The sequence below is a fragment of the Nesoenas mayeri genome (genome assembly GCF_963082525.1).
Source record: "Nesoenas mayeri genome assembly, chromosome: 2".
Taxonomy (NCBI): Eukaryota; Metazoa; Chordata; class Aves; order Columbiformes; family Columbidae; genus Nesoenas; species Nesoenas mayeri.
This window is the reverse complement of record NC_137543.1, coordinates 63,836,740-64,125,097: the sequence shown is the minus strand read 5'-3', so window position 1 is coordinate 64,125,097 and position 288,358 is coordinate 63,836,740. Positions and strand designations below refer to the sequence as shown.

The window sequence follows — 288,358 nt, the reverse complement described above, 5'->3', positions numbered from 1 at the left end:
CTCTGGCACACAGTGATTTAAATATACTGCATTTAGCTGCAATTGCAGATCATAAAGGGGAGGCTGTGCAGGCCACTGCAGGCACAGCAATATATTCCAGCCAGGAGCAAATATCCAAAATCTGTTCCCACCGCGGAGCTGCAGGTGTGTGTTCTACAGGTGGCATTTTCAGCACATCTCCCTCCATGTTGCTCCATGTGTTCATCTTTGCAAAGCCTCCAATTTGTGCACAAAATGACTGTTTCTTTGAGTGCCATGAGGCCATCGCATCTGATTTTCTAATTTGTAGTTTCAGAGGCTTGTTGCACAAGGAGCCATGTCTGTGGGCAAGGGGGCTCAACTGTACAAGCAGAGACTGTTACACATCTGGGCTGCAGGATTTAAAGAGTATCAGCAAAATAAAAAAAAACTCATGAAAAGGCTTCAAAAAATAGCATGACATTTAAGTGGAAGGATTACCAATAGAAAACATAAAGGGAAGGAAACGGGGAGTCATTTAATTTGAGTTGATTCTCGAATATTATGTAGTTCATTTAAAGTTAATTTCATTTAGTGTTAATTTTAATTAGCTCACATCTGTTGCAGAGATCCACAAGACCAATTTAACCCATGAACTTTGGCTGCTTTTCCTGACAGTCCTTTATATCAATTACAAAATCCCACCACACTGTAATGCTACACATCTAATTGGTCCCTTGGGAAAGGAGCAGGGAGAAGATGGACTAAGCAGGACAGACAGTGGTTGCATTGCTTAATGTACATCTGCAAGACCTATAGATTCTGTACTGACAAGAAGGAAACATTTCTGACAAACATGAGACAGAGCCTACCCAGAGCTATAATTCATCTTAATTTTGGTTCATGCCCAATTTTCTGCAGAAATGAAGTTGTGAAAATACTTTCAAAAGTACTGGCTGAAATTTAAAAAAGCTTGGGCCACTGGTCTCCATTCTTTCTTTTCTTGTAAGCTTATAACTGACTGAAGTCTGCTTTTCACATTTGCTTGCAGTAAGTGAATTTTAAGACTGTGAAATAGTTCACACTGGAAAATTGCACTGGGGACTCAAATGAGCCAGAGGAAGATGATTTTTCATAGCCAGATTAGATTTTTCAAAGCTGATGTTATGCATAGTGATGGTTTTATATGAATGTAGTATTGCAGCTTATGGGAACGTTAGCAGAATTGAGATCTGGATGCTGTAAGTATCCTTAACACAAGTCCCGAATGAAACGTGCAACAGTTTAAGCTAACCAATCACTGATTTCCCTCTCTTTTAAATAACTCCCTTTACTGTTCTAATACCTGGGATGTATTAGAAGGGGGGTGGTTAGTAGATCAAGAGAGGTCCTCCTTCCCCTCTACTCTGCCCTGGTGAGACCCCATCTGGAATATTGTGTCCAGTTCTGGGCCCCTCAGTTCAAGAAGGACAGGGAACTGCTGGAGAGGGTCCAGCGTAGGGCAACCAAGATGATTAAGGGAGTGGAGCACCTCCCTTATGAGGAAAGGCTGAGGGAGCTGGGGCTCTTTAGTTTGGAGAAGAGGAGACTGAGGGGTGACCTTATTAATGTTTATAAATATATAAAGGGTGAGTGCCATGAGGATGGAGCCAGGCTCTTCTCATTGGCAAACAATGATAGGACAAGGGGCAATGGGATCAAGCTGGAACACAAGAGGTTCCACTTAAATTTGAGAAAAAACTTCTTCTCAGTAAGGGTGCCAGAACACTGGAACAGGCTGCCCAGGGGGGTTGTGGAGGCTCCTTCTCTGGAGACATTCAAGACCCACCTGGACATGTTCCTGTGCAACCTCACCTAGGCGTTCCTGCTCCAGCAGGGGGATTGGACTAGATGATCTTTTGAGGTCCCTTCCAATCCCAAACATACTGTGATACTGTGATACTGTGATACTTCCTAAAAACGTGTGTATACATGCCTGTTTATTTAGTGGCTGGGCCTAAAAGTCTCAAACATGACCATTAAACAGGACCAAGAACAGACAAATGGTACAGTTGCACCCAAATGGGCTTTGTAAGCTCTGCACCCAAGCACTGCACTTTGTAGCACACTCATTTTTCGAAGCAGGGTTCCTATGGCAGGCTTACACAGCCCTTAAAGGGAAGGTTTTGACATTTAAAAAATTTCCATTTCTTCCTAGATTGAAATCTAAGCCCGACAGAGTCATAGGCTAAATTAATTCCTTAATCCCTTTGGCCAATGATAAAATTTATCTGAAGCAGAAAATGAAAATGCACAGTGTGCTCTACAAAGCTGATCAAAGATCCCCCAGAAAGTGCTGAAGCAATCAGAATGAACGATCTGCTCCCAAGGATAGGAAAAGTGGCTATTTTAATTGCGTCAATTATTCACCACCAATTATTCGTAGAGAAGTCTTTTATGTCCAGGAGATTGAGAGGCCTATCTGTGTCTGTCCAAATAAGCTGAGTTTCCTATTATATTTCTACAGACACCACGTTAGCTGTGGTGATGGTTTAAATACAGAGATGGGGAGCTTGCTGAAGTTTGGAGCCAATGGCTAGTGTGGATCCCTCCCTACTAAAAATAAATTAACAAAGTAGTAGGAAACCACTTTGTACTGAGCTGGCCTTTAAAAAAAAGAAAAAGGAAAACAGACAATCTCCTGAAGAAGAAAACTGTGTACTGTACTTTAATATATTAGTGTGTTATTATCCAGCAGAGGATAGCACACACAGGGGGTGCTAAGACAAACCATTTATTTTTGTTATTCTTCCAGCAGCGTACAAAATGTCTTTTTCACTGACTAATCCATCACTCTTTTCACATCCATTTCTACCCACACATGACATGATTTGGGGGACTTCTGTTTTCCTGTGTTTTTGTCAAACTGTTCATCACTGCTGAGGCAAGGCAGTGCCCACCTGGTTAAGGGGAAGGGAGCTTGTCCCTCCTCGGTGCTTCTCCACCCAGTGGAGACCCCCCTGTGTGTCTCACCTTGAGTTTTGGATTCCTCAAGGCCAGGTCTGACACCTATGCTGCTGGCTGGCTTTAAACAGCTCAGCAGGGGAGTTTATAGCCTGGTCTATTGCATTTGTGGTATCCCTTAGAGATCTGAGATTGAATTTCTTCTCAGTTAACATTAATGAATGGTCTTGCGTGGGTTGACCTGAGGACAGAATTTGACCTGGGAACCATCCCACTGTGCAGTTTGAAAGGGTGAATGCAGGTATGGGTAAATCAGCCAGCTTGCTCACACTATTGGCCATAGATGAGCCTGAGATATTTCTGTGACATCTGGGAACAGCCCCTACTTGACAGCTGCTGTTCCTGTCAGGGTTCGTCCATGGCATTTTATGTGGAGCAGATATTTGCAGCATATCCCACCTTGTGAAACAGCCTCTACAGACCTGGCATCTCTGAAAATGGCAAGATGTTCTCTTCCCAAGCTGTTTCCTGAAACAACTTGTATTTTCTGTGACGTTTGTTCTGGCCAGATGTGGTGGGCATGAGTAGTGGTTAAGCACACGTAACCCATGGCTGAACCCCAAACCCTCTGAAGATGGTAGTTGCCACTTAGTGATTTAAGAATCCTTAAGCAGAGCTGCAAGAGATCAGAGAAACAGAGGAAAGTCTATTTGCAAAGCTAAAGAAAGACATTGTGTAGCTGGGATGGGAAGAGCAACAGCTGAGAGGTAACTGGAGACATTGCCAGACACAGGCACAGAACTAGTGAAGTGATAACGAGTTCCAAGAAGAAGGAGCTCTGAACCTGCAAACACTGTGGAGCTTGTGACCTCTTGGACACAAAGGTGTGAGCCCTACAAGGACCATGAGATGTCCCACCAACATGGTGGGATGATCTGAGGAGGTGGACTATGTATCACAGTGCTGCCTCACTGCTGCCTGTAGTCTACTAAAGCTTCTCTATAAGATTATGGGACTTCGTATCTCTTGCTGCCTGCTTCCCAAATTTATCACTTCAGGAAGATTGCTGTTATCTATTTGATAGGTGTCCTATGATAAAGTGATATACATTTCTGTGTGTTTATTATAGCATTAGAGCTGAAATTTAATACTTTGTGGGGGTTTGGTTGGTTGGTTGTTTTTCTGTTGGTGATGGTTTTGTTTTTGTTTTTCTAATGAAAAGCTAATGAAGCGGCAAAAATCAGCATGAACCAAAAAAATCCATTGTGAATGGATTTTTCTTGCATAATGGAAAAAAATGAATTGCAGGAAAAAGCTTCAAGTTCAAGACAGTATAAAAATTACCCCACTGCTGTGAGCCATCACCTCCCTTGGGAGGGGTGCAGTGCTGAGCCATCAGTCATGCACTGCTGGTGCTCCTCTGTGAGGTATTCAACAGAAAATGGGTTAAGGAGAAGCTGTGTGGCAGATGCCAGGGACTTTTGGCTCCTCACCTACCTGGTCCTCCTGTGGCCACAGCACCTCTCCAGGCAGACCTGGAGGACTCCGTCCTTAGAGAAAAGGCATTTTGCAGCTTCATTTCCAAACTCCCTCCAGCTGAGAGTCAGTGTCCTCACCTCTCTCGGAGCACTTTCCCCGGGTTGCTTTGAAATAACATAGGTACAAGGAATTTCCTCAGCTCCTCTGCTGCAGCCACTCACACACAGCTTTTGGGGGTTTCATATGGCCAACAGTATGATTTCCCCTGCTAAAGCCCAAGCAGTGGCTCCTCCTGCCTCCAAAAACCAAGCAGGACCACAACGACTATTAAAAACCAGGAGCGTGACCAACAAAATCTATATTTGACGTTATGGCAGAAGATACCTCCAGTACCAGAAACCTCAGAGGCAGTGGGAATAAGAAGTTGAGTGGAAAGCCTCAGACATCGCTCAGGGCTGTGCCCTTTGCCATGCCTTGTGGTCCTCTCCATGTGGACTGAAAAGCCGTACAACTCCCTTCTTCAATGAGTTTGAGCTCTGAGGGAAGCCTGGTGAGATTTTAACCAGGACCTCAGAGGCATCTCCCAAGTGTGGGAGGAGAGCTACACCTTCAGCAGAGTCAACAAAAGTGTCTAAAGGTGTGAATTTAGTCAAGGATGTGTTTTTCCCCAAGGATGGGCACAGATTGAAGCATAGGAGGTTCCATTTGAGTATGAGGAGAAACTTATTTATTTTGTGAGTGCCAGAGCACTGGAACAGGCTGCCCAGAGAGGTTGTGGAGTCTCCTTCTCTGGAGGCATTCAAAACCCACCTGGACACATTCCTGTGTGTTCACCCAGAGACTGCTCTGGGTGAACCTGCTTTAGCAGGTGGGTTGGACTAGATGATCTCCAGAGGTCCCTTCCAACCCCAACCATTCTGTGATTCTGTGTTTGGTGATGGTGTGGCACATACCGCTGCCATCTGATAGCAAGCTGGTGAGTACGGCCTCTGTTGTTACTTCTTCCCAATTTCTCATCAGGCTCACAATGCGAGGGATTGCCCTGCAGCCCGTAACAGGGACACTGAATGAGAGTCTCAGCTTTTCAGAAAAATAATGACAGTAATAAGCAGGTGAAGTGCTTTGCATTGAAGAGAAAAGCTTGTAGATGTAGCAGCCTAGAGGTTTTGGACTCAAAAGGCATGAAATAAAGAATGTCACAGGTTTGTTTAAAAAGGAAATCAAGGCAAAGCACATGCTAAATTTCATGGTCAGCAAGCAGGGAGGAAGCAGAAATGCACTACAATTTGTTTGAACCTAAAAATAACACTTACAAGACACTTTTAAAATGAGGCAATTTCTAGCTCTTAAAAATTAAAACATAACTATCTGAATGTCATTGTTGGTAAGCCCATAGGATCTTCCATTCTTTCGCTGCAAAAAGAAATCCTTGCTGAAAATGTACCATCTCTACATTGTACAAAGATGGTTAAAGAAATTATAGAATGCATTTCTAAATGCCATCCTGTCATTATATCAATCTCTTAAAGTCCTTGTAATATGCCATGCTTATTAGCATTTTATGCCTTATAAAATAGAAGCATCTATTGATTTGTTTGTGATCTCCTACATATCCCAAACACAAGCAGATCACTCTCAGCTTGATGACCAGGAAATGTCCCGGACTTACGTCCATGCTCATGTGCACATCAGGAAGGAGGAAACAGTTGCCTTTGACGATCTCATTAATTAGATCTTAGGCAAACAATCAAGTTATTGTGGCGCCTTGGCAAGCACTGCGTGTCATCTGAACCATCACGTGCATGCTCTCCACTTGCAGGAAGACATAAAAAAAAAATGGATTGGCCTGAACTTCACGTGCGTCCGTGGGTTTCCCAATGATCCGGTTGCTGCTCTTTCCCAAAGCTGCAGCAACCAGCTGCCCTCGGTCTGAGTGCCAGCTGGAGCACGACTCACCTAAAACACAGGTGCTACGTTCTTCCAGGCTCTGCTGTCCAGCCCTGCCTAGCTCCTCATCTGAAAACAAGATTTCTCCAGACACATCCTCAGGGAAAACCCTGACAGTCTGCTGGCTCCCAGTGTTTATCCACTGAAGAAACAGACCTATTTCCTAAGGATTAACAATTGTAAATAAAAACTGTGTTTGGCTGCATCATCAGAGTCAGAGACATGTTAAGCAAAGTGACAGATGACAGCAATCTGATCAAACAGCCACCCAAAAGGGATTTCTGAGTGCATCTCTCCATCTTCCTCTCTATGGGTCACTGGGACTGATATCTTACATGAGACTTTGCAGAGAATCAAAAAATGAGAATATGGTCTCCTTAGCTCTACCAGCTGCAAGAAACCCCTGGACAACTACATTACAGCTCTTTATTCATATAAAGCAGACACAGTTCTGACAACAGAATCTCTCAGAGCTAGAGTTATTTGACTGTGTCAACTTCAACAAGCCTTGATGCTGCCACTTTCTATCACTGGCACTACTTAACTTAGAAACCTCCAGCTTCAAAACCTTTGAAATATATCTGGTAATGGAGACACGGCCACATCTGCTGTCCTGTGCTGTCCTGGCTCCACCAGAGCCAAGAGGGCTCTGCCAGCTGGCAGCAGCTCGGGCACAGAAGACTCAACCTCGTGCAGCTTCTGTCTGTGCAGCAGCATTAAAACCCATCTCCCACTTAACAGAGAAATGCAGAAAGGGTGATTTCTTCAGACCCTGTCAGTGGTGACCCATTTACAGGGTCTGGTGTTCATTATTTTACAGAGCAGAACCTTAGAGAGTTGGTGCAAACCTTACTGTACATGGATGAAGGCTGCAGCTGAATTTAAATTTAATTTACAGCTTGAATTCTCTGTATTTCCCCGGAACACCTAGAGATCCTTCCCTGAGCTTTGTTACCAGGGGCTGGTGCAGGAGGACCTCAACAGCATGACCAGATTTACCATCCCATGCTACTCCTCACACTGCATGTGGGCACCAGGTCCTCTGTCTCTCCTTTACTTGGGAACACGATGGCCGTTATTGCTAATATATCCCTTGAAAGTACACTTCCAAATCAAGATGACTAACTTTCAATGTGCGTTTATGTGCTCTCATCATCCACAGCAGAAACCTTCTCCTGGTTAGACTGAGCAGGTTGAAATCATTTGAGCTTCACAGCTGTGATGCCAAGAAGGGCAGGAAACCCAAACCAAATCTCTCCAAGTTTGGGGTAGATGTCTGTTCTGCAGCCACATTGCCTAAAAATAATAGCTCTTGTGTACTGCAGTGTCTCCATTAAATCCAATCAAGTTCATTTTTTTTTTTTTTTCCTAGAACAGCTCATCTAAATAGATGCCAGATGACGCTGGAGATGCAGCATGATATTTTGCCTGCACCATGCATGCCATCACACCAGCCATTATTCCTGGGCAGAGACATCCTCTCTGATTTCCCCACCACTCATGCAAATTTTCCAGCACAGCAGCAGGACATTTTTATGGCCAACAGCAAACGTGAAGGAACAAACCCAAGAGGAAGGGCAATGCCTGAAGCTAGCATAAAGGCTGAACATATGGCAGGTGGGCAGCAGGACACGTCACTGTGGGATGAGTTTGTGAAAATCAGAATCATTTTGGTTGGAAGAAACCCTCAAGGCCATCAAGTCCAATCATTAACCTAACTCTGGCACTAAACCATGTCCCTAAGAACTTAATGTTTTAAACACCTCCAGGGATGGTAAATTGGTGGTGCCCAGCTAAGTGAGAGAGGGCAGGGAAATGGTTTTACCTCTGGGACCCAGTGGGAGCTCCCTGTAGATGTCTCTTGGCATTAGGCAAATTATTCCCTTATTATCTCTCATGATGGTCGTAGCAGGCACTCTTTTCTCCCCCTCTTCCCGTGTGCAAATGTTCCTTAAAATGGGACATGATTCCCCAGGGAATTACTGAAAATACAGGTGCCCGCAAATGAGAGCTTTTCGTTAGCAGTCTGTGTAGCCCTCATACAAAAATGACTTTTATAGTTACTTTACCCCATGTAATTACACAGCAAAGCCCCATTTAACATCTCGCTATGTAACAGCAACTTCCTGTTTGAAATCAGATTAATGTAAGAGTTACCCAGCCATTTTAAGAGATAATAGCTGTAATTAAGGTGTTTCTCATGATGGGTTCCTATTATAGTGTGGCAGATGATTCTCTGATAGTCTTGTTGGCGGCATTAGTCACCATTGTTTTCATTAATATTGACACTATTCTCTTGCCACACAAACACAAAAGGAGATTAATCAAAATATTGTGCTGATTTCCTGTTCTCCGAGCCCTTCTTTTGAGTTGATGCTCATTCTTAGTTTTCAGTAGGAATAAAAAGCAGATTTTGTAAGCTGTGCAGGAAACTTCACTTGTTATTTAAAGCAATATTGTCAGAACAAAGGGAGGGAATTATTCTACTGAAAATTCAAAAACAAAGCACCAGAGAAACCTAACTGTTATGATTTCTAAACATCTTATCTGGTTCCAGTTTGGGTGTCAGTGATGGGAGATTGCTGGAGTCTGTTCAGACTGGGGAATGAGGTGATCATGTGTATGTGTGTTCATTACTCTGTGGGAAAAAATGGCACAGACCAAGAACAACTCACACGTAGGCAAGTTGGGATTGTAAGGCTGGCTTAGGAAATTGGGCCTCTCCGGTGTCACATATCCTTGTTGATGGTTTTTTCAGTGAAACCAATGACATTAAGCAAGGGATGGATTTGAGTTTAAAAGCCCTATAAATGTTAATTTTTCATGGGTATCAGTTCTACACAGTCAACTGAAGCTGTCAGAGGCAGCTTCTCCTGAACAAGGTCGTCATGGCAAGTCATCCAGAAAAATACTGTGTCAAGTGCCAAAAATGAGAAGGGCTGAGATGAGCAGGGAGTGTGATGGGACAGCAGGGCATGACCTCGTATAACTTACAGCAAAAAGGGAGTCAAAGGAACAGCTTTTCTCTGAAGAAACACACACATTGATTTCTAGATCCAGCAGTTCGTCAATTAAACAAGCAAAGAGAGAAAAACAATCATAAAATGGTGCCTTTGGGAGCACTATGCATATTGACCACTATGTTTGTGGTAAATAATTGCCTTTTGGAAATATACCTGTCAAATATGGTAAGTCAGTTAAAATTATTTCAGTAAATTTGTAAACTATGAAGAAACAGAAAATTGTGAATACCTTAGTCCCAGTTTTCTAAAGAAAAACATGAAAAAGCAAAGGGAAAATAATATCAGAAAATATTTTCATTCACTTTCTGCTTTCAAATTCTAATTACCAAAATGCAGACTCCTAAATAATGTGACATCTACAGAATTTTGTTGGCAGACGATGTACTGATTGAACAGCCCAAAACCTTGCTTGCATATCGTCAATATGTTTACAGCACAGAAGGCATCAGAGTATGTAAATGTTTTTGGTTTTGTAGGCAAGATGATTTCATATAATTAATGCAAAACAGGTATTTTTATATAACCATTCAAATGTGAAACAGTATCTCATGTTTTAGTACGTAAGAGAATCCACACTGCATGTTGACGTACCTTTCAAATTTGCAAAATGGCAAATTGCTATGTTTTATCAAAAATGTATTATCCAGCTATATATCTACAGCAGGCTAAAGAGATTAAATCACCAGAGCCAGAGACCGAAAGGCCTTATAGATCATTCACTACTGAAGTGAAAATAATAGTAATAGTAGTAGTAGTAGTAGTAGTAGTAGTAATAGTAATAGTAATAGTAATAATAATATTTCTGCAAGCAAGGAACACATCTGCTCCACCAGAATTCTCAATATGCCTGCCTCCTGCCATGGCATTGACTTTTAGAGGCTAGAGTGTTATAAGACCATGGCTCACTAAAAATTGCCTTGCTGACTTTGTAACATGGGCTCAAATCCCACTGCATCTCCTGACATTTGGTTTTGCTTATTGGAGATCTGCAGCTCACTGAGGCTGTAGTCCCACTGGGGTATGTATGACTCTCTCTTACAGTCCCTTTAAACAAGGCAGCATGTGTCCCTGTTTTCCTGCTCTCTAGTTTTTGCTCTGGACACAAAAAATATTCTCATGGGAATGCAAAACTAAATAATTTTTTTAAAAAAAATCAGTTCTCTATATGACCTTTTAATCCCTCATCCCCAATTACTTTTTGCTAGTACTTTGTAAAATGTTCTTGTAAACTCAGTTACTGAAGGCTATTCGCTCACTTATTTGAAGTTAATAAAACTATCTGTATGAACTTGCAGAGAGGAAGGCTTCAGCAAAAACAGTATTAAAAAAAATTTCCCAGATTTGTACAAAAGAAGCAAAATGCACCGTGACACTGAAGTATCAAATTCATTACTGCTCAGTGTCTGTTGAATAAAAACTGTTGGCTGTGGAGAATGTAAAAAGCATAAGGTTTCAATAAAGAGGAAGTGGTGTATAATTCTTGAAATGAGAGTTCTGATTGTATAGAGTCCTTAAAAAATAATTTTCATTTTAGGTTAAACGTTGTTGTATTTTTGGAGAGGCAGGGCAAGATGTTCTTGAATTTATACTTTAATAAATGAGAAAAAGTTCTACTCATATCAATACGATTAAGCAGAGGTGAAACAGAATGGTCTTGCCATCACTGAAAAATGCAAATAGCATGAAGATCATACATCTATGAGTGCAAATATATTGTAGGGGATGGTACAGAAATTGTTGCCATGTCCAAAGTAATAGAAACTGTAGTTTAAGAAAATAATAATAACAATGAGAATGATACAAAGACTGAAAGAAGAGAGAGAAACAGAAAAATACACTTAAAGGTATAATTATTTAGGCTGGCAAGTCACATCCTATTTGAGGTACGATGAAATGATGGTCAGTGATATGCCCTGCTGAATTTGTTACAAATGTTTCAGGATGGTGATAAATCATGTCTGATAAACAGTGTGGGGTTTCTATGCTACACGAGCATGCAGGAGAAAAACTGCACCCCTGATGGCCTGGGCAGCTGCTTCTAGGGCTTTATTCCTTGCTTATCTTTTTTTCTGAACCATTACAAAGCTCTGCTATTGTGGCTGTGATTTGTGTCACTGCCAGGGTGATAAAAAACAGTTTTGGAGTTTAAAGCCCTAGTTCTGTAATGGGGTTAAACATGCACTTAGCACATGTTCAGTCTGTGAGCCTGTCATCAATGAAAAAAGAAAACTAGCATATCCCTAAAGTTGTATATGGTCTTAAGTGCTTTATTAAATAGCATCTCCATCTCTGTTTGTGTTAACTGAAGGTAATTTCTGATTAATTTTTATATAACCAAGTATAGAGTGTTTCATTGTACTGCCTTGTGCAAAGAACTTGTAGCGTCAAATCTGTGTCCCTCATCTGTAGAGACAGAAATGCTGAAATGTGTTGCAGTTTTGCCAATAACCCTTCCTCTGCAGTTTTCTCTTTGGAAATGAAGAAAGGATTATTTGGGCATGATAGCATAGATGTGGCACTTTCTGAATGTTCAGTCAAAGCCTTTGGAATAGGGAAATATGTGGCACAAATGTCGCTGCTGCCATTAGGCTGCAGGATTACACTCATGGCCTGGGAGTGGTGAGAAGCTTTAAGTTCAATAAAGGTTACAAGTATTTATTAAGTCTTATGCATTTAAAAAAATAAGCATGTGTAAGAGCTTTGCTCTTATTAGGCTTCTGTCCTTCCAGTTTTTCTATTTATGGAAGTGTTGAATATTATCTCAGTTTGGGTTGGAAGAAAGGTTTCTTCCAGCAGTAATGTTAGTCCATGGCTTCATCCTTGGGGGTGAGATTATTTCCCAGTGTGTGTGTTTTCCCCATGAGAAAGAGCTACCATGTATCATTTCCTGGCAGATTTTAACCCCACAGCTGATAGGTATCACAAAACCTCTTGCAATTTGATGCATTTTACACAAAATGGCTATTACGTATGGTCTACCAGCCTGTGGCAGATGGCTTTCTGTACATAACACATAAACTCCAATCTTACTGAATTTCTGTAACTACCTTTTTATTATTATTATTATTATTATTTCTGCACAAATACACTGTTGGCCATCCAGTATTTTAAATGCACGAACAAAGCACGATGCTCACCAAAGTAATGACTTCACGCATAGGGTGACCATCAAAAACACCTAGTAGCTGCACTCTGAGAGCACTGATGGGGCATTTTTAAGGAGATCCTTGTCCCTATCCTAGGGAACGGGCAGGGCAGCGTTTCACAGGGGCAGGAGAAGAACAGCAAGCCCTTTTCCGAACAGCTGGTCTGCTCATGGGCAGAGACAGTGCTAAGAGGACCCACGAGTGGTGGCAGGGAGCAAAAACCACAAAGGGAGCAGGGGGACCCTCATGTGCAAATCCAGTTGTGCTACATCTTCATGCAGCCGCGGTCCAGCGTGGCAGTGCAGTGCCCCTGATCCCCACCACTTGCCCAGCAGCACGGACACACTTCTATGAGGAGCAGCAGGCAAATCTCACAAGGGAAACACAACCATGAGCACTCTCCCAGCTACGGATTCATTTTAAGCCCGAGACACAAAGCTAGTTCAGATTTCTGAATTTTCCCGTCCTTGTTCACATCGCAGTGGTTGAGCAGGATCTGGCGGAACTTGTCCAGGTCCACCCCGCTAATGCTGGGCTGCAGGCAAAGGAGAAAAACAGTGTTGAGAGAGAAAATGGCTCTGGATTCCCCCAGCCCTGTAAAACATCGAGCAATGCAGTGGCAGGGAAATCCACCCAAGGAGGAGTGACCCAAATGGGCTGAGTCCAAGTCAGTTCATACACAGTGGGGAAGCAAATAGAGAATGGGAAAAGGGTGTCCTACAAAACCAGAAGGGGTATGGTTGGATGCATGAGACTGTGAGTAACTGTAAGGAAATGTAACATGTTTTTTGTGCTTAATCAAGGCCACTAGTATCTGATCCATATCAAACAAAAGTCTGCAGAAAGGCATGAAATATAGATCACTGCACTACTGGACCTGTGCTTTCATTTGGTTTCCTCTCTCAAACCTGCTACACGAGGAAAAACATATCATTGCTGTTGGCTGTTTTACAGGCTGTGCAGAAACTTAAAAATACCTTTAGTGGACGAATTAATGCTAAAGGCTTATTTACAGCCTACATTGTCTCAGTATGCTCTTAATGCTGTACTGCTGCTTCTGCTTCCCGGTTTCCCACAAGATCAAATTCACACACATACCTTGTGGTGCCCAAGGGCAACACTGATGAAGGCCTTAGGGAAAGTACAACCTTCATTCTTATGCATACATACATGCACAGAGCACAAAGCCAACCTCCTGCCTGTCCTCACACCCTTCCCTACACACCGTATGACCATAACATAAACACGCAGCCACCAGCACACAGCTTCAGTCTCTGCTCTGCCAAATGGACATGGGAGCACAGGGATTCCTGTGTCGGGTCACATCGTGTGGGAACACAACAGCTCAGGCTCAGAGTGAGCCAAAGACAAGGTCATATTTGCATCAAAAGCTCTATCTTGGACTGCATCTGGAAACTCAAAGTAACCCAATGCAGATGGACTTTGCTGTCTTTAAGAAACTGGTAACACACCGGGTATGATGTTATTTACTAGAGGTAGAGCTCAAGACATTTTCAGGTGTAGCCCTGTGATAAGCTAATGAACCATGAGGTCACGCTGGTGAGGAGCATATCCTCAGTGAAAACAGAAGAAAGAACCTCTGATGATGGCTCCATGTTGACACAGTTTGTGATGCTGTAACATCTGCCTAATTCATAGTATGAGCTAGAATAGACCTTTCTTAAATACCGTTGCTGAGTGAAGCTGTATTAATCCATCAAGCAGGATTTCTGTGATACGGTGAAATGCTCAACGGTGAAATGCTGAGACCATGAATTCATTTCTGCCACCGATCAAAGTGAAATCTGATTCTATGTTCTCACTAGCTCCTCTATTTACATAACTTTACCAAAACAAGCACCTTCTTCTCAGAAATATATGGTATTAATTAACAAAAAGGGCTACCTTGACCAGTTCCATCATGTCTTTGACAAACCCATCCACTTCTGGGCCTTCCAGTGCTCCCGTTTTACTCTGAAAGATGGAAGAAATATCAAAATGCTCCACTAAGCCAAAACATGTTTACTAGTCAGTAGGTCCACCTGGTCACCAAGTTCCAAGATCCCTCCCTTTTATTTTTCAAGGTGATGATGATGCAGATCACAAGCTGACAGAGAGTGCGGCAGCTAAAGCCACCACCCCTCTCCATCTCTTGCATCTCCTGCAGAGGGATATGGTCAATGCAGCAGTGTCAGCAATGGAGATGGAGAAAGTAAAAATGGGTCCTTTGCCACAGGGTCTCTGAGCATCTTTCCCCTCTGTCCCCACCTTATCCCCAAAGCCTGGGCCATTTTGACCCATGGGCTCAGGCACAGCTCAGCTCCTGAGTCACCCTCACAGAACCCACTGTGAGGAAGAAGTCTGAGCAGCGTATGTTAAATCTGTGTAATTTAAAGACCACAAGGGACTCACAACATCATAGTGTGCAAAGATCTTCTCAAAATCTCTCCTCCTTTCTTCTGTGCTGCAAGCCTGCATGTGGAGAAGACAAGCAAATGAAAAAGCATTCAAGTCTGGGTCCAGATTATTTTAGCTGAGACGGGATCAACGCATCAAAAAATAGTGCTACTTACATCCATTTTAAATTGAAGAAGGAAATTTTCCTGGAGCGACAGAATCCTGAATAGAAAGATTTAAATTATGATCTTTCCACTTTATCATCTGCACACAAACTATTCTGAACTCTTCTGGTTCGTAAAGCAAAAAGATTTCAGATTATAGGCCTTTAAAAGAGAAAATCGCCTGCAGGGTTATTTACAGAGGGCTGTTACAGGAACACATGCCTCCCTTTCTGTCTGACAGGAATGCTGGGCACCCTTTGGCTGACTGCAAATGTGTTTCTTAGCACAATTGCTTCTCCCAGAGCACTTCTGGTGGTCCAGCACAATGGAGGTGGTCAGCCTCTGAAGCCAGAGGTACCAGACAATCATTTGTTGTAACTGGATTGCTGCGCTGCATTAAAGGAAAGAGTAATTTATCACTCTCTGTTGGAGGGAGAATTGGTGGCTGTAAAAGTAAAGGACAAAGTAATACTGGCCTGAGTACCGAGACTGACCAAATTCCTCTCCTTTCCCCTCCTCCCTCCCAAAACCCCTCATAGCACTTTTAAAAGCTATTTTTCTCTCCATTTGTGCTGCCAGCCCCGAGCGGCTTAGACCCTGCGACCCAAGGCATGCTGAGTTGTGTCCACACCTTGGGCTGTGAGATGTGTTCAGACCAGAGGGGAGCCTCAATTGCCCTGAGTAATAGGGCATTAGGGAACCATATTTAAGATGGAAACGCAAGGACAAACCCCCTTATTCTCTATTCTGCCTCTGTTTCTGTTTCTCTCTTCACATATTCAGTGGCCAAAGGGAAATGCCACAGGCACTGCCAGTTATTTCTGCTGGCATTCATTGTGATCCCAGGCAGAAACTAACGGTGGCAAACCAACACCTTTCTCCTCTCACCCCCCAAACAAGTGTTTCGAGACTGTACCTGCATGTTTAAAGTCCCGTCCAGTCACTGCATGTACATTTACAGACAGAGACATACTCTCTATCTGCATGTAGTGAAAATCATATCTGAGGTATCAAGGGCAGAAAAGAAACAGAGGCCTGTACTTAAGTCCTCAGCTTCATTCACAAGCATCTTCACCTTATCTCTCCAAATCCTTTCTCACTGCCATTAGCAAACTCCTTTGCAATAGCACTTTTATTCCTCAAACAAGCAGCAAAAATTTGTTACAGTCTCTGCTGTGCATGATGATGTGAAATAAATGCACATCTCTGACCCTGCTGAAGGGAATTGATATCCTTCTTTTGGAAAAATGGTACCACCGGCTGCTTCATCACCTCCTGAGGAGCATCGCAGAGGTAGCGCAGATCATGCCAGAGCATGCTGGTGATGCCCAAACAGGTCCTGGCATTGCTCAGTGTCACCAACTATAGGTCCTCAAACTGTTACAATGGGGAACATGCGTTAGAGACCTGGGACATGTCCTGATTTAATTTGAAAGAAGGTAGAACTCAGTCGCATGTCCCCACAGGGAGATCATTATCTTGCCTGAATCTACCATTGTGAGCTGAAAACAAACATTATTATTAAAGCCCACCTTGCCAGGTCATTCAGGTCCAGCCGTCCATCTTTATTTTTGTCAAAGATTTTCATCTAAAAATCAAAAAGAGACAGATAAAATAAGCAATGTGGAAAGTACACATACAAAAAAGCCAATATATGTTTTGCTCTGCCCTCACCTCTGCTTGCTTGTGGTGCACAACGTCCTCTGCTAGCACAAAGTGCAAGGGTGACACAAGAGCACAGCAAAACTATCCTGCTTTCTGACAGCAAAACCCAAGCAATCAAATATCAGCACCAGTCCCTTCCTGCCTTACGCCGGGATTAAGACAGGTCTCCAGCGGGTGCCCTAAATACTGGCCTTGCCATAGTCCCTGAAAAAAAGTTGAAAAAAGCTAGGCACTTCTGAACACTTCCAGGCCGATGCCATCCTTATCTTTGATTGTTGCTGTGGCTACTAAGCATCTGAGGTGCAAATGTCACCTCCTGATAGACTCTTAGGTCAGGGTTTTATGCTGCTAAAGCCAGTGGGCTTTGCTTGGCTCAGAGCCCACCGATGGAAAGCGCTAAGACTGGGAAGAAGATTCAGGCTGCCAACATCAAGAGGTTAATCTGTGTGAATACAAAAGTTAGCCTTTTCTTAATATTATGTTTTCCTTAATATGATCTTCTCAATGAGTCACCACCAGACATTGTTTATTTATCTATTTTATTTGGTAAAGTGTTTCTCTGCAAGGGACAAATAAGAGTCTGTTACAGGGACAAAGTAGAAGATGTTTAATGGCTTGCGAACCTGAATAACTCATGGCTCTAAGTTCTATAAAATAATGTATTCCATGTGGAAAGAATAATATTTGACTAAGATGGATTGCAATTCTTCGTCAGATACTCAGTAATGGAATATGCTTTGATCTTACCTTCATGAATCTTATTTGCTTATTTAAAGGTTATAAGTAACCAGGTCACTACAAATCTTTGGTGCAATGAATTGCATACCTGCTGGAGAAGGCCCATACCAGTTCCCACCTCGGGAGGCTTAGAGGGAGAGGACCATCCTCTATGACACAGCTTGACCCTTTGGGAGCTCCGGGCAGAACCAGCAGCAGGTCCCCAGCACCTCCTAGCAGTGAAACTGGGGCACAGCCTGACATGTACATGAGGTTAGGTATCACCTGGAGAGCTGCCATTTCTCAGGGACCCCTTGCATAAATATCATGCCTATTTTGTCAGGTTTGACTCCTCCCTGCCCCTTGCTCGAGGCCAGGCATCTACACTGAGGATGGTGAGCCTATGGTAACCCTTTATTGTGCTGGGTTTAGGTAAGATTCTGCACTGGGAGTTTATTCTGTTAGTTATTCTGTATGATTTACACTACTGAGGTCTGGATGGGATTTTTGAGGAGCACTTGATATGGGTTCACTTTTTCTCCTACTGAAAGATAGTGTAAGACTGAACACCTGAAGGCTCATACTGAGATATTTGGAAAAACCGTATCCTGAAAGCCATGCACATGCTCAGTGGCATAAGGAAAGCCACTTTACTGTTTCATTGGCCTCTGCAGGATGTGTGCTCTGTGCAGAGCCACTAAATGACAGAAGAAAGACCTCTGAAATCTTTCTGCTTCATTATCAGTTTTCCAGCTGTAGCACAGACCCCATTAAAACACATTTAACTGAAGAGATAGTACATTCTTTAGTGGAACACCTAATGAAAAACAACATTCTCAGTCAATTTGCTTTGTTTGCACGCTCTCTCTAATATTAAACTTCCTTTGGTTGACCATGTCTACTTATAGCTAACCAGCTCCCCTCTCTGATCTCCTTCCCTCAGCTCTGCTTTTGCAATACTGAGAGAGAATCTTCGTGTTTTCAAATTATTTGGCCTTTTTCTGCAACAAGTATCCTGAATACAATTTTCAAACACTTGCAATATTTTAATTGTCCATGCCAGTCAACTGGAAAAAAAACGTCTGTCTGGAAGAGCTAGGCTGAGCTAATTCTTCTCTAGTGACTTCCACATGAAATATAGAAAACATGTAGGGAAGACAGAACAGCGTTCAGCGAATTGGTTCAGGTACCATGGCTAATAAGATAGACCTAATCCTATTATTTGGACAACTGGAGCTCATGCTACATGGCAATCTTGGCCTGCATTGCTCAGGAAAAGCCTGGGGAAATGTTTATAAATTAAACTTTCAAATTTCAAGCATTGCTCTAATCTGCTAATTGTGTACATAAGTACGAAAAGAATGACAGAGGGTACCCACCTCATATGACAAAGCATACATCACGATAGAAGTAGATATTTGGAATAATTATGACACGGTTTCTAATTTAAACTTTTGCTTTTACACACCAGCTTGACTTATTAAAATTGATGGATTTTCAGTTTACACTCTTGAAAGGTATATTTATGCTGCCAGGCTGATATGAAACAGTGTGGTTAAGGATAAGGTCTGGCATGTTTATGTAGTACTCAGTATTACTAAAAGCTTTGTTGCATCCAGAAGTATGCTTTATAAAATGATGCATTTATTTTACTGTCAAACTACCCTGCATTTTAAAGTGTTTGCTCAAATTATTTCACTAGCATTTTAATGGCAAGGCACCAGGGAAGTCTTAGTTCTGTTTGTTTGAATGTTGCCCATGCACTGAGGCAGACAGAGCATAAGTAAGAGCTGGGTTTGCAAAATAAGAGTTGTTACATCTCAGTTTTTTAAGTGCAAAATCAAATCTGCTATTAGCTTTGAATGTAGCAAAGGAAATATTTCTGCTTTCCCAGTCCAGTGTTGGAAGGAAGGCCACTGAAACTCCAGGATATGAAAACACAAGTGTTTTGAAGAGCAATATAAGATTATAAATCTGAATTATTTTCCATGACAGAGATAAGGAAAGAAGTAAACAACCAAAATAAATAGCTATGTCATCAGTGGAGTCACTAAAGCATGCTTTTAAACCTTCTCTGCTTCTTATTCTTTGTGGGCAATAAAGTGTTTTCTCCCTCAGGTAGGACACAGAAAGAGTCAGCTCTTGCCTGACATCATACTCTCACAAATATATACATTGGGGACATCTATACCCAACAGCTGTATCTAAAATTGGCCAGTGAGCACAAAAGTTATTGACGGTGTGTGCAAACAGGCACGTGCCTGAGCTGCAGGGCTGCCTATGGCTTCTTTCCTTAGGGAAGGACAGGAAACAAAGGGCTTTGCAGTGACAGGAGGGACCTGTGGCCAGCAAGTCACCCCCGGGATGAAAGCTCTTGTTCAGCCTAACCAGAGACCAGACTGCCTGTCCCATCTAGATGAGTTGTTTAATGCAAGATTTCTAAGAGTGTTTTGATTCCTAAAAGGCGATATCTGCTGGGGTTTTCAAAAGCCTCCAGGCTCTTGACTTCTGGTGGTTTTGATCTTCAGAAATGAAGTTTGAGCTTAAATGGGATTTTCTGCTTCCCCTGGCTTATGCCACAGCAAGTGTGGAGTAAAACTGGAGGTGACAGCACTGCCGGGATTAAGTGTAGAGGTGACATGGGAGGCAGATTTCCCTCCGTTGTGTTTGTGATCCCTCTCAATCACACACAGCAAAGCCACCTTTCAGCAGCGAGAGGAATCACATCCACCCGAAGCCAGGAGGAACCTCTCTGGGGATGATGGGGGGAGTCCCACAGTGGCGGCTGGTGTTCTGTGATGTGACGGTTCCAGTGCCCATGCATCACTGGAGATGCAGTCTCCTGGGGGTCATGGCATCCTTACGGAGCCACCTGGGAGAGAGGCCAGCATGGACCACTACCAGGAGAAGGGATGCACTACTCCTATGTGTATACTCAGTGCACATCCTTCTGAGGGTGTACTCAACTCCTATCATATTTCTAGGGCTTTGGGAATTTAGGCTTTTTTGAATACAACAAGGGTTTGTCTTTCCATTACACCGTTTCTTTGGTATTCATAAGAGACTTCATTAACACAGGTAAGCTAGCTTGGCCAGTAAGGTGTTCAGGGGCTAAACCACCTGGATTTTCCATGCTCTGACTTTTTTTTCCCCATGTAAATACACTGGCAGTGACAAAGAGTACAGACAGACGGACAGGCTGTCACAGCCAAGACATGACCATACTGAGCCTCTAGCATTGTCCTCACAGATGAGACAGGCAGTAGCCACAAAAGCACCAGTAATCCCTCCAATGCTCTCCCCATCTGGGAGAACTTCTATATTGACTTCTCTGGGGCTAAAATATTATCCTCAGCCATCTTCATCTACTAATTTTCAAATGCTGTAGTTCATGACCATAGTTCCTTGAATTTTTAGTCACTACACTGACACTATTGCCTCCCTAGGATTTTAACTTGTGGTGGGCAAAGATGGTATACTGTCTTGGAAGGATTTATCCTCTACATTTTGCTGAAATATAATAATGCTCAAATTAAAGGACTTTTTAATACTCAGTCTGACATTATCAACATAAAGGAATGCAAAAAGTGAATGTCTGTGTTGCATGTGCATCTGTTTCGGAAGTATACAGGACTTAATTTGCTGAAGTTTGCCTCAGTAATGAGCTTTCCTTGCGTGTGGCTTGCAGACATTGGGATTACCAACTAGAAGTAGCATGCTGCTCTCTGAGAAGCTATGAACTATCAGTGTTTCTATGAACAAGGCAATAAAATGCCAAGTGGAAAAGTTGAGCAAGAATTTTGTTCTTACAGAAGAAAAAACGTCGAATACTTAATTTCATCAAAAACTATGTCTTAAATCTGGTTCATATTCAGGCAGTTGCAATATTTTACCTAAGTACGTACCTATGTGCACGCATAGGTATGGGAACTGTCACTCATGGCAAAATGTCAAATGCACATGTGAACTCCATAGTCATGGGGTGACATTTCACCAGGACTCAGAAGACTAATAACAGCTTAAGTCTGGGAGGCTCTGGGGAGGTTGAGAGGGACTGGGAAAGGTTGTTGTACTACTGTCATCCTCCATGGCCTCCTTCTCATCCTGGAGCAGTAAGGGGGCAAATTTTTGTTTCTCCAGCATGTGCTGCTTCAGGAAGGCAGGCTATTCTCATCATGCTACTGAAAACCTTAATTTCCAGCTATGCCCACCCTGTCTCCCAGAATACACATTGCAGTATCCCTGAAGCATCTTCACAAAGCCCGAAGAAGCGCAGAGCAATACAGGACTTTGCTTCTGCCTCCAAGCACCTCCATGCCAACAGCTCTCCATCTATGCTGACAAATCCGCAGACTGTTTTCAAGGATTCAGAACTGCACATGACTATGTATCTTCTCATGCAAGTGAGTGCATGTGAACAAATACTAGTATACACTTACTATTAATACAAATAAGTATGTATGTAGTCATGAAAACTAAGAAGAACTGTGCCTGCAAGGGAGCTTCCTCAGCACAGGGTTGCTATTTAAATTGCCTCATGAAGAGTCTTGAGAATTCAAATGTTCTTCTTTCATTACTTTCCCTAGTAGCTTTATTGCTCCTTAAGATTTGATTTAGAGGACTCCAAGGGCTTGTGCAATGCCAACACGTTCACTACCTGTTTTCTTCCCAAGCGTCCATCACTTGTTAATCAAATCCCTCATCTATATCAGTGTTCTCTGAAGAGGGGATGTCAAGGTCACAAGGAAACAGAACAGCCTCTTAAGAAATGGCTTCTAAGCAACCTGACAAAGTGATGTTGCTCTCTGAAGATAAACAATCTATTCCAAAAGGAATACTTAGTCTCTCTTCCCAACTTCTTTTTTATGTGGTGTAAGATGATTAATGGCTGCATAAGTAAGTGGCAAGTAGTTGGCACACCCTGGTCAGTGTGCTGTCTGCTCACACCTTTCACAAGCCAAAGCTGCAAATACTAAGCACAGAATCACAAACTGCCTTTTTTCTTTTTTTTTTTATTTTTTTCCCTTGTGCCTGGGCTAGCTTCTTTAAAATTATAATTTCTATCTTTTCCCCTTTATCCCTATCTCCAGAAGGCTCTAGGGTCCACTCAGTGTATCAGTAGCTGCTTAAGATGCGTGCAGCTGGCTGTGGATGTACAGAAAAGAGGGCAGAGAACTGTAAATTCCTATGGAGACAGATGGGTTTATGGCTCCTTAGGAGGCAGCTTGTTTCAACCAAATGTTATTACAGCAGCACTTGAAAGCCCTAAGTGGGATAGATGGGTCACCCTGAGAGATCCTGTAGCCGTGCACCACAGAAACAGGTTCTTGTCCCAAAGACCTTGAGGTATAAACAGAGAAAAGGTGGGAGCAAAGTAATAGGGAAGAGAAATATAAGTATTTCCACTCTGCACTAAAGGAATTGGTGCTGCTGGTTGGTGAATATATCAAAGAAAGGCTGCGAAAGGCTCAGGAATTAAATGTGTGATGGCCATTGTCCCCCTGCTTTCCCAGACAGCAGTGACGGTGACAGGTCCCGTGGAGACTTTACACTTGAGCATCTCCCCACTCCATGTGGAAAGCAGAGAGCTCTCATCGCCTGAGGTTTTGACCTCATGCCTTTGCTCTTGGCTCCTTGAGTCACTTCTTCTCCCTTTGTGATTCAGCACTGCAAACTTTAAGACTGAATCTTTCTTCCCTCATGATTTTGCTCAGCTATTTCAGACAGGTTCCCATGCACTCACTTTGAGCTACTTTATCTGCTACTGTGGTGATGCTCTCCACATGGATACTTTGCTGTGATGTACGGAATTCATATCCTCTGTTTTATTACAGGATATCACAGGGTAAGATTACACATGCAATATCACACTCTACCTTAACTGTTGGGATCAAATGTGTTTATAAACATCCCTGACCTTCAGTTTATAGCAAAGAATTGCAATGGTGGAAAAAAAAAGAAAAAAAAAAAGGGATATCTGCCATATCCTAATTTTCTAATAGCTGTTAACATCCCTGATTCTTTTGGCATAGCAGCTTTGCAAACTTTTGTCCTCATGAGCCAGGTTTGCATTTCAGATCATAGATTTTCCCAGATATATGAAACATCCCTTTTCTCAGATAAAATCTTGTCTTCCAACATAGAGACTGAACTGCCTCTCCAAAGATACAAAGCCACGGCAATAGAAACCAGACCTCATGGCTCTCAGCCCTGGCCATGACCAGGCCACATCAATATCTAGCTGCTTTGGGACAGCAGAAATTGCCGGTATTTCTGGGGAAATTATTGGCAAGGGAAAGAAGTTGGAGGAAATGAACCACCCAATGTCTACAAGCTTAAAACTGCATGTTTCCCAGCACCTGATCAGAAATTAGCCACTGGGGAAGGAAAATTTAATGGAGAAGCACAAAAGCTATTTGCTACCTGCAAGCACTACCAGGAAGGTTTTAGTTCTAGCTGTAGTTTATGGGGTTTTATTGTTTTCAAGCTCTGTGAGTTGGAAAATAATTTCTGTAGTTTGTATTCCTCTCCCTTCACTGTCCTATAAATATGAAAATAAAGTATGCCGTCTTCTGTAATGGTACAGTTTTTCACTTTGCTCTAAAGGGTCATATTTCTAGGCACAGATACATCTTGCATATACAATGTGGTATTGCAAAATACATGGGCAGCTCCTCATTTGCTTGCATACCAAGCTGTTCTTCAGGTACAAACACAGATTTTGTGCCAAGAGTCGAGGCAGTCCCATCTGAAAATAATTTAGAAAATTGCAATGGTAGATATCTCCTGGTGGAGATCAAATGATACCCTTGAGAATGATACCAGAAATGAGCTTTTTTTTTTCCTTTTCTTGTTTTTAGATGGTTAAATATAATAAGTTGCTCTGAAATCCAGGTGACTGATGTTAAACTTACACCAAATATTATGTTGTGGATTGCAGGCTATAAGCAGGCTATAAGCTATATTGCAGGATAAAAGCTATATTGTGATAGGGCAGGGGAAGAGTTGAAGCTTTCAACCTGCCAGCGTTCCAGGGAAGCAGCAGGGAGCCAGCAACGCTTGCTGGGCTTTGCAGAGCAGAAGAGCTGGATACCTGCATGTCTTGGGAGCAAAAGGATTTGCTAGGAGCGAGAGGGGAAAGCAGCTGGAGATCTGGCTGAGGCTGAACATACCTTGAAGAAGGATGCACCTCAACTACTTTTTTTTTTTTTAAATGGATTTGCAGCTCAGTTTGCTTTGGTGCAAAGTCAAGCTATTTTCTCATAATAAACAGTTCAACTCAAAGCAAAAATATGTGAAATGCTGTTCACAGCTGACGTCCAGTGTGGTGGAAAGAAACAGCAGCAGCATGTATGCTAGATTTCCACAGGGATCTCTTGAGAAAAAACACCTTTTGAGAAGGCATCATCTGTGGCACCAAATATACAAACATTTACCCTGAAGGAGACTTCTAGGTAGAACAATAATCTAAACAATATTAACACTATCTTTTCTTACCATGGTATCAGTATATTCTTCCAGCTTTGCTTCAGCAACCACCTTGCTATGCTGCAAAAAGAGGTCTCGCAGGAAATCCTGTAAGAAGCAGAGAGTAAAATTTTACTCTTTAGAGTAAATTCAAGAAATAGCAGTAAGGAATTCAATTCAAATTCAGCAGGATTACATGAATCTAATTTCACATTCCTGATCGGTTCTAGTGCATTTTGCATAGAGTTGACATTTTTTCAGTTGAAACATTTTTTAAAATAAATTAGAAAATAACTAGATTTTCCCAGATCAGGCATAATGGAATACACAATAATTCACCCACTAAACAAATGAAAGATAACATAAGTCCTGCTGTATTTGCTAAGTGATCTCAAATCAAAATAGTTGCCATTCAGCGAGACACTTAAGCATCCACCCATGTCACTGGTGGGGAACAGGTTGGAGCCACATGCCAAGAGGTCAACACAGGGTCTGCAGCCCTTGGATGGATTTCTGTGCCCAGCTGGCTGGAAGCGTTTGAATCAGAGTTTCTGAACAGGCTTCTGCTGCAATAGCCTGAGCTTTAAAAAGAAATCAGCGTTCAAAAAATCTGCAGGCTCAGGAAGAGGTTGTGAAGAAATCCCATTAATAAAACACAATGGCTTTGGCTTGGTTTAGCTAGGAGAGACACATGCACAGAGCCAAAGTGAGACAAGTTTGGGGGGCTCCTTGGGTGCCTGGGGGACCCCAAGACAAGCAGGGCCATGGGTTGAGGCAACGGGGAAATGGGACACCAAGGGCAACAGCAGAGCATCCTCCCTCCCATCAGAGTCCTTGCAATGGTGCCAGAAGGCTGGAGGGTCCCCAGTCCTTACACTCACCATGAACAACCTAGAAATGTTGTTCATCAACCACACAAAAAGGCAGCAAATCAGTAAAGCTGATGGAAAGGCTCACAGTGATATCAGTGAGCTGCAGATTGAGCCCAAAGAGACTTGTTAGAGTAACTTACTTTGAGCTCGCCAGCTGAAATAAATCCACTGCTGTCAGCATCGTAACTGCGCCAGATCTAAATGGACATAGATCGATATGGCCACATAAATATTGCAGTTAATCATTTGCTTGGGTGAGATATCATAAAGATTCAAATCAGGACTTCCTTAATGAGCAAGCTATTGCATTATCCAATGTTTAATTAATTGTAGATGAAATGAAATAAAATAAAATAAACTTTCCACACAATAGTTTTTATTTGCATTTGGATGCTATACATGTGACATGTTGCTATTACATATTTGATGCAGAAACACTGTCTATAAAAGGAATAAAAGACTAAGAAACCACTCCACATTTCTTACATAATTCGTACAGGCAGCTTCTCTTATTGCTCTGAGTAATTCAAGGCTGTACACAACTGGTCATTCATCTGCAGAAGCCCCCAGTTCAGATGTGAGATAAAGGTAACCTCAAGAAGTCTTGGAAAATTCGAAGTTCTGTTCTGGGAGACTTGTGGGCAGAGATAGGAAGGAGATTGGGCACAGTTAAGAAAATCTTATGGGCTTGTGCCCCTCAGCTGGTTCAACTTAGGGAGATTTCCACTCCACATCCTGCCAAGTTGATGCTTCAGGATAAAATGATGCTTAAAATGTGCCAGATCTACCCTCTTGGTCTATGCCGTGCTGTGGGTGAGGAGCTGCAGGTTTGGCTGTAGCTCCCAACAAGGCTGAATTTATCGGTGAGTAGATATTAAGTAAAGTTTTGTCTCTGGTGGCATGACTGATAGGGGGCTGAGAGCATTTGGGAAGTGTAACAAACTCTGCAGGTGCCTTTGGTCCAGTCCTAGCTACTACTTCTCTGCTTTGCTGGTGTAAATAATGTACAACCTTCTCTACCTGAGCAGGTCAGAACGTGTTTCGCTGCCACAATACGCATGTATTTCCTATATTGTGTTCTACAGATGGTGGAAATGTATGTATTGAAGAAGCTGTTGGTGTGTGAGGGGAAGAGACAACACAGAGACACAGACCCGCATGAATTCCACGCTGTTGTCCAAGGGAGTTTCCCGTCGGAAAAGCAGCAGAAAGTTCTCATCATCCGGCAAGACCATATTTGCAAGCTGGAAAAATACAAAACAAACAAACAAACAAAAATACAAAACCCAACCCAAACACATTTAAAAAACCCAATCCAAACCCAAATCATGAAAGTAAAGACAAGACTTGGGTGGCTGCTGACCCAGTATGGGAAATATAAGCTGAGTATGTTGTTGCCTTGGAAATAAAACCCAGACCAACATATCTGGCTGTGGTAGTACTCCATGACTCACATCCTCTCCACCCAGGTTTATCTCCTAAGTCTGCTCTAGGTCCTAATTATCTCTCATTCTATAAAAGAAGTCCTGTGCTGGGGGTGGAGGGAGATACCTCTTGGATTTCAAAGCGTGCGTCTGTGGTGGCATCGTGGGCAGACATGAATTGCTCCTTCATCCTCTGAACTTTTTCTTCTGTGATGGTGTTCTGCCATGGAGAAAACAACACATGCATTAAATCTCTCCTTACTCACAGATAACCACCAGGATTATTGCATCCTTACAGTCAAGGGCTAATACTTCTAAAAACCCACAAACACACCACCTTGGATGAATTTTTGGCAATAAAACCTATGCATAGCTTTGTAGCGACTGACGTTTCAGTTGGAAGACCAGAGTTTGGAGACCCCAAAATATTTCAGTGTCACTTGCTTATTTAGGCAGCTGTTCCTACTATATCACAGGGATTTGGGGGTTTTTGAGTGTGTATTACAGTGGTTACCACACTGCTCATTTTCACCTTGTGCTATTCAGGAAGGTGTCCTTATCCTTGAACTACATCCCTGCAGTTCATTAGATCATCAGCCTTGAAAGGTGTCACTGGAGCTAGATTGTTGCTTATTATTGCCTGTCAACCGGTTCAAGATCTGGCACCGAGCCCTGTCAGTGTTTCTGGTTAACAGCATGGAATTTCAAGTAATTCACATTCTCTATGCATCTGCTCAACCCCATAATCAATTTATATATAGTGAGGAGTTTTCAGGACTTGACAGGTTTTATGTTTTGACAGGCATTGCTGTGACAGGTGGAATATAATGCTAAGCATTAGGTTCATCAGGCATGATTTCTTTATCTTAGCAGTAACCTTTATGGTACCTGGTCTGACTGAGCTACACAAAGTACAATTTCCCCAGGCTTCTTGTCAGATGAGCATTGTGGCTGGGCTGGGAAGCTCCCCAGTTAATCTCTCCCAGGCAGAAATGAAATCCAACATTTCTTTCTGCACCCGCACTGACCAGGTCTTGGGTCCTCTTCTGGCCCCGTCAGAGATGGGCCTCTCTGGAAGGAGAGGAAGGAGGATAACCCAGACTGGCTCTTGGCACACTTTTGTAGTATCTTTTGCAAGAGAATAAATTAAGGTTACCTTTGAAGAAAACCACTTCAAGAATTTTGTCATCTCTGTGTCCAGGTTGAGTTAGGACCGTAGCTGTGTCTTCCTGGATCTAACCCAGTTTCTCAACCTTTCAGCTACTCTTACAGGCTCATGAGGTTTTACAATCCCTTTCTTAATACTGTGACACAAGACCATGAGTGACTTTCTCCAGATTATTCAGTGCATACACCAGTGAAGCCTGCCTGGCTGTTCAGAAGCTGAACAAATGTGAATCTCTTAGGAAAGGATACTCTCCATTGCCCCATCCTGGTGGTGTGAACAGAGGGTGTGCATGGTCTTCATGATGCCCTGGATGTAACATGTCCAGGCCTCAGACTATTCACTGTCTTACGTCCTCCTTTAAGCCCAGATTCTGCAAAACATGAACTAAAGCAGCAATTGTGCTGCTCTGCAAAAAGTTGCGTGGTGTAGAAGGAGATCTTTCTGTGAAGTTGGTCACCTCTGGTCAGAGTAACATGGCCAGGCTGCACAGGTAGCAACTGCAGCTCATGTTCTCACTTTGGATTGGTATTTGAACCCATCACACTGGAAAGTGAACATGACTCATGCCCCCAAAACTTCCTTGGCTGTGCCCACATTCAGTAGCAGCCAGGTGACAACAGCAATTTCCAGCTGCTCTCAGGTGTCACTGCTGCGCAGCCTTTGCTCAGCAGCAGCTGCCACAGTCAGTGATGGAGATGTAGAGACACACTAGGATGTCACGGATGACTTGAGCAAAAAGAAAAGAAGATATCTTCTGCTTAGGCTTGTTAAGGTAAGATCTATCTTTGCACCCACTTTGTCACCACCATCCTCACGAGTTTAGATATGACTGATACTTGCAGCCTTAATTTGCTTGAAGTAATAAGAGAAAAAAATATATCTATAGGTAGATGGATAGGTATTTAGTACGACTGATCGTTTATTATATAATTGAATTCACCTTACTTCAAAGCAGACACAGAGCTCATGAGCACTGATCTCCACAAAGTCATTATGGGCTTATACAGAAATCATTAATAGCATTGTCAGTGCAGAAGATCCTACATTGAAATTGGGGAAGAAAGAGTTAATTGGCTTTGGATTAGAAATGTCACGTTGAAATAACCAAGAGGGAGATCTACTTAGAACAAGTGAAACTCCTTCATCAAGAGTAATGCAAGACTAGGATGTGCTAGATGATGTAAAATTTGGCAATCTGGGAGTGGGAATGAGGGGACGGGGTTACCCATGTGGCTCTTTGTAGGGCAGGTGAGGCACAAACCTCTGAGGCATCCTTGGGAAACAGCACCAAGCGCTGTCAACTCCCAGAAATGATCTTGCAGGAACATGCCCGAGGTGGTGCCTCCCAGGGCATGTCTGCAGGATCCTCCATCCCCGTGGTGGTGCCCAGCAAGCCCTGGGTGATGCTCATTGCTGGTCCCCTGGCTGTGGGCATCGGGGGCACAGAACACCAATGGACACCACACACATACTGTTCTCTTTCCCCTTGGCATTATAACTTGCCCTCGTGCTATTTAAATTGTCTTCCGATGGCACCTTGATGCTTTGAGACACCTCCCTGGTGTTAGGGAAGCCTAGCAGTTACCAGCTTCAATAGGCTTGCAAACTACTCTGAAATTATCCTCCTCCGTGCCCAGTAGGATAAGTTATTTCTGAAACGATAATCATAGCTGATATTTGAAAAGTGTGCTGCAGAGTTCAGGCTAGTCATTTGTTAAGAAAGCTTATGGCTCAACTTTGTGTCACCTATTAACCACCACATCATTGAGCTTTGTCTGGCAGCAATATTATTATCTGCATAAAAATAGAACTGCCTCTTTTTAAAGTTATTTTTAACTGATTTAAACTATGGGATACATCAAGTAAATATGCAAAATATTTACAGTATTAACACAGCTCCAACAGGTTTTAGTCCAAGGGGTTACACTACAGTGCTTTTTTTTCTAATTAGACACTCTTTGATCATAAATACTCTACTTATGAAACACAAAACCCAGTCTTCACTCTCAAAAAATAAAAGGAAAGTAAAAGATACTGTACAAATTGTCTTTCCCAAGATGAGGTCTCCCTAAAAGGGCCTGGGCAGGGATCCATCAACAAGCTGGTGGTGTGAGAGGCCATTTCTCACTCAGCACTGGGGCCAGGGCTGAGCTGGGGTGCTGGGGCAGTGAGGGACTGCACAGGGGCATCAGTTTGGCTGGGGGCTACAGGGACCCCCTCGCTGCCCCAGCCACCCTGCAGTGGGGTTGCTGAGGGGAGGCCAAAGGTAAAATCTCAGCAGCTCTCTGGTCAAGAGGTCTGATTTTTTATTCTCTGCCTTTGTGCTCCTACAAATATTTCCTTGCCTCCCAGATGGGAGCAAGTCCTATGACAGAATGAGAAAGATCTGGAGCAGAAGAGGAGGAAGGGGAAACCTCCAGGCAGGCACACGCACTTACACAGAAACACAGGTGCTGCGCCACTGCTACGGCCACTGGTTTCCCCAGGAAATTTGTTTTTCCTTCCATCCCTTTAATGATTAACTCACTGTTCAACTACAGATTGCAACAAGCAGGAAAGCCTGAAAGCCAAACACACTCTGCTTTTGAATGCAACAGGCTCACATGCCATTTATTCAAGCATTAAGAACAAATCATAGAAGTAATAATTAAAAAAAAAAAAAAAAAAAGAAAATAAGAAAAAAAAAGAAAGCAACTGTACAAATAGCAAAGGTACAAATTTGTGCCTCTTGTCTCTATGAGCTGGGGCAGGCAGAAATGGCTTTGCAGCAAGTAAACAGCTGTAGCTGAGCAGAGCTTGTCTTATCAGAACTCATGCTGTTTTGACTATGTTGTCCATCTCAAGCGCCAGATCCCTCCTCAGTTTCAAAGGCTGGCAAAGCTTCCTCAAGTTTTCACTGCTTGGGCTAAAATTTTGCAGATTTGTTAGCAGCTAGCTGAAATTTCCCTTTTGTGAAAGTTTAAGCAAATGCTCTTGCATGCTTTCTCATAGCTGTCTGTATGGGGAGCCCTTTCTTGACATTCCTTGTTTTCCCTGCTGCATGTACCTCCCTGAGTTTCTGGAGGAGAATTTAATTAGGAGGTAATAGCCCAAATTGACAATTTCCTCCTGAATTGCTGCCTAGTTAAGGTAGAAACAGCTATAGAGATGCTCACGTTTAAGCATCAATCAGCACTGTAATGAAGAGGATTCCCTGCCACAGTCAGGAAAACATACCTAAACTAGGACCTGCCTCCAGTTTTGGTCAGGGTTGTGCTGAGGAACTGTGTGGTTGCTGGAAGTGCAAGTGCTTGTCTGGGAAGCAAGACAAGGTCCTGCAGCAGAAGTAAACCCTCAGCAGTGACATTCCTGATGCTCATTTAAGGGGGAAAAAAACCCTCAACCGACTGCTAATTTCCATGAAATATGAGCTTCATTGGACTATAACGATGATGAGAGCTAGCCTGGAGCAGAGGGATGCTTTAACCCGTTTTCAGGCTGCTTCATAGGAGTTGTAAAGCTTCAGCTGCCCTAGTCCCTCACAGGTTGGGTGCTGTGTGGTTTCCAAGAGCTGATGCATGTTCTTACTGTCCAATCAAGGAAGAAGTCCTTGCTACATGCCACGAGGGGGAGGTCAAGTGATTTCTGTCCTCAGAAAAGCACAGTTTAAAATATTGCCGTGTCTTTGTCCATATATTTCTCAGGGTTATGGAGCAGAGCTCTTACTATGGATGCTGTTCCAGAGAGTTTTGCAGATAAAAGCTTCTATACTTCAAGTTGCCATAACAAATGAATTTTCTGCTTTCTTCTTTCCATGTCCAGTCTTCATCTTTCCTTTTGTGATAACCCTTTAAAAGTAATTAGCATCATAAAGGTAATCTATTTTTTAATACTATATGTAATAATGGGAAGGATTGCTCAGATTGTTTTTAATCTGTCCAGCATTTCATTTCTTTGTCATGGTTGGTTATGACTCTTGGCTGTAATTTGTCTTCTTTGTTAACTCATTCCTTTTTTATTGTCACACTCTTGCCCTGTGCTTTCTAATTACATTTTTGCTCCTTAAGGGATCCATGTGCTTGGCAGCATCTTGCCTTGATGGAAAGACAACTATGAGTCATTTGTTTTGGGAGAGGAAAGTGAATGCATGGAGCTGTATGGAGATTTTCCTACTTGATGAAAGGAGTTGTCTCATTTAATTTCTGCTGATCAAGACAGTGTTGTCTAAATTGATTTTTTTTTTCCTTCTTGACATGATTTTTGGAAGCAAGCCACTACATTGATAAGGGCATAAAAAGCAAGAAGAAACTAAATGAGACTATTACAACCTGTTTCTTGAAAAAAAAAAAAAGAAAAAATGAAGCTTATCTGAAAATACTGGCTTGAGCACATGTTTCTCCTAACAGCATTTCAGCCAAATTTGATAGGAGGGCAAAGGGTCCCAGAGATATCAAGTTCCTACAAGATCTACCAAAATAAATTATGGCTGCCAAGAATGCTAGTTGGAAAACTAACTTGACAACTACTACCATGCCAAAAGCCACACAGCACAGACAGGAGGCCAGCAAAGACCAGATGAGACGTCCGTAACGTAAGCTTTGAACTTGGAAGAAGAACCTTTTTCTTGCCAAACATTTTTCCTTTAAATCCCATAGCATTAAGAAAACCAGTCACATGAATGACTTCATCCATGGAGTTGTGCATTGGATTACCTGCATTAGTGTGAGATTTCACCCCCCAGCTCCTGGACTAGCTTCTAATTTGGACCAGTCTTGTGTACTTGACTGCGGTGCTACCACTTGAAAATGTGGCCCTGTATTTTGATTAGGATTTACTGTAGTCCTACATGCTACAATAGATGAGAGCTAGTCCTGTCATTCTGTGTTGTGTTTAGGTTATTTTTTTGGCTCTCTTCAGCACATGTGTGAGAAATATTTTTTTCATGTAGAAGACACCAGCAAACAACAAAGGCTATTACAGCCTTCCTGTGACATTACAGTTTTGTGTTAGGGGTTTGGAGAAGTTCTTTGTTTTGCCCTTTCTGCTAGGATGAAAGTTTTTTTATGTGTCTTTGGGCAATGAAAACACAACATGTCTGGTTGGTTTGTTTGTTTCTTTGTTTTTTCCCATTGGCATGTTGAGTTTACATTTAGAGATACTTCCAGGCACTTGCAGTGCCCTGCCTTCATGTGCAGGAACAGGAATAGGAACTGGTCAGAGTAATCAAGGCTGACAAAAGCCACACCTAAAGGAATAACTGCATTTGGCATTAACCAGAATCATAGAATGGTTTGGTTGGGAAGGGACCATAAAGATCATCTAGTTCCAGCTCCCCTGCTATTGGTAGGGATACCTTCCACTAGACCAGGTTGCTTAAAGCCCCATCCAACCTGGCCTTGAACACTCCCAGGGATGGGGCATCCACAGCTTCTCTGGGCAGCCCGTTCCAGTGCCTCACTACCCTCATAGTAAAGAATTTCTTCCTTATATCTAATCAGGATCAACTTAGGGTTTAGATTTCTGAATTAGTCTGGAGGAGGATGCAAGACTAATGCTTTCTGCTAGAGGTCTTGTTACTTTTGACCTGCTGGTCACCACAGACCTGGTCTGTGATTTGGTGTCTCTTGGGGTGGTAAAACATAGAGGAAGTCTGCTTTGGGTGGCTTTAAGGCTGACTATTATTTTGGCCATGAAACTTCATTTGAATGACTAGCTGCTGGATTCCTGACTATACTAAGTTAAACACCTAATTTAGTTAGACAACACATTGTGCAAGGTCAGGATGAAGTGCCATAGTAGTTGGAGGCTGCTCATCTTCTTTGGAAGTAAAAAGCAAAGACAAATCCTGTATGGCTATTCAGGGTGAACTCCTGAAGATTAACTTCAGTCCCTTCCAGTTATAACTATCCAGGAGGTTTTGAGGCAGGGGGGGTTTAACAAAGCAAATACCTGTCTTGCCTGATCAAATTTACATTTCAGAAATAGTTATACATTGCTTCTTACACCCTTACAGTTAGGTGAGTGTAACAAACTTTTATCTGAAAATCTTCTGTCTTGTTTTGGTATGATGTAAGCAAAGTGAAATACCTTTCTCTGAGCATAATGGTAATGTACATTTCCTTCTATATCTGCCCAGAGATCATTTGTTTTACAGAAACGTTCAGTAAAACACCAACTCAAAATTTATAGCCACTCACCTACAAAACTTTTCTTGTCTAATTATTACAATAATATACATAGAGCTTCATTAAAACTATAGCAAAGAGAAAGCAAGGAATATCCTAAATGATCTCTATACAGAAATAAAGATGTACAGCAATATAAGAGAGAAACGCAGGGGCTGTAGTTCCTGTTCCAATAAAACTACCTCTTCAGTGTTGAAAGAAACTCTTATTTTCAATAAGTTTTCACCTCAGCGTAAAAACTTTAAGAAAACGCATGAGAAGATGCCCATAATGTAGAAGAAAATGGTTTGTGACTGAGTAGAAGATGACAACACAGGCATCTCACAGCAGCCATGCAACAGCAGGTTGGAAGCTGGAGGGCCAAATGGTTAGAGAGAAGTCACTGGAGTAATAACAGCAGCAGATGGATAATGCCATCAGTTCACAAACCTGTGCTAGTGGTTGACCAAATTATTTTTGATTCTGCCTTATGTCTCCCAAACAAACAAAACCACTTCACAGAAGACCCTCCAGCTGTTGGAGCATTTATATGAACTTCAGTCCATCAGTGTCATAAATCCCCCACCTTTCACTGAAGCCTCGTGTACAGAAATAAAAGTAATTTTCTTAGAAATAGAATAGAATCATAGAGTCACAGAGACATGGAATGTCCTGAGTTGGAAGGCACCTACAAGGATCATCAAGTCCAACTCATATCCCTGGATACGACAACCCCAAAATTCACCCCATGAAAGTAGAATAGAATAGAATAGAATAGAATAGAATAGAATAGAATAGAATAGAATAGAATAGAATAGAATAGAATAGAATAGAATAGAATAGAATAGAATAGAATAGAATAGAATAGAATAGAAGTTGGAAGGGACTGACAGCAACCATCTGGTCCAACAGCCTGACCACTTTAGGGCTGACCAAAAGTTCAAGCTTGTTATTAAGGGCATTGTCCAAATGCTTCCAGAAATCACCCGTTGCTGGAGAAGGAGAAGCAGAAAGCAGCATTTGGCTTTAGGGTTGGTTTATAGTACGTCTAACTTTGTTGCAAAGTTTCCCCTTCCCCAGCGCCCCCGGCAAATTCTTGATGGTTCAATAAAAGATGATGAATTAGCCTCCCTCGCTGGATGGTATTTCAAGTTCCCTTCCTTGCTAAGAGCCATCAGAAAGAGCTGTGCCTCTCAGCTTCCCGCCAGGCTCCCTTTTGCATTGTTTTCCCAGCTGCTCCCATCCCCTGGCATTTAGTGTCAGCTGGGGATGCCGCAGAGTAGCTGGGAAGAAAAACAGAGCTGAAGAACTATGGTGGTCATTAAGAAAAATAACAGCTTAGGGAGTGCAGGCTGAAAAAATATAATTATGAAGCCATTCGCTATTCAAGCAGAGACAACTTCCAGTGCTGATAACATTATTTATCACTTGTATAGCACTTCTGACACACTCACTAATTAATCCTTGCAACAAATCTGGAAGTTATGCCACTGTGTATTACTGTCTTCTCCTTTTACTGTGCAAGGAAACAGAGACATTAAGTGCCCAAAGAACAAGTAAAGGTCAAAATAAGCACTAAAGCTGTGAGATACTCTGTCCCACCTCACTGCTTGTATCATGACGGACACTTTCTTTCTGTAGGACGGTGAAAACCAGTGCACAGGGGATCCTTTACCCCTCCCACTAGAACCACAGGTCTGTACAACATAAATCACCTGTCAAAGAGAAAAATGGCTCAATGTTGTAAGTACAAAGGTAGTAGAGGCCTTTGTTTAATCCAGTGCTAGGAAAGCGGGGCAGGGGACCGCTCTCAGTCTCCGAGGACAAAGCTCCCCTTGGGTTTTCTGCCACAGAGGCAGACCGCTCTGCCTGCTGCCTCCTGGACAGGCCACCCTCTTGTCCCTACACAACCATGAGAACCAAAACCAGGCTGCTATCAAAGAGGAACAAGGCAACACGTCATCTGACCACTCAGCGTAGTACTGTTTGAGGAAAATGCTGCCCAAAAAGGGCAAGAAAATCAGGGGAGAAAACAGAAAAATACTTGAGAGTGTTTTTGAACAGCTTGGCAGGTAGTGAGCACCATCTTCCAGAATTAGCCTGTTCTGATTAATAGGAAGAGAGGGAATTTATTCTTTCTTCATTCAATTTGTGTTAAGCTTTTTCTTTCAATGGCAACACCTAGACAGCAGAAGCAAGGGAGATACAAACCATGTGAGGGTGCTGGTTTAAGCTGGAGTCATCTGAGCAGTGACTTTTGGCAATCAGTGAAACTGTTCTCAGTTTCTTGAAGCAGAATAGTTCATTGCTAGAACACCCTCATTTTGCACGTTCTGTGTGTTGATAACTAACACAGTTCTCACCTGTATCATCACAACCACAAAAAATGCTGCAACACACCAGGTTTGCAACCCAGCTGGTGTGATGCTGTCTACAAAATCTCATGTGAGGGATGTGCAAGGGCAGCTACTGGCTAGAGTGGGGCTGGAAAGTTTCCTCCTGGCCTCTCCTCATTAGGAAGCTGCCTGAGGTGTGAGATCACCACCTAAAATTTGGGTTTGTCACCAGCTACAGCTCATTCCTGAGAGCCCCACTTGGAGGTCTCTTGCTTCAGTGAATCGCTGCAGCCTTGAGCTCTGCAGCTTCATTTTAAGCGTCTTCTTCAACATCTCACATTTGCTGTCACTGGGTTCATTTGAACATGCTTTGTGTTAGTGTTTCAATAACCCAGGACTAGCAGCTCCCAATTTCATCTTTTGTTCCTGGGTAAATGACCATGAACTTCTCAATTTATCTTTAAAGCAAATACAATAAGATTCAACAATAAGCACTAGGAATCATTAGGGACACAGAAAAACTGATTTGAAGTCTTTTTACATGTCTATCTGTTCATCTAACCATCCATGCTCTAGAAAGACATTTCTGCAGAAACTGCCAATATTTCAATCCAAATTTACCTGCAAATTAAACAAAAACTTGCTTGAAAAATTATTCACAGCTTCTATTTTTTTATTGTAGCCCCAAAGATTGAAGAATCCTAAATGGATTTTAAGTATAATTCTGATTTTACACTTGATACTCATGAATTTATGCCTTTTATCAGCTACCTTTTCCCTTTTTGTTAATTACTTTTTGCCTAAAGGAATTGTTTCATCACTGTTTTTTGGCATATCCTCTACTTCCATTTGGAAGATGCTTCATCTTTTTTTCTTCTTAGTTTGGCACACTGTGTATAGTGGAAATGTTGAGCCCATTATCAGAATATATACTTTACATACTTTTGAGCAGCTGACCTGAGTGGCAGGATTTCACCTTCACTGATGGTGACAGTCAAAGGCAACATATAACCTGGAGCTAAGGAAACCAGGCCCCAGAAATTTTTGCACAACTTCTGATAGAACTGAGATGCAGAGAGTGGGAGAGGAGAAATTCTGCCAAAAAATAGGAAAGAAAACCAGGGAAAAAAAACCTAGAAGCACTTGATAGACAGGTCTTGACCTTATGAGCAACAGAAGTGACTGTTGCTTAGCTTCTAGCCATTTTCAGCATGTATGCCTTCTTCCTAAGCAGCATTTAAAAATAATGACAGTTAAAAATTGACCTTGGAAAGAAACCTATCATATTAACAAAACTAATCAGCTTGAATAAATGATCACCTTTGTCCTCCTCCTGGCCCTGCCAGACTGTGTGCCAGTGCTTTTTCAGTTGTTTCTATTCAAGGGCAGTAAATGACTTTCTCTCCAGGCTTCCAACCAGCCCTTTCAGCTGGTTCCAACTGCAGCCTCACCGTGACAGCAGCTGGTGGACTGAAAACAACTGATCAAATATCTCAAGTGACTATTCTTGTTATTATACCTGCTTAAATGCCACCTTGTTGCCAAGAGAAAAGCTCTTTACCTCGGAGATTGCTAAGGAAGCCAGCAATCGGTGAACATCAAATACAAACCACCTCTCATCATTATGACCTTTTTGCTTAGACTTGATACACAACTAACGTGGCGCGGAACTTACCTCTGGTCCCAGTTTCTCCAGGAGATGGTGAAAAAAATTGTCAAGCTCCTTGCCTTCTATGTAACCGTTGTCTAAATAAAAGTCAAATATATTAATGGTCAGGCAGCACTGCTTGAGCTCTGGGAACCACATGATGTGCGGTGTGCAGGGGGTGTGATGCTGCATGATAGGGGTCTCATCTGGGGGCCCTGCCTGCCCACTCTGGGGGTTTCATATCCAAATGGACCATTTTGCTTCTATATGGATGCTGGGCACAGTGCTGTGAGGCTCCCTTAGGAGTTTGCATTCAGTTGACTTTTCAGAAACAAACCTCGCAAACTGGGACCTCAAGAGGGAACAGCAGAAGGAATGGGGAGGTGATGAAAAGGTAAAAACTTTGGGGTGGAAAGGGGGATTTTCAGACCTGATATGAGGGCATAATGAGGAGGCAGAGGTGGGCTCTGAAACACCTGCAGGACCCTGTCAGGGTGAAGCTTGGACACGCTGGCAGGCACTCATTCATGCAGGCACCCGTCCACATGTGCAACCTCCCAGGCATCCCACACTGCACCCAGACCCGTACAATCACCCTCCCCCTCACGGGGCACCCACCCACGTGGGCAACCCCTACGTGCTACCCACCCAGACGGGCACCCCTCCACCCCAGCACCCACGCACACAGCACCCACCTGCCTGGACACCCTCTAAGCGGCACCTCTGGAGGGCACCCACCCGCCTCCCCCACCCCGTGGGTCCCCCCACGCGTGTCCCCGCTCCCACCCGCCGGCCCCACTTGCCGTCGGCGTCGAAGCGTCTCCAGGCGCCCAGAAAGGCGGCGGCGTCCAGGCGCCCCGCGGCGCCGCTCTCCATGGTGCTGCCGCCGGCGCCCGCCCCGCGTAGCCCCCGCACAGCCCCCGCGCAACCACCGCGCAGCCCCGCTCGGGCTGTGCCCGCGTCCCGCCGGCGGCGGCGACTTTGAGGGCGGCGGCCCCGCCCCGGGGGCGGCTCCGCAGGGGGCGCGGGGGGAAAGGTCCCCCCAGGGGTTCATCCCACCCGCCCCGCGGCCGGGGCTGCTGCAGCTCCGCCGTCCCCCGGAGCCACCAACTCCCCGCCCGGATCCCACCCGTTGCGGGTGCTTCGGGCGGTCACGGAGCAGGACCCGTGTCTAAATTGGGCTGCGCTCCGGCACGGCTTTGGGCAGGACGGATCTCAGGCTTCCCAGCCTGTTTCTCCAGCCGACCCCACAGCCACCACTTCAAAAGAGCCGTAAGCCACTTGCAGCCAACCTTGAGAGTTTCTAAAATGCCCGAAGGAAGGTGGAAGTGTCTGGGGGAAACATGAGACTTCAGAGAAGTAAAAAAGTTTGCTAAAACTTGTAACTCCTCGGTTTATGAAAACGAAGCATCAGCAGGTGCAGATTTCCCACTTTCTCATCCTCTCCCTGGGTATCAGGAGGGTTTCCCTCGCAGGATTGAAGAGCCACAGAATGAAGATGGATGCAAATCAACACCCTCTTCCTCCTGTGGTACTAATCAAAAGAAGAAACCTTGGGGTTAGAGGTCTCAGTGCTGATAGAGAATGGTCGACATTTATATTCATGATGTGAATGTCACCTGCATATTCATCTGCAGTAATTTCAAGTACCTGGGACTGAACTCTGTGTCATTGCAGTCATAGTATGTGCTCCCAGAATAATTTCTATCAACTTTCTTATCTCCTTTGAGATCCTTTACAGATAGTTTTTTCCAGTTTGATTTTGATTTGATACATGTCTTTCGATTTTATGCAAATACTGATTTCTTTAGAGAGGCCCTCAGAAGCAGAGCAGAAAAGGCTTTTAAAAAGTATTTTAGTTTGCTGTGAGCAGGCTCCTATTTGATCAAAATAAACAAACAAAAAAGCAAACAAACAAACCACAAACCAAACCAACCAACCAAACAAAACACACACACACAAAATAAAAATGAAAAGCTGCATTTTACTTAAAGAATATCGAGTCTGTAAGTTACATTCCTTCAGATAGATCCCAATGGCGATGTCTAGCTTTTCCAGTGGGGGAAGGAAAAGGAGATGACATGGAGCTGAGTCATTCAGGTAGCAGTGTACGAGTGGCTTGGTACAGGGGTTCTCTCTAGAAAAATGACCATCAAGATGTTAACACAGTGGCAGAGTGAAAAGCATCCCCCTGTTTAATGAGTGTCCTGCGCTGAGGGACCCCAGCACAAGAGAGGTGTGTATGCCCACTAGGTAATGATACATGGGGAAGTCTAAATTTTTAGGGGACACCTCCACTGGTCCGTCCCTGGGAAGACCAGCTCCACATTTCTCTTTGACTCGTCCTTGCCTCACTTTGCCAAAAGACATTTCTTGCCCTGGGGCGATGGCTCCCTGTGGAACCTCTCCTGCAGCATCTTCTCCCCAGTGCTTCTCACCATGGCTTCCCAGCAGTGAAGTCCTCGTGCCCTCATGGGAGCTGCCTGAGCTCCTGCATGGGATGAGGTCATCTGGTGTTGCTCCATGGCACCCAGGGGCAGGAAGGCCACCTTTTGGTCTAATCTCTCTTCCCAGGACCCAGAGCCCATGTGGCCCAGACAGGGAACATCCCAAGTCATGTTTTCAGCAAAGAGCTGCCCATCAGTTTCTAGCGAGGTTTGTAACCTGGCTTTGCAAAGCGTCACCATGGGTGATACAAAAAAGGGTCCCTGGTAGTATGATCATGACAACTAGTTTCTTACTAAAAATACTCTGAACAAAACTAACTTAAGATGATATATTATACTACCCATGTTTTGAAACACTTGGAAGGGGAAGCACCCTGCAGTTCGATGGGGACAGAGACAATGAGATTTTAAGGGAACTGATGTAAAACTTGGGGCACTTGGAAAACCTTATCACAGCTGGTTCTCCTTCATGCCCTTACAGGAGGAAGACCAGGCAAGAAGCATCACCTTATTTAAACTGCCAATATTTATTCAGGGTCTTGCACACCTTGCTTTTGATTAAGGACTTTACCTTCAGCTCCAGCTTTGCACTGTGCACTAATGCTCAAGGTAGAAGATCTCAAACCTATGTTTTGAAAAGCTGAGACAAAACAAAGGCAGTTGAATTCTTTTGCTTTAGAGCATTATATATTTTTAAAGATACATTTTTTGAAAAACACACCACTGTCCCATTATTTTTATATTAAGTTCAGAAATGGCTTTAATGTAATAATAGTTGACAGACTGATTTTTTCCATTAAGGCTTTGTGATGACAGATCATTAGTTCAGATGTTTTTTTTATTGGTTTATTTTCAGATTATGGCAATTAGACATCAAAGAATAAAAAATGTGCTTTTTAAAAAAATGTGACTCTGGGTATGTAAAATAGCTTTGAAAAATGATAAAAATAGCTGCTTTTCTAGAAAACTTGCCTTCTCTGTGATCTGCAAGGCTCCTGAAAAATGCAATCGAAAATTTGGGATATAGATAAGAGTCACTAGGATGTAGAAGTGACCAGCTTATTCTGGGTAACTCTTCCCTCCTTTCAGCTCATACAATCTCACATTGGTGGGTCTCAGGCCTTGCTCTCCCTCTCAGGGAGTCTCCAGCCTGACTTTTGCACCTTCCTGGGCTCCCCAACAAGCATTTCTCTTCCACAGCACCCTTCACCCTTCCCAAAATCCTGCCTTGAGGGGTCCCACAAAGATGTTCTTGTCTGCAAAGAGAAGAAAATACCACAGATGCACCCTGGCTTTGGTGGCATTTGTCTCACAGGAGGTGCCTTGATACTGGAAGCATTTGCACAGCCGTTCCCTGGCCCCACTGTGGGTCAGGAGCCCTCCTGCTGGGGGACACCAGCAATGCTGTATTATTTAGCTGATATTGATAACACATTTTAAAATGGCATTTTTTTCCAAAGTAAGAAGCACATGGCCAAACCCCAGGCTGAGGTAGAAAGAACTAATCAAGCCGCTGCAACTGGCAAAACATGCATAGAAGTGTGAATTGCTGATTTGGAAACAGAAAGAGGGGCAGGTGAAAAGTGCCTTGTTCTTTGGGCCAGATTCAAAACATTGATGTTACACATCTGGGTTTCCATAACCAGAATTAGGAACAAAAAAGAATCAGCATCTGGATTTGTGGCACAGCTTTATCCCTCACCTTTTCAGAAGATAATTCCTGTAGATGCAGATATGGATTTATAAACAGAAATAATTTTCTTCATGAAGTGGCTTCAGCTACCCTCAGCTTTGCACTGACCGGTGACAGTGAGGAAGTCACCGCTGGCACCCATCAGTGTTTGCTCCTGCACTGAGCATGTGTTTTGCAGGTAGTTTGAGTCCTGCACGAGTTGCGTTGGAACTGGAAGCCCAAGCTGGGATCCTTGGCATGACCAGTTCCCACAGCATCTGATTTGCATCAGCGCAGTGGGAGGTGAGGGTGCCGCATGAGCAGCTGTGCGCAGCTGGGCTGCGGAGGGTGGGAACGATGTGCTGCCGCCCGGCAAGGGGTCTGTGAGCATCCCAGCAACAGAAAACACTGGAGAAGCAGATGAACGACAAACTGAAAGGGAAACAAAGTGGAAATAACAGAGTCGGTCAATCCCCCTGCCATTTGCGTGGAAATTGAATCAGAGATAAAGCTGTCTGCTGCAGAAAAGAAATAGGCTCTTATTTTTTCCAACCCCACCCTCAGATGGGTACAAGCTGCTTATTAGCACAGACCCCAACCTCCACATTACGAGGCAGATGCCTTCCTCCCTCCCTCCTGCTCCCTTTCTCTCCCTGCCCAGCAAATCCCGCATCCCTGTGTTGGGCTGGATGCTGGTTCCATCCTTTCTCACGAAGCTGGTGCAGGGTGTGTGCACAGACAGTCTAGGTCCCAGTACTGACGGATGTGATGTGACATGAGGAGAACCATCACACAGATGTTCCCATCAGGTTTCCAGCAAGGCTGAGTTTTACCAGCCTTCCCCATGCAGCCTCCCCAAACTGAGAGGCATCAGGTCTCTGTCTACTCTTTTTGGGCCAGCATGGGTGTTAAGGGGGAGCAGCCAAGCCGCTCTGACCAGGATGCTGCTAGAAAGGAGTGGTCAGGACTCAGGCCATCAGATGGGATCTATGAAGAGATTTCCCAAAGGAAAAGCTGACATTTGCCCCAGCCACATGCTGGTCAATGCTAGCCAGCCAGGGCTTGCAGTCTCAGTGACAGTTAATAACTTTCGTTGTTTCAGTCATCTGCTGGAATTTAATGTTGTCCAAATAAAGCGGTGGGTGTACAGCCATCACGGGGCTCTTCGCTGCCCACTGCTGGGTCTTACCTACCTCTGTAAATGGGAAGGGAACCGGGCACTACCTGAGCGATGCTGAGCAGGGATGACAGAGTTAACTTTACTCTTCCATTCAGTGAAACCAAATTGGATTTACCAAGCTAGCAGCCTCTCCTGCCTTCTCTGGCCGGCATCAATCTAATTAAAATGCTTGTTCTCCCACGCAGCTTTTCTTCTACTCAGTTCAGCTTACTGGAAAAGCAGAAAAAACAGGCTCTGAAGGGTTGGGGCTGGGATCAGCTAGTAGAGCTCATTGCAAATTGCCGAAGCAGCATTAGCACAGCAGCATCGGAGCAAGAACCCTGCCATGGGGCTGGGAGGGACCACGGCACCATCTCTGCTTTCCCTCTTGGGCTTCTCAAATGTGGGTGCTTGAAATTCACATCTGATAATGCCCCAGGACAGCTGATGTAGGGGTGCCGAAGGTAGAGTGGCTTTCGTGTTAGGAAGAGACTCTTCTCATACTGGCAGGAGTCTCTTCTTCAGTTTGCTGTGGAATATGGCATAAGAAATGAAGTTTTGTGAAAGGGCAGTCCTTGCAAAGACATATCTAAGCAATGTGTTTCCCTTCTTCATCTGCTGCATGGAGACCCACACTTTGTTGTCTCTCTCTTTTGAAAACACAGGGTCTCACTGTTCAGCTTCTTGGTGCTTATGAGCATTGCTGCTCCTATGGAAATTTCTCGGTGGTACTTGGTACCAAGAGAGTTTGCACCCCCAGGGCAGCGGCAGCCCTGGCCCCTGCAGGGTCTCACTGCTGCAGCAGGGGCAACCATGGGTGGCATGTCGGCAAACCCAGGCACAGTGAGGTGAAGGGATTTGCCACAGGGCAGGGCAAGGAGGGCGATCCCCATTCCTACCCAGACAAGCATCTCATCCCAAGGACCACCTTGACTGCGTGCTGGTGGAGAACGGACAGTTCTGTCCTGGACACAGAGGAAAAGAGTAGTTTTAAAAATATTTCATTTAAGTTGTCAGAGACGGAGGAGCCAATCCAGTCCCTCTTTCACCCTAAGCCTTGCTGAGGAGACCAAGGCTCTGTCCTTGCTCTTCACTGGCCAGCCAGGGTCATGAGTGTCTCTGGCCACCAGCTCTGGTTTCCCCTCCCCTCACCATGTGTGACCCTGGAGCCTCCAGGATGTCTCACGTCCCACAGGCGTGCTTGGACGTGGGTCCCCTGGCTGCTTTCTAGGGACTTGCCATCAGTTTTTACGTACCTCAACTTGTTTCACTGCGCTGCGGTGCACTGTGAGACCTCACTTTTGCATTTCTCCATCCATTTCAAATGCCTGCTCTCAGGTTCTTGAGCACATAAACCACACCGGAGAGTTCCCAATGGTACACCACATGTGAATCCATGTCCTTTGCCAGATACCACTGGGTTTCAGTGCAGGAGCCCCTGCTGAAGCTAGTACCTCTTAGCTTCCCCTCTCAGAGACTAAGAAGGACAACCCAGGCATGTTTAGCCTTTCAGCATATCTTGGAGTAATCACAAATAAATAAATAAATAGCCAAAATAAATAACTAAAATGAACACAGCCTTCAAAATGAAGTATTGCCTTCAACACACCACAACCCTTTCACCCCTGTGAAAGCCACATGCCAGGGCAAGGAGCAGCCCCAGGAGGACAAGCCTGCAGGCCTAGTGCCTTCGGCCGAGGCACTCTGGACACTTTTCCACCCATTTCTGTGTCTCAAGGAATAGGAAAAGACCTTTAAGATTGTGAACCTAACACTGCCAAGTCCACCACTGAAGCATGTCTCTGGGCATCAGATCTACACATCTTTCAACACCTCCAGGGATGGTGACTCAACCACTTCCCTGGGCAGCCTGTTCCAATGCCTGACAACCCTTTCCATGAAGAAGTTTTTCCTAATATCCAACCTGAACCTTCCTTGGTGCAACTTGAGGCCATTTCCTTTCATCCTATCATTTGTTACTTGGGAGGGTGTTAACAACCCCCTCCATGCTACAACCTTCTTTCAGGTAGTTGCAGACAGCGATCAGGTCTCCCCTCAGCCTCCTTTTCTCCAGGCTAAACAGCCCCAGTTCCCTCAGCTGCTCCTCATCAGACTTGTGCTCCAGACCCCTCACCAGCTTCGTTGCCCTTCTCTGAACATGCTCCATCACCCATGCAATTGGGTTTTGTCACCTCCTACATTTGAAGGAAACAGAAGGTCATTGCCCTATGTTTATGTAGCAATTTTCATCCTCCCTGTTGACAGACTTTCCTAGCATGAGGAAAGACTGCTATGCTTTCCAGGCGTGATTAGCAGAAGTCTGGCATTAAGTGATCACCTCTGGTACTCACCTCTGCTGTATTTGTTAGCAAGCTTCTGGGCTGCAGCTTCAGGAGAAGCAAAGAACAGTGTCACTACCTCCCTCAACTTCAGCACAAGCAGAATAATCCTGAAAAGTGGGATCTGGGTGCAGCACACCCCAGCATTAACATCCCTGGGCATGGGGAAAGCAGCACAGCTTTCTCCTGACCACAAGAAAGCAGCGTTCCAAACGGGAGCAGAGCTGTCTGCTATTTTCCTAGAAGATGCTTCTCAGTGGCTTTTTTTCTACGCAACAGGAGAAAGGAACGATCTCCACATTAATCAATTAACAAGCAGTGGCAGGCAGCAAGAGTTTGCGCTGATGGCAGCTTTCACTTAAGAGGAGTGGGTCGCGCAGATTTGTGACTAATGGGCCATATTAATTCCCAAATTATCTCAGCCCAGCTGGATGGCTCTGGTGGAGGGGAAGGATTTAAAACAATTGTTGTTTCCATCTTAGGAAGCAGCTATTTACTGTTGTTACTGCACATCGGGGAATACTTTAAAATGCTCAAAATCTATCAGCCAGATTTTAACCTCCTTTGATAGGGAGTGGGAAATAGGTCCTGAAGTTGTGGTGTAGAGCTGTCTGAGGTCATGCTGGAGCCAGGCAGACAGCCACAGACCTTGTGGAGCATGTCTCAGATGAGGAGGCACCCTCGCTCTAGGGAGACCTTATTGGTGCCTTTCAGCACTTAGAAGGGGCCCGTAGGAAAGACAGGGACAGATTTTTTTAGTAGGGCATGCTGCGATAGGACAAGGGATAATGGTTTTAAACTAAAAGAGGGGAGATTCGGGCTAGACATGAGGAAGTAATTGTTTACAATGAGTGTGGTGAAACACTGGCCCAGGTTGTCCAGAGAGGTGGTAGATGCCCCATCCCTGGAAACATTCAAGGCCAAGCTGGACGGGGCTCTGAGCAACCTGATGTAGTTGAAGATGTCCCTGCTCATGGAAGGAGGTTGAACTAGGTGACCTTTAAAGGTCCCTTCTAACCCAAACTGTACCATGATTCTATGATCATGGGTGAAATTCTTCAATGGCAAAACCTGAAAACCATATTTAGGAGCAGAAAAGGCCAGGGCAGCGCCCTCTGAGAGCTTCTCACCCCTTTTTCCCAAGGCCGGATCAGGTAGGCATGGATCTGACCAGAGAAGCTGGTGTTAGGACCTCTTCTAGGGGAGCACTTCCAGCTGGGTGACCAGGGCTGCTGTGCCTTTTGCTCCCATTTAGTCATACAGCACATGTGCCTGTGTGCAGAGAGGGATGCAGAGGCCCTTGCTGTCACCTCAGATGCTGCCACCCACTCCCTGTCACCTCCAAAAACAGCGTATGCAACATGCAGTTGTTGTCTTGCCGGAGACCAGCCACAGTCCAGGGACTAAGCCATCATGTCAGCCGTAATCCCAGCTGGACACTGTGAGCTCTTTCTGAGCAACCAGGTCACGCAGCATGGTGTTGGGGAGATGCCCTCAGCTGCAAGAGGAAGGCCATGGTGTGCCTGGGAGAAAGCTGCCCCTCCTCCTGTGCCAAACTCTGCTCCCACCACTGCTGCCATGGCTGGAGGTACTCGGGCAGTACCTAGTGTGGGACTGGGAGGAACGCAGAGCATGAGTCGTACTCAGAAACACCATGGATGTCCTGGGAGAACAAGTAACAGCACTTTTCTCCAGTGGTACCACTAGCTGATCTCTCTGTTCAGCCTCCCAGGAGCTCCAGGGATGTCTGCAATGGACACGCCACCAAAACAGCTGAACGTGGCTGTGTACCCATGCACCAGGCACTGCATGGCCCAGGACAGGCAGGGATTGCAGATCATTCACAGGGTGGCTCAGCCTCAGGGAGCCAACAAGAGAAATGAACAGGATTGTTCCCCCAGCTCCCTGCCTGCTTCGGGAGGCCTGCAGCTCATGGAAAGGCAACGTCTCGCCTCCCATCCGGCACCGCGACCCCCCAAAACCTCCTAACCAGCTCAGCTTGGCACCAGGGTATGCTGGTTGTTATGTCCTTAAAACATACACAGCACCTACCCAAGTCCTCCACAGGCTCAAGATACCAAAAATAAGTCACCATTTCCTAACTGTAGAAGAGGTACAATAGGGGTGCTTTGGACACAACATGAATTCTCTGCAATCAGGATGATGGTGCTGGGCTCACCATGCAGATAGTGAAGAAATTAAAATTATCCCTCCTGCTCACTCTTGAAACCACACTAAAACAACATTCAGGTCTCTGTGCTAGTGCTCCCCTAAATCCTTTCTCCACCACTCAGCCTACCCGCAACACACTGAGCGCTGGGATGAGAACTGGAAAGGCTTTCTATCAGCACTAAGGAAAGCATTGCTGTCTAATGAGATCTGTATATACCAGCAGACGAGTATTACAGCACTACAGTTTTGGTTTATCAGGGCAAACACAGACTTTCTCTACAGCATTTCAGACATCCCTGTCTTTGGTTTACTGATGCCAGGGTGACAGACACACGCTGTGCCTTCTCACAGCAGGACCAGTGCAACACCTCAAGTGGCTGGTGAGAAGGACATCAAGCCCCAATAAGAGAAATTCTGAGCAGCTGAAAGTCAGAGTCTATTTGTTTGAACTAATACTACAAACCTTGCTGTTAATTGCCTTACATTCACAAAGACAACAAATCAGGCAACCCTAGTTGCATACTTACACTTCTCACATCGTTGTCTTTTCCATGTCATATGGGAATCAAAATTGCAGCAGACTATTTATGACTGGATTATTTTTCTTTTCCAATACAAGTATCTTAAGTTTTCCTTTGCCATTTGTCTTTTTTTCTCAGTGATGCTCAGTAAATCGAGAATACATGTATGTGAAAATGAAGAGTTTTCTCTTAATAATTATAGATTAAGTGCAGAACTTCAAGAGAGCGCAACCCCCGTGGTGATTTGGTATGAACCCCCAGCCTACAGGATCTTTTTTTCCCCACTGCCTTGTACCTTATTTAGGAGATTCAAACCTCTACACAGTGTTTCTAAGAGGTTCTGGTATAAAAGGCCACTGTTTCGACATAGCAGCCCTTCATACTGCAATAGAAGTGGCAGTAATGAGTCTGTGCACAGGGATGAGATGGAAGGTCACTTGTCAGATGGGTTATTTGAGCATTTCTACCCAGGCAAGAATCTGCAGCAAGGTCAGGGCAGCTGCTCTTGGGACAAAGTTACCAAAACAATTTTGTTCTGTCCTATGGAACCAAAATAGAGACTTTAGATATAGCAGGCATTCCCAGCACACATGAAAGCTGCTTTGCTGAAGATCCCAAGGGAGATGAGCAAAGAGATCTTCTTTCAGTAATTTTACAAAGATGATGGGTATGTGTCTCCTTCAGCAGGAACAGGTATTTTACCAGAAGCAGTTTTGTCTTAACTACACGCTTTGTCAACCTGATACAAAACCATCACTCAAAGAGCAGAAAACATCAGGGCAAAAATAGCACAGTAAAAAACAAAGACTTATATTTCAGTTGTAAAATTATTTTTTATTGTTACAAATATACATATGAATAAAATCCCTTCAACCTGTAATGTAAGTGGGTAGTTGTGAAATTTGCACCCTCTCCCCCGAAAGCTGAAATGTTTTTACAGATGTCAAACTATTTTTCTTGTAGAATTACACAATGAAAGGAAGCTAATATGCAGACAGAACTGAGGAAGGCCTCTAGAAAACACCAATATTAATAAAATTTCAATTGCCCTCATTCCAATCAACTATATACATTAATATATGAATGTGGAAGCATACCATGATTACAGGTCAACCAAATCCTTCTCTGTTGTGCTTTTTGACGGTACACAAATGTAAGTGTTGCAGCTTTATGTACAGTACGAGAACAGGAAGAAAGAAGCTCCCTATGGGAGAATGTAAAAACCATACCCAAGCATTTAATATATATAATCTATACAAATTATTTTATTAGTGTGCTCTTTTAATATAATTACAATGTGCAATTGCATACCGCAAGAATATATTTATAGGGAAGTCACGTGCAGATTTGACACATTTACATTCAGCAGTACAACACATTACCTGCTGTACAGTGTATCAGTGTGAGACAGTGTCCAGTTAATTTGCTTTGCTTTCTAAATGCCCTAACGCAGGGCGCTCTTTGTAGCTGCTTCAGAGAAATTCAAGTAGAATACATGAAAGGATGGCTGGCTTCAGCAAAGGCATGGCAAGAGGAACATCTGCACCGTACAGAACAGAAATTATTGACCAAATCAATGCCAAGTGAGTGTACTGTAAATCATGATTGGAAGATCAGGTTTTCTGCATGGAAATGTACCTGTGGTGAAAGAGCAGCTGGCTAGAAAGGCTGTTGATTGCTGTACCCTGATTGTTATAAAAAGCTCTGGCGCTATGAAGCACTTGTACTGATTTCTAAACAAAAATAAAATCTTTATCTGCTTCTTCGCCAGAATCACTGGACTTGCTTCCCTGATGGCCATCTTTACTCAAGGATCTCTGCTTCAGTTCCTGAAACTCATGGGACTGCTGCCCAGGGCTTCTTTTCGCAGCTGTGTAAAACAGAAATAAGTCTTACTAATGATTGAAGAAGAGAGAGAAAGAAAAATAATTTAAAAAAAAAAGTTATTAATGCACACAGGACCTGCTCCTTCTCTCACTGAATTCATTTGCACTAGTGGGAGTAGCACACATCCATTAATTCTTCAACCCAGAAAATGGGGAAGGGAAGGGAAGGGAAGGGAAGGGAAGGGAAGGGAAGGGAAGGGAAGGGAAGGGAAGGGAAGGGAAGGGGTCTCAGACAATGCACTCCTGACAGCTCAGGTGGACATCCTTGCTGGGCACCCCTCAAACCTGTGGTGCACATCCCAGGCAGGCCTGTCTCCCGAGCAGGACACATCTACCTTCTTCATCAGGTCAGACATTCACCCTGGCATTGACATTACCTGAACTGCTGCTCCCTGCAGCCTCAGCAGTGCCAGGTCCTGATGCCCACCCTGCTCTCTCACATGGGAGACACCCACACCTTTGAGCCCAACCTGCATCTCTTCCAGCTGAGACCACAGCTCTGCACCTCACCTGCATTTGGTGGAAGAGAAAGCAGGAGGACATATCCACTTCCCATGATCTAAATGCAAACAGTACCCATTTTGTTCGCCCAGCACTCTAAAATCTCAGTAAGGCCCAAACTTTGTAAGCTTTGAAATAAAATGGAAAGAAGGTTGTAAAACCTTGTTAAGATTTCTGATCTAATCAGCGCTCCAAAATTGCTATGGTAACGAGAGAGTTATTATACACATCGCTAGCAGTGACGTTCCACAAGGACTGATAGCTTTAGAAATCTACTTCCAATTAAAATGAATCTTTAAACGCATAGTGGCACTTAAATGTGACTTCATTGCGAATCACCTCACTTCACCCCCACAAAATTAAACATTACAGTTATGAGACCTTTTTTGCTTCACCATTTCAGATAAGGACATCTGGCTTTGTTTGGCACTGATCCTTGTGCCTGTTCACATCTATACACATCTCTCTTAACAAGGCAGCAGTGGTGGCCATAAAGCATCACCGCTCCTTCCCTGTCTACCACCCACCTGCAGTCTCACTGCTGCAGGTCAAGAGGATGGGACCAGACTCCTTTCAGTGGTGCCCAACAACAGGATAAGGGGCAATGGGCACAGACTGAAGCACAGGAGGTTTCGTCTGAATATGAGGAGAAACTCATTTACTTTGAGGGTGCCAGAGCACTGGAACAGGCAGCCCAGAGAGGTTGTGGAGTCTCCTTCTCTGGAGACATTAAAAACCTGCCTGGACACATTCCTGTGAGATCTGCTCTGGGCCAACCTGCTTTAGCAGGTGGGTTGGACTAGGTGATCTCCAGAGGTCCCTTCCAATCCCAACCATTCTCCATGTCTCCAGGGCCCAGCTCCAGCTGCAGCAGGGTCAGACATTGAGCTGTCACTGACACATGTCCATGGCCATTTCAAATCGTGTCAGGCTGTCAGGGTTTACCAGGAATGCAGAAAATGCAGAGGAATCCCATGGGAGTCAATACCGCAGAGCTGCTGGGGCAGCCCCAGCAGGGATGCTCCCTGTATCCCTGGGGATACAAGGCGTTCTGCATCCAGAGGGGCCAACACAACACCCCTGGCAGCACCAACATGTGGCAACAGGCCGTGAGAGACAGGACAGGAAGCTCTGGCTCATTTTCATTTGGCACAGACATTGTCCAGTTCTGGTTCTCCGCCATGACAAAAGCAGAATGGACGCATCCAGCATGCGTCTTGAGGAGAATTACCTCCACACACGTGGCACATTTGCTGCCCAAATAGTTCTCCTGAGTCCAAGCTACCTGCTTCCTTCTTTGTGCTAGCCAAAACATGGGAGGAAATGAGAGCTCACTGCATTCTTACGTCAGCTTTGCAAGTTGGGAAAGAAGAGGAAAGGATTTTGAGGAAGGTTTTCAAAGCTACTGAATGGAATTGTACAGGATTAAGATACCCGAATCCTGTAAAACAAAATTTAGGCATTTCCACCTTCCCAAATACCAGTGCTTTTAAAAGAAATAGATGCCTGAAAATTTTTGAGTTGCTCTTGATACTTGTACCTCCTAGTAATTACATGGCCTTTCTTTGAGCCTCCATCCACTAAACCCAGAACACACCCTGCAGCAGCCATTTTAGTTTATTGACCTATAAATCAAGACAGGTAGTTTCCCCCCAAAATGCCTGAAAAATATATCAGACATTTAAATCTACATAGTGCAAGCAGGGCTTCTGCCACGGGAGTTTGCCCTTGTGCCAGTGAAACCACACACAAGCTGACCTGTGTAGATTTGTGGCAGCATCTCAGCTTTTGAAAGTTACTTATTCAGAGATATCACAGAACAAACTAAAATATAATAATTTGATCATAATCTGGAGGAGAGATTCCAAGTTTGGGTGGGTTACGTTTGATTCTGCAATAAGAAATCAGTTCATACCTTTTGGGTGGAGGATGTTACAAAAGGGATACATGATGCCTTATAAACAGAAAAATTGTGGGTAAATGTAGCTGCATAAGATGTTCAAATACTTCAATAAAATATGTCAGAAAAAAAAAAATGAATCATTGTTTAAACAAATCAGTTAAGAGGTAAAAAAAGGCATGTAAACACGTACCATTTGAGAACAGGAGCTTTTATATTTTAAAAACACACAGATCAACCCAACATTTTTACAGCCTACTGAATAAGTTCACTACAAGTCAAAGCTGTTCTTCAGGAAGCACAGCTTAACCAGGCAGCCCAGCGCTGGGTTTGGCTTCTTTTGATATTTTTTTGTTTATGCAGCTGAGAAGCAAAGTACGATGTCAAAACAAGCTGATTTGCCCAGTTCTCAAATGGTTTTGTGAGTGATGTACTGAAACTGGCACTAACAATATTCAGGCTGAAATGTATTTTGAAATACTTCACTGCACGCATCTTAAAAAGGAAAGGTGCCTAAGCTCACCAAGCAGCGGAGAATCTACCTGCAGCTCAGTGACAGGGCAGCGTGCCACCAGCAGTCACGGTGTGTGACAACCCCTCTTCTGCAGAGAGGCTGCCGGTGCTGCCTGGTAACAACCCGCCACCGGTGTTGCCACAAAGGAAAAATGCACATCTATTTCTTATCTGGAAATTTTTTCATGCCATGTATTTCCCATGGGGACAGAGAGACGCTGAGCATCCCGTGAGATCTTCACCTTTCTCATAATCTAATGCCAAACCCACACCCTTTTGTGGGTTCTTCGCTATTGCAGTTTCTTAACAATTGTTAGTGCCAGTTATCAAGCAGTGTCTTGATGAAAAATGAAAACTTCTAACCAGAAGTGGGCTGTGCCTTGCTCTGCCCAAGCACATGAGCTTCCTCTTCTGCACTGGTAGAATACTGCCCCGACGTGGTTTTCACGCTGCCAGATGCCTTGGCACAGTCAAGAGTTGCATCTCTTTTTTGACAATCTCCAGCTTGCTCTAGCAGGGAAAAGGATTAATTTATATCCCTAAGCTGTTTTGTAGGCCCATGTATGGTAAGTAACATAAATAATTTCACTTATCCGTCCCATTTAATCAATTCTTCAAAGAGTTGTAATCAATATGCCAGGTGCTTGCTTAAATTTCGTCCAGATATTTGCAAATGTTGGTAACTGCAGCCTGATCTTACAGGTATGCTGTGTAGAGAGGTGTATTTTGAGATTGTCCCACAAAGTACAGTTAAACTCATTAACACGAAGCAATTTTATAATCAAGTATTATCTAATTTGCAGCTTTCCTTCACAGGAGATATAATTTTCTTTACTAACTTAGGCAGATTTGCAGTGATTTACCAGTTGCAGAAACAAATGGAGCAAGCTAGCCTGAAAGGCAGCATAAAGCAAGGACAGAGGAATGACTGAATGAGGAAGTACAATAGTAATCAAGTAAAACATGAAAAAAAGGAAAAACAAATAAAAGAAACAGAATTTACATATTCCAATACAGTTTTATGCAAAGCACAGCATTCTGTAACGACCTGGAAACCCAACTGTAGCCATTCTAAAATACAAGGTGTTTTTAAAGATGGACCCAATTTGAAACTCTTACCACTTGAAACTGGTCTGTCTTTTTGAAACACCCTGTAGTGCTGATAAAATTTATACAGTGCAGTGTAGTGGCAATTAGAAAACCCTGTGTTTGGCCAAGTCATCTGTGGAGGTCTAAGGGAACAAGGACTGAGGAAAGCACATGTCTGCCCCCTTTTGTGTAAAGATTTCCAAACAGCAAATACATGTTAAAAATTAAGCAATTGTCCCGCCTTTTGTATGACAACCATAAACTGCAAAATCATGTCAAATCTCTGTTGTGTCAAAGATTGCTGTAACACAAAAGGATTGTCGTTACCATTCCATATTGCCTGCTTCTCCAGTATGTCTGCTCTTATGGGAGGAGGTGGGAAAGCACAGAGCACAGAAATGGTCAGGTTAACCTCACATTAAAATGTACCTGTAACAAGCCCTATTGTGTTGTGTTTCTTTAGTTATGAAGTAACAAGTTTTCTCTTGCAGTTTGGTGAAAAGCAGGTGAGAAAACAAGGACTCAAACAGCTGAGAGAGTCTGCTGTGGTAAAAAGCCTTTGACCACAAACATTCTCAACATGATGGCACCAGCATAGCGAGCCTGATTCTTAAGGTGTAGTACAGTTTACCTGTCTCAACACAGGCTCTGATGGGATTAAAGGCAAGAGAATAACCAGGCTATATTCTGCCTTAGAATCATAGTATAGTTTGGGTTGGAAGTGACCTCCAAAGGTCTAGTCCAACCCCCCTGCAATGAGCAAGGACATTTTAAAAAAGATCTTCAAAATAATAAAAGGGCTGCAGCCTTCCTAAGGCCACAGCCACCGGGAGCCACAGACTGTGGCAGTTTTTGACAACGTGGAGCATCTGAACTCTCAGCCCTTTCCAGTCAGAGGAGAGGTTCTTGGGTATGTCGTATGTCCTGCTGGCTCTACATAATTCAGTGAGATTGTGGTGGTTCTGCTGGGCAACCTTTATGGCACAAGAGCAGCCCAACAGCGCCGTACAGGTGGCTGAAGCAAGAGTCGAAACCTGCAAACACCTCACATGCTGATGTGCAGTCAGTAAATGGCAGCCACCACAGCAACTGTTTTCCAAGCAGAGTAACACTCAGACTGTGAGGCAAGCTGTTTCATAAAGCAAACCATAGTTTTAGGGGAGAAAGGGATAATCTTCTAAAAATATACCTCTGGACCATCTGGCTTTGGGGATGGCTTTGCCCCTCCTCTCACCTAGAGGGTAACCATGGCCTCTGTGGACAGCACAACTGCTCCATCTTCACAACCCAGTGTTACCTGCCTTGATTTGTCTGCCCTCACCCTGCAGTCTGAAAAACTGCTGGTAGAGCGTGAAAGGGCACTCCCGTGTCTCACAGCTTAAGTGATGGGAATCACCTTGGAGGTCTTTCTTGAGGAGGATCCCAGGAAGAAAGGTCTCACTCCCAGATTTCGAATGTTGCCATTTGTGCCAGCTAACACCACGCTGAGCAACACTTCTGTGACTTCTCCACATATTCTATGCTATCAGAGGAAGCCTTAGCTTGTCTAAGAGCCAACTATGGGCAAGGAAATGCATCAGCAGAAGTAGAAATCCAGTGCACAAATGAAAAGCAGCAAAGACAAGGCAGCAGCCTAGTGTTGTGCGTAGAAGGTACCAAGCCCTGCCCTGGCACAAACACTGCCTGAGGAAGAGAAGAAGGAGAAGGAGGAGGGGAACTCAGTTACATGCAGTGACCCCACAGAAAGGAGAAGTACAAACAAAGCAACAGGCTGGCCACAAGGAAAAAAGTCCTGGCTGCTCCCCTGAAACCGGAACCGTGCTGAACCTCAGAGCTGTGTTTCACATTACTGCATGTGAGCAATAGCAATCAGCATCTGGATTCAGACCAACCTGAATCACAATATACACAAGAGTTCCCTAATTGTTCAGTTACATTATTAATACCAAGGGAGTCATCTTTCACTTGGTTTGATCAAAGGAAGAAAATATAGGCCAGCAACCCATGCGTGGAGGAGATGAGGAAAAGGTGACCAGATACACTTTCCTTGCTTTTTGTCCTCCAAATGAATAACCCTTCCCATCCAAGTGAAAACAAACCAGGGGACAATGACACATTGAATTCTAGTAGAAGACAAGCACGCTGGAACAACACGTAGACCAACACTCCTACCTTCTTGAGAAAACGATCTGACTGTGGGGCTGCTCTGACCATCCTTTTCTTTATCAGAAGGAACTTTCTTCAGTGCAGGTGGAAGCAGGGCAACTTTTGGGGAGCTGGGGCCAGAGGGAGACTCCGGAGCATCCTCTGTGGAGTACCATGAACAAAAGGGTGAGAAGTTACAGCTGCACTGTAGCTCACAGAAATGGTGCTGTTATGATGGGCCAAACCTCAACGCAATACATAAACGAGAAACAGCTAGAATCTGTCAGAAAAATAAGGATTCAGGAATTTACATTACGACAAGAGAACGCGTGATGGATCTCAGTCCAGGTAGAAAGAATTTTAATAGTAAAAGCAAAGATCTCAATTTCAGCTTTTTAATGTGTACTGCTATTGTAGCACAAACAGAAATCTGATGGGAGCAATTGAATTTCCTGCAAGACATAAGTATGCAATTTGTAAAGAACAGCTGAAAATTATTTTGGATGGATTTTTGGAAACATTAGTTCTATTTATATTTTTATTGTCCTGAAACATAATGAACTGCTAAATTTAGATGTCCTGTTTCACAGTTAAAAGGCCTAAAAGTGAACCAAGGAAACAAATTTCATAAACAGCCTACAGAACTCTGTACTTCCAGGAATAAATTACCAGTACATAACATGATAGTGTCTGCAAAGATTTTCTAAGCAGAGAAAATACTTTGTCTTCTAAACTGTGAGGAAATCTGGAACTTAAATTCAAATCCATAGTTTAAACCACCTGGATATCTCGTTTCTCTAAAAAGCTGGATATGAGTTATGTATGGCAAGCTGACTACCATCTTTACAGACCTTACAAGAAGACCTTTTTGGTCTTGCACAAGACAGCCTTTGTTGGGACAGTAGGGAAGCACAGCTACAATGGATTACTGAAACTGCTTGCATGTTTGATTCCCGAGGAGTAAACAGTGGCATATGTACACAACAGAGGAACTAGGAAGATCCATTAGTGTTAGTAGAAGGAAAAAGGAACTTGGACTATCACCTGTATGTGTATTTGTACAATGAGTTAATTCAGTTGCATACTGGAAATTTACAGGAATTTGTCTCACTGTCAAGGAGCCACCACAAAGGAGTCAATCTTTTTACTTTCAGCACAGGAAAGAGATGACCTTCCAAATGCAACTCAATCTGAATAAATACACCAGTTCTTGGATCTTATCCATGCTTTTGATGTGCCTGTGAGGCCAGTTGCCTCGGGAAGCTCAGGTATCAAGACATGGAAGAGCAAAGCGCTTGGCAAACACAGCCATTTATTTCTGAGCTAAAGCTGTTCTGTGCCTTATTGAGGAACTACTTTCAGTCTTCTATAATTTGTGGACATCCAATCTGTGTTCCTTTGACCTCAGATTACTTAGCAAAAATTTGCTACCATTAGCTTGGTCACACTGCTGGAAACAACAGCGAGAGCAAGAGCATAAATATGATTATTGCTTGGCTGCTTCATCATGTCACCTGGGTATGCTTAGACAGCAGGTTGCTCCAAGTACTAGGATAGAAGTTAGACTGCAATAGAGATGGTGCTGCTTTTGCTGCCACCCAAGGAGCTGGCCTATTATGTACAAATATTAATTGCTCCCTGTGTTAAACCCACAGTATGCTCTCTCTGCAGGAAATAGCAGCTGGCAGAAACAGACAGCTCAGGTCTTTCTGATACCTAAGACTTTGAGATAACACACTGCCTCTTTTACAGATTAAGCATCACCAAATAAGCCATGTTTTCTTATTGTATTCATCTTTGTGAGCATCTTACACGGCACATCTCACTTTTATAAGCATTTATAAAATGCACAAGAAAATAAATTTAAACCCATCTAAAACCAGAATGTGATTCTGTATTTGAACACCACTCTGGAGTGCAGAGACTAACTACACTGGAGTGCAGAGACTAAGTAATGCTCAGGTTACACACCAAGGGTGGGGAGGAGGCAGTGACATCCCTCTGCCCCCTCATCCTCACCAGGACTGACATCTTTCTAAGGTCAGCAGTAAGTATGGGAAAAGCCTAGAGGTCTGTGAGCTCTTACAGATGGCCAGGCTCACATTTTTTCAGTCATTTGCAATTAATAAGTTATATTTGCCATAGCTACTGGGTGAGTCAGTAATTAGCATTTCATTCCCCTCAACTGCAGTGGCTGTACTTTGGGAAGAGAGAGTTGAGACACTGGCCTATTAAATAGCAGACAGACAAATGTATAGGACATCTGCTGAAATATTTCCCAATATTGGAAACCTTGAGATAATATCTGGGCAGGACGTTAAGACAGAGCAGAAATTAACAGTCATTCAATGGGCAGTCGTGCAAGGTTATAAAAGCACAGTTACAATTATTTCCACTCGAAAGCAATAAGGAAAGAAACAAAAGCAAAACAAGGAGAGAGAGAGAGAGAGTGAGTGACAGTTGGTTTGTACAAGTTATTAACAGGCATTTGCTTGAGGGGCTAAGAGCAGCCTGCTAGAAAACCCCAAGGACTTTAGTATTTAGAGCCAGGTGTTTAGAAAAACAACACAATTATTTTTGTCAGTGCTACTACAACAGGCCTTTGGTGCTGAAGCAGCTTTCTATGCTCACCTCTTAGTGAAAGTGGGCTAACTCAAAACAGCTCTGGACTTGCTGCTATTGCTTCTCCTCAGGCTTTAGATTAAACCATTTTAATAAGCTTTTTTGAATCAGGGCAGAGGGAAGTGGAAAAGAAGGATGCAAGTCAAGAGCAAGTGACTGAAGGACCTGTCCCTCTACATTTAGCTCCTGTTCAGGATGCGGCCATGGGTGTTTCCTCCACAGCCCACACAAACACCACTCAGAAGGACACAGCTGAGAATAATCAATGCCCAGAGCAGCTCCTCACCAGTGCGAGAGGCAGAGCGTGGTTTCTGCGGCACCGTGGGTCGTCCTGCCAGGCTGGGCTTTGTTGACTGCAGTGGGGGTTTGGGGCTGGTCGGTGTATTGGAAGAGCTTCTTGCCTTTGTGCCAGCTTCTGCCTTTGGTTCAGCTTTTGCATTTTTTTCTGATGATGCTGAGATGGAGTCACCTTTATTCGAGGCAAACCGACTCTCTGGAAGGGTCTGCTGGAGTTTAGGCACTAAAATAAATAGACATATAAAATAAAGTCTCCTGCAACACAGACGGCTCCATGCACAGATACGCCTGTGTGCAAAATAACATCATTAGCTCACATATTGCTGCTGCACTGCTGTGTGAGTAAGAGAACCCTTAACATTTCATTCAAAAACACTGCAAGAAAAGCATCTAAAACCACTAGTTCTTACATGTGCTCAACTTCATAATTTAACTGCCTCAGAGGTGATAGCACCTGCCCCTTTTAAAAATCTTTGGGGTGATGGCTGGCTGGACTTTATTCTTCCTTCATATTTCTGAGAGCAGATGGTACAGCCTGCCTGCTGAGAACACAGCAATGGATCAGTGGAAGACGGAGCCTTTGGCTGTTAACGTGCCTCTACAGACAAAAGGTTGGGTATCCAAAATCAACAGAGAAATCCTGGCCCAGAAAATAAATCCCAAATGTGTGATCAGCAGGCTACATCTTTTTATTTGTTGCTTTTAGCAAGCTCTAGAAGAGATTTTGAAAGTTAGCCGAGATCAAAGTGTTCTTTATATAATATTTTGATTTATCTAATAACACTGTATATGGATTATGGTTTCCACACATTAGCAAGTTTATCAACATATTATTTATCCCAAAGACTGAGGTATTTACAGATAAAACTACACTGACTTCCAAGCAATACATCAGCCCTACTGAGCTGTGCAAGCTGGTAGAAAGCCTGCTGGACTCTGGGCTGCAAAAAAGCAAAATGCCTGCCCTGCTTTCCTACCCTGCAGCTTTCAGAAGGTTGAAAGCTTGTATGTAGCAGCTCTAATGACAATCTTGGAACTTGTATGTTAGCTTGGGACTTTCAATGATTGTCACATCTTTATTCTCAGAAGAGAATTACAGACTAACCGAAATGCCGACTGGTAGCCTTGGTACTTGGCAAATCCAGGTATGTGCTCACAGATGCTATTTCCATTCAGAAATCCTCCCTGTTACAAAAGTGCTGAGCACAGACATTTTAATGGCAGTGGGAGGGAAGGGAGTGTTGATATAGTTTGTTGCAAGCCAATCCCCAATATGTTTTTCCAGCTTATGTAGCTGTTTTTCAGCCCAGCTGGAGTTCAATTCTGGCAAACCATTGAGTTGTGTGGTACATATATATGTGTGTGAGTGTATGACAGGGAGAGTTGGTGTCTGCAGGCATGCAATAGACTTCCTTGCTGCAAGGGGAACTGCAGGACACCTTCTCCACCTGTGCATGTGTGCACACAAACAAGCAGGCAACATCCAGACACAAAGTGAGGAATAAAAAGCCCATTATTCTCGATCTGCATCACTATCTATAGTTTGCCTGTAGTAACTTCTCCAGCAATTTTCCATTAACTCTTTTTCTTGCCTTCCTAAACTCAGGTCTGCTAATATTACTAGAACTCAGTAAGTTAAAATAAGTTAACCCAAAAGAAAGACAACCTGTAGTTGCAAGAGCAAAGAGCAGCCTCAGGGAGCTCTCAAGCAAGAGTGGTAAAGAAAGGACTGACAGCTGGAGGCTGAAAGGAAGGGGCATGCCCAGTACAGTGAGGTGGGGGTCAAATGCATCATACAGAGAGATGAGGACCAGAGAAAAATTGGGTTCAGACCCCCCTGGCTACTCTAACGCCCCAAGAACAAACTATTCTTGCTCTTTTGACTTCAGTTTGATGATATCAGGAGACACATATAGTATACAAACTCCTCCTCAAAAGATAAGCAGGCTTTAAAAGCACTGAGTTCAGCATGCTCTGAATATGTTGTCTTTTAAAACTAGCTTTAGAAAGGTATAAAACTTCAAAATCGATTTCTGAAGTGCTGACCTGGTTTTGGTGCTCAACCAAGATGGCCGCATTTGGATTTTGATTTCAGCCTGTTTTTTCAGCCTTGTTTCTGTATGTTTTGGCAACCCTATATGCTGTGCATGCAGGATACCTACCACCTCTCTTGAGAACTAAGACTTGGATTTCCCAGTTCAGCCCACTCCTTTCTGTTCAGTGATTGTGGTACGCACAAAACCACCAGAGTTGAATCCTTTCTGAACACTTCACTGGTCAGTCCCAAAAGTATGCACAGAGAACTGAATTCCACCTTGTCTTGAGACAGCTGCACTGTAGGCACTGCCATGTCAGGGCGCAGGACTACAGCTTGACAAGGGCAAAACAGGACAAGGTGCAGAAGGAATCAGTACCATAAGCTCTGCAAGGCTGGGCTCCACTTTGTACATGACGGATAGTTGTTTTGTGCATGTGTGCTGTGGCCAGGGGCCTCCACAGATTTGCAGACAGCCCTGGCTTTGGTCAAGTTGGGTAAACCCTGAGAAGAGCCACCTGCCATTGCCTATGAGATGTTTATTCTAAAAGCTGAAAGCCAGGACTGCTCCAGCTGGTACCTGCACTGACAACTATAAAACTTGCACATAAGTCAAATGTAGGCCATCAGATATATTCAGGAGTTTAATTTCTTCACGTGCAGATATTTTTGCCAGCTCCGGAGTTCAGCTGCAACTTTGCTGATCCCATTATAAGTCAGTGACCTTTTGAAGGTGCCCCAGGCATATGCACCAGGTACTTTCTCCCCTGTGCAACACCGAGCACAAGAGTAAAAGCTGAGCCATTAACTCAGCCCCAGAACTGGCTTCATGAGAAGTGCTGTCCCACACAATACAGAAAGTGAGCTTGTTTCTAATCCCTTTCACATAGCATAAGCTCATACTTTGCTTAAGTAATTGCAGGCACACCATGTGGAGAGGGAAGTGAGATTTTTGAGGTTATGCATTTTGCATTTTCTAGACAGAGTTTAAACCAGGAAACTCAGACTGTACCTGTACCACTTCCATCCAGTCGTTCTGAGCTCACTGTGTCAAAAGACTCTCTGGGAGTTGTGTCATTCCCAAGTTTCTGAAAGAGTGAGAAAAGCTCTCATTTAATAATATATCTGTAATTAATACAACCCAGTGGTTCTGTTAGGGAAAAAAAAGCTCTAATTTGGAAGCCATAAGCCAGAGAAAGAAGTGACAGTAAGAAATGGTGGTTTCTCTCTTCTTGTTTCTCTTTCGGCTCCTGGAGATTTAAGCAGGAAGAAAACTATGCTGATTTGTCACGTCTAGCAAAGTTGCAATGATACCCTGTGTTCAAATGGACAGGAGTTGAAATGGAAGGTGCTAGTTGGAAACAGCTGTACAGCTCTGTGTTTCAAAAATCCTTGTTTAGGTTTAAATAACATGAAAAAGTATTTTTCTGAAGATCTAGACTTTGAACATGACTGAATGCTGAATGAATCTCTGCTCCTCCATGTAGAAAAATAACTTATTATTTTAGATAAACCTGCAACTAGAGAAGTAGCAGCACTCACATATTTACACGGCTCCTCTAAAAACAAACAGACCTCACTTACTGAAAGGGGTTCAAAGCCACCCATCACAAACACTGCTGGATACTCAGCACCTCTAAAGAAAGGGGGCTTCTTGTTTCTGTGCTGATATGCTGGCGAAGTCTTCTGTTCTCAAAAATAGCTTTCCTAACATCCCAGCCTCAACAGACAAGGTCCAAAGACTTTTGTCATACCATAGCTCTAGCCTAAGTGAGCTTAAAACCTGTGTATTCTCCAGGAGAAGCTTAGGCATGCAGTTGATGTGCTGGGAAAAGAACAGGTCTCCTTTTACTGTCTTACCTGCTACCAAAGCTTAAGTAGGGGGATAAATGGGAGGATACAAAAAGTGCATAGAAATAAGAGCAGGATATACTATGACAGACTTATAAAGATATGGCTAGGCAACAAAAAGTGGTATTTTTTTAACCTAAAAAAGTGGGGATAGACTTTTGTAGGCAGCTTCAATCTTGATCTTGATTTGCTATTTGAAGACTGTGTGGCAAATGACTTAAAGAAAACGATTTGTGCTGATGACCATTACATTTGGTTATATACCCACGCGTAAGTCACGTTGTCACATTCAGGACACTGCTACTACTGCTCCAACACCAACTCTGTGTGACTCACGCTGGGATCTGACTGTCCCATAGTGTTCAGAAACCTCCACCATGTGCCATGCAGTGCACGCCAAACATGATCACTGTACTTTGGAACCCACAATCTTCCTGGGTTTGGTGTGTAGATAAAAATTGGACAACAGGAAATGTAGGAAGGAAGAGAACGGCTACAAGTAGCAGGAACACATGCTAATTATAGAAAAATTGACAAGTTTAGAGGACAAATAGTATTTTAAATACAAAAGTAAAGGAATGATATCTAAGTGTCCACACTGTCCCCTTGTCTTTCCCCTGTGGTGGTAACTCAACACAGGCATTGCAGGAGAAGCAAATTTTGGGGAGTGATGCAGAAAACAGTGTGGTTGGCCTTACAGATTTACTGATACCTCTATTTTGCTTGTGTAATCTCATGGCTCCTAAAACAAAATCTCTCTTCAATATAACAAAGAAAAGGATGGAGACGCTGAGTGCCTGCCATTCCTCCACAGCACCTGGCAGGGCAATGCCACCTCTCAACCACTGCACCAAGTAGAGGTGTGCACTGCAAATGGCACACTGCACCCAGGAGGATGCTATTACAATTGACATTAAACTCCCTGGACTGTGAAATGACCCCGATATAGATAGAACTATCCACTCAGTGAGATCATATTTCTGTAGGTTTTGAGTATAAAATCATCTGTATGTTAAAAGCCATGTGTAAGCCAAACAACGAAGTCTTCTGGTCAGAAGCACTCTAGAAATGTCATGACTTGTAGGGCTAGAACAGTAACCTACAGTGCCCATACAGAATAAAACAAAGTCCTCTCGAAACCTAGCCAGGAACATTACACTTTGTACCTCTGGGTGAAAACTCAGTTTTTATTTCCATATATCGACTGTCATTAATATTTTTGGCTCAATTCTCACCTCTCCACCTCCTAATGCCACAGGTTTCTTTGTAAGACTGTCTCAGCTATATGTTTTCAAAAGGAATACCACTCTCCCCTTGCTGGATTTTTATTGGGGAAAAAAAAGCTTTTGAGAACTGAATTTACCAACTTCATGGAATGTGAATTCTCATGAACTATCACCAAAATACCCATTTTCCTATGTAAATATTGAAGATATATGCGTAACACTTAGCTACAGTAAATGACTTAAGAGAGCTGTATGACAATATGTAAACTAATTTCCTGGTAGCTCCTGCCTCCCTCACTATTTATGGGACTAGTGGAGAAATACAGCCACGTACAGAGACAAGTACAAAAGCCACTGCTGGCATCTATTAGTGTAGTACTTAAAAATGCAACTAGGACATTGGCATGCTCGGTTACCTACTGTACACACATTACAAACTACTGATGATCCTGAGATAACACTAAACACTTGCTGCAAAAATTTACTCTGAGAAGCTCTCAGTCATGTCAGATAAATGCAGGTGAATTTATCACGTAGATAAATGATGACCACGGTCTACATTTAATAGGAATTCATGCAAGGTTGGGAAATACTGTGGAGCTGGATGCCATTGGGAGTGAGTAAAGAGGTGACAGATGATCTTGGTCTGCTCGCAGGTCCTGCTCCAGATATTTAAAAATTCATTCTGTAAGCGCTAGATGGAGCTAAAAGATCTTTTTACTTACACCTAGAGGCAGGCCTAGTCTCTACCATTAATGCCAATTTGCACATTGTATTCTAAGCAAAAGAAAACAAAAAAGAATTTGCCATCTTTCTATGTACTGTGCACCTGCTCATCCCTTATATCTATAACAAGACTGTGGTAGGGTATGAATGAAATAGTAAATTCCTTCTGGCTTTGTTTTCATGTAAAATAGCTCAGAACATAAGCAGCCATCTGTACCTTGAAGGAAAATACAATTTTCTATCATACTGGAATTCTGATAGATTTAAAGATGTTAGGGAAGTTGGTGTCATATCCATCCTAAATAATGTAACAGCAGGGGCATACCATCCTCTGTAGCCCAACCATCAGGATATTGTATGATATTCACCTTCATGAATATCATGAATAAAAGTGCAAACCTAAGTTATTCAATACTGTGATTTAAGACAAAGTATGTGAAAAATTCTTTTGAAGAGCAGTTCAATTTTGTGTGGTCTGGGCAAAATTAAGAATGGATAACTCAGTGCCCTGCTGTGTACAGACTCCTATTTCAATTCAGTTTTCTTGTCACTCTAAATAAAAAAAAAAAACAACCCTGCTCTTGCACTCCATAAATATCTTTTTTTTTTTCAAAAATCTAACAAAAAATATGATCAATAACATTATTTTCTTGAAAATTAAACCCAAAAGAAGAGCAGTAACCTTTCCAAGCAGAAAAAAGGGTCAAAACAGTACTGGGAAAAGGCAACAACTTTTCTTTTTGATAGATGAAATTCAAGTTTTCAATCAATGCTATGAAAGCTCATAAATTGATGAGGTCTTTTACTCTCCCCACTTAAAAAAAAAAAATACATAGGCTAATATTCTACCTCAGTCACATCATTTTAGATCTGATCAACTTTCAACGACAAGTGTTAAAAACTTGAATAGCACCAAGCATACACAGTTTATGCAGTTATAAAAAATTATATAATCAGAAGGAGGTTGGTATTTTGTAAGTTACAGGCTGAGCATAATACTCTTATTTAAAATCATATGGCATTTTATTTGAGAACTTGGTATTTTAGAAATCAATGACACTATTCACAGGCACTATTCATCACCAACAAGAAAGGTGAGAATTGGTCATTTCTTTAGAAAAATCACTTTTATGCTAAGGTTCCCTTTAATGAGCCATAGACTACTGTATTAATTTGAATCTGCTTATTCCAGGTCTCCAGTGTCTGTAGGACATCATGGCAAGCACTGTAAGACTATGAATAAACGTAAAAATGAACTTTGGGTGCCTTGCCTGGTCATAATAAGACAATTCTGCAATGTGTTTAAGGAAAACACAGCAAAGCTTACAGATGAGCTGTGTTGTAAGGTAACACCTTCCAAATTACAGGGGATAACAGTAGGAAATGGAGAGCAGAGTGCCCTGCACGTTGGAGAGGAAGAGAGGAGTGAGAAAAGGCTGATCCTTTGATAATTTTAGAACATGCCAATGGCAGCTGAAGGGAAGCAGGGGATAACAACGAGAAAGTTCAGCCATAAATGGGCATCAGGCAAAATACATTGGCACAAAAAGCTTTGGAGCAACACAAGGATATTCCACTCCGCATGTTTGCAAAGTGAAGCGGCGTTCCTGCCCAGCATCAGCACTTCACAGAGGAGAAAATTAGAGACAGAAGGGAATTGGGAACGACAATTGGGAATATATTAATTTTTTAAAACATATGCTTATTTTCTTTGAGTGTTAGTATTTGAAAGACAGAAATCAAAGGCATGAAAATAATTAGGTGTGGTATAAAAGGACATAAAAATTAAAAAATGCAACAAGAAAATCATAAGCTGAATAGCTGTAAACAGTGTCTGGAAGCCAAATTTACTTCTCTGCATGGAATATATAATTTAAAACACAGTACATCTTTTCACCTTTCTACATCACCTTCCAACGGAGAAGAGTAGAGATAGCTATCACTGTAGGGAACTCTGCCAAACACCTGAGGCACTGGTATGCAGGGGGCACACAGTCAGAAGACTATCCTAAGTCTGTCCTAACTTTACCTTTTGTACAGCGCACTTTCATTTCATGCGAACAAACTACACATCATATAGAGTAAAGACATCCAAGCTGTGCTTGCTAGTCACACAGAAATTACTCTGTAATACATGCAAACAATTACATGTCCTCTTCTGTGCTTGTGATGGCCTGACATAGAGCACAAGAGCTGGTGTCACCTCCTCCACTAGAGGAGAGAAAGTGCAGGCTTAAGAGCACATCTCCTGCTCCATATGTGCAGCCTCATTCTTGGCCAGGGTATTCATGTTCAACCACCACAGCAGAGATCAATCCTCTTGCAAGAACACCATAATCCCCAGTGGGAGGCAGGACTGATGCCTCAAGCCCCAGCCGCCAACCCTTGTAGACCCAACCCACTTCCCCTGAAGACACCTAGATCTTGCTCATTTTTTCAACAACTCAAGAGAAATCACCTTCTGAGCAGAGGCTGCTCTCTTCTCCTGCTTGGCTTTCATTTCTGCGAGAAGTCCGCTGCCCATCACTTGCACGCCATACCTCCGGCCTCCTTGAGGGCTTCCTTTGCTGTCACCCCTCTCGGCTTTGGCCACATCGTCTGGCTGCGCCTCCTCCAGCGAGTCTGGTGTCTTTAATTCCTCAGATCGCTCTGTACCACCGTTCTGCTCTGCAGGCTTTACTTCCTTCTTGCTTGCCTCCACAGCTGAACTTTTTGCAGCAACTTTGGGTGAAGAGGGCTCCTCTGCCACCAGCACAGTCTGGGGACGTTCAGATTTGGAGCCTCTTGATTTGATTAAGTTAAGGAAGCCACTCTTCCTTGAGTCCCTTTTCTTCTTCTCATCACCTGCTTCACTGGGCTCGCTGCTGTCTGAACTTTTAGTTGATGGTCTCCTAATAAAAAACACACACATTTTAAACTCTTCTCCACTCCCCTCCTCCCTCTCTTTTAAATAGTACCTAATGACTTCTCCTGGGCAAAGCCAACCTTTTGCATGATCCATATGTTGCCCTAGGCTCAGTCATTAGCTGGTGTGTCTAAATTAAAAACTGGACAATTGACATTGATCTTACTGTCTTGAGGATTCCAGTGATGGCCTTGTGCATTCATATAATGAAGAGAGGATGCTGTGTCATCTACACTGGGCACCCAGCTGTTTCCAGTACCAGTGAGGTGTTGTTTCAGCAGAGTTCTGCCCAAGCTGTCTATGCACATATAACCTCACTCAGCTCTGTTTCCAGAGTGAGCTACCTCTGCTTTGTATCTGCCCATTAGTAAAAGGAGAACAACTGATCCAGGCACAAGATTTACACAGCTTTTGAGGGATCTTGTCCCTCAAGGGCCCTGCCTGAAATAAGAACTAGCTTACACAGCCACCTTCTCTCAATAAGGAACACAGAGAGGTCACCTTTATAGTAGAATCATAGAATGTCCTGAGTTGGAAGGGACCCACAAGGATCATGAAGTCCAACTCCTGTACCTGCATGTGACAACCCCACAGTTCACACCATGTGTCTGAGGACGTTGTCCAAATGCTTCATGAACACTGTCAGGCTTGGGGCTGTGACACGTCCCTGAGGAGCCTGTTCCAGTGCTCCACCACCCTCTGCAGATACTCACCCTCAGAATAAATAAGAAACAACCCCAAAACAACCCACCCACCAGTAAGATTTTCTAAAGGCATCTTACAAGCAGAATATTCACACTTGAGGGCAAAGCTGGGCACATAACATGTCTGCATATGAGCACATCACTGGATAAAGAGCCACCAGTGCAGCAAATGGAGCAAAGATCCTCAGTCATGGGCATGGCCAGGGATGGGCACACAGGGACAGTGTAAGTTCCCGGGGACATCTGAAGTGAGGGGATGGCAGGTGCCCACAGGAAGCACGGGAAGATGCAGGAGTCTGTGAGCACCCTGAACTTAACCCGGCTAATCCATTTTTCAAAGCTCCTGTAATTTTACCACTACACACAGTATATCACAGATGGCTTCACATGTCACTGCAGATATTTATAACTCACGGTGACTTTAAAAACATTTGCTTGGCCTGCCACAGCTTTCTGCTGGTTAACACCTACCATTTTCCTTAATGGATTTCACACAGAGCACAGAAAGGCTCATTCCAAGTTGTCTGGAGATCACCTTAGCTTTCTCATTTATTTGTAGTATTTGTGTGTCTCTGTCTCTGTATCTGTACAAACATGCATGAACGCAATAACATCTAGATGCATTGTTTTGTAAATATGCAACCAGCTACCATGCAATTGCATAAGCTGCATAGCCCTTATATAAAACTGAAAGAGACATATCTTTCAGATTGACATATTGCCTAAATCTAGAATACTACAAATTGGTGAAACACTTCTTTAACATATTTCTAAACCAACATAAATCTACTGTCATCTGTCAAAACACTGTGCCCAACAGCAGTTTGTACTAGGCTACATCACCCATGTGTGCCACCAGCACTGGAGAGGAGAGCCTCAACCAGCGCACAGCTCTGCTTCAGCTCTAATGAGCTCTGCTGAAGGCTAAAATTAAGTCAATGGAATTATAAAAATACATACTAGTCAATAATCCCCTCCACATGGTATATTAAAGCACTTTATTTCAAAGTACTCATTTTTAAGGGAGGGTAATTGAATTCACAATGTCTTGACTACTGAGGTATTTTCTGCCTTTGACAACAGCAGCGCTGGGTAGTGGGAACAGAAGTCAAATACAACTTAGCAGTGCTACTTGCCCAGCTATCAAGATGGATTATTATCATCTTTTTAAAGTTATATTTGAGCTTACTTTGAATCCATTTTTGTCACTTTCTTAGTGAAAAATTCATCCACGCCTTCATCCACTCTCCCCATGAGGCCGTTCTGATCCCCTTCTGGAGGCACTCCAGCAGACACCTGACAGAAGAAAAACATCACCTCCTGTATATAATAACCTAAGCAGATTTGTTTCAATGATACTAATTAAGAGTTAAGACATAATAAAAATTGTGTGTGTGAACCAAACCTCAGTGCCTTATTCTCAGTGCTCTTATTCTAAGGAGCGCAATGATTTCTCAGACTTCCAACTCTGGCACCTTTGGCGTTTTCTGTAGAGAACTTGTTTACCTGGAACATTTGATGCTGGGTAGCAATGCACGTACTGACACATGGGTTGGTCACATCAGTGCTGGTTGTTTCAATGCAAGTATTTACCTCCTCGGTCAAAAAGAGCTGACACTGACATTTCAACTGAAACTTGTCAGCCAAAAGTGACTGACACATTTCAATGGAAATGAGAAACCGCTTAATATTGATCCTTGAGCCCTCCACATAGCAGGAACAAACATGTAAGTATGAAAGGCAAGTGCATCCCCTGATGGGAAGCAATGCAAAGATTCAATAATCTACAGCAACTAAGAAGATCTACCTCAAATAAATAATTTTGCATCTGAAAAAGCAGCAGCTCCTAAAAATGTACTAAAGATGCATGCAAATGTTGAGGGTCTAATATGGTCCTCAAGGCACAGGATATTCTTACGGATGCTTATTGTAATGTCTTTTAGTGTTAATGTAAAAGACTGAACTCTGGTTTACTTTGTGCTTTATGCTCCTATTAAAAGAAAAAAAAAAAAGAGAGAGAGAGAAGTTGTTAGCTTTCATTTTTCCTCCCTTTTTTTTTTTTTTAACCCTAACTTGAAAGGTGAGCCTTGTGTTTCTTTATTGAGGAAAAAAAAACTGGCTTAGAAGCACACAAAATAAATGAATTGCAATCTTTTTCATACATTAGAGATTCACCTCCTTCTGCACTAAATCATCACACATGATGGAAGAGCTCATGAGGTTGAGATCTCACAAAGTCTAAATGATAAACAACTATTTCACCATATTCCTTCAAAGCAATATGGGAGTGGATGGTGCTGAGGTTTTCCTTTTATCTCTCTCTCTTTTTCCCCCCTCTGAACACTCATTTCAGTAAAAACCCTGACAAAACTATAAATCTTTCTTCTGCCCGCCCACCTACCCCAAGTTAAAAGTTTCCATTTCTCCCTTTTTTCTCCATTTTTCCTTTTTTTTTTGTCCTTACATTTTTCAGCTCACAAAAAACAAATGTGTTTTCCAGCAAAACCAGAGAAGTACAGCTACGATCATCTAAGAGTCCTTAAATTACCAAATGGAAATAATGGTAAGAGCAAACAACCCAACAGACCTACTTTAAGCAGTAGAAAAGGTCAAGATTTTGCCTCTCACATTTCAAGTGCTTTTTCTAACCACTGTTCTCTGTATTCTCAAAGTGGCAAAACCAAGAGGATATCAATTCTGCAAACAATGCCACAGTCCACTCATGACTCTGGCCTTCAAAATTTGGCTGTTTAATTTTTGGAAGCATCAAAGAAAACATCTTAAGTCTCTCAAAATTTTGTTTAGACTTGTTATGAGGTCAGAACTAGTAAGAAATTGAATGGTCCATAAAAACAAGATGGGAACACATGAGTTTAAAAATGTCCTTTTCAATTTCTGCAACTAAATAAACCCCTGATTTCCTAATTAATGCAATATGGATGAGCGCTCCCACAACATTGCTCTATCATGGGAAGTAACGCTTCTCCTCTGCAAGATTAAGTGTTTTGTTTCTGTTGAGCAAGACATTGTACATCCCAGTTCCACGCCTAGTAGCAGAGCACTTTCCCCTATACATCCCCACTCCTGCAGATGGCAAAGGACGCGCCAAGTAAATTTGGAAGTGAAGCAAGTTCAGCAACCGGGAAAACATGTGCGTTCTGCAGAACTGGAACAAGTAAACTCAAGATGTGTTTTCACTACAATGTGGAGACCAGTCTGTCCTTCTGCTACCTCCACCCTTCCCTGTAAAGTGCAAGGGAAGGGAAAGTTGGCTCGACTTATCCCCTCTGCTGGGAAGTTCCTTCCTTCCCAAGTGGTGCAAAAAGTGCTCTACTGCCTGACATGACCTCTCCCAGCATTAGGGAGATTTTCAAGGGTCCTCTCCACTGGCAATCCTCAGGGAACAGAGGAGGCCACAGATAATCATTACTAGGCAACATAACTCAGAGAAGCAAGGGCTGCCCCTTGATAAGGGCTACTTATGATATCAGCTGTGCTCTGTTGCTGTGAGATAGATCTGTAACTCCTCCAGATCTGTCCTTACATACCCTGAGGACAACCCGTCACAGAAAGAAATCTTTATTGATGTGGTGTGCCAAGGAAATGGAACTGTGGAAACCCCACATGTATGCTTGGGTTCACACCAAAGACTTTCACAGACAGACAGTGTTCTTCTGTTTTGCTTTTCTAAGGCAGACTTCAGCATGAAAAGTAAATTGTGACTATGCAGATTTCCTGGCCCAAACACCATCTTTAGTTAAGGACCTGTGGGAAGCTGGGTGTCACAGAGTAGTTCCTCTGAAAGCTGATAGGAATAAGAATTCATGCTAAGTTACCATGCCTGAATGCAGGCAGAAGAAAGGATTAAGACTTAACAAACCCTTTCAATGTAATTGAAAAGTCTCATGATATTTTGTGTGTTTCCCGTGAAAGCTTCAAGTACCTCCAGAAACCGCTTCCACGAAAAAACAAAAGCAAATTAAAAAAAGATAAAACATATTCCGGTTTTAGGCTCTGTCAAACAAGAAAAAAGGTTGTAATAGAGATTCCACAGTGAAAGACGTGAATACCAGAAGAAAAATGAAATAGTTGCTTATGGCTTTTAGAACTTCAACAGTTGACCTCATTGCTTTGCAAGACCTGACTCATGGCAAAAAGCAATCAACAGATGACATTGCCAGCAATATTTTAATGTAGACTCACTGCTGCTTGGCTGGGCTGCTGCTTTTTATTCCTTTTGGGTCTTAATTTTGTAAAGTGTTCCAGTTTTCTCCCTTCTTCTGATGGCAGTTCTGAAATGAATCCAGAAGTTCGTTTGTCCGGCCTGCTGGAAGGAAATGGTGGGTCTTCTATATGGATAGGTACTTCTTCCAGTGCTTTATCAAGATCAAATTCCATTTCTAAGAGAAATAAAAATTTTCTAATTAGACTTAACATGCTATTTAAAACAAAAGACAACGCCAGTCCTCTCTATTTTGTGGTAAATAATTATAAACACACTTAGAGAACTAAGTCACAACATGTTTGTGACCAGGCAGAGCACTGTGAGCAAATATTTCCTACCAAACACACTAGAAGAGCCATAAAACAAAGCAACCATGTGGGCCTTACATGCAATTCAGAGGGAGGGAGAGTTACCTGTGCTTTTCAATCAGGAACTACACCGAAGAATCTCAGGCAAGCAAAGAAGCAAAGAAGTTTTAATAAATTCTCACTTACCAAAAGCTCTGGACACCGGCCGGAGCATTCTACTGTGGATGCTTTTCCTTTTTGATTTAGGAGTCATCTATCAACATAAACCAAAACAAAAATGACTTCAGCGGACAGAAGAAATGACAAAGAACACACGTTTCTATCCAACAAATCAGTTCTTTGAGCCTGTGTATCATTTCAAGATCTGATAGGGTTTAACGCCAGGAGGGAATGGGTCTTTTTCCTCCCCTCCTCAAACATTCAGAAATTTTTCTAAATTGACATTTTGTTCAACTGACTTTAAACAGAACCAGTGTGGTAGTTTGTTCTTCCCATTAAAACCTTTGGCTGTACATATGGTGATTATTTGAACTGTCTGAGCATTAACGCATTGAACACCAACTGTAAAACAAGGGAACTATTAAAACCTCACCTCTATATCTGAGATCATGAGGCACAGAAAATACAATTACTGCGTCCAGTACTGCACAGTTAATGACAATACCAGGAATAGTCTCCCTCTTGTTCTGGCTTTCATTTTTCCTACAAAATACATTACCTCAGTTCATTTGTCAGTGACATGCTACAGAGAATGATTAAAATTCAAGTATCTACGCCTCTGGACATCACCACACAGACCACCCAATGTCCCTATGAAAATGCAGTCTTGGAGCATACCATCATTCTCCAAAAAGCAAAAATACTGTGGCAGTGTTAGTAGTATCTCCAGCAAACATATGACTACCCTAGACTTCAGATATGCTGAGAATAGGTGGAAAGTTACCTTGGCATACGTTCCCTGTAGTTACTGAAAGTTATGTGCTACTCTTCTCATCTTCACATTCCCAGAAAAAAGGAGTATGTTGCCTTAAGAGCACAAATACCCAGACTTAAGACCTGAATTTGTTATTTTTGGAAGAAAGTTGCCTTTATTTTCTTGCATGAACTCTTCTGAAAGTTTGCATGGCAAGACAAACTGTCTTGCTTCAGGAAACAAATGCGTCACCTATTCCAAACCTCTTGATATAGCTCAGCATTGAAAGACTTTCAAACAAAAAACTGATCTGCAGGTTTTCTAAAGAGTTAATTAAAAGTGACTCAGCTTCTGCAAAGATGGGCGCCTTTGTTGTAGAGTCAGTCGTGCGTGCTGGCTTTAGTGACACCCATACTTCCACGTCTTAAAGCCTCATGGCTTCAAACCTGGAGTGTCAGTCAGGAAGCTGCTACGGCTCACAACTCGTTAACAGAATTGTTAATCAAGTTAAGTAGTTTCAATTTTACATGAGCCAGAAAACACATAGTTGGCATCGACATTTCAGACAAATCATGAATTGTTCAAGTTTTTATGTATGGAAAGTTCAGCGCACAGACTTACTCGTACTGAATTCATATTCCCACCCGAAGTAGTCAGGAGGATTATTATGCCACCATTCACATGCTCGGGCTTATGACAGATTTTCCTAACAGCAAAGTTATTATTCATCTTCTCAAGCTCAGAAAAGGACTTTCAGACTACAAAGTGGGCAATGATAGCACTGTTTGGGCAACAGAGCTCTGTTCTTACTGCCATGCACACAGCTGGGAAAAAAAGATACCTTCAGCTGTTGCAGGTTTCCACTTCCACATTTGACAAGCATCACTGAACGATACAGTAGTTTCAAGACCAGCCAGGAAACAGGTTGGCACCTGAGCAGACTTACCCTGAGACTAATGAGCAGGCAAAGTGCTATTGCATCAAAAGGTCAGACATGCCTTTCAGAGTTAACCAATAAATATAATGCATTTAATGGATTTGATGGCAAGTGGCTGGAGAGGTGCTGAATTTTTTCAGCCAAAATTGCACTGGACTGTGCAATGGGTAGGCAGCTGGGGAGCCTCTGAACTGCACACCTCGACAGCTGCCAATCCATCACCCAAGCCTGGAACAACCAAAGGCATTCGCACTTCATCTAAGGAAGAACTGAAGCAGCTCAGTATTTGGGGGACAGCAATTGAAAGTCACTATCAGTAGTCTCCTGGTTTTATTTCCAGAAGTGGCCCACTTCTCTTGTTAACATGCATGTGGCATGCATTTTGGTCTGCTTGCCCCTTTTTTTTGGCGGTGTGACTGGAAATTGCATCTAGTAGGATAATGCAGCAACTCATGTACTAAAGAAGATCAGAAAAGAAGACAGAAAACAAGGCTGATGGGTGACCTCCAATTGCTCTGTAACTTCACAGCCACGGCCCGTGTTCAGAGTGCTCCTGGGTGGACACAGACAAACTGAGAGGTGCCCCAGCCTGGGCCACCAACACAGAAGAGCATGGGACAAGTTTCGAGGTTCCTTGGTAGGGTTTGCAACACTCCGTGACGTTCCCAACAGCCAGGAACAGAATCGTTGCATCTTCCTTCCCAGACAAGAAGGTGCCCCCAGATGACCCTGCAGAGCTTGTGCTGATGACCATAAGCCAGTCTCTGGATCACTGCTGTAACTTACTGACAGCTTGGCATGATTCGTCAGCAGCCTGGTTGCTGGGGATAAAGGCAGAGGGATGGAGATGCCTCGCATTTGCTTGAACAGCATGAATAACAGCTATACATACACTTTTATTTGAAAACCTTCTGTTTTCTAGCCTGTTTAGGAAGTGCACAGATGAAAGGCTTCTTGCCAAGTGAACTTTCCAGATCACATGCAGAGCAAAATGGGTCAAAGCATTAATTTAAATAGGCCAGTGTGCTCTTTTTACAAAATATTAGACTTAATCTCAGCTCAATATCTCAGCCACGGTGCAGTATGCTACCTCAGCAGAACACATGTCATTACCAGAGGAGACATCTGAACTCCTGGGGAAAGATCTCTGCCTCTTCCCAGCCTGAGCCCCATTTCCCATAGTTCATGGAAGCAGTTCAGGTTTGGCAGATGTGGACCTTCTGCCTTCCCACCACCTCTGGCCACGCAAGCATAACATGGGTCTCCTGCCTTATGTTTCACTCATGGCCTTTACAGGGGAATAGCTGTTAGTATCGCACTACCCTCCTTTACTTTTTTCACATCTTTCAAGGACCTTCCATCATAGCAGACCACCTCCTGAACTTCTTCCTTGTTTTGCCTACTTTTCTGTGAGCACGCTGTAGGCTGCCTGGCAGGAAAGATAAAAAGATTAACTGCATCTTTGGGTCTTCAGAGGCCTCCTTGTGAGTCTGCAGGTACCTGTGCCACTGAGATCTCCAGAGATGGTACCACGAAGGTACCCCTCTGCAGTGCATGGGAGCCACCAAATCTCCACCACGGTCCCAAGTAAGGGCTTATTTAGAGTTAGACACTCTCAAGTGTTCAAGCTAACTTTAAACTCCCAGGATCTCTTCCCATGATCACTTTTCCAGATCCTTCCCTTCTGACTCCCTCACAACACTATCTGAGCTCTCTTGAGTTTTCTTAAATTACATTACCAACTGTGGAAGAACACTACTACCTTGGGAATTAAAAACAACAACTAAAATCACTTTGTTTTGAGTGCTAGAAAACAATGTGCTCTTAGAAACAGTCTCAAATACTCTACATTCCTTGATTATATAGATAATTAAAATTACTACCAGTGCTGAGGGATATGCTCATTTCCATGTTTTTCTCCTTCTCCTCCAAAGTAATTTACATGCAACCCTATGAGATATAGGGATGCTCTGTGACCCTCTTGTCACTTCCCTTTCAAAAGATTTTGGACAAATTAATGAATAACTTCCCCTTCCCTCTTGAAATTCAGTTCCCCAACCAGTCTCCCTTCAGCCCTCCTTCCTGCAAAACAACGTTATTTGTTTTCAGCTTCGAGAAGGCATTAAGGGCGACAGCACAAAAAGGTAAGAACAGAAGTGAAAAGCTCAAGGTGATCCAACTCGACAAAGAAAACACAACTGAACAAACTGAGATAACCCCTGACATCTCTTCCACCCTAGTGGCAAGAAAGCTCTAGTTTATGCCCATACTGAAATCACTCTTTCATTAAGCTGGATGACGCTTGAGTATCAAACCAAATCAGTAGATTTTCTTTCTGAGCAGTAACGTTTGTACTTATACCTCCAACATCAGCACTTTGCTTTGGTTTGGTCTTAAAGCCAAGGGATGCTTTAAATTCAGATGCTACACTAGCTGAACCGTTTTGTGAAATCCAATCTCATCCCTAAACTGCTGCCTATTTCATTTGTAGGTGCAGATGGATGGCACTAGAGTCTTCCCAGGAGACTCACGAGGCAGTACAGAGGCAAATGGAGCACAAAAACGTAAACAAGTAGGCCAGAAACAGCAGAGCTAAAAAAATACTTACACTTGTACAGCAGAGAGTCTCCATGCAGCAAAAAAGAAAGAAAAAAGAATATGAATGGGGAAGACAAAGCAATAGCAGTTCTCAGGAAAGGAGGCAAAACCAGAAGTCACCAAAATAAAGAAAACTAAAGCCAAAACACTTAGAAGTCTTAGCAGGAAAGGTGACATGCAAGAATGAAGTAAAAATCCCTTGCATTTAGAGGTGCTATACACTTTGTGTTTCCAGAGGATAACCAGAGAAGAATGTGAACTCTCTTGCTTTATTTATATTGAGACAAATTCAGGTTTTCAGATGTTTGTTTCCAATATATGGCACTCATCAATGGTGCCAACCTGCCACCTGCTGTCCCAATGCACCGTGTTTGTTCATTTTGCTGGCGCCAGTAGTGAGGAAAAACTGTAATTCTGTTATTTCCTAGTCTGAAGGAAGCTTCTGAATTAAAAATCAGCAGTTGTTTTGAAAAACAGGAGAGTAAGGAAAACAAAACAAAGCTTCTCTTGACAGAAAAGAGATGCAAGTCTATTCTCCTGAGGTTTAAATAAACCTAAGCCCAAACAGCGGTATTTCTCCTTCTCATAAAGAGGTTTAGAGGCACAGCCCTTTCAAGCACGTTTGGTACATTAGAAGAATGCTATTCCATTAATATATCATGACCTTTCCTCTCCCCTTCAAAAAACTGAAAGAAAACAAAAGGAAGCAGCACAGCCATCATATGAAATGAAGCAATGCCATACTCCATCTCTTGTGTGGCACACGAACAATCATGCTCCTCCTTAATTTAGAGTAAGAAAAAACAACCATCAGAAGTGTGGTTCTGTCTTCAAGTTGAATGGGAACTGCTGCTACAACACCACCGCTGGTATTAGCAGAGTGTTTGTGGCAGAAGTCAATGGTCATGGTCTGGATTAAACTTCTCGGCAAGGAAATGCTGCATTTTTAAATGGATATCACGCTGGCGTTAAATTATCAGCAGTGAAACCAGCCTGCGCATAACATGAAGTTCATCCTTTAATTATTGAAGGGATATTAAAGTAGGTTTTTCAATACTTTGATGTTTTCAACAATAATGACCCACTTGTCACAGTTCATACTTCTAAGCTTAACTGTAGCTAAAAGTTTGAAAGATATGATGATGGGCTATCTTTGAACAGCAAGAACAGTGTTCTTGCACACAGCTCCACTCCTTTATATTCCTGCTGTCCTGAGGGACAGGTTGTTTTTTTTTGTTTGTTTGTTTTTAATTTATCTTTTCTTTTACCTTCTGAAACTTTGGCTTTATGCAGAGTTCTCAACTAGTGGTGATTCAGACAAACCTCATCATTACTCTCATTTCTGTATGCTATCCACGCACATACACTCTTAACTCCATTTCCATGCCAGAATCCACATTCTCTTTTCTCTTGCCCATCTTCTATTCTACCATTCACATAGTATCTGAGATTGCTGGAGAGACTGCAGATTTCATTCAGAAACATCTTTAAAACTGAAACCATCTCAAAAATAAATTTATAGCACACTTTAAAAATCAATCTGCAACAGGGTTTCTCTTTCAGATGGCCATTCTTGGTAGTACTCCAGTGTGTTTTGTATATTTAATGCATAGGCAGGAAAGTGATTTATATTACACAAGCAGCTGGAAATGTGATTAGGACCAAAGTACAAAGCAGTATATATGTAACAGGAAGCAATTCCAGGATGTGGGGAGTTTACAGTCTAAGGTCCCAATCCAGTAAGGGTTTACAGTAGCTCCCACACTTCACAGATCTCACCTGAGTGTGACTACTGCGCCACTTAAAAGTTAAAAGGTGTTAAACAGCTCGTGGGTGTGGAGTAAGGAGGGAGAAGGAGAAGAGGGAAGCAGGCAGCAGGTTAGACAAGGAAGCACCATTAAGCAAAGAAAAGGCTGAGGGACTTGCATGAAGTCACTAAGGAATCTGGCTGCTCTGCAGGAAACCTAATGCCAGTCTTCAGACCCTTGATAATGAGGACACCCAACCCTCCCCTTCATTTGTTCTCAGCATAATTGCAAAATAAAGTGGTCTGCCTCCCAGCGCACACAGGCCCATTGCTAAAGCCAAAACGCCAACCCACAGCCAAAAATCCCAACCAAATTCAACCCAAACAAAACCAGAAATTGGACTGGGGAATCATAACGATGTACCAACTGGGAATGAGCTGTCAGAAAAAAAGTGTTTTCAAAGATTCTTCCAGAACGTATTAAACCAGTGCTAAATTGTTTCAGCTATATGTATTTTGTGGGGCATGCCTTTTTTAAGAAAGAGGCATAAGAAAACAAGGCATTTTATCACAAGCCCTGCTATTTTCTTTTCCTGTAAGGAATTCTGACCTCTAAAGCTTCCATGACACCGTCTCAGTCAATCAACATCTCCCATACTTCTTCTAGTCTCCTACCTACCTTTGACAGAGGTGTCACACACCTGTTGTCTCATTAAAAAGAAAAAAACCCCAAAAATCTTCAGGTATGCTTTATAAAACAGAGTAGTAAATTGACCCACTTTGCTTTTTTGCATATGAATCTTTGGGCATACAGGTGTCTCTCCATCTGCATAGAAAGTCTCAGAAACCAGAAAGCTGCTATTGCTTACTTCAACTGCTGAAGATCTTATACCATGATTTCCAGGATAAAACCCTCAGCATGGCTTGGAGAATTTTAGCTATGTACTTCTCACTAGCAGCGATGGTAACCTGAATCACTGTCCTTAGAATCTCCCCCTTGAGTGCCATTGTCCTTGGAAAGTTAAATGCAATGCTAAAACCCCTGACAGTTAATAGAGTATTTTACAGGAGAGCAAAGCCACCAACACATTGTTTAGAAAACAAGGCCAAGCTGCAATATAAACTGCTTTTTTTTTTTTGATCCACCTGTCCTGAATGTAGCAGCTATACATTTTTACACCAGCAGAGGATCTAGTCCTGACCTTATATTTCAGAGTTCTGTCCTCTATATGGAAGTACATAAATATACATATTGAATATAAATATAGCATACAAATAATCCATACATGAATTCAAGGCAACTGTTTATTTCTTTCCCTTTCTCAAGAGCTGAATTTCTAGAGAAAAAGCTGTGGTTCAGAAGTAATTCAATTAGTTTCATCTCAACCAGCCTGACCTTTAGAATTACTCTGTACAGTAACATTTTCTCAAAGAAGTAGCACTGCAGTAAGATAAGCTCAATAGATTTGCCCTTGAGCTCATTTCATTTTCCTAGCTGAGAAACCTTTGCTCTTCTACTTGCTGAGATGTGGCTCATGTACGCTGTGATATCTCGCCAAGTATTTTAACATATTCTTTTAATTAATAATTCTGCACTTGCATCTTTCAAGTAATGTTAAATTCCTGCGTGTATATATATACAAAGCTTTTATTACGAAGAGTAAAAAACAGATGCATGAATAAACTGAGCAGTTCCTAAAACTATTAAACTGAATCTTTTATTTCATGTTCTGAATGAATATCCTGCAAGGAACTCTGCACGCAACTCCCACCTGCAAAAGAAAAAGCAGTTCTGAGTATCATCAGTTCTGTTTTCCACTTGCTCATGAAGAGGCTAAGAGTGTCTTCTACAGCAGCTGGGCTTTAAGACTAACAAAGAGGATGCTTCCAACTAATTTATTTTACTTAAAAACTAAGTGTAGCATGGAGAGCTGCTGCAGATCAGATGGTTGCTAGTCATTTTTCACTACCTTCTGCTGGAAAACACTGATGCTCATGGCAGGGGGCTGGACTAGACAGTCTTTAAAGGGCCCTTCCAAACCAAAACTTTCTATGACTTCATGAACAGGAACTGTTGTATCTCCCTGCCCTACAGGACTGAGAACCAACACAACTTCTGCATCTCTCCTTCCTCCTGACAACACGAAGTGAACAGCTACCAAAAGGATAAGTAGTCAGGCAAAAATGACCAGTCATCTTCCCACCATCGTTAGACCATCTGGGGACAGATGAAGCAGTGACAATTCAAAGGGGAAACACTACAGGGAGACTCATCACAGCGAAACAGATACACTTTACCCTGTATAGGGAAGTGGACCAGTAGCCTTCCTGCTCAGAATTTGATGGGAAGTTCTACCCTTGAAAACCCAGGCATACTTGAGCTGCCGATATTTTCTCACTGAAGTTTGTCTCAGACATCTTTCTAGCATGCACACTAAATCTACATACCTCTCAGCCACTTAGAGATATGCTTTGTGAACTTAAACATTAAAAAATCCCCAAAACAAAAACCTCCTTCATTTAAAGTCCTGTCAGGAACTAGTATATCAAGATATCTCCCTATTAAAAAAATGATATATTTTAATAGGCAACTAGCAAATATTCTAAGATCCTGCATAGAAAATATAAATACTTGAGGAGGCAGACATTTGGTTTTGAAACTAGAGTTTCTTCTCTAAAACAAACAGATAAACAGGGTCAACCATAATTACCCAAGAGAGGATGGCAAAACTCAAGGCTCGCCAATGGAGAGCTAGCACCTAAGTGTGGCTTTTAATAATGCCGCTTGATCAGACCGTCATGGGACAGCACGTGAGCCCAAGAGGGGCAGAAAGAGCATGAAAGCGGAGGAAGATGCCTGCCCTGCAAAGCAGAACTGCACACCCACAAGCAAGGAACTAATTGCTGGCTGGCAACGAGGCACCAGATTCTGCAATTGCTCAGAGTATATAGGTACAAACTTGCCACGGACTACCTAAATACCATGGGTATTGGAAATGACCTACAGCTAAAGCGTACAAAATAAATAGGTTCTGATGAGCTTTGATTGAAACTACTTTGACTTTTCAATTGCTTTGTCTTTCTATCCCACTCAATCCTTTCAGTTTCCTTTAACATCTACTTACTTGAAGGTTTTTTGCACCATTTTCGGTGCTTTTGGTTTCAGATCAGTATTCCAATCCTGTCACTACTGACTTCAAAAATCCACAGTAATTTGATCTTTACAATTTCACAATGGGGATTTCGCTGACCTGAATAACAGCCAAAGAATCTATTTACCTCTACGTTCCCCTCTAGTCAGAGAAAGACGTTTTGAGAGGAAGCCTGATAAATTTATGAATAGCACTGTGCGCTGCAGCTGTTCGTGATAGCAGGGATGAGACCTGATGACTTGGAAGCTGTATTTCTAGCCTTTGAGCACTAGGCACTCTGGATTTCATTTATTTATTTAGAAGTTCGGATTCCAGGAATCTAGCTCATCCTAAACTCATTTTCCTTGACAAAATAAAGCAAAATCTAACAGTACTTAGTAACTGCCTGCCCTAACACAGACCTTCCCTACTCTCATCCTGTGACTTTTCCTTATCCCTGAAACATGAGGTGTGAATTTTTCAGAGGAAAAAAATCGCAAGCTTCCTGCTCTTGTGGTGAAGTGAGAACCATGAACCACTCTCAGTAAGACAGACCTGTGCATGTGCTGCTTTTAGTAGGCTCTCCAAATTTCAGAGTAAACAAGAATCCCCCACACAACACAGATGAGTAACTTTGGCCAACTTAGTTGAGACACTGAAAAAATCAAAGAGCAGTAAAAGGGACCATGCAACCTATACAGAAAACTCCTCAACTACCTGGGAAGGTCAGCTTGCCAGATATTAATTGAATCAAGAAGCATTATGGCTGCAGACAGATGTGCTCTACAGAAATGTCACCATTAGAGGTTATTCTTACACTGTCTGCTGTTGTCCCTCTGCCAAAGGTTACAGAATCTACATTTTGGCAAGAGCTCTTCCAAAGGAGCTCTTGCTAATCTGCCACAGGAAATGATGAGCAGCCTCTGTTAAATAGGCTGTGGAAAGATGAATTCTGGATCTATTTATGTTGAACATTGATTGACCCCACAGCTCTGCTAGCAAAAGGGACCACGCAATTGTTCCTTGATCCAGCCCATGCAAAGGGGCTTTGTCCTCATAACGTGTGAATTTTACCTTAAGTAGGTAAGTGAGCGCTCGGGTGATCCCTGTCACTGGCTGCACGGGCGAGTGCTGCCTGACAGGGCAAGCAAACCAGGTAGAGACAGTCACCTATGTCACCACATCAGTTGAGCTGGATGGGTGTCCAGCAGCAGGCTACAGTCCCGCTTAAAACTGCTGCAGGGAGGTTAAATTCTCCAGACCAGCGTTTCAGTGAGTGCTTTGTTACTGAACTCTCCTTTCCATGTGGCTTTTTGACAACACATGAAATTAAATGATGGAAACTCAGTATCAGTAAGACAACTACTGCCATGAAGGATGTAACTATACTCCCTCTCCTCCATCCTCAATACAAATCTGGGTCTGCTAAGACAAAACAAAGCATCAGTATTGTGGGAAGACAAGCTCCTGACACAGAAGTACCACAATGAACACAGAATAACCAGCAGATGCACTTCACAATTCTTGTTTCAACCTAAGCAGAAATCTGCCTCCAATTTTACACCTTCTTTCTTAATCAAGCATGTAGTGCTGTTACTAGAAGTAGTTTGTCACATTCTTCATTTACTTCATATTGTGCCAATAATGTACCCTAGATTATGAGAGACTGCTTTAAGCTCTAAGAAATCTCAGCTGGTTTAACAAAAACATACTTTATATCAATTATCCATCACCTCCTTCCACTCAAAGAGAGCAACTGAAAGACACTGAAAGCCAGGTTTCTTTTAAAGTGTTTCAGCTGGGAACACATAACTTCTCATGAGCCTGAAGGAGACTGTAGTCTGTAGTCTATACACGAAACAGGCATTGAATAGACACAGATAAGGACCTCTAAGGGCAGTGAGGATGCTGCAAAACTTTATCTAAAGGAACCTAGGAAAAGACAGGTAACAAATATTCACAATTAAAATTAATGCAATCCTAATAGTGAGGCTAACATATAAACACACAACTTGCAAATAAGGTATTTACAAATGCTGCAAAATTATCACACCGGCTCCCTCTGTTTCTCACTTTCTCAGCCCAGGCACTGGATGGGGAGCAATGCTGGCACCCTGTTGCGCCCCTCCTGGTGATGTTTTAATAAACTCTCCTAATTTAGGGTGAGTCAGAAATATTACTGCCCTCCCACCGAAGTAGATTTGCTCATATGCCTGTGATGAAGCCTTTTCAGAAGCCAAGAATACTCTTGCATACCACAATGCCAGTTCCTAGCTTCCCGCAGAGCGCTGTATTTACTACACATCAAAGGCCCGTTTCTGCTAATGCACACAAGAGGGAAACTCAAGTGTCACAATCCATTTAATCCGGCATTCGTCCAGACTGCTGCCTTTGCCCTCACCCCTGCCTGCTTGTTTCTGCCGCTCAAGATTTGCTTTGTGAACTAGTCAGTCTATGAACTATCCTGGGAAAGAAAGCCTCCGTAAAAAGCTTCATTTTCAGCTGAATCAATTCCCACACCCAGTTTGCAGCGAGGCTGTGCGAGCACTCATACGAGTGTGAACGTCTGGATAGAAAAGACAGAGCAGTGTACAGGAGAATGTGGAAATGCTCTTTTTCAGCAAGAACAATGATTTTTGCTGGCTTAAGCATGTCATAGAGCTTTATTTGTAGCACACGAGAACATAAGGAGTCCAAAAGGAAATGGGGTGTTACGGCATAGCTATTCAGTCCTTCAGCCAAAAAGCTGACTATCTATGCCCAAGGCAGTTCTGCTGCAGGTAAACAGAGAGCAACAAGAAGGAGATGTGGCAGTATGTCAAGGCATACCAGAGAATCTCTCATTTTTCTTCCTAAAGTATCAGCACATTTGCACATACGAGTCTGTATCGTGATCTCCTTCCTCTGGTGAAAGCCACTGAAGAAGCTTCTCTTGTTTTAATTCTAAATTGTTTTGGATGAATGGATGGGGAGAGAAAACCTTTCAGATGGTGTTTTGGGAGGTGTTTTGTTTTGGTTTTTTTAAATTTAATTCTGGTGTGGTGAGTGCAATTTCTCTCTTTTCTTTGAAAACACTGAGGTCCATTCACTCCTTATCTTTAAGAACTCTCAGGTTTATAAATCTTCACCTGGATACTGGGCTAATCTGCTAAATCTTTGACAAAGGTCAGTTAGTACATTCCCAGGAAAAAGCGCACATTGCTGATCTAGAAGTGTTCTGCTACTACTGCAAATTTTCTTCTCCACTCTAGAGGTAAAATGTATTGTTCAATAAAAACTAAAACAATAATATATAGCTCATGGGATTAGTTTTTTCAAGCTTTCCTCCATAAAAGTCGTAGAACCATCTTTATGGTTAAAGTTAGAAACAGATAAGAAATGGCTAAGATTCAATATTCATCACAGGCAGTTCTTTTCTACTAGCTACAAGCATTTTTGTAAACATGTAATTTACCATCCAAGCATTTCAATCTTACACTGAAATGCTTTAAGGAAGATTTATAAGCAGACTTGTGTATTACAACCGACAATTCCTTTACATGTTTCAAACGATTTCCTTCCATAGCTCTTCATAATACAAATAACCTCTGCTTTGCTCTAAAAACAATACTTATCCTCCTGTATGCTTGTTGCTAACTATAGCAAAAAAAATATATTGCTGAAATGGATATTTTAAAGATTATGAGTACACAGATTTCTAGTAAAAACTTATTTCTTTCAAAATTTTTCTTCAAATAGTGGCTCAACTCTGGTGATCTTCTTTTAGTTATCTGGAAGGCAAACTAACATTCAAATAGCTTAAAAAAAAAAGCTCTAGAATGTAACTGTTAAACACACTCTAACAAAGATGTTTCATTGCCTTTTGGTGGGGAGTTGAGTACCATTTAAGCTCTCTTACTTCTGCAGAGAACTAATGGCTATGAAGGAATAAAGTACAACCAGAAGCACTACGCAAAATCAAATCAGTTAGTATCTACCTACACAATTACACATAACAAGATACATGATATTCAATCCCAGTAAAAAAGCATGGTTTAGTTTTTAAATGCATACATTAGTTTCAAATGTGTCACTCCTATCATATATGCACAGAAAAATTTAGAGAAACTGTACTATTCATGATTCATTATTGAATTTAAGCTCTGAAAAGCAGGCCATGGTTTTTCCTTTAATCTGAGAACAGTAAGTAATTTTCTGCATAAAGATTTTTATTTCCATCTTACTTGCACACAACTTCTATCTAATGACTTATTATCATCAACATAGCTCTAATTAAACATAGATAACTAAGACAGCTGTAGAAAAGGAAACACCAATTTACTGTACTGCAGCTCAGGGAGATCAGAAGTTCCCTGGTCCATAATGTTGCAGCTATCACGTCCTATGCTGAACCACTCAATCGCTCCCAGAGTTTTTCAGAAGTCATTTAACAGACTAGCAAATTCTGGTATGACTGACAAATCTTTCATATTAGGGGCTCTCTGGCCATCATTAAAGGTGTATAAGAATTACAACCTAAGTTGAAGCTAATCAGCTTTAACTGCACAGTTTGCTATTTAATAAGACCTAATTCCCATAATGGAAAAATACTACAAATAATATTTAAAAGCTTTTTTTTTTTTTTTTCCCAGTGGGGCATTTCAAGGGCCTGTTTGTGATGTTTCATTCTGTCTTGTCTGTGTTGTTCATACATATCAAACCTCAAAGTGAACGGATGGCAACTCTCTAGTCTCGCAGGGAAACCTCCTGAGCCCCAGTCACTCTGCATCCTGCTGGAGCACAGGTGGGCAGGCGGTGGAACACTCCACTGCCTGTTTGTTCACTCTGTCATCAGCACTGGAGATTCCAGACCCCTGTTCTGTCTGTCACATCTTCCAGTTTCAAAACATGTATATGAACAAATAGCTCATAAGTATTTTATTCCAAATAATCGACCTCAATTATAGTCATTCCCCTCGTTTCAGTGCTATATAATCTACCTGCAACCATAAAGTCAAAACTGAGTCTAGATCCAGTTTTTCCCCAAAGTTGTTCAAATACCGCGCCAAAGGAGGGTGATACATAAAAACATACTGTTGTATACATTGCCTTGGCCAGAATAATGATCCTCAACAGGCTTGCTGAAGACAACAAGAATGAAGACAAGAGTCTTGCTGAAGATGATGGGTTTGAAAAGTTAATCCAGTTTTTCAAATGGAGAAAAAACGAGCTTCCTCAGGATGATGGTCCAAGATCGGTGTCTCTCATACAAGCCCAAAATCTCTCCTTCCCCAGACATCTTGACAAATAGTTGGAGAAAACTGACAGATATTTATGGAAAAGAAATGACTTAGAATAGGAGAGTTTTTCCTGGCATCTCAATGACTTTGATTAGCCTCATCTAATATTCCATAGTCTTTTGAAAAATAGGGGGCCAGGCTCCCAAACATGCCCAAAATCAAGCTGCAATTCAAAGTGTCAGATCTGTGGTTTGCAGAATACATAGCCAGGTGCACCATCTACTCACACAGCTAAGATCTGTTTCAGCATTACACTTTGTAATGCTTAGGGATTTCCAATGGCCAAACAAGGCAGTGTTCTGGATTAGTGCCATTTTGGAAGTGGGATCTAAATAGCTATTTCGCATTTAAGATTAAAAATAAATCAAAGGAAATTAGGTTCATAATTATAGTTCATAAAACCATATGCTTCTCTTTCTAGTAAAACGTTTCAGCATATCTGTTTCCTGCACTGACTAGTTCACAAAGCATTCACTGCTACCCCTTCAGAATGTTCCTCATACCCATGCAAACATCTGTACGACACTTAAAAACTGCCACAAATCAGGTTAATTTTTCCAAGACAATATCTGAAATCTGTATGATTTTCCCATAGCTAAAACACGTCACCTGGAAATCGCTATCTTTGCAGTTACGAACTAAGATGCTTTTAGTAGCAAGAACTCAGAAAACTAGCTCAGTAAAAACCCCTGTATTAGCCCCTCTGGGCTGTATTTTTTTACAACAGCAACCAATATCACTTGCATCCAGGATGCAAAAAGCAGCTCTGAAAAATGGATTAGTTTTTAATAAACAGGTTCTTTAGCACTCAGATTACTGTCTTGTGTTTATTTGATGCTTCATTCTCTTCAGAAATTATATATTGATGAGAATCTGGGTCACAAAGGTATTTGAATTTCTGTGAAAGATGAGGGTGAACGAAGAAAATGAAGAGAGGTATAACCACTTCTGAAGACAAGTACTGTTAGCATCTAATGTCTCTTTTAAAGAGTGTAAGCACCATCACATTTCCATTCTTTTAATATGACCAAAGTGAAAGATAACAGCACAGTTATATGACCCTTTCACATAACCATGATGATATGAGATAAAGGCAGGAGCTTTTTTTTTTAAATTTCCAGTATTATTATTTATAACAGGCTGTAAGAATAAATTTAAAGGGGGAAGCAGGGGATCAAAAGGAATGCTTACCTTATTTTTCTATATACGAAGCCAGCATGCAAAAGGTAACTTAGAGGTACAGGGTTCAGAAACTAGACATTTTACTGGGATACCTTTCTCCCATAGGATTTAGGGCTCCAAATGATTACTGAATTTTGGCTACAGAACATGTGTGGAACTTGACAGTACCAGTGATGTCCCAGATGATGCAATCAACGCCCCACGCCTCACAGGGATTTGTGGTGTTAGGACCAATATTGCATTGAATCAAATCTTGGTGAAGGGATTTGAAAGCAAACTATTTAAGCTGGTATTTTCAGTGAAGGTGTGCTCTTGTTTTATGGAGACCAACAGATAGCTGCTGCAGAAAGGAGCAACCCTGCTGCTCCTTCTCTTGAGCTGTACTTGGCTGACTCTACAGCAAGTCTATCCAGGAAGCCGAACAGCAATATGCAACTCAGACAAAATGTTCACAAGCTAAAATTTATTTTTTCTAGAAGCCAATTCCTAACTTCAGTTTCCTAATACCAGGAAATTGCCAAAGGGCATTTTGAAAAGCATTTTTCTTCCAGCTATTTGCACGCTGAGGAATGTGTCTTACCATACAAGTGTCCAGGTCCTCCAAACGTTCAATCTCTGTCAACTCCTCAACTGTGATGATAGAGCGTTTAGTTGGTTTTTCTTCAGCTAACTCAATTTCCAGTGATTCCTGCTGTGGAAGTGGTTTGCCACGTCTAGTCAAATGGTCAGCCTGGAGGCGAGGATAAAGACAGGAACACGTAAATCAAACTATTAAAAAACGCAAAGCAAACCATAATAGAAAGCTTACAAAACTTAGGCAATCACAGATCTTAGACGACCAATTAGAAAAGTAAAGCTCAGTGTGTGTGTAAATCTTCGCACAGTTTTTTATTTTTTAAATTTTTACTTCCCTCCCCCCCTCTGTTTTTTTTTTTGGGTGGAAAACTCCTTCTATCACACATTCTAAAAAGCAAGGAAGAAAGTCTAACATGAAAAAAGAAAAGGAAAAGGGTCAGATAAAAAGCCATCCTACTTTTGACTTATAATATTATTATGCGGCTTCCTCAGCATAATTATACTACTAATAAAGAAAATAAAGGGGTGGAAGAGAAGCTTTGTCCTGGACCTTTTTTATTTTGTTTTCTTAAATTACACAGAGACATGTACAACTTCAGCTAATATAATTTTGATAATTATTAGATGGCCAAAACGTTATCCACTGCTATTCAAAAAACACGCCAGCTTTGTTGAAAACCTCAGTTCTGTTTCACTGAAGAAATAGGAAGGGGTTACCATAAAAAGAAAAAAACTTAATCACTGATAGATATATGTGATAAGATATTTTAACTATCAGGGAGGAAAAACTCTACCAACAATAAAATTCTTGTTTAGACTTGCATAGCAAAAACTGTTACTAAGAACACAGAGAACGTTATATAAACCACCCTGGATTGTACTTGGAATGAAGTGGGTTCCTGTTGTCAGGAAGATGAGGAAATATTTTCCAGTTCTGCTCGTAACTAAAGAGAATATTAAATAACATCTGTTAAAAGCAAGTATTTGAAGATCAGCTGGCCCAAATCAGTTAGCCACAGAAGTTTTCAAAGAGGCAGCTAGGGAGAGCTGTAGTCCACTACAAAACAGTAGCATGATCCCGGACAACCAGTGGCTCGTAGTTTTGTTAACATTCAAAAAAGGTAAACAGGTGACCTGACTCAATTATAGCTCACTTGGTCTAGTGTCTGCTCATGACGAACAACTGGAGAGCTGCTCTGCAGCCTAGAATAATAATTAATGCTAATCGTAATCACATTAGCAAACTCGGGTCCTGTTGAATAAGCTTTATTTTTCAAATTTGCCTCAAATGTTACTCTGTCAATGCAACATCTATAGACATTTGTAGGTGGCTGAATTAGTAGTATGTGACACTCCAGTTTAAGGAGCTGGCCCAGAACTGTATCAGTGCATTTAATCTTTGGTGTATTAAGAACGAGTTGCCAGCTGTCATATTGCAACTGTTGGTTGAAGATTAACACTAACAAATTAGACAGGAGCTCCTCTCTCAGCATTTTCAAGATCCGTGCTCTTCAACGTTCCCATCAGTGCTATACTACCTGAAATAATCAGCAGCTAACAGAAAGGTAGGAGAGTTAAACGGTGAAAGGGACCTGTTACTAATGCAGGCCAAAACGAATCATAAAGTAAATCAACTCAAATCAGATGTACAGACAACCATTCCTTAGGAACTAAGAGCACTGACAATTAGCTGTAGACACAATCCTGAAAAGCAGCAACCGTCAAGTGTCCAAAAGCCATTAATGGGAGAGGGATCTATCAGTCCTGAAAATGAGCTATCACTGAAACTCTGACAAAAAGAAGGAATCTCCTTGGCCACGTAAATACAATGAATAAAGAATACCAGGAAAAAAAACACACTATCACTCCTATATACAGTGTTGGTTAAGACTTTGAAATAGTCTGTCTAGTTCTGGGGACCACAATTTTAAAAGAAGCTTTTAAAACAGCTGGAGAAAGTGCAGAGGATTATTATTGAAGTGACTCAAAGGCTGGAGAAAATGATTTACTGTGCAAGAGTCAGGGTATGTCCAAGTTGTGCAATACCACTGAACAGAGACAGCCCACTGCTGATGCCAGCTGAACCTGCTCCAGGACCAACTGGAGGTAATTCATGTGGCCACTCACGCAGCAGGCTGACGCTGCTGCACAGCTCCTGAGAGCAGAGGTTGTACCTTTACACAATGCTGCTCTGTATCATGAGGACACACCCTGGAATGACCCAGTCTTTTACTTATTTAAAAAAAAAAAAAAGAGAGGGGAAATAAAGGAAAAAAGAGTGATTTGTTTTCTATGTATGAGGACTTTCACAGAGAAAAAATAAAGAGAAATCTATATGTTTCCCATATCTTGTGGGGAAAAGCAGCTGAAAAAACTCATGATGGTAAGCTGAAGCCACAGTAATTTCAATTAGAAATGAAGAGCAATTTCAGTCAGAAAATGAACACTCACTAGCTTCTTTAAGAAAAAAAAACAGTACCGGATTATCCTTACAGAGGCCCACTGTATTGGAATTAAAAATCATTTTCTGTGGATACACAGTTGTTTATTTCCTCTAGTCTCAATGAAGCAAGTACCGTTATAATAAATAACTGTGCCTCCAAACAGCTCAGCACCTTCAGATAACAGTGTTTCCTTTCCTGTGTTTCTAATCCTTTCCCTCCAAACTTGATACCTACATTTCTGAGGTAGCCTCAAGAAGTACTTATTCAGGGAACAGGGTCTCAGCAGTCCCTCCTCAAAAGAATGAAATTTTACCTCTCATTTCATGAGCAACCAACGCTTATCTTCTCACCAGGACCAGTACTGGCACTGTTCTTAACTAATGACTCAATGTCACATCCTGATGGCATTTTTAGTTTTACATCTGACAACAGTGCAAAACATAATAGGACAAGTATATAATGCAGCCTCTTCCAAGGTTGTATCCTCCTTAAAGCAAACAGGGAAGAGTCCCATGACCATATTTCAAATGATGTCAGTGATGCCAAAGAAAATAAGACCAATTTCAAAACAGAGCTGTACTAAGAAGAAACTGAACACGTTATGAATGTAAATGGCATTGTTAAGATACCCAGCATATTCAGATATCAACCATGCAAATACTCACCAGTCTGTGATGGCAATGGGAAAGTGCATCCAGGATTTCATCTACAACTCGGTCAGACAGGAAAGAAGCCACTGTCAGCTTTACTTCACTGTGTGAGGATTAAAAATGAGACAAATTTTGAATTCACGCAGGAGAATTTTGTCTTTATTACATGTTCAATAGTGTGACGATTATCCACAGTGCTGTCACTTTATTTGAAGTAAAACATTAGAGGGTGTCAGGATACATGACTGCAAGGTTTCAGAAATAAACTCATGAATCACACAGTAAACACAAGAGCCTCTGTACCGTATTTAACCTGCTTCTAACATTTTTCTAAAAGCTGAAATGAAAACATCTGGGTAAGAGAGCTGAATAAAAACCACATGTGAAACTCGGTATGGAATACTTCACCACTGAGGAAAGAGAAACATGAATCTCAGATGCAGGGGATTAGGACAGTGCTGCCTGTTTAACAGTACTATACTGAACTACAATCGACTAATTTCCTCAGCTCTGTTTTGTGTTTGTCTGTCAGCTGAAGGACAGCAGTACAGTGTTGCTTCTCCAGACTTTGCCATCACAACTTTGCTTCTTTTTTTGCTCACGGTAACCACTTTCTGTCTCAGGAACTTCACGTCGGCCAGTCCCATTACCCAGACACACATGGAACATCAACACACCCTGTACACTGAACTGAGGTTTCACTGGTAACTTCCTACCAAGGAAATATGTACCTTCAATTGCTCCCCTGCGGCCCTGTCTTTGGCCACAGTACTGAAGGCTCAGGCTGAGTAGGGCAGTTGATTTGAAGCTCACAGGCACATACACCTGAGCCGCAGCCCAAAGCTCCATCTCTCCTGCCTCTACAATTTCAAGGCCCACTGCTTCAACAACACTTAAGAGTTATAGCATGTCTCGAGTTGGAAGGCACCCACAAGGATCATGGAGTCCAACTCCTGTCCCTGCATGTGACAACCCCACAGTTCACACCATGTGTCTGAGGATGTTGTCCAGTCTCTTCTTGAACACTGTCAGGCTTGGGGCCGTGACACCTCCCTGGGGAGCCTGTTCCAGTGCTCCACCACTCGCTGGCTGAAGAACCTTTTCCTCATGTCCAACCTAAACCTCCCCTGGCACATCTTCCTGACATTCCCTCTGGTTCTGTCATTGGTCACCAGAGAGAAGAGCTCAGCGCCTGTTCCTCCTCCTCCCCTTGTGAGGAAGCTGTAGCCGCCATAAGGTCTTCCCTCAGTCTCCTCCAGTCTGAATAGACCAAGTGACTTTAGTTGCTCCTCATATGGCTTCCTCTTCAAACCCTTCACCAATTTTGTGGCCCTCCTCTGGGTTTTTATGTCTGGACTGAGTTACATGGGATTAACAAAGCTACTTCCATCTGGATCTAGCACTACTGCTGCAGAAAGCCTGTGGAAAAAGGTAAGAAACTCCTTGGAAAGGCAAAGCAAGTCATAGGGAGGCAGAATGGCAGCCAAGCCATGGTGGGAAGAGAATGAGAGTGAAGGGATTTCCATCAGTTACCTACATATTAATTTCAAATGCTGTAAGGCAGGAAGGGTGACACTATGGCACCCTTACCCCCCTGACAGTTGCAGTTTTTACAGGTGGAAGGGGCACTACTATTGTCAGGGTCAAGATTTTTTTGATAGGACTAAAGCGAAGACAACTCACTCCCTGAACCATTTTATATACTCTGAAGGCATAGCTAAAGTCTTTAACACCTCTTCCGGCCAATTTTGCTGCACTCTGCAAAACTAACTTCTAAGTCTTAGTGTTTTCTTCTGCAAAGATATTAGCATCCCAATGCAAAATGACACGCTTTTCCATCAAGCAGAGAGGATTCCTTAACCAAATGAAGGCAACTGCAAAGGTTTAAGCAAGGGCAACCACATTATACTGCATAAATATATTCTCTGGTATATATTTAATATTAAAAAAAAAGATGCAGTAAAAGGTCAGGTAAAAGCTTCTCTTTTTCTCTTTTTAAGAGAGAACTAAGAGATGTTTAGGGTAACTGTTTCTGTTCCAGTTTGAATATCTTTCTGCCTGCAGTTTGTTTCTGCTTGCAGTTTGAATATCCAAGCTTCCATTTTTTAAGTCTGTCTGCTGTGCACAACTCTCACACAAACAAAAAGGTTTAAAGCAAGTGCTACAGCTACGGGACAAGACCAGCAACAGACAAAGTGCTGTTAACATTTAAAGCAAATAAGTACAATTTCCTTCTATTACAGTAATTCAGTGTTACCTGAGAACATCAGTAGGTTTAAAAAAAAAAGTATCAGTCACGAAAATGTTATTTGTGTACCATAAACCAAAACTCTCACTAAGAAAGACAGAAATGCATGCATTAGTGATCAAGTTAACAACCCTGGAGTATTCCAAATATTTAAATCTCGTAAGTACACCAGACCTGTAGGACAATTTCCTTCTCTTTGAATGCCTTAATATGGTTTCTTCTAAGACACAAAAACATTCAAAAAATCTTATATTACACAAACACACAACCCAAAATCCAAATTCTATACCCAAATTTGTTAGAATAGTCTTTTAAAGTACCTGATTTTATTGAGGATATCAATTCCAGATTGCTCCAAGAGGACATTTTTCACAAAAGTGCGTGGGATGGAAATCTTCTCAGTGCTAGCCTCAATCAGGTCTTCACGGATGCGAGCTTTCTTCATCACATTGGGGCAAAGGTTTTCTGCTGCATCCACCATAGACTCAAGGAGTGTCTGCAGCACAGCAAGCAAAAGATAACATCAAGTTTTGAGATTTTCATTACCTGGAAGATCACAGCATTATCCTGGTGCACAGCACTATGACACTTTTAGACTTGTAATTTTACAATTTTTCTTCCTCATTTCCAATTCACTTTCCAAACCAGTTACGATATAAAAGGCATTTTACAAAAGTAAAGCTAAGAAGGATCAACGTATTTGTTTTGAAAATGACCCACAACTGCACTTGTTTGCCTTTACAAATATGAAGCATTTACATCTCAGTGTGTTTAAATGTCAGAACAATAAATTAGCTTCCCACGTGCAGCCACCACTGCTGCTTCTGTGTGCTACAAAAGCAGTGGATGCTCTGCTACAGCTGCCTGTGCTCTAAACGGAGCCCTGAATCAGCAGTTTTCATGACTGCTCCAGACCTGCCAATCTGCAAGAGACATCAGTGTATCAAAAAAAGAGACTCATGAGAACTTGGCATATAGTACAGGGCTGGAATATATTCAGAAGTAGCCACAAGTAGGATTTGCAATGGACAAATCTTTAATATAGGTACCGTGTTTACATACGTGGAAGTCAACAGTGAACCTTAGGTGCAGTCAACTATTTTTATTCTTTTTTTGATGACTGATTAAAACCGTGAATCAGGACTAAGAAAACCATACACACTCCAGAAACAGGATCATGTAACCTCCAAACCCACTCAATTTTGTTTATCCTAAAATAAGGTTTCCTCTGCTCATGGTGTAAAGTCAACTTCTTCCCTCTGACACATTCTCTTGGAAAAATCTTTCATATATACCTCAATGCTATGAAGGTATGTTATGAAACCCCTTTTAACTGCATTAGATTTATCTCCTACCTGTGCCTGTGAGAAAAGGTAATTCTGGTTTAAATCTTGTTTCACCATCTACTGGTTTCTTTTCCAAACCCCAGACCTGACTAGAGGGCTAAAAAGCCCTCAGTACAGGCACAGGTGAGGGCTCACAAACCCTCACAGAATCATCTGTGTATGAACTTGTGTCACAAAAAATGCAGGAAGGCTCCAATGTACACACATAGGGATCAGGATGAGACACAAAAACACTACTAGTGCTCCACATCACTGAAACATCTTTCCTCTAATTGCTTTCAATATTTGTATTCAAAAAAGGTTATGTAGGACTGCAGAGGGTATAAAAGAATCAGCTGGTTATCTGGAAAACTAAATTTTTAATTCATACTGTTTTATCTGCATGCTGATATGTACCCTTTGTACAGTAAAACAGATTTATTTATTAACACAAAGACAAGACTGGAAAAGTTTAAGAAGAGATCCAAGCTCTATTTAAGTGCACAACTGAACGTAATTTCCCCAATGGTGGATTTCAACTGTTGATTTCACATGACCATTATCAGATTTACAGAAACCTTTCCCCACCTCCTGCTTCCATTTCAAAACCTCTCAGTGATGGAACCAGTTACCAATATTGACTGTGGAGGGACAAACATTTAACTCCCAAGGCCACAAGTGCCAGTCAGCAGGTGTGCAGAAACAAACTCCTGCCCAAAATCAATGATTCTAAAAATTCAGGAGAAAGATAGTGAGTAAAAGGACTGGATGATGACGCTATCTAAAGAAAAAAAAATGGAATAGGTGATGGAGTCAAACCCTGTGCACTAAGACTGAATTTTGGAGGTAGTTCAAGCACTCCTGCCCTTACAAAACAATATTATCTTGCCTAAGCACCATTTGTCTTGCCTACAATTTTCTCTTGGGCTTTTGCTGACCAAGTACAGTATCTCTGGCTTTTGTGTGTCCACAGCGACACCAGCAGAAGAGAAATGCAATAATTTCTCCTCTGTCCAACTCAACTCACTCCAAGATGTTGCGTGTCCTTATTCTAACTATTCCTTCTCCCCACTTCCCTTCTTTGACATTTTTAAAAAAAATCTTATTTGCCTGAAGAGCATTCATTGACTTTATCCAATTTCCAAACACTTCTTTCTAGAATCAGGCTCTGGTTGCTATGGAAGCTAAAAAAAAACCCCAAAACTCCACAAAGAGCACATAGAATGTTTTTCTGGCAACAGTTACAAAAAGAATTGTACTTATGTGAGCTCCCTTATCTATCTTCACGAATAATAAACTGCATATAATGTTTTGAACTGAGCTTAACAACTGGAAAGTACCCTAACTCACACTCAACATTTTTTCCTCCACACAAAGTACACCACCATAGAACTTAAAGGAAAACCTTTCAGCCTTGAGTGTAAAATTAATAAAAAGGAGTGTTAGAATATAAAAAGAGCATTGTGACTTTATAGTTTCTTGTAAGGCACTTAAACTTTAACGTCACAAATATCAAAAGTAAAAGTAAAAGGTGGAATGGTTGAGCTAAAGTGCATTTTGCTGTAAATGTGTAAAAGCATAAATAGAAGACCCATTCACTCAATCTCATGCTAGGAACTATAAATAACATTCCAAATGCTGAAGAGGCACTTATTTTCCCTTTCTATAAGACTCCTCAAAATGCACAGGACTTGTTTAAGTGCATGAGCCCTGCACAAAGAGCTGGCCTGACTATTCCCATCCCAATAACAGCCTAGAAGCTCCACAGGGAAGAATCTTGTGGATAAATCACCTTCATGACTGCAGAAATTAAAAAAGTGATATAGAATCTTCACCTTATTACATATAATGGAGAAAGGGAGGAAAATACTGAAAATTCAGCAATATTTTCCTCCTCATTAACCAGATCCCACCAGTTGCTTAAGTTTCCCCACCTTGACTTCTTCCTGGACTGATACCTTTGCACATGCTGTATGGATGACTCTTCCTTGCTTATTATACAATAATATCTAACATAATTGGAGGTAGAAGTTTCTGAGCAAGAGCTGGCTGAACACACAGGTGAGAATACTTACAAGATCAGTGATATTTGTTTCAAGAATTGAGGTTTGACAGGCAACTTGTGCAAAGATTTCCTGCAAAGCTTCCTGGAATAATTATTGGGGCATTCTCAATACATACAAGTTATCCAAACCAAACACTTAAAATTCTGCATGAGGTTCAGAAGTGGTAACTGCAAAAAAAATTCTGCAATGCAGTCTACAAAGCAGCAGCTTCCACTCCAGTGGGATACCGTAACTAGTGAGGACTTTTCTCCAGGGCATGAAACTTTTTAGGGTGCTTGAGAAATGCCTTTATTAAGGGCCTAAGAGGCAACTGATGTCTTCCCCTTCTAGAAGAGAAAATAAGATGATAATAAACAGTATGTGCTCCTTCTGCCCACTGCAAACACTAAAGCAATTCTTTTCATGCCAAAGGGGCAAGTATCCAGATAATAAGGCACGAATTTATAAGAAACCAATAATGAAAAGACAGCTTATGTACAAATATTCTGAGAGGTAAAAAAGAAGTGTGGCATATTTGCATTTAGAAACAGAAGACATCAGATTTAGTTATTTCTGCATGTGAGAGATAGTAACATCTATCCACACACCTTAAGTTGCTCATCCACGACCCTTGTAACTTCTCCAGCCATGGATTCAAGTGTCTCTTGGATTGGATTGGAGAGTGAACCATTTGCTCCTGCCCAAGAAGCTCCACCGAGGTGATACAGATTTGGTAAGAGCTGTAAAGCAGAAAGAGTATCTTCAGAAAGTAGGCTTAGCAATGCCTGTCTTCAAGCATGGACAAAAAGAAGGAAATATCTCTGCTAAACCAAAGTCTTTATAAATTACAATTATTTTGCTGCTTTAGATATTACCTACAGATGATCTCACTTTTTTGTGACACACTGTTATTTTAACTCCCCAAAACTAGAAAAGCTGCAAGCACACACTGAGCTGCTCTCAGTATTACCAGTACGATGGGAAAGGCTTACTGTTTTGGAGTTCTTAGCATCCCGCATAAGGCGTTCTGCAGATTTCACATCTTCCTGTACAGCATCCACACCACAGTTTCTTAGAGAGTTGAGATGATCTTGCACTTTTACACATATTCTGTCAATCATCTACTTGAACAAAAGAAACAAAAAGATAAAACATCTGAATGTTAGTCTAACTGAATTCAGTCCAGATAGCAAATCAATAGTACCATGATGAGATTTGTAGTAACAATATAACACTCTGGAAATGCATGATCAGAGCTTGGAGGTATATCAATGCTACTGAAAGAAAGCATTATATCTCATAAAGACACACCTAAAGATTGGAAAAATAAATAACACTTTACCATTAGAAAAAAAAAAAAAGGCAAAAAACTTTGGAATATTTCCCTCCAGTTACCTCCAGGATAACTACAAAGAACAAGTTATCCAGATTAAGTGTTGTTCTGGATTTTAGAGCAGGTTTAATGCTGAAAATGTTGTCAATATATCTAACACTTAGCTCCAAAGGTCCCTGAATTGTTAAGAAGTTCAGACAGAAAAAAGAAAGCTCTGTCACTATCCATTTAACAAACACTAACAGAGATTTCTCCTGTCTAAGGAAAATGCAATTGCACAGGCTTCTGGGATATTCTTTCAAAATGTAAATATTCCTATTTGCAAGCGAACTATAACTATCAAAGCAGAAGTTTCCATCAGACCTTTGACAGTGGCATAAATTTAACTTAATCTGTATCTGCAACACAATTCATTCAACATGCTGCAAATACAGGACAGGTGGTATATCTGTATCATTACAAGATAAACCAGTAAGAATGTCTGACATATGGTCAGTTTTGATTAAGATATATGGGGCAGAGACATATAATAGTTAAAAGTCTTTATCAGCTCACACAGCATTCATTAGAACTGGCTATTTGACATTTTGAATCAACATCTGAGTACAAGTGTCATCACAGACTCCAGAGTTCTAGCATCTCTTTATCATTAGCAAATAGAATTCAAATAATTTCACAGCATGCTCCTTTTTTGCTCCACTTGACTCTTCCTCTTCAAAGGGTTTCGGGTGTTTTTTTTGTAGAAGTACAAAAAGCTAATTAATTATTATTAGACAGTGCAAAGTCTCATTGGGATATCTGGACTAAAAAAAAAATAATACACTCTGGGAATAATAATGTAATTCCAGCATATTAACTAAAGAATCTTTTCCAGCTCTCTTTTAAAACTCCTTTAAACCCATCCTTATTGTACACAATTTACTATAGAAATGAGTAATCTTACTCTGCTCTCAAAATAACAATAAATTGCATTTACTGAAAGCTGTTATATGTGTGGTTGTTGGAGAAAAGCAGAGCTAAAACCACTGAGCTATAAAAAGGTCTAAACTTGATTCATATGGAGATTATTAACTTGGGAAAACAGGTGGCATTGGAAAAGGTAAATTACTGAAATAAAATAAAATGCAGTTTTTAGTGCCAGTACGTCTCCACATACCATTTTCTCTGTTGAGAGGCTGGAGTATAATTTCAGGTTCTAGTAATAGAAGTCTGTCCCATTAAATTTTAATAACACATGTAGAAAAAGGCCATTTTCTATTGAGATTCGCCAAAAAAAATATGCAGAGAACAGAGAGAAATTTCACCAACTCAGCTGAAGAGCAAAACAGATACTCCTCTTATTTGCTGGAGTATCCCATTAGCACAGAACACAATTGGCACAAACAAACATGGAAGTAAATTTAAAACAAAGGCCATGACAAGTTTTATTCTGCTTACGCCACCTTGCTTCAGTCATACACTGGAGCTGAAAAATAGTCCTGAGGGGTACTGGCAAGAAATGCACTAGAATACAGAGAACAGTGAGCTACCACAGAAAATGCTTGTAGTCCTCTCAAGATAAAGGAAAAAACCAAAACATAACAAAATGTGGCATTTAGCAAACCTGGTAGTGGTGTACTCTATTGACAAAACAGACAAGCTTTCCAGCTTCAAGTGATATTTTGGGCTGTGTTAGACAGAAAAGCCTTTTCAGCTGTCCAGACTATAAAGAACACGGAAAACTTCCACCTTCCTTTGCTCCGTCCCTTTGAGTAAACCTTCTCATGACACCCACAGCTCTCAAGGTGTGAGGTTGATTATGACTTTCTCTCTCTCTAAGGCTATTTGCTCAAGTGGTATCCATGGGCACATACACAGGGTTGCTCAGTGCTAGGCAGAGAGACTGGAACTGACTCAGACACCAGAAGCAGCATCACTGCATGATGATGCTTGCCACACTGATGGGAGTCTACTGAACAGTCAGGGTCCTCAGCATCAATGAACTAAATTGTTCCCAGTTCCACAGTAGTTCCCTTAGAAATAGCTCAGGTCTTCTTCTACACAGTACTCCTATACATAAGACCTCTCTCTTCCAAAAGCTTTTTTTCCTTCCAAAAATACTATCATCGACAATTATTATTTCTTGGGAAACCAAGTATCACCCATGAAGAACACCCTGCTTTAAGGTACTCTGACAGAATGAGAGACAACTCTGTCCCTAGGCAGATTTTAGACTCCAAGAGCTACCAGTAAGGAAGATGGTTCTCACCTGCTGAGTGGTACTTGTGACAATGCCTTGTTGCAGCCGGTACGCTTGCTCCTGTAGGTATTTTCTGGTCTCGTGATTACGAAGCAAGTAGTTTTCTATCTAAAAATGAAAGTCAGGTTAGGAAACTGATTTGACTCTCTGCATTGTAATTTGCTTTCAATTTCACTGCCATATCAGAAACCAGGACAGGAAAGATTGCCTAAGTATAATTTTGTTTGTTATCTGTCAATCCCATTCTGCATGTCACAATGCTTAATAATCACATTGGCAAGCATTCATTCACTCACTGACTAGTGAAAGTGATTTTGCCAGTGCTTTATGAATTAGTCCTCTATTTGGAACCATTTAATAAGTTATGCTGACAAAGGAGTAGATCCCAGGCCTGAGAAATATTTAAAGGAAGTCTATTCATAAAGTGTTGTAGAGACCACGATGACACAAGACAGCTGATTCATTTCTCTTAGATGCATTTGGTCTGTCGCAAAGAGATGGATTTAAAAAGCAGCATGGTCTGGGGAGAAGATAAAATACCTAGAAGTGCCTGACTGAAGCAGGAGCCTTGGTGTAAAGGTTACTTAAGGTGAAGTAGTACCTGAGAGCTGCTCAGAGACAAGCAATTCCTATCCACAGCTGCTGGTCCCAGACATCACAACTGTCACCAGCAATGAACACCTACCATCAGCCAGCTTAATGGCACATAAAGTAACTCCCCTAACCTGGCTCTGTCAAACTCAGTCAAGTCCAAAATACTCTGCTAGTAAGTTGCTTAAGGTCCATCTGTGATGATGGATCTGGTCTGAAAGGAAGAGAGGGGAAAAGGATGGGTGGAGTGACCAGCCGGTTGTGATGCAGAGACTAACAGGGACTGACTGTAACCTCTTCGCTCGCATCAGCGACAAGAACTGGAAGAGCCTGAACAAGCTCCCGTGGTTTATGCGGTTTACCCACACTGAAGTGTGCTGTAGAGATGCCAGAGCTGGAGAGGTTAGCTACCATGTCCATCTGGTGCTGGACCAGGGCCAGCAGCACTCTCGCTGTACCCAAGCTGTGGTGCACTGAAGCTTGGGGACCCTCCTGAGACATCAGTCAGTCAGTTCAGGTGTCCCTGCGCTGGGCACGACAGCTCAGTCTGTGCGAGCAGGCGTTCCTGCCTGTGTGGCGTTAGCTGTGTTCCCAGCACCCTTCCAGGGACTGTCACCTTTTTTTGGAGAGAGCTTCCTTGTGTCATGTAAAGAAAGCCTGAACCACACATGTTAAAACAAACCCGGGGCCAAACGGTTTCACAGCAACTTTGAAATGAAGAAAATGCTCTTTGTACATAATGACTAATTAACATGTAGAATTTAAATCCCTGTGGCCAGAAGCTTCATGGTATCTTTTTCAAAGATGCATCTATCATTCCAGATATGAACCTACCTACAATTATATTAAACAAGATATAAGAAATATGTCCATCCCCCGTGATTCAGACTTTTTAAAGCCAAATTTAGACCATTTTCATGCATCAAAGAAAAAGGCACTAACTACCAGCACTTTTCCCTGTGAGAATCATTTTACTGAAAATGTCTTTACTAATAAGGGTCATAGATATTTGCTTTTTAATCACAGTTATCTGTAAGAACTATTTATAAGATTTTCATTACCTTAGCCAGGCTCAAGGAAAAGTGTTCATTAAAGACATGTGAACTGTATGCTTTCTGATTGCGCAGGAGGCTCATTTGGAGCACACAAGATTTACTATATTAAAACTCAGATGAGAGTTTTGTAACTCATGCAAGTGGAACAGCTGCAGATACTGTCAACACCTCTTCATCCAAAAGAACATGTTGGTGCAGTTGTTTATTTAGGGCAATACAGTGTGTGAATTTTATACGTACAATATAAAGCACAGGCTTTAAATGTTTTTATCCTCCTCCAAGTTAAAGAGCATCTTTTGTCTTTTATAGTGCTGACTGCACTTTTTATGCCAAAATCAAAAGCGTGTCCTAATAACGTTATGCATATGGAAATACACATGAGCAGATATGTAGCAAGCATGCCGGTTTCTAACTCTCCCTTCCATAGTCCTGCATACAGCAATACAAGGTCTAGCTTGCAGTGATTTAGTCATGACTTTTTGATATTAAACCATTGTATTCCATCATTCTTCAACCATTCTTAGGAATAAAAAGCCTTATAGGCTCTTGCAGAACTTGATTACCACATATACGTCCATGCAAATCAATCAATGAATCTAGCCTAGAATTCTTATTCAGCCAAGCATGAAATCACAGCCACTTAAAATTATTACATTATATTTTGTGGTTTTATTTCTGTACATTGGCGGTATATGCAATACCTTTTGCAGTGCCTCTTCTGTTTTCTCGGGGTTCGTTTTGAGTGCTTGGGAAGCGTCATTCATCGGTATAGGCATGAATCTCAAAGTATAATTCCTAAAGAAAAATATTTTAAAAAAGGCTTTTTAAAAACAAAAATTAACATAATTACTGTACCTCCTTATGAATAAACTAGAAGGGAGAAATAAGATGCATCCAGCCTGTTTGTGGAAGATACCATGAATGTATTTTTCACATTTGTAAGTGGACTAACTGGAAGCATGCGTGTTCCTTTTTGCTGCTAATTCTTCTTTAACACAAGACAGAGGCAGAGATTTTAAAAAGCACAAACTGCAGTTAAGTGGCCAGTGCCCAATGGCTGTCAACTAAAGGCCTATTTGTCTTCCATACCTTTGTGTACAGTGTTGGATGACTTTCTCCTCTATCATAACAGAACAGGGAGTGTTGGTGCCTGCTGGCAATTCCATCAGATCTAAGTCTAAATGGAAATATTCAGTAACATATAAATAGGGACCACGAGAATGAGTTTTGAAAATGTAGTATTTAATAGCTTCCTGTGTTTACAATAATTCGAAGACACTTACTGAATTTTTAATATAAGCTGATAAAACAAGCACAGCATCTCCACATTATTTTATGCAAACAATTGCCACCTGTATTTTACTTATTTGTTTGGAAAATATTTCCATAGCTCTGTCCATCTGCTGAGATAGAGGAATAAAGATAGGGTTTTGGTCTTGAGTCAAAATTGTGTTTAAAGTCTGAGAACATAATTTAGCAAGCATGACACAGTTAAACCTAAAATGCTGCATGTAGTGGTACGTCCACACACCTTCAGATATGAATAAATTAAGGCAAAAATATCAGGAAGTTCTTAAAACCTGGAAAGGAAATTATTGCGTCTATTTTCAATTAGCCTTAATTTCTTGCAAACATCTCTTCCTCCTCCTTTGGCTGTCTGCGAATGTCCCACTAGCCGTCTGTTCTTATTCCATCCAGAGCTTCACAAATATGGTTGCAACCATCCATTTTTGAAGACCTTAAAGCGACAAGTTTCAACTGAATCAACTCCTTTGACTTCAGTGGACCCATCCCCTTCAGCGGACACCTTAATTACTGTGAAACTCCAATGTTCTTTCACCTCCTCTCCCACCAGTTCCTTAGCCACATGAAACACCACTCTCTGAAGGACAGAGGTCTTGTGAACTACCAAACACACTGATTCCTCATTGATACCGGCCAACATTTTATCTTAAATGATAACGAAGACTTCTGTGTTTCTTCCCCAACATAAACAGGCCAATGTATAGCTGTCACTGGCAGGCAGTTACTCATGCGGAGTCAGCAAGGTCCCTGTCCTTCCACGGTGTCCAACTGCATCACAGCCAGAAAATTAACTTTTCTTTCTAGTTGTCTTGTCCTTCTTTCAAAAGAACTGTGCAGACTGTACAGATCCTCTTATGTCCTCATGTAATACTAAAAAAAACAAATAATTGGTTGTCCAACAGCATGAGGACGATTTTTAAATGTCAAAGATACTGAGCTAAAAGACACAATAATTACAGAACTTGCTGATTGCCTGAGTACTATCTGGCAGGTGGGGTGTTTATTTAGTTAAAAAGAAACAAAGGTAGATTTACAAGATTCTCTGCAGCTGTTTGACACTTCATACATCACATTCATTGGAATCTATAATTGTTGGTTCTCATGCTAGTAATTATATGCTAAATTCAATTTAGACAAAGGCTTAGTGCACCCACACACACACAGAGGAAGGGGGGGAAATGAAAGGCAAGGAGACCTCACAAACACCCAGTCACAGAGGTAGAACTTTAGAAGACCACTACCCTAAGGAAGGCGCTATACTTGGTTTCCTTCCAGACAGCATTGTATTGGAATGCCAGTTTATTTTCATCTAAGAATTAACCAGCTCTTAGGGGCAAAAAAAAATATCAAGAATTTAAAGCTTGCTTTTCAACTTTAGTCATCAGAGCAACCTTTATCTTCACACTTCATTTTTCTCTGTTTCCTTTGAAGTCTAAAATATTCCTTCATTCTTGTTGTTATTAACACTCCACGTGTCTCTCGTAACAGAGTACTTTTCTCTACCAGCTCAATAATCCAGTAATTTTGTAACACATTAACACTCTCAACAAAATACCTATATTTAAAGGATGTTAAATTTTGGAGAGGTGCTCAGGGACTGGAAAGGATGTCTCAAAAACTGCCTGTCCCACCCTCTACATACAGTACATGTGACAACAGTCCTACATTTCATCACGTTATTTCCCTTGTAGTAACCCCTGCTCCACTCATGACATACAATCAGTGCTGCATAGTGATGATTTTACTGCCTGTTCTTTTTTTTTAAATGGGAGTAAGATCATCTGTTTTGTAGGCTTGGGCATGTGAATTTCACGTCACTGCTATGGGAACGATTTCCAGGTCTCTAATAAATCCCAGCATTTCCCAGCAGATTTTAGAATCTGCGCTATTTCTTCAGTCAGGCCATACAGAAAAAATATATTTTAGAAATGAATGTGGGGCAATACTGTACAGTTCTATGACAGAATGTGCTCTAGGCTGCAAAGCACACAAGCACATGCTTACTTTCACATGCCAATTACAGAGATACAAATCCCTGTTTAATGGCCAGGTTGACCAGGATGCTCATTGTTCTGAAATGCTCTCCTGACCTGACACCTGCTCTGGACTCTAGAGAAGATCCTCTCAGTCTCTCATACCAGCTGCTGGGACACCCTTGGGGCAGCACTGCCCCAACAGCTGAGCTCCTGGAATTCCCTTGCAGGAAGAACATTTTCACACAGCTATAAACAGATGAAGAAAAGCTGGGAGGAGGGGAAAAACCCATCTTCAAATTACTTCATCCTGTTTTGAACTCTGTTATACTCCCTCTCAGTTCTCCGCAGCCTCTTTATCATACTCTGAGAGCTTAGCTTTCTTCTTTTTTTTCGTGGTTTAGTATATGACTATTTTTCTCAATTGCAAAACTAAAACAACATGCACAACACACATACCCCCAAGCGTCTTCAGTATATTTCATTCCACTTTGAGCAACCAAGAATTCTTTCCTACAGAATATTGACGGTTTCTTGTATTTTTAGGAAACATATGGTGCAGGATGTTCTCAATATGCCTTTGAGATGGATTGTATAAAGACTAATTGTTTTCAGCCAGTATTGACAGTCTCTCTCTCGCAAGTCTAAACCTTTGTTGCTTGTGCCTTAGTTTGTGATTTTATCGAAGGCTTTAACAATTTTAAAATGTTACAGGAGACATAAAATGACCTCAGTTTCCAAGCTAAACAAATGAGATGTCACCTCAATAAAGTACAATGTCACACAACAATCTGTAGCATTTCTTTTTATTCTGCTTAGGTGATTTGCTTTTGCCTTAGGATTTCCTTCTCCTTTCCATTTACTTATCCAAGCACTTCAGAACAGAAAAGTAAAATTGAGGCTAACCAGAAAATAAGCATATTTTCCTTTGTACCAGACCTTCTTATAAATGTACATGCTATTGCTCTCTAAAAGAAAAATGTCTGCAAGCCGACAAACAACCTTTGCAAATTATTATTCACTATCATCAATGGAATCATTCCAAGATGATTTGCTTAATTATACATCATTTATATAATTTCCCCCATCAGTGAAACAGAATTCATTTTGAAACCAAGTATAAAAACTACAACAGTTTCACAAAACAAGTACCTCTATAAGCTCTAGCCCTATAACCCCTCTGAGGATTAAGATGCTCCCCTAAGTAGTTATAAAGTTTTGCAAGATGTGTTGCCTAGAAACTAGCAACTGTACATTACCTTCAACTTCTTAAGAGAATCTTTGTTCCTCTCTGAGGAATTTAATGATGTGAACCAACTGCAACTGCTGCTTAATTTAAATCTGTAATTTTTCCCTCTTAAGAAAAGTAATAATAACATATAAAGAAATGTGACGGAGATGGAGAGATGAAAGTCATTTAGCATCTATCACTGGTAATGGCTGCAACTGTGAGTAAGCTCAAGGAAGCAAAATGACCCAGACCACAGCAATTACGATGAACAACTTCAGTTCCCAAGATCATCACTATTAGTTTCAAGTTGCTGCGGGAGAGAAAAAATAGTCAGACCACAAATTCATACTCCAGTAATTTTCTGTTATTGTATACAGCTTCATTCACTGACTAGAATAGAATTTCTGCATGCTATCCACACCAGAGAATGAAAAAAGGGAAAATATTCTCAAATTCAGAATTTTAATGCTAACAGCAGAACTCAATGGCCTTAATGCTGATAGCAGAGCATGGATGAAAGAGCCACAGACCTTTTCTTATCCTTTGAAAGATGTGAAGTCACACATTTTCCTTTAGATTAAGCACCTTGATGCTTAAATTTGAGAGCACTCGGCATTTTCAAATCATATTGACTGTGGTGAGAACTGCAGCCACTCAGATCATCCAGGATCTAAGTCTTTGGTCTCTTTATCAGTCATTCAGTTGCCTGAGAACTTACTTTTCCAGTGCCACAGCTATGTCCTGGAAGCCCTGCGCAGTGATGTTATTCTTGTCCCATATTACAGTTCTGAAAGGTGGAGGGGAGAGAAAAGGAAAGAAAAAAGTTAAGCAAGAACCAACAAATAAGTCTATATTGAAACTTTGCGTATTGAAATAACACAGCGCTGTGTATTCAAAATTGCCTAGTGACAAGCAACATTTTAAAAATCTGTCTTTATATGCTAAAACATTGAAATGACAGAAGTTAGGGACAAAGATACTACAAAATTCAGTTTCCCTTTCTTTAAAGAGGACTTTGTACTGTACTTTCCACCATTAACATAAAAACATGCCTTTTCTAAGATACAGTTAACAGAAAGATTTGGAAATAAAATTCCAGCTTTTTCCAGGAATAGCATCAAAAATAATGTTCAAATGTCTGCTTTGCAAGCCCACACTGAAAACTGAGAAAATTGCAGTCAGTGATCAGTCTCTGTTCTACCTAGGCTATATGGCTACAGTTATAGAAAAAGGTGGTCAAAATTTGACGGCCACTGCGTATTCAATCTTGTACTAGTTCACCATTCAGTTCCTGTGATTCTACGTGCAACATAACTAGCTCCCAGTTCAAGACATTAGGTTAGGTGCCCAAATTGCAGCTCTTCTGAACACATAATAGTGATGCCTTCCCCCTCCTCCCTCAATTTAGACCACTCAAGCAGAATGCCTGACAATTTGCAAACACATGTTCAAAGATCTCATTAGCAGTCAGAAGAGACAGTCAAGCGGATAAATCTTGCTTGTGCAAGAGCACTAGTTGTAGCTGTTCTTACAAAAAAGGCACAAAATCAAACAAAGATTTCTGGTGTTAAAGGGAAAAAAATAGATAGGTAGCAGGATTTCACAGGTATTGACAAACTTCTGCTGTTGCAGAATTATCCCTATGTTTTTTAGATGGAAAGATGGAAGTAAGGAAGAGAGGAAGAAAGATTCTACACCCACTCTGCAAAGATCAGATTTTAGTCATTGGAAAGTGTGTTTATATTTCTACTTGGATCTGATTTTATAGTATTTTAACCAGAGTCAATCACCATTGCATTATTCAGTTTGTAATCATGGCACAGACTGTGTTGACATTATGTCAACTGTGACATTCAGTGTACTGTGGAACATTTCGGTCTGCTACTCCGAAAGCCATCAAGGCTTTATCTCTTCATTCAATAAACCTAAACCACTTCTCCACTGTTTTCTTGACGTGTTCAATATTCAGTTTGGGCATAGTAACACAAAGACCAGAATTGCTGCTTCTGAACAAAACAGCCAGGATTGCTTTGGGGAATTTCTTATCATCTGGGGAACAAATGCTTGGAGACCAAGCACCAAGTGGTCTCTTCACACAGACCATACACTGAGGTAGGTTCATCTGCACAGTCTGACAAGAGAAGGAGTGAGGATTAGCTTTCCTGATTATGGTGACATATTTAGAGATCCCCATCCAGATTCATGCTGATTGATGGTTTTACTGTTTGCTAATCACACACTGGATAGAAAAAAGTGATACTCTCGAGCCATCAGTGCCAGACATGTGCTAAAACGCAGCGAAGTTGTCAGGCAAATGAAGGTGCCGAGAAGAGATGCCAACGTCCATCAGCACTGTAGGCAGGGGAGAGGGGACAGAGGGATGGTCCATGCTGCTACCCATTCTCAATTCCATATGCTCTTAGTTCTACAAACTGACACGCCAGAAGACAAAGAATAATTTACTTTAGTTTTGCACTCAAGTACCAGAACTTTCTCTGCTGGGAAGGCCTGCAGTAGAAAAGGGAAAGCAGAACAGTAGAGAGTGGCTAAGGACTGGAACAGGGTTCCCAGAGACACTGTGATATTCCTGTACATACAGATGTTCAAAACCTGTCTGGACAAGGCCCTTGGATAACTTTGAAGTTGGCATTGCTTTGAGAAGGACATTGGATTACATGACATCCAGGCTTCTATACGAGGTAATTTTTTTTTCTATGATTCTAGGCAATTTAGAGCTCTCATGTTCCAACAAGAGGTCTTTCTGTTTAAATCTAGAAAATGTAATTTTCTCCAGTTTCAGTTACGGAAATGTTTTTGCAGAGACAATTTGCTTCTCTCTCTTTTTTTTTTTTAAGAAAAAAGGATGAGAATCTTTCCCAATGGAGCCACTATAAAGTGGCTGTACCTAGAAGGGTTCTGAAGAGAAGCTGCTTGAGAATAAGCCAACAACTTCAGTATTATTAAGCCATTTTATCTTTCACTGCAAATATGTTTCCTTACCTGAGCTTGGTGTTTATCTGTAGGGCTTTTGCCAGCATCTTTGCTCCCATATCTCCCATGGCATTTCCACTAATATCCACTTTCGTAAGAGAAGTATTGCTGCCCAACGCATTAATAATGATGGTGACCTCAGTCTTCAGCTTGGAATCTGCGAGGGACAATGACTGCAGAGGCTGTGGAGCACAGAAAAGGCGCTGATAACAGCAGCTGATAATGCACGCAATTCCTCAAACATCAACCAACAGAAGTTACAAGTTCCCCAAACTCTTGGAGACAGCAGTAAGCATCAAAGAGTTATTTCTGTCTTTGCTGCAGATCCTACAACACACGACAAATTGGGAATCAATAACTTAACACACGGATGTCAAACACACACATAGATTAAGTTGCAACACCCTGGAAAAAAAAAAAAAATGACAGTGCCTCATAGTTTCTTGTGTCCTATTAAGAACAGAATAGAGTTGTAACCTGAAAAGAGGCAAGGTAGCAACAGCCAGCTTCACAAGACAGCCTCTCTAGTGTCCAGTGGGTTTTGCTTAACCAGCATGCTTCCCTGTCAGCGTGAAATTAAAATATCTGTAATAGCACTCCCCTCTTCTCCCTCAGACTGAGAGCTTTATCCAAGGGCAAGTTAGGATCTGAGACACTGTTAAAACAAAACCAATTCCTTTAAACTGTTTCATTATTGTCACTTCAACTTCAGGAGTGATTTTGTGTACCTGCTCGTTCAACTAAGGGCGTGGACATTTGGGAAGAAAGAGACAGAAAACTGTAGCAAGTCCGAAATTAAAAACAGTAAAAAGAGTATCTATTAAAATGAGGAAGTCAATGGATATTATTCACAGTGGTGTTGGGACATCTGTGATTGCAACACCTTTATGTAACCTTTTTGGTTTATTTTGTTTTCATATACTATGTTAAGCTGAAACTACTTTATTGGGCTGCCACAAGTCACACTCTAAGCCTTAAGAAAAATCCTTTTAAAACTGCCTGCGTTCCCTTCATTGTCAGTATCCCAACACTCAACGGCAGTAACTCAAGAACCACAGTCTATCCATCATCAAGCCTTGCAGAGGTATTACAGCTGCTGGAATTGTAATTTTTCTTTGCTGATGAACAAGAACTTCAGAAAACGTTTCCCTTGCTCAAGTGTAAGTTTATACAGAAGAGTTTATTGTCATTATAGACCCACTTAGACAAGTATTGGGGAATGAATTTTAGGAGCCTAAAATCTCCAAATTACCCATATGGGAAAATCAGCATCTCGTAAAGACGAACCACAGCACCTCTACATTAGATGCCTAAAGGTTAGATTAATATAAATAAACCAACAGAACTGTGCAGATCTTCCAGGGTCCACAATGCTTGCATGGCACCTGCTATATTTTGTGTCTCTAGCCTACAAACACCACTGGATTACAGTAATAAGCAAAAAGCCTGCAACAATAAGAAATGCCCTTATAAATGAGAAAACGCATAAAATTTTGGAGGCACAGCAGGTTTATAATTAAAAAGTCTAACAGTAACACAAGCCACATGCTGGTTTTATTTTAAATGGAAGTTATTAAATTACTATGTTAATGCCCTTAATCTGTCTGTGTTTCCCCATTTTATTACATTATGTACCCTAAAGAATATTAGCATTGCATTTAAATGACATTTAGAGCCCTTGGCACAAGTTTGAGAAGACCTCCTGTGACATATTCACAGAAAAGCAGCATCACACAGCACTCAGAAATCGCCAATAAGCTTGTGAAAGCGAAATTTCTTCTGTTTCTCATGTGTCACTTTAGAAAGAGTCATTCAAGTGCTCCTTCCTGCATACCAATTTTTGTAAAACTCAAATATCCTCCTAGGAAAGGATTTCTCACCTCTTGCATTCCAATACTCTGACAAAACAGTGTATCATTAAAAATGCTTCTGCACTGTGTTCTGTAAGGATTGACAACTATACACCATTAATACCACATACAAAATACACATACAGCACAGTAAAGCACCTGCTGTATTAGCAGTGTCTTTGAAGTGGATGAACCACGATACACAGCTACACTTATCATTTATTCAATGAGCAAGAAGCAAAAACCTCTGGACCCATTTGGTGACCTGAATGCAAACTACAATCAGAATGTAAACCTGAAGGATTAAAAGTACAGGCTGCTAAATATTCATTAAATTATCTGACCAGTACATTAAAAAAACCCAACCAAAACCAAACTAAAAACTTCACCAAAAAGAAATCACCCACAAGAAGGGGCAGTAATCCACATAGCCTGCAAACATTTACTACTTTTAACAACTTAATAGTTTTAGCTGGATATTGAGAAAATGGAAGTCTAACTTCAGTGTCCCTGCTGCAGAAAACAGATAGTTTGCCAACATGGTGGAGATGTCTTAATAGAATCTTATTAAGGAAGAGGAATTCTTAAAGTCAAGAATAGAATTAGAAATTGTATGACTGTATTCATTGATTTTGTCACACTCCTGCTAGAAAACAGTTAAGAATTAAATCAAGATAAATTTGTTCTCCTACAAACCAAAATGCTGTAAAACCCCTCAAAAGGCCAATTCCGCAAACACTGAACTAAGAACTAAAGATTTTTAGTGCTGTAGTATTAATACTTCTCTGTAGCTATGCAGGACTGACTACTCCTCTGAGTAATGGTACACAGTACCTGCAGTGTAACATATATTTTTGCAAGAAGAAATGGCACAGTAAGCATAGAGCTGCAGACACTTCCTGCAGTACTATTAAGAATACATCCTTATAGCTGGCACAGTACAGCATCTACTCAGAGAGAAAAAAACCAACCAAACAAAAAAAAACTCACAAAAAAGCCAAAAACAAACAAAACACACCAAAACAAAAATCAAAACCAAATCTAAATATTATATTCTGTCTATATTAAACATCGGGGAAATTTTGTTGTTTGGGTTCCTACCACTGCTTTTCAATTGTGTAGAATTACATTTGCGTCTAGCCGTATTTTTACAATCATAAAACCAAGCTATTGGTTGCTGACATCATTTTACTCATAACTCGTATTAACACAGCAACAGATCTATTTAAAGTGTGTATAAATAGATGAAGAAGCACTTGGAAGATGACTATTTTAGATTAAAGCATCTTGCTTCAACTTTCCACATAGGTAATTCACGGTCCCCAAACTGCACCAGCCTGCAAACAATTCTGATCAAGGAGTGTGATGTGGGTAACATCATACCCTGGTCTCTCCAATTCCATCCTTACTTTTTAATGTCCTGTGGCAGTAAATGCACAGTGATGGCAGAATAAGGACCACCCCATTTAGGATTCAAAACCAAAACAAAATAACTAGAAACTTAAAATAATTTTCTAAGCACTATACTATCTCAAGATAGAGTGAGGAGCATCCAGCTATCTGCAACGCAGTGCTACAGAGCCTATGTCCTCAACTCTTTACCTGCTAAATGCTTCAGATTGATTTTAGCACCTGATGAAACAGAAGCAAACAAGATTCCTTCACTGAAGAGGATTAACAAGAGAAAAGAACATGGAGAGAGAAGAGACAGGTTAACACCAACAGGATCACATGCTGTATCCCAAAGGCTAATGCATGACATGAAGGAGAAACAGTATTTTAAGTACCTACATAAAATAACTTTTTGGTGGATTATTTCATTGTGATGCTGTTTGGAAACAAGATGAGACTACAGAGCGTGTGCTGTAGGTTGGCTCAGGAATGACACGGTGAGTAAGAATTATAGAAGCATATCTGACCCCTGGATTGTGGCAAAGACAGAAAGTGGAACGCTGGTTGACATTGCCTGTGGGCTGAAAAGAAAAGCAGCACAGGAAGTTGAAGCTGATGATGCAAGGGAGGTACAGCTGTGAGATGGATGCATCTAAAATTTTGCAGCTGCATTTCCTCTGTCCTGAAAGGTTCAAAAAACAGAAGCTGGGAAGGATAAACAGAAGGCTGTAACACTCAAGAGAGACAATAAAGTGAAATTTGGAAATGTAATCCTTGCAAACAGTATACGAACAGTGTAGTAATCTCAATAGGAAAACCAAAAACAAACAACAGCATGTTTGAGAAGATGGTTTGGATACTGAAAGGATGTAGAGTGTGTTGAAGGGGTGTTTTAGGATATGGCCTGAGTGGGAAGAAATGTTCACCTGCAACAGAGCAAAGGGAAGAAGGAAATTGAGAAAACACATACTAAATTACACTTGCTTTGATTAATCTGGTTTGACGTAACAGTCTTCAGGATAGCTGTGAAAGACTAAGCATGAGATACAGGGCAAGGCAGAGACAAATGTCCACAGAGAAGAAGCAAGTGTTATCTGATGACATGATACTGCCCCTCAGTACAGCATCAACAGAAAAAGGAGAGAAGGGGAAGAGGGCCGTGTACCTCTCATTCCCTTCAGAGACGGAGCAGGAAATGCAAACCAAAAAGGCTAGTTTGGTACAAAAAGTAACACAGAGATCTACCAATACATCTCTTAGCATGATGCTCCATCTGACTTGTGCAAACAAGGATTTTCTGCTTTCTTTACAGATTCTAACTCAATTAGAATCAGCTCCGGTGTCTGTATGCAGCACTTCACTGTGTCACACTGACATCCCATGATTTAAAGACTCAGATGAGGAGGTAGTCAAAGAATCAAGAAAAAACCCAGTATCACCAATCTCAACTAAAAGGACACACAGAGAGGCCTAGTTAAACAAATCACTTCAAATATAACTAAGCAGTAATAAAAGATGAACATAAAAATACGGGTATAATGGATTTTGTACAGAAGGAGACATCGGAAACCCTGGTAAAAACTGCTCCACTGAATTGCAGGGTGCAGACACAGATGGGAGCAGAAAATAAGAAAGCGTGGAGACCATGAAATGGGAGGTAGAACAATACACACAACAGGAATAGCAGGTGTTTAGACAACTGAAGTCTACAGTCAGCTATTTGTGGAGAAGAAGGAAAGCAGAGCTTGCTTGTTACTCGGATGGGGAATGAAAGAGAAAAAAAAGGACTAAAAATAAAGATTGATAAGGATGAGAGTAACAAAACACCTTAAGATTCCCTTATAGCCAAAACTAGGATGCCAAGTAAGGCAGGAACACAAACCCACCCACAAAAGTCTTTCAGAATCAGGAGAGAGGGTGGAAATGAAAGAAGTGGACAAGGATCCCAGTAAGGCACTCTGAAAGGGTTTTATGAAATTGTTCCTGTGATTAATGTACTAGGAGAAGTAGAGAACAGCAGAGTGAATGGTTTGTTTGCATCTTTTGAAGGAGAAAGCGGTTCTGGGAGATCACTGCAGCTTATCCCCAGAACAGCTACCAGGAAACAGTTTATTCTATATATTAAAAAAAACAAAACAAAACAAAACAAAAATTCTGTTGTTGAAGCAGTATCATCACCCAGAGTACACCACCATTCTAATTTCCCTATCAGGACACAAAAGTTTTCAAAGTCTGCACCTACAGGGCTTTATAATTTAGTCATAAGCAACTAGGTTAACACATCTGACTATTTAGAATGAATATTTTTCAACAAGACCAGATCCCAAAACTACCCTAAGAAATGTTTACCTACATACTACACATAATTCAAATTACTATTTGAAAAAAACCAAACCCCAAATGTTGGATGTGTCTATGCAGGATCATGACCAAATTTTATGCAGCAAATTAACACAGTGAAGAACATTACCAGAAATAGGCTGTGAGGGTACAAATACACATGAAGGTAGTAGGCAGAAAGATACTCACTGAATCCTCGTCTTGAATCATCTGAACTAAATTATCAAGTACTGGAGTGAGATTTCTGAGGGAAGAAAAGTAAGGAAGATGATGAAATCAGCAGCTTCTCCTTGTTCATTCTCTTGTTATTTAAAAGAAAAAACAAAGCCTTACTTGGATTTCATGTTGTTAAAGTTTTTGCCTAATGCCAAGTGTCTTATTGATCGGTTTTTACTAAGCCATACTACAAGGGTTGAGAGGTCAGATTCTAGGCCTGTAAAGAATCAAATTAGATTAAGAATTAAACCACATTTTCACAAAAATCCCAAACAGGGTCCAATTATTAGTGCTATATTCACTCAAGTAACTAAACCAGTGTACTAATTTCCAAGAGCTCTAGAAAAAATTAAATTCTTCTATTTTTTTTTTTCCTTTTTGGCTCTTTTATTCTGTGAGAATAAATGTTTCCTCTAAAATGAGCCCTTTAAATTGCCACCCTAATCAGCCTTTTGAAGGCACCTCTCAGAAACACAGAAGAGAAGCATGGTCCCTTATCTGTAGTCCACCCACCCAAGGGTAGCTCTCACATTGTCAGACAGAGTTTGAAGTTCCTTGGAGAATTCTGAGACCATGCTAATTGCTAGTCGTAGCAGAGCTGTGTGCCAACAAGGTCTCAAAGCCTTCAACTGCAAAACGGATAACATAGCAGACCATTAATAAAATGACCCAAAAAATGAGAAAAGTTTTATTGTACTCCTAAGTAATAAAAAGACTTTGCTGGAGGACTGCATTCCCAAACCAGTGGTGTATTTGAAGACTCCACTAGTTAGATTACAATGGGTTACAATCCAGATTCACAGGATAATTTTTAAGTCAAAAATCTTTTTCTTTCTAACAATTGATCTGTTTACATAATTGGGCTGAGTCAGTAGCTCCCAAAGCTCCCCACTTGCCAATCCATCCCAGCTTTCTTGGGGATTCAACTATACTGGAAATCTCTTTCTGAAAAACTTCTGCATTTGGCTGTCAGAGGGTCAAACACAGCAGGTGAACGCTTCCACTCCATACATCTACAATTTGAGTTTGCAAGATGAGAGGTGATCTGGTATTCCCAGCTGGGATACACAGAGCCTCCAAAGCAGGAATAGTCCAAGACTTCCAAAGACTCAGACAGGCCTTCTCTGACCTGAAGCTGGTTGACCATTTGCTCCAAATTTCCCTCTCTTGCTTTTTCAGTATCATGATGTCAGCTTCATTCTGTACCTGGTCTTTTCCTTTCTTCTTTCCCTACACTTGCATTTCTCATTTAGCTTCTCACTCTCTTGTACTTACAACCCACTTTCCTCTAGATCTAATATGATGTGTGTTCATTCTGCTGTTTCACGTTTATTTCAAACAACATAAACTTCTGAGGGTACAGTTAGTCTATTAACATTTCTTATATGCTTTAGAGCAGTCAGAGTTCTTGGTCTGAAACATATCCATGACCCATATGGCAAGTAATCATAAAGCAAGAGTGACCATCCTTGATTTCACTGTGAGCTGAAAGAGAAAGTTTCTCAGATTCTGGATTGCACGACCCTCCATTCCTGTTCTGGGTACTTACCATTGTCTGAAATATCTAGGCTGGTGATATTGTGTATTTCTGCTATGCATCCTTCCAAGACTTGTGCACCTCCCGATCTTAACTAGAGACAAAACATCATCCATTTTTGCAAACTAGTTATGGTTTCAAGATCAAACAGAAAACATTGGCAGGAGATTTGTGAATACAGAAGGCACTACCAGTGGCAAAAACAACAGCAGCAGAAGTTACAGACATCAACATGACCACCTAAGCACACGTTGCTACAATTTCATCCTTCTCTCTCACTATTTCTGTATAAATGAGAAAAGGGACTCACTTTCATTTCTCTTAAAACTACTGCTCAGCAGTTAAATCAAGGAAAGATTCAAGTGGTGCAGACACCATGAATCCTTCAGCACTTGTGCCAGGCAGTGACTGCAGGACTTTAGTGCAGGTTCCCTACATGTAAGGACCAGGACATTGCGAACATCCAGTGAGAAAAAAACCCTAAACTTAGCACGGGAGATGAACATGCAACACATCGCCCTTGAATTCCACTATAACCAAAGCTTATAGCAAGCATCTTCTTTCAGCTCTTAGCACAATGCTAGGGTGCCCAGGTCAAAGATGAGTAGCAAATTTAAAAAATAAAATAAATAAAATAAAATTTTATATATATATATTTATATATATATATATAAAAATATATATATATAAAATCTACAAAATTATGTTTCCCTGTCACTGGAATGAAAATTTAAATAATCCAATTCTACAACAGCCAAACACACACACACGAAAAAAAACCAAACAAGAGAAATCTGTACTTTACCTTCTTTTAAATTTAAAAACAAGCATAAAAGATAAAAACAGCAACAACAACAAAAATGCCTAGCTGGGAAGTATCAGTTATGGTACTATTAATCTGAAATATTAAATGAATACAAAAGAAATATCAGGATTTAATGAAAAACAATGAAATTGCCTAGGGGAAAACATCAAAAACCTAAGTTGTTAAAAATTACACACTTATTTACTAATGCCACTGAATTAAACATGCAACTTTCTTGGTTTTTTTTTTTTTCCAAAGAAGCAAAGGCATTTTCTTATTTCTTGCAGCTCTGAAAATTTCATAAAGTACATTTCACTATATGAACTTCCCCCCAGGAAAAGACTTGAGCAAAAGAGGAGAAAAGTTATACAAAATTTCTGGTTTTGCATTTTCTGTTTCCACTTTCCTGGCTTCAAAAAACCAGAAAGCTTTTTCAAACATGAAATAGCCTTTTCATCTCCTGTGCATAAAAAATGAGTAATATTTTACTTAGCTTACTTGGCTAAACATCCTGGATCAACCTGCTAATATTTCTATGAATAGTCTCTTTTATCCGTGCTATAATTAAGGAACCATAAATGCCTTCAGAAGTATTTTTCAATAAAGACTTGACTTTGCACTTTTTAGAAAGTTTCAGATATACGATTGATTAACAAGCAACTCAACAACTTGGTCTGAGCATTTAAAAAACAGTGGTGGTCAAAGTCAATATGTAAATCATAAGTCACATCTGGAAGTTTAAGAGATAGAGAACGTAAGGCACCTTTCCTCGTCGGCATAAAACAAACCCTACCCATCCTCACCCTGTCCTCTCAGGAAGTGGTCAGATTAAAGTCTGTATTTGGGACAGAAGTGGTTTGATTTCAGCTCATCTTCATTTTTTGTAAGAGCGTTTGTAGTATTTGCTGTATGAATGCCAAAATCATTCAGTTTCGTTCTATGCTGCTCTCTCAGTGTGGGCCACCACAAGACAACCATTTTACACAGTGCCACGTCTATTACTGAAGAATCTATGGAACTGGTAGATTATGTGCAGTCTTGGATTGGTTGTTGGTATGGTAAAAGTTCTATACACTAAAATTACACTCACAATAGAATCCAAATGTTTATGCTATATAATACTTCAAGGGTTGAAGCGGATAATTTTTTAGAAGCAGCTTTCAATCTTGTACTGATATTTCCATATTCAAAATCTTAAATATACAAACATTTCATGTGCACAAATGGTGATATCTATTTAATCTGAAGGTGATGATAACTTGACTTTTAGGATGAAAATTTACTGCAACTGTATTAAAATAATATATATATATATAAAAGCAGAGGTTAATTGAAGAGGCATTTAACAATGTGAACTGTGATACTGAAAAAAACCAACCTCTCTACGATTTCCTAAATGACATTGTTCTGAGACTACAAATACAAGCTCTTATTCAGAAAATGAAGAACAACCCTTCAACAATAAAAAAATGCCAAGCGTGTTCAAAGCTATGAGGTACTAACATGGGAAAGGCAAACAAAGCTGCTTACTGATTTAAGAATTAAGGTAAAGCATGGAGGGTACTTACACAGTGACCAAGCTAAGGGAAGCAGAAGGGAAAAGAGTGAAATACATCAGTGCTGAGCAGGTAGAAACAAAAATGTAATTTTCGTAGTAAAATAATTAAAACAAACAAACAAACAAGCAAGCAATATAAAATGATTAAGCTTGTAGTTAATATATCAGAAAATTATGGGAGCAAACGAAAAGTGGTGGGAAAGGGAAGGAACAGAGAGATTTATCCTTCCATAGTTGAGTACAGCTTGCCTGATGTAGGGAAGAGGAGGGAAAAGCTGAAGCTTTGGCTTCATGGCCTCCTAACAGCGTGTGCTTGCAGGAGCTGGGAGTAGTGCAAGTTGGCAGCTTCCCACAGCCCCGTTTTGGGGTGATCAGATCACCCTGCCTGGCCCACAGAGGGGAGGGAGAGGGGGAGCAGGACCCCGCGGTGCTCGGCCCACCCAGGGTACTCCCAGCTCCTGGTGCATCAATGCCCAGACTGCTGGACGCATAACTTCTTGTTTCCAAAGCACGTGAGGATGGGTGAAGCTCAGTGATGTGAAAAAAATGTAATGGAAAGGATCTAAGGAAGTGCTGTCTGTTTGGAGGGGCCAGCTATGGGAGTTTGGCATGATGCCTTCCTTTCTGTCATGAGAGTCGGCCATGACCACTTGTGCTTTGGCGTCCAATAAATCAAAACAACCTTCCAAGGGCTTCTCCATATCCCACCCTGAGCGGTATTTAATGAAAGGCTTGCATTTTGACTCCTGTCAACCCTCATTGATTTATATACTAATTTACACTCTCATTACTTACGTTTGTGTTTTATTGGTTTATTCTTTTAAGGTTATGATTACAGGACTTTATTTTTGCTACTTTAGTTACTCCTCCCTCTTCCTTCCTCCCTCTGAAAGAAGAATTATCATCTTTCTGATCTCTCTACTCAGAAGCTAGAAGCATGTGTACTTGACTTGAAAGCTTTTCTATTTGGAATTTACATGCAATGCTCTTCAAAGTAATACATTTTTTTTTAAGTATAAAGTATCAAAACAAACTTTAAATGCATACACAATGATTTGGGTTTTTTTTCCTTCATTAGTAAATCTGTCCACATTCCAAAAGCAATCCACCAGGAACCTAAGGCAAGGATTACTGCACCTACGTGTGTTCATCAAATTGCATGTTTCCTACTTAAAGGGAAACTTTCATATTTGAAAGGCACTTCTCGAACAGTTAATACTCAGGAACAGTTAATACTCAGGTGATGGACTTGGAGAGATCTGCTTAACAAGAGAGAGGCTTTCTTTGCAGCTTCAAAAGGAAAGGGTGGCTGCTCAGCTACAGGAGGCCTGAACCAAAGCTGGTTCAAGTTGTTTTTGGCAAAAGGCCACACAGTTCTCTGTGTCACTTTGCCTCACTGATTTCCCAGGGTCTTGGCTGATCTTTTGTCCTAAGTTGTAGCCATGCAGGTATCATCCTGCAAGAGTAGGAACACTTCTGAGAAACAAAGTGCACAGCAAAGCACAGAGAATCAAGAGGGAACAAGATAAAGCAAATTAAGCTGCCACATTGGTTTTATTTATTCTTGAGATATTGAAAGCCATTTGCACAGTACCTCTTAAGTTAATAGCATGCTTCAACCAACTTTTACCCAAGTTCTCTATTAGCTTGAATTGATTAATTGATCAGGAAAGCAGAATTTCTCCCAAGGTTATAAAGAAAACCCACAGAAGAGGAAGCATATGTGTGGATTTGAAGGAAGACAATCAAACCATAGACATGCCTTCAGGACATGCAGCTTCCTGTGACCCATTCACATTTGGGCACCTTGGAAAGTCCTGCTGCAGGGTCCTGTGCAATCACCGCACCAGAGAGCAGGAGCTGCCGAGCAGCAAACAGTGCTGGCTCGGGATTTGGAACAGCTACACTGCAAGGAGGACTTTGCCAACCAGGTGCTGCAGCTGCTTTGAACCTCTGTGCTCATTATTTAGGACGATGCTAACACACAGCAGCTGTTTTTTACCATAACTGCTTCTCTGAGTTCTACCTTTCCCACAACTTATGGCTACAGAAAAAAAATATCTTGCCCAGTGGATTTCACAGGAACTCTCAATTCCACATCATCGTGTCTTTTGAATCCATCCTGATAAACATTCCTTACCTCACAGCTACTGAGATCTAAAGACACCTCCTTCAGATTGTGATTGCAAGCCAGGCCTAATAAAAGCGCTCTGAAAAAGATCAAATTTAGAAGTATTTAAAAGAAAAAAAAAAAAAAAGCAGCTTTACATCATCACCATCTAAGCGATCACAGGTTAATACACCTACAATGCAAAGAACCATTTCAAAACAAAACCACACCAGCTGGGCAGTTATTTCTTAAAGGACAAAGGCAGCATAAACCTGCTGCACTTAAAACCCTCCAGCAGCTTCAAAAACTGCAGGGATGCAAGGCCAATAAAGAAACTGTAAAGCTAATGCTACATCAACATTTAATAACATTCATCAGAGATGCATTTTCTTCAACATTTGCTTTCAAAGAGCATCAAATGACTACAAAAGGAGCGTGCTGTTGTATCACCACACTGACTCTCCGATTTTCCAAAAATTCAGGAAAACAGGGGGGGTTTAATATATGCAAGACACAGTGCAGCCAGCCATTTCAGCCAGGCACAGTGCCTGTAACGCTCAAGTGCTGGATTGTGTTCAAGTATCACACAATTCTCTACTTCTGCAACCCGATAAACATTTACAGATTTCAAAATGATATTTCCAGACAATGATATTCTTTGTCTTCTGGCCGAATGGCAGAGAAGTGTAACAACCACTGATTATGATTTTCATAAAGCCACCATTAAAGCCTTACAGAAGTTTGTTCCCGCACATGAAAGTTATTGTTAACGTCACATTTGTATTAATGCTGTCAAATCAGAAAGCGCAGCAGTATGTGTCTCAGAGAAGGAGCAAACACAATCTGTACATCCCTTCTAGTATCTTTAGAAGAGATGCTGCTTTGAATTAGCAACTGCACAGAGAAACAGAAGGATTCCTCCCCAAACTTCATTTCCGTCAAAATCAAGCTAACAGAATCCAAACACTGCTGATGCATGGAGAGAAAAAAAAACAATCCATTTTGCTGAGCTATTTGCCTACACACTTGCTATGCAAGTAGTGTGTAAAAGCCATATTTTAAATGTGTGCTCCCCAGAAAGGTTTTTCATTTAAACCTATTTATATCTGCCCTGCAGGCATAAATGTTAATCAGACCTTCAATCTTAACAAAGGCAAATATCTTGTGCTTATTTACTTCTCAAGCTATTAATATGCAGACTTTGAAAAATATGTGAAAGCTCTGCAACAGATTTGTTGATGATCCCCATCTAGATTTCCTTCCCAAACATGCTTTTATTCAAAGTTGGTCTGACTGATAATAACTTTGCAAAGAACTTCTTAAACATTTTGAGGCAACATAAAAAATACAGTGCAAGTATAAAAAAAATGTGTAATAAAAAAGAGACACAGTTTTGCTTTACACGTACTCTCTGCATAGGAAGAAAAAAAGGTGTGGGTTTTTTCCTAACTTATTTCCTAAACTCATCCTGAAAAAAATCATATTATTTCTCAATGTTTTGTCATGAAAAATCACCAGCAAGGTCAATGAAGGCAGACATGTTGTAATTACTTAGCCACTACGTTTAAACCACACACATGGCAATACATGGAAGGTCTTGTCAACTGTGGTACGTGCAGAACGCAAGAATTGGCCTTGTAATTGGCATTTGCATGAGAAGCGTATCAGAAACTTGTCTTGTTATAGCACTGACAGATAAAACACAACTTTTGGCAGCGTTCTGTAAACGAGCGAAAACACCAACATGCACTTAAAAAAAGAAGAAGAGAGTATGAACTGCTTAATGCAGTTAAAAAAAAAGAGGGGGAAAAAAGTAACCTGTGATGGAACGCTGACTATATATGACCTTTGTACAAGAATTAAAAGCAATCTTTCCCCACCCACTACATGGCAACCTCGCAGTTCAGTGTTATTAGCAAAAACCTCTTCCCTGAGAGGTTTTACATTAACAGGTCCACCACTGTACATGGAAGTTCATCTCCCTCCCTGACTGCACTGATTAACCAATATCTTTAAACTCCCGGAGTTAGCAGATGTGGTTAAACATACCACAACTGTTGATCTAAAGCAAGTTGAAAAGAAAAATCAAAAAAAAGATCAATCGGGGGAATTTTGGACTCATAGTGTCAGGGATCTGCATTTTATCTATATTTTTTTTCCTGCAGGCAAATCTGAATCACACATCCAACTTGGCGACCTCTGGTTCATGGACGCAAACCAGGAACTTCTCCTTTGTCATAGGACAGTTCCAAGGCCTGAGTTGTCAAAAGCTTTTTGACATGCAGTGATCAAAGATGCCAGAGAGGTACTATTATTGTACACTATGTCGTTTTTAATTTTCCTTCTAGAAATCATCCCTCATGAGCCATTGCAATCTCGGCAATGACAAAAAAATTCCAGCTTCTTGTCTCTAACAAATCCTGTGATCTTGATTGTTCCATAGAAGTTTTGTAATTTCTTACAGTTAAGACCAGAAGGCAAAGCAGCTGCCACAGGATATAGCATATCCTCAGGCCTTTTAATACCAGATTAACTTCCAGAGGATGCTTTTGAAGTATATTAGACAAGCCATCCAGGGTTTGAGAGGGCAATCAAGGTGTACTGCAGGTCATAGTTCTCTGTACGTTTGTGAGATACACTCAGCTCAGACTTACGAAAAAGCTCAGGTCAGAGAACAAGCACATCAAGAAAACTACCAAAAACTATTAAGAGCTCTGTCCTGCCTCCCGGGCAGAGGTGAACGCTGCCATCAAAACAAAACAAAAGAAGCCCAGGCTGAAATGACAGTCAGCCGAGAGTGGCATGGAGATCATCCACGTCCAGCTGGACTTTGGACAGATGCTCCTTTCTGGAGCCATCTGTGCTGGAGAAAGAGGTTACTGTTCTCAGCTAATACTACAATACCCATCACTGCATCTTTACTTCTACCAACACCACTCATGCGAGTAACTCCCTCTAACCCAATTCAGTCAAATTGAGCCAGATTAGCTTAAACATGATCCACAGAGTAGGTTTTCACTAATACTTTGGCTGAAAGGGACTAGGAAGATCTCATTTGCTGCACTGTTGGCAGATCAAGGGGTCACAAGTATTGGGGATAAATTAATACAATAACATCTTCAATGAGTATAGACATTTGTAGAGAGCTAACTTACCAAAACTCCTCACACCGCAGGAGATACTTGACATGCCAATGAGAAGAGTTAAATATGAACCTTAGTGTTTGGGGTTTCTCACCTTTCCTAACCTGTGTAAATATATTGTCTCACAGCATTCTTTTTTTCCTGTAGCACTGATAAGATTGTCTTGTGTATGAGTCACATACATCCTCCATTCTTCTTGCTTCATTAACCATGGCTCCCTGCTGCCCTCCACCACAGAATCAATAGCACTAACTTCATCAGAATCAAAAAATCTGTTTCTCAATAATCACTTTCTGTTTGAAAACACATCAGTACCGCAGCTTCCCAATCTTAGTAAAGTCTGAGCAAGCAAGACAGCAGCTAAGAGCACCACACAGAGCTAAAATGATGGGCTCCTGCAGTTTAATACTGATTTTAATGCAGTGCATCTTACTTCAGCATCATATTCACAGAATCACAGAATGTACTGTACTGTCAGAATGTATTGTACTGTCCCCTCCAAAGTCAAACTGCATTAAGAAAAAATAACCCAAAACACTGTTCACTACTCTTTCCTGTGTGGCACTTGTCAGTTTTCCCTCCTTTAGCTTTCTCCAGGTGGTATCAAAAGCTTTTCATCTAGTACTCACTAACTACTCTTTATATCCAACATCTCTGATTTTACAATTGACTCCCATTCATTAGCTACTCCCTTTGCTGAGCTATTGCATGCTTCCATTCCCTCTTCTCCCTCAGAGGCAGGCTTCCAACCACACAAGTATATGGACATACACACTTATACCTGTATCCAGATAAAGACTTTGGAGGTGTGTTCTCCAAAATGGCTTGTGAACATGTGTAGGCATCTACTACAGACAAGGTTATGTATGTTTTAATACCTATTAGCTAGGAAGATGACACTCTGGAAATATCTTCTTTAATTTACTCCAATAAACACAAGGATTCTGCCAAAATCAGAGAATGACCTATATAGATCAGACCTATCTAGACCTATCTTGACTTCAAAACACATCTGGAAAGTTCAATGCAGTTCAGAATCGCACACATCACAAGAAGGATGACATGGTACCACACAATGTCCCTCAGTCTGCATTGGGCTGTAAAAGGAGTTTCTCTTCACTGCCAGGTAGGTGACTGGAGTCCCCAGTCCACACCACCAGAACCCGTTAGCCACAGGATGGGTGACATACAGCAAAGAGATGTATTACGCTTAGCACTCCTAGAAGCCGCTGCCATCATCTCTCCCCCTAAAAGGAGGGCACAGCTCTGTGCAAGAGGTGTCTCCTCCCAAGCATTGCAACAGGTTGTTTCGCAACGGCTGTTGCAATACCGCAGCCTCAAAGGAATGGCGCTCACATAAATACATAATCCCATTTTACCGTAAAGCAAGGAGTTTTGCTCCTAAGCCACAAAGTAAGAAATATATCACAAAAAAAATGTTGATGGAAGCTAAATGGCTGTGACATTCCCACAGAACAAAACATGATTCATAGTCTCAACAGTGAGATGGAAACAAGATTTCTTGAATGTGAGATCATTGTGAAACTCACTCTTCCAATATCAATAATGTATAAACAGAAAAAAAATATGGAAAATTCCTTCCCCTTCATTTTTAATATGAGGCATTCACATGGTAACAATGCAAACTAGGTTTTAGGCAACAGGAGAAAATGAAATAAAGCTCTTACTTTAGAGGCTCAGGAGGGAGTTTAGTTCCCGAAAGATTAATCTGCATCAAAGCAAGTGAGCTGCTGAAAAACTGTTTGAAGGAGGGAGGGACTTCTTTTCCTTTCCTGTAAGTAAACAAATTCATTAAGAAGTAGCATTTAGATACTTCTTATTCCAATAAACAGTGAATGCAAGCCATCAGAATTGTAATAATCTTTTACGTGTTTAATTTGCTCTACCTTCAACAGCTCTGTAATCAGTGGCTCTCAATTAGCTTAGAAATATAATGTCATCAAAACGTTGATTCAACAAACAATCCTCAGCTTTGCACTGCTGCACAGTAGACGTTACTATCTAGCTTTTTTTTGGTGAACTACAAAGAATGATCATTTAGGTCTGGTTAAAAGTGGACATACTTACGAGCAGAACATCAAATAGGACATTACAAAATCCCTGGAATTGCCTTTTCACCACTTGAAATAATTACTCAGTGCCAGAGTAGCTTATCCCCAATTAGGTATCAGCTCTGCTATGGACCCAAGACACTGATGTGAGGAAAAGGGATCTAATGTTAAAATTTCCTACAGCGCAAGTATTCTACAAAGTTCAGTCTCAAAGACTTTCAAAGGGACTTCCTCCCAGAAAAGGACCAAAAAAGGAATAAAAGCATTTGCAACCATCATCAAATAATGAAAAATACAAACTTTAAAAGCCAAATTTAAAGAGGAGTCAAGTCAGTCAGACTTCAAAGCCTGATGCTATGCCTCTTAGAGACAAAAGACCTGCTGCATCTGTATCACAAAAAATATATTAGACAAGGTAGCTTATTTTATAGCCACTTACCACAGAGAGCAAAAGGGAAAGAAAATATTTTGCTTGGAATAAATAATACGTATTTCATAGAGAACAAAGACTTCCATGACCTCTATAGAGTCTTAGATTTTCTTCTGAGAAAGAAAGGTGCAACACAAGAGCAAGAAATTACAAAACAAAAGATTGCAGGAGGTGAGAGTAATGACATTTAAACTGTACCTGTGAGAAAAAAGGGTCCTAGAGAGGCTAAGCACAGCTAGATGCTGAAGACATCCACGAAGGAGGGCTCCACACACCTGGTTTAAAACAAAGAAGATCTCTTTTACTTTATGTTAACGCAGAAAAGTTCTTAGGAATAGAAGGCGGGGAATGTTTCCTTCGTATTTGAATCTCCACAAAAAACATCTTTACCATATCTAGCGCACACTCCGTGTTGGATAAATCCAGATGAACAAGGGCATTTGGCTGGGCCAGAAAATTGTACAGGCTCTATAATTAATGGACAAAAAGAAAATAATTATCCATGTTAATTTTGATAATATGACACCAATTACTGGATCACTACTTCTCATTACATTTTATAATAAAATTGCACCACAAGATTTAGGTCTGAAAATTCTTCCCACCTAATGAAAGCAAACTGTTTTGCTTTTGAAGGCTACCATTTTTTAAAACAATGGGAAAAAATTATGTTCAGGATACATCTACCAAACTTCACTCTCAATGCAGAAGTCTTGAGTTTCCTTGCAGTTCACTTTCACAGCAACTGCTAATTATTTTAATTAGAAATACCTTGAAATGTCACTCAGTTTGCTGTTACTTTTCAGAAAGCCTAACTAGTTCGCAAGTTTAAGTCAGCGCCTTTAAGCATGAGGGAACCAGCTCATTTGTGTCTGAAGCCCATGGTTATTTCTTAGTATCAGCAGTGCATTAAAGTTTAAGGGACAATACACAACAGGTAACAAGATTTTAATATTGATGGCTTCAGTACTGCATAGGATATGCCATGGAAATGTTAGCGTAGTAAAATTTCTTAGAATACAGTGTTTTATTTGGGTCTTTTTTTAGTCTCAGAGAACAATGCAGAAAGATAAAAGTATGACCTAATTCACAGAAACATGGAACACTCAACTCCACAGAAAATCCAGTCAAACAGAACATGTTCAACGTTTCTAAAATAGATCTATCTTTCTAAAATTTAGGTCATTTAGCCCGAGTACCTCGAGTGCAAGAAAGGTTCCTGCTTCAAAAACCGCTGTGCTTTGCTATGGTTCATTTTAATTGCTACATAACAGGACTTCCTTGCTCCTGTTGGAAGACTGTTCCACAGATTAAGAGATCTCAGTACTAGCAGTCTTTTTCTTTGAACCATATTTCTCGCTCTGACAGGCTAAGAAAAGCCTCATTTTTTGTATTTATGTCCCTTAAAATATTGTAGGTAGACACCAGATTTCTTTAAGCATTGCCTATCAAAGTTGCACATTTTTTTCTAATATTTGTTTTTACATTATTTGCTATGCTATTCTCTCTTTAAGAATAATTCACTGTGTCTTTATTTACACGTAACTACTGTTTGCTACCTTTTAAATCCTCTTGTATCACTGAAACTTTCGCCTCTTATGTCTAAAAAGACTAGTTCTTTGAACGTGGTGATGAATGTAAAACTAGTAAGATTTGTGTCAAAGTCAACCATCATGTCTGACTGCACTTTAAAAGATAAGATTGAGTGACTCCGCTGTTGCATGTTTCAGATGCTCAATACTAAAAGAATTCAAAACCTGACACTTACATGCACACAACTTCTGTTGTGAGAGAGAACTACAGATATAACAGTCAAAAAGTAAATACATACAAATTGAGAACTAAGTGAAGAGAAATAGAGCTGCATCTCTACGGCTAAAGATGAGCAAAGCAATTTCAAAAATAATTATATTCTTCAAAGAATCATGAGCTTCAATAGTGCACGTCAAGGAGGTCCACAGATTTATTTATACAAAAAAAAATATTGAAAACCAGTTACTAAGTCCTTCCAAGTTAAAATAAATAATTTCCAACCTTCCAACAAAAATTTTGTTATACACTTATCACTAAAAAATGAGATTTTTTTAACTGTGTTTTGGCCACTTTCAAAAAGGACTCAGGGAGCATGGTAAGTCCCCTGAAATAAGTGGCACACCTGCAGTTTTCTCATTTAGCAGTGAAAGCCAAGGACTAGCAGAAAGAACTAAAATTATGTGGATTTGTTTAGTCATGTGGGGCCATTTAATTCCATGACTACATACTGAAGAGTAGAGATCAAAATGTTATTTCCTATCCCTACTAGAACTGTACTGAAATAAAGGCAAAAAAAATGATCTAAACAACACGGCTGTGCCCTTCCCTTAACAATTAATAAAGACATCCATTCATTAACTCACAAATGAGAAGCAAGTGCTTACTGAGAGATCATCGCCGCGGAGTGCGTTCCCTGAGAGGTCAAGATAGACGAGCGTGTTCGCGATCAGCGAGTTGGCACTCAGTGACTGGGAAAGGCTGTTCACCCCTGCCAAAAACATACATGAATAAATGTTTAATGACCTCCTGCCACCACGATGACACTATAGGAGAGGAATAAAAGTCACATGGCAGGCATGAGTCCCTTTCCTGCCACTTTACGCCCAGTTTTGCCCAGACAACACCCCATCAGCTGCCCTGATGAAGCCACAGTGTGTTATAGCTCCTGGATCCAGGGACATAGTCTTTTTGCAAAGTCTGCAATGGCTTTAACAGTGCAATCTCATTTTGAAACAGATTTTTAAAACAGAGTTTACTCCATAATGTTAAGAGCGTATCTTCTTGCAAAGAAAAATACTTAAAGTGTCTGCGGAAGCAGATGAAAGTATATGTGGAACACCAAGTACATTAACAATTATAATTGTCTGAACTTCAAAAGCAGCTGACGAGGCCTAGAAATTAAGAATACTTCAATTACATACTTGTAATTTCAGAAAAACAGATAGTTAATTAAAATATCAAGACACAAATAAAGACTCTCAGTACTTGATCAGAACAAATACATATTTTTCACATTAAAATTAAAAAGCTCACACTGGGAACAAACCAGTCAGAGCTTTCTTCCTCTAAAAATTTTCCACTTTTCCAAATACAAATTAGGTTGTGGCTAATTCCAGCGAATCTAACATTCACCTGAGGGTTCTGTATCTTATCACCAAGTTTTTAGTTTATTGTCGATGCCCGTTGTTGACTTCCAAGCAGTGCACATGTGCATTGCTTACATTGGTGCATTTTTTAAGTGCCTGGGCAAAGCCATAAAGCAGACAAGTGTTTTGATCTACCAAACAATACCGGGCAATTTCTCAAACCTACTGGTCCGTGAAAATGGACTGGCATTCAATAGGTGGAACATGTCCTTTCTTCATTTAAAAATAATTACAAAATGGATTTATGAGTAAGGATGTGGCTAGCAAGCCACTGGAAACCAAAATACCCCACTTCAGTGCTTTAGTTTTCCAAGTTTCCAAATATTCAGAAAGTCTCCCATGTTAGTAGTATGGCTCTTGGTTTCAGAAGGCCTTTGATTCTGAAGAGAATCAAAGCACAGTAACATCTTCACCAAGTCTCAAAACTTTTTTGTTCAGTGTAATTTTTCTTTTATCTTAATATTGCACTGTTACAACCACACCCTATCTATAGAGGAAAACTGCTAATTAATAATTTTTGAAAGATCTAAAAGCTCTATTTAACCACTAGAGTGTATAGCTCTGTATTCACTTTAGCAAGTCTTCTCTACCAGCATTTATAAGCAACAAGAAGTAGAAGAAATTAATATAATGTACTGTGAACAATCCAGCATATACTATTGAGAACCAATTTTGGCAGTACAGGAGTGGTGTCCAAGTTTAGGAGAGAATCAAATAATCCATAACATTGCTGCTTGTTTTATGTTTAAAAAGAGCCAACTGCTCAAAATCAACCACATCACTGAAGGCAAACAATACGAATGAGGGATTTTTTTTAGTAGCCTTTGGCTTGGCCTTAGAAAAGCCAGACCTATCTTTGAATGAGTATACTAGAATTTTCCATTTAACCAGAATCTTAAAAATCAATAATTTTTGTTTGAACTTCACCAACCTCATGCTATATTCTAACACTAATCCCACTTTCATTTGCAGACAATCTTTCATGCTCTTTTACTGTTCTCAGGAGGCTCAGAGTGTTAACAGCTCTCAGGAACTTTGCAATACAATATTTGAAGAAAGATCAGCTGGGAAGTTAACACCTGAACTTCACTTCTCAGTCTTACAAACTTATCTCAAATATAAAACACTTCTAAAATAAGGTCAAAACAGTGAGGGATTGTACAGAATTTCTGAAACCAAAAAGCTCAAAGTAAAAAAAAAAAAATAATAATTTAAAAAAAAAAATCCATCCACCTTGGAGCCTACTAAACCCAAGATCTCCTTTCCTCCTCAATATTATAAGTTCAAAAATAGCCTCCCAAATTAAAACCAACTCAACGCTGTTTTCTTAAGTTAAAGGAAAACTGGTTAAGACAGGCAGCTTTGCAGACAACTGAAGATGTGAAGCTGAGTTTCTTTGGGTCCAGAGGGTTATAAGAATTCCAATTTTAAGTGATTGCATATACTTTTTTAAGGAATTCTGAGGAGCTGCCATGGGACAATAGTCACAGTGACATGTTACTCTCTGGAGAATAGACAGTCATTGCAATGCAGTCAGGACAAAGATTCACATGAGGTGAGTATTACACATACTGGCATATATTTTCAGCTTTTCTTTGAAGATTTTCTTCAGAAAGTGTGTTAAAAACTTTCCAAATTCTTTTCATAACCTCAGAATTCATTTTTACTGACAAGAGTTTTGTGGATGAACTTTATCAAGCTGGCATTTACTCCTTACGAAGACAGAAGTGTAGTTAGAGTGTTCTCTTAACTCAACAATCACAAGCACTCGCTGAAATCATTCAGATTATATGAAGAAAAGCACAGGATGAATGAACACACCAGAACCGCAGGGACTTCCATCAAATTCATGAACATCTAATCTCAAGAGTACAAGTAAAGGTAATCAAGATTCTTAATCAATTGCTTGTCAACAAAAATTGAGTTAGCAGTGGAAAAAAAAAAACCTACCCCAGAGTTTAATAAGGTCTTTTGAATGAGAATCATGATTGAATAAAGTCAGTCTAGGGTTTACTATTTAATTAAGTATACCAAGTGCTATAAAACACTCAAAACAGAACAAAAAAAAGTCTTCACTCCACCCATATTCCCCCAGGTCAATCCTTAAAGCTCAGGAGAACACAGAATCTGCACTTCACAGAGCAATAATTAAAAGGATAAAAGAGCATGGCTCCTATCAGGTATCAACTAATGTCCTTCACAGATTGCAACTCACTCATCTTCTCCAGGTCATCAACATCTGTGAAAAAGCTTCAATAATGTTGGTGTATTTTTTCTATTTTTAACACTTGTATTCTATAGAGGAGACCCTGCGTTTGTGCAGTCTGTTTAAGAGGTCAATGCATCTATTATTTGTAAAACAGCAATGAAAAAAATGCTGAAAGCTTCTGACTTGTGTTTCCGTACTGCTATTGCTTTTAAAACGCACATACATTTCAATTATAGTACCAAATTGGAAATTTGTGAGTTATAAAACATGGAAGTCTTTACTCAGAGCAAACTGCTTAACAGTCATTGTCACAACACTTGGTTTCATAAAATAATTGCATGCAAAACATTCGGAAAATTCCCTACACATTTTTGCTTCAGACATCTTTTGGAAGCATATAGGAAGCACATCATTCCTGCCAGTTCTAAATTCAGTCTTTCTTTAGAATACAGGCTCAAGCCCAAAGCTTAGAAAAGCAAGTAGGAGCTTTACAAAGTGCTAAAGGGGATGCAGAACTCAGCCTATGGTTCAGCAACCCAACTGCAAAAAAGCAGCTGTGTTGTTGAGAATACACATGTAAATCAATTACAGAATTAATTACTTTATAATCTGGCAACAAAAGGTATCATTAGGATGGAAGCCTGAAACCTTTAGAAAGAGGCATACTTATAAGACATACCTTTAGGTGACAAGGAGGTTTTAGATAAATTTAAATGCTTCAGTCCCTTTGGAAGTTTGGCGAACTGGATGCTCAAGGATGACACACCTGTGGGGCGGAGAGAAGAGAAAATAGATGTTTCCAGTTTAGCTGGGTGATCCCAGGTACCCCCACCAACAATCACACCGGGGGCAAACACCCTTACAGGAGGAACTGCGTTCACTGTGGGGGTAGGCCCACAATTACCCTGTCTTTCTATGAGCATAAGGATCTTGACTACATCAGTCATTTCAAAGACTGTCTTTGTTAATCACTGAACAGACAGGGAGGTTTGTTGTTAACAGTGAGCCACCTTACTTAGTTTAAAAGCTATATACTTTTGAGAAGGGGTCAAAGGGAAGGTATCGTACATATCAAACAGCCAGCACTTGGGGAATCTGGAATCTTTATGGTTTGGACAAAACAAACAAACAAAAAAAGTTAAAACCAAAATAAAACGAAACAAACCCACAACCACACACGACAAAAAACCCCACAAAATAAAAAATAAAAACCTATTTTTATTTTATTTTAAAAGCAAGAGCTGTTGAGGCAAGTGAGATGTCCATGCTAGCTACCACTGCCCTTTTCTTCTGAGGTAAACCCTACAAACCTGAGACCACCACCAATTTGTAATGGCCACCTAGCTCCCCCCCTCCCAGCAGCCTGCGGGTTACCCACCAGGACACCAGCTTGGAAATGCTACAACCACTTGAGATCCCAAACAGTAAAAACTTATTAAGATACTGACAGGGACTAGACTTCCTCAGCACAAATCCAATGAAAAAAAAAGCAGCACTTTTCATTAAAGCGATTTCTCAGTGTAACCAAGTTCCACACTCCATAAATTTAATCCCCCCATTTAAGCAAAAAGATTGAAATTTGATTAAGAGGGTATATCCTAAATAACAATGGAACCAATCCATGAAATATTTATTCGAGGAATAAATCAACACAGAAACTGCAGGTTTAACCTGAGGTTTGAAATATAGTCCTCTACAGCAACTCAGCGGTGAGAAAAAGGCTAAAGCCTTTTATTTGTTTTAAAACACAGTAAATGGAAAAGCTGATACCTTTCTCCACATATGCAGACATGAAACAGTCCACTAGTATGTCACATACATATGTTTACTCTGCTTTTATTATGTTTTACCTATCATTGATAATGAAAGAACAGCTACCTTGCAGATGACGTTGTAGGGTTTTTTTAATGCTCTCTAAAAGCATGTTGTGTATGCTGCTGATAAGGTGCAACATCCCCACAACTCAAAATGACATACTGTATTTTATTTATACTGCCAAAATATTAGACTGATGATGCCTTGGCCTCCTTTATTGTAAAACACAGTGGTAACTGGATATCTTCACCAATTTCTAGCAAGAATAAATCAAGTCACATTAACAGGATTTCTTTCATAGCTCTACCATTAAAAAAAACCCCATTTTTTTTAGCTCCTCTGAAGTAGGATGTTCAATCTATCTTAAGCTGGCCTTAGAATTTATATTCTGTAGCTGACTGTCCGTTTCTGTTGAGCTGGTTTAGTTGCAATACATACTTTCAAAATCAAGGTAGAGTTATGCTGTCAGAAGAGGAGAAAAACGAATACAATCAGAATCATTAAGGATATCATAAATGTAATTTCTGTTGCGAAGCATTTTGGGTAAGAAGTGCAGCAAATAATTTTAGCTCTCCATGTCTGTATTTAGCTAACTAATCTACAGACCACTTATCACTCTAGCTAAGCTGAACAATTTTAACATCTTAGCAGCACAGAGGGTTAAGGATCCAGCCAATTATAAGATGCATGAACTGGGTGCAGTCAAAAAAGAGTCCTTCTGGTCACTCAGGCCCTTGAACACTCTTTACAGCACCCATTTTTGCTAACCTTGTAACAGAGATGAGAGCTCTAATGGCAGAAGTAGAGTTAACTGCATCCAGGCACGCAGTTTTGAATTTGAGTATTTCTAGGCTTCAGTATGTTTCTGTTGCACTATTTTTAACTAACTACAAGATTAAATTCTAATCCTAGTAGAGCCAAAAGTAAAAGCCTCATTGCTTTAACATGGCTAGATGTTAAAGCCAAGACTGATAATAAACTTCCCAGGTGTTATTCTCACAAATGTTGACAGTACCATAAAGGGAAGCCAATCACAGATTAAGAGACTGGTCTCAGAGTAAAATCACTTCATACAAACACTGCTTTGTATTTGAACTTGGGCCAGTTCCTATGCCTTAGTTAAACTAAACACATTTCTCATGTTACTGGAATACAGGCAGTTGCATTAATGTAATAACATAAGCTCTTTATTTGTTGGTACTCAATAATATCTAACAGCTTAGGGTGGGTTTTTTTGTTCAAACAAGGCACAACAATACATTCTTCCCCACAATTCACACAACTCTGTGTTATTTCCCTTATACCTTCAGAATAATCTGGTCAAACTTCCAGTTCCTCCAGAGATGACTTTTCAAGAGGTATTTTCTGAAATCCACATGTTTACCTAAATCTCCATTAAGTCAGCTTTTACCCGTGAAATGCTTGCTGCCCCTTCAGCTTAATAAAGCCAAATCTACCTCACACTCGGTGAGTATCAGATCACAGGACACATACGTTTTTCTTAAACTGAAAAGCTGCAATATTTGCACATTGCAATAATAGTTAATTTCTCTTTAAGTACTCCTGTAGCTTATTATCTAATGAAAAGGTCAAATCTTAATTGCATATGTGATAGGAGAGACTAAGATAATGAAAAAACTCTACTAATTTATCCAAGTTGTAGTTTCTGCATTTCATTTGTATCTTGTATGCGGATACTACGGAATGGTTTGAATCTATAGGTTTGTTGCAAAGAAAGTACCCACACTAACATGTTTTTAAAGAAATGAAAAATAAAACTTCCCTGCACTGTAGAATATCTACAAAATACTTTGGTCATTTGTTTTTCTTTTAAGATAAAAATGAATTCCTTTTATTGAACCAGGAAGAAAGGAGAGACACCTATAAAACTATGTCATTAATAACAACATTCTGAGTGAGTCAGTCAGGTTGTAATCAAAACGAACAGTTCCATTTTGAATCATGACAGCAAAGAGACTGGAAAATTTCCCCAAAACAACCCAAATAAAACAAGAAAAGGTTCACTGTATAAAATAATTATTTTTTTTCTTCTGGCCCAACAGGAACACAAGACGGTCTGATCTCAGAACACTGTGTGCCTGGAATGCATTAAGTGAAGCAAATGGAAATCTCACATGGGCAGCGCTGAAGGGTCAACTCCAGATTGAAAGAATGTAACCTTATTTTAAAAATAAATGCCTCTGGTGAAAAGAGAGTAGACAAGGGAGGGGAATGACTTGATATGAAATCATGCCTAGCAGTGCCTAATCTGAGAAAAGCTGAGCTATTCAGCTTGATTTCCCATTTTGTGGAGTCAACAGCACTTTGCTCCATAAGTATGCCAGTTGTGTCAGTATTACTGAATATCGTCAAGTACTGGCAACATCTTTCAGCTGATTACATTGCCTTCAAAAATGCACACCACTTTATTTACTCTCTAGTCCTAAACAGTTAGTGTTCCATCTTCCTTTAGAAGAAACTTTAATGAAAATGTAAAGAAATCTAATGAAATCCATGGTTGGTTTAAGACATTTAAATATTTCCTGACAAGCTAATGGATACGTATAAATCAAAAAGAATAGCTATTCTCAGTCATTTGTGAACAACAGATATTTACGATAGCATTACACATAGAACAACCTATTATTCAGGCAAAGCTGAGCAGAGTAGCAGTAATCCTCCTATTACATTTGTAGAAAGAGAAAAATATAAATGTTCCAGTACCTCTATCTTCAAGTGGATTGCTAGCAAGGTTGATTGTATGGAGTCCTGAGTTGGGATTATGGGCTAGGGCACTGGCTAGTTTCTGTGCAAAATCTCTGCAAGAAAAAAAGAGAGAGGAAGAAAGACTCCTGTTATCTCCTGTATCAACAGCACATTCAGAGGCTTAAAAATTTGGAGGGATTACAAGACAGAAGTGATCCATCTTACTGCACAGCAGTAACTGATTCTTCACAGTTTAAACTGCTTATCTGGCTAATTTGGTACCTTTCAAAGCAGGTTATTTTAGTATTTATTTATTCTCTGGCCTAAGCGACTGAAGGGAACTCAATCAAAGCTCAAACTGCTTTTGATAAAGATCTGAAGAAACAAAGAGGAGTTATGCAGAATATCTTAAAACTCAAGCACATCTTCTGTCTCCTTCATGCCACACACAGGTGGGATATATATCAATACATCAACTTACATACCACCACCTCCTTCACTTGCAAGCCACCCTCCTCACTTGCAGCAGCTCTCGACCAACAGTCACTCAAAAAGATGGGCTTTGCAGCTTATCCAGAAGGGTCAACAAACCAGGAGTAGTTCTGACCTTGTAAAACAGCAGGTATAACTCTCTTGAAGAACAGCAGCACATTGATGAACTGGCCCTTGGTTGCTTTTTACAGTGAGAAACACCAAAGCACGTAACTGGCTGAGCACAGTGCTAGCAACATGTCCCAGGAGAGACAGTGGTATTTCAGTTCTGTAATGTTCACAACAGCCAGGTCAGGTAGCACCGATGGCTTTGACCTAACTTTAACAAACTCTGGTAGGCGGCTGTAGCCGGATGACCCACTTGTGTTTCAAATCCCCTGGAGAGGCGAGGGACTGCTGTCCTATCTCAGAGCATTTTGCTGCACCTGGACTGTCAACATCCACAGCACTACGTTCAAAGCTACCTTAGGTTTTCCTACACATCCACACTGTCAGACTCGGGTGGATGTTAAAGCATGTTCCTTGCATTAAGCACAAGGCTGTTGGCTGGTACCAGCTCTAAAGACAAACCCTCTGTCCTTGTACCTATTGGGAAGCTTTCATGTATTAAGGGACTAGCCCTACTGTGTACTTTTGTTAAATTGAGGCTAAAATTTCAATGTTCTTACTTCACCTAAGTTAGATACTGAAGTAAAAACCAAAAATATCCCTTGAGCTTCCTTCACAGGGCTTATTTCTCTCTCTACCTTAAAGTCCAATATCTTACCTCCTGTAAGACAGTGGTGGAGTGCTACCAGCTACAGTGCGAGAAGAATGCTAATTAACACTGCCCGTTTTTCCCAGGACAGATACTGCCTGTTGTAAAAGTGATCAGCCTATGTGCTGGGAAAAGCAGTGGAGGTAGCATCATCTCCTCTTCCAGTCTCTGGAAAAGAGTGGAGGCTGGACAGCCGTAGTCTCAATAGCTTTTCGTTATCTGTTGTTGCAAGGTGTACTTGAGTATACACATGTTCCAGGGAAGTTCAGTTTCCCCTCGAAACCCCATTTCCTTAGAGGAACCCCTGGGGGTAGAAGAGGTTCTAGTGCTGCAAATGCATGACGATGAGCTGCCTTTAGAAAAGCATATTCTCTTCCTAAGATACAAGCAGCATGTGAATACAAACACTGAACAAAAATAAATGCTGGGCTTGAATCTGTGTGACCTGACAGGCCTCAGGGTATCCTGCTTTGCTGCCAGTTGTTGCTGCAGAAGACTACACATTCCCCATAGGTCCTTGGTTACATTTGCCAACACTCTATAGATACCCTCCAGCACTTCAAGAGGCACTAGAAGCCGGTGCTTAGGCAACTGAATGGCCCCAAGTAAAATTAGGGTTTGAGTTCAAAAACAAACAAACAAAAAACTTCTTTCATGATGAGTTTCCTCCTCTTCCTTCATCCCCAACAGATTCCTCTCATTACAGTGTTCTGCCTACACCTCCAGGCTTGTTTACAAACTCTGCTCCAGCTTTTGCCACCAATGTAGGGAGGATTACCAGAACTTTTTGGACAACTTGGACATGTGGGAACTAGTCAGCAAATGCACAGTAAATCCACTGTCATCAGAAAGCACTGGATTACCTATGTAGGGCACATGGAGCTCCAAGGCCCACTTTGGAAAAAAAACTAACACAACTTCCTCCTACTCCCTGTGCAGTTTCTACCATAAACAGAGGTATGGGGCAACATCCCATGCCCTCCTCTGTCCACTCTTTCTTTCATGTCCTCGCTTTTTTTGGCTTCACACTTCAACCACAGAACATGCAATGTAAGCCTGAAGCTTTCTATAAAGCATCAAACTCACCCTGTGTGCACATGCCTGAAGTGATGACATTCCAGCTTAAAGATAAAGCCCCCAAAAGATCCAATTTCATACTCTTATGATAGAGTGAGAATATTTCATGAAGAGTAAGAGTAGCAGAGATCTGAAAGTCTCCAACAAACAAAACAATTCCTCAGGATCTGTCAGACAACATCCCTGTCACACAAAGAGGATGTGTGTGGGAAGAACTAACAAGGTTAGGTCAAAGGACATACAGAGCCCATCAAGCAGGGGCAGATGAGATGCAATGTGAAAGTCCCTCTGGGCATCAGCATCAGGCACCTCCATTGCTCCCCCTCTGTCATAGCCAGCCATTCCCTTTGGGACAGGGTGGCAGAGGCCAGTGCAGATGGTGGTACGGACATTCTGTCCACCAGCTTTCAGAGAGTGCATAAGCACAATAAATAGATCATTTTCACCAGCTCCTGCAAACAAGCTTTTTGCAGACTGAAGAACGTATCTTGTGGTTTCATGGAAAAAAATATTCTGGTTATCACATATTCATTCCCCCATTCCTCTAAAATACCCCAGGGATGTAACTCTCTTTTCAAGCTCATTTGTTAAGCTCATCTTAAACTTTTGTCCTTTCCCTGACATCTGGAGATGACCTACCTCAGTTAATACACTTAGCAAAACATTAGTGTTTGTTATATACATTAAAGCCATCCAACGTAATTTAGACTGCACCCTTTACATTTATTAAAGAAATAGCAATGGGCATAAAATTCTCAAGAGCATCTAAACTGGCACAGATGTTATCAGACAGGGAGGTCACTCGACAGCCCGTTTTCCTCAACAACAGCTTACGACTACTACTGCAAAATAGTTTGCTGTCTCATCAGCTGGGAAGACAACTAGTGTTTATGGGGCCACAGCCCAAAGCAAATCACAGAAATGAGGAGCTGGAGGTAGAAAAGAACGAAATAGTCTTAACCTGACTCTGCTGCAGAAAGAAATATGCTCTTGCAGCTGCTCAGGTTATTTCTCAAAGCTTTGCTCTTGGTAGCTCTCTTTCTTAACCCTGGTCTGGCAGTCTGTCACAGCTCATTAAAAGTGACTGGTCTGTAAGCTATGTGAGGAAGACATGCAATAACAACAGGATTTCCTCCTAGCAAGCAGATATGATAAATGGCAAAGCCAACAAATGCGTCCTTGACAAAACCAGACAGACAATGCCGATCGGAGCAGATACACACCAAGGCAAAATGCCAAACACTCTGCAAGTAGATTGAAACATGAACCAAAGTCACAGTTTGATTACCTGTCAAGTCCTGTTAAAACTGAAACCAGTTAATTCAACTGTGATAAGTTAAGGTAGGTAATGTGCAAAGGTAGTCAATATAGCTTTTAATATTAATGATTACCATTGGATTTCATGGCACATACTGCAAGAAAAACAAGATTAAAATCAGTTGCTTTTGTCTGAATGACAGCTATTAAAGGCAGTGTGCTAGATCAGAAAGTTTGGGTGTAATTCCAAAATTAACCTTATGTTTCCTGTGTCATTTCAGCAATTTTCTTTTAAAGATTCTTCTATGCAAAACCCATTTAAAAAAGGGGAAAAAGACCCAAACAACGGAAGAGGAGACAATGTAAAGCACACCAAATATTTTCTCTATGCTTGTTTCCCTTCTTTATTTGTATTTTAGTACAGTGTTCTGCTTCTTTCACCTTTCCTCTGCTTTTTTCATTAAGATAAAAATTAATTAGTGCTACAGTTTATCTTGTCAACATGGTGTTGGATGCTACTCTAACACTAAAACAAGCTACAAATACACACTGGGCTAGCGTGTAACTTGAACTTTGCTTTTATTTCCCGTAAAGGGAAAAAACAAATAACTAATAACTACAACTTACTGTATTTAAAACATATGCAAGGATTAAACTCTATGGCTTACCTCTATGTACCTTTCAAGGCTATGGCAAGGCATTAAACTTAGTTATCTACTTTCTTACTTCTTTAAAAAAGTTGTTAATGTAGAAAGTCCTGTTATATTTGAGCAGGTGACAATACACAGTAAGATAAAAACAGCTCTTTGGGGAATTAAATAATAATCTGCTATGCAAGGTGGAATAATGCAAACCTCAAATGTTGTTTTTTAAATGATAAAAAGGTGTTCATACCTCTATTGGCAACCGTATTTGGAGAGGAACAGTGTGAGCTGATTTACAGCTTATGCCCTTATCCGATCCATTTTGCTCCACTCAACCCAGCTCTCCAGGCAGAATCTTAAAAACCATCAGGAAACTTAAATCCTATCAAGGATTTCTTAGACACAAGGAACCTCCAAAAAATGTGATGACAAGCTTGTGACTACAGGCTCCTCAGAACAATGTAGACATTGCACATGAGGTTTTTTTAATGCTTACTCTGGCTAACACACAGCACACATAATTTCTGCTGGGAGTAAGCAGTAGCTATCGCAACATTTTAAAGGAATTACTTACGTTCTAAGCCCGGCATTCTCTAATACCAGTTCTTCCAACCGATTGGACCTACTCACCACTCGCAGTATCTGCTCACAGACATCAGTGGACTGCCACAGAAAAGACAGAACAGCGTTAAGGAACACAAACATGGAACAGACGGTTATTGAGTTATAAGCTGTACATCGTAATGGAATCCAGGCCATGATCAGCTTTTTGTCGTACATAAATAGTAAGTAAGAACACTAGGAACATCCCAGAGAGAAAGTCAGGTAGCAACAGAGGACTTCTGGAAAAGACTCAGAGCAGCAAGAGGCAGACTAAAAGCAAGTCATTTATGAATCAGGCCACCTAATCACAGAGGGGAGAATTTTTATAACGATAGTAAAAACCACAAACCCTACAATTCAGAAAAAAACGCTCACATAATTTTTAAAGAAGTCTTGCTCAGATGTATGCTAATCCTTCAGATGAAAGTGGCAACTAGTGCAAAGGGGAATACAGTCTGACCAGGAATGAGAAGTAAACGCAAAGAAAGATGTTATAAGGTAGACAGAAAAACTCAAGAGCAAAAGGATTCTAGCTACAGGTCCTCCAAAGATTGTTAAGGACCAGCTCTCCAGGCAGAATCTTAAAAACCAGCAGGAAACTTAAATCCCATCAGGGATTTCTTAGACATAAGGAACCTCCAAAAAATGTGATGACAAGCTTGTGACTACAGGCTCCTCAGAACGATGTAGACATTGCACATGAGGTTTTTTTAATGCTTTTAATTAAGGGTCAGTGTCTTTCAGCATGAATTCTCCCAATCTACACAGAAGTAAATCCCACATTATGATGTTACTGTTGTTGGATTCTAGAATTTGCATGGACATTTGCAAGTACCATGAACAAAACATGGTAACAAAAGAGTTTGTTTGCTGTGCTCATTCAAATAGCAAGACAAAACCTTAATTATTGAAAAGCCATACAGTGATGTCTGTACCTCATCACCTTTTATTATAATGTTTTATTTTGCTTCTGGATCTCCCTTTTTTTTTTCCATAGCACATACTAACCAACACTCATGTGAAATCCAGAGCTGAATTTGAATTATTATCATGAAGTGTTGAAACTATTCTGGTATCTGCTTTTAAAAACAATGTGACATTCATACCTGGGAGATCGCTGTCTCTTCACAATTCTGACAATTTCTAGGAATTTTAAATTTGAAACTAATTGAATTTCCTAAAAAGAAAAAGCCTACCACACACATAAAATCTTATGAATTCCTATACTCAGTAAAGCTGACAATTTTTTCTAAAGGATGTCAACTCAGCCATCTTCCCAATTCTATCTTTGCCTTCCATATTTCAGTAATTCAGAATACTATTATCACAATGCTTCTACAGCACTGTGATGGCAAGTGGAAAGTTTAATGCATGTACTATAAAAACACGATGGATACCATCTATCAAACACAATGTCAGAGCGGAATTCATGAAGCACAAAGCGTTCAATGGCCTCTGGATATGTCTGACCTCATACTGACCCTCGGCAGTGTTCCTATGGCACAGATTTACTGTGCAACAATTTACCTTTTCCTGGTGTTTTTAACTGAAAATGGAATGCATGGAAGACAAAGGGGTTTTGTTTTTTCTTTTTTTTAAGGAATTGGTTCCTCTTCAAGGTTGACAAAGTTTGTTTTCCACAGAAAAATTAAAAAAACCCTATAAAGTAAGAATATCTCAGACAATATGGCCAGTTCTTGTTCTAAGCAAACTACACTCACCAGTCTTCTAACTAAGCAAACTATCTCATTTCATTGAAGCAGAAACATTAATTGCATTGTATAATACCTTCTAAAAATGATGATTTTAACAGCAAACTACAACAGGATTAAAAATACTCCCAGTTTCATTCCATGCATAAATACAAGTAAGATGTCCCAGCAGGAAAGTTTTTTGCCTACTCTTCTGCCAAGAATGACATAAGCTACTTTCTACTGAATTTGCATGGAAAATGACAGCTTAGGAAGGCAATGAGAGCATTTTCACATCAACTAAATTGCATCAATTTAAACAAGATGAGACTCAGCCTTCGTTTTTAAGGATAAAAGCTCCTGGAAGTAAGTGTGAAAGCAATTTCTCAAACCACTAACTCCACCTGCAGCTATAAATTTTCAAGTTTAGAAGAAATTGTATATTTTGATATATTTAAAAAGTCACCTAATTACTGATTTTCTTGGCCCTTTCTTCAGTAGTCCAATTTGGTTAGATTTGTCCTTTTTTGCTTTTCAGAAAGAAAACTGATGTGAAAGAATACCAATGTCACACATCATTACGTACTTATTACTACACAGGGTTAGCTTCAGACAACTGGGAGAAAAATCCATCAAGTTGCAATGAAAATTAAGAGGAAAAACCTGCTTTAAGCATTAGAAAATAACAGAATCCTGATATTTTCTTTCCGCCTCCAAAAAGAAACTGAGATTTCTGTCTGTTTTAGAGTTAGTTTCCTATTTAGTAATCCAATATTGTTTGAGGGAGGTAGCAATGCCTAAGGAAGTGGTTTTATGGGCTACTGTTATTGTCCAACAAAGTTTTCAAACTTCATTCACTTGAAATTTTGACAAGACCTGACTCTCAGCAGTGTTTCTATGGCATGAATTAACTATCCAACAGCCTATATTTTCCTGATTAAGAGGAAAAAAAATGCTATAGATTGCCCAGTTGTACTTGCCTAAAAAAGTTCACCTTGAAAAGATGTAACAGCACCCTCTAAAACACAGCATAGCCTGGTATAGCAGGTATACTGTTTCAATTTATTACTTACTAATTTCAGATCCTTGGAGGACAGCTTTGTAAACCACTGATTATACTCCAGAGCAGCAACTATAGGTATTAAGTCTCTAGAAAAAGAAAAACACTTTTACACACATTTCACATAACTGTTGGCTTTGGTCATTTGAAACAATCTCTTAAGTGTTATTCCATATCTAATTCCCCTTGCTTTGGCAATAATAATTGCCTACCAAACCCATTACAGAAAGCTCTGCATTCTAAAAAAAACCCAAGCAACACCAGCAGCTGGGTCTTTCTCGTATTGTAATACAAATTTCTGGCTGGCCAACTGACATCCATTCTAGCATGAATTTTTAAAGCAGGAATTTGTCTGGGCTGCCATTCCTACTTTTAGCATTACTTTTTCTTCAGCCTGTGACATATTTAAGCTTCTTAATCACCTCTAATTATAATTGAGCATGACACTAAAAAGCTTTTTGGCAGTCTGATGATTTAATATAATTCCATGACTGAATGCTTCTAGAGAACACCTCCTTGTCTCATCTCTATAGTTAAATTCCCCCAGGAAGAAGAAGACCTGCAAATGGATAATGTGACTTTCAGCACAAACCCTCCTTAATTGTAAAAGGGATTTCACAAATGAAATTCTAAATTATTCCCATTCTTTTCATTCCAAGCCTCTTAATGTGATCTGCTCTCCCTCTGTCAAGTTTGTCCAATAACAGATGCTGATAAATGTCATGTCCATATGCCACCCCCCAGCAGAATCATTCATCAAGCAGTAGCACACCATTTAGCAGTGCAGCACTCGAATAATTTTGATTTAATGTATTAAATACATATGTACATCTACACTGGGACTTAGCTACTTAGAAAGCCCTTGTCTTTATAATGAAACAAAGAGCTGTAGTATACATGAACTTACTGGACCAGCAAAAGAGTGCCATCCAAGCCTCAGTGCTTGTGGAGAAAAATTTAAAAGTATTGGTGTTTATAAGGTCGCCTCACCGCCTAGACTTTCATTCAGGACATAGGCAGGTAGGCACAGATCTGCACTAAACATGCAGCAGCCTTCTCTGATCTTCTCCTTCCTCTTCTCTTCCATTTTTCCTCCACGAATGTTCAGAGACTTCAGGATGGTTGTTAAACACATAGGAAAGCCAGGAGACAAGGCAACATCACACGGACAAGCCTTCAGCAGGCTATATTGGGAACTGCAGTTGCTAAATTTGGACGTACCAGCCCATCACTAAGGTAACAGCATGAAGGTGCGGCATTTTGCTGCAAAAGACTGTAGCCCACCAAATGTGAAGCTCATGCAAATAGACCATTTTCACACTCCTGCAGAGGAACCAGCTTGTGGTGCCCTTCAAGGATTAAGCCTGTTTTCCATCTTGCTCACAGCACACATCAAGTCTTGTGGTGAATTCATTTCCATTGACACAGTAGAGTCTTATCGGCTTCATGAAGTGTAGAGATTTATTTCTATCCACCACATTGTTTTTGTTCCTATCTACACAAACTTTATCTCCATGTGAAGCAGTAACCAACTAGTGAAATGCTACGAGGAGAAAAATAACCACCCAGAGGTACTTTTCCCCTTAGGCTGGGCAGGCAGGAACTTTGTTATAAAATAATAAATGTCCACACACAGCGGTTTGTTCCTCCTTTGCCTTCTCCTGGTGTGATTGTTAGGAAGGTAATGTATTAGCAGCTTTGATGTCCCTCTTGCCAGTGCAAGGAAGTGGAATGACCATATGAATAATTTTTCAGGTGTAATTTTGTTTTATCCACCCAGTGGTAACCAGCCAACCACAGCTGGTGATGAACACTACAAAGACAAACATCGGAGAGGCTGATGGTACCACCATCAGACTGGTAGAGCAGACCGGTTCATGCTGCAGACTGTCACCCTCAAAAGAGGCAGAAGGTACCACCAAGAGCTGTATTTCAGCTGTCAGCAGCAGCCCAGGTCCTCCAAAGGAACAGAGGGACAACAAGCACAAATCACTGGCTTCATGCATTTAACAGGGAGCTGGTACATCAACTGCCGAGAGCTCAGGAACTTCTGGGCCTGTGGCCATCTCTGTTTCTGCTCTCCTCCTCAGGCCTTAAACTGAAGGACAGAGGACGTGGGGTTCTTAGAGCTAGTGAGAAAACCCTCAAGCTTTCAATAAGTTAAATAAATGTTGCTGCTGCAACATTTTAGAACATTTTAGAACAAATCAACCCAGCTGATTTGCAAATTCTCGGTCTTTAAATAGTTTAAGTCTTCTGCAGCATCCAAGGCCCGTTTGCTCAAAGCCTAGGTATGCACAGATACTGGCACATTTTGGTAGCACCCCCCAATCCCTTCCTCCTCACAGGCCTGAAGACAGTGGAACTCCTGCCTATTCTGCAGTAGCCTTATCATCTAGAAACTATAAGCTATAAAATTTAGTCTTTCTCTTCATTTTCTTCAGGTTTTTGAAGGTGCTTCTGGCCAATGAGGTTCTTTTAAGACTTTTGCTTCTCTTCCTTTGAGCTTGTCTAACATCAATGCACTTGTTATTGTGTTTCTCTTTTCAAAATTATATATTGCTTTATTAATTTTATTCTATTAAATTCTAGCTGTGGTACTAACAACGACCTGAATTCTTTTGCAACATGGTATGAAAGAACACTAACAACCATTTCCAAAAGCAGGACCTTCTCATAACTTTTTCCTGATTGAGTTATATTGAGTTGCTTATAGTAATTAGTTTTTTTACTAAATTACCATCCAGAATGAAGTAAGATTTACAAAATGTCAATCTGTGCCATCTTAAAATGAAAACAGATTCAGTTCTCCTGGAATGCAGAAAATCTCACCAAGCTTCAACAACATTCAAGCTTATCTAATACCTTCACTTTTTTTCAACATCTGTGTCCCGCAGTGTATTTAAGATGGCAAGAAATCTAAACAACACAAAGAAAAAAAAAATCTAACCAATCATGCTCTTCTGTCAATCTTTTGAATGCCCAAATATGCTAAAACATAGGCTACACAGATGAAAAACCAGCTACTGAGTTAAATAAGCCCTGTTAACTTTGAGTTTTCTTTTTTGTTGTTAAACAATTATACGGTTCGCAGCACAACAAAACTTCAGATAAAACCTCAGAAGTCATGTTCCCATGTGGCAAGTCATGCTATGCTCTCTAAGTGTCAGACGCCCTGGGAACTTAAATTCATCTATAATTCATGCCATCTTAGGTTGACCTCTAACAGAAATGCTTTGTGAGGAAAAACATAAATTGTTTATTTTTGCAATGCAGAGCCCCTGTATCTAGAGAACTGGTTTACCCATCCTACCTTGCTTCAGAGCTACTCCACAACATGAGGTATATAGTTTCAGCAATCCCAAAAATTAGGCAGACAAGATATAAAACAGACTCTCAAAATACAAAGCATGATGGCATATTGTATAGCATCCTCACTGTGCTAAATATATCACAAACCACTTGTATACATTATTGAATTGACTGGGATCTCAGATCCTAATTCATATTTTTAATGAATAACATAAGCTCTTGGCTTCCTAAAAAAATTTCATTTTCTTGGAATTTCAATCCAAAAACTTTTTCTCAGTTCAGTCCTCAACATGTAGAAACTCTCATCACAAGATGGATTCCATGGCATGTAAATGTCTCCAAAATTGTTTTAAACCTTTGGACTTACACAATCTTGAGATATTTAATAAATACTTTTGTTAACGACACATACATACTTCCTCAGTCATGTCAATTTTGTGAGGTATACTTCAATGAAAAGCTTTGTAAAGCAACAAACCCATCATTCTGCTTTCTGAAAGCCAACTAATTTGAACCAGTTGAGATATTCTAAATCGTTAAAATGCTTGTTCTATCTCCTCTTTCCTAATAAGTAATATTTTTCACTACTAATAAACTGTTCAAACTTTTAATTTTTATTGAACCTGGGTATCTGTAAGTCACTTTCTCAAGAATGCCCCACAGTCTTCTCAGCACTCCCACCTTGCAACATATTTAAAGCATCCTTGTTCAAGTTACCTCTGAATTAGTGAACACAGGTACAGCTTAGTAACATTGCCATGGGATTCAGTGCAAGACTGTGAAAACCCATTGCAGAAGCTAAGTATTTGAGCACGTATTTTCATGGGTTTGCATACTAGACAGCTCAAAGTTTCAAAGAATGCTGCGGCAAAATACTCTTATTTACCTACTTCCAAGTTCAGCCTTCCTGTTGTAATATTTTAACATTTTATTTCTGAAAGATCCTTAATGCTTCCACTGGGCTTTCCAAAAGAAACAAATGCTTTCTTCCTTCTTATTTACAGTTTCTTAAATTTGTCATTTTCCTTGTATAATGATGGATTTTAGTTAAGACTCCCTTCCATTTCCTCCTACATAAGTATCTTCAGATTCAAGTTTCCTAGAATTCGATTTTCTCTGCCAGCTAAATTCAGTAAACCAAACACAACACTTAGCTAAGTTTCAGCGTCTCATAGTAAAATTACCATCAATTAGTTCCTTTCTGGAAGAACACACTTTTGATAGCAACTCTTCTAAGAGGAGAAACTACTGGCTGAGATTCAGTTGAACAACTTAAACCATTTACTGACTTGCTGACAAAAATAATCTCTATTGTGTACTCCATGAGAAAATGATTCTGCATAAGTAAAGACTGCACAATTTCCTTTTATGCTTTTCCCACCAGATGCAGTTGCATGTTTTCTCGGCTGAATTTGAGCTCTTATATCCGCTATCACAGGAAAAGTATCTATCTGCCAACTTTTTGGACTGCTTCCAATAACAAAATATATTTATCTTCTCAGGCTCTTCAATGACATGTGCTCTCCATGGGGCTTTCATGCAAAAACAGCAGCTTTGTTCTGAAAACTAAAAATGCTACAGATAGTCATTTCAGAGGTCTACACATTAAAGCAATAGCTATGGGACCAACCTACTTTAGCTAGGGCAGGCAAACTCTAGTGCAAGGGGGAATAAGGAAAGTTTGCAAAATATTAGAGTGATTACTGCATATTGTTTACCTGTGGTCAAGGTGGCTGAAGTCTTGCAAATTTAACTCTCTGGTATCTTGTGTCAGATAAATCGTATCGACATCCTGTTAAAAATACATAACCGAACACATCCTTAGAGAACTGGTTTTGGTTTTGGTGAGATTTTTGTTAGTTTGTTGTTGGTTTTGTTTTGGTTTGTTTTTTTAAGTACTATGATTTACCTGTTCTTTCATCATTTGTACAGTTAGCTGAAAAGAGCTCCAGAACAAGACATGTACTTACCCACTGTACTTCTTCTCTATAGGGAAATCCAAGCCAGTCACAAACACAGGCATACATCTGTGAAAAGCCTCCTAAAAGCAACCCAAGAGAGTATTTAACATAGTGGTAAAAAAAACCCAAATAAACAAACATCCAAAAGCATATTTTAATACTTATACTTAAAGATCTAGTCTTTCAAAACTCACTCTCTTTTTCTCTCAAAAGGGTATCCATTGTGCTGCTGAAAGAAACTGAGACATCCTATCTTTGCCTGGTACGTTGCAAGGAAGCTTAATATAGTGAATTCACCTAACCAATCAGGAGCCTTCTCCACACTAATTACACCTTAAAACTAATTACACCTTTACAAGCCCCTGCCAGAAATAGAATTAAACTTCCCAACACTGCAATTCCAGCCTTTTTATATTTGAGTCTTTAAATTCATTCTTACCACAAGGTCCAAGTTCTGCCACTGTCTGGCTGTCCCACAGGGCCTGGAGATTAGCCAGTCTGTCTGAAGGCTCCACAGTTACTTTTTTCAGAATCCTCCTAGATGCAAATGGGGAAAAAAAAAAGTCATTCATGACTTCAAAAGTATTTTTAAACTCATAAATTTTCTTTATTTCAAGTACAATTTTAAATGAGTGTATAGGAAGTACTAGCATCTTTAATACAAGTCACTTCTCTACCTAGAAGTCACACACATGGTAATGCGGCCCTGCAGGAGTAACATTTATCTGTCTCAGTTTTCTTTCTAATGATTAATGCTGTGACTACTGGAGCAATTAAGCCCTATTCTGTGACAGGATCACTCAAGATGAGCAGACTTGTGGACTTCATCTAACACAAGGGGAGAGATATGGTATTACTGGTTATCCTGAAACCACTGCTGTTCATATGTTGCTTTTATGCAGTAAAAGCACCATGGTGCAAAGAGCATGTTGAGCAGCTACATGTGGCCTCTCGGCTGCACTCCAGGTACCCAGCTCCAATCTTGGTAATTCGGTGGTGTTCTTCGTCCCCTTCCCCTAAGCAGGAACACAATCTCTTCCTGCCTTTTAAGACATTGAATTATCTGTTCTGCTGAATGACAAGATTCCTCATGAACTGCAGAATTCTATAAAATGGGGGGGAAGAATTAATAAGAGATATTCAAGGGTGATATTAAAGAGAGATTAAACCTCTTTCCCCCTTCTTGCCTGTTCCAGTCTTATATTATCTGCACAACTCCAATGTCTCCATTTTGGAAAGTTGTGCCATCTAAGAGGAGAGTAAGAAATTTCTTTTCTGGGAAGTAAGCACTTTGTACAGGTACCCAAAATGCTCCAGCAACATTCTCAAAAAAGCCCAGAAAAAACACGTATGAGGCTCAAGGCCTTCACAGACACCCCAACAGACACACATAGTCTTTCAGCCCTCTCCACTCTTTTTGTCTGCATTTCTCACACCATTACTGAGGTTTTTATGGCAAATCAGTTAACAAACATTCACTTGTACGCATGCTTTTTGAAGGAAGAGCTCGATATCCATTAAGGCAGTTAACAATACTGCTACAGAGGAAAACTAGGGGAAAAAACAACAATAACAACAACAAAAAAGCAACTGCCAGCCTGAGTTTATGAACTTCATTTCCTACTCCACCTACAGGAAAGGTGAATAATAAAGACATGCACCATGTCAATTCAGCCTGACCATTTACATCTAAAGTGTGTTACAAAATTTCACTTATAAAAAACAACATGCCCAGAAAAACTCTCTTGCACACTTTGTTTTTTCTACTATAGCTGAAAACCAGGAGCTAAAGAGAGTAATAGTAGAGCTGCATGATCTGGTAGAGAGTAAGCAAGATGAGGCAAGGACAGAGAGAAGAAAGAAAACAAAATGAAGAAAAAATACTGAGAATTGCTGCAAGATGATAAAATTTAGAGGCACGGATATGGGAGAAAACCAAAGGAAAGAGCGGCGCAGAAAAAAGCAGAACAAAAAAGCTAGAAAATCAGACATATTATCCAAGGAGCCAGTTAAACCATGGAAAGTAAATGACAAGACTGTTCAGGGCTCAGTGTTGAAGAACAAGGCTCCCAATCATGTGCATCATTTCACAAACATTGACAGTAAACAGACCTTTCCCTCCTCTCTCAACTCAGATTTTACTTCTGGAGATAAAAAAAAAGGGGGGGGGGGGGGGGGGGGGGGGGGGGAGGGGAGGTAATGACAACAACAAAAAGCCAGAACCTAAGCTATACCTGAGGTTGCAGAAGCAACAAGGTAAAATGAAAACCTCAGACTTCAAATATCTGCATTACCTCTTCAAAACAAAGGCTCCCATGAGCCTACAGACCATATGTAGCCTCTCTGTGCCCTGTATTGCCTCCTGGTTCTGCCATGCACTTGGACAGAAGCTTAGCACTTGCCTTGAGGTTTCTCTCACATCCTCAGTGCATTTCTAAGGTCAGGGTGGGGAGACCAGGAGACAAGCGGTGGTGGCTTCTCACCGTTTCTGCACAACCTTTTCCTGCTATAGAGGTGCCCTAAAAGCCACTTACACTGGTGAGAGTCCAGGGAATATCTTCCTGAGGCAGGTTCCGATGTGCGCCAGCACCTCGTTCACATCCTCCGAGGACGCCATCTTCATGGAGATGCTGCATTTCTCAGTTTCCATAATCAACTATAAATAAGAGGGCATAGGGGCAAAAACTGGTTATCATATAATTCATGTCCATTTAAAAAGGAGAGCGTTTTGAATACCAGCCGAATGCTTTGCATGCTGGAAGAAATCTGTTATTCTTTAAGACTTTACATGACAATGCTCCAGGTAAAGTTTCTCAAAGTTGTTGAATATACAAGACCCCCATACTCAAACTTTGCTTTTCCCAACAGTGTCCTGCTTCCCACAGGAATAAGATTTTTCAAAGGATCTTGACCTCAGCTGACACTCAAAACTCAAAAACTTTTCATGGCATTGTCCTCTTTTGAAATATGTCCCAGAACACTGGGAGAAGCGAGCACAGCCTGACAGGGAACTATTGAACGAGTAGGGCCCACTTCCTCCAGCAAAAAGTAAAAGCCTTTAATGGTTGTGATTCTCTGGAAACGCTCTAATGCTTTGATCTATGCCATTTAAGAAAATCTTGTGGTAATATACTGTCTTGGTTCAGAGAAAGCAGTAATTCAGCTAACATAACTGTCTAGGGGATATGTGCTTCAGCTAGTGGGGAAAACAAAGCCTTTTGCAACCCATTTCTTTTATATATTGAGTGTTCAGAATCAAATCAGATTACTGTATGACTGACACATCACAGGAAGCAATGTAATGTTTATGTCTTCTCCAATGTGAGTATCTAGTGCTGCCCAAATCAGAAACTCTTTTACAAGAGGAGCTGTGCACGCACAGTAAGAAGCTTGGTCTTAACATTAGGAATAAATAAGAAGTGTAGATAGACAGTACAAAAGAGAACACTGTGTAGTATGCTACATATTGACACTGGTTCCCAGGCCTCTTCTGGTTCACAGTTAATGTGTAGTGTCATCACCAGGACAACCCTTGAAGAGGCTGTATTAGCCCAAAAGCACACCAAGAATCTTCACACCTTTTCCCAACAACTGAACCTCTACCTCAATCTGTTGTTGTCACTCTCAAGAGAATCTTAGTGAGTTAATGAGTGGGTAAGTTACTACTGTTTTTCATCATCACCAATATTAATTCCCTACATTACTCTGCCCATTTGTTCACTTCTTTTACAGTGGGAAGCCCTTCATGGCTTTCTGCGAGATGCCAAGCACCGACTACGTCCTTCAGGTATCACGGATATAACATGCTGTTTGCAGGAAAACTGCAATAATACCATTTGCCCCACAAGCAATAATCTAGGATTCTGCCTGCCTTCAGCTATAAGCCTTACTCATTTAAAACACAAATTAATGTAAACATGCAAAGCCCTAAAAAATGTTTTAGGAAAATGGTACGCTAAGAGAGGCTGCTGAAAATCCGTTGTAAACCCTGCTACAACAGTGATTGTCTGTGCCTCCAGGAATAATTAGCACTAGCTACCATGGCATTTTAGTCCCTTAAACAAAGCCACAAAAACATACACAGAGTTTACTGAATGTCTCCTCATTAAAAAAGTAAACATCTGGACCTCAGGTTTTTTTCTCCTTTAAGGAAAGCTTTAAAAGCCAGGTTAAAAAGATGGCATGTTCAGCATTCAAATAAAGTGTCAGACTTTCCTATTTTTGAAAAGCTCTTTAAAAGCCAAATACACATGAAAGACATGAGGACTTTGATACAATTGGCCTGTCAAATCTTGTCAACACGTTTATCTTATGAATAAAAAAAAAAATTATTAAAGGCATTCTTCTTTTCATCACTTTCTCTTTGACATTCACTTTTTTGGGCACAGAACTTGCTGTCAAGTATATTTCACGTTGTATATAGTAATGGCACCACGAATAGTTGGAAGCAATCCATTTCTGCCTGCAATGTAAGCAGTGGCTTTGGCTTCACCATAAAGGTACACACCACAGAAGCCATTCAGGCTCCTGTGGTGATGATTATATACCAACAGGCATTGTTTTATCATCTCTAAGAAGAATATCCACTTATGAGACAAATGAAAACTTGTGCCATATTGAACTAGGAGAAACAAAAAAAAAAAGTATTTCTTATCATCATCCCACTTGTACAACAAATTCCTAAAACTGACTCTTTAAATTCTTATCATTATTGTTAAGACCTTAAAGCAATATGAATGTAAGAATGCAAATATACAGTGCGCTCACCAGATGGGGACACCTGCATGTTAGAGCATTACCTTCTTGACTGGAACAGATTTAGCAATGAGGAAACAAGTATCTTTTCTCTAAAATACACTCACCTGACCTGGTTTACTGGAAGTTACTCCTTGGATTTCCAAGTAGCTGAAAGTTAGTTCTAACTGTAGTTTAAAAAGAAAAAAAGTCACATTAGTGCAAACATTTTATTTTAAAAAGGACTTAAACTTCTCAATGAGGTTAAGAAAACCTTGAACAAGGTTACTGTTATTTTACATCAGTTTCTGTAATTGACACCATGTATTTGTGATCTAATTGCATTTTACACTAAAAGAACACTTACATTTGCTTGTTACAGATTCAAATGGCTCTTAGAGGTTACAGGAATACCACATTGGACCATCTACTGCCAAGCTATAAGCAAATAAGCTTATAATAAAATGTATGATAAAATTTTACTGTAAAAAGCATCATTTACACAATACTCTACTGATGTGCACTCTTGGGACTGAATAATCATTAATTACAATAGTTACAGCATCACATATTACTCTTTCATTAGTTACAATGATCATAGATGTAAAAAAATCTTACTACACAGAAGCTGAAGGGACATGCACAATTTTTTTATATATACCTATATAAATAAAAATACCGTACATACAGACAGATACATATATAGATACTTAAATATTCAAGACTGCTTTAGCATGTCTAAAAGTATGAGAGGAAATACATCAGCTTTGCCTGAGTGGGTTATTTGGACAACAGTCAGGGAAGAAGGGTGAACATACAGAATCCAAATGGAAGCTCAAAAAAAGGCAGCAAAGTCCTCTTCTCCAAGGACAAATCTAGGGCTACGGGGAGTGTGATAAGATGGGAATTCACAACTGCATAGCCAAACATCTTGACAGCCATGATATCCAAAAAGAAACAAACCTCTTGGACTGAATCATAACTACAAGGCAAGACATCAGCACCATCATTTCCTTTTATTTATCAATTAAAACCATTGTAATTGAGCAGTCTATTTGAATTGCACAGTTTCCTGTACTTTATATTATCCTAGATTCACAGTCAGGGCGCTGCCAGGCTAACTGACAAACACCACATTATTTCTGTATTTGTGGCAATGCTTTTAAAAGATGACCCTGAGTGACTCCTGGGGTGCTGAGAACCCAGAAGCAGCTCTCCAGACTCCCTCTCCATAAAGGCTGCAACAGCACAGAAGTTGGGAACATACCAGTTTCCAACCATAAGAACGAGCTAGCAGTTTTCCAGAAAGCAGCAAGATAGTAGGGACAGCTCCTAAATGCCAAGGTCTCACTGGCAAATCTGTAAGTAGTCATGAATAGTGTTACCGCAGGATTAAGCTGCCTAAAAAATTTTAGTTAAAATAGTTATGATTCAGAATACTACAATTTAGGGGGGTTTAATGAAACAAATTAGCTTTTTTAAGCACTTAGCTACATTATCCACTCACAGCAGGAGAGACTGAAGATGTTATTACTGTTTGTTCTTTGTTGCTTATTTTCTAAATCCTCTTGCCTTCAATTGCCCTCATGGTCGCACAGCTTCACAAGATACAACCACTCATCAGTCATTCCTGTGCAAAGTCCACTTTCCACCAAAGACCTAAATTAGAGACCAAACTTGGAAGTTTTTGAAGAGTCTTCACATGCGCTTTTTCTTCACGCCTTCTACTGCAGGGGCAGAACCCTGCAGAAAATGGGCAGGTTCAGACCACAGAGATGCCACTGCAGAAGCAAGTCTGGAGAAGGCTGAGAGGGGATCTTATCAATGTTTATAAATATCTGAAGGGTGGGTGTCAAGAGGATGGGACCAGAATCCTTTCAGTGCCACCCAGTGACAGGATGAGGGGCAATGGGCACAGACTGAAGCAAAGAGGTTCCATCTGAGTAGGAGAAGAAACATCTTTACTTTGAGGATGCCAGAGCACTGGAACAGGCTGCCCAGAGAGGTTGTGGAGTCTCCTCCTCTGGAGACATTCAAACCCACCTGGACACATTCCTGTGTGATCTGCTCTGGTGAACCTGCTTTAGCAGCTGGGTTGGACTAGATGATCCCCAGAGGTCCCTTCCAACCCCAATCACTCTGTGATTCTGTGATTGTGCAGAATGAACCCAGGCAGGAGAGGTGGAACCAGCACAAGCTTCTTCCCAGCGCCCACACTGGCACCTCGTGTTTTACCAAGGGTAACGGATTCACTCCTCTTCAGGCCTCTTCAGTGTCTTATTTCTAAGACTGGCAATCCTTTTTGATTAGAGGACATGGGCCCATTCAGATCAGAAAGAACACGACAACAAAAAAATTCATAACGGATACTGGAGTGAGCCAGACTGCACATACAGAAGAGAAAAGTTCTTTTTCTCTCAAATTAAACAAACATATGAGACTACCTAACGTTTGTTTATCTAAATCACAATGAAGTTTTAAGGAAAAGTTTCCATTATTGAAATCCTTCATATTTTGCAAAGTATTTACCTACTAGATTGAAGGTCCTGCTTTTGCTAACTACTTTGCATATGCAAACATAGACATATATGTACACATGATTAAAAATACTTCTCTACTCCAGAGAAAAGTTTACACAGATCCAGACTCAAGAATTCATTCTGTAGAAATCCTCTTGACTAGAATTAACAAATACCAGGAAATGTGACAACATCACTATAGTTCATCTTTGATTCATTTTTCTACTTAAAAACATAGATTTACCATCCTTGCTTTGGAGCAAAACTATAGAATACGTTTTGAACATCATCTAGCTGAAACTGTGTAATATTTTTACAGGGTCTTAAAAAGTGTAATCTCATTTATTACCTAAAATTACAAAAATCCTCTTAAGAGGCTATGAGTTTCTATTTTTTTTCAGTTAAAATTTACTGAAAGTTGGCACTAGACATATGTTCGCAAACATAAACTACACTCCCACAATTATTTCATACACTTATCAATGGGCTTGATGACAGATCCAACATTTAGTAATGCAGCAATTGTGTTTTATCTAGACTGTAGCAAGAATTATTAGGGATTTAAGTACAGCATTTCTTTCCTATCAGTCCACCCAGATTAGTGGAAGAGAACCGATTGGACCTGAGTGTTAAGTTATGAGGTGGCTACTGTAATATCGTTGCTCTAAGAATATTTACATTAATTACTATTTTAGTTAATCAACCTTTATTCCTTTTAACTTGATCATTGTTTAGTAGATACACCTCAACAGCATTGTTTAAGGAAAAGTGAAGCTTGGAATCAGATGTAGTAACAAGTCTCTCAGAACTGGCCATTTCTCAGCACACTCAATTTTGTGAGAGGTCCCTGGAGGAACAAAGTGTCTTTGCTGCATGTTCTCAGCTGCCCTGCTTGCAGTTACTGTGTGCCAGCTATACGGAAGTTCTTGAGCTCAGAAAGCTTCTGAGCAGCTTCTGAAAATATTACAGACTTCAGAAAATTCAGTAAGTTTCACAAATCCTACTAGAAAATAAACGCATTTTCAACTATCCAAATAACTATTTGGCTATAAAAAGGTTTAATTTTGACATAAACCATGAGCAGATGCAGTTTCATCTAATCACGTTTACTCCACTTGTTATCACTAAAGTAAAAATTTTCTTAGTACAGCATAAATATTCTAGATTTCCAAGAAAACAAAAATGAGTTGAAAAGTCCCATTTAATAAATGGAGTTTGGAGAAGTGTCTGTAATGCTAAACTGAAAGCACAGCTATTCCTCAGTACAGCAAGCTCCAGCCTTTAAGTGCTTTTTGATGAATTACAATGGCTTTGCTATTGTTTAACAAGATCACCATCATCACCTGTCCATCATGCTGCCATTTCACTGATGTCTGAGCTGTTCATCAACTGGCTCTTACATTTCCCTGCAACTACTCACCAAACCCCGGTATAAAAACAGGCTGCAAACTGCAGTGATCCAAAAGCCAACAGACAACCAAAGATGCTGCAGGGACAGGGCAACCAGCTGAAGGAAATAAACTTCAGCAGAAATTCAAACCATCCTACCTACCAGTCAGCATCTTCATATTATAGGTAAGGGACAGTCACATTTACCAGTGACCATAACTGAAAATCTGACATTGTTCCATTTATTGATCCTGTTTCTTCTATAAAGCATGTATATGCAGATACACCCACCCATATGTATGTGTAAAACACAACAAAACAGAACATCTGCCAAATTCCCATTCACTTATTCCAAGCTGGACAAGAGATGCTCTTCCACAACAGTCATTTTCTTCCATGTGGAAATTATCTTTCTCTGCTACAATTATTATTACAGATCATCACAGGAGTAGAAAAAATAATTCACTGGCATTGGCAAGGCAGGTTGACAAGATGCTTTTCAAAATGAACCACAGAAATAATCAGAAAACAGCAAAATTTAATAAAACTCAAAATAATTTCTTTCTCCAAATCAAATATATTACTTTTTGACACTAGAAACACTAAAGGGAATAACATCATCAGCTTGTTTGGACATAAACTGTCCCACTACAAAGGTCATCAGGTTCATCTCATAGTTCTTCAAGCTGCTGTTTCCAATGTAATTCTTCATCCACCTGTGTTTCTAGAAATTAAGATTCCTCTGAAGCAGTATATATAAAGTGACAAATCCATTTAAGATAGACACTAATGGAAGCACCATTCAATACCATGCAACATACCATTCTTCAATTATTATTTTTTTAAACAGATGCATAACTAAAATATAGTAAATTTATGCAACTCACATTTGTATCTAAGAAAACTGAATATTTACAGAAACACAGTGGCTTTACCTTGGTGGGAATCCGAGATGTTAAAAGAAATGCCCGACATGATGCCAACACCTATTGAAAAAAAAGAACACAATCTGTATGATCTATTTAATTTATCAGGATATTATTAAAGATTATTTTTCACGAAATTCCTGAAAACAGAGGGAAAAAGCCTCTAGTAGAGTGAAAGTTGATTCCATTTGCTGTCATATACTGAAGAAAGCAAAACTGAGCTAAGATCCAGTAGAGCACAGTGACGAGACTACTGCAATCCCATCAGCTACAAACTGGTTAGTACAGCATCAAACTGAAAAAAATTATTTAATCGATCTCTCAAGAACATCTAATAGCAACTTCAGTGACATTTTAAAAAGAAGGAAAGATAAGAAGTCCTACCAGAAACATATGATGTGCTTAAATATTACCAAAAAATGCACGATAAACATGATATTATTAGTAATACGAGAAATCATAAGCAATCATTTTCTTTTGGACACACTTGGTGCATTTCTAGAGTAACAGTGCAAAGACTTCTCATTGACACCACCCGCAACCCTTCTCCAGCAAGGACAATGGAAAAAACAGGATTAGATTAGTGAGAACAGTGACTCCGGGGAGAAAACACAACGAAATAAAATATTTTGGAAGCTATTGCCAGTCAAAATATAACAACATATAAAACCACCACTGCAATCTACAGTAGCATGTCAGACATTTTATGCTTTGCACAAGGAATGGCTGATTTTGCAAAACTAGTGTATTGCTTTTTTAATTACCTGCCCATGGAATTAGCTACTACTGTACTACTGTACATCTCTTTCCAGACAAAAAACTCAAATGAACTTAATTCAAACATCTGGATCCAAATCCCGCAGAGCTTTTCACACACCTGGGACCTCTTAAACCCAGTTCTGCTCGGTAAGTATCCAAGTGAGCAGGTTGACACAAGATGTGTTCCTCAGTTGGAGAGGGAGAACCAGCTTGAGAAGGGAATGGAGCACCAAGCTCCGGACCTGTTCAAACACTTCAGAGATGGGATTTGTGGTACCTCAGCTGAACTGCACCTTGCTAAAACCTGAGAGTATGAATGCTGTGCTAGTGTTGCATGTTAACAGAGTGTTTCAGGGTTGAAGTGATTAGACCTAGTCACAGAATCATGGAATGTCCTGAGTTGGAAGAGACCCACAAGGATCATCAAGTCCAACTCCTGTCCCTGCATGTGACAACCCCACAGTTCACACCATGTGTCTGAGGACATTTTCCAGTCTCTTCTTGAACACTGTCAGGCTTGGGGCCGTGACACCTCCCTGGGGAGCCTGTTCCTCCCTGAATCTAGGGAAGCCCTCACAGTGGGTGCACATCCCTCTCCTGGGAGCCTCTGGGGAGGGTCACGCACCCTCAGTCACACCTCTGTGTGCTCAAAAGAAAAGTTTTGCTATCAGAGTGCCCCTCTTACCTAGCATCACAGCACCCACAAACAAGCTGCCCAGCTCTGAAGAGGGGTAGGTGACCAGGCACCCTCCCTGGGGATCTTATCAATGCTCACAAATATCTGAAGGGTGGATGTCAAGAGGATGGGACCAGACTCTTTTCAGTAGTGCCCAAAAACAAGATGAGGGGCAGCAGGCACAGACTGAAGCACAGGAGGTTCCATCTGAATATGAGGAAAAACCTCATTACTTTGAGGGTGCCAGAGCACTGGAACAGGCTGCCCAGGGAGGTTGTGGAGTCTCCTTCTCTGGAGACATTCAAACCCACCTGGACACATTCCTGTGTGATCTGCTCTGGTGAACCTGCTTTAGCAGATGGCTTGGACTAGATGATCTCCAGAGGTCCCTTCCAACCCCAACCATTCTGTGATTCTGTGATCAGCACCACCTGCAAAACGCCTCCAGAGTCAAAGGTAAAGCAGTTGCAACAGCTTCTCCTGATCTGCTTCTGGTCACCACATCTCAAGTGCAGAAGTGAGACAGTCAGGGGAAAAGACAGCTTTGGAAGAGCTGTTTTCCATATTTACCTTCTAGGTACTGGCCTACAACATCAGAGAGATCAGTGTTCCTGTGTTTGCCACCACATTGGGACAGCTGGCTACAGGAAAATCATGTTACAGTCATGCTACAAAACATTCGCCTGCACATATGGGTTCAAGCTACTTTATCAGCATTGACAAGGTCCTTTAAACATGACTACAGTACACATGAGCAGTCCAAATAACAAAGTTAAATGCAAACCAGGTAGCTAGAAAACTGTAACACACTTATGTGAGAAAAGGATGTTCTAACAGAGCACGTCAGTGTCAGTGTACATTCTGTGGTAGAGGTACCAGTGCTCCCAAAGTGATCTGACTAAAACCAACAAGCTGAAGTACCCACTTCCCTTCAGAAGATGCATTTACATACAAAGGAGAGGACTGCTGTAAGGTGATACCCTCCATTCAGCCAGTAGAGAAAGTACTCTTGAGCAATAAGATGGTACAAAAAAGCCTGAGCCCTCTAATCCAATAACACGGAGGTTTCTACAGTTTTCACAGTTAAGACTTGTCACAAACAGGGAGGAGTTTGTTTTTTACATAAAGTCAGTTGAAGGCAAAGTCAATTATTACTGCAAAATTAATGTCCCATCTTGACAAGAGCAATTTTTTTTTTTTTTTGACAATGGCAGAATTGGCCAAGAGAAGGCTTGGCATTTATCGCAATTTTAGCTGCTAAAATACATGAGCATGTATCATGACCTTTGACAGGATCAGCCTTAGTTTACTTCTTTCTGATTATTTTTTTCAAAATTTCATGCAACATTTGCATTTTAACATCACCATTTTTGTTTGCCTTTAACAATACAGTGGCCTCTACCCCAAATCAACTTAAGATTTGTTGGATAAGCTGCAGTACATGACCAGTTTTCAGTGACCTCCTCCTCCTCGATAAGGCTGCAGCGCATAAGCAAATAATGGCTATTAAGATACCGGCTCACTCACGTCTCTGTCAATAGGTTGTTAGTACTTGCAAGGGCAACGGAAAATATAACATAGACTACTTAAAACAAGGCATCACTCTATTCCTTTCCTTGTGAAATATGATGCTGGTTTTAAAGGCAGAGGCACCGGAGGTGGTTTCACACTTCAAGTCCCCTTTCAAGCACAGAGCTATGCTTGTGAAGGAAGCCCCGGGTCTCTGTTGCATTCCTCTGACATGAATAATGAGTATGTGCTTAATTGCACAACTCTCTGGAGCTTTCAGAAGTATCCAGGACTGCTGGGGTTTATGAACAGCCAGATTCTAGATTTCCTGGAGTTTTTAATTTCTTCATACAAAGAAACCAAAAAGCAAAACTAGCCACCAGATACTCTCTTGAAGTTCTTAAGCATCTTACAGAGAAGATTCTTACACCATTACAGTTATTTTGTGCCCAAGGAACCTTGAGTACAGAAGGAAGTGTGTCGTGGTCAAAGCCACTTTAAAAAACAGAGATTCAGAGAATCTGAGCCTTATCCAGGGACTGCTCTGAACAAAGTGCTCCCTCGCTCACAACCCATCAGGAACACTGGGCACAGGGTATACATAACCTACCTTACCTTCTGGTAAGAAAATGTTCACATGTTTAGCTCAACAAATCACAGCTCCGCTCCTCCATAACCATTTTGTGCAGTCACAAGTGTCATTCAATCATTAATAACATTAAAAGATCTCATCAACAGATAACACATGCAGGATAAAGAACAAGACCCAGGAGCAGATTCATTAACACACCTGTAAGCCAAAAGGTTTGCAAGCGACTGATGTGAAGGCAGCAAGCACATCCAGGTGAATTTTATACAAGGTACATAATGTAGCTGCTACTGCACAGAAGGTGCAATGACAATCAAGGAGAATTATGTTGAGTTTGCAGTAGCTTCAGTCTGTCTTCCTACTCTGCCATTTTTCAAGCACAAAACAGGATTATCATTTGAATGTTAAATGACTCCTACTCACACACAGATACCCAAGCTGATGATTTCTTAACATTTTCATGACTCTAAATTCCATGACACTCTCCACATTGCTCCCAATGTATAGGAATCAAGTTTAAATTTGGAAATTAACTTGGAAATGTTCACCAAAAACATACTCTGCAAATTATTTCTCCAGAGACTCATGGCCTACAAGGCCATCTTCTATTTACCAGAATAAATAATTTGTTTCAGTAAATAAAATCAACTTGAATACAGATTATCAGTGAGTTCAACAAAACATAAACATACAGATGAATTTTGTGATTTACTGTCAAATCCTAGCCTTAATACCCACTTAAGCACTGTAGGTTAAATTAACAGGGCTGCACTGAGTTAACCCAGCCACCCTACCTGGCAGTCACTCTTGGGAAGATCATTAGAGCAACGCAGTTCTGTGCTAATTGCATCTATTTTGCCAGGCAGACCACAAGCCACCTTATCTATATTTAAAGTGGTTTCAAATTCACAAGCAAATGAAAGAAATCTTCAAAAAATTGCTACTACCCTTTCGAAAATGCCCAGGAATAAAGAGTTCTTGAAAATATAGTGAGTGTACATAGCTTCGTGATGAAATATAAAACAAAATAAAAGCATCCCAGCACTTCATGGGCCCCAGGAAGTTACATGATGTTCACTGCACTCACTAGCACGTATATTTTGAAAGTTCCTTCTGCTGGTTTCCTTTTGGATTAACCAAAAGTTTTTCTCTTGCTGAAAACATTGATATGGATATATACATATATACATAAAAGCTCAATGCTTTTTGGATCAACTGTTGCAGCTTTACCTCTTAAAATACACCCTCCGATCCTCTCCTTCCACTTCAGTTTCTTCTCCTGCCAGCATTTACCATTTTGTCAGCATCAAACTGCTTCTGTCTCCTCCATTACCATTTACTTGAGGAAAGAAGCATTTGTAACAGGTTTTCTTATTTAGATATACATCATTTTAAGAATTCTTTGAAGTCCAAAAGACAATCGCTTTTCTTTATACACCTCTTAGTTACACCAGCACTGTTTTTATAATTATTCACTATCATTGTTATTCCAAATATCATTATTATTTTTTAAGTTTTCGTACTTATTAGTTGCTTTGTAATTTCTATCATAAGCTTTCCATTACTCCACTGATTCAATATCTAACATACACAAAACAACATGAGGTAAAGCAGCAGCACTAATACAGTTTTTGTTTTGTTAACATGCAGATGAATCGATACACGTTAGAGCATCCAGTCTCTCTCAGTCCCTGTAGGATCGACCGTTCATTTCCTGGGTCGCATGCCTGATGCTGCAAATGCTCCATCCTGAAGCGACTGGAGTTCGATTAGATAAAAGGCCCCTTTCAGCACCAAGTTAGAGATATTAGAGCTGGTTTCGAGCATGGCAGAGTCTGTTAAAAGCACTGAGCCCCCCTACACAAAGAGGCTAGCTGGCATCCCAGAGGTCTTTTGGAGGGTTAATTAGCTCAGGCACAACAGGAACATGTATGCTGCTTCTGAAATGGTGGTGTCACTTGGCATACAGTGGGTTTCTCTGCAGAGCACTGGCAGCAGCAAAGCAGCCCAGTACAGCCCTGACCAAAGGGCTCACATCACCACCACCTTCACCCGCAGCCCTCTCAGTTGTCCAAGGTTGAATATCACAGAATCATAAAATCATAGAATGCCCTGGGTTGGAAGGGAACCACAAGGATCATCAAGCCCAACTCCTGTCCCTGCATATGACAACCCCACAGGTCACACCATGTGTCTGAGGATGTTGTCCAGTCTCTTCTCGAACACTGTCAGGCTTGGGGCCGTGACACCTCCCTGGGGAGCCTGTTCCAGTGCTCCACCACCCTCTGGGGGAAGAACCTTTTCCTCATGTCCAACCTGAACCTCCCCTGGCACATCTTCCTGACATTCCCTTGGGTTCTGTCATTGGTCACCACAGAGAAGAGCTCAGTGCCTGCCCCTCCTCCTCCCCTTGTGAGGAAGCTGGAGCCGCCATGAGGTCTCCCCTCAGTCTCCTCCAGTCTGAACAGACCAAGTGACTTTAGTAGCTCCTCATATGGCTTCCCATATTGACCTTGCCGATTTGGTCTTGGCTACTTTTAAAGTGTCATCTATGATAAAACCATTGACAAACTTATTCACTCATGTTCTAAATGCCTCCTTATTTATCCACCAACACTAACACAGTCTTTTGTAGCTTGGCACATCCTCCGAGAAAGGGTTAGTGCAACACAGTTCTTGGCATTCACACACAAAAACCAGAATTCCTCCCTCCCCGAGCCGACCTTAGCCAAGCTGAACACATTCCCAGGCTTGACTTAGTCGCCGGAGCCTGTACAGCCAAACGCCTACACAAAACACACCCCTCAGGAGTGAGGGAAGCTCTTATCTGCATCAGAACGGTTCTCTCCTGCCCAAGAGGGGAGCAAGTTCTGCAGGACTAGTTTCTTTGTGATCATTTCTGAAGTCAAACACAGGTTCCTCAACAATGTCCCCTCACTGGACCTGCAGACAGAGAGCCTGCCTGTGTTGGCCCTGCCAGCAGCACGCTGTGCAGAGCACGGCTTTTCACTCAGCCTTACTGCTGTCCTACCGCATCAAAAACTCAAACCTCATCTGTTACAGGCCACCATTTCCCACATTTTCTGGATGGAAAAAGGTGGTATAGGGAAAAGCTTTTAACTGAAATGAGTTTTTACAAAAAACAGTAGGATCATATATCAGAACTGCTGGCAGTAAATCTGTGTTTCAAGAGAAGGGAAGCACTTTTCAAATCAATTTACTGAAAAAGACAGGGGACACCACAAGATGGCACAATGGAGTGCTGCATTCAAATTTCCCTTTCTAAGTTAGAGAGGATCCTTCTAATAGAAACACTTATTTAGCTATAGGAGAGCTGTTCCAATAATTAGAAGTTTTCCTTTCAGAGGTAACAATGAAGCCCTCTGATAGTTAATAAAAAGTATCCTCATTTTAAAACTGACAAAAACATGCCTAAAACAAAAGGGCAAAATGAAGTGGCAAGGCTCAAAAGAGAAGCTCGGAGATAACGGCTCCTAATTCTGGCGTGGCTTGGAGGTTTATCAGAAAATTAAAACAAAATTTCTTGCCTACACCAAATCTGTTCATTAACTCTTACAACAGCTAAAACTATCACCTTTGAGCAGTGTCCCGGCCCTGCGACCTGTTCTGTTGTAAAGGAAGAATGAATCAAATTTTGCTGCTTTAACGCCCAGAGCACAAACAAATATGAACAATTGCTATAATTGTGTCTGCAATGTGCAAACGGCCCAACTACTACTCCAATAAAGGTGGGATTTCAGAAGATGCTGAGATAGGTTTCCTCTTTGGCCAGACACTGCCAATGGCAGCATCAGGAGCCTTGGTCACCCCAATATGCAGCTCTTGTCACCTGAAGCAGCTTGTGTTATGGTCACCAGTGGTGCAGACTGGGATTCCCTTTATTCAGAGACTGTACTCACACTCAACCATTTTGTATCGCAATCTATCATTTCCATTAACCACAGAGCTGCTTGCGGAAGAGCAGCCACCTCTTCTGTATGCACACAGAGCTCCCTTGTTCTTGCAGCCAGTCAGTCACAGAACAGATTTTCACGGCTTTGTGAGAGATGTCCAACACAGAGCGCTTAAGCAGAGGCAGCCCCCAGCAGGCTGCAAAACTTCCTCACTGTTCCTCTCACCACTGCACAATTCCCAACAACCAAAAATCCTACTGCTGTAAAGCACTGAATACCAGAAAACCTAACTACTGTGTTATTTAAGCCTGCTCTGAGCTGTAAAAATAAGAAACAGAGAGCAGCAGCATTTCACTGAGTCCCCTCTATGGCGCTGGACTCCACATACATTCATTTGTAACTCATCGATGAGGCATATAACCCCAAAGGGATTTCTCCTTTCTCTGCATCTATGTTACACATAAATAGGTCACTAGTACCCACCTTTATTTCAGATTTTTTCCCACTTTCTCTTCTGTATACAGCCTTTACGCAGACTCGCTACTCCAATTCAGGTTACAAGGCACCACAGCAGGACACCTTCCCCACATCCCAGCATCTTACAATGTTCAAGCTCTCGATACTAAGCTAAATAGTAGGTTGAAAACATTCAGTTGACTTGTAATTTCCAAGGCCCTGGGCTCCAGCATCTTCTGTGCAACAATTTTTTACGCTCTTGCATTACTTCTCTCCATCATAAAAAGAACGAACGGGCACCCTTTAGAAAAACCCTCCCACTACCTATGTCTAGTGTTGATAGTAAGAACCATCCAAACGTCTTCCTTCTTCCTGCATGGAGTTTCTTCCTGCATTTACAAAGCACAGGTAAGACTGGAAGCATTTTGATGTGCTGCATATGACGTCGTTCCTATGCAGAAGCAGCTGGAAATAGATTTTGCTATTGCAGTGCTTTTCTTCTTCTTTAATTGCAAAATTTTTAATCTGGCATTTCTGAGTGATGAAGTGTTCCTTAGTGAGAAAGTTGTTCTTTTGTAAGTATGTCACAGGCAACCATAATGCAAAATTTTAAAGACTGGAAAACAAAAAAAACTTCAGGGACAGAGGAAACATAATTTGATCCATAATGCAAGTATTTTATAAAAAAACCTTTCTACAACCATTCATATTTGCTCTTAGTTATCAACAATTAAATAAAGATGGAATTAGTGCAATTCAGTTAGCTCCACTTAATATTAAAATAAAATAAATAAGCACAGTAAAACAATTTTCCTCAATATTCACTGCCATAAACCACAGTCTCAATAATATTGACCCTGGACAGCCCTGAGAGCTAAGGGCCATATGCCTTTCCATGGCATATAAAAATGGAAACACAACCCAAATCAATAGGAGGAGAGTTACGAAATCCTCTGAGCCAAGGTAGGTTTTGCCCAAAGAAACCATTGTTACAGATGCAAGACAAAACCCTCTTTCTCATTAGGTCCAGACAGAATTACTTGAGATCTGCCCTTCTACATCACTTTGGAAGCATCACTGCAGCCCTCAGGTGTACTATGATTTCTGTTTTCTCCTTCACTTCCCCACAGAACCCTTTTTCCACCTCTGTCATCTATAAATTACAAAGCACATGCTGGAACTAAAACAACTGTGACATCCGCTCCATCCCTAATGACCTGAGATATGCTGCAAGTCTTCATCTTTTTATGTTACATTCCGGTATCTTAAGACCAATCGATCTTTCAAGAGAGGACTGGTGCTTAAGTGCTGGAACCAGCCACTTGGCCATTTAAAATCCTTAAAAGCCACCACTATACTCCCGACCCCTGAACTTGGATATTCTGTTATATTATTTTACATTTTATAAGATGATCTCCTTTATAGATGTTTTATTCCTAAAGTATCACATTTCCCCTCTGCTAAAGAAGTATTTTCTTTCAGAGCTTTAAAACACCTTCCAGAAATGGGAAGAAGCTAACTCCTCCCCTGTCCCTGCACAAGGACAGATAAAATGTGCAGGGAAAGGGAGGTCCCTTCCAGTATGGGCTTTCCCGCAGTTCCTGTACTTTACTATTTAAGCGTTGGGAGCTGAAGATGGCCAAGGCTTCCTCTCTTGGCTTAACCAGTGCTGACCACCCATTCACGAGCTTAGCTGATCAGCAGTTAGCATCTCCTGAGAAAAATCACACCAAGGCTTCTCTGTCAGGCACTTCCCTCTTACAGCCAGGACAGCCAAATAACCAAGGTGTGAACAAGGTGCCCACTCCCTCATCATGCAAGTGGATTTCTTTCTTATGAAATTCTGCACCAGACATTAAATCCCAGCTCACTGTCCCTCCTCCTGCTCCCACTCTGTATCCAGTACAAGGAGAGATGAGGGCAGGAAACCTGGAGGCGAGGTGGCTTGGGGCAGTGACACAGCTGATTGCAACTTGCTTCCCCTTAGACAGAAATTCAGGAATTGCCACATTCCAGGAAAGCAATTTTGCCTTCAGCAGCCTGAACAAAAACAAATACTTGCAGTTTCACCCCACTCCCAGCACACACACACACTGTCTTCTCTGCCTAAGAAGTACAAGCCGCACACACCAGGCAAAAATGCTAAGTACCCATTGATGGAGGGTTATTATTATTTATGCTGATTTTTGAAAGTCCTGTGATGTCCATTATCTCTCGCTGTTCATTATTTAAAATGAATATGCTCCTGTCTGATATAAAAGCTTCGTATTTTCTGGTTTTGTGAGGATTCTTATTTATAAGTATCACACTAACATTGCCTGTTTTACTTGTATAGCTTATAGAGTATATTAACCGCATGTAAAAATGAAATATCCCTATTTATCAGAGCATGACAGCAGTTCCTAACAGTCAAATGGAAATTAAACTCCCCCAAAATGGCAGAAACCAAGAAATAATTTTGGTCTTCAAACTGACCTAAGTATAACAACTGTTACACTTGTTGCTCAACACTCAGTAACTAAGTCAGCTCCTAGCTATACAGAAGACACTAGCTGTTTGTAACTAATTTTGCCCCTGAAAAATTGGAAAAAAACCATCAGCTTGCTTCCTCAAAAAGCCTTCATGAGAACCTGATGCAAAGGTCTTCTAAGGCAAACAGTTGCTCTGAACAATTTTGTGGGTGAATTTAGGTTTTGTAAGCACTGAGCCACATGCTTGATGCTGCTTAATAATTGTTCATTTCAGAACACAAGAGTCTCAGAGAAGAAGAGAGCTTTTAAAAGGTTACTTCACTACTGTGAACTTGAACAACTGATTCAGCTTGACAGTGCAAGCTACAAAAGTGTAAAGCTAACTAGATCTTCCTGGGCTTTATCATTTTATCTAGAATCATTATATACAAGCTCTTCAATTTGCAGATCCTCTTTAATTTTTGCTGTGGAGGCACAATCAGACAAAAAGGAAACTAAACCTGAGAACAGCCTTTGTGCTGGTAGGTCTGAAGGCAACTCTTCACCAGGTTCTCCAGCTTGCCAAGCCTTTCCCCTTGCTCGTTCTGAGAGTGCCTAAGCTCTTCTGCAGACCAAGCAAGGCCACTCTCCAGAGGATTTTGCTGAGGTACATGAGGGGTTGGTGGAGCAGGGTGAGGAGCAGCAGAGCTGGTGAGGCTGAGCAGCCGGAGCAGCCCCTGGGGACTGACAGCACAGTTCCCCATCCTCAGGAGCTGTCAGATCGGCTTCCTGTGAACCAGGCTGCAATATCAAGAGGCCACTCTGATACACCCCCTAAACATCACAGAATGTCCTGAGTTGGAAGGGAACCACAGGGATCATGGAGTCCAATTCCTGTCCCTGCATGTGACAACCCCACAGTTCACACCATGTGTCTGAGGGTGTTGTCCAGTCTCTTCTTGAACACTGTCAGGCTTGGGGCCGTGACACCTCCCTGGGGAGCCTGTTCCAGTGCTCCACCGCCCTCTGGGGGAAGAACCTTTTCCTAATGTCCAACCTAAACCTCCCCTGGCACATCTGCCTGACATTCTCTCGCGTTCTGTCATTGGTCACCAGAGAGAAGAGCTCAGCACCTGACCCTCCTCCTCCCCTTATGAGGAACCTGCAGCCCCAACGAGTCTCCTCTTCTCCATGCAGGCTGAACAAACCCATTGACTTTGGCCATTCCTCATATGGCCTCCTCTACAAACCCTTCACCAACTTCATGGCCCTCTTTTGGACACTCTCTAGTAGCTTAATATCTTTTTTATCCTGTGTTGCCCAGAACTGCACCCAGTGCTCCAGGTGAGGCCGAACCAGTGCAGAGCAGAGCGGGACAACCATCTCCCTCGCCCAGCTGGCAATGCTGTGCTGGATGCACCTAGGACATGGTTGGCCCTCTTGGCCAATCATCCTGTATAGACAAAACAGATATTCAAATACTGTAATTGTGACATCAATGTTTTGTTTTTAAAGGCATTCCTACCAGAGGGGAAGCTTGTACAGGGCCATAATAAGAAGGGAAGGTAAGCACCCACTTGGCTCAGTGGCTGAATTTGTGCTATGGTAGGACCAGCTCCCTCCATGGTCTGAGCCCCACATACCACCAGCACTGACCCACCAAATGGGCCCAGCACAGCCAAGGGCAGCCTCTTACACAGGCAAACCCGGGTCAGGTCAGCAGCAATACGGCCCAGCTGCCAACAGCAGCAGGGGCATGGGAACATGGTGTTCTGGATGAGCTAACTGGTCAGTAACCTCCCGATCCCATGGGCAGGGCTCTCAGGCTAGACCGTCCTCCACAGTACTGTAGGTTATCCTGCTTTTAAGGAAATATAAGGCTTCCTTGAATAAGACAAGTCAGAAGGTATCCTGACTGCAGCACAGATGCAGTTTATAGCTTATTCTTTCTAGACTCCAATTTCCCAAGCACCACCATGTTCTTGGCCATTAGCACAGCCCCACTAGCAAGGAACACAGAGAGAAAAATTAATACAGACAAAACTTTAAGAAGCTGAGATGCCTGTTATCTCTACCTATTCAACAGCATGGCTGAGAACCCACTCTGTGTTCTAGCACTTGTCACGGGGGAGTGATTTAGAGTTCTGCTGGTGGAGGGGGATCGAGTGCATCTGCCACACTGCTGGAGATGTTCTGCTTCTAATAAACCTAGGAAGCCTTCAGCTGAGATTCAACACATCATTTTTCATACTGTACCTTTTCAATGCTTTAGGTTTACAATTTGTGTCTTTACTATGTTCTTAAGGTAGGCAGTTCCTAAAAGAAACAAAATGCCAAAGCCACCTTACCTACTACAGAGAGGCTCTTAGAAACACAAGTTTAACCCCAATATGTTATTATCATGTCTTCACAAGCAATATAACCAAGTAAGACAAAAACCATACTAGAGTCTTCTTGAACCACTTCAAAGAAGTATTTCAGTATTGCTGTTAGGTTTTTTTTTTGTTTTTCTAAGTTGTGGTTTATTTGCTTCTTAGTGTCAGTAAATGGTTTCTCTTGTTTTTTGTTTTTGTTTGTTTGTTTGTTTGTTTGTTTGTTTTAATGCAAAACCAAATATTGATAATTACATTTCACAATAACCTACAAGTGATTATCCTTCAAAAACATACTACAAATGTTCAATTTTCAGAGTGGACTCCTGCCATCCTTTGCAATGTATATACTCCTGTGATTTATTTCCTTAACTTGTACTGCTTTTGCAATGGAGCATTAAGTATTATTTTCTGTAAAGTTTTTTAATAACAAGGACAAGCTCCCAAACACACCATAAATGAATGATCAGAGGCTTGTTAGCAGGCTTGTAGAAAATTGCACCCAGCAGAACATCAGATATGTTGAAGATTTGAACTCTGCCCACACACAAATACTCATATTATTGTACTATTAACTGCATTATTCAGATGAGAGCGTTAATGATGTCAGTAAAACACAGCCATCAAAACCCAAAACCTCCCACCCGACTAGAACACTGAAAGAGCCCTCAGCCTTGTTTTATCTTTCATTTATTCCATGTCATGGTCCCGTGAACACTTAATTTGTATGTGCTACCATTTTTTATTTTCTTGCAGAGTGGTTACAGGTATCTCCTCTTCCCTTTCCTTAATACCAGCATTTCTCACACAGCAAGTGCACCAAGAAATGAAGACCAGGAAAAGAAAGCAGCCACAATGTGTCTCTGGTGGAATTTTGACTTTTCAAATTCAGTTCCATTGCAGAGCTCCCGTCAATTCTGAAGGGGCCACCACTTGGTCATAAATTAGATGAGAAATTAAGAGACCTTCTGGCCTCAGGTAGAGATTTATCATAAAATAGTGCACAAGGGAGATGTAAACAACAGGACACTCTATTGACATCTACTCCAGGCTGAGTGAAGAAGCTCCAGGAGACATTACTTTGCTCAAGCTAAAAAAAACAACAAGGCCACTCACTACACAATGCATTTAAAAGGAGGAGGAAAAAAACAAACCCTCCACACAAAAAAGTTGGCTTTTCACCTCAAACAATCACATTACCATGATTATAAATGACATTTTCAATGAGGCCACTCCCCCCTAAAAGTTATTGCCAAACACAGACATGTGATTAAGACCCAAATTTAAAAATGCAGTTGACAGAAGCAAGTAGGTATGAACCTTTCAAGAAAAGATGCCAAATATCAGGGCTTAAAATTAATATTAGTATATCCTTACACCTACTCTTTGCATGACAAAGACCACAGCTCTTCATCCATCAATATCTGCACAAGGCCTGTAACTTCAGCTCCTCCGTTTGATGCCTCAGAGCAGTTTCAGAAGCTGTCTGTTGTGGTTGCTAATAAAAAGTCTAAAGAATTTTGCTTTAAAATGTGCAACAGTAGCAGGGGGTGCAGTTTCACTTTTCCTGGAGCCACATGAAAATCCATAACAGGTTTGAAAGCACGTCACTGACCCGCTCGTGGCACAGATCAATTAATTTTATGAAGTTTCTAATCCCAGAAAATTAGCTAGGGAAAACACAACCTTCTCCTCTTCTGCAAGATTCACAATTTATGATCTGACCCTGGTTGTAACCATCATGGAAGTATAAACACACACTGAATGAATCACAGGTGTCTGGAAACACAGGTGGTTAATAACACTCCTCCCTCCAAAGGGCTCAAAGCCTGTAGAGCACAGGATTCCAGGAGCCCCGTGCAGGGTCTGGCAGGGCCATCACAAACAAACAGGTTAAGCAACATTGAAAAAGTGAGGTGACCAATTGGAGATGTGACGTAAGACACAGACGTGGCCAAGCCTTGGCTCTCATAAACTGGGTATCACTCCTGGCAAGAGGCACATGAAACAGATATTTCGCTGCAATCAAACTGGAAAGACATTTTAATGCAAAGCAAAGCCACCACAGGAGTGACAAATGTCAAGGCAATCCAGTTTTGAGGACTAACATGTGAACAAGGGCAAGTGTAGAGTCTTGCATCTGGGCAGGAACAATCCCAGGTTCCAGTATAAGTTGGGGAATGACCCATTAGAGAGCAGTGTAGGGGAAAGGGACCTGGGGGTCCTGGTGGACAACAGGATGACCATGAGCCAGCACTGTGCCCTTGTGGCCAGGAAGGCCAATGGCATTCTGGGGTGTATTAGAAGGGGGGTGCTTAGCAGGTCCAGAGAGGTCCTCCTTCCCCTCTACTCTGCCCTGGTGAGATCACATCTGGAATATTGTGTCCAGTTCTGGGTTCCTCAGTTCAAGAAGGACAGGGAACTGCTGGAGAGAGTCCAGCATAGGGCAAGATGCTTAAGGGAGTGGAGCACCTCCCTTATGAAGAAAGGCTGAGGGACCTAGGGCTCTTTAGCCTGGAGAAGAGGAGACTGAGGGGTCTTATTAATGTTTATAAATACATAAAGGGTGACTGCCACGAGGAGGGAGCCAGGCTCTTCTCGGTGACAAACAATGGTAAGACAAGGGGTAACTGGTATAAGCTGGAACACAAGAGGTTCCATTTAAATTTGAGAAGAAACTTCTTCTCAGTGGGGGTGCCAGAGCACTGGAACAGGCTGCCCAGGGACGTTGTGGAGTCTCCTTCGCTGGAGACATTCAAAACCCATCTGGACATGTTCCTGTGCGACCTCACCTAGGCGTTCCTGCTCCGGCAGGGGGATTGGACTAGATGATCTTTTGAGGTCCCTTCCAATCCCTGACATTCTGTGATTCTGTAATTTTTTTCTCTGCACTCAATTTCCCATCTTTGCCGCTTTCCCTGCTTCTGGAAGGTTGCATTACAAGTCCAAACACTACAACATCCAGCACAAAACTTCATGGGTGAGGACAGCATTTTTTTTTATACTGTCTGAAGCTGCTACTTGTTGGCAAAATGCAGATACTAAAGATCTTGGAAGCAGAAAAATAAGGCCGAAGAACACCAACCCCATTCAATTGTGGCTCTGGAATATTTGTTCTATGTAGAAACAATAAAGACCGCATTTATACACAGCAAGTCAAATGCTTCTTGGCAAGCCTGGTTGCTTTGCTGCCCACAAATGATGGCTGCTATGCTCATGCTTGGTAAGCCAACAGACTTGAGGCACACCAGGGTTGCTGACTGTAAGCATGCAACTCATGCAAGCCATGTTTGACTTCAGCTGTTGAATTCATGTATACCTAGAGTAGGTGTGACCATGATTTCCAGATGTCCAGCATCGTCTTCAGAGCCACAGCTTCATCTGGACCACAAATCCGGGAGAAATGCATCGTACCTTCACTCAGAGTTTGCTTTTTCAAGTGGAAATGGATAAAATGGCCATAGAAACCCAAATCGTAGAATCATAGAATCATTCCAGTTGGAAGAGACCTGGAAGATCATCAAGTCCAACCATAACCTAACCCAGGCACTAAACATGTCCCTAAGAACTTCATCTATAAGCCTTTTAAACACCTCCAGCGATGGTGACTCTATCACTTCCCTGGGCAGCCTGTGTCGGTTGCAAAAACTGAGGATAGGAGTTCACAAAAGGGTTAATCTGTGCCAAGTAAAACTGTCCTGATTTAAAAGCTGTGAACACATGACACTTACTAGGGACTGAGCTCTCTCCCAAAGGCAAGTTTACCCTAGGCTAAATTTGTCACCTTTCATATGCCTACATTTCAATCCCAGTGCACTCAATTCTTATACTATCAAATGCACAGCCTGCCCTTTTGTCTTCAGCTGCTGCAGTGTTATTTGCACCAGGTTTCTGCCCCCAGGTTTGCCCCTCTACTCCCGTGCCCACAGCTCGAGAAGTTCATGACTGGCAGATCTGGGACACTAAATAATTCTTACGCCAAATCCAGGAAGCTTCTGAAACAACAAATGAGACATAAGAACACCTCCGCCAGGGATAGGCATGTGTGTAATGGATGAAAAACAATTACAAGAAAAAAATGTATGAAAACATTTCTTTCCAGGTCACTTTTACCATGGGACATGTTTTGATACTCTAAATCCACTCTGTTGATGTTACAAACATACCTCTTTTCAGCAGCAAATGTATAGAAAGCTGGAGAACCACAGTTCCTTTAAACAAGATGGTGCTGTTGTATCCCAGATTATTAGTTCAAAATACCATCCTTTGCAATGTATATACTCCTGTGATTTATTTCCTTAACTTGTACTGCTTTTGCAATGGAGCATTAAGTATTATTTTCTGTTCCATTGTAATAAATGAATGCAGAAAGACTACAAATACAATGTAACCAACAATTTTAAAGAAATAACAAAACCATACTGTTCTCCTTTGTGTTTAATTTGATAATTCCTAGACAAGTTAAGAATCTTTTGAAACTACAAACAAATAAGGTTCTCTGAAAACTATAAAGGAAAAGATACAATTTAAAAGCTAGTGTCTTTAAAAAAACAAAACAAAAAAACCCCAAACAGTTAATGCTACCTCATCAACCCACAGAGCTGGAACATTTCTGGTAAAGCTTCAGAAGTCAATTTTGCTATCAAAAGACAGCCAGCAAATCTATAACACACACACACACAAGCTCTGAGTTGAACAGTCATCTTTGTCTTACCCTTGTTATTAAGAAGATGGGGAGGAAGGGGGGAAGTGGCAACACCTACATAAAATTTGGGATACTACACAAAAAAAAAAAACCAGTAAGTGTTACAACTGTAAGTGAGTCACTCAAATACTTGGTGCTTTTTTTCCTAACCACATAGTCGTGCAGAAATATCTGAAGATGATCCACTAGCATGAGAAGAAGGATCTGTCTCCTCTTTCTTCCTCGTTTATGTAAACTGGTCTTTTCAAGATTTGACTATATCCACTAAACCATTAATAAGCAGTACGAAATCTAAATTGCTCAACCCAAGACAAAAAAATCTCCTAAGTAAAATAACAGGGAACTAAATTCACACCCTATAATAATACATAAAACTACTGGTAGTTCAAGGAGCACCGAACAGTCTTCAGCACCCCATGTTCTAGGTCACACACGAAGCAGAAAATCAAGTGAGGGAAATCAATTAGAAGTGCAAAGCCTCCGTGCACATGCAAAAATGTCATCTTTAGGATGCAGCTGATACTATGGCTAATCCAGTGCAACCACAGAGCTGTCCCTTAGATCCGGAGCCCATGCTCCCCACCGTTCCATCTCACAGCACTTGCTATACCACACAGTTGCTCAGCTCATTCACACACACAGAATCAGTTCTCCTGCAGCTGGTGCAAGTCTGCATGTCCACGTCCACGCCTTCGACCCGGCCAGGGGAGTCATAACCTCTGCCAAAGAGGCAGGAGGCAAAGGGAAATGGAAACTTCCTAAAACTGGCACAGCTGGCTCAGCCAAAGCTCATATTGGAAAGGGAGCCTTCTCTCAGAGCTGGACAAGTTCCACAATTTTAATTATCACCCTTTTGCTTTTTGTCAACAGCACAAACTCCCAAAGAGCCTAGAGAATCCTAACCTAGCTTTTATTTAGAAAGAACCAGACATAAGAAGGGTACTACTACTGTAGGAAAGAGCAGAAGAGGGAGATCAATGAAATTAAACACCTGAAATAAGCCACAGATGCAACACAGCTGGATGACTTTGAGTCATTCTATGATTTAGGAATATAGTCCAAGCCCTGGCAGCCCGCTGCTCCGGTAATCACCACCTGGCAGGTCACTCCCAAGCAGACACAGATGCCTCATTTGGAGATGCCTCTGCAGATAAACCTGGCAAGGCTGCTTCACACTCAAAGGGCAGCAGCACAGGAATGGTGGAGGCCCCTGAAGGAGAAACAGATGCTGGAAGCTGGTACACTAGATCACTGAGGAACTGAGCAGCAAGTTACAAGCCCATTAACAAAGGTTCATATATTCATTTAACTACTACACCAGAACAATCAGTGCCATTTGGGCTGATTAGCCTTAAATAAATTAAAAAAAAAAAAGTTTCCACTTCCTACAATGAATGAAAGATGAAAATGCGACATGAATTTGCACTCAACGTTTCAGAAGCATGAGACCAAAATACAGCTCTGCTGACGCTGCACTAGCAACTCAACATCCATTTGTTAATAGCCAGTGGCCCCTTGCTCTCATTTATCATTATCGGAGTATCTGTAGCCCAAGCTCTGAATTCCGGTTCAAGACTCAAATTATACATAGAAGCAAATATTTGTCCTGCCAGTCCTTGCCCACTCTTGGGAAGAACAGAAGCAACTCAGACATGCTGCATACCTCCTCATGGGCACAAAGAGCTCAAGCAGTAATTGGAATACTAATATCACTGCTTCAAATAGGTGCAAAAATACACAGTGAAAAAGCCCATTAACAGGATAGAGGAGGAGACATTCAACTCCTCTCATTGTCAGGGCTTCTACACAGTTGAGAGTAATTTAGTACAGGATCCAAAGAAAATGTCTTCCCACATGCATCAACACTAATTCACTGAATCAGAAAGGAAACTCAAGAAGACTGAAGCACAGAAAGAGTTTACTATAAAACCAGCTCTCAGTTTGAGCAAAATAACCTGGCAGCGTGCTTGGTTCATAGGTCCTAGCATCCACAAAGCACATCGTTTTGGTCAAGCTGGCTGCAATTCTAGCATTCCTGCTAGCTACAAATCCACAAGTGGTTTCCAAAGAGCCCTTTCAGCTTCCATTTAGTTATCACATCAGCCAAAACAAGTACATTCATACTTCAAGGCAGTTTTCTAAAAGGCTCATGCTGTTTTTCAAAGAAACACAACCATAAAGAGAAAAACTTATCCCTGACTACGCTCACACAAAGCTTGTTTTGCTTGCAAACGAAAAAGCAGAAGTCACCTACAACATGGTAAACTCCACAGTTCCACGGAAAGAAACCATTGTGTCTACTTGGAGTAAAATAGGAAAAACCCTCCATATAATACGGAAAGAAGTATAGATAAACTATTCAGCTGGTGAAATAGAAAGGGAAAAACATGAAAACATAAGACCTGATGTTCCTTTTACTTCTAAAGTAATCAGTAATTAAACAGAGAAAAACGAAATAACATTTTTCAGTTTGATTTTTTTTCCTCATAGAAATACATGCATACAGGTATACAGTGAAGGGAGAAAATACACAAGAGCAGTACATGGACATCTATCCACAAGACTTCCTTGGTACTCAAGGAACAGAAAACAATCAAGATTTTCTTACAATATTCTTCACAATACCACATGTAGCAATCCATTTGTCATGTACAGTTAGCAGATCCTTGCAGATTGCTAAAATAAAATTGAAGCAAATGTTTCTTTTCAATGGGAGGTAACATGCTTGGCTGCATAAAATCTTAAACAGTAGATTTAAGATACTCTAAGATAGAGTATCTTAGGTTAGTCATAGCATTTAACACTGCTGTAGCTATATTTATGCTTGCTTTCCAGTGAGAGCAAGATGACAACATAGAGCATCTGTCCCAGAACTGTGCACAGCAAAAGTCTCATTTTATAAAAGAATTTTTCCTTGCAAGGTCCCAAATAAACCAAAGACACAAAAAACCCCCAGCTGACTCTTCAAAAAAAGCTCTAATAAACTACAGCCTAACATCAGACATTTTGATACACAACATTTGCCAAGGTCTCTTTTTTCATACATTCACAAAGCACCACTTATGATTTTAATAAAAATAGCAAAGGTGGCCAGAGAATCACTGTTCAGAGTCGGCTCCCGCTCGGACTCCAGCTGCCTGCAGCTCCCTGGGCCCTCTCCTGGGACTACGGACCCGAGTCTTCTCCCTCGTGGAAGGTTGTGGCCATACTAAATCAAGTGGCTAAAAAGTCTTCTCCAACCACTGTTGAGCTTTACCAGCAGGAAAATGCGTCAGAGCAGGGGTGTCAAACTCATTTTCACCGGGGGCCACGTCAGCCTCCCGGTTGCCTTCAAAGGGCAGAATGCAGTTTTAGGACTGTATAAATGCAGGAGTAGTTAAAGACAACTGGGAAGCTGACGTGGCCCCCAGTGAAAATAAGTTTGACACCTCTGCATTAGAAGAACACAGGTTTGGAACAACGAATACACATCACAAACCCTGCTTACTTAAGTGACTATCAAACTCCTGTGCTGGAAACCCTGGAGAAATCCTTCCTGCTTCATACTCCCTCAACATCTTTTCCAAAACAAGAGCCCAAACTCTGTCAGAAAGGATTTTTTTTTAACTGTTCATAACCCTTTGGCTCACTGATCCATACTACTGCCAGACAAAACATGTTTTGTAACCTGGCTGGAGCTCAGAGCAGACTTTTAACAGCTAAAAGCTCAGGAATTGCTTATTAGCCACCCTTGAAACACCTCCAAAAAGTATCTTATTTCAGACTATTGTTTTGCTACCTGCTTTTCCAACAGCCTGTTGTTATTACAGCACATTCACAGGGTAACACCTCGACGGGTAACTGAATGGCACAATACAAGGTAAGCAAACCCCCCTGCCGAATGAATAAGGCATTTTCTTATTTAATTACAGAACAGCTGTCCATCAGCACATGCATTAAAAGACCCAACTTCAGAGTCTCCAATCATCAGAAAGTAGCCTCATGTAAATACACCAGAACCACACAAATACCCTAGCCATTATTGCCCTGAACAAACTGTAGATACACAATATGAATGGTAATATACCTGATGAAGAGCAAAGATGGAAAACTACAAGGTTTTCATGGCTGGTTAATGAGATGAGCCATACCCCAAGGCAATAGCCTCTACCAAACACAGTAAAACTGCATTACCAGCTTATTTAAACAATCTAGACTTTTTTCCTAAGAGAGATAAATAACAATTTACTAACGGTGTTATCTAGGATACTAAGCATATATGAAACAAAAAAGTCAGATAATTAGATTATTATTATTCATCCTTGTAAAGGAGTTAGAAATTCAGTAGCGAACATCCACACAGGTAAATGAAATAGTTAAGGAAGAACTTCGGGAATTAATGCTAGTCTGCTCTCTAGGCAGCTGTCAAGACTGCAATGATTAGCAATTTATCTTCCATCCACAACACTGTCGGCAGACAAGAAGGGTCACTGGGGAAGTCAGCTGCAGTCCACACCCTTCACAATATCAAACCTATGCCTCTGAGCAAGGAGACACCAGGGAACTTAGTCATTTGCTCAGCTGCCCCGTGAATGGTGAAACACTTGCCCTCCAGAGCACAGGTAACTTCCACCCTTTCGCTTGTTTGATGCCTGCTGCCCTGAGCAAAGAAGAGCTGCCCACTGACAGAGAAGTTACAGAGACACTGCAGCTGTCAGCTATGCTCTTCCACCTCTGACTTGGAATCAGCTGTGCAAATCCCCACAGCTTTGCATCTAGATGCTACCAGAACTAGAGAAACCCCATACACAGTGTTTTGGGAAGCTGAAATGCCCCACTCACCTCTCGTCTTGTGGGAAGCACAGCAAGGGATCTGCGCACACACGCGGCCAGAATGCCTAACCCTGAGCATAAAACTTCCTTCAACACAGGAAGAAACAACTTCAGACCTGCAGAGGGGCCAGGCAGCTTGAATCAGTGCCTGCAGCTGCCAGCTGCGCTCAGGCAGAAGTGATCACCTGGAAGCGCAGGTGAGAACAACACTTCCCTCCCACACCCACAGCTACGGCTCTTGAGTAAGTGCTACCGCCCACTTCCTTACTGCCAGGGAAACAGGTATTTGTATTTTAAAAAATATCCGTAATTCATGAGGCTGAGCTATTCTCAGGTTACCTCACAGCAAAAGCAAGGCATTTTCATTTTACCTTAAATGTGAGGAGAAGTCAGGAACCATATGGACGCTAACTGACGGCACTGATGTTGAGCGAATCTGATGGAGAGGCTGGACACCCCGCAGGACAGGGCACTGCCAACCCGGCTGAGGAGTCAAGTGGAAGCAGTGGCTGTCTGCATGTTTTGCAAATCCCAGGATGTGCACAACAAGAGAGCATGCCAAGTCAGGCCAGGTCTTATCTGTTTGTTACACAATCCCGTGTCTCATCTCTAATTAGATCATAACCATCAACAGTTTTTCTCTGTCCCTAACCAGCAGCAAACTGGAAGATCACTGTTCTTTGTCACCAGTGACTCCAGAAGAGGTCAAAGACATCAGCAGAACAAGACTTAAGAAGCACTGGGTCATTTTATTACGAGTATATCCATGACAGCTCAAACAGTAAACCAAAGTCCATCCCCACAAAAAGCTAACAGTGCATGAACTCCAGATGTTGCCCACAGAATCACTGTATCCAATTTACCTTTATAACACTACTGACATGCTTTTCAGCCATGACTCACTGCCCAGAACATAAAATAAATTGCTTTGTACCCTTAGGAACAACAAAATGGTTCTAGTTGGTGGCCATGACTCATGGGTATCTGAAGTTCTGTCTGAAATAACGTATCTGCTAAAACTGAAAACTTCAGGAACAGGCTTGTTTCAAAATGGTTTGCCTTGGGTCATGTAAGTATTAACTTCTCAGTTTTCATCAGCAACAATTACATTTGCTAAGCAAGGATATTAAATAAAACTGCCTCTAAGAGTTTATATAACGATAAAAGGTTATAATCAGAATGTTTCAGCTTTTTGCTACTGAGCATTACAGAATGCAAAACTTGTCTCAAAAGCTTGAAGACTTCTAGAAAATCCCACTCCTTAACAAGGCAGCAACAAATCTCCTTACAAAGAGAGCAGCAGTCTTCCAGACAGACATGTATTCGTTTTTGCTGAACTGTTACGACTTCTCGCTTAGTTCTATGGAAAATTATCTAAACAGCAATGGAAATGTGCAATACCAAACAGGATTAGAGATGGCACTAAAAGAACCCAAACAAACAACAGAAAAAAACCCACCAGCACCTCACATGCACACACACACACGAAGGCAGTAATTTACTGCTAGATATGGTTTTTGCCTTTGTTTAGATTCTCTTCAATATCAGAAGTATTGTTGCTCATTATGTTACCTCTTACGAAGAAAAAAAAAAAAAAGAGGATGCTTTATTTAATAAAGATGTTACACTGAAAATTCATTAACGATTGTGGGTATTTCCACTTCAAGTAATTCCCAGCTGATTCCTAGAGTCACTTCTCTTTCCACAAATCATAAACTTGTCATAAAGGTGCAATCACTAACAAACAGGTACTGACTACTAAGAACTCCCTTGTGACTTTACACAATGCTTTTGCTTCTAAACCTCCGACTGGGCTTTTCGCCACCCTGGGAAACCCCTTTTACCACTGGAAATGTCACACTGATGTCAACTTTCGAGTTTATAGATACCATTATCATTAACAGATACCAGCATCTCCCTTCTGTTCTGAAGAGGCAGCTCCAGTTTCTAACACAGGATGCAAGTGGAAGGGCTCAATCCCCTTCCCTGTGGCCCTGAGCAGCAAGCAGGAGAACAAGAAAGCTGACAAAGAACCCAGTAAGACAGCAGAGAAATAACTGCACCACATACTGTAAGAGGGAAGGAAGAAAAGAAAAAGGGAAGATGACAAATTATCCTGAGCAACATTAAAAAAGAGCCACCTACCAAACAAAATGCAAACATTAATTGGAGTTTGCTCTGTAACTCATGGACCGTGGCTGTGGACTGTAAGACAAAACCATCTTTCCAATAGAGACATGTCACCAGCTGTTTTAGGGTGCTCAGACTCTGCTCACAAAGTGGTTCTGGTTGCATATAGCCAAGTACCAGTATTTCCCATTTCTAGACTTACACACTGCTGCTTTCCATTTCTTATCTTCAGTCAGCGAGCCCCATTGGCCATCCTCCAGCAATCCTGTAGCCACCATGAATCTGGCTCACAAGGAATTTTTTGTTGTTGTTATGGACATATTCCATTTAATAGGAAAAACATTTAGTTCCAGCAATGTTGAAAAAATTTGTACATGTGAAAATGTAACAGCTGCAGGTACAAAGCTGAATGAAACCGGCCCGCAATGCACTGGAGAACAACTCCTTATCTCATGCTAAGCAAGCAGGGCAGACATAACCAACCCTGTGAAAAGAACCGATTATTTTTTTGGAATGATCCACCTGCAATAGCTTAACCAGATTAATTAACTGTTTAAGCCAGATATCGAGTCAGCTTTCTGCAATTCCTTTCATGGAGACAGCTACTTGTGAACATGTGTGCCTGGGTGCACATGCAGTTACTTGTGAACACAGTCACACCAGAGCAGGACACGGAGCCTCCTTATTTGTATCCTCCACACAAGCCACAGTGCACTCAATGCTCCCTCTCTGGCTCCCATCGATGATTTCAACATAACCTGTTTTGCTTCCCAAGAAGCCAGTTCAGATGTGTGTTGTACCAGGGTACCCAAGTGTCCTAAGCTGCTGGGGAGAGGTGGAGGATCTGTGTACAAAGGTCTCCTACAACAGCAACAGCTTGTTCTGTCTCAGAACACTTGGACAGCAAAGCAGCAACTCACTTTGATTGTACTCCAAATGCAGCTCTCCAACATATACTCCTTTGCATCACATTGACTTGGATTAAAATGTACTTTTTATATGTCTTCTTAATAAAGTACTTCGATTACAACAAGTAGGATCAAAAGGACACCCTGTAAGATGCCCTTCGTGCTATAAGTATGAAACAGCAAAATGTTAAGCATCTTTGTATTCTCATAAGCAGGTAAAAACAAGCACTGAGCCCATACTGCAGAACAAAGTTAGCTCTTGCACAAAGCATCACTGTTCAGCATTTGTCCTCTATTCTCATCTTTGTAATCTTCGTAACCTTTGTTTGTTATAGAAAAAGTAAAAAAGAAACAAAAAAAACACACCAAAAAACCCACCACTGTGGATCTTCTCACTTACTCAAAGCAAGGAAACCTCTGATGACTGTGTGTGCCCCAGAGCAGCTTATGCTTTCTAGAAAATGAGGTACGCTTAGGAAGCTGAATAAAGCCTGCCCAGGTGCTTTCATGTGAGGCACGGCTTTTTCCACAAGCACCAAGTCTCTCAGCAGGAAAGGCTGCCCAAGCAACTGAATGTTTCTTTCTGTACTACACACACAGGACCTGGCAAGGGGCCCTTGATGCTGCATGAAAGCATCCACAAGCTGAACTCTTCTCACACACACCTGCAACCCAGGTATACCTGGTGGCTGCTGCCTTCTGTCAGCAGTGCCACGGAGATCTTTAAGAAAAGAAAATTTGATGCCTGGCTCCACAAGCTGGTAGTTTGGCTAATGCCATCATAAAAAGTAAGGCCTACCATAAATATGCCAACAATGCTAGCCAGTTCATAATGAACCCAGCAGCATGGTACAGAACATCTCGGCCATTCTGACTCTGTAGTTTGGCTGTACAGTCACAAGAAGCAGCACCTACTATATACGTTAACAACCCTAACTATTTTGTAATGAAAACAGCACTATTGCGCAGGGGATCTTCACTGTCCTTGGCGTGGAATGCTGTCTGGGTGCGCCAGCATTCAGAAGAAGCTGAAATGCTACTGTAGCACTCACCTAACCTGAATTCTGCCAGAACAGCCCAGGCAGCTATTTTCTCCCACAGATGACACTTGCTGAGGAGTTACACTGGCAGGTTGGAAAGGGATAGCAGTGAACAGCTGAGGGAAAACGAGAGGGAAGGCTGAGCCATAGAACTTCTTGGCTGGGGTTTGCAGACAGAACTGCATCCTGGATCACAGGCTTCTGCAGAACAGGGGGGCCATCTGCTCTGGTGCACTTTGGATTGGACACACGAGTATACGGGCTTCTGTCTCTGCAGAAAAATCCCTGCAGCAGGAACACACCGTGAATAGACATGGTATTTCATTCTGCAATACTTGTGCAGACATGTTTTTAATAGAGGTATCCATCACCCTAAAAAAGTGTGTGGAAATATCAACATATGAGAGCAAAGTGAGGTGGGAGAACGACTCAACACACACAACTATCATGAAAAAATATTTACTCCACAGCCAGGCTATAGGTCTTAGAGAAAGAAAATACAAATCATATTTTGTTTTTATACTCATACAGTAAAAGCACTTGGATAACTACAGTTCAGATAAGCAAGTTTTCCCAATAAATCTAAGGCAGAAAGTACATGACACCCAAAGCACAGAACATCCTGGCCTCTCCTCTAGGTCCTTGTTTTGCACACTCTGCTTTCCATTTAGCATTACCTCTGTTTTCTAGCACAGCTAGAAAAAAAACCCCACAAATTTGCTGTCCCTCATCTTTAAGAATAATTTTATGCAAATAAAAATTATTATATCAAGCTCTAGTGTACTAGGCACACAGAATAAAAACGTACCCGAAATCAATCATAATTTTTTACAAATGTGTATTTTAAGCTTGTCTACATCAGAACACACCACTAACAGCTATCTCTGCAGTGTATACTTCAAAAGACAAGGTGAGAAAGACTGTCTGTCTGTGTCATAGAGTGCACAGATTTGCCACTTATGATATCCACTGAGGTGAAGGGCAAGGGAGTTTTTGGTGCCCAGGCACCATCCTTTCAACTGGACATGCCTCGTCACATTTCAGCTTTTTCAGGTGCCTTGAGTGCCCAGGATACACATCGTGACTTTTTCTAACCACTCTAAATTTAGCATCTCGGTGAAGTCGCTATTCCCTCCTTCCAGCTTCCCCAAGATAAAGGCAGCACTGAAAAGGAACACACAAAAATCAGCCAATCTAGCCCATGAAACATGAGCTACATTCGCAGGACAAAAATAGAAAGCTTTCATCTTTCATTATCAGCACTCTACCGCACAGCACAGGAAGCCAAAGCTTGAGGCAATGGTAGGTTTCAAATAATCCTCAAAATGTGAGCAAGGCTTTCCTTTTCTGCTCTGTGAAAGGCTAAAAGAAGTTGGCTTGGCAATGACTAAAAACATTAGAGTCCAATAAGCCTCTCCAACAGCAATCCAAACAGAAGGGTCTAGGGGCAGGCAGTTGTTTAAGCAATAGCATCATCCCCACTGCATAAATTCTCCTGTTCAGAATGACAGCCCTTGCCTCCTCACTTCTGCCAGTTCTAAAACTCTACATTTTAAAATCTTAAATTCTAAAATTGGCAAGTGTTTAAGATTCAGTCCTAGCCCCTAGAGGAATTCAGGAGGAAAAAGGAAAACACCATTGCTAGAGAGCTGATGCTTCATGAGCGTCAAAAACCATAGTTGCTGGAAGCTCTCCCAGCCTCTCTCTGTAAACAGCAGTCTGAACTTAATGGGGTCTGTATCTGCTCTCGAGGGTTTGTGGAGGGCAGATGGAAGGGAACGGGAGACTGGAAGAAAGGAGAAATGTGCTGTACTGTTCATTTATCAGGGTGTATCAAGTTCTTCCAGAAGTCGCCTCAGCCCCCATCTTTACAGTCTCAACAATAGATTATGTGGCCATCTGCTAAGCTTCAATTTTTTTAAAATGTTTTTATTATAAGGAAAGTTGTCAGCGAAAGAACCACCACACAAAGGCACAACCCTTCCTCAAATACAACATTTTGTGGTGGCTTTATTTGCTTACCAGTTCTTTTTCCATAGTCTCCCAGTGCAATCAGAGACAAGCTGGAATCACTCCCCTCACTAGCTGGGGAAATGCTGTTTATGAATCTGAATGGTCTTTAACATGCCATGAACTGGAAACTACATAAACCATTTAAACTTACCAAAATGAGTCAGTCTGCCTCTTTCCACCATTCACACCTAACCTGCTCCTGACTTTACTACACACATTCAGAGTGCATCTTTTGGGATCTATCATCTGTTGAGAAATACCACATTTCATTACCCAACCACATATTTCTGCCTCTTTTGTCCTTGCAAAGTCCTGAGAGGTAGGAGAACAATTTCTTCCCTTTTTATTGATGGAGTTCAGCACAACAGCAGCACCAGCACAACCCTCCCTCCTGGGGAATGGGGCAAAGTGCCTGCAAGAGTCACCTGTTGGGAGGTACATCACTGATTGATGGGTGAGCACTGGGATGAGGAATTCCTGCTGCTCCCAGCCAGTGAGAACAAGCACACAGAGAGGTGTAGAGGAAAAGCAGAAGAAATACTCCATAGGGGTGAAAAAAAAAGAAATCAAGACACTGTTTTAGACTTTTCCGTGGCATCACTAACTTTACTTTCAAGCAATGAAATGAAAATTTCACTTAGGCATCCCACAACACTGGTGCAGAGCATCCAACACCAAGATGCCCTACAGGCAACTTTCAACAGCCTCCAAATGGGATTAACTTTTTTACTTTACAGCCTGGGAAATCCAAGATGCCTATGAGGCAGAAAGAATGAAAACAGAAGCAAAACTCAGAGCTTAATCCACTCAAAGCTAGAAAAACCTCAATAATCTCCATCTACGGATTCTTAAAGAACTGGCAAATGAAATTGTAGGGCTAGGTACAAGGACTTTAATAAAACTATTAAGTATACGGTGGTACATGAGCTAAAAACATTCAAACACAGTAATTAGATTAAAAAAAAATAAAAGGCAGAGGAAGTGGCAAACAAAACAAGTCATTCAGGCAACTACTGCTCATAAAAATCACCTCCGTAGAAACATATGGTGTTGGAACACATTGTAAAGGGAGGCATAATTAAAGGAAGAGGCTAAGGGAAAACAGAATAAAACACAACATCAGTTTGCCAGCAGCGAAAAGAAAAACACATCAGACCAATATGATGTTCTTTCTCAACATAGCAGCTCATTTTGTAGACGAAGGAACTATGTTTGCCCTAACACAGCTGAGCATCCTACAGCATGCAGTGGTGTTGCTTAGGACACTGGCAGTGGGAATTAAGAACTTTAAGGTGGGTAGGAAATTTGCTATGAGGAACAAAACAAGGGTTATACAAAGACCAAACTACCACACAAATCATCATTTCACCTAGGACACCGAAACAAAAATCTTCAGCATTAAATCTAAATGCCTCACCGGTACATGGCTGATGGGAGAGACAAATATTTGTGTGACAGGACACCAGAAAGAGCTTGGTGTATTTGCTTTCTGAGGGGACAGTAAGTGTCCCTATTATTTATTTGGTAAATCTTGAAAAGGAGAAAAGCTACTTAAATTCACAAGGAGTTTAACCAGGACGACTTGTCCTGGTTTTGTTAAAAACAAGACTGGTTCTCTTTTAGTGATTTTTCTTTCAGCTAAGTTCTTCTAGGTGGCTGTACTTTTCTGAGTATTAGCCTGCATATTTATCCTAGTATGCTGTACTCAGTGCTGATAAGAGACCAACGGAATGCTGAAGAGGCTCATGTTTAGATGTATTACATGGTAGCTAAGAAAGACTTGTAAGTTTTCCCATGTTCCATTGCGAGAGGGGCGCGTTTGAGGAGGGGTGGATGGAACAGGTGACTAGAACTGACCAACGGAAGTATTCCATCCAATAATTGTTATACGCCCTATATAAGAGGGTAATCACAAGGGTCACTCTCTCTTCAACCATGGCCGGCATCTAGAGAGGACCCTGCCTGTCTGCCTGTGACCTACAGGCCTCAGGCCCTGCATCCCTGCAACCAGGTTCCAGTTTGCTGTGAAGTCCTGTCCATGGTTTCCAGGGGCCTGAGCTGCACTTGCTGGAGCTGCCAGCTCCGCACACCCAGCTCTGCTGCTGGAGTGACGCCAACTCCACATCAAGCACTTCAGATTGGTTTTGTATATATTCTCTATTTATTAGTAGTATTAGTAAAACCCTTTAAAACTCTCCAACTTGAAGTCTAGGTCTCTCTTCCTTTCCCCTTACCTTTCTTATCATCTTTCCTACCTAAAGGAAGGGGTGGCAGGAGGTAAAGAGGATAACAGGGAGCATCTGCCACAGTCTATTGCCGCCTTGCCTTAAACCTTGACAACAACTAATCCAACTGTGATAGCATCTCAGTCAGAAACTGGAAGGTCCCTTACCACCAGCAAAGAGAGCTGAGGCAAGAACCCTAAAGATAGAGCTTAATCAATATTTGAGCACTCTTACATGACATGGGATGCCTGTAACACCAGGAACCGGACTCAATCAACCAGTCCTCTCTCGCAAAGGTTTCTTTCATTCATCAATATTTTAATAGATTTTTATATGGGTGCCTCTTTCCTCTTCCACAAGAACTTACTCAAACAGGCAGTCATACAGTAAACCTTGCCAGAAGATTTCAAGATTGCAGTTGCACTAACTTTTCAACTAAATATTCCTACACTGTGACAATATCAGAAGAACTCCACCTTTTGGAAGGGGAAAAAGAGTTGCTTTGTTTATTTTAAACCATATTATGCCTCCTGGCTTCACATAAGTCTCCAAGGCACTGAGAATCTCTGCAGGAACAAGTTCTGGGACTTGGTTTATGGCAGCAACATCTGGCACACCTTCTCCTCAAAGCGGTGGAGCTAAAAGGGTATGTATGTAGCACTAGCCCAGTTAATACATTATACAGCTGAAATGCAACATCACAGTCTTCACTGAGAAAAAGTGCAGTTTAATAAGAATTAGTAAAAGTGAATTTTAAACACGACACTGTGAAGTCTGGATTTTCTTGCAAGACACAAACCAGACACTTAAATTCTACTTACATGCCCAGAGTTCTTGCTCCCCACTGACTGGCCTTTCCTATTGCTATCTGGCTATCTTTCTTAAAACTAGCCAGAGGAAGTGCAGTGGAATTTTGGTTGTTAAATTCTTGTGCAATCCTGCTAGACACCTGGGACTCTGCAGGTCTGTAGATGTAGCAAGCCCCAGCTCGGTGCAGGTAGATCCAGTAGGGCATTCAGTTCTCACAGACTGTCTCCTGAATCTACAGAATTAATGCCAAATATACACAAAAAGCAAACTTCTTTATCCCACGTTTTACAAGAGTGTTCCTACTAATGCGTCTCATTGGGAAGATGGAGAAAGGAAAATGTAATAATGGGAAGAAGATTTAATATGAGCCATGAAAAAGTGGCTAGCAAAAAACACCCACTCACGAGCAAAGGATCCAGAACAGCATGGTATGTAAGGGATACAGAAGTAGCTGCCAAGTAGGATGTGAGCAGTAGGAGAAGAAAATCAACAACAATAAAAAAACCCCACAGCAGTTGCTCAGCTTAGAGGGAAGAACCAAAATATCCTTAAAATGAGTCAGCAAATCTGATCTTATTTCTTCCAGTAAGTGGCAGTAACGTGAACAATAACGTTCCAAAGTTGGAAGCTATTGTTTACTTTATATAAATACTAAGCCCAGAATTCTACACAAAAATAATGTATACTTTAAAATACATTAATAATTTTCATTCATTTATTTATTACTAACATTTAAAACAAAAACCCACTACACCTCTAATTCCTCTGCTGCAGAAGAAAAGCCAGGAAACTTTCATAATGAAATGTACACCTACAAATCCAAAATACTTCACATTCAATAACAAAGTAAGAAGCCAAGATGGTAAAGAAGGGAGAAAATCATGATCATCTGGTAAGTGCAAGTAGATTTCTATCTCTTATTATTCCATCTCTTATTAGTCCCACTAAACAAAGGTTCCTATGCATTCTCAGACAGCACACAACTGACACATAGAAACGATTCTGCATACATAGAAATACATTAGTCATAAGGCTAGGTATATGCTGCACTTCCCTCCATCCTGCTGCAATAAGCATAGTCTACACTTTAAACCACTTTTGGCTGCAGAACAAGCTACAAAGGGGCTGTATTGTCCAACCGAGAAGACCCTGATGGAGATATATGAGACCTCAGCCTGTTGAGGATCTTGACAGTAAATTCAAGCAAGTCTTCTCACTTCAGAGTATCCTCTTCTCACAATCTTTCTTTCCCTTGCCTGTTCTGAAGTTTTTGAAATGGATAATGCCTTGGGCAATACGAAGTTATGTCTAGATGGCATGAACTGTAGAATATATAAAAATCTCAGGAAGCAGCCCACCCACAGTATTATGAAGCCGCCACTTGGTGCCATCAGCTCCTCCTTTCTGTGCTGTATGGCTTCTCAGTATCCAAGCTAGCATGGTCTAGGCTTGCCCAAGAATCCCTACCCATTACATTGAATACTGTGAGTAATTGCCATTATAAATCCCATTATAAATAACAGATGAACAGATCGTATTGAAAAATCCTGATATTTTTTTTTCAGACTAGGACAGAACAGAGCTCAGTCACACGTCCTGCTTACTCTTACCTACCCAGGAGATACCCAGGCAGCGTACGTGTTCTGCTCTGATTCCACACAGCAATTCAACTGCTAACTCAGCTTTTGGCTCCTGCTCACCTGTTTTCAGGGACCCACGGCACCCATAGGTCCTACTTGACATCCAAACACAGGACAGCACACACAGGGCAGCCTCCGTTAAACCAGACACAACTCCTTCAGCGTGCCAGAGAAACTTAGGGACCACACATAATGGGAGGAACTGCTTTTATTGGTATGAAGGAAAGTTTAAAAGGCAGCTGGGATGTGTTTATTACTCTTTTCTTTATTTCAACTTTAGATTTTTAATTGCAACCCAAACATTTACCTGTCTGTCTTGAAATCCTTATTAAAGGTACGTGCAGCTCATGGCAGAGCATGACAATATACTATGTATATATGAGATCTGATTAAAAAGCAGAAACACTTGTTTTATATCTATATTACTCAATATCTCACGGCTTTGGCCAATACCTTATTCAGTTGAAATATCAGGACATTTTTGAGAAATGCTGATTCCGCTGAAGATTTAAAGCACCTCCCATATTTGTAAATTGTCCATTTCACAAATGGCATCATATTCCTTAACATTTTTATCCTGAAGAACACTGAAGTCCCAATCAAGATCAGAGCCACAATGTTCTATAACTGACAAAAAGTATATTTAGATATCATCTATCCCCAGTGATCTTGCAAGAAGACACGCAGCATATGGCAGATCAAAAAGTAAAAAAGGGGGAGGGGGCAGGAAAGCAAAAGAGATTGTTAAAAATACTTCAAATGAATACTTTACTGGGAAAAAAAAAATAAAAAGAAAAAAATAACCCACACACATAAACCAAAATACTGTCATGAGCTCAGCATTTCATGGAAACATGTAGAGGCATATAGGCATTTTAAACTAAAATAACATCAACGTTTCTATGTCAATTTTTTGCCCTCTGTCTGTTTATTCACAAGAGTAGACATGTGCCTTAGTTCTATTTCGTACCTTAAACTGTTACCGACAAAAAAAGTTTTGCATCATTATTGAAATTCAGCATTTCAATTCCCCCCTCTAAATAGCATTTCAGAGTTCTCATTTTAAGCATACTTCTCAGAATAGTGGGTTTTTTTCAATTTCAGATAAGAAAACATTAATTTCCTGTTGCAATGCTATAATTTCATAAAGAACAAAGTCTGAATACACCACAATATTATCACAAGCCAATGGTCCCTACTGCAACCTAGTGACCTTTTAGAGGTAACGGAGAATTTCCATGAGCTCACTTCAGGCAGGATTGTGAAGGGATGTTAACTATTCACCACTTTACTGACAAGTCTCATAATATCTAGTGTTTTTTGTAAATCCCACATCCTGATGTCAATATCAGAGTAATATCAGAGCCCACTTTATTCTCCAAAACCACCTAGGCACAGACATCAGGCTTGCAAAGAAAAACCTGGATATGCTAGTAAAGTTCAACCTAAAAGCTACAAAATCAGAATACAAATAAAACCAAGCCACTGCTTTAAGAACAACCACAAACATCATATACTTTTCAACTCAAAGCCCAGAAAAAAGGTCAAGAATTCCAGAGGTCCTGCTGCACAGGTTTGAAATCTTTTCTTTGGTGAGAGAAAGAAGGCTCCTAGTGCAGCTCGATCTACTCTGCCAAGGGAGATGCCCAAAAGAGCAGGCAAAATGTGCTGTCTTTATAATGTCCTCTGCTGTCACCTGATTGTAACAGCCTTTGGAAGGCTAGTTTTGCAAGTGGTCCACTACAGAAACACCTAAGCAGTGCTGAACTATCCAAGCAGTGTACAAAAGCACTTAGCGTAGAGCATGGTTGCCTCCTGGCCTGCCAGAGACCCCATTCCAGGCCACTCAGCCGGCTTCTCGAGGAGTAAGCTGATCCACACAGAATTCTTCCCTGTCACGGTTTAGGCTGGGAACAACTTGGCCCAGCCTCGAAACAACCCAGATCTCACTGCATCATCCTGCAGCCTTGGTGGACGAGGAGTGCAGTCATGGGAGAAGCAGCAGGGAGGCTCCCTGCAGCGAGAGCAAGGGCGGCAGCCATGAAGAACCTTCACACCTATTTGTGGCACCGGCTGGGATTAACACCTGGTGTGACCCAAGTTGCTTCTAGCACGGCCCCATCTACCAATGCTGACAGGTCACAAGCTGTCTGTGGGGCAAGGAACCAAAACCAGAGCTTTTGGTGCCTCGTGCTTACCTGCTGCCTGGTACCTGGGGGAGAAGAAAGCTGTTAAAATTAACATGGTGGTGGCCTCCAATCATTTACTCCATGTAAACCATAAACCACATGCAGCTACCCAAGCAAGTAAATGCAAAACTCTAGCCAGGTGTACACACCATGACAGGCAACGAGTTTTAGAGGCATGAGGGCTGCTGAAACCACGGGCTGTGGAAGATGCGTGGGAGTGAGCCTGCCAAGGCTCCTGCCTTCGCTCAGCTGGGCCAGGGCAGGCACTTGGCAGCCCCTTCCTCCAGTGCAATCACAGGACAGCCAAGGAGCCGCCACCATGTCCTGACAGCAGATCACCCTGGGTGCATTCCTGCCTCCCATTCTGCCCCAGTGGGGCAGGCAGGACTTCATCTACTAATTTCTTTTTGACTGAAGTCATCTTAGATTCTCAGACAGCTGGTGATAACCACCTCTCAGCAAACCAGCCCTGGTGGCCAGGTCCTGTAGCAGCCATGAGGAAACACCCATGGCTGAGCACACCCCCGGCCACCACCAGGGCCTCTTCAAGTAGCAGATGTCATTCACCACAGAGAAATTACCACCCAGAGGGAAAAATCTGAAGACGCAGGTGTCAATAAGTGTATCTGCTCAATCAGCATAAGTCACTTCCAAATTTCCTCTTGCTTTTTTGGCCTTCCCAATGCCTGTTTGATAGGTCTTCTCATATATGTGCAATGACTACTCAAGACCCACGTGCCTATGTGCTCACCATCCCTTATTGTCTATCTATGTTTCACCCCGGCACTCATTCAGCAAGTTGTTACACTAAGGATAAAAACAAGCCAATTATACAGCAGATAAAAAACCAAGCTTCTCTTGCACTGCGAGCTCCATTAGGGAAAAAAGTGATGAAGTCAGCAGGCATATAATCACAATAATTAGACACTTGTAACCAACTGAATATCAGCATGCATGCAGAAATTAAAATAGCACATTCTGAAATACATAAGAGGGCAGGATCTGTGCAGTCCTATGCTGCAGAAAAGGGAGGGAATATTTTTTAGCCAATTCAGCTCTGTCTCAAAGAGAACCCTGTAATGTTAGGTTCATCATCTATTGCTCACTATAGAAAAGCTGTTGAGTTTGTTGTACATCAGCACTCTCATCATAAACATCTTTTCAACTTAAGGAATTTAAAACTTGGCTGTGGTTGTGGGCAGTCAGACCTATGTTTGGATAATTTAATAATGCTGTGTAGTTTGTTTTCATGGGGATTTGGGGGTTTTTCTTTGGGGGGGTTATTTTGTTTAGGATTTTGGGGGATTTTTGTTTCATTTTGTTTTGGGGTTTGTTTGTTTAATTCGACTCTTCTGTTAGCATTAAAAAATATCTCCTTTCTTAATGCACATTTTTCCCTTTGCATGTTGTCTACCCATTCATTGCAAAAGCAACTTCAAAGTCTCTGGAAGTTTAAATAAGGATGAAAAGCGTTTTAGTTGGTTAGTGTCTTTGTTTAAGACTTGTCAGAATTAATACGTCAACAAATGCATAAATCCAGCACAGAATCAATCTTCACTATTAGCACTTGTCACATAAGTGAATCCCTTTAAAACCAGGCTGCTCATCCTGGAGACACTGTTGCCAACTTGGAACATCAAAGTATCCCCCAATCAAAGGGGGATCATCTAGTGTATTTTAAAACTGTATGACCCACTGAGTCTTGGCTTTTCCCTGCTAAAGCAATGACTATACAACTTTAAGAATATTGCTTACTTTCTGGCAAGCCAAGATAGTAGAGAAAAAATTATTCTATTTAGGACAACACAGTCGCAAATTTTCTCTGGACATAACAGGAAAGTTTTCCTGCAGTAAGAACTAGTAATAAAATTAAGAGTATACTCTATTTACGCTTTTTAATACAAAACAATTGCTTTTTTCACTTTTTGGTTTTGTACATTATTTTTCCATCTCACATTATCAGAATGTCTTTAACCTACTACCTTCTAAGTTCACAGGCTACAAATGTGATTAATTTTATAGAATCTACAGTAAGCCCACTTCTCTCTCTGTCCATTCACCGGAATTTTGCAAGACAGGTGTTTGAAACAACTTCTTTCCTATTAAATTCTGTAGCAGTGAATCAGTAAACAGGCATAAAATAACCAGAACAAGATTTTTTGGGAGGAACGAATAGTTTTATTTTGAATTACAAGTTATGTGTTTCAAGTTGTGATACTTCACTAGGTAAACAAATTACAAATTGTTATGTGAATTAAATCCTCAGGAAGCAGAGCGAATAAATACAGGATTTCTGTCACACAAGTACTACTGGGTTTAAAAGTAATAAGATATGATTAGCATTACTGTAGCTGTTCTTGCTCTACTGTCATCAATGCAAGTACATAGTTGGTGCTAAAAGCAACAAAAAGCTACCATAAGAATAACAGAATCATGATATTTTAGATTGTATCTGATTAGTGCTTTGATGAAACAAAATGAAAATTATTACTTACAGCAGATATTATTCATTTTCTCCTCTGATGGCTCTTCTCCGTACTCTTACAAACTTTAGCATTGCTAAAACAGAACTTAAAGCCTCTTCACCTGTTATTAGATCACTTTATGATATGTCTGAGGTGGAACAGCATGGCTTCCTGCCAGCATTTACCACTAAAATTTCTAACAGAAAGAGGGTTTTTACTAAGGTCTTTAAAAGAAATTTTCCCCAAGGACAAAGTTAATATGCAAAATTTTATCTCTGAAAGTTCTTGACACAGATCTCAGTTACTGTTTTGCATTCTTCTTGTAACAGTTATTTGCCTCAATTTCATAACACTAATTGTTTTGATGAGAAATCTGAACAAGAAGGTGATAAAAAAGGGTCCTTACTATCATACAGAAAGAGTACTTTCACGTACAGAGATAAGAACTCAGTCTGAGATACTCAAAATACAATTGCAGACATGAATATTTGTTAAGGATTATTTAATAAATCCTGCAGGTCTTCTGTTTGCTGAGAAACTAACAGTACAGAAAAGAAACCAGATAACACTAAAATTATACCTGTTACCTCAGATGTTTTGCAAACAGAAAAGGCCTACAACTTTTCTTGACAGAATTCCACGTAGCACTTCAAAAGGCTTGGCCACTGGAGAAGACTCACATGGGAGAGATGTTTGTGCAAGAGATGCTGGCCAGCTTGCTGAGAGTTAAAAGCAACTGATTTTCAATGTGAGGAGGTTAATAAAACAGCTGTTAACAGCTTTCTTCCTTGGTTGAGTAAGATTTAGGTGACCATGGCCAGGTACCTCATGAGCGGCTGCTCTACTCAAGGATGCAAGATCCAGTGCTGCACAGCATGCGCCACAGCCAGGATAAACCCATCAGGAGCTGCCCCTGCCCTTCTGACCCTGCAGCACTTCTCCAGCAAGCTGTCTTCCCTGCTGTGCACATTGCCCTAAGACAGCAGCTCCCATCAAGGTCCCTTCCATTCCCTCACATTCTGTGATTCTGTGATTCTGACAGCAGAGCACAACTTCCCTTCTTCTGGTGGATGGTGCCCTGTGCCCTTGTGGCAAAGAAGGCCAATGGCATCCTGGGGTGCATTAGAAGGGGGGTGGTTAGTAGGTCAAGAGAGGTTCTCCTCCTCCTCTGCTCTGCCCTGGTGAGACCACATCTGCAATATTGTGTCAAGTTCTGGGCCCCTCAGTTCAAGAAGGACAGGGAACTGCTGGAGAGAGTCCAGCACACAGAGCCATGAAGATGCTTAAGGGAGTGGGGCATCTCCCTTATGAGGAAAGGCTGAGGGAGCTGGGGCTCTTTAGCTTGGAGAAGAGGAGACTGAGGGGTGACCTCATTAATGTTTACAAATATACAAAGGATGAGTGTCACGAGGAGGGAGCCAGGCTCTTCTCGGTGACAACCAATGGTAGGACAAGGGGTAATGAGTTCAAACGGGAACACAGGAGGTTCCACTTCAATATGAGAAGAAATTCCTTCTCAGTGAGGGTGTCAGAGCACTGGAACAGGCTGCCCAGGGAGGTTGTGGAGTCTCCTGCTCTGGAGACATTCAAAACCTGCCTGGACACATTCCTGTGTAACCTCACCCAGGTGTTCCTGCTCTGGCAGGGGCATTGGACTAGATGATCTTTCGAGGTCCCTTCCAATCCCTAACATTCTATGATGCTGTGATACAGCTTATTTACACAAGATGTTAACATGTCAGGGGAAAAAAGGTGCAAAGCCAATGGCAACACAGCAAATATGAAAACCTTCAGTCTACTGAAGCAGCTATGTAATACACAGGCATCTAGGGTGCGGCACAGCTCTGCCAGGCCTAATGGTGCAGACATCCAACAAACAGGTAAGGAAAAATGCCACAGTTGCTGTAAGTCTGTGAACAGCTTCAGTGCCCCCTATGAAACCACTCTAGACACAAATGTTCAAAAGAAACCATTTGACTGCAAAACATCCATCAGTATACCCTGGGCTGGGACAGTTCTTCTCCTCCTGAGAGTTTCTTTTCCAGGCTTGCCAAAAGTCACTTATTGCTTCCTGACCCCTGCCAGACTGTAACACCAACAGGCGAAGTCCTCTGGAATTCGTCTCTTTACAAGTTATCTAGGGAAACCCCAGGATGCCCACGTTTATCTGGGTTTACGTCGTGCCTTAGAAACAGTTTTGCTGAGACAAAGCAGCTTTGTGCAAATCCGCACCACCAATATCCTCTGACACAGAGCCAGAAAGAAAAACTCCAGTTATATACCAGTTTTCATCACCATCAAAAGCCCAGAGCAGATGGAAACAGGCTTCAGCAGACTTGAAGCAGTATTTGTTATTTCCTAGTGTCAAGCAATCCATAGAGGAACCCCACTGCAGTATCACCTGGCACATCTTTCCATTCAAAAGTAATTAAATAGACAAGTCCAAATGGCTCCAATCACTTCAGAGAACAAATAGGTTCTTTCCAACTGCCCAGGAACAAGTTTGCTCAATGACAAAATATCAATTATTAACTAAGACATAAGACTGGCAATGTCCACATAACAAACACACAGAAAAAAAAAAAAACTACCCCAAACAAATATTACTTAATAAAACATCAAGAATAAACCTAAAACAACTCATCCAGCACAACTAAGTCTCTAGTCACACAGATTTTTTTTTTAAGGCTCAAAATTCTTTAACTCTTGATTCAGAACTCACTTGAACTACTTCAATAGCTGGATTTTGGCACATGCTAACCCTGTTTTGCTGAAATGATGCCTAGATAACTTATAAAATTTTTATACTGTATTATATAAACAACTGTCTGGCATAAAAATAATGTACTTCATTAGACACACGAGCTTCTTATGTTTAGACCTAAAAGAGATATGTGCACCTATTTAAGAAATATTAGCATACATTTAACTTGCCACTGATTTACAAGGTCCACAAGTTTTTTGCACCCCACACACTTCTAGTCAAAGCTTTAGGGAAAAGAAACAAGGAGGGATATGTAGCACAATGTAAATCATGTAAACTTGTCCAGGAACTTCCTTTTATATCAGTATAGAAAACAGACAAAAACAACCTTCAAAGAAATGAAGGAGGTCAACTAAAGGCCATTTAACTACTGCTGGCAATAACAGGCATCAGGCATGGAAACCAAATAAATACCTTTAAAGCCCAGTCCAATTTTCTGTTCGGCCAGTTCACTTGGTTTTCAGCTTCTCTAAGTCATGCGTCAACAATATTGCTTGCTTATAGGCCTAGCCTATAAGCTAGGCCATATAGAAAAATGTACAGTAAGTCAGTAGAAAAAACAGTTCAATCCAACACCACCATCCTCAAGTAAAGGTCACAACCCTTGGCAGAAATCCAATGTTTTACACTTGTGCTTTGAATGCTGAGCCTGAAAAAGCAGGACTCCTGCCTCAAAAAGGGACTTGAAAAGCAGCAAAACAAGTTTAAGAATTGCTGACTGAATGAATGATTTATATTTAAATAAACTACCATTTCAATAAACTCCCAGGGTACCTAGTAATATATTTCCTGATTATTTTTAACTTGCCAGCATGGTTATTAGTTCATAAGCTCCAACAGCCTGCCACTCAATGTACAAAATTGTAATATGAGAAGACAAGCAACATGATGTCCACCCCAGTCCTGCCCAGCCAGAGGGATCACGCATTTCTTGCTACCTGCCGCGTTCTTTCAGAATGAACTTCTTTCTTGATCATCCTCTCTTTCATTGCATCCTCCAGGGCTTCCTCTTGTTTTTAACTACTCCCTCTAAGACCTCTGTAATAAAGGCTCAATCTAGATGTGAAGACTACGGTCTCTTCACAAAACACATCCATACAAAGTCAGGCAGTTCACGCCAAGTCAACTGGGTGGTAGGAAAAAAAAAGAAATACTATTGAAACTTGAACAAATAAAGATCAACCACCATTTACTCTCTGGGATTGCAGCCTTACCGGAGGTATGGCCATGCCCAACAAGTGAAGCTGCCTTCTAGATGCACTTAAAAGGGCTGATTTTACCCTCAAGGATTCAAATGCAAGACATCTGCTCTTAATTCTTACAGCAGACAATCTGCTAGGAATTGGAAGCATGGAAGAAACGTACAGTGAGACAAATGTAACTGACAGCCTATATGATATGTTTCTTGCAGTGCTCTTGCCACTTGGTTGTGAAAATGAAAGATCTAAACAGTATAGTATATGTAATAATTAAGAAAAAGTTCCTTTAAGAGTCTGGGATGGCTGTACAGGAACATGCAAGAGATGTACACTTTCCGAAATAAACTGTAACAACTGTACATCATAGCACATTGCAATCGCTCCTTATTTCCTTAGCTATGTACGATGTATTCCATATAGGCATATACATAGACCGAACAGGTCTTCAGATGTACAGGAGTGATTTGGTTTTTGTTATCCTGTGCCTGCACCCATTTCTCCATTCTGAAAACAATGTGACAATGAGGTCCCAGGGCAGAAGGCCCACAGCCATGTCCACCCTCTCCAGTGCAACACCCTCAAGCCACGGCATAGAGAAACCTGCTGGCCCAAGAGCTCGTCCTTCCCCACCAACCCCCATCACTCTCCTGCCAACCTGAAAATGCCCTAAGCCCTACTTGTTTTGCTCTGTTCTTGCTGCTTTCTGAAAGCAGACACTGTGTGCTAGTGTAAAGAGGATAAAAAAACAATAGGGACAGGGAAAAATAAAAGGCAAGCTTTTTCTTAGTACTCAAGTTTTTCCAGCTGAATTAAACCACGTAAATCAAATCTCCACTAAAAGAGACACCAAAAACCTCTCTAAAATAAATATACTATAGAAAGGGAAAAGCGCTAGAAGGAAAAATTTAATTCAGAAAAATTAACCAAAAATACTGTAGCTATATAATACTTACCCAACAACAGTGCTTTTATCACCATCCATTCAGTAATTTAATTTTGCAAGAAATAAAAATAAAAAAAATTGCTGGACAGCCAACATATCACCTTCTTTCTTCCACAGAAATCACAAAATTAAAAATTAATTAATTTGACTAATGCCACAAGCCCCATAGCAGAACACCTAATTAATTCAGAAATCAAGTACACCACTGCTGACACAGCAGCTTTAGGCAGATGGCAAGACTGCTGGAGGGCAGCGCAAGTCTGGGATCTGCTGCAGATTGACACCAATAAGCTGTGAGACTCAGGAAATTTTGCATAGAAACCTCTATTGCAGATTAAACATGGTCAACATAGCTACACCATGAAGACTACCTTGAAAAAAAAAAAAAAAAAGAGAAGGAGGAACATCCAGAATCATTGTGGAATTTTTCTTTTGTAATTATTGATGGTTAATTTAATTTGGTTGCTATGCACTGTAATTATTGTGATAGAGACTGTTCGCCAAGGAAACTGGATGGTAATGCGACCAACTCACTGAGTTTAAGAGAAGCCTCATTCTCTGCTGTAGAAGAAAAGTGACTTGCCCATTTGCAAAAAGTTCTTCCTTTGCAGTGAAGTAAAAAGGGTCAAATAATGTTTATAAGGAATTTCCCATACAATGGAAATTCCAAGGGGCAGGAGCAAAAAATACCAATTTGGGTTGGGACCTTTGAAGGTCATCTAGTCCAACCCCCTGCAATGAAAAGGGACATCCACAACTAGATCAGGTTGCTCAGAGCCCCATCCAGCCTGGCCTGGAATGTCTTCAGGGATGGGGCATCTACCACCTGTCTGGTCAACCTGGGCCAGTGTTTCACCACCCTCATTGTAAAAAATTTCTTCCTCCTGTCTAGCACGAATCTCCCCTCTTTTAGTTTAAAACCATCACCCCTTGTCCTGTCATAACAGGCCCTGCTAAAAAGTCTGTCCCCATCTTTCTTACAGGCCCCTCTTTAGTACTGAAAGGCCACAACAAGGTCTCCCCAGAGCCTTCTCTTCTCCAGGCTGAACAACCCCAACTCTCAGCCTGTCCTCACAGGAGAAGTGTTCCAGCCCTCTGATCATTTTTTGTGGTCCTAGGCCTCCAGGGCAGCCACAGAGCAAGAATGAATGCTATTTCACAGCCAACAGACAGGAACTACCTAACACAGATGGACCTCCATCACTGCACAAGCTTGACGCTTCCTAGAAAACTCCCCTGTCAAGAAAAGCTTTGGATAGTCTCAGAAAATTTAAGCAACAAAATAACTTTATTTTCTCAGAAAATGGCACATATTCAGCTCATTTCAGGAGAAGAAAAAAAAAAACAAAAAACAATACACCAAAACAAAACCACACACACAAATGCAAAACCAAAAAAAACCCAGTATTTAATGCAGCATTACTTGTTGACCCCCTACTATATCAACCATCACTTTATAGGACAATTTTTGAAGTCACTAGTACTTGATGGACTTGGAATAATGTCATCTTTTGTATCTGACATCACCTGATCAGTCTTTGCTTTTAGTTTTTATTGCTGACATGTCTACTTTATTTGTATTTTATCAAATTAATGTGAATCCCAATTTGAATTTTAAAAGTTCTTTAACTGCGGTTTAAAGAAACTAATTTTTTACTGCAATCAAAACTTTAAATCTTTTACAGTACAATAATGCTCTATAAAGTTTGCTAATCTAATTCTGTGTCCTCTGTAAGGCATGAGTTCATTGAAACTCTTTGAGAAAAGCTTTGTGTTACAAAAAAAACCCCACACCTGTGATATTTAAGACTTCCTAGTAATGGCTAATAATGTAGCAGTAACTACAACAAGGTCAGTAGAGTACACAACTCAGTTTCAAAACTATTTTAAATAATCTCATGCTTGGAGTTACATTGCTGTCTTTTTCATATAACTTTGAAATATGTCACTGAAATATTTAAGTTTGGCTCTTTAAACAATGCTAAGTATCACTGGATGCATTATGTACAAACTAGAGTAGGCTGGTTCTCAACACTAACAACTTGATGTCAGATTTATGAATCAACTGTTAAAGAAAAAGTAGATGATGAATGGCATTAACTGCGACTAGTAAACCTCATTATGAGGGAACACTCAGAGCAAACCACCAAAAGCTCATATATCTGCTATTCCCAGCATTCAGCATATGCCACTGAATATTACAGACACCAGAGAACTTGCTGGGGAGACGCTGGGCAATAAGGGTCCAGGGTTTATCACACTGGGCATCTTTACAAGGTTTATTTTACATTGTCAGAAAACACAAGCAGAGAGTATGAATTTCAGCTCTCACTTTATTATGAGAATGCTTATCTTGGGTTTGTTCAGAGAGGTATTCAAAGACTTTGCTGAAGCCAGTAAAATGCCTAATTGCCACCTCTGAGGCCAGACTTTCCTCACTGCACTGCGTAAGGATGTTTGTTCAGATGATGCATGGGAGCTCAGCTAAACAGAAAGGGGAACACACTTAAACTGGGTTAATCCCCAGCTCCCAGGCAGCAAGGAAGGGGCAAGGGACAACCCTCACTGCTGCCGCCTGATCCAGGGGGACAGCAGAAGCCAGTGCCTGCACCCTGCTCCTCACAGACCGTCCCACTGCACCTCTGCAGCTGAGTGAGCTGTGACAGGCAACTACAAGAGCTTGCTGAATGGGCGCCACCATACACACAAGGTGCAAGCTTAAACCATAAGCTCGGTAGAAACTCCTGAGCCAAGTTCTCCATGCCAGCTGGAGCACTGGGCTCAATTTTTCTCTCTTTTGTTCTTCTTAGATTCCTGGAGCTCTCCTCCTAGGCTGTGCTCATTTCTTCCAGCCAAACCTTACAGTCTCGGTGGATAAAGAGGAAACAGGATCAAAGCATCAGGCTCGTTGCTGTAACTGGGAAGACTTCTCCCAACCTATGTTTCACTTTGTATTAAGAGCATGCAACTATTTTGTCCTATAACCACTCTTGCTTTCAGGATGCTCCCTCTCACATCCTTGCCTTCTGTAGCAACACTTCACCTCCTTTCGCCTTGTCTGAGTCATTACTGCTGTAAAAGCTATTCCATTATTTTAAGAAGTATGTTTGACTTTGTCAAAGATTAATGTGAGGAACAAAAAACATTTCAGTTGTAGCTCAGAGTGCAAATTCTTCCCTGAAGATGGAATATTACTACTGTCTCATTTCAATAGCAAGTTTTGTTTAACCTTGGCGTATGTATTCTTTTGTCCAAAACCACCCAAACTGTAGTGCTGCACATGATTTTGCAGAGTACCCTCTCAATGCCAAAAAACAGAAAATTCACAATAAGTCATTAGTGTAAGTTTTTTGTTCTACTGCTTTATTCCACCTTCAAAACAGAAGATTAAAGTTTCAGTGAGTGATACTACCAGTCACATAATCCACCAAAGCCCCAGATCCCTTGATGCTGCCCCTGCTCCCATAGTACAAAGCCTTCAGCGCTCAGGATCAAATCTTCAAACCCCTTACTGAATTGGCCTCCAAGAGTGTGTCTCATTATTTAATCCAGAAGGTGTTATATTCCCAAAAAGGAGGCAGAAGGAGACAGATTTCCAGACCCTCCAGAAAGAAGCAGCAGCGCCCTAGGGAAGGCTGAAGCTCTTCAGGCAGGAGATGCTTTGTAGAATTCTGATGTTGAGTCCTACTCCCAGACAGTACTTGGCTGCCTTAACCTTAAAGTAACTTGCACACACTTGCAATTTTGGGGTATGCTTTCATGGCCTCTGTGTTTTGCACATTTAACAAAATATTTATGCATGCATCCCTTTCCTCTCTAGGATGTACTCTAGGTTAGCTAAACAGTTAATGGGATGTTGCCATTACCAGTACAGTACTAGTCATGTCAGAAAATATGACGAGACTGCTTAGTTACACTTTCCAGACACTAAGGTACAGTATATCAGCATCTAAAGAATAACTTGAAAACATTTATGTACAACATTGTTATATAGCTATATCTTGTTGAATGGGGGTGGGGGAGTAATAAAAAAATATATATATATATATTTTAAAAATAAGTGTATTTTCCCCAAATACCTCACAACTATTTGAAGCATGTTCATAAAAGTCATTTCTCTTTTGTACAGATTTTAAACTCTTCAGACCTGTGAACTATTTTCTAAACTCTCCACCCCAATCAGTTACAAAGCACCCTTGATTTTCAAATAATGACCCTGTCCTTACCTTGTCTCACAGTATAGTCACATCAGTGTTCGGCAAAACCACAATGTTTTGTATATTTACCAAGTGCTTTGCAAACTGATTAACTACTTATGGACCCAATTCCAGAAGACATTTAAGGACAGGCTTTATTTTTCATATAGCATGTACACATAAATACCATAAGCACATATTGTTCCAATGAGATCAATATATTCATTATTAGTCCAGGCAGTTATGTGTGTGCAACTTTGAGACTCAAATATGTAAAACTGCTTTTTCACTGATGTGCAGTCTCCTCTGAAAACACAGCACTTTTCACAGCAGCTCACCACCAGAGTTAGGGATGGAAAGTGAGCTGCTCAAGGAAAAGCTACCAGCCAACCCAAAAGAGTCAGGATGGCCATGAACAGCCAGGGTGTAACCAGCAGAAACTCTACATGTATTGGGAGTGTGACCCACACTCATTCTGCTCAAGTGAATCATGTTTGCTGTGCTGTTTGCTCTCCCTGCAAGGCTGAATGAGGCAGCCCTGCCATAGGACACAACTAACTTCCCATTATTTTTCAAGAGCTCTGACGATTTAAGCACACTGTAAATAATTTATGCTATAGATGGTTATTGCCCATAAGCAATCAGCTCTTTGTATTGCTTTTGAGTTGAGAGCATTTCTGCTGAAGTATAAGCATTTATTACAACCCAGCCTCTCAGCTGAATAAATATAAGCTTATTATGTTAATAATGAGAAAGTGCTGTCCTCCTTGGGAAGCCTTTCCCTACAGAGGTCCTGCAAGGTGATGAGGTGAGATTTGGCTGAGCAGCAAGTGCTGGAGAACAGATGGCCTGGAGGAGGCCAGAGGAAGGAGCTGCAGCAGCTGGGGAGCAGCCGGGCCCAGGCAGGGAGAGGCCGGGGCTGTCACCAGAGGCAGCCTGGAGGCAGCAACCCAGAGCCCCGTGGTGGACGCTGTACCATAAAATCATACAACAGTCTGGGTTGGAAGGGACCTTAAAAAGCCAGCTAGTCCAACCCCCTGCAATGAGCAAGGACATCTTCAACTACATCAGGTTGCTCAGAGCCCCATCCAGCCTGGCCTGGAATGTCTCCAGGGATGGGGCATCTACCACCTCTCTGGGCAACCTCGGCCAGCGTTTCATCACCCTCATTGTAAAAAGTATGTTCCTCAGGTCTAGCCTCAGCCTCCACTCTTTAAGTTTAAAACCATTACCCCTTGTCCTGTCATAACACACCCTGTTAAAAAGTCTGTCCCAAACCTTCTTATATGCCCCTTCTAAGTACTGAAAGGCCACTATAAGGTCTCCTCAGAGCCTTCTCTTCTCAAGTATGAAGAACCCCAATTCTCTCAGCCTGTCCTCACAGCAGAGGTGTCCCATCCTTCTGATCATTTTTGTGGCCTCCTCTGGTCCCTCTCCAACAGGTCCATGTCTGTCCTGTACTGAGGACTCCAGATCTGGACACAGGACACAGGTGGGGTCTCACCAGAGCAAAGGAACAGAATCACCTCCCTCAACCTGCTGGCCATGCTCCTTTTGATGCAGCTCAAGATACGACTGGCTTTCTGGGCTGCAAGTGCACATTGGTAGCTCGTGCACCATCTTTTTGTCCACCAGTACCCCCAAGTCCTTCTCTGCAGGGCTGCTCTCAAGCCCCATCCTCTGCACAGACACCACAGTGTGGAGGAGAATCTCTTCATTAACACCCAGCCTGTAAAGCTGACGGAGCTGGCTGTCAAGACCAAAGAGTGCCTTACCCTTGCAAACGACGCTCATCAGACATACAGAACAAGGAGAGCCTTCAGTCAGTCCATTTCAAACACCAGTTGCTGCTATACATACTCTTTCCTCCAACAACTACCAGTACCACCCTTTCCCTGCAATGATAGCCAGTGCTGACAAGCAGTTATGATACTGGTTTCTGTGCCTGCAATACTTGCCAGTAAATAATATTCTGCTAGAAGAAAAGAGATGGCAAATACCTTACACCCTGCCCCACTCCAACAAACAAACCAAAAAAAAAAAAAAAAAAAAAAAGGTAAAATACCGCTTATTTTTTGGATCCAAGTCAGGAGTCCCAGACACCAGGGATTAAGACATTAGTTCAAAATATGGAACTGTCTAAGACTCCCCCTTTTGTATCTCCAGATAAGTCATGTAAGTCTATATCATAAGTCTCACCTCTGGGAGAGATGTTCATCCTCCCTCATCTCACAGCAATTTATCTTGTCCCAAGGCACAACCTGTGTCTTCCAGTTCCATCTTCTACTGTCAGCCAGGCCTTGATGCCTGAATTCTCCCCTGCCAGCACATTCCTGAGCAAGTTATTCAACCCTTGTTTATCCCCCAACAATACACTGCACTGACTGATTTAATAACGAAGTAGCAGCAGCCGTATTACTGCATGGGTGAGATTGCCCTGCAAAGCAGACCACAGAAATCACCTACCATACAAAGCTAAGAAGGAGTAGGTGATACTACCTTACCTAATGCCATTAAATTACAGCTCAGAGCTGAAACTACAAAGTTCATAAACATGTGACTTTCACTTTACAAATTTATTGTCCAATGACTACAGCGTCTCATAGAGCAATGCTATCACCTAGTCCAATGGCCCTGTTATTGACAAAATGAAGTAAAAATGAACTGCCCAGTGCAAGTCACATTTTAAATGTGAAGGCAGAGATCATTATGAAACAGATAAAAGTTTCATTTCCTTTGCTGGCTTCTATATGCATTCCAGCAGAAACACATGTGAAAAGCCATATAAATATGCATTCTTTTCTAAGAGGAAAGCAATGCTTACTCATGAACAGTAGTGCAAATAAATAGTGATTTTCACTACTTGAAATGGACTTCTTATAAGAGTATTATGAACATCTATATTCCAAAGTGACAGAAAACGGGGAGTTAACTGCCAGAGTATACTCACTTGGCTTAACGTGCTAATGAGTGAAAGGTAGAAAACCAGGAGCCAATCCAGCAATATGAAAACAAAGCATAAACAGAGACTCGCTTTCAGCTCAGTTACCTGACAGTGAATACTTTATTACTGTCAATGTTACTGACACATTTTGCCCCCTCGTTGGGGCAAAATTCCTCGTCTTAACAAATATGTTTTGATTCCTCATCATTACAAAATTATTATTTGTTTCTTTGCTGTGAAGTTACAATCACAGAATTCACATTCCTTTAGAAAAAGGACACCAGCTAAGAAAGCAACAGATCAGTTTTAAACAATAGTAGGTGGGGGAAAAAAAAAAACTAGCAAAGTTCATGTTCCCTCTGATCTGAACGTCCTGTTCTGTCCGCCCGGTGTTAATCACCAGCATGTGTCACTTCCCAGTCAAACACCCCCCCCCGTGATAGCACAGGCAGCGTTCCTGCCCCCGGCTGCCAAGAGAGGTGGGACAAAACAGGAGCAGATATGATTCGGGGGATTATTTCATCTTACAAGTTCACATGCATGTAACCATACAGTACCCAATGCTGGCTGGTCTCTGGGACTCAAACTCTCAGGTATTAACACAGCCCACTCGAACGTTTGAAGAAACATCTTTATCCAGAAGTTTTATAGTAACCGATATAGTGCAAAAACAAAGCCCCACCGAATACAAGGCAGTAACCCTACAAAACGTAAGCCACAATCTTGTAAAAGAAGAGTCACATGAAACACTCTCATTTCATGGGATGGCACAGTCATGCGCAAACCTCTCAGTAATCAGCATCAGCGCTGGCCTTGAAACCAAGTGAAAATCCACACAATTCCTGGATAGTATAGTATATCTCAGCCTTATAACTAATCATCAGGATAAGAAATTGCCCTTGTAGCATGACACTTTTTTTTTTTTTGCAAACCTGGGCTAAACAAAGCCTTAAAATCTGTATTATTTCTCCATAGTAAACTGAGAAATATGCTATTAAAAGCAAGAGATATAGAACTGCAGGTTTGCCAGGAAGCTGGCTGGTTAAACAAATACTCATATGAATTAGAAAAGGCAAAGCCTTGTAAACTAGTGGCAAGTGCATCATAACCATTTTGTAGAACATCATCCAGCCTTTCTCCAGTCAGATGAATATACATCTTAATGGTAAAAAAAAATATAAAATAAAATAAAAATATTAAACAACCAACGTGTTTCTTCTCCCTATGCAGTTAAAACAGATGTGGGCAGAGAATGCAGAAGGTGTTTCTCTGCAAAACTGTGTTTTGTCCATTTCTATGTGTGACATACCTGGTCGCCTTCCTAGCAGACCACTGGCCCTCCCTGAGACTGAATGAGAGGGATTCCAGAGAGTCCTCCAACACTCTGCCCTTTTAGATCATTATAATAATCTTTCATATTTTCAACCATGCCTACCAGGCTGTTATCTCCCAGCCATCACAGAGAACCTGTTCTACATTGTTGTTGTTCCCTTTTATTGGTTTTTTTTTTCCCCCCCATCTTTATTGTTTTCTCCTCCAGAAGCGTGCACTGCATCAAGATCTATCTATAACTAATTAAATGTAGAAAGAAAAAGTAACTAGACACTTAACCCTCAACAAGCTACAAACCCTTCAATTCCAGACAGCCCTTATCAGATGTGACAGCTACCACGCCTGAAGAAAAACAAGCATCTTGGCTGCAAAACAAGATAACATTTCTCCGCCATGTCCACTGTAGCAACTTGGAGTGATGGTTTCCTGGGCAAAGCCTGGGAAAGGAGAGGAACCTGACAGGGCCTTCTATGAGTAATCCAGTCCAGCTGCGAACTTCAGATTTTGGAATAAACACCACCTTATTGTTACACTGCTTGATGGGTCATCATTAGGTCAGTCTCCTTGGCTTACACAGGGCCAGAGGCATCACCAGTTTTCTACAGCCAGAGAGAACCTGACTCTGCTGATTTCATCAGCCATGAAATAATAACTCATCTTTCATGTGACACAGTCTGAGCCTGGAGAAGCATGGCATGCTTAGTGGTAAGGATAAAAATACATAATTAAATGTAAGTGCAAGCTCCAAGAAAAAAAATAGTGCCTCTCTGGATGCTTTAACAGCTTAATCTCATTTCCTAGAAAATACCATACTATGAATACTAACCAAAGGCCTCTCTAGCTATTAATTTTTTCTCTATAAATCCACTGAGTCAGTCAATGCAATTTACCTTTTTTTTTTTAAATTAAAAAAAGAAAAAAAAATAAATTAGGAGAGGGAATAAACAATACTTAATATTCTGGGAAGATATTTCATACACTCTACAGTGTCTGGGGACTCATACTTCTATTCTTAACACTATAAACATACAAAGAGGACATTGGACTGAAATTTCCACATTTCTGCTACTGCTGGTTAGTGAACATCCTTCCCTTACCCCTGCGGTGGCATTCCTCTCCGATGTTGTCATCCCACAATATACTGACAAGCGACCATTTCATCAACTGTGAGTGCAATGCATGCCAAAACCAAACACGTATGGCTCCTCACAACATTTTCTATGACAAAACTATACTGTAGCACAAATTTAGAATAACAGATGCCTTCTGGAAGCAACAGAGAGTGATATGCAAAAGACACACTTCTAGAAAGGCTTGATAGGCAGGTTAACACAGATCCACTGAGCAGTTTCAGAGATGGAGAACCGCACTTACCAATACAGCCCATTTAAATCACACTGATAGCTTTTTATTCTAACAGTTATAAATGGAGTCTTCATTATCCATGCAGACATATCACTACTGTGCCTGGGTTCCTGCCAAAACTGGAGCAATAAAACTAATGAACTGTCAAGGTAAAACATTCCAAGGAAAGTTTAAAGCCTCTGCACTTGACACCATAAGGAATTTTTTTTACACCTATTCCTCACACTTACTGTATACTGAAATTCTGAGCTTGTGTAGTGGTAGAGTAGTGCTCCCTTTTTTACTCCCTCCCAAACAACCTCACCCCTTCCAAATCATGTCCTTCTGGTTCATGGCAGCACAAGATATTCATATTGCTTGGGTGCATCTGGGTAACTAAATATCTGAATGTAGAGGTAAATCATAATCAACAGAAAGATACAGCAGTCTCCACAAAGAGACTTAACCTTGATTTCTCTCAGTCGCTGCCCCGAGAAGCCCCTATATCTATACACTGATAACAGAGGGAGCCTCACTAGGCCAAAGCTGAGCAGCTTCATTTACCCCTCCTGCTCTAGCCTTCTATCAAAAACACATTCATTTTCTTTCCTGGTTTTTGATTATCACAACCAGAGGAATTTTCAGAAAGACATGCAAGACTGCTAAAGTATCTCAGAAGTCAAAGAAACAACAAACCAGTAACTGGTTATAAAAAGTGTCAGTTTCCAGGACTTGATTCCACTGTATTGGCTACAAAACCACCACCACCAAACATCCTTTCATGCTACTTCTCTACAATATTCCATGGTAGAAATAATTCAGAAAATGCTGTTTCCCCAAAAATCTTTTACTTTGTTGATCTTCACAAATAATTCAAATTAATGGAATTTCTTCTCTAATTTTCCAGTAGTTATCAGCTATCAAGCAGGTTTTCAAAGGTGTTCAGAAGCTTATAAATGCAGCCATGAAACAACTTGGATTTTCAAAGGGTCTAGACAAGTTAGACCCAGAAAGTCCATTACTTTAAAAGTCTGAATAGTATTCAAAATAATTAAAGCAGCAAGAAACATGTGGAATTGCTATCAAAGTCCTATTCACACACATTGCCACACCTACTTAATATCTCTGCTTAGTCAGTAGCCCTTTGTTTTCTACAGGAAACACTTCTACTAAAAGAAAGTGGTCGCCTTTCATTGCTCCACTAGAGTATACAATAAATCTACTATATTTCTCTCTTGAAAATAATACATCAATAAATTAGAAAAGTAGGATTTAACCAGCACTCAAAGAAGTAAAGCAACAAACGAGAAAACACTTCTTCAAGGTTTTCCCATAGGGTGGATATTGACAAATTAATAGAAGATGGGGCATTGAATTATTTGCCTATTATTCATTCCTAACTATGCCTTTTTAAAGACACAGGTGCATTCTCTTCTTGACAGTTTTCTTCTTTTCAGACATTCCAGATTTAGAACAAAATGGGAGATGTATACTATGTTTCTAACTCAGGTTTAAAAACAGAGCCATTGTATACAACTTTGAAAGATGAACTTTTCCATCACAGAAGTCAACAGGAGGTGGCCACTAATTTTATTGGGACTACATAGCTCCACCCACTAGAACAGACACGAGCCCTACTAACACTACATATATTCTCTATTTTTGTTTATTTATCTTCTTAAACTTAGCATTGTGTAACAGCCTCAATCCTTGTTTTCAGTTCCACTCCTGTGCTAATAAACCCCAGCTTGCTTAGGCCACATTAGCTGTAACAGCGGCACTGGATGCTCAGTGTTTCTGGTGGAATTTTTAGCAATCCCCCTGTTGTCATCCCAGTTTGCTGCAGTGAGCAACACTTCTGTTTCCCAGAAACCAGCCAGTTTGATGTCTTGCCCCCATATTAAATTTGCAGTCCTAGTGTCCGACAGCAGAAGCCAGGCTTAGTTAAGCTCACTCCAGTTCCGTTTAAGTGTTCTGTTTCATGTTTACCTTCCATGTCACTCACTGAATCAAAGAGATTAAAATAAAAGCTGCTGTCTCTTACCCGACCATGCCCATGCACTTATTTGACACCTGTCCTGTTAGGATTACGTTAACATATAACAGGAGCACAAACACCAGATTAGAAACCATTGTATCTGACATACCCACAGAGAGGGAGGTACACGTGTGGTCACACTGAAGGGACATACTCAGGGCTCATTCCTATGGAGTTAATTATCTCAGCTGTATTTACCCTTCATACTTGGAGGATGAAAAAAAGTTTGTCATTATCTCAGTTTGGAACTGGCTTCAATTCCTCCTAAACTGCATCAAGCACCACTCACAGATTATACCTGTTACAAACAAGGCATGACAGACAAGAAATACTGAGAAAAGAGAAAAACTTTTTTCTCACAGTAAGAATGGCATGTAAAGATCAAATCACCCTAAGCAGCTTCAAGAGAAAATATACAGGCCACTGGGAAGTCATTCTCCAAACGAAAGCGAGGCAAACAAACAACAGTTTCTCCATCGGATTGCAGTCCTGTTAGGGCAGAGATCAGGCAGAAGCAGCCACGAATCCTTCACGCAAATTGCTGTATGTTCTTTTCTCTGAAAGGGTTAGAGAGCCCAGGGAGTTTTGTAGGATTTTGAGGTTATCTTATACCTGCTGATTCTAATCCAAGTCCTCTGGAAAGCGAGATGAAGTATCGGACCACCATTTGCCGAGATGTCATATTTGAGACATGAGTAAAATTGCTGAGACAGAAAAAGACATCTCTCACTTGGGTGTAAAGGAAAAACAAGCAAAAAAAGAGTCTTAGCAGCCTATTAATACAGTGACAAAATTTTCTGTAACCAGGGCACAGATACAAGAAACCTTTTGCAAGCTGCTTATTAGTAATTCCATTGGAAAAGACACCTATTTGAAGCGTTCAGAAGAGAGGATCAATAGCTGTATAAATGGCCTGCATGACACCCTTGCAGATCACATCCATCCATGGAGAAAAGCATCTTTGTTCAGGTGCCTCTCACATCCAATAAGCAGAACCCTGGACACCACAGTCTCTCAATTTCTTCCCTATCAGCCTGATCACCCTAGGCATCCTGGCACCAGGCATATTCCAAACAGCCTGGCTCACTTAGCAGAGGCATCCAGTCACTCAGGTCACCCAGACTCACTGATCACCTGATGAATGACCACAGCTCCCCATCCACCAGAGGACTGTGACATGCTGGTTGTTACAGTCACATCTGCCAACCACCTTGGACAACAGCAAAGCTCAAGGCTCATTTTTTGGTGTTGATTAAACATAAGCCAGAAATATTGCATACAACAACAACAAAAAATGCTCTGGATTCCAGACATTTTGAGTTTTTCCAAAAGTAGGTTGAGACTTTTTAATAGCTAGTCGTTAAACTTATCTCTTTTTTATATCCCAAGCTAAACCTATCACCACAAACACTTCGTAATTTCATTATTTCCACTCAAGCAGCAGCTACAAACCCTTTCAGAACTGAGAGTCCACTGTACTGCTTGAATATAGACATTGCCCCCCAAAGCTTTCAACATTTAAGACTAGAACATTACAGTGCCACAGAACAGGAGGAAGAAAGGAGGGAAGGAAGGTAGAAATAAATCCACACATTTGCAGAATAACAACATGAAGAGCCTAGAAAAATAATTAAGAGTTCGTGAGGGAAGAGACAAAGGCTAGGAGTTCCATGAAATAAGGCATTCAATAGCTATATCATATTTACAATGGATTATTACCCCTCACAGGATACTGCATTTAAGCAAACATTCTGTGAATACAAAATAGGATCCCACAGTTAATATAATAAAGTAGCCTCCCAGCTGGACTTCCAAAAACTGTCAAGATAATATTAAATCAGAATAAAGCAAATCACCAGTTCAGAGGCTGCATTTCGAGAGGCCTGTTACCAGCACTATAACAAGAAACTACTGCATGAGGTGGGGAAGACAAGCCTATGTTATTCTATGAACCAACTTCACTGCTCCTGCAAGACTGTTCCCTCAAGATTCTTGTTATCTAGTTAAACCGGATTTTGGTGATGGATTAAACAACACTTTATTCTGCTCATCTTTAACTTAAGAGCATTTGCATCAGTGATTCTAAATTATGTGGTTTGATCTAAAGTAATTGTGATATTTGGCAAAAAAACTTCTCAGAAATGAAGGGAAAACTTCTGCTATCACCATTAGAACAAAGGTATCAGGAGACACCTCATGAGAGGCACTTTCCTCCAAGGGAACGGTGTCACACCTCTCTCCTCCAGTGCCTGGTGGGACACCAGCCATGCCTGGACCACAGAAGCAGCACCCACTTGTCACAGGAAGGGGACTGCCAAAGCGCTCACTGCATTGCCCATATCAATAATATCAAAGGTCTCCATCGAGAAGGAAAATAAGAAACTCCCTAGATGCAACCCAAGCAAACTGCTCTTGATCAAATCCATGACTGTTCAGGGTTGTTCTACAACATCTCTGAACATACTTCCCAATAGCTTCTTCTCCTTCCAATAGCTTCCAGTATGTGAAATGTCATTAGTTTTACCTAGGAAGTTGTTTGTACAATAGCACTACACTACACTTTTGAACATGTTTAACTTCTGTAGGATCAACACATACCAGTTCTGTTTGACTCTAAGCAACAGAGAGAGGAAAGCAGCGTTGTGTGCACTTTAGAGATGCCAAGAGGTAGAAAGGGTATCCCAGCAGACTCCACAAAACATCTGCTAAATGCATAGCCAGAGCCCACAGAAGGCATCTCTATAAACCACTACAAGCTTCAGCAGAAGACCAGAAACCACAATTATAGCATGGCACAGCAAAACGAGCAGAGAGATCAACAGCACAACCAAGTACCACGCATTCGTGGAAACCCGTTACAGCAAAGACACCCTGCGTGCCAGCAGGATACGCCACTCAGGCAAAAGGATGGTTATTCTGCAAGGCAGTGCTGAGCTGCGATTTCATGAAAGCAAAGTGCAGAGAAGCAAGGTGATAAATCATTTTAACGTGAGCCATCTAAAAGACATTTAGCCTAAGCTGAAGTCTAGGTGCCTTCTGTGGTCCCTTTCTACTCAAAGAGGGTGATTCACCCACCCATTTCAGAGTTGTTCTTCAATGACTTAACTAGCTCAAACAACAAACCCTTTGCTTTTAGCCAGCTAAACATGCATCAGGTTCTATCCTGCCCAGATGACTAGCAAGATGGAAATTTAAGGTTAAAACACCATCACAAGAACCTGGGTGCAGAGCACACTCCTTACTCAGCAGGACATCTCAGCAGCATGGCAGCACACGTGGAAAGCTGATCGCCGCACCAGAGTGGGTAGGTGACCCAGGGCTTCTCCCAGAGTAAGAGCAGGCACACAGGAAAACACCAGCTGCAGCAAATATGCCAGACATCTGAACTCCAGCAATTCAGGCAATTGTTTGTGTAACCCACAGCTGACATTTTTAACCTGCGTAGTTCCATCTGCTTCAATATTCCAGATACTTCTAAAAGGTAAGAAACTTGGAAAGCAGCACAGCCTGCTTAAGACCTCTATAAGAAAGGAAGAAGAAAAACACACATCCATCTTTAAAACCTCATTTATAATTGGAATTTTAGACAACAGTAAGCTGTCACCAGAACTGCTGATGTGATGCAATTACCCAGGCAACAGCCCTCCTCCCCTCCCATCCCAAATAAAATTTCCATCAGACCAAACTGCTCCCGCTTAAAGCTAACGTAATCAGCACAGAAATCTGAGTTTAGCATAAGGATGAACCTTAGCACAGCTACTCTTATGTCTAACCGCTGACGTCTGTGAATTGAAACAACTCCACAGCTGTGGATGAGCTCTAGATTTATGTATTTGTGTCTCTTCAAACACTTCTTGCAAGTACACACTTCCCAAAATGCTAGTTCCACTTATTTTAACCATAGTGTTCCTGACCGCTATCACTGCACAAGCTCTGCAGAATTTTGCCACATTGCAATTATTCCTTGGAAAAGAGACGAAAAAAAAAAAGGCAAGCACCAATTCAATTCTTGGCCCTCCCAGGTTAGTTCCACATCCCTTTACCGGTGCCCGATCCCGACAGGCATTGCAGGTCTCCCCCAGCATGGGCTCAGACTTCCATTCTCTCCAGCAGGCAATGCAGACACACAGGTCTTGTTGAGACAGGGGGTCTATAAAGTGACACTGAGCAACTGTTTTACTCTGCAGCCTCTGATCTCCTAGTTTAAAAAGCTCCCATTCCCTGCAACCTCATTTTTTTATTGCAAATTGCACAACGGTTTATTTGTGCATTCTTCATACACATAGAAAAGCCTCTGCCAAAACAAGGACTCCTAAAAAAAGCAGCAGGGTTAACTGAGGCAGACTGTAAGATCTTTGAGAAATGAGGCTCATTAAGTACTTAACACTAGCACAGTGTAAGCTGTTCATTCAAAACTCAGAGCACAGATTTCCATTACTGACTGAAATAAGAGATCCAAGAGACAGGGAAGGGGAGGGAGCAAATGCATTTGAACGTTTCCATCTGTTTTTTCCTTCTCGGTGCCACGAAGCCTGCTAGCTACAGCTGGCAAGAGCTATTCCAGCACACTCTGACTTGATACCTGGCTTCAGTCTACACGAACAGGTACAGCTGCCCTGCAGCAGCCTCAGTCAGCTCAGCTTACTCATTGTCTGTCACTCCGCTCATCACAGCGGCTCACTCAGGAAAACATTGCCGACCACAGTAACGGGCAGTCGCTCTCCAGATGGAAAGCCTTTTCCCCCTGCTCTTCTCCAGCCTCCCATGACACATGCAAACCTACCATGAAGAGCATGGTCTCTCACCTATAGCTAGCACAACAAAGGAAATTCCAGGGAAGGGAAAGGGTTCAAAGTTATTGCTATGGGTTTATACTTTCAAAGCATCCATAGGTTGTTGCTGCTTTCTCTCTCCTTAGGGGTATGGAGATTACAAAGAAATCGGCGCTTTTTTTTTTATTTTTTTTTTTTTAGATATGGGTAAGAGAAAAGGCACAAAAGCCAAGCATGGCTTTGACATTAGGTTGCTCCTTCACAGTCATAGAATCATAGGAACATTTTGGTTGGAAGAGACCCTCAAGATCATCAAGTCCAACTGTTAACCTTGGCACTCTCACTAAACCATTCCCCTAAGAACCTCATCTGCATATCTTTTAAGCACCTTCAGGGATGGTCATTCCACTTCCCTGGACAGATTGTTCCAATGCTTCACAACCCTTTCCATTATGAGATTTTTCCTAAGATCCAATCTAAACCTCCTCTGCACAATTTGAGGACATTTCTTCTCATCCTATCATTTCTTATTTCCAAGAAGAGACCAACACCTTCCATGCCACAAACTCCTTTCAGATAGCTGCAGACAGCGATAAGGTCTCCTCACAGTCTCCCTTTCACCAGACTAAACAACTATCATACAACTATCCACATCATCACCAATTCCATGAGAATCTTTTCCTTTATAAACATCCTGTGAATTATAAACCTGAGTGCAACACCTTGCTCAAAGAGACAGAGCATTCAGAAAATGAAAGGCAGAAAGGGAATAGTTTTTCACAGAAAGAAACATAACAACTGTTGAGTATCAAGTTTTCAAGGGAAACCAAACCAAGGGAAGAGGCTTTTTCACTGAAAAGATAAAACTGTCACAGAGGCCAGAGAATTTGGTTTAATCACTCATGTAGTTCAATAGAAAAATTCTGACAGCATATGACTTCTCAAAGTTAGTAGCAAACAACTTTCCAAATACATTTTTAAACACTAATGACCTTTGAAATGGAAACTGCTTAACTTCTAGAGAAAGGATTATACTACATATTCCTCTGTATAACGGAAGAATTTCTAGATTGAGTCAAACATTAATCCTGTCTAGCATTCAGCAAGTCCTAACAAAACAATCTTTTCTTACATGATCATGAAGATTCAAGGTCAGCCAGTTTATTCAGTACACACAGAGACAACTGAGAAGTGCAAAGAAATTAAACATTTGAAGACCATTCAACATGTCCCTTCTCGATTCTCACCCATGGCAAAGGCCATCCTGGCCATGGAAATGTTGTCTTTTCTTCCTACTGAATTTTCTTCCTACTTAATCACACCAATCAAGTTGGCAATCTCTATCCTAGATCTCTGGCATTTCAGGAATCAATCCTCCCCCAAAAAACTGGGTCTGAGAAGTTAGAAAACTTCTAGAAAACTTCAACCTAGTTTCTTGGCAAAGATGACCCCCTTCCCAGTCTGATCAGTCAAAAACCAAATAAACACTTAGTGATGGTTCCCAAATCCTAACACAGAATCACAGAATGTTAGGGATTGGAAGGGACCTCAAAAGATCATCTAGTCCAATCCCCCTGCCGGAGCAGGAACACCCAGATGAGGTTACACAGGAATGTGTCCAGGCAGGTTTTGAATGTCTCCAGAGTAGGAGATTCCACAACCTCCCTGGGCAGCCTGTTCAGTGTTCTTCCTAAAGTTTGCCTCAAGTCCATAGATCTTTCCAACGCTGTCAAATCAGATGCTAAAGTCACCAGTCACTACGTTCAAGATTTTTACTTGCAAGCATCTGACCCAGCCCCCACCAGACTCACATTTTCCTAAGAAGCATACTTTCATATTAATTTAACAAGAACAGCTGCACCTAGATATTGTCAAGGTCATTTGAAAAATTAGCAGACCTGTAATACTATAAATAGTTTTTTCTTTTCCCTGCATACTGTGTATTTATTAAAATCTGTTAAATGCTTGTGTTGCCTTGCAACATGTTTTTTCCCTACTTACTAACAATAAATCTGCCTATGTGGACTTTCACTTCAGAGAAGAGCTTTACATCTGAGTTATAGGGGATATTCCCTAGAGTCAGAGACTGTGAGACAATTCCCTTCTGCTTGGTTTTCCTTTAATAACAACTACATTGCAATATAGTTAGATTGATACAATGTGCAAGAAAGTTATGCTGATCTCATTTAAAAAAATAACATTTTCAAAATAGAGGAATAGCCTACATTAGTGTAAGAAAGAAAATTATTAACTACAGATTGTTACTTATTTGTCTAAGTTGGTGGCTACATCTGCCTTGAGCTTCTTAGGATATCACAGCTCCTTGTACAGTTCAAGGACAGTTTAAGTTGCCAAGAGACAAAACTTGTCCAGTAGAGCTTATTGCATGGACTTCACTGGAGAAGCAGAAACTGAGAAGCACTGAACCACACTGAGATCACTTACATTGTTAGAACACAGATATAATGTTGGAGGAAAAATAGTTAAGAAAAAAAAAATAATAGTTGGCTTGTCAAACCCAAGTCAAATGGCATTTTTGCTTGATATGCATTTTCCCAGCTGCAAACTGGAGCCTTTCCAGAAGAGTCTGCCTTCTTATGAAAACAAACAGCTGTTGAAAGCTCACAATATCATTTATGACTCAAGGATTCAAGATCTTATCCTCCTGTCATTAAACCATCCCCCTCACTCCATGCAAGTAATCACCCTTTGAATCTGGTGAGGAAAAAAAGATACTTCATTTGTCTTGGTTTGGGGACACAGGGGAAGAGCCAAGGAACACGCTCAGCATGAATGGGTGTAAGATGATTTGTGTGATGGCTCAAGTAAACTGGCAACACCACTTGATTATTACATGCTGCTGGCTAGGTTTTTATACATCTGCAACTAAGAATTTAATGCCATTAAATAATCATACTTATCATTCACTCAGTTATCAATATACTGCTTAGAGCTTATGCTCATGCATTTTTATTACCATTAAATCCAAAGGAATGAATGTGACAGCAGACACCACTGTCAATATGACTTGAGGTAACAGATTTTCCTTCTGGCTTTCTGTCACTAAAAATTGCTGCTACAAATGCTTGCATGACAGGCCCCAAATTTTTAACTCTTCACCCGTAAACACAAGAGCTAATAGGTAGTATAATTCAGAGTTAATGCTATCCTTGTGTACATTATGTGGTCAGACATCTGAAGCACCAAAAACAAACAAAACAAACCGAAAACCAAAACACACACAAAAGGTTTTATTTTCAAGTTTAGATTTGTTCACAATCATTCCCTCTCCCAAAACAAACAACAAAAGGCAGAAAGAACAGAAGAAAAGCAGTAGAAACCACATTAAAGCGCTGTTTTTCAAGAGCCAGACTCAGACAACAACCACACACCGTCCTCGGCAAGCACCAACAGCTGCAGGTCGGTGTTCTCACACAAGCGCTCGCTCCTTCCACAAATGTCTTCGAAACAAGTTTAAAGAAAGTTCACTGAAAAAGCACCCAGAGAAATGACAGTCGGGCTTCATCACTGAGTCCTCACAGGAGACAAACATTAATATTCACAACAGAAATGCTTCCAGCATCCACAAGTTTGGGTGTGGAAACAACATTCAAACAAATATCCAAGAAGCAAGACTCAAGCTGCTGAAGTGAGGTCTGCACATCTGTCTCAGATTTCCAATGAATGGTGCTAAGTCCACGTAGAAAACAAACACTGTGGCATTTTTGTAAACACATAAGCAAACAGAGGAGGTAAGGATACAAATTCAACCAATTATTTATTCATTGCATATGACACACTTGGTTCCAATTAGCACTCCCACAACTTCCACGGTTTTGCAGCACTAAAACAAAAAGTAAAGTTTGATTATATGCCTTGGAAACGAAGCATTTCAGCAGATCCAGCACTATGGAAAAGGAAGAGGTGTGGTACATCTGGTGCTAAACCAGTACTGACCACACATCAACCATGAGTCAATTTCCTCAGCTGCACACTTATCCTGAAATCCAGCATCTCTCCTCTGAGGAGACACCATGAACCAGAAGGAACTATCCCCCCATTTCAACACTGGGTGGGGGACAAAGAGCCTAGCAGTCAGACGAATCTTGGTTTCTGGTTGCTCAGCTTGGTTTATAGAATTTTAGGAGACCTGCGCCACAACCTGCCATGCTCATGGCTCACCCTATGGTTATTTCACCTGCTACAGGACTTGGGACAGATCTACATCTGTCCTTTGGCCAGGTAAGAGTGAAGTTATGGAACTGCTAAGATGATCACAGTTGAGACCAGATAAAATTCACAAGTTCGAGACATGGGAAGACTTAATTCCTCGGACTTCTTTACTAACAATGACCATAAAAACATTTAGCATGTAGACTGACCAAGTTCCCCAAAGCCACATGAGCTCCACCACTTTGTTTTCAGCTTCTGTTCACCCTATTAGAGAAACACTAGTTGACCCCTACTCTGAGAATAAAATTATGCCTTTCCTTCCAGGCCTTCTGCTGTGTGGAGGAGGACAAGGTTCACAACTGCAGTCTGTCAAGCACAGAAAGCAAGAGGGAGGCTCACTCAGACTGAGTAATTCCTCTGGCCTTGATCTCTTTCTCCCTGGCCTTTCTTTGAAATACTCTTCAGACAGCCTCCCATTTGCTGCTTTGGTCTTTTCCAGGGAACGAGTCAGCTTTTCCACTGTCAGCTATCTTGACAGCAAAACTGCTGTCCCAGGTCACTGCTGGTGTTACATCCAACTGCATGAGAAGCCCTGAGGCCACCTCTCTTGACCCAGAGGTGAATCTAACAGAGGAAGAACCTCGTAGTGCCAAATTGGTTATTTTCAAAGCAAACAAAGAAATACACACAGGTGAAGACTGAGCTAAAATCTACAATGGCTATATTTTCTAAGAAGATAAGGCTGTATTTGGAAAAATACCCTCTTATCAAACAAACATCTAATGGTTAACTCTGTTCTTCTCCCTTTAGAGGAAAAGCTTGTGTCCCAGATTAGTACCAGGTATATATATAGCTCCCAAATACTGCAATGCTCATCTAAGAAAGGAAAAAGAAAGTGTACAAAAAATAAAAATAATTTTAAAAAAAAGCACCAAACAAGTCAGAGCATGCCCAATAAGAACTGAAAAACAAGCCAGTGCTAACACAAGACAGAGTTTAGGAAGGAAACACAAAGCCTTGATTTATTTGTTTTTCTCAAATCATTGTAACACTAAAAATAAATAAAAAAATATTAACACTGGATGTCTAAACTGAGTTACTTTAAAATTAAAACTTCAGAAAGTTTGAACTCTTGTAGCTCATGTCAGAAAAGCACACCTTTCAGTTTTATACTGTGGATGTGTGTTCTTCATGGGGACAGCATAACAGCTACATTAATACATAAGTACACATAACAACACACATTCCACATAATATGAACATTCGTTTTTTTTTGTAGACCTAATATATTATCAGACCTCTGGAAATATTTTCAAACACGAGATATTCTTGTTTCTGTTTTCAGTAGAAATCTGGAAAAATCTAGCATTTCAATTTTGCACGACTACACAGCTTAAAAAACAGGATGGAGAGAATCTACCAGCCTGTTAAGTAGTCTAGTCTGAAGAGCACTTCAGTAGAAAGTAGAAATGCATAGTATTTGCATTAAAAAAAAAATTAATAACCCTTCTAGACTCTCAGTGGAGGTTCCTGGGTTCAGCCAGAGTGATAGGGATTTTATATCACTTGTCAAGCAGAAAGCGTGTATTTAATAATGAATAAACGAAGCAGATAAAGCTACAAGAACTCAGCAGCACAGAAGGTGAACCAGGCTATGGTATTTCACAGCAAGTGTCACAGAGGAGTGTGCTCAGGCTGAAACAAATGGGCATTGCAGAATATGCAGACACGCTCGCTGCCTGGGGAAAACATATTTAGCAACTGAGCATCATCTTGATGCAAGAGGCAGCATGCTGGGCTCAGAAGGTTTGATTTTTTTGCCTCTTGTTTCAGTTATTCTACTGACCTTAAAATAAGAGTATAACACAATCTTGGAAATTTATGTAATCTATGTGTAATATATTAGGTAATATATAATAAACTAGCTCTTTAAGTCACAGACCTATCTAAAGCATCACTGTGTGCAACTTTATATGCATTAGTAGACGTTCATGGAAGGGGTGATTATTAAACACACTTAAAAGCTCAACGCTCATTTTACGCATGAACTCTGCCTACAGGAGGGGAAAAACATCAATATCCCCATTACAGATGCTTGAAAGCATCCTTACCACACAGTGGTATAGTGATAACTGCAAACCACTACAAATTTTTACTGCTGTGTAATGCTAAAATCAGCTCAGGACAGATTTTCCACTACAGGGGAATTTAGAAAAAATAAAAATCAGAAAAGGAGTATTATTTTTCTTACAGTAGCAGCTTAACACTGCTGCTGGGGGCAACTGTAACCCAGATACTAAATTTCCTCATGTCAAGGCATCCACAATGCCCTAAGCATTAACCTAATGCCAAGTCCAACTGGCCTGCTCCACCACGCACTAACAGATCCACTAATCCTCAGGCTGTGCAAGAAACTCTAACAGGGCAAATCCAATCCACTCTTCACCTTGCAAGTGTGGGGTCCAAAAGCCACACTTAGACCAGTGGAGATTACAGGTAAGAAACCAAAATCAGGTTTTGGTCACATTTGAGTAGATGGAGTCCAGCATAACTGAACAGATGGGTTAGTCAGAAACCCTGAAAATGTAAGAGATCAGTGTTTAATGAACTTCCATCACCCAAGTTTAAATGATTGCAGGTCAAATTCCACATGACCACTTTTTTTTTGTCTATTTTCTTAGACAATGTCATCAGATTGTCCAACGGTCAATTATGAAAATCTCTCTCCTCTCTAAGGGAGGGTCATCTGATATCCATGAAAAGTCTTAAAGGACTTACGCAGTGTCCTTCAAGATGCAAGTGGTAAGAATCACACTGTGCCAAACAACTCGGACATCTTCCCAAAGATTAATCTGGACCCCACATGTTTTAAAGGACTTTCTCAGAACATTTCATTATACTATGTCTTAATTCAGAGAACTGGACCTCAAAGCTAATGCATAGCTTGAAATACAGTTTTGAGAGACGGGGGAGCAACATTCATGCAAGTGTCTTATGCACTTTAAAGCACTTACGCAATGCTCTGTCAGTTTGCTACATTTACTATGAGAGTATCCCTACAGAAACAAAACTTAAGCAAGTTGTGATGCTATGACAACTTGCCTTTTAAAAGTAACTGCAAAGGTGTAAACAAGCAAATGTATGAAAAGAACATGTTTTACCAAAGGATCTCAAATTACTTCGCTGAGAACTAAGACCCAGTGAGATGGATGCTGCATTTATAACCAGTCCCTTCGCCTGGTCCATAGAAAATACACTTCAAGAGAACACAAAAACACAAGAACAACTAAGGCAGCTTGCTTAATTCCTGCCAGGCTTCTGACTGAGAGCCTCAAGTCTCTGCCAGCTCTTCCTCTTTATGTTCCAGGAACTTCAGAAACAGTCACACAGGGAGGTAGAGAAAGTTATTCCTCCACTTTTTGCCAGTTCCATCAGGCTGTATATCCCTTTTTGCACAAGCTGAGCTTTTTTAAAAGTATTATCAATAAAACTAAAAAATTAGCAGGTGAAGATGACTTGAGAAAAAATTTCCAAGTTCCATCTAAACATAAGAAAAAATTTCCATTACTTTGAGGGTGCCAGAGCACTGGAACAGGCTGCCCAGAGAGGTTGCGGAGTCCCCTTCTCTGGAGACATTCAAAAACCACCTGGGCACATTCCTGTGTGATCTGCTCCGGGTGAACCTGCTTTAGCAGGTGGGTTGGACTACGTGATTTCCAGAGGTCTCTTCCAACCCCAACCATTCTGTGATTACTTAGAGCCAGAGAGCATTAGCAACAGACAGGGGAAAGGAGGTCCCCAGTGCTCTGTGCCAAGCACCATCACTAACCCCTTCCACACAAGCTTCATGGTGGTGGGGGCAGAAAGGAGAAGCACCATCAGCACCGCACAAGTCACATCTCAGAGAGCAGTGGAAGATAATAGGAGCAGTTACAGAGGTGAAAGGGGAGGCTGAGACGCTGACTTGCCAATTCTTCCTTCAATTCCGCATACATCCTTAAGGCCAGCCTGGATTCCAAAAAAATGTCTGCAATATTTTCTTTATGGTGAAACTAAACAGACCATCCAAAAAGCGAAAAACAACATACAGAATATTGTAAAATAAACAATGGAAGATAAAAATAGGAAAAAATAGAGAAAAATTTGAGAAAATACAGTAGAAAATAATCTATTTGGGGCGGACTTAACCACTCAGGCTGAACAAAGCCCTACTAAAATTTCATTAAGGCTACATTGTGATAAATTAACACCATACAAAAACCTGCAAGATTTTAATTTCACACAATTTCATGCACATAGAAACAACAGCAGATCCATCTAATAATGTTACAGGAAATACTGAAAAGGATGGCATTACACTGCAACTTTTACACGAAACTAACTCATCTTTAGGTTTCTTAATTTTTGCTAAATGTTTTCAAAATATTTCACAGGGAAAAATATATTTCCAAAGTTTACAATAAGCAGTTACTAAGTTTAATAAATCTTTAGCTGCTGACAAAGTTTAACAATAAGAGGGCAATTGTCAGCATTGGTTCTGCAACCACCTAAACTCTTTCTAACTTGAATACGCAACTTTGAAGAGTTGAGACCTGCACATCTTACCAGTTTTAGTAGTATTCAGTGCAGGTAAAAAACAGCACCAGTTTACAACTGAAACAAACCATAGGTCCCGGCTGTATTAAACCACTCCCGAAGACTTTTCTCGGTATTTGGCTAAAGATTGAACACACACTCTTCTCCATATAAACAGCTTTTCCAAGCTTTAGTTGATCTAACCTACATAGAAGGCTAAGACACTCACATTCAGCTTCTCCTGCTGTTCTCCTGCATGGTGTAAATAAGAAACTAAATGGCACAAAAGTGGCTTTGAAATAATCTGTGAGGGAAATAGTTCAGATTATGTAAAACACAGTTAAATTCATCTGCAGTCAAATCTCTGAGATGATGTCTTCCTAAAGCAAAGAGAAAAATCCTAAGAGTTGGGTAACACAGCATCGCATTCACAGACCTTTTGAAGTCTTTTAAGCTGCATGATCTGTACAACATTGTGTTGAGATGCTAGCAGTTGGTTTGGGTTTGTTTGGGTTTTTTGTTTGTTGGTTGTTTTTTGGTGTTTTTGTTGTTGTTGGGGTTTTTTGGGGGGTTGTTTATTTGTGGGTGTTTTTTTTGTTTGGTTGGTTTTTGTTTGTTTGTTTGTTTGTTTTTAATAAAAAGGGAAGCTGCTTTGGGAAAGGTAGAAAGAACCTAAAGCTAGATTTTACTAGCACCTCCATAATGCCCAGTATGAACCAAATAGCTTCCATGACACAAATAACGTAGATCTAGCACAGATTTTGATGCAATCAGAGAACAAGGAAGATAAGAACTTGGCTAGCAGGATCAAGTAAAATTGTATACAGAATAAGTTTATGGCAGTCATCAATATTTTTCACCATATCAGCATTATTTCCTGTCCATCATCCACATATCCAGCCCAAACTGTTTTATGATTCTATTATTTGTGGAGATGCTGAGGTCTTTGGAGATGTTTCTATTACCTCTGTAAGGAAAGGAAACAGAAGTGGGGGAATACACCACTGGGAAAAGGAGGACACTAGTGTGAGAAGGGGTAGACTACAAAGCAAACCCAAGTCCTGACACTAATCTACACACAGAAAAGTTTCCACAGGCTTGCTGAAGCAGAGAAAATGAAAGGACAGCAAAGAGGGAGATGGAAAGGTATGAAAGGGAGCATAAAGATACCCACAGCATATGCGACAATTGTACACAGCATACACCAACATGCTTTGCAAAAAAACCAGGCATTTCAGTACCTTCTTAAGATGGGAGAACAGAAAGCACAAAGCCAAAACACTCACAAGGTGCAGATGTGAACAGTGACACAGTCAGTAAAACTGCCTGTTATACGTAAAACACATTCTTCATGTTACGCTTCTTAAAAAAAATAATAACATGAAAGAGATATTTTAGATTTGGAATATGAATAAACTTAAAAAGACAGCAGAAATCACGTAAAGCCAGCTGCACTAAAAATTCAGACAACTGTATTGACCTACCTTCACTGCTCCTCACCTAGAGCTCCTCAAGCTCTGCAGTGGAGTAGAAGCTCACGTGGTACACGGCTGTAAGACAGTATCATTCCAAAGCACCCGGCTCAAGTGTTTGTAAAGAGATGAGCTTCTAAAAGGCTTCACCTTTATCAATAGATTTGTATGAAAAGTTTCAGCCTTGCTAATGGCCTTGAAGGCAGAGAGGGAGAAGCCTTTTCATTCAAAGGTTGACCCTGAACAAACAAAGCAGTGCCCTGTCTCCCAATACGGATAAGGGTCAACAGCCATTCACTTCCCCTAATCAGATCTGAGTAGAAACTGCTCCCCAGCAGCTGTATCACTTCCTGGTTTTCCTCCCAGGCCCCAAGAATAAGTAGGTATCTGTAACCTAGCTCAAATCCTCGAAACTTCATGAAGCTCTACAAAAAGCAGTGGTTTGTCAAAGTTTTATGTACAAGGGGAGAACAGGAGAGCTGAGCATGCGTTCAAAGACATGTACCTGAAGTGGTTATTCCATAAAGACATGCCTCCGGCAAGCATCTTTCAAGCACTCAGGAACACAAAATGGAAATGATCTCAGCCTCTTAAGCCCTGGCTATCAGAGTGCTTCCAGACATGCCAGCCACACCACTGCCCACCGCACAGGCAGCACACTGCTAAATGCACTGCTTTAACTGCAGAAAGGGGAACGAAATTAAATCTAGTTATCGATCTAGCTAAGAAGTACAGAAACAAACACCACTCAGAAAAGCAACGTAGGACAGAAATCCTAAGGGGAAAACGCACACAGCCTCTCCCCTTCTGTTTATGACTTGCACATACATACGTTCTGAAGCCCATCCTGCTGCCAGAGAATCATACAACAGTTTGAGTTGGAAGGGACCTTTGAAGGTCATCTAGTCCAACCCCTCTGCCATGAGCATCGAGTTCAATGCCCTTGCAATGAGCAGGGACATCTGCAACGAGATCAGGCTGCTCAGAGCCCCGTCCAGCCCGGACTTGAATGCCTCCAGGAATGGGGCATCTATCACCTCTCTGGGCAACCTGTGCCCGTGTTTCACCACCCTCAGTGTAAAAAAAATCTCTTCCTCATGTCTAGCCTCAGTCTCCCCTCTTTTAGTTTAAAACTATTACCCTTTGTCCTGTCATAACAGGTCCTGCTAAAAAATCTGTCCCCATCTTTCTTACAGGCTCCTTTTAAGTACTGAAAGGCCACAATGAGGTCTCTCCGGAACCTTTTCTTCTTCAGTCTGAACAACCCCAACTCTCTCAGCCTGTCCTCGCAGCAGAGCTGTTCCAGCCCTCTGATCATTTTTGTGGCCTCCCCTGCCCCCCCTCCAGGTCCATGTCTGTCCTGTATTGAGCACTCCAGGGCTGGACACAGGACTCCAGGTGGGCTCTCACCAGAGCGGAGCAGAGGCGCAGGATCACCTCCCTTGACCTGCTGGTCACGCTCCTTTTGATGTGGCCCAAGATACGCGTCAGCTTTCCAGGTTGCAGGTGCATGATGCTGCCTCATGTCCAATTTTTCATCCACCACAGGCCTTCTACTGCATGTGGGGATACAAACACCAATTGTCAGCCAAGGGAATAAGCTACACAATGTCAAGCACCCACAAACCCAGACCACAATTTCTTTGTTTTGTAAAGGCTGTTTTGCAAAGAAGATCCAGAAACATAACCTGCCCACGTAAGAGCTGCTCCTTGCTCGTTCACGGTTTCTGTACTGCAGGCATCTTTGCATTAGCCACACAGAACATGTGCACCTTTTTAATTTGTATTTTTTCAGAGGAGCGAGTGCTGTCAGGATTCATTTGCAAAGTCCCCTGAAGACTGACAGTAATATAACCATGTGCAAATACTGTTGCGTCAAAGCAGCCCTTTGCTTTGCCAAAAACCCACCTATCCACCGCTCTCCCAGAAGTCGCTGCCCTGGTCCCCACGGGGCCAGGCAACCATCTCTCCCACGCTCACCACCAGCAATGTGACTTCTTCTCCAGACTTTGTGCCAACCAGCAGAAACTTATTTCAGTTTGCTAACGCTAAAATCACGTACCACAGCTATTTGGACCTTATTCTGCTATCCTGACTTCCCAAGCCAGGGTAGCTCTTCCCTTACCCCGCAGGCCAATTAATTTGGTTATGTCCATGTCAGGAGTGCTGGGCTATCAGACTCTGGCTCTTAAAATTAAATTTTCATCATAACACTTCGTCATCTTAAATGATCGAACTGCGAAGCTGTCATTAACAAAAAGATATCGCTCATAAGGTGCCACAGAGTAGGTGTTCCAGCAACAGGAAGATATTACATAGGAATAAGGGCAGAAATCAGCTTGGGGACTCTGTAGCAGTACAAAGCACAGCAGCAGTTATATTTAAAGACTGATTTTACATCCTGAGCCTGTAATTACTTTACACAGAATTAAATCACCACCAACACAAGAAAAAAAAATTAAGCAGAATTGTAGGTGATCCAAATAAGTACTTTAATAATCAGACAGATCAGTGACGTTCATTCATTTTTCCACCACAACAATGGTTGAGGAGAGGGGCTCTGAGCAACAAGAAGCATTTTTCACAGTATGCTGCACTAACTTTTCAATTAGCAGCCCTTGCAGCCTTTCTCAAGCTGACTGCATCCTCTTCCACACCACTTACAGTGAAGTGAACCACATTCCTTGCCTGGGAAGTCTTTTCTTAGAAAAAGTATGTTCAGGCAGACAAAATAAGCTGTGAGAGGAAAAAAAAAGAGAGAGAAAAAAAATACAGACAAGTCTTTTTGCATTTATATTGGTCTACCAAATAACACATTCTGTTCCCTTCCAAGCCTTCTCTTTCCTGGAAAAATAAGCCCTTAGTGGAGAAGAGTGACTGAGACAAGGTTGACTGTAAGGCTCATTTTCTATTTTTTGTTTCCAGTTTTTTGGAAGTTATATGTATTAGTCAGTCTTCTGCCACTTTTATGCAGAGATTTCAATGCAAATCTTTGCTTAAGAAGGTTCCATTTGCAAATAATGGTGGCAGGGAGTGAGGCCCTCTAGAAACTAAAGTACATTAGCAAACCACTTTGGTAGATTATATATTCAGCAAAAGAAGTAGAAATAGTGTGACCGTTTTTTAAAAACGATTTTTAACTGGGTATTGAAAAATTGACAGAAGGAAAGATTCCATGAACAATTCAGAGCCATAGTGGACTCCTGCCTCCCACCACCACTCCTTTTTTCCTTCCTCTTAGCTGGTAGAGCTGTGAACAAAAAAACAGAAGCCACTAAGAGTGAGGTAATGTTTACATTTCCTCCTCCCAGAAGACAGATAAGGATATTTAAGCCCACAGGTGGGTATGTACATGCAAACTATGAGACAGAACAAAGGCAAGTACCTTCAGGGCACCAGAAGACCAGTTACCTTTTCCTGCTTTTTCCCCTATGTGTACCAGTTGCCATAAACGAAAGAAAGGGAGAGCAAGCAAGCTGCCCTTCTGATGTAAAGGTTATACTACCCTCTCACAGCATGAGAATAATATGCCATACTCTGAATGTGCAAGAAACCTCCTTTGCTTCAACCAAGTGTCAAAGAAAACATACATCTCTGGGCAGAGCTGCAGTTAAAAGGACACAGAAGTGCCGGGACTGTGGCAAACCTACATTTTGCCTGGGTAGCCAGAGAAAGAGTACTGTTTCAGTTTGGTCAAAGGCCAATTTAATTAAGCAAGTAGATTATATCTTAGCCTTAATGCAGACAAACCTGAGGGAAAGGAGCCTCAGAGTTTATTTGTACTGTTATTATGCTAAAAAGTGTGTTGACATCAGTTTAAACACAACACAAAGTCCTGTCTGCCATGGATGCTTTGAGTGCAGGAGAGGACAGAAATAAGGAAGGAGAAGAGGAAAAAGAAAACTGGAAGTAGAAATTGGAAGTGGAAATTGAGGAAAGAAAAGCAACTCCCTACCCCACCAACCCAAAGAAGGGGGAAGCATTTCTCTCAGCTTGGTCAACTCTCTTAATGGCCAGTTTCACCTCCTACAAGTGGAAACATCTCAACAAAGATGATTTGAACATATGCATGCACCATCACAGCATCAGAATGTTAAATCCATATATCCTCTCACTGGTTAAAAAGTAATATTATAGATCGGTGTACAACAAATGTAGATTTCAGTAAAACTTGCATATGAGTACTTTTTTCAAGCAGTTCCTATTTTGAGACTATATACAACTGCATGACTGGATTAATAAATTCTGTTTCCAGCAGTACTCTTATTATTTCAGTTTTCCGTTGCAATTTTATTGGCCACAGTTCATCTGTTTTCTAAGAGGTACCTTGTAAGTGTATTAAAATACATTTTCACATATAAGTATTTTTGCTTACTCTACCTCACTTCATTTAGATAGCCTGACATGAGGCATGTACCAACACCTACTTCCTACCATCTTCATAAACACACACTTAAGAGATATGTCATAACATTCAATGTTCTGGGCAGAGAAGAGGAAACACCATTATTTTAAAAGAATGTCCATATTTAACATTATTATCACACACCAGCTGCCATGATACAACGTGTGAGTTCGCACACATTTTATGGAAAACTAACCTTGGACAACCCTGTGAGCTTCATGCTCTTAGAGATTTAATGCAAGTGCATATTTTTAAGGCAATATATTTGCACCTAGCTACATTGAGAAATTCATCTCTGCTTGAACAGAATATCATGGATGGATCGAGACAAAAGATGAGCAATGGAAAAGAAGTGCCAGAGCTTTTAATCCCAAAATAGTTTTGGCATTGCAAGATATCACTGCCTCTACCCAGAGACTGCCATCCTTACAGCTGAATAGGCGCAGTAGCTCATAAGCTCTTTTCTCAGTTGCTTCAGTACAGCCAGACAGGTGGTTCAAGCAGAATTCAGCAGCCACATGGACAGTGCACAAGATGGCCATAAATGCTTCTTCAAAAGCAAATACAGATAGATTTTTTTAAAATAAAATTTTGGTCTTTATAAGTAAGTCTGTAGAAGCAGAATATGAAGTTTCAGACCATGTGCACAGAACACATATAAACCTATTGGACAGGAATCAACTAAACATTTTGTTTTAAAAGCCCATGAAAACATATGTCCCAAAGAAAGTGACAAGGACATATAAATCACTCCCAGTAAATCCAAGTTGGGCATATAGTACATTTTAAGGAGAGCCACCTGCCAAAGCAACTGTCCCGGTTGCAGAAGTAGTACTGTGATATTTTAACAAAGAAAACAAAATGACCTGGGGCAGCAGAATAACTGAAATTCCCCAGTGGGATTTCCTAATAAGGTACTCGTGGTCACTACATCACATCAAACTATTCTATGACCTTGAGGTTATGAAAACATAAGAAAATGACCCCAACCAAAAAAAAGAAAAAAATGACAACAACAAAGTAAAAAGAATCCAGACCAGCCATACAGAAGGCATAGTCATTTGCAGCAAGTATGAGATGCCAATATTTCCTCACATATAATATCTAAAATAATATTTTGGCAAGGAAAATTAACTTCAAAAGCAACTGGATTAGAAGTATTCTCTTTTATTAACAATAAAGGGAAAAAAAAGCAGCGAGAGGAATCCTGGAATTTTGGCCTGTCATGAACCATTCCTGAAAACACTGGTATTTCATAATGAGCTGATCAGATGTATTTAACATATTGCCTTTATCTTAAAATTTTAGCTTCTCAAATGATTGCTACTAATTACAATAAATCTGGTAAGAAACTCCAATGGGAAATATTCAGAAAAAACATTATAAAGATATCATGGGTATCTCACGGTGGAAAAAAGCAGCACCACAAACGCCAAAACCAAGAAGCCCAGTTTTCTTCTGGAGTTTGTCTGTAAGTGCTAATAGGATAACCACCAAGGCCTCTGGGTTAAAAAGCGAGACAAAACACTGAAATCTTTCCCAGGGACATGGCATTCTGTCTGATCCCTTACCGTGCCAGAAGGCGAGGCCTTCAGGGGAAGAAGCAGGTATAAAGTTTCTCTTCTTTTTCTGACTGTGTCCCCACCCCCCAACCCGACACTATTGTCATTACAACTTAGACCTCTACATACCCATCAGCTCAAGCTGAAACCAGCCAAGAAGGTCAGAAGTTGTCAGTGCGAGGAGGAACACAGCAGCCACTCAGTATGATGCCTGAAGCCTTGTCCTCATGCGAAATCAGGTTGAAACAAAACAATCCCACAAAACCAAAGCAATCCTCAGCCAGATTACAAAACAGTGACATTCTTATCTATTTTAACCCGATAACACTACTGTTGCAATAACCATACCAAAGCCAAACACCATGGGGTCCCCTCCTGCAGCAGTACTCTGCCTCTGGCTGAGGGCCACCTGAAGCCACCCAGCATGGCCTGCTCAAGAGTTCTTCTGGAGGTTGGCTGCCTGCATCCAAGGCCAGCTCTGACATAGCACAAGTATGTGACCCAAAACGCCAGGAGAAGCTTTGTCTGGGGCTCCCCATATTGCTCTGGAGCTCCAGCACCCAGCTCCAGCGTAAGCAATGCCACAGCTACACCTGTGTCCAGCAGCTTGCCACCACTCAAGGTTCCCTCCATGCCATCCATAATGGCAGCTTTGCTCTGCTAGCGGATAAAGAAGGCTTGGATAGGGCTGGGGTTTGACCCTAATTGCTCAAGGACTGATCTGCTCATTCAATCTGGTTATTGGCTCTCAGGGTCAGACACCAGTTTTCTGCCTGCACATCTGAGACCTGGTACCAGCAGAACAGAGGCAGTTGAGCTCCTCCCTATGTTTACTGGTTTGCATCATTATGAATGACTGAAAAGCCAAAATAACTGCAAATTGAGATTACTGAGGCAGCAAGCTCATTGTACAGACTGGAAAAGAACAAAACAAAACAAACACAACTCTCTCACATCAAAACTCAGTCATAATTTCCAAACTCTGGCACCCAGAGGTGAGGTCCTAAAGCACCTTATGGCACACATGAAGTTCACCCACCAATTTCACCACTTTAACATATGTGCCTTATTTCAAGCAACACCAGGGTTTTTTTGCACTTCAGTCTCAGATTCCAATCTCCATCTTAATTATCAGAGGAATTTCCCAGAGCAGAGCAATGGTTATATCCATATTTGAGTATTCTGCACCTTGAGTGCACTGTGAACAACAGGGCCAGATTGGAGTGTTTTTATAGTTACCTGCCAAGTGCAATCATTTCTAAACAATTTCTCTCTCTCAAAGTAGTACTGATTTTGCCGGATTTTTCTAGGACGGAAGACTGAGAGATTGCTTAATTAAAACACAGATTTGGGTGCCAGGGCTCAGTGCCAACCTCTGCGATCAACCTCTTCTAAAACCTTGAGCACATTCTACCACAGCCCTGGTGTTTGCTCGACTGAGAGCAACTGTTACTTTCTCAAGTGCTGGACCCAACGCATGCTACCTAATTTGCGTGTAAACACTCAACTAGTAATAACATTTAAAACAAAATCTCAAAACAATTCACTGCTAACCCGTGCACTCTAGAGACCGTGCTCAGAAAAACATTAACATTTCAAAACTAAGCTCTCATGAGTCGAGGAGTGCCAGCATGAAGGTTGCCCATGCAATCATATTTGAGCCCTCTGGTGCATGCACTTAAGGATATAGTCTTTAATTACTAAACTGCTTTTGCCGCCAACACTTCATTCAGCATTCAGTTTGACACGCTCACCCAAGGCAGAGCAATTCAGCACTGAGTTTTATGTGCCCAGGTCAGAACGCGGACATGTGCATTATTTACGGAATACCATTAAGTCCCAGCTTGGAGAGCAAAAATTCTTAATTTAATTGGCAGCGTTCCTATGACGTTCAGCATTAAGCACATGCATATTTCTGAAGCAAAGTTTATCACTCCTTTGAGGAGAGGAGGGTATACCTCCTCTACTTCACAGGTATGAAATGAGAGCATGTAGACACCATAAGGCCAAGAAGCCTCCACTAATTTGAGGTACCCAACTTAAGGTGTCGCTGGTGTCATGTTTTTCAGAGAACTGCATCCTCAAAAGGAACTACAGTCTGCACTGGCCTCTGCCACAGCAGCCAACACTCAGCACTTCTGCAAAAAAACCCACATAAAGATACACACATGCAATTAGTGAAACATCGTAACAAAAAAATGTCATTACCGATTTGTACAGCTCCACACAAGGCAAAACCCAATCCTGGCAGTCAACAGTCAATTTCTCCAACCATGAAAACATTCTCTTTTTTTCAACATAAATCCTCTGCATTTTTGCATCAAAGATCAAGTGATTTTCTATCAGGCAATACCCCCTTCAGCAATTCATCCCCTTGAAAGACATATCCTGCACATTGAAGACAACATGCACGCACACAAGAAGCTCTCACTAACTTGTGAACCCCTTCAGCAAGTTCCCTCCCTTTCAGTACCTCTTCAGCCACTAAAGGTTAAAGTCCCCCACCTGAGAGCTTAGGAGAGGAAAAAACATCTGAGTCATCATATTTAGGCATTTCACCACTGAGTAGTTCATGCCTCAGAAACTTCACCAGGAATTCAAAGTTTGACATTCTTTTAGTCCCATCAGAACAGTATTTCATATTTCCACAGTATATTTCACTACTGATAACAGGAATGATTCTGTATGAGTCAAAAAGTCAGTCAAGTGTTACTGCTTCAGTGAAACTGTCAGCCTTCCCTATAAACATGGCTTTCAAATAAATCCAGACCATCAATCAACATCCACATACTCAACCTATTTCCAGTACATATAACATGCATCAATATTATGCAGAAAATATTCCAAATTCCTTAAGTAGCTGCTCTCACTGTAAAGTAAACCATTATCAACAGTCTTCCTGCCCTGGGATAATCAACATGTACTTCATGAAGATAAATTCAGAACTGATTAATAACTGGCAGTTGCTAAAGACAAAACAGAGTATCTGTATGGGTTATGTACCTAAAATCTGTAACAACAGTCTTAGCAACGAAACTTTCAAGTATGCAATCACATTCTTACTGATAGAAAGCACCAAATTTCAAACATCTTGCAAAATATTATAGCATCACTGTATTTATTTGTATTTGTTACTCTTGTTGTCCTGAGAGGTATCAAAAGAATGAAAAAACAAAGTGCCATCTCTTTTTGCATACCCACGTATTCAAGATAATACACAAGCATACTGACTCATTACCACAGCTTTCTTCTTATCAAGAGAGGCCAGCAAAACTATTCTTGAGAAAACAGGAAAGCATACTTCAGTGACATTAATCCAACACTCTCCTCCACTACAGTTTTAGGAATGACAATGGAGGATCCCACACAGTAAGCATTTATTTTAAATTGCAGATGTGTGACTTAACAGAAAACACTAAAAAGTAGAAACAGCCATTTGAGTTCAAAAACCACAAGAGTTTTACTGTTTCTCTTCAATGCATAACAGTTGCAGAAGATTCTCTAAAGATAAGTAATTCTACATGCTTTATTTTGCATTTCTTGTCCACTCAAAATTCCTACGGATGTAAATGGGAAACCTAACCAGCAAAGGCAGCAAATTATTTTAGAACAGGTTCTAATAATAGCTTGCTTTAGCATCAGTCCACAACAGAATACCCTAAACTCTGAATAATAACTCACTGATATATGTACATGTACGCACCTGCACATCAATTTGCTGTGCAGGCTAGAAAGTAGGAAAACAAGTAATATGTGTATCTTATGGTACACACAAAGTTCAAAGAATCCTTCAAGAGGAGAATTAATGCCTTCTGAAAAGATATTGGCTTTCCCTCCACAAATTTAATCAGAGTCAGTCATCGTACTTACCAATATTTTGTTATCCACTTTATCTCCCTTGGTTTCCAGTTTTACTTTCTTCTTGACCGAAATTTTAATTTTCCTCCCAATAACATCCCTGACGCTTTCTGCAATAAAAGAAAATACCTTAATGAAATACCTTCAGTGTCAACATGAGAAGGAAACAGATACCACTGTCAAGTTTTCTAGAAGACTCAACCATGTTGTTTAACTGCTTGAACTCACTGAAGTCTTATGCACATGCACCACTACTAAACACAACACAAATACAACTTTTGTATGTCACCTACACAATAAGTTATGTCTACTGTGACACGATTGCCGATTTCATGCGCTAGGGTTCTAAAAACAATCTAATATTTCTTTCCAGCACTACGTAGCGCATGCACTGGTTAGCTCTACTCCAGGAAAACACAGCAAACTCCTCACTTGCTACTATTTATACCTGAAAAGCTTGCTAAAGCCAACTAGCTTCTTGCATTGCAAAAATTTTAGTCTGCCATTATTACAATCAGGGAGGCTAAATGGGTCAGGTAACAGAAAAGCCAGCGTTCACACATTTTGCACTCTGCACGTTTAAGTTGCAAAGCAAACTGAGCAGACTTCCAGACACCAACACCTGAGAGCTACGCAGTGGATGCTGTGGAAGGCAACACTGGTCTGGGTCCAAGTCCCAGTGAAACCACCTCATTGTGCCAACACCAAAGTTACATTAATTGCTGTAATGTTTTAGTACATATATGCATACACATGTATATGTAGTCTCTGCCAAGTACCAAATGAACCAGCCCTACCCCTAAACATTTGCACCCTAGCCTGAAGGGAACATATACACAGGGAACTGTGTCAGAAAGCCTATACAGCTACCAACGCTGGTGTAAATGGGAGATAAACAGAGGAGTTCATCTACATAAGAGCAAATTCGGCACCTTCCCTAAGTTTCAGTCCCCAGCCCTCAGAGAAAAAGAATGAGCAAGAAATCTTTTAAACACATTAACCTATTTCCAGCACTACAACTGGCATCTGTAGAAGGCAAGTCTCCACCCTCTCCAGACACACACACTTTGACCTTGTGCATGCTGAAGTTTAAAGGCTAAAATTGAAGATAATGGGTTCTTCTTAAGGCTTTTAATTATAGTGCTCTGTGCAGCACTTTTCTGCACAATTTTCATCTGGTAGTCTGAATGCGTTAGCACAAACAACACACTATTTATTAAGCCTGGATGTTCAGCCCAGGCCACAGCGTTCTGCCTGCAGGGCAGGAGGGTGTGCAAGACAGAAACATGCCTGGTTGGAGTAACTCGCCACCAGAAAGAGCTCTTTCTGCAGAATCGGCATGTTTTCCCCAAGAATTTTAATTTTCCTATCAGGAAACAAAAGCTCCTTGGTAGCAGGGGCTTGCCCAGCGAGAAGCCTGTCCCAAGCTGTGGCAGAGGGCCAGCACGGCCGGCTTCCTGGGCAACCACTTGGTCAGAAGCCAGGCTGCAGGCTCCCCAAGCAGCCAGGTAAGTAAAGCCTGGGGGGAAAGTCCAGCCCTGTCCTACCAATGTGAACTGTTTTCCCAAGGCTCTCCCATGGCTAATGCCTGATTCTGGTCTTTCTGTCCCCGCTTGGGAACTCAGAAGCAAGCTGACCACACAGTCTTTTTTCAAAAAGTCCTACTTCCTTGCAGAAGGGAAGGTATTGTTGCTGTCTCTGTTGCTTCACCTCCACCCTCAGCCTCTGCCTTTTGGTTTCTACTCTCCCACAAACAGCTTCAAGTGCCTGCATCTCGCAAGGGTCTTCCTCCCAAGGCACTGGCGTGGGGAGACTCACTTTCGCTGTCCCACCGCAAGCCCTCAGCTCCAATGCTCTTACTTCAACAACCCACAGAGAGATAAAGGGCCTGGGACCCTGGACTTCTTCACAGAGCATCAGGATGCGAGCTCCCTCCAAGGCTCTATCTTCCAGAAAGGGCTAGAAATGCTTCTTCAAGGAATTAAGACTTTATAGATATCCCCCATGTGACTGAGGACACTTCCTTACACATCAGTGGCAAGTGGACTTGCAAAGCACTCTTCCGGATTGAGAGATAGAAATGTAACATTGAGGGTCATATTTTCAAGTGTTCATGCATTTTTAATACTGGAGACTATGAGTGCCTGCCTTTAGACACCCAGACCTCGGAGGAGCGGATCCAGGTTAGCCAACAGTAAGAGAGGGATTTTTGAAGACTATGACCTAAGAAACCCGACAAAGGTCATACGGGAAGTGAGTAACAGCAGAAAAACTGCAGCTCAAACACTCCTACCCCCAGTTTAATCTCCACACTCCAATCACTAAGTGCTAAGGCACATCCTTTCAATCCTGTTCTCAAAACACAGGGTTAATACAAAAAGCATATTTAAAAGGTTAAATTTTAACATGCAGGCACCAAAATACTGCTAGAAATCATAGCATTCTACATCAACGGATCCACATGCCCCTTGTCAAAGCAGGCTGGGTGGGTGCAAAGCATCAGGACTGGGTGGTAGTACTTAAAGTTGTTCAAAGCCACCAGATTATGGGATACATGAAGATGTTCACTTTGCTCTTCCTTGTAATATGCACCACACCCCACCAATGGCATACAGGAGTACGGGGCAGATCCACATTGAGCAGTACCATGTATTAGCACCTCAACATCCCTGGCTGTTTTAAAAAAAGAAAAAATTGACGGTTTTGACCATAGCTACTCCTACCTTGCACACTTCCCAGCTCATCGCTTCTCAGTAGTCAGCTACAGACTAAAGCAAACCTCATGGTTTGCACATTGAAAAGACTACAAAATAGAGCTATTTTGTCTATGCAGAAAAAAAAAAAAAAAAAAGAGAGAAAAGAGGAAAAAAAAACCAAACCACACAACAAAACTGTGACAGCTGCAACTTTCCATCCAGATTTTTACCAACATTTCTACACATGTTAAAACCAGATCCCACCAACAGCACTGGCTGATGAAATTGAAGGAAATGCAACAGTGTAAATGAACTAGGAGAGGTTTGTAAGGACTGTATTCAATGCAACATGTACCTTGTTGCCTGATAAATTTCTGTTTCCATCTGTTATTAAGGCAACATTTTCCAATAAACCATTCTCGTTTTGGGGAGATCCTTAGATCTCTCTTCAACAGGCAAAAACTGCAACTAAAACCAAAGGAAGTTTGGCCTGAGCAAGCTGGCTGAGGACCAGGCCTAGAGCATCAGACCCAAATGACACTGGTTACCAATGTACTGTGTTAATGACCCATTTACCGAAAGCTCCCCTGTAGCGACGACAGTATTTTCAGGGATCTTACCACCACCTCTGATTTCCTAAGCGTTACCATGGAACACAGGGGTTTGTGTGCATGCGACCGTAAAACTTTAATTACAAATACCCTCGCTCTCTCGTACACACGTAAGAAAATGAGTCTTAAACCGCGCAAACCCAGGGGGGGAAATAAATAACGATGCTCGGAGCCTCCAGTCCGCGGCGTCCGGCGGAGGCGCCAGGCGGACCTGCCCCGGTGCGGCTGTCCCGGCACGGGCGACACGGGGCAGTGCGCTGCGCGTCTGCCAGACCCCGCAGCTCCCCGAAGACCCCCCGAGCCCTGCCCGCCCGCAGACCCCTCCGCAAGGCGGGCACGCCGGGGAGCGCCGCGCTGCCCGAGGAGGGTTACACGCTTCCAGTCCCTGCCCGCCGCCCCCTCCCCGCCGCAGGCCCGCAGCCCCCGCAAGCTCATTCCCCGCACGCAGCAGCGGCCTCACCGCCCCCCGCCGGCTCCTCAGAGACCCCCCCCGACCTCCCACGCAGCCCCTTCGGCTCCCCTAGGCAACCCCCACGGAACACCCCGGCTCTACAGCACACCCCCGCCTTGCAGCAGCCCCCGACTCCCCCAACCCCCCCCGACCTCCCCGGCAGCGCTGCAGCCGGGGGTCGCGCACGTCTGCCTCCAAACTTAACCCCCCCACCACCCTTCTCCCGCAACACCTTTCCCCGGGACTCCCCCCGTCCCCGCCGCCAGGCCCCGCTCCTTACCGATCAACTCTTTGGGGACGTCGGAGCTCTCCTCGGCCATGGTGGCGCTGCCCGGCGCCTGGGCTGCTTCAGCGGCGCACCGTCTCTCCGCCCGGCGAGCCGGGCATCAACCAGCGGGGCGGGGGAGAAGAGCCGGCCGTGCGCCTCGCTGCGCTGCGTGCGTGTGCGCGGCGAACGCGGACGGAGGGAAGGGGCTTCTCCCGCCCCGCCGAGCCCGCTGCCTCTGCGCTACATGACGCCCCCGGCTGCCGGCGCGGCCAGGAGGGGCATTTCCAGGGGAGGAATGGCCGGCGGGCAGCCGTCAGGCGCGGCGGGCCGGGCTCACGGCGGCCACCGCGCCGGCTCCCTCCTTCCCCCGCACACGGCCGGCCCCTCCGCGCCGCCCGGCTCCCCCCCGCCCGGCACCGGCGGCTGAGGCGCGGGCGGGAGGAGGAGGCGGTGGCGGAGACTGCCCCCGCCCCGGGAGGGCTGGCGCCCTCACCCCGGCCCGGCCTCCTCACCTCGCGAGAGCCGCCGGGAGCCGCCCGCCCACGCCCACCCAGCACCCGGCGGCGGAGGAGGTGGCGGCGGCGGCCCGGGGCATCACCCTCAGGGAGCCACCGCGCCCGCCCTGCCGCGGGGAGGGAGCAGGAGGACGGCAGCGGGCTGGGAAATCCAGCGCGGCGAGCACGGCCCCTCCTCCGCCCGAGCAGCCCCCGGCGCTGCGGCGGGGCCAGAGGGCGGCGGCGGGGGCCATCTGCCGGCCGCGAGTGGAGCGGCTCGGCCGCGCCGGATTCCTCCCGCCGCCGCAGGCCCCGGCCGCCACCGGTGCCTCTGGTAGCAGCCCCGGCGCTTCTCAACAGTGGCACCTCGGGAGTCCTCATCGGGGTTCATGTCGTTAAAAAAGGTGTGTGGGATGAAGGGAGTGGTTGTCAGCGTCAAGCCAGCCCTCGCCTCCTGGGAAGGGGATTGATTGCCCAGCCTAGATCACTTCAAGCCGTGGGAAAGCGTGACCTTTGATCCACAGCTCATCTGCCGCTCCTGCACTCCCCCACCTTATCTCCATAGGGACGGCAGCCGCTTCAGCACCTGCTCTGAGATAACGCCCGCACCAGAGAGCACTTAGCAAACTCCGTCTGCAGAGAGAGGCAAGTCTCTCAGCCTCTGCCAGGTTGGAGGGAACCGAACATGCCTCCATTCCCAGGGGAAAAAGAAAATAATCCACAAAACGCAGTGTTTTGCTTGTTGCACGTTGCCACTGATAATTTTTGTCATGTGTAACAGCCACATTATAGAAACGCTGTACTCAAGCTGCCTAGCTACAGCTATAAAAATAAGGAGAGAGGTGCTTATTGGATGAGACCGAAGGAAGAGGCTCAGCAGCTCTGGAAATCCTTCGTGTTGCTTCTGGTAGCGACGCACACATAGTTACAGTGAAAGGATCATTTTCACTGCAGCAGGACTGTGATTGGCTGCCCTCCATCCTAAAGGGGTGGATTACTGCATAAACCTCATATTTCAAGCACTCTGCAAGTGAGTGACGGATCTGGGAGATCCAAGTCATCTATGTCTGATCAGGAAAGCTGGAACGCATTCAGTGAGAGCAACAGCATACATCCAAGAAATGGGGTTTTTGCTGGTACAATACCATACTGCCACACTCTGTTTCCCAGGGACTGCTGTGTACCCCGGTCTTCAGAAGAAACATGACGAGTAGCTTGAAATTGGCGTGACTTGTCAAACAGTTTTATTATGATTCCCTATGGCACCAACCAGCTCTCTAAATAATGCCAGAGATTATTTTACCAATATAGACAGGATTACTAAAGAAATTGCTACAATATGCTCTCTTTTCAGTTTGCTGTTTACAGGTATCAAATAAGGGCATCCTTTAAAGCAAATAAACAAAAAGTGAATATATTAGTAAAATAATATAGTGAAGAAGCTATGTGCTTTTAATGTATAGCAATGTCAGTCAAATCTTATCTGAATATGTATGTGTGTATACATATTTATATACAGAATACAGCATATTGCATTTCCATTGATGGTCATTGCTCCCTTTTCCTCACTGTATCTGCATCCTTTTCCTATGTATGCAGAATACCTGATGATCTCTTCCTTCCCATTAATCTTGCCTCACGGCTCAGCAGAAAACTGTGTTCCTTGCTTGCTGGGTACACGCAGGCTTACTTCTACTGAGAACATGGGCATCTTTTGGCAGGAAATGAAGAAAGGATTGAGAAGTTCACACCTTTTCTACTACCCAGGAGGAAAAAATCAGATCACAATGTCTGCACAAGAGAGGCCGTGTAATTTCATGCACTTACTTTCTTTTTGAGTCTAATGTCCCGTGTTCAGGTAAAACTTTAATAAGATAACTTCTCTTCCATAACTCTTCACCTGTTCTCCAAAAATATATACATTTTTGCATCTATAACTGCTTATCCATGAGAGATGAAGAAATAATGATGGTAGCAAGGAGAGGTTTTTTTGTTTGCTTTGCTTTGTTTTGGTTTGCTTTGTTTTGGTTTTAATCACCAGCACTAGGGGCTAATGAAGTAGCACTGCAAAGGCTACTGTATAATTCCTGGTCTGAAGCCTAGGAGGCTGGACCTAGTTCAAGGTAGGGAAGTTACAGATTAAACTCGGGTGGATTTGTACCCCCAAGGCCATGTTCAATCAGGAAAATGCATCGCTTCCCATTCCTTATCCCCTGGGCCGGAGACAGAACCTGATTGCCCAGGCATACTGCTACTTCTTGCTCCTCCAACTAGAGTAATACCTTTGACTTTCATGCTATCACAAAGTCAGCCTGGCCTGTGAAAAGAGAGGTGTTTCCAGTCCCAAGGGTCCACCTTCCAGGGCAGAGGAGGCTGGACAACCTTCCCAGGAACCAAATCAACTCCCAGGGCGTCCTGAATGGAGACTCCGCAATTTACAGGCACAGCCACACCACAGAGGGTTTGCTGGCTTTAAAGGAGGTGTGTTTCTAATCCTTTTCCATTGATCCTTACTCTCCAGTAGTCAGTTTGGCAGTGATGCAGCTGTCACACCTTCCCCAGGGGCAAGAGCACTTGAAGAAGCTCAGCATCCTACAGCAAGTCATCCTTACCCACTGGCAGCTGTTTGACACTTTCCATGTTGTGCCAGTGTGAGAAACTAGGATACCATGTTGTGACCTGAATCAGTGACAGTGGTCAGAAAGTGCATTTTTGTCATTTCAATAACTGAATTTTAATTGTCTTTTATCCTTCCTCGCCCATCAGTAGAGGCACATTGGCACAGCTGAGGAGAATATAGGCACCCAAGTTAAATTGGGACAACTGGGCCAGACTCAGCTGGGTTTCCTACCTCATCTCAGTGGTGTTCCCATAACTATTTAATGAAATATAGCAAGGGCAAGTGTAGAGTCTTGCATCTGGGCAGGAACAACCCCAGGTTCCAGTATAAGTTGGGGAATGACCCATTAGAGAGCACTGTAGGGAAAAAGGACCTGAGGGCCCTGGTGGACAGCAGGATGACCATGAGCCAGCACTGTGCCCTTGTGGCCAGGAAGGCCAATGGCATCCTGGGGTGTATTAGAAGGGGAGTGGTTACGTCGAGAGAGGTTCTCCTCCCCCCTGATCTGCCCTGATGAAACCGCATCTGGAATGTTGTGTCCAGTTCTGGGCCCCTCAGTTCAAGAAGGACAGGGAACTGCTGGAGAGAGTTCAGCGTAGGGCGACAAAGATGAGTAAGGGAGTGGAGCACCTCCCTTATGAGGAAAGGCTGAGGGAGCTGGGGCTCTTTAGCTTGGAGGAGACTGGGGGGTGACCTTATTAATGCTTACAAATATGTAAAGGGTGAGTGTCACGAGGAGGGAGCCAGGCTCTTCTCAGTGACAACCAATGATAGGACAAGGGGTAATGGGTTCAAATTGGAACACAAGAGGTTCCACTTAAATTTGAGAAGAAACTTCTTCTCAGTAAGGGTGACAGAGCACTGGAACAGGCTGCCCAGGGATGTTGTGGAGTCTCCTTCTCTGGAGACATTCAAGACCCACCTGGACATGTTCCTGTGTGACCTCACCTAGGCGTTCCTGCTCCAGCAGGGGGATTAGACTAGATGACCTTTCAAGGTTCCTCCCAATCCCTAACATTCTGTGATTCTGTGGACTCTCAGGTGCAGCCCATGCTCTGAGCTGCTCCTGGGCAGTCCTTGCCATGTTGTCAGCAGGGCCTCCTAACCTCACATTACCTGCACTGGTGGAAATCATCACATCTTGGGTGCCCTAGCTAGGATCACACCCTAGATGTTGCAGAGCGTTGCTACCAGGGCAGAAGATCTATGAAGTAATTTCAAAAGTCATCCAACGGATAGCTGATTTGCCTGCCACAGGAATGGCATCTGTGTGGGTTTGCTGGAGATATTTTTTTCTCTAAAAACTGCTCCAGTTTTTGTAGTTTCTGGTATGACAAAAATGCCAACGAGAGTGGTGGACTGGATCGTGTGTGTTAGATGGCTGCAGGGAGCATTGCAGCATCCACAGCTTGTACGTAACCGACAGTAACAGAGCAGGAGGGAACTAGGAGTTTCAGAACACATTGATCATGGAGACATTTGACACAAAAGGGGGTGAGGGAAAGGGAGGGGAGGGAGTGTCCTCAGAATGGCAGCCTTCATGCATCAGGTTAACCCTTCATTACAATAAGTAACTTTTGAGGAACTTCTGACTCCACTTCTCACAGGTCTATGTTATTATGGTACCTCACACCCTGTGCTGACATACAGTATTGCATATTCCCATTTTCCACCCTGTCTGTCTCCCTTGTCCTCCTTCTCAGCTTAAATCATCTCTTCTCCTGCAGATAAGGCAGGTGTCAATATGAGTTGGTGCCAAGCCACACACACTGTTGCGAGGTAGGCTATTCATAGTCTCAGCTGCTGCATGTCCTCCCTGCCAGCTTCTCTGCCACTTGGATTACGGTTTTAGCACTGAAGAATCTCAGCCTTTTTCTCCTCAGAAGCAATAGTATGATGTCATTGATGTTACGATGTGATCAGTTGCATGATCCTACTCCCACTGAAGCTAGTGGAAAGATTTCGGTTGCCAACAGCAGGTGTCAGATCAAGATTCAAGTGATATCCTGGAGTCATCCCACTGCAGAGCAGCATCACAGTGGGAGGAACCAGGTGATCCAATCCGATTTGCAAAGCTGCCTTGCAGAGTGAAGCAAAAGCTTAGAACGTCTCATGAAAGATGGGAGGGAAAGCAGCTCTACGTAGAAATGACCCAGTTTTGCTAGTTGCATTTCTAAGAACAAATTCAAAGGGTTGACTTCTTCCCCAGCTATGTTTTTGCAACCCCATAGACAATGTTTACTGCCCTGGTTGAATGCCATACCATCTCATATGCCATGATACCAGCCAGTCAGGTGTTTACAAGAGCAGTGTGGTTTAAGGAAGTGTTGCTTTTCAATCACTGCAATAATTATGGGTATTTTAAAGACCAAGATGCACCCAACCTGCCACTCTATGGAAGTGTGTGAAGCACAATTAATACACATATTTCCAATGATGCCTGAGCTCAGAAGCTCATAAAGTCTACCCATCCATGCCAGCTTAAAAATATTTTTCAGCCTAAAAATAATGTATAGCACTTCCAATTTTGAGCCCTCTCCAGTTTTTTATTTATAATATTTACCCAATAAGTATCTTTGTGTTCATTGTCTATGTGTGGTTAATACCATTAAATGTGATATTTGGGCCCCTCACATTGATCACATCTGTTCAGAAACTTGTAGATGTTCCAGGACTTAGACATGTTTTGACACAAAACATGAATTAGAAAAAGGGCAGAAAACAAGTAGCTAGCTAATTGCACAATCATAAATATATCTTATATTGCTGAATGACTGGATGCCCGCTTTGGATTTCAGCAGCTGAGACAAAATTGATAGAGAAAAATGCATATCCTCAATCAGTCACTGGTTTGGCAAATGAAATGGCACACTTGTAAGTAGTCTTCTGCTGTTATCAGTGACTGAGTCTTTTCAAACCCTTTACTCTGGCTTGCTCTTATGATTATTTCAGTACCCTGCACACATAAAAAAAACCCCTGTGTTTTGTCTCGATTTAAAATAGGATTAATATAAATTCAGCAGCAAAGATGTATATTTTGATAAGGCCTACTTTGATGGTAGTTTTAAGAAAAGAATTACAAAGAGCAGCTGACACCTTATGAAAATCTTAATAAGAGAAATCTATTCAGAATAATTCTGGTTACTCTACTGTGTTATTATATCATCTATTTCCACATTCCTCTTCCTTCATTCGTTTTTAGCTGGCATATTTGCATAAAACCAGGATCATTGCTGCTTAAGAGTTCATCTGCTTCTGCTACTTAGCTCTCACATGAAAGCATAATGCTTTGCATATCCCATCAGGTTTAGTTAAAGACTGTTATAATTTTTATGACTTCAGAGGTGGAACAAGAGAGCAAAAGCAGATGACTCCTAAACATGCAGCCTAAACTGGCATCCTGGCTTTCTCAGTTCTGTACCAGGCATTACTAGCGATGCGTGGAATACACTTGGCAGGATACTGAATGGAAATGTAGCATCTGAAAGCATTTAAAACAAGTATGTGAGTGTTTCAACTCCCTGGCTCACCTGGCACTATGTCAAGCTATACCATATTTTGGGTCTGTGAAATCCTGTTTCTCCTCTACTTTCATCATGTCAGATGTCTCAGTGAGCCTCTTCTTCTTACCATTGAGTCCAACTTAATCAAACAACATGCCTTGACTGTGTTTCTGTCAGCCTCATGAGACTAACTATCCCCTGGAATCGACGTGATGAAACATGCTCCATAGAAATTATTTCTACTGTCTGAGATAACTGAAGAAGAGGATAGATTTTCTTCATGGCAGTGAAGCGGATGAAATGAAGCCATACAAAAATACATCTGGAGAAGTTCTGACCTAAATTTCAAACAGAACCTGATTCTCTTTCTCCCTTTAAAAAGTTTGAGCTTCTCTCTTGGCCTTTACTAGTCTCACTTCTTCCCCTGCAGAAACTACTAACAGCCCTTCCATCGACACCAACACTCTTCATTCAACCTAGCAACCTCTGCTGAAAAAAATTACAGATAAATTTTAAATGCCAAAAGTTTTCTCGCTACACTGAGCTACCAAGCTTTTGAATTTCAGCCACCTTTAGGGAAAGCCTGGAATGTGGCTAGAACAGGCAGGACTCTTCTTTCATGCAGGAGATCTGAACTCTGATATGGGCTGTGGCAGCAATATTTTGTATGGCACTTTTGCTCCTTCTGCACAAACTTTTTTCTGTGGAGTAGCCTGCATAATATTGTCTGAGAACCTGCACCCATTTATGTTGGTAAACGATTTACATAGCTCTGGCTGAATGGTGTTCAAAAGCAACAAGGTGTTGCTTATTTTTACAGGTCAGAATACTGCAAGGCTTGGTTTAGTACAGTTTTGGGGGACTCACTTTTTTGTACTCAGTCTTGCACCTGCCTGGCAAAAATCCATGGTTATCTCTGACTTCAGGAGAGCTTCATCTAATGATAAGGTCCTTCTAGAAGATCTCCTTGCCATTTCCATAGTGTCCAGAGTTGCCCTAAATGATTTGTAAAATAAAGCAAGGAGCATCAGTCATCCCTGGACAACTTAGAGAAGTTTTACAAAGAACATGTAGGGGAATTAGCAAACATGGAGAGCAGTGTGAGCAAACAGTAAGAACATCCTAGCTGTATATCACTAATATAAAACAGCATCAGATGTGATACAGCAATGTAATAGGCATTTACTGGCAAAATGAGATTGCCATTTCCAGAGCTGACCACAACAGGATGTTAACATAAGGGCTGACTAATGCAGCAAGGCTGAGGTCACAGCAGTTTTTCTGGATGCATTCATGTCACCAATGATTTGGAGCAAATTATTTTAAAAGTGCTACATTTCAGGTTCAAATCATCACTTTTCAGATCTGAAAAAAAATTCTGTGCAATAGGATCATCACCCACGCATACAACCTCTGTTAATCAGTGTCCATGCATACATTCCTCTGAGTAGATTTGCCTCCACTTACAGCCATCTGCTCAGTCTTATGAAAAATAGCATCTTTAGGCTATTAATTCCGAACTCCATTTCTAATTTCTAAAGCGTCTGGCATTTGGGGGCAAATGCCACCACTGAACCTAATGTGGTAAGAGGTTCTGGTTTGCTGAAAGACCAAGAAACAATTCTTAGCATTCATTGTGGCCCTCAGAGTACCGCAGAGAAGCCGACCAGCAACCGACTGGCCTCAGTTCCCACTCCAGTTATGTGTTCTGCTTCCTAGCAAAGGAGAGGTAAGATTCACATCAGTAGCTTTAAAAAGCTGGAGAAACACCACCACTCCAGGTATGTGAAGAGAAAGGCTGTTTTTCTATTAGTAAGTTGAATGGCTCAGTGATGTTGCTGCGTCCTGAGGATGATGAGCATGGGGTGGCTTGTATCTGTGCAAATGAGCTTCCTTAACCTCCAAAGGGGTACATGAAGAAGCTTAGTCCTACGCAGTGACGGAGAGTTGTTTACTAGGTGGCACTTGGCAGCCTTACACCAAGGAATGGCTTTTTAGTGCAGATGTTTGCTTTCCAGGGGCTGAGTACAGCTCTTGGCACAGTTTCTTTCTGGATTATAGACTTAGCCCATGTATGCTGTGCCTCTCCTCCCCTGAGTGATGAAGGGTGCTCAGAGGACTTCTCTAGTACAATGAAATGACTGGACGTTTTGCTGCAAAGGCAATGACCTCAGGCCAGCATTGCCAAAGGAGCACTTTGAGAACAGCAGGAGGAAAAACACTTGTGAAATTCCTGAGATAAGCCACAAATATGAGGAGTTTGCAGAAGGAAAGCCTGCCTTGCAGTTCTATGATATGCCATCAGAAAAACCAGCCTAAGATGTTTCTTCTCACCCTATCGCCACATTTCATAGTCATTTGACCAGGTGTACTGGTTTTGGCTGTGACAGAGTTAATTTTCTTTGTAGCAGCCCGCATGGTGCTATGGTTTGGGGTGAGAGGGCTGGGGGTGAGCAAGAGGCTGGGAAGGGACACAGCTGGAACAGCTGACCCAAATTCACCAAAGGATCATCTCATCCCATCCCATACAAGGCTGTGCTCAGCAATAAAAGCTGGGGGAGAGTTTTCCAGGGCCACTGCTGAGGACCTATTGGACATCGGTCAGCTGATGGAGAGCAACCGTGTTTATTTGCATCACTTGTTTTTCTTGGTTTTGTTTTTATTTTATTTTGTTTCCTTTTATTACTTATTAAACTGTATTTATCTCAACCCACAAGTTTTCTCACTTTTGCCCCTCCTATACTCTCCCCCAATCCCACAGCGTGGAGTGGTTAGCAGGGTTGCGCTGGAAACAAGGTGAGAAGATTCAAGGGAAAACCAAGTCAGAATATCATAACATTGAGATCATACTCAAAGGGCAGATGCTCTACAAAAATCACAGCTGATCTTTTAAATTGCTGTGAATGTTTTAGACTACTCTTCCATTGCTCTAATTTCAAATCACCGTTGAAAAGACCACACACTTGCTGAATATATTTATTATTAGAAAAGAATTAGCCACATACTTATTCAGAAAATAATCAACTATCTGCAAAGCACAATTTTATGAATAACTATTTGCATTTCTAATCTCCAGCTACAATTTGATCTCAGTTACAGATACCGCCCAGCTAGGAAAGCAGAAAAAAAGACTTGTTTATTTAGGCCAGGACATAAACATGGCAAATAGGGAACTCTATGGCTGACCATAACATTCATAATTTGCAAGCTGCACTTTTTGGTCGGTGGTATAGGTCAAATAGTGTTATTTCTGTTCCCTCTCTGGATTATTTATGTAATAAACTATCACAACAAGAATGGCATATTTCACAATCAGCCTGAAGTTTGCTTTTAGCACGTGAGTGCCAGTTCTCATCAAGTTCAAGTGCTCAAATGATCTCTGAAAACAATTATGAAATGGTTACTTCCCCAGTGGACTCAAAATCTACTCATGAAATTGATTAAAGATTTTTAGAAGCGTTTTTCCCAGTCGTCTTCCTTGGCTGTCATTTTCTGTAACGTAATTTCTCAAAGCACAAATATATCTGTTTATTACGACTATGTGCAGTAAAACAAAGCAGTGTCAGGGATAAGTTTGTTGGGTTTTTTTAATCTTCATTTCAACATAAAGGATCCAGTAGTATTTAGTGGTCTTCAGTCTGCCTCTAAGTGGTTAATTTACTGTTCTGAGCAGGTTTTTATTACCCTTTCTTCCTTCCCTGCCTCACTGCACGCGTTAGTCTTTTTTTTTTTCTCTGCAACTTGATGCTTTTGGTTCCTTTCACTGTGTATTATCTGCTGCTGGCAGTAATCTTAGCTCTTCAGCTGACAGCAAAATTATGAGGTGCTCAGTACAAGATGACAATTTTCCTTCCCTCATTCTAATTCATTTGCGCCGCCATCAAGGAATCAGCGTCATCTTTTCAATGCCATTAACATCTCTCTGCTGATAGAAAGCATTAGCTCCCCATTCTTCAGCAAGAGGTCAAAAACGATTTTTGTTTTGTAACAACCCATTAAATTTTGTGCTTTGGAAAATTCCATCGCTCTCCAATGTCAAATACCTACACTGTTCCCTCAGTTGGCACACAGGGAAAGAGAGGGTTTGCTGTGAGATACCAAGTGATGCAGGCTGCCAAGAATCTTTCCTAGAGAGGACTATGGTCTACCACTGGCCTTGCCTGCTTGGTTGCTTACCTTTTTTTTTCCCCCCACTCTTAAGAAAGCCTCTTTTTTCCAGTGTGCACACAGAGGCTCCTGGCATCATTTTACTGGCTTTAAAAAAGTGATAGCTAAATGTTGCTGTAGGCTTTTGTGAAGAGCAGAAGGATTTGGTTCTACAGATCACCAGCCAAATCTACGTAAAATCCAAGCGGAGACAAGACCTCCCTGACTTGATGCAAATAGTGAAGGTCAGCTCTGTAACTTCCACAAAGTGGTCACCTGACTTGATACACCATCATGGGGCCAGTAAAAAATTATGACATATTATGTAACCCAATAGGAAAATATGTACCTGCACTGTTTCTGTATACATGGCATGGCTTTATTGCATTTTCTGTGCAAATGTGTACATGGCATGGCTTTATTCCATTTTCTGTGCAGATGAGCTTATCTGGGAAGACAAGTGAGATCCCTTACCTTCAGGCAGCTTCATGACAGGAAACCTCGGTCAGTGTTACACACGGTCATTTACATTGAGTGTAACAGAAGCCTAAAATCTTTGTCAGACAACTTGCATTAAATTGTGTGGTGAGCACAGTTGTGTTTCTGATGAGTGTACAGGCAGATTACAAATACGACTTTAAATATGCCTGGCAGCAGACATAGGGGTCTGTAGAGCGTGAGGGACTGCACTGGCCCCACTGAGGTCCCCAGGAGCTGGAATAGGGCCAGATGACCAGCTCAACTCGAGGCAGCATGAAGCTGGCAGAGCTGCTTCTCATGCTGCACCCAGACAGATGGTTCCGGGTTTTTCCTACCTCTCCTTCAGCTGCAGGACGTTAAAATACAAAGGGTAAAATTTGCAATAACTCAAAACCAAAATATGGAGAATGAGAGCCAGAAACATCCTTGTTAAAAATATCCCAAACTGTGAGTATGCAGTACAACACACATACTGCAGTATTTGCAGATAGAGCTGTGAGGAAGTAGAGGTGGCAAACTGTGCTTTGGGGTGAAAACAGAAGCTGAAGATCAAGTCAGGGCCCTGGGCGAGAAATCAGCAGGAATCCTAGGCTCTGCAGCAGTGAGAGCAGGACACCTGAAGGACAGGGTTTGGAGAAGAGAAACCTGTTTAGTGGACATCAGGAAAAAACAAACAAAACGAACAAACCAACAAGCAAACAAAACCACAAAACCAGTATTTTGAAAGTGTTACATCACAGAATGGCTGAGATTGAAAGGGACCTCTGGAAATCATCTAGTCTAACCCACCTGCTAAAGCAGGTTCACCCAGAGAAGACCACACAGGAATGTGTCCAGGCGGGTTTTGAATGTCTCCAGAGAAGGAGACTCCACAACCTCTCTGGGCAGCCTGTTCCAGTGCTCTGGCACCCTCAAAGTAAAGCAGCTTTTACTTTTATTCAGATGGAACCTCCTGTGCTTGAGTCTGTGCCCATTACCCCTCATCCTGTTGTTGAGCACCACTGAAAGGAGTCTGGTCCCATCCTCTTGACACCCACTCTTGAGATATTGATAAACATTGATGAGATCCCCTGTCAGCCTTCTCTTCTCCAGGCTGAACAAACTCAAATCTCTCAGTCTTTCCTCATGAGAAAGGTGCTCTAGGCCCCTAATCATCTTCGTAGCCCTTTATAGCTGGACTCTCTCCAGTAGTTTCTTGTCCTTCTTAAACTGGGGAGTCCAGAACTGGATGCAATACTACAGAGTAGAAATCCATCTTTCTTCTACCCCAGCTGAAAACAGAGAGAATAGCCACTATTGTCATGGTGGCTTCATCTCCCTACCCAGGGAGTGCTGGGGACTCTCTAGGGGGGTACAGGCACCTTCGCCCCTTGGTTCAGCAGGAACTGCCTGACACAAATCAGGTTGGCTGCTGTGCAGTCCCTTCCAAAGGCAGTCATGTAGGCACATTTCCTAGCAAGCTGTGAGCTCTGTGAACCTTTAGTTTACAGCTGCTGCCCTGGGAGTAGCTCTATCTATTTTCACTTTTCTATCAGATGGCATCTGAAATTAATGTTCTTTAATAAGCAACAAAATGTGTGTTGTCAGCATTTCACGGTGAACACAGATACAATTAAACCTTTGGCAGAGCTTGTTTATTTACCTGTGCATTAAGAATGCTCTTCAGATTTTGTCCCATGGCTGTCCGGGATTGTTTGATTTATTTATTTAACTGTGATTCAGCAAAAAGAGGGGAAAAACTGCCACAAACACAAAGAATTAACTCCTCACTCTTCCTAGTTGCACACACCCGATTGACTCATTTCCTTTCTCAGCAAAGGAATTAGGCCCCCATGATGCCGTGTTTCCAAAAGAAGGACGTTCAGCCACAAAACCTTTGCTTCTGTGTCAGGGAAAATGCACCAGATGTGCTCACTGCACGCAGGAAGGGGACCAGCCCAGGCCCCAGCACACAACATACACCAGTGAGTCTGGGGAGATGCAATAATACAGGACAATGTATTTAATGCGTCACATGCCAGAGCTTTGAGTGCAGTATGTACCAAAGCTGCTGAGCTGCCAGGCAGCAGGAGGTGCTCACCCCTCCAAGCATGGACACGGCAGCCAGGTAGGGGCAGAGGGGAATGGCAGGGGGTGGAAGCTGCCCAATGAAGTCTTTCTGAGTTTGCTGTAACATTTACACAGAGCAATCCCTCCCAAAACAACTCCCTGCTTCACCAGACTTCAGAGCCTCCTTTCTTTTTTTCCAAGGGCATAAAATTATATATTTTTTTCTCATTCCCTTGGAAGACCTACCTAGTTCCCTCGCTGAAGTGCAGCTCTGCTCTCCCTAGAGACCCTCCACAGAGCTTGTAATATTTACTAACAATTATTTTCCCATTAAAAGCTTGGTTTGAAAGAACAAGTGTTTTCTTTAGCTGCCAACACAGTCAAGTCTCCCGCAGTTGAGCTGGGTTTCTTCTATCCTAGGCATCATCATCAGCAATGAAAGGTCCAGCTGACAAGCTCTGAACCTCGGCTGTGCCTGCATGACCAGATAGCCATCAGTTGACACCATCAGTGGTGGCTTTGGTACTGTCTCATGGGGGAACTCGCTGCAATGAAGCAAGCAGAGCTGGTGGCTGTGTGTGCTGCAGAAAGGTGCTCACGAGCATGAGTAGCACTGAGGACAAACCAACTAAGGTCAGGAGATACCTACCCAGGTAAAAACGCACCATCTTTTGTCTGTTTTCAGAGTGTGAATGCACTAGGAGACTATTTTGCTGTGGACTGGACAGAAAGAGTTTTCTCCCATTTACAGTTTTTTCCAAGCCTGGAAAGAACACCTATATGGAGGCAAAAATGCCTCCCTTCCCCCCATAGCAAGCAATATGACACCTTGGAGCATAACTCCATGCATATACATGCACAATCTGGCTCACAGGGAAAAAAAAATATACCAGAACTGAAAGACACAGTTCAGAATACCACTAAATTACATGTGCTATGTAATTTGTATTTTTCCTCTTCAGCAAATCAATGCTATTCTCTCCCACTAGCACTTGGAGTGAATACTTAAATGCAGAATGGCCGCTTGGAGCAACAGAAGTTCACCCAGGGAACCCAGAGGGATTTCAATGTCCATTAGCTGTGGTGAAGGGGAAAAATGTCTTTGCTACACTTCAGCTGGACTATTAGTGGTCTGTCAGGATCTCTGAAGAAAAAAATGTGTTTATACAGCAGCAGTTGGCAAAAAGGTGTTTCATTATTAAAGCACTGTTGAAAAATATGGCTATTTATCAGACTTTTAAATGGTGGTGAGCTTCTTGAAAGCCTGCCTTTCTTTATTCTTTTTTCTCACTTTTTTTTTCTTTTTTCTGTCATTTGTTATTCAGAAGTGTTAAGTGTTTCTGGACGTGCTTCTATAGGTTTCTCTTTTTTTTCCTGATCTTTTCCACATCTTCATTAAATAGAAGCATGTGGAGGAGAGTACAACTTTTTAACGTATCTCATCGAAACTGAAATATTGCAGAAAAATAACAATGGACTTGAGTTTTGACTTAGTCCATTAGCTATGCAGGTACAGCTGCATATCTAATACTACAAAGCACGCATGTGATCTCCTTACAAGATGAGAGGAGACGACTTTGCAGTTGAGGTTTATGCTTATCCCTTCCATTTACTGCCCTTTCATTTTTTATTTCCCTAACTGCCATTGCTCCTGGAAGACCCATGAGTTTTGCTACAGCGCTGCTTGAGAATACTACGCCAGCCATTAGTTCTTCTTGTGAGTAAGGGTTGACACCTTGTGGCCAGAAAGTGCTAAAGAAAAAATAATCATGTTTTGAATCATCTGGCCGTTGCCTACAGGGCAAAGTTTTCTTTAACCATAATTTATTTTGCTCTCTGAAGAGGCACAGAAGTAAGAGCAGAAGTATGGATTTGTCCTCTTTCCCTTATGGTTTTATATGGTTAAGAATGATTTAACTTCCCATCTTCCAGGGACAGAAAATACATTTGGACACTTTGCTCCTTTAGCAGCCAGGTGGGGGTTTTCTGCTCCAGCCAGACTATTCTTTAGGGAGAGGATAGCTCAAGAATCATCTCACTGGGAGCCTTCACTCCCAGTCCTTTGCTGGAATTTAAGGAATAACATTTTTTCCACTGGAAGCATTTGCAAGACCTCGGTGAGCACATGTATGATCTCGCAGTGGAAATTGCTGAGACTGTTCGCCACGGATCCCTCGTCAGTCTGTTTCAAGGCAGACCTCAGCTTAGGGCGATGACAAAATGTGTGAGGTGGCCACCATAATCTGAGGACAGGATGAGTTTTGGCTACTTCAGGATGCTGATTCTGCTTCTGCCGTGAAAGTTCCACATAAACTTTTAAACAGATTCTCTTAAAATCTCTGGTTTCTTAATTGCTGTATTAGCAAAAAAAAATCAGGGCTCTGAAAAATCTTTTTAGCTCAATGAAGTGGAAAGGGCTTGAAACAGCCCTCACTCCAGCCCAGCATTTCTTCCTATGTGGAGATTTATTTTTATTGCTGAAATTACACTAACTCTTAGGAAGTCAGTGTGCTGGGGTCTGAACTAACAAAATACTCTAAGAGTAGTTAGATGTCACCTCATGTCCTCACTGTCTACGTAGTGGACAAGAAGCATCAGCTAGGCAAAACAGATTATAGGCAGGGATGCAAGCTGGGAAGACAAGGCAACAGAGTGAGAGGGGGAAAAAACAGACATTCCTGCTTATCCAGTTCAGGTGATGTCAGATGAGAATTTGTATGTCAGCATGGGAAAGGTGAATTTCGAGCAGAGATACCAGAAAGGTTATGTCTAACTTCTTTGGATTTTGACTGAAAGCTTTTCCTAGGAATGGAGGATACTGAGGAAGAAAATGCAAAGCATCCTCATCCTCTCGAAAAGTTCACTGGGCTAGTTCAGAGACTGGCAATAATAGTGTTACCTGAATCAAGGTCAGTCTGTTTTGTTTGTGCAGAGCGCACAACTTCTCCCAAAGTACAACAGTTATCTCTTGAAGATGCCCAGGAAAAAAAAAAATCACTGACTTTTTCATAGGCAACCATTATAGTGATGCAAATGACCATTTGTCCATGGTGACAATGCCAAAGATGCTTTAAGCTTTACTATGTGTTGAAGTCAGAGAGTCACAGATTCCCAGCTCTGTTGCTATATAGGCTATAAGATCACTTGCGTGTGAACCTGACAGACTCATCCAAACCTATTCCTGAGTAAAGGGTAATGTCTGTTCTTAACTCTCCAGTTTGGAAAAATTTGCTTTGCGTAACCTTTTAGCTTGTGCAGACACCCACCTGGCCATCATGTGTCCTCCCAGTATACACCAACCACTTCTTGGGTCAGTAGCAGTAACAACTCATGTTTGCAGGTCTTATGGGCATTACTTTGCTTGTCATTCTCTTTATTTTCCTTCTCTTAGGGGATGACAGCTCTTTTTCCATTTGCCTATCGCATCAACCAAGACAGTACTCCTGGCTGGAGCTGCCTCTGCTCAGGACCTGTTTAACATTTTGGAACCTCCAATAAAAGCTGATCCCAGCTCTAGGCTATTCAGCTGCAATGGACTGGATGTTTCCAACACTCTGTGAGAGGGGTCATGTTTTCACATACACTGAATCCCGTGTCAATGCGAATTTGTGGGGCTTGCATGCACAACTGTATTTCTGTCAATCTGTCCAGAGGGTGTCAGATGGATTGATTCAGTGCCAAACAGGCTGGCAGCAGCAGAAGGCACCCGAGGTCATGGTACTGCACCCCACAGGAGAGGTGCCACCCGTTTCTCACATGTAGTTACGCTCTGAAAGGAGGACAAGACACCTCGAGGTGAGCAGCCCGTGGAAAAGATATTGACAGGGGCTTTGGATGCAATTTTGGTTATGGATAAACCTGAAGGGGCAAGAGCCCTAGCATTTAAAAAAATGACTCTAGGATAAGAACCAGGAATTGTTAGTTTTCAGGACTAAAATCTTAGGGGCCTGTCTTTATTTAGTGTAAGTGGAGGACCTCGGGTACTTGGCACTGCTTTCTTAGCTTAATCCTTAAAACCCTTCAAAGCTCAGCTGAAGAGGGCCCTGAGAACCTCATTTGATTCTGAAGCTGACCCTCATTCAAGCATGGTGTTGGACCAGGTGACCTCCAGAAGCCCCTTCCAATCTCAGTTCTTCTATCATTCGCTGAGTTATAATTATCCCAGCAAGCTGTGTGACATGTCAAACCAAGCTTCTCTTTGAAGAGAAACTCAGGCCTAACTCACAGTTTATTTACATCATGATGTAAATGCTACCGCTCCCCTGGAGACACAGGAGGCCTCTTTTTGCAGTTTTATAACAAATATTTGGGATGTAATTTTCAAGTTTCGGCTTTTGAAGCCTGGAAATTTCAGAATTTCAGGAGGAAAAATTAATGTCCCTACAAGATTGAGGTAAACTATTTTTGAAACATGACTTTGCAGACTTAATGATTTTTTGTATATTCTGGATGACCACTGATGTGCCTTTACAGCAGTACACTGGGTTAAAGACTTTGATTTTCTGCAGTAGTCCCTGGAATAAGCCTAAAAGATTATTTTTATACAGTCATTTGTTTTGGAGGGGGGAGAAACAGTGCCCAGAAATGTTTCATCAGATATGCTTTTCTAAGGCACTCAGTGAGTAAAAGCACCTGAGTCATAAGCAAGCGGAAGGGAAATTTTGTGTCAGACTGTAGAGTAATTTGAACTTGTTTCTCTCTGCGCAAGAGATCTGTCTCTAGTGCAACCTCAGTTTGAGAACACAATAGGTTAGAATACAGGTTTACACTTTTCTTTGGCTTTGAATTGTGCTGCTAGGATCTCTATCAGCTTTACAAAATCAGAAATCATGAAGGCAAGTGACTTCATATAACATTAACTGAAATAGCTGTGGGTTCTTTGTTTAGGTGTGTTCCAAGAGGTGAGCCACACTTTCTCACAGTATTATTAAAAGAGATCATTTATCTTAAAGCATAGTGGAAGGTAAATAATAACTCATTTTTAAAAATCTTATTAGTAGTCTAAGTGCTACCTCTTTTTTTCTGGTTTAAGGTAACCAGATAAGTTATAGTTATATGAGATATCTAATAATTCCTTATTCTATGGGATCTTATTAAAAATTATTGAAGCATAGTAATAGTCACTTCTATATAAATATGAAATCAGAATCCTAATAAATAAATTTACTTACAGAATGTCAAGTTTGAAGACTCAAAAACAAACAGGGTGTGAGTTTCCTTTGTGATGTAGGACCATATACTGTGGTGCTTGCAAAAGCATAACTATACAAAAAAAGGTCGTAAAGTTCTGGCCCATATCGTCCTTGTGAAGCTCCTGGGGTGCTGTGTTTGGTGCTGGAGTCACATTTGTCAAAAAGTAACTTCAAAGAGAAAGATGCATAACAATAAAAATATGGTCAGGGCTATGGAAAACAGTGATGTGTTAACAATACATGTTTTAAAAGAATAAGAAGAGGAAAAAATATTTAGGAGAATATGGAGTAGAGCTAAAACGAAGAAATATGAGATTAATAGAAGAGATGATATAAAAGGAAAATCATAAATGATACTTTAAATGAATAAATAAGGGAACAGGCTTTAGAGTAAAAGAGAAAAAGCAACTCAGTAGATTTGGGAATGGATATAATTTAAAAAGCATACTTACTAAGAGCCTTTTATGGTAAAACTTATTTCTTATCTAAATAAAACATAGCTACAATATCATTGTAATAAAGTATTCAATATGTTTTTACCAGATACAAGCCTACTCTGTACTTTTCAGTGTTTTGCTTGGGTATATCTTTTCAAGGAGAAAGACAACAATGAAGTCATACTGGGAGCTTCTATATGAGTTCCATTCTCACAGCAGCTCCCATTTTAGGCATCCTCCTTTGCAGAAACACAATCCTATCCCTCCCTGAGTTCATCCATCTGAAAGGGTTTAGCAGCTGGTTTAGCTCTCACACCTGTAAAAGTCTGGATGGCCTGAAAGCCTGGCTTAACGAGCAGGCTTTACTGCACTGGGTAGCTGCCTGCAAGTGAAACCAGGGAAATTTAGCAAGAGATGAAGAAAACAACAGAATTGTGCCTTGAGTACAATATTTATTTCTTGACCCATAAGTGGTGCAGCTGTGTTTTCAGTGTTTGATGGGAAAATGCTAAGATAAATATTTCAAGAAGTATGACTGTTATCTCTCCTGCTGTTTTTCTTGCCAGCAGTCTATTCTGAAAGGTTTGGTTTTTTTTTTTTGTCAGAAGTGAGCTTCCTGCAGTGTTTCTGACTCAAATCTATGTATACAAGTGGGAAATGTTGGTTTATTTCTAAATCCTAAATATTTGATGCTTTTGGCAGGTCCTGTCTAGAGAAAGTACCTTGGGAATGGTTGAGCCTAGACAGGAAAGCCATCACAATTATTTGAGAAATTTTCAGTACAATGGTGTGCCGAGTTTATTGGTAGCATAATCCAAATGATTACCACTATCTGAAATTGTTTCTAAAAATGTTCAATAAATACGTGAGCATCCAGTTGAGATTCTGGAATGATTAATCCAATTAATTTTAGAAGAAATTGCCCACAGTCCAACAAGTAAAATGCAAAGAAAAAAATTAAGATCACATTCTGAACTTTAAATAATTGAAAAGAAAATATTGTATCCTCAAACACAAAATTTGTGCATGATCCCTTTGTCATCTCTTTTAAAGAGTGTATGAAATTCCCACCATGCTTTAAATTAGGGTGAAGAAGCCTACCATCCAATCTTCCCATTTTTACCTTGCTGCTGAATGAAGAGTTACAACAGGCAGCCCATTTAGCAATGAAGAAAGTTGAAAGCTTATTTTCCACATATTTTTAAAAGTACACAGTGAGGTCATGGCCCCACTGACATGTGCAGCTGGAGGGGAGCAGGAGTGGGAGGTGGAAACTGCAGCTGGAAGCAGCTTCTCCAGTGTCACTCCCTGGCCTGGCCAAGTCTGCCTCAGCCCCAAAGCAAAGAGATCATTTAGGATCAAATGCAGCAAAGGGGGCCATTCTGATCACCCTTTTCATTACATGGAGCTCTAGAAGGACTACCTGCTCCACTGATGCTGTTATTCTGGATAAATTCTTGGTTAATGCCACAGGCATTTAAAACCCCCAGTCCCAGGCTTGCCACATCAATCTGCCACTCTTTACAGGTTTCAGTCAGTTCTCAGATAGGGGCTGGAGTAACTTTTTAATCTGAACCCTGGAAGACCAGGGCTATCAGAAGCATTTGCAGGGCAATAGCAACATCCAGCCTACCAACAAATGTTAAAGCCACCATTTGACCAGCTGGCAGAGCAACTCATAGTGTTAGGGTAATCTGGGGTTTATATATCTACACGAGACAGGTGCAAACACATAGTTTTACAGCTGAAATAGGGTACATGTTTTGCACCTTGTAAGCACTTCAGGAATGTCCCAGGTAGGAGACACACATCCAAGCAATTGCCATGGCTTTTGATAACAAAGTTGAAAGCATTTTCTTGGTTATGATGGGTAGTTCCTGATTTCAGGGGTTTCGAAATCCAAAAGAAAATCACTTCTCCATTAGAAGAGGTGAGTGAGGACCTGCAGCCTGCATTTCAATACCTCTCCCTGGTATGGGAGCAAGAGGTCAACCCCTCACCGTAGCTCTGCCATGCCAGGAAAAGCACCTACAGACAGCAAACTCTAGAGGTAGCTTCTGCTTTTGAACATCTGTGCAATCATAATTGTTTCAGTGGGGAATTACATGTTTAAGGACAGAAAGCACTGTTGATCTGATGTGCCGGATAACACAGATCATCCCATCCCATCCCATCCCATCCCATCCCATCCCATCCCATCCCATCCCATCCCATCCCATCCCTCTACTGAGCCAACTAGTGCAGGATGGTGTGGTTCAGTTCTAAATTAGCGCTTATTATCAAGGCATGAAGACTGACTGTATTCGCTAGCTATTAATGGCTTGGGCAAAATCCAACCTCAAATAATTGCATTTAAAAATAAGCTGGAAAATGTTCCGTTTAGGGAAATGATGAATTAAGTTAGGAGAAGCTGGTCAGTAGGTGGCACAAGAACAGCACAGGACTGCGCTGTAGGATGAGAGCTGAGCAGTCGGAGTTATATACTGAGACATCAATGCCGACTTATTTTTTTCTCCTACAGTATTTATAAACCCTGTTACCCAGTGATTTAACTAACTGAGTCATTGCATAGAAGCACATGGAGTGGGTGGCTTAAGTGGAAGTTCTCCTTGAAACACAAGCTACTCCATCACTGAGTGCACTGTGTACTCTTGACATCCACTAACATCACTGCACATTATCAGCTGCTTTAAAGCACTAAATAAGATTGAATTCCACTGTACATCACAATAGGAATCTGACATGCCAAAGTACAATGCTATGACATTTAGCAGGCTGGTGGTTTGCTAACTTGAAAAATTATTGCTTATATTGCAAACAGAACAACACAAAGCCTTTAAGAGAAGTGGCAGAACAGAGTCCCTCAACAAACCCTCTCTGCTTATGGAAAAGGTTCATTAGCTGTGTTTATCAGCAGCATGTCAAGGAAAAAACTGGTAGAGCCGCGTATCAGGGCTTGATACACCAGTTTATGGCCATCATGATCTGCAGGAGGTCTCTGTCTTTCTAGAGGAACAGCAACAGCCACTAGAAAACAACATTGTGCTGGGAGGTCAATGACAAGCGTGAGTGGTTATATTTAACCTTGGAAACTCCGCAATGGCTGTTGCCAAGGTTTTTCTTGCTGATTTGAGTTACAGGAGCAATGCTGGGTGCAAACTACTCAGTGGTTCCTATTTCTACAGTGCAATAGCATGTCTCATCCTCTTCACCAAGATTTTAAAGTAAAATGCAGAAAGACACGTGTACTGGGTGCCCTGACTTGTGACTCTGACATGTCATCACTCATTTACACGGAATGAGCTGGAGGAAAATTGAATGGGGAGTGATGTTGAAAATGACGTGCATAATTAAGCTTTTCTGAATGTCTCCTTAGCACTTTCGTGCCAAATGACTGCATGCAAATCACACAGTGAGTTATAAAGAAAATAATAATGAATTGGAATCAATCAAGTGTAAAAAATGATGACTTCTGCCTACTCAAAGTTAAAAATATATCTACAAATACCTTATTCTAAGCTTTGATGTGTTTGTGTTTAAAAAAAGAACAAAAAAAGGAGGAGTACAAACATCAAATACTGGAGCAAACATGCTATCATCAGCACAAATGTACTTGCCACCATAATGTATTTTCCTTAAATAAGCAAAATTGAATGTTACATAGCTAGTCTCTTACATTATTCGTATTTATTTGTCTGTACAATGCTAAAAAGGCAATTAAAAGCACTATTTAAGCATAAGATACACCAAAGCTGTCATACCTTTCTCATTTCAGATCTAATTTCTATTTCCATCCCACACATACCTGCTGTTATATCTCATTTATTGCTGTAAATTATGTGCATCAGAGTCACTGCAAGTAACTGGTGACAGTGAGATCGCAGCTGTGCTGAATTCTAATCAGAAAGTGACTCTCAGCCATTATTTCCTTATTCCTCAAGTGAAGAAAGGGCAAGAGGGCAGGAAGCCTATTTCTGAGTTATAATTTATTGAAGTCTGGAACTATGCTGGAATTCCTGAGGCAGCTGGAGACTGGATGTGCTGACCCAGAAATCCCTTCCAGTCTATTAGAAAAGAGGTTTCAGCAGGCCCAAAGCATCAGACGATGAGTCCTTCTTGACAGAAACAAAAATAGGTGATGGTGTCCATTCACATACTAGAAGCGTGTCAGTGGGGAAAATAACCTGGGTTAGGTGCTCCCTGTTATGCCAGCAGTGTTGTCCACGACAGTGTGCGGCTGATTCACTCTGACTGGTCTTGAAATGAAGTTATTGCACAATGCCTCAAGACTCAAAGTGAATTCTTCATGTTTTTCAAAGTGTTTTTCTGCATCAGCCATTATTTTCATTTTTGATCAGCTCCAAATGAATAATCTGACAAGACTGATGTCTGGCAAAATGTAATGGAGGTCTGTGGAATTTTATATCTTCCCTTGACAATGATTTGTGGGTTTGTTTTTAAATATCCAGGCTGTTTGGGTTTATCATACTGAATCCTGTGTGAATTCCTGGTATGGATGAGATACGCATGGACTTTAACACAAACTTCAGGGGCAAATATCACCAAGTTTTTCATCCTACCAACAGGAATTCAAAATATTTCTTTAAGTCTCGACTGGGATGAATCCAACACACTTTAAAATTAAGCTCAAATGAATCTGCTAGGTTTTATCTGTCATTACAATGAAGGCACAAGATTTACCTGCCTACATCAGACACAAAAAATCAACGACAATGGTCCTTCAGATGACCCTACTATGAGATTCAAATGACAAGGGAACCTGAAACCCCGCCAGCCACCACTCTCCAGTTACACTGCTACATGTGACTGGGCTTTGCTCTTCCCTGGTAAAGGCTGTGCCGTAGGGTGTGTATGGTTACATCTTTTTTGTGATCTAGGGAACATTTAAGGTAAAAACCACAAATGTATTTGCTGAGGCAAAGCTTATAGGTATGAGATCAGATGCCTAAATTGTTAGCCCGTTGGTGGAGAGGCCATTTTGTCATGTTACAGAACAAGTGCCTCGCACAGCAGTGACAGGATTGAGTGGCACTCTGGGGGTTACTGGAATATCAAAAGAAAAATGAGAATGTAAGTAAAAAATGCTGGCTACTCCCTAGCAGTGCAGGACTGACATGGACATGCTATAGCTTTATTGTGCTCAGACACTCTCAACACCACTATTTCCTCATATTGCAGCAGCAGTGTTGGGGTTTCAAACACAGGCCATGGTTTTGTGCCCAGAGTGCACATGGGTTCCTGCAGGGCATCCTAATATGCTTGAATATCTTCCTGCTCCAGGGTCCACGTAGAGTGCAGACCCTGTAGATGGATGAGCTCTGGGTCACAACAACCCCAGGCAGCACTACAGGCTCAGGAAAGAGTGGCTGGAAAGCTGTATGATGGAAAAGGATCTGGGACTGTTGATCAACAGCCAGCTGAACATGAGCCAGCAGCGTGCCCAGGTGGCCAAAAAGGCCAACACCATCCTGGCTTGTATCAGGTGGCCAACAGGACTAGGGAAGTGGTCGTCCCCCTGTACTCGGTGCTGTTGAGACTGCACGTAGAATCTTGTGTTCAGTTTTGGGCTCCTCACTGCAAGAAAGACATTGAGGTGCTGGAGAAAGCTCAGAGAAGGGCAATGAAGCTGGTGAAGGGTCTGGAGCACAAGTCTGATGAGGAGCAGCTGAGGGAACTGGGGCTGTTTAGCCTGGAGAAAAGGAGGCTGAGGGGAGACCTGATCACTGTCTGCAACTACCTGAAAGGAGGTTGTAGCATGGAGGGGGTTGGGCTCTTCTCCCAAGCAACAAGTGATAGGACGAAAGGAAGTGGCCTCAAGTTGCACCAGGGGAGGTTTAGATTAGATATTAGGAAAAAATCCTTCATGGAAGAGGTTGTCAGGCCTTGGAACAGGCTGCCCAGGGAAGTGGTGGAGTCACCATTCCTGGAGGTGTTTAAAAGATGTATAGATGAGGTTCTTAGGGACATGGCTTAGTGCCAGATTTAGGTTATGGTTGGACTTGATGATCTTGAGGGTCTCTTCCAACCAAAATGATTCTGTGATTCTATTCTATGATACTATGAACTTGAGCAGATACCACAGAAGCTGGAAAAGGCCCTGTTTCTCCGATAGGAACCTTCCCCTTCCCTGGGAGCACTGCACACTTCTTGCCTCCCCTTGAGCTCGCTGTCTCCAGGGACTGATGCTGCAGCTCCTCCACGTCACAGGAGCTCACGTACACACTGGGCGCAGAGAATCAGGATGAAATTACGTGCCGTCACCTTCATGCATAAAAGATGGCATGGCGACGGAGGGACGGCAGGGCCTCGGCAGTCGCCCGCCGCATCCTCCCGGCGGCCTGGGGCTTGGCTCGGGGCTGCCACAGGTTTACCCAGCGGGAAACAAGGGGTCCCAGGTGGCCCTGGGGACGGGCAGCCCCTCGAGCCATGGACCTGTCCCCGTGCCTGCACTGGCTGCGGACGCGGATCTGGCGATGCGGGGCCAGACGACGGCGGTTCTGCAGTAAGTGTTGCGTCCGATCCCCCTGTGTCCTATTCCCCCTTTTCGGCCCCCATGCATGCACCCTCACCGGCTCCCACCCATCCCACCATGTGACCCCCCAGCATGTATCTGCATCCCCAGGTCCAGGGCTCTTTGCTTGACCACTGAAGGCATGGCCGGAGGGCAGGGCTCGGCCATGGCTGTCTGTCCCCTACAGTCCTGATACGGGGAAGCCCCTGTTGAGCAAAGCCCTGTGGCTGGTGGATCACCTTTGGGAGAGGCTGGTTTGAAAGGGTCCCTTCTTAGCATGGCCAGGCACTTTTTCACATTTCTAGGAGAGTTTAAAGAGGGAATGGTTTGTGTGTCAGAAGGGCCATATGGAAAAATGCAGAAAAATACCTGTCCTTCTTTTTTTGACCAGCTTCACGAATCAAAAAAGTTTAATTGAAAGGAACATAACCAGATAGGTGGCTTGTGAAATGTCATGGTGCAGACAAAATCCTGAGCCTTCCTGCTTCTTCAGCTGGTAGAAGCTGCACACATCACTGAGCTAATGTATACATAGCCTTGTTGGAAGTACATTATTCATCACTTTAACATGGTTTTACTGGTGGTAGTTTGCTTGTCTTCCACGACAGACCTTCTATACTGTAGCAGGTGCTGCTGTACAGAGATCCAGCCACTTCTAGCTGATTTATTCAGGCTCCCTTTCAGCTGGCACCGTGGTGAGAAATGCTGCCAGTGGTTCTGCAGAGACTCAGGAAAGGTAATGCATCCATGACAAGCTGGGAAAACAGAGGGTATTTCTTTGGTTTAGGCAACTGTGGCATCTAATCACTCCAAGGAAATACAATGCAGTGGCCCAGGAAGATGGGCTGGGTTGGCTGGAAAACTGAACCATTTCCTCCCACATCAAGGGGGTGATGTATTGTAAAAGGGATCTTAGAATGAGAATGCTGTTCACAGTATACTGCAAAAGGATAAATATGGTAAAATGAGCATGCTGTCTGTCAATGCCTCTGCCCAGAACTCACGTCATTTCACTGTCTTAGTTTATCCGTGGAACTATTAGGATCTGTTTAATTTTTGTAACTGCTGCATTGCAGCATTAGACACCCAGCTCTCACATTTACTTTCTTAAATATTGCTTTGTCATGAATTCAACTCCAGTTTGCCTTTCAGATTCAAAATACTTCTGGCGGATGTCAGCAAGTCTGCCTTTCCTAGTTGTCTGTTGACTGTGCTCAGTTGCTCACTGGTTTTTGATACTTGCAGCTTTGTGAGTTTTTTGGTGTGCCACAGCTTTATGATCCGTTTTCTAGCTGTTAATGAAGTACAAAAAATAGAAGCAGTTCTGTTTCATGTCTACTTAGGATTAGATCCACCTTTTCCATATGAAGTTCCCTACTCTTTACAAACAGGCATTTGGCAGATAGTTTGGGAATGTATATGGAAACTTCTTACCACGACATTGAGTGTAGACATTAATTATCCTATGAATACATATGTTTTTTACTCTGGCTGTCCTCTGAGTTAATAAAAGGTACGGCCAGATGCATGCAATACCACTTAGCTCAAGCTGTAAGAATGGGAAATTTGAGAATGGCAGATACTCTGAATAATTGAAGGAAGTGTCTTTGGCTGACAATGGTGCTATCTTCATGTGTCTCTCCAAGCCCATGTTTTCATCTTGCTTCTAGCTTAGAGAAACATTGCTGCACTGAACAGAAAGGAAAAGAGGGATTAATATTTTTTTTCTTTATTTCTTAATGAGTCTGAAACTACAAATAACACCTGTGCTGAGGCCAGTCTCGTGGGTCTGCTCCTCGCAAGTGAAGACTCAGCTTGTCCTCCTTAGCTGCCTTCTGCTGAGGCAATGAAGCAAAACTGCTGCTTTTACAGAAGGCATGCAACTCTTCTGTTTATAAATGTGCAGTTTAGAATTAAACAAACAAACAAACCTAGTAAGCAAGCTACTGCTGGCTGATTTTCAAAGTCCCAGTGAGCACAGGCTGTCACTGTACCTTCTTGTTAAAGCAGTCATTCAAAGGCGCAGCTGGAGGACTTTGCAGTTCTTCTGTGCCTGCCCTCATGGCTCCATTTTACAGTTGAGTCCCTGAAGGAAACTCCTTGCAGGCACGTGTGCTCATGGCAAAAATGCCGCTTTGCACAAAGACATGTTTTCAAATGGAGAGTGATGTCTTCCTCGCTGCCTTGCTGGATGTGGCTGTCCCTCCAGCCAAGGGAAAGCAACCACAGCTCACACCAGAGAAGCCCTGTGAAAGGCTTTTGACAGTCACAAAATTGACCCTCCATTTTCATCTCGCAGTGGGGCTGGTTCCAGTGCTGTGGGAGACATTAGACAGAAAGCTTAAGTTCGTGATACTGCTGTTAAAAGCAATATTGGAACTGATGAGACTGCTTTCCTGCTAGGATGCTTCTGTGTCGATGAAAAATGTTGTGAAGCTTTCCTGGAGCGGGGCATCCACAGCATCCTCATACAGGCTGACCTGCTTTTTATTTCGTTTCCCTTGGCCCAGCCACATATGGTTCATGAACCTTTTAGGAAATTGGGGTCTCCAAGACTGCTGCCTGGCTGCTAGGTTTGACTAAAGCTGGCCAGTGGGTTAAAAAATATTAATGCTCAGAGTGTCATCACATGTACAATGTTTCCTGAGGAAAGCAGGCTGAAAGGTCCTGCTTACGCCAGGGCTGGAAACTGAAATTGAATCATGCTAGTAATAACTGCATGGAGCAAGTCTTAAAACTGTGTTGGGAAGAGTCTGAAAAGCAGCTGTTTGCTGCTACTCCCCAAAATGTACTTGGCTTCTGGCCACCAACACATGTTAAGGCCCTGGGGATCAGTGGGCAGGAGGTTTCTCTGCGTTTTCCTGAAATTTAACAGATGCTGTTTGCACAAAAAACACAAGACTTCACATTGAAAAAAAGGATTGTATGTCCTGATGCAGGATGCAAGTTGGGAAATTCTGCTGAGTGTGTGGCTGAGGAGCATTTTGGATGGCTTTTGCTGGCATGTCTTGCCAGCCTGGTGCTCAGACATTGGGAGGACCCTGGTCTTGTGTAGTCTCTGCAGCTGTTCTGCTGGGTTGGTCTCGTCCGTACCACTTCACATATTGCTGTAAGCATTTGATGAAAGGGAAGAGGTAGGGAAACTACAGAAGAAATGTTAAGTGATTTGTTTAGAGCCATAATCCCATCTGGGATTCATTCACCTTCATCCCATGAACCCCATCCACCCACAGCCCTGTGCTGGGACTGGGACCTGGTCTGGGTCCACGTTCAGGTCTGGGTCCAGCTTTGGGTCCAGGTCTGGGTCCAGCCCTTGGCAGCACCGCCTGTCACCACCACAAACTCATCCTGGGGCACTGCCAGCTGTCAGAGGTCCAACCGTAACATTTGCCCAGCAAGGGTGGAACTAAAAAGCTATATCTTTCTGCTGCTATTGTAGCTTTCACAACCTGTAACCTGTAGGGCAAAGAATCGATGGTGAGCTTTGATCAAATCTCATTAATATTAATTGTTAGGCACTCTTTGTCCTCACCAGCAAGGCCTACTGGAATAATATTGTGAACAGCCCTTCATTATTTCTGCTCCAAACTAACTGTGCAATTTAGACAGGAAAATGTCTGCTGTGTATTTTGATTTGTTTCCAAGTGGAAAAAAAAAAAAAAAAAAGAAAGGAAAAAAAAGAAAAATCAATTGCTACCAGAACTAAGAGAAAAGAAAGAAACCAGGAGCAAAAAATATCATCTGGAAAGGAAAAATGGCAAAAGCTCAATTTCTATGTGAACTGCATAGCCTCACACAATATCAAAACCTACAATATTTCATGGTAAATGTAATTAGTTTCATAGGAAAAAAGAAAGTATTTGTACAAGTCACTGGTGTTAGGGAAAGCAGTAGAGAAATATTGTTCGTATTGCTAAATGGAAATAATCTTCTATAAGTGAACAGATAAGCTTGGCTTTAAATTACCCTTAAGTGGCAATTTTAAACAATGTGCTGTTTGTCCTGCTCTTTCTTTGTAATAGTGTTGTTTTAAATGGTGTTTTTGTTTTGGGAAGTGGGGAGAAGATTGCTTTCCTGCAGAGGAGTAGCCTTTATACAATATCAGATACAAGAGCTATATTTTGCCTCTTACCTCAGGGAAATGTTCTTTGGAAAACATACTGTAACGTGCCCAGCAGCATGACACCCCATGCAGTGCTGTGATACTTGCGTGGGCAAAAAACCTTTCTACTCGGAGGGGTCCATTCAGGACCAATGGAGATTGATGGATTTCAAAACCATCCAGGGCACAGCTCTTTGTCTGCACAGACCTTCAGCGTGTGGAAAGAAGAATATGCAAGTATGACTAATGTTCACCCATTGCTGTGCAAAACCTCTTCACACCGAGCCTTTGTCAGTGCTGTACCCATGCGATGCTTAGACTCGATCCTTCAGTGACTGGAAAATCATAATGGGTTTCTAGGTAAGCTGTTTTGAATACCAGTTTCAAATACTGAGAATTTCACGTCAGTAAATCTTGGAAAACGACCTCAAGAACATTTGTATGATTTTTTTTGTGTTTTTCTTAATATCAACCCCCCAGCCATTCATTTTGAGGTGTGTTTCAGAGAAGCTGGAACTGCTTCATCATTATTCATGACAGCCAGGGAACCTGAGAGCTTAATGATGAGGCTGCAGCAGACCCCTGGCAGGGTAGCTGGGGATGAAAATGTAGTAAATAATGTTTGTATAACATGTAATAATTCACAGGTGCCAATATTAAGAATTACTAGGAAACAGATGATAATTGGAATTGCCTGAGGAAGAGAGACAAAAACTTTTTAAATTTAAACCAGTAGCAACAGTTATTTTGTTTGTCATGCTTTTCCCCTTCCTTTGGATGGTTATATTCCATGTTATAGTTATAGACTTAGTATATAAGTCCAGCTCCATTTCACCCTTTTGCAATTCTCATCTGAATTAACAGCAAATCTGATAACTCTCAGGCAGAGCAGTAGTGATCTCACACTCAGCATCAGTTAAAAAGTATCATGTCGATGCAATAGCTCTTGTTGTGATGCTGCTGCTGCTCCCCACTGTTACACAGCACAAGCTTACAGATGTCCCGTGAAGCCTTGTCAAAGATGCCTTGACTTTAGGAGATAACTGCTGAATTAAAGGAAGATGTTCAACCACTAAACTTTTCCCACCACTTATGGGATTTAGAACAAGTTTCATTTGGCCATAAAAGATTACTGGACAAAAACTAGGGGCAGTGTAAGGAAAGAACTCTGTCCAACAGCCAAATGTTTCCCTTTTTTTTTTTTCTCATTAAAACTGTTATGTTCATAAAGAGAGGACTTCGCCATTCTGCTGAACATCTGGGAAACCCACAAGCCTCACATCTTCAGAGCAGACTACATTACCTAATGCCTTGCGCTAAATAGTTTTGGTAACTGCTTACATAAAATTAAATCCCTGAGTGGGCCTAGCGCCAATCTCACTTAAATCCTGCTAATACTGTGCTTTGAGGAGGTGTGTGAGCCTTGCACTACACGGGGAGATGGGAGCTGCCCCACAGCATCTTCTCCCAAGTGGAGGGTGCAGCACAGCCTCTGGGTCTGAAGATTAGGGGAATGGAGCAATCTAGACATTTCGTATTGCTATACTCCTACCTCCTGCTGAATTATCCCTCTGATGATCTTCAGTTCCTCCTTTCTCTTCCTGAAAACAGTATGGGCTTAGGCTACTCCCAAAACTTTTAGATGGATAAAATTAGTCAAGGTAAGTCCCCTTTTAGAGATCTCAACCTTAACTTTTTTTCAAAATAGATAAGAGTTTAGCAGTCAGCTGAAAAAAATAATGAGCTGGTCCAAAGCTGGTCATTTAAACAGACTGGTTACAGCGTCCACAGCATAGGCACTAGTGAACTTGTGCCAAATATGACTGCTTCACTTAAGCTTTTTAGCTCTATTAACCCTTTTGATCTGAGTAAGGAGTGACATGTTGGAAAACTAATCTGGAAAGCAAAGAGAAAGTGGTGAAAAGGAATAACAGATTATGCCTGCACAGAGTGGAGGATACCAGGGCTAAAGAAATGCAAAAGATACGTAAGAGCCTTACGTATCAGTACAGTCACCAGACTTGGAGTGGTCACAACTCTTAGCACCTGGTTTGAGAAACCCAGATAAAAGCATGTAACTTATATTTTAAAAGAGCAGAAAGAACAAAACTTAGGTCTTGTCAGATGAAGACTTAAACCCAAGCAGGATAAATAAGTCGCTGTGGCATGATTTTTATGAATAAATGGTCTTAAATCCCTTGTGGATTATGATCCTGTACTGAAGGCAGCAATTGCATTTCCAAGGCTTGCAAGTGCTGGTGACAGCTTTCCATCAAAGCCACCGGATTCTGAAGTTCTCTTTGCAAGTCACCTTCAAAAACTGGCGTGGGCTGTAGTCGCCCACGGCTGAGCTCTAGTAGCTTTGCAAGAGCTGGGTGTTTCTCTGGAGAGGAATCGGAATTACAGAAGTATTTGTAAAGCATCTGTATTAAATAATGAAAAGCAGCTACTTTCTAAGTGATGGGCAGCTATAGGGAATATCAGTATACATCACACAAATTCTGGAATAGAGACCTCCAGTGAAATGCTGCTGTTGTGCTATTAAAATTGCAATTCATTTTACTTAGAGTTACCAAATTTTTTGAAGTGAGCTCTTCGCTTCTAATTTTCATATCACTTGGTCTCCAAGATGCCCACCAAAAGGTTCTTTCATGTGTGTGATAAGCAAAACTCTTGACTTTCAAAAATTTTACACCATTTGCTCTGATACAGGAGTCAAATTGCTGGGGTAAATTTTCTGGATGCAAACTAGCGTATTCAAAAACAATAAAGAAATTAAGCTCAAATTTTCAATTTTGTTTTTAACGTCCAGGTTTTAGGCCACTAAGACAAAACTGAAAAAAGATAAACATAAACCAAGTATTAAGGAAACAGTGTGCAGTAAAATAATAGCACTAAGCTTGTCACCAGGTTTGCAAAACTGCTTAGCAGAAGTATCTATTATATACTTTAATTTAAGACGAACAGACTTAGAATGCTTCTAAGCAACTACACTTCAGTGAAACCAGGCCCTTTTGTTTAATATAAAATCTGAGGTAAAACTTGAACCCTTATATTAAAATAACACCTGTTGCATTCACCAAATCTTAGCACAGTAGTGGACAGACCCACAGTTAGGGAGGAGAGCTCTGCAATGCAGAAGTGTCTCCATATCCTCCTTCTGATCACCCACAGAGCACTAGGAGATCAGCATCTCCTGACAGGAGAAAACACAGTCAGGGACCTGAGAGCCTGGCCAGGTCAGGGGAATCGTCTGGCGGAAAATATGGAAGATAAAGTAGCTCCCACAACCAGCTTTACCCTACTTATCCTTTCTATTTAAAACCTCTGCTGAAGGGAGTTGAGGATCTGAGAGGGTTTAGTTTTGGGGAAGGGGTGGGCTGATGCATAATTGAATCATGTCTTGTTTGGAGCAGCAGTACAAAGCCAAGCTCCCGCACTGAGTTCCTAAAGTCTAACCCAAAAATGTCAAATCACCTTGAAGCGGAAAAAAAAAACTTCTAAGAACATACACAGAGCAATTCAGTTTGCCTGTAATTGCTTGTATTTCCTTTGCTTTCCTTGTGCAAGAGTGTTGGATAAATCCAGTGTTTAGAACTTAAGTAATTAATATTTTACCTACACATGTATATAGTGTCTTTTTAGAACACCCAGATACTCTTTAGAAACACCAAAGTATTTCAGTAAGTTTTTCAGTACGAATTGAGAAACTGCAACATATTCTTGATGCTGAGATGGGTGTTAGCTGATGATATCTCTGTGATGAAAATTGGCTTTATGTTAGAAACCCACTCCTTTTTAAGTACATGTGGTAAGCCCGCAGCTCTTGAAATAACTAATTATTGCTCATTAACACTCTGCTTGTAGTAATAGGCTTGGGTAAGCCATTTCCAATCGCCCTGTGTACAATTGCATGAACATGTGTGACTGCTAACAGACTAACAACGCTTGGGAGTTTGACTCAGGCACATACTTCCATGGTGCATCCTATGTACCTGTAATGGAAAAGAAAAAAGACACTCTTGCAACCCCAAGAAGTTGAAAATGTTGAGTAATGAGGTGTGCTACCATGGCCTTGCAGGAAGGACCTAAAGGGATATGGCACAAAAATGCCATTTCTGTGCAATAAGTAGGTGGGATGCAGAGCCAGCCTGGGCTCTCTGACATGCAGCCAAAAAGTTGGAAGCTCTCAGGGGGTAGAGAATAAGGCAAAAAACATCACAGCATTTTGTCAGCTATGTGGACTGCCCTGCACAGTGACTGACAGCCACAAGGAAAGGCAGCAGTTGCGCAGGAAGGACTCCCTTTGGGAGGTGCTAGGTACCCAGTCCTATGTGCCCTTCCCTCCTGGCCGATGGGGCAGCTGGTGGACAGGAAGGATGGATTTCTCCAGGAGCTCCCACTCCTTGTTCCAGAGTGAAATGCTGTCTGCTTAGGTCATTTGCTGGAAAATGTTTTCAAGTGCGTACCAGGTGATCATCTCCCCTCCTTAGCTGTGCATTTCTGCAGGCTGTTGGGCAGCAGAGAGAGGACCTCTTGGTGCTTGCTTGCCAGAAGCATCTGTGCTGACGCCTCCATCAAGCAGTTCATATCTTGGGAAGATGTTGCTACTCAGTTACATTCTGTGAATAATTTTGCAGTTTACGTTATAGTCATAAGGGTAAGAGATTTTTAACACATGTATAAATAAAAGCAGAGATTCCAGAGAACAAGCTGGCAAATTTTAAGATACATGCATATAAAACTGAGTCCCAGCCAACTTGAATAACTCCTGACTGTGATATCTGAAGAGATACTTGCAAGTTGTTTAGTGAAATATTTTCCAGTTGCAGGACCTGATGGCACTGGTTGGGTCTGACAATATAGCTGTGCTGACTGAAGCCAGTGATCACTGGAAGCTGTGAAGATAAACCAGTTTACCAGGTTTAGACCCTCAAAAAAATGTCAAAATACTGAAGTCCCTTTGCAAATGCCAGCAGAAGGTAACTAAATACCTTTAAGGAGCATGAGTTTGCATGCTTCCCCTCTTGCAGCCGTCAGCAATCTAGGCAGGTCTCATGAAGTGCAAGTAAAACCAGTATTGAACTTTGTATGGGGGATGCTGGGAAAGAGAAACACTGCCTTCCCTCTCAAACTGGGGGCCAGGTTGTGTCCTGCTTACCTTGCTGAGCCCTCAGCTGCCCTGTAGATGCCCATGTGTGAAATCCATGTCACCCTTACAGCCTCAGCTCGGGACAAGGGCCCAGGGAAGCCAAGGAGCTTCCACAAAGCCGTAAGTTCATCAAGAAAAGGTTTTCTTCAGGCAGGAGACATCAGTGATTCTCCTCCCATAGAGTGAAGAGCTCCTTCAGAGCCACTGCCAGCCTCCTCTACCCTCAGCACATGAATATTTCACATGAATACTCTGGAATCACAATTACTAAAGTCATGAGCCATGTTCAAGTGTTATCCTGCCAAAGAAAGGGCAGTGAAACCATCACTCTTTGCAGCAGGTCTGCGTGGCTTCTGAAGGTGAGTGAGAGCTGCAGTGGGAGCCTGCCTGAGCCAAGACTGAAGGATCAGGCAGCTGCAAATAGTCCTTCTCATTTCTCATTTTAGTATTTCATAATTGTATATCATCAGTGCAGCTATAACCTGCCCCCAAACTCCAGCTGAGCAGCAGAAATATCGACCCATGTTGCTAACATTTTTTTGTGTTGATTGGCAAAGTAAAAGCAGCCTAACTTTAAGTAAGTGTTGGTGGTATACACGCCCTTGGTTTGGTTTGCAGAGGCTGCATCAAATACAGATAAAGCAGGAAGCAAACTTGATGACCTTAAAAAAATTCTACTATCGCGGTTTTATCTACCCTTTCCAATAGCCCTTATCATGGTGTTTGTTACATGTTATCATGATGTTTGTTATTGTCTAAGGAGAACACAGTCACCTATTATTTGTCAATCAGATCAGTCGTTTGAGATCAGACATTACTACTGACATGAATGTTGTCACTATTTGAAAGATGTATTTTAAAAAAAATGCTTTGGTCTTTGGGGCATCTTTAACCTGCAGCAGTCTGTTTGATACATGAAAATGATGGAAAAATTTCACTTTAAAGAGTTCGGATGCTATTGTCATATTGCCATTGGTATTCAAATTTGTCCATTCAAGTACCCATCAACAGAGTCTCTGAAAAGGTCAGAGGGAGGTCTGGTAGACTAAAATCAATCATTTCCACCGTGCTACCCTGCTGAATTAATCAATTAGAAGTGTTTTTGAGGGTCTTTTGTGCCACTTCCAACATTTGTGTATTGCTAGACTATATATTCAAAGACTAATGCTGCCTGAATTAGCTTTTGTGAAGAATGTGCATTTCTTTTATTCTTAAAAAAAAGGACTGTTTAGTTAGTTGCAGGAAATCAGTCTTGTTCAGTGAGTGCTTCCCTGAATGAATGGTCAAGGATATATCTATTTGAAGGCATTAGGCAAAGAGAATTATAGATTATATTTTAAAATATAAAGAAGATTTGGGAAAAAAAAAGAAAAAAGAAAAAAAGAAAAAAAAAGAAAGTGAAGAATGTGAGATAAGTTGGAGCTGATTCTTTGGTTAATTGTGTTGCAATTCTAAGAAAAGGGACTGTTGCTATCTCTCCGTGTTTCTTTATGTAATATGGTGTCCTGCACCACACATCAAATGCTATGCAGTTTTTCTCTCTCATATGCACATTGAATTAAGCCCCTAAAGGTATTAGAAAACCAATATATCTTCTGGAACTATGACTGGAGGTCATAATCTTATTTTTCTGGCACAGAAAAGTATCTGCATTAATTTTGTACTATGACGCAATTATTTTGGCACTGCTTTAATTAGCAACCATAATTGCTAATTAAAATGAAAACAAGGTACTTTGTGTCTCAGGTGTTTTCATTAAATGTAATTTACTTTAAAAAAAAAAATACCAAACAGTAGCAACAGCAGATTTCGTGTATCTTCTAAGCTTCAGTTTTGTTCCAGTGTGGGCTCGGTGTGTATGTACGGCAGTAACATGGGCAAGCTGTACATGCTGGCAGCAGGCGCGGTGTGTGCCAGGGGGCTGGCAGAGTGCTCCTGCGGGTGCACCTTTTGGGGGGCTGCTCTGGGAGGGTGCTGTACCCCACATAGGAGAGGAACAAGAGAGCTGCCCTTCTGCGCAGCCCCAAAGAGCCCCTCTCCTGCAATTGCTCTCTGTAAAATAGCCCAGAGCTGCTGGGTGGATTATGCCACCCTCCTCTAATCAAGCACTTCATAGAAAGGGAGTGTCAAAAATAAGGAGCAATGTTTTGCTTTAGGTGAAAGAACTAAGGACTAAAACATCCTGCTCTGTCTGCCGAAGGTTAAACTTGCTGTAGCCTCCTTATTAATGGTCACAGCTGTGCTCTTTGAGGGAGCCTGTGCCACCAACGGGAGAACCAGATCTTCACTCTAAGTCAGGCCCTGCTAGTCCTGTCTGCAGTCTGTTATTGCCAAGTTCTCCACACTCCCTCAGGTGTATCTCCTGTGCAGCCACGAGAAATAAGAAATTAAAAGGAAACAACTCTTCTCTCAAAACTTACAGAGACTCTCCTTTCAGCTATAGGTGTCTGAGAGAGCTCACCAAAGTTTGGATCCTACAGAAAGTACTTTTATTAGAGGCTCACCCTATGGTGGGTTCAAAACAGGTGCCCACCTGCTCACAGATGGTGCGTCCTCCCACCCATTAATTCAAAGGGACAAGTTTGTCTCTGTGGTGCTCTTCCCAAGCTGTTAGTTGGGTCTAGAGAAAGAGGTTTGGGGAAGACAAGCAGCCTTACCTAAATGAGACTCGAAATTACTCTGCCCAGGAGGACCAACTGTGGCCCACCCCACCCAAGTTCCCTGAGTCTACCAAGAAAAAAGTCCTGCCATATTCCCAATACCTTCATATTTGCTTGCTGACCATCACCACAAAAGGATTTCCTCATAGCATCTTTTAAACATTTCTGCAATACACATCATAATGTGACTGCTTTTTGCTCCTAAGCATTATGTGGCTTAATTTAGATGGAAAAATTAGCACAATTATCAACTAAAGCTGAAAAAGCCACTCTGAGCTGCTGCAGCTCATAAAATCAAAGTGCAAGATAAGATAAATGAATGCCTTTTTATTCAGATAATGCATCAGCCTGCAAGGAAGGCACCTTGTGTGAGATATTTTTGCAAGAGCTGTGATTCTTCTAAGATAACAGCTCGCCGCTGGAGCAGAATCATGGCTGCTGCCGGTAGCTGCAGCGTGGATGCTCTGTGCTGGCCCTGCGCCCATGCAGGCAACCAGGCAGGTACCCGCCACCCAAGGACTGTTCATGTCCTGGCAATACCCGTTTTTGGAAAGCAGAGGAGAAAAAAAAAACATGAGGGAAGCAAAACAGGGTTATTCACACTAGCGCTCCTCCACATTTGTTTGATTTGTGTCTCCTTACTACTCTGGTCAAGTTTTGACGTGGCCTGGAGGAAGCTGACTTTGGTCTCATTACCTTTGGTTCCTGATTTCATGCTAATTAGCCATGATAGTTTTATGCAAGTTCTAAATAGTCTAAAGACCTCCCTTGTTCCTTTCCTTTCCCTTTCCCTTTTCCTTTTCCTTTTCCTTTCCCTTTCCGTTTTTTTGTTGGTTGGTTTTCTTTTGTTATTAAGTTACCACTGTTGTTCCTTTGTTAAATGTCCAGAGATCCTAGAAATAGAGATGTTGATAGAAATTAATTCTTTAGCTTGTTTGAGTGATGCTAAGTACCAGTGACACTCATTAACACCTAGCTGCATTTATGTTTACAGATGGGGCTGCTGGCACCACCCAGCATTGTCTGCAGGCACCTATAGGTGCTTCTAGAAGCACTGGAAGTATTTTGAACATGTTGCTAATTAAAGCCCAGAGCTACAAGAGGATTTAGGTGCAGCTAAATCAGAAACTTTCAATAATAAAGTGACACAGCTGCTTTGAGCTGTGCCAAACCACATGCTGGTGTGTATGTTAGGAGTAGCATGAGCACACCCAGGAGACCCAGCTGCTTGGGGGAATTTTTTTGTAGGTCAGGTTTTCTTGACTGAGCTCCCTTGCAGGGTCATGCTGGGAGTAGATGAGTGCTGGTGTGAACAGCAGGATGGGTGGCACTACCACAAGGCCCACATAAATGGCTTTAGCTTGTGAAGAAACCTTCTCCTGCCACCTGGGGACACTGGGCTGCTGCACCAAAAATGGTCTGAGAGGTGCTGAGATATTTGGTACCCTCTCTGGGCGTCAGCAGTGAAACCTTGTGTGTGTGTGCTTAGTGGTGAAAATTTTGATGCCTATGACCTTTGAGGAGCTTTGGCTTGTCTGAGTCTCAAAGCTGCCAGTGGACTGACGTGGCCAAGTTCCACCAAAGCTGCACAGTGGGTAAAAACATGCATTGTTTTCTGTTTGGGTTTGGGGTTGTTTTTTTTATCCTGTCCATTATGCATAAGTACATAAGACCACACAAGAGAGCAGGTCAAATTCTGGTTTCACAACACTTTCTGATATTTTTGTGATAGGTTTCCACTCTGCTTCACTCACTGTCTTTCAATGTGTCTAAACTTAGGTTTGTAACAACTCTTGTAATTCTGGAAAAATAATTTCCTTCCTCTTTGCTCCCTTTGCAATTTCATCAGCATTACACCAACAGTAATAAGGGATTCAGACTTGGTAAAACTAGCTTTGGAGCCTCTTTCTCTTTTCAGGATGATATATAGTATAACTGATAACCTGTATATTTTCTAGTGACCTACTACAAGTACATTAGTTATTGCTAAAAGACATTTTTAAGTTATGAAAAGTAAGATCAAAGATTTATTTTGGATTGGAAGCCATCCTGCCAAAATATCCTTCATATGAGAGTGGTTTTGCTTGCTAACTGCTGACATTTAAAATTTAGGAATAGGAATACTCAGGGAGGAGAACCTGGAAAAGCTAAGAAGCTGCAGTATGTTACTGAAGCCTGTGGGAGGACCGGATGCCAGATACAAAGCACTAACTTTGTCATTATGTCTAGTTGTATAAACTGTATAATGGAGAGGTCAGGAATATAACCCAGTTCTTCCGAATTTCAGCATATTCTAAGTCTGTTCTCTCACTGTGTGGTAGTTGCTCTGTCTGAAATAAGACTCCTCACAGGATCTATGGAGACACACTCACTCACTAGTTCCCATGTTAAAACTCTTCAGAGCTAGAAGTGATACCAGTCAACAGGTTCAAAAATCTCTGTCATTAGTGAGAGAAAGTAACAAATTAAATTGCAGTGAGACAAGACCAAAGAGGACCCTCTCTTATTCGACTGGCAGATATAACTGAAAATGTAAAAACATGCTTTTGCTCACAGAAGCTCTTCTTCAGGTTGGAAGCAGCAGACTTTAACTCCAAGTTGTGTGTACTGGGAGTTAAGTAATAGCTTCAGAAAACTGCTGAGTTTATCCTAACAATGCTAATCAGTTAGATATCTCAAGAGAAACAGGTGACTTGTAACTGTGGAGTAATGGTGAATGTTAGACAGAAAAGGGATGATGAAGTCGTTATCCCCCGTATGAGTGAAAACAGAGAGGTAGTTACCACATTAAGGCATTAACTGGAATATAGCATGGGAGAATTATTGTGTGCCATGAAATCAGTTTCTCTTTTGCAGTTACCATTTTATAATATTAGCAGTGTTATGAATTTTACTTCTCAGTCTAGTCTTTGGAAATATTTTTGTGGGCCTACCTTAGTTTTTTAGGTTTAGGGTATGTTACAACATGCAGCAAGCAAGTCCCTACAGGATGAAAGCAGAAGTCAAATGAAGAGAGTGCTGATATTGCAGTGTTGGAAAGAATAAAACAGCACCTTCCTTCTGTGCCCTGGGCAGACACAAGTTCTTTGGGACACTTCTCTATTTTAGGTGATGTGGTGGGCACTCATGAGAGAGGAACTGATAGTGCTACTTAACACCCAACAACCTGGTTTCAAGAACAAGCCAGCCCACAAAGCAAGAACAGTTCCTGCTACAGCTGCATCTTAAACCTCAGTCTCAAATGTCCACAATGCCAAAACTGTCACAAGTGGATCATTAAACCAAGTTGTCCTCTACAGACTTCAGGAGGCCACTACATATCAGTTTCTGAGAACCTAGAGCAGTGAAAGATTTGGGCTAAATTAATGGGATTGACCAGGAATGTAGAATAAAGTAAAGAATTTGTAGAAAAGAAAGGGAGGAAAGCCTGCTAGACTAGTTAGATCCCAAAGGAACAATGAATGGCTGCGGCAGTCTTGAAGAGAAGTTTTCCTACTTGGCTACAACTGGATTTCTCTAAACACAGATAGTTTGATGGGTTCATGGAGGAAAATGGTGGTAAGGGAAGGAGCGCCTGCAAATGCCTTATCTGAGCATTGAATTCTACCTCTATGTATCTTTAAGCAATGGGAAGTTTTTCTTTTTTTCCTTTTTTTTTTTTTTTTCTTATTTTTTAACGAAGGTGTTGCCAAGGAGTGTGCTATGGCAGCAGCAGCCTGCAGTATGTTATTTGCTTCCTTCATAATCAAAATGTTATGGAGTTGTTATTGCATATCCCTGCTGTAATTTTTGAAATTTAATCCCCAGCATTTGGGGGATCACACTCCTCCCTGCCATGTAAACTTCCTAAGCAAATTCTCTGCCAAGTTTTCAAGTGTTTCAGTTTCAAGTTATTTTGATCTTATCGCTGTTGTGTTTCCTTAATGTATCTTGTCTTTAAAGATTCTTTATCACAGTTAAAAAATATGTACAATTACACTCAAGCTCTCTGGACACAGACCATGTGGTCTGGAGGTCCTAAGTTTAATGAAGGTGGAGCAAAAAGTTACCTGGTCTGCTCCAGTAACTCAGTTTGTGGAGAGGCACAGACTTTCTAGCTTCAGTTTGAACTGCTGGAATTTGGCTCACCTAACTTTAAAAGACCACATGTTATGTATCTAGGTGACCCCTCTAACTTCAGTGAGTTTGGAGTATAAATCTTACTAAATATTGCTAGAATTTTGCAGGCTAAAAGCTGCAAAGTTCTGCCAAAAGAGCCACTCTGACATGGCTATAAAAATGAAGAAGTTTTGAGTCGTGACAAGTGTCCTTATATGATAAAAGAACACAAATAGGTTATAAATGTCCCTTCCTGGGACACAGAATCATAAAATAGTTTGAAGGTCCCTTCCAACCCAAACTGTTCTATGATCCTCAGTTCCTAAAAGTTTTCTGTAGGGGCAAGGTGTCCCGAGGGAATTCCCCTGGCAGCTGCTTTTCAGCAGTTGTTGAAATTCCTGCCATGCGTAGCAAGGGCGTTGATGTCTTGAGCTCTCTTCACACAAACTTCCTGCCAGTCACCAGCTGCACTGCTGAAAATGGTTAAAGATGCTGGTGCTTCCCAGCCGCCTGGCTTGGAAACACTGGCAGTGGCTCTGGCACAGCTGCCCTGCCTTTGCTGCTCATACACAGATTAATTCAGAGCTGGAAAACAGCGTGTAGCACCCCAAATCTTTATGATGATCATGGGGCTGTTCCTTCTTAATGGGAAAGATTTTTATGTACTTGTGGATGATTTCATATTTGATGATTTATTTTTAAAATATGCTTCCTGAATGTCCTGATCTCCTGACCTCTTTCTTGGACATGCAGGCTCTTCCAGCCTGGGGCTCCTGCAACAACACAGAGCGTTGCATGGCACTGGGAGACACGTTCATCCTGGTGAGACTCAAGTATCAAAACCAGGGCTTCATTTGTACTCACACACCTAAAGGGTTATTTTCACAGCCTGTGTTAAATTCAGGGATTGGTATACTTGATAGGAAGCATACCTTCCAGTACAGCTGTTTAGAAACATCCATAGCATATTTTGAGTCAATGAAATACTTCACACATCAGAATGATGTATTATGCACAAACTGCATTTGCATACAGAAGTTGAGGTAGATGGAGGCCGATACTATAACTGAGAAATCTACATAAAAATGGCTTCAAAAGCGCTTTGGTACCTCTGACCATCCCATGTAGTAGGCAGGAATGTGAGGTGCTCAGGCCCCAGACAACAGCACACAGTAAAAGCAGAAGGCTTCATTTATCTACCCTGGAGGCATTTGAGATTGCCACTCAAGAGAGCTAACAACACTTAGCACCACATGCTCAGCTCATCACTGAACAGAGGCTAAAGAAAATACTCATACCTGGTAGGACATCGGTAGCTTCGCCATACCACAGGCTAGTGAGGAAGAACTATTCATATCTCCCACAAAAACTGGGCATCACACCCTCCTGAAGCAAGCAGCAGCAGAAACATCCATATAGTCACCTGAAGTTCTGCCCTTTATTGCCATCCAGGAGTGACTTTTCAGAAGTTTTAACAAACATTTCACTTCAGCCGTGACCCTGATAACGCACAGAAAGACTCTGTTTGTGTCAAAACCTCCCTGTGATGCTGCAGAACCAAGCAAAACATTCACTTAAGAGGGTTTCTTTCCCCTGAGGGTTGCTGGGGTTGCTGGGCCATGCTTTGCAATCTTGGGTGAGCATTCCCTTGTTTACACCCTGTCATCCCTGGGATTTCAAACCTCATGCAAAACAGTGTTATCCTACTGGGACCATCATGCAAATAAACAGCTCACTGCTATTTGATGACCTTCCTTGATTTTCTCAGTGAGACATTTCTAAGCAGCAGTTAATGAAAGCAACACCGCACAGCATCATCTCTTTGCACTGTTAGTTGGAGTGCTCTAATGCTTGCAGCCAGGCACTGCACGTTCCTAAATGTGTGCTGACTTAAGTATGAACCTCTCTGCCTTCCATTTTCTTCATTACTGGTCTTAATAAGCCTTTACTTACATAAAGTATTTCCTTTGCTTGTGAAAACTACCAGCAACAGATGATGTGTGATACTACATAGAAAACTACCAGCAACAGATGATGGGTGATGCTATTCAGCTGAATCAACCCATTCATTCCTCACTACAGGTAACATGTATCTTGCCCCTCTTTGTCATGTACAAAAAGTTTTTTCCCACCAAGACCAACTCAAAACTGCTTCACGTGGACACAGCTACTCTCTGCCTCTCCCTGTGCCTCCCAGTAGCTTGTATCCCTGTTACATCTCATGTACAGTATGATATTAGATGCTCACTAGCACAAGCATCCAGAGATGAGCAGAGCTGAACTGGTGCCAAACACAAGGGCTGCAGCAACA

The 288,358-nt window shown here is 41.6% G+C and overlaps 2 protein-coding genes across 3 annotated transcripts; both read right to left on the bottom strand.

Annotated features, from left to right (window-relative positions):
- Positions 1–12,902: 12,902 nt before the first annotated feature.
- On the bottom strand, positions 12,903–39,373 carry SCGN (secretagogin, EF-hand calcium binding protein; the record flags this gene model as incomplete). The annotated part of the gene is made up of 11 exons (XM_080339606.1): positions 12,903–13,031; positions 14,402–14,470; positions 14,909–14,968; positions 15,070–15,115; positions 16,590–16,645; positions 24,937–25,014; positions 25,919–25,975; positions 26,933–27,022; positions 27,330–27,422; positions 38,525–38,595; positions 39,301–39,373. The coding sequence occupies 11 exons, from the start codon at positions 39,371–39,373 to the stop codon at positions 12,903–12,905; spliced, it is 822 nt and encodes a 273-aa protein (XP_080195732.1).
- Positions 39,374–50,319: 10,946 nt separating this feature from the next.
- CARMIL1 (capping protein regulator and myosin 1 linker 1) lies at positions 50,320–244,634 on the bottom strand (the record flags this gene model as incomplete). Of its 2 annotated transcripts, XM_080338963.1 has the most annotated exons (38): positions 50,320–50,677; positions 53,971–54,117; positions 56,869–57,003; positions 59,750–59,983; positions 62,808–62,883; positions 68,057–68,489; positions 70,397–70,503; positions 73,411–73,607; positions 73,927–73,993; positions 90,108–90,257; positions 93,213–93,300; positions 95,766–95,941; positions 99,424–99,555; positions 99,808–99,936; positions 102,397–102,495; positions 104,735–104,828; positions 109,261–109,329; positions 111,543–111,715; positions 117,305–117,359; positions 117,449–117,548; positions 118,881–118,962; positions 123,372–123,441; positions 128,173–128,277; positions 129,185–129,261; positions 129,377–129,454; positions 131,404–131,507; positions 135,054–135,140; positions 138,914–139,008; positions 143,697–143,785; positions 146,490–146,565; positions 151,507–151,580; positions 151,759–151,829; positions 152,189–152,286; positions 154,284–154,405; positions 156,612–156,671; positions 161,327–161,377; positions 240,569–240,666; positions 244,595–244,634. In XM_080338963.1, 38 exons carry the CDS (start codon positions 244,632–244,634, stop codon positions 50,541–50,543), a joined length of 4,275 nt encoding a protein of 1,424 aa, XP_080195089.1. In that variant the 3' UTR covers positions 50,320–50,540. The 2 variants fall into 2 exon arrangements, with proteins under 2 accessions (XP_080195089.1, XP_080195090.1); XM_080338964.1 differs by lacking the exon at positions 53,971–54,117.
- Positions 244,635–288,358: the final 43,724 nt, after the last annotated feature.